We start from the raw sequence: 288,358 nt of genomic DNA, 5'->3' as shown, positions 1-288,358 counted from the left end.
GTGATGATCAAGTAGCTTCATAACTACCACTCTATGTTATGATAAACACAGGTAACCAAGTATCTTTCAATAGAAGTAAAATAACTGTTCAAGTAAGCCTATAATATTTAGTATCAATGACTGCCATAACTGATAAAAAAAAAAATCAGTCTGAGAAAAAAATAAGACAAGCTACCAAAGATCATATTCCACACTTAATTACCTCCTCTAGTTTTCATTAGTGGCACCATTCATCCTTCGTACTTTGACAACCCTTCCTCCCACTGTGTTTCTGCTAGACCTACTACCCTGTTCTGTGAGGGTAGGGACTCCCAGTTGTTACCATCACCACCATGCTGTTACGAGCATACGGAGCAGCTGAAGGTTTTGCTCCAGTGGGTCCCCTTATCTCCAGGTTCGGAGTGCCCTCTATTGGGGACAGGCATCACTGAGATAGTACTTGTCAAAAAACGTACCTGTTTCTGAAGGAACACCTTCCCATAGATAAAATAGCTTCACCCTTCCAGATATGGAAAAGCCGCAATTTTCAAAGTGTTAAGTAAAATAAGCCCCAGAAATAGCTGGTATGTTTACAGCCTTTTACAGCCTTGTACTCCTGTTGATGCTGTTCTTGTTTAACCCCAGCCAACCACTAAGTACCACGCAGCTGCTCACTCACTTCCCCCCCCACCCCAGCGGGATGGGGAAGAGAACTGGGAAAAGTTAAAACTCATGGGTTGAGATAAGAATAATAATTGAAATAAAATATAATCATAACAACTGTAATGAAAATGAGAGAGAAAGAGGAATAAAACCCAAAGGGAAAAAAACACCCCAACAATCAAAAAACAAGTGATGTACAATATAATTGCTCACTAACCAATACGCAGCCAGTCTCCAAGCAGCAGCTGGCAGACCCTGGCCAACTCCCCCTGGTCTATATACTCAGCATGACGTTCTAAGGTATGGAATACCCCTTTGGCTAGTTCAGGTCAGCTGTTCTGGCTCTGCTCCCTCCTGGCTTCTTGTGTGCTGTCAGGGCCTGAGAAACTGCAAAGTCCTTGACTTCATATAACACGAATTGCTAGGTAATGTTTATCAACTTTATTCTCATACTAAGTCCAACACACAGCATTGTACCAGGACAGATGCTCAGGCTAGGTTCCAGCTACACCCAGCTGAAGTATAGGAGGAAATAACACTATTCCAATGAGCTGGTTTTGTTTTCCCTTCTCAGATTAGCACATCTACCTAAGCTGTAAGAGCTTGCTGTTATTTAGAAGCAAAATAAAGCCAACAATAGCTTGAACCCAGACACAACACCTAATTTGGCATGGTGGTGCAATTCTGTTGCCTGTGAAAGCTCTTGTCTTGTCTAGCAAAGGCTCACCAATTCCTCCAAGTGTTGGAGAGTTTAAGCTGCTTAACCAGTCATTTCTCATTTTTGCCAAGAGCTACAAGAATCTTACCTTCTTCTGAAGGCAAGGACGAAGAGATCTGCCCTCCCAGACAGCCCAGGGATATCTAACACCTTAAAGTTACTCAGAGACAAGCCTAGGCCTAGAACCAGATAGAAGCAACTCCAGAGCCAGTGCTCCAGTCTCTGCAGATGTGTTTTATGAGCTATGTACCAAAACTTTGCATGGAGTTCAGATGCAGAATTATTCCACACTTTCACAGCTTCATGTGTCAGGTCCTTATCCTCCTACATCCTGACCCCTTCTTTTGCAGTTAAGAGAGTCTGGAGGACCCACATGCTGTCTTGTAAATACCAAAGGAAGCAAACGGATGGTAAGAACAGTTGCGTCTCTCACTCATACCCGTGAAGGACAGAAGTTCAAGTGATCTACATCCTGATGCCACTCTAACAACTTAGGACACCACCACACATGCACATCCCCTCCCCCCAGTAGAGCATTATACTATAATCAGATACTCAGACCTCTAAGATAAACAAAAGAAATTTTATTCCATTAAAAAGTTAAATTTCAAAAACTTTTTTTTTCCCTGCAGTTAACAAGCTATAGTTATAGTTATAGAAACTTTCCTCTTTTTGACTACATGACTGAATGTTCCATTTATAAATAAGAATCACCAGTTTAGCTAGCAAACGAATGTCCTGAAAAGGTAAGTTTCCATAGTTACCTTCTAGTAGGATAGTACCCAACAGGTAGGGAAGAGGGTCTATAAGAAGCTTCCATGAGATCATCTAGCAACCCTATCAAAGAGCCTTTCACCTTTTATCTAGGTAGGTCAACTGAGAGTAAAGAGGTTGGTTGGAGAGTCTACTACAGGCCAGGTTTTTCACTTAGTTATGCAGATTTAAGTACTACCAAAATGTTTCATCAATTATTGAAAATTCAACAAGGGGGGGGAAAAAGACAGCAAAGAGCTCAGAATAAAAAGCTACATTCTCCCTTCCCCACAATACATCACTGCCATGTATTCTAGTCTCAACAGTATGCATTTTGTATAAAAACACTCCCATTTTGACTCAGACTTACTGAAGGAAGCCATCAACCCTAGCAGAATAATCTCTAAACAACTGCTAAATGAGTGAAAGAGAACCAGGGACAGTCTACTGAAAACAGCCTTTGATTTCAACACAGAGCCAGGGTTCATTTGAGAATGCAAGGACTTGGAGAAGGAGAACCTCTGTCCTTTTTGGAGGACAAAAGAAACCAGCAGAGTTTTTCCTGGAGCAGTCCTACAGCAAGATCAGCAAGAGTACAGCAAACTAGCAACTCTTACTAGAGACACTGTGTATGAGGCACATTTAGTAAGTTTTTTTTACACTTACACCAAACTACCCTGCAAGTAAGATTGCTCCAACATCAATTGAACTATTTACTTATTTTCTTCCTCTGCTGTATTATGAACTAGTTGTATAGACTTATCCTTCCCCTTAGGCGCATCATCGTTCAGGACATGAAAGTCCTCACACTTCCTTGGATGACTGCTCTGCAGATCGGACACAATCTCAAATTGAGGGCACATTCTCCACAAGCTATCAGGTGGCCACAAGGAACAAACACAACAGACACATCTCTGTCCATGCACACTTTGCACATCCTTTCCTCTTGCAGGCGTCGGAGCTGTTCTTCCGTGCTCATCCGAGACTCATCTTTGCCAAAAAAGAAAAAAGCCCAAACTGTTAGTATCGTAACAGCTCCAGCATGCTGGTCCTGTCATCTTGGGAAGTCACACTAACTTGCTCATCATTTTGTTCACAGACTGACTGAGAAGATGGCAAAAGTACCTCTCAGGCAAATTTCATTTAAGCTGTAAGACTATATCTATTATAGCCTCTAGCACAAGATTTGGCATATCTACACATGCTAGACTCAGCAGGGACAGAGATCAACATCTTTTTACTGTAATATGTAAATTGTCCCAATAAACTGAATTTTTGTATAACAGTCTGCTTTACAGTGGAACTCTAAATCCTGAATAAGGGTCTCTATTCAGTTACCATTCAAGCTAGCAAACATTCCCCTTCAGGATTAAAAATAAATATGAATGAATACAGTGACTACTGATACTATTACCACAAAAATTATCCCAGTTATGTCTAGGCTCAATTTCACCACCGTCAGCCCAGTGCACCTGATTCCTTCTGTTGCACAGATTGCATTTCTTCTCTTGAACTCGATGTTTCAGCCTCTCTCTGAACAGCATCTGTATAACCAGGAAAAAAGATGGCATTAAACGCTACCCCTTTCACCCCTCTTCAGACAACGCTGTTTAAAAAGGATGAAGTATCCTGGATTTCAGTAGCCTTAGGTTAAACACCTCTTTACTCCACTGTTAGCTCCATACGCTCAACCTGATGAAGCTGATGTGCTGTGGTGCTTCAGTTCCTATATGTTAACCTCCCTACTAAGGCATACACATCACATTGTCTGTTCAAAGCTGGTTTATCTAACAGACAGCAGGAGCCATCAGCTGCTCATTCCTGCTCCTGTGCTACTGTTTATTCACGCTTTCAGTTTTGTGGAATTCTGTTTTGCCTTAAAGAAATGGCCTTAAAGCAATATGGAGACAGGAGCTTTGGAAAGCAGGCTTGCTACCAGAGGAAAGCCTGTGTGGAACTGCATCTTCAAATAAACTTCACTTGGTAAACTGACTCCACAAAACAGATAACAGAGGATAGACATAGATAAGTTAAGGAGAACATATATTATCCAAACAAACAAGTAGTATGGCTATTTCTGATCAAATTGTTGATTCAGTTTTAAATGGGCTTGAGTACTTATCCATCCCAGAAGCCTGCCTCTGGTCTGCATCAGATGTGACTTCATGCCCAAGCCTCCACATGTGCAGCTGTCTGCTACTGCAGGTCTAAGGGCAGCAGAAAACATTGAGATATCTACACCATAGCCTACTGGAGGCAGATATAGTTAAGGATACCCTAATAATCACTGTTTCTTCAGATTTCTTTAAAGCAGAACCTTATTCTTCAGCCTTGAAGGCAGGTAGATTTTAGGACATTACTACTCTTAATTCCAGCCTAGGAAGAGAGAAGGCATACCCACAAGACACAACAGTGCTCAAGATGACATGAGTAAGAGGCTAAACACCCACCAAGAACGTGGCTGAGTGAGTCAGGCATACCTCTGCACTGTTGCTCTCTTGCCGGTCTGGCTGAAGCAGATCAGAAATCAATTCAGACTCAGAAAGGTAGAAAGTCCCAGTCATGATATATTTATTTTCTACCAGGTCAGCCACCAAGGCGGCATCAAAGCCCACCTACAGGACATCCTGCACTATGGTAAACTGATCCAGAGAAGGAAAAGCATACAACTTCCAGTTCCTCAGAGGATCTGTAAAGTAGCGAGCAGATACTTTACCAAAAAAGGCAGAAAACTGTGAAAAAAGTATGCCACTCCCTAAAGCTGTTATATATAAAATGGCATTAATATATTCTGGAACATTCCTCAAGCTATCTATAAAACTAGATCAACATCCAGAATTACAGTTTTACTTCCAATCATAATTCACAAGAAAGTCATCAAAGGCAGTTTCATGAGAGCCAAAAAAAACTAATTTTGGATGATTTATTCTACTGTATCAGTGAACAAAGTCTTCCATGTTTGGCCCCAGTCCAGAATCCTTATCTTCATTTTCACATCCCAGAACAGAAGTTTCAAAACTGCTTTCATGAAGATCAAGTGGAACATCCCAATTGAAGTCTCTCCTACCTCATAATCCAGCTCAACCATTCATCAGTAAAGACTGAAGTGGGAAATTTGTCTAGCAGTCCATTCAAAGGCTTAAGTCTTTAAGCTCATCCTATCAGACAGGCTTTTCAAAAAAAATCAGTTTTCCACAGTTATGGGAGCCAAATTTCACCTACTTAAACTTCCAGGAGCAACTGATGAATAGGAATAATCCCTACGATCAGCCACTTTCATGAATGACTAGACCGTCTAGCTGTTCTTTGGTGTCCCATCAAGTATGTTTAAAATACTGCAGTGTGAATCACTCTGCAGACAGACAACATCAAAAGCATGAACAAGTCAAAGTTAGGCAAGCACCCAAAAGCCAAATGATTATTCAGACTAGCCAGATGTCTCTGTTCTTAGACTAAGAGATCTCACAAAAGCAAGCCATTTTGCTTCTTGTGCTAGAGACCAATTCCTGAAAGTAAAGTGAAACAGCTTCTAGAATATCAAAACAAATCACAAACACCATGTCTACATGTAGCTGGGGTGGGGATAGAAGTAGTAAGACTACACCACTTTCAGCAGAAGACAAAACACCATGTCATTATAGAACTGACCTTGGGAAGCAATGGAATCTTGTTCAGTCTCATCCCAGGAATCTCTCTGAAAACATCAGAAGATAATCACAAAAGAGAAGCATGTGTTCAAAACTTCTCCTATCTACCAAGCCTCCATCAACTATATACAAAATATTCATGACTCACTGGTGACAGGGTGCTAGAAGAGGACTCCTGAACACTGCTAACAAATTCTCTCCCCCTTGACCGCAGTAAAAATTCACACCTATAAGCAGAAAAATTTAAATACATTAGTACAGGATTACTCAAGTGAAAGTAGCAATAGTAGTTTGAATTTAGAAGCAAATGGTACTATTGGATTATGAGCAAACTGCTATACTCATTAAAGATGGAGTATCATGTTCTTCCCCCCGCCTTTCCGTGAGGGGCAATGATAAGAGGCTCATGACCCACCCATGCATGCACCCCCCCGCCTTCATTCAGTCTTTGTGTTTGGCCCAAGGTGAGCTCAGTTGCAGCGTCCTTTGGAACAGACCACGGAAAAGGTGGTAATAGAACATTTCGCAGAAGACCAGAAGAACTGTTAAAGAAAAACGGCATTTACATCTTTTTGTACCTCAGAGTAGTAGAAACCAAAATTGTTCTTTGACATCAAAGAAAGCAAACTTAATTGAACTTTTAGATGCTGTCAAGGTCAAATTAGAAAATCTCAGGTCTGAAATGTGCCATTCTTCCTGATCGTGAACATTTGATTTTGCTTTTGAAGTGAGATGGTCTAAATATTTAGGCTTTGTCACTTCTATTCATACAGTTCTTTAAAAAAAAAATAGTTACAGCTTAGACAACCATCATCCAGCAGGTTTCATCGTTAACACAGAACACTCCAGTGATAATCAGTCTTTGGAATAAAAGATGTGGCAGTGCCTGAGAAGATGCCTAAAGGAACTGAAGCCAACTGTCCTAGAGTCAGCAAACTACTGTAAGGCATAACATATGCACAGAGACACTAGATAGACACCATTACTTTTTGGAGAGGGTGGAAAAGGACAAACAGGAGAGGAGATGCAAGGCAGTTGAAGCTATGATAATTAGGTTTTCAGGCCAATCTTCAGTTCTTCCACATGAGAGAAGAGAGTAGGAGGCATGCACTTTTGGAAGACAGTACAGATTAAGTGCCCAACCTAGAAACAAGTTTTCTATCTTGACCCTCTACTAGGACTTGAAGATGGTCCCTTGCTATGCAACTTCGACCTTGAGGATTCAGAACCCTTCCCTTGAAATTTCAGGGATTTCCAGAGGGTTACAGACTACTGCAACAGTTTAAAATGATTGAACATACTCAATTAGTTTTTCACCTGTTCTAGCTAGGTAGAAAAATCTAGAATTAAGCTAGAACACAGACTGGAAGCAGCACTTATTACCAGCGCACCTGTGATTCACTTGTCTCTCAATCAGGAGTACTCCTATCTTACAAAAGAAGAAAGCAGTGTGGAATGCATGGCATATCTTTTGGTCGTGCTATGGGGGACATTTGTCCACCAAGACTGACTTACCCTGGATACCATTTGGCATGTTCCCTCCAAGGATCATCTCCAAACGACCAGTTCCTCACACTTCCATCACAGTAAAAACACCTCACCGTATCACCATGTCCTAAGAAAAGACATCAAGAGATTATTTGTCATGGGAGACACCACGTGCTATACTAGCCCCAGATGGGAATGTGGGGAAGAGATTCAGCACAAAACAGGCCACCAGGCAGAACAGATGAGCACATGACAATTTACCAACACTGTGCAAGTTGTATAGGGGCAGGAAATCCAATGACAGTTTGCACTCCCAGAGCTGAAGCTGGTTGAGATGGTTCCAGAATGGGTCACAAGCTAACAGGCAGCATGCACGTGAGCACCATGACTCCCATGTATGCACATACCTATCCAATCCCCTCTTGCCCGCATTTAGAACACAGCTGTAATTATACCTGTAAACACACTTTGCTTCCTAACCACAGTCTGCCATAACCAGCAGCAGGCACAGTCAGACAATGTACACAGCTTCCATCTCATCGCTATAACAATTTCCCACACCATGGTCCCAGGCTACCCATCCTACTGCTGTGCTCCTCTTCACAGAAATCACACAGGAAGAGAATGAAAGCCAAGCACAGTTAAGAACTGCCTACAAATGCCCTGGCCTAAGGGCAATGAAACAATGTCAATAAAGTCTGCCAGTGAGTGTGGGTCACAGACATGATCTTCCAACCACTCATGTTCGAGCACTGTTTGGCTCAACTCAAGTGCTTGGTTCCAGAGTTCTCCTACTAAGTGACCGCAGGGGAGAGCCACATCAGACTGCTGCTGCCTAATGAGTCCCCAGAGTAAGTCTCTGTGCTGGGCTCTCAAACAGCAGCTCTGTGAGTGATAAATCAAGTCCAACACGAAGCACACAGGTTTTTAGCTGCAGACACTGCTTTATAGTTTATTCAGCGTTCCTGGCCATGCTGGTCTTTTATGTGCCTTAAAAATTAACACAAAAGCAGCAAATAAGCTAATATGCCTGTAACACTGTTCCATTTAGGTACACATGCTGTTTAGCCCCTGCTACTGTGCTCCAAATAGACAGGTACAGATTCTCAGTATTAACTGGGTTTATAGCAAGTGTGAGGTTATGCAGTTTGCATGAAAGTCTTGCAGTATTGATACTAGGCAAACTAACTAGTCACTTCCTCTAACTAAAGCTAAAAAGAACAGGTCAGTTATTTAGACAGACTTTCCCACATCCATGTCATTCACCATGTTGCATTTCAGATTTTTCCAGCTATCACAACATTTAAGGCTGGTTTTTCCCCCCCATTCCCATCTTTACCAATAGATAGTACTTTAGTGGATAAAGGGGCAATTCAATTTTGCTTCAACAATGAGAGCGTGAAGCATTCAGGACATGCAGGTTTGTTACTGCTGAGGGATCTTTAGTTTATGGACCCCACCTGCCACTTCCACGTCAGTTTATGTGCAATACAAAACAAATAGATTCCTTCACTTAGAAGTCACACTTGTAACACAGAAATATCACTACATTAGCTTTCAAAAACAGAAGGATCCCCCCAATATTTAATTACAGTACAGTTAATGCTTGACTGTAAGTATTTCCTCTGACTGGACAATCCAGAGAGGAGAGGAGTACTTCTTCAAACCTGTTATCTAACCAGCAAAGCCTTATCAAGGGGAAACAATGATGTTATATTGCTTTTCACATGCGCACGATAACAAGAAATATTGCCTATTTTCCTCAAAAGAAAAAAAAAAGTAACAAAAAGAAAAAAAGCAATCTTATTTCTGTATTACAAGTCCAAGGTTCTTACAGCAAGAGCCAAATGGACTGGCTATCTACAGGTTTCACTCAGATTTGGTTTTTTTGAGAAGAGAAGGCTTCAGTGCCAGACAGAGCTTATACAAAACGTGACAAGTAAGTGCCATAAGTCCTTTTAGAACTGCAAGTAATAAATAGGCTCAATGGATCTTAAAGCACACACTTTTCTGCCAGTAAAACATCTGTTTAAAACATGTCACTTCTTCCACTCATGCTGGTAAGGGAATTGCTTTACTAGTAGACCCTGTGGTACCCAAACAGGAGTTAACACAGAAGTAAATTCTACACAAGTAGCAAGTGAAACAGCACAGGCTGAAGGAAGAATATGTTTTCTAACTACACTACAAATACTTGCAAGTATTTGTACAAGCAATAAAATATAGTGACACCTTCAAAAGTTAGTTTGAATAGGGGTTAAAAACATTTTCCCAGACTACCCACCTGTGTAAAAGAATCCTGCTCTAGCCAGTTGCTCTGGACGCATGTCAGTATATTGTGGCCAGTTCCGAAATGTAGATAGCCTCATCTCCTCTGTTACCATCTCTGGGTATTCTGGATCATCAGGCAGGGCTGTCTCCTCACTGTCTATCCCCTGCAAAAGACTGAGGAACTGCCCATCCACAGTGTCAAAGACTTCCTGAAGAGGAAGCATCTCTTGGTTCCCAACATCCTCACCACAAATGAATTTACAGGAAGGGAAGTACTTCAGGTGCTCTGTTACTGGGCAATCACCAGGTCTCCAGTCCCTCAGGACACCACCACAGCAGAAACACTGTACTTCATCTCTTGGACCCACAAAGAAAAAGCCAGCCTTGACCAAATCTCGGGCAGATACAGGTGAAGTGCCTGGCCACTGCCAAAAAGTCCTCAGTCTTCTTGCTTCACTCCTCATGTTGTATTCAAACAGCTGGTAGCAAGCAGCCCTGAGCTCAACCTCCTCTGCTGGTGTCATGTCCCCCATGTTCTTGTTCTGCAAGAGAGGATGAGATAACCCAGAGCAGTCAGCTGGATTCCTGGTGTCAGGCAGCACTCACCCTGTATTATTTGTTCTTCATCCCCACGCATATTCCAGAAAGCTCCTGGTCTTGACAAAGCTGAGCTTGTTTAGCAGCCCAAACAGAGATCTGGTGCTTCTGTACTTTGCTGTTGAACTTTTGCTGAGCCCTCACTCGTGTCTGAAGGGAAGAGACTAGCACTTTCCGAGCCCCTCTGCCAATTCACAGGAGAGATGCTTGCAGGAACAGACAGTGGAGGGGGAGGGCAAAACCTGTGCTGCCTCCCTAGCTGAACCAATCCAGCTTTTGGCATCTGATCTGTGACAAATCCCCAGCCGTTTTGCTCAGCCTTTAAATTAGCATCAAAAAGACTCTGCTCTTTCTCTTCCTAAAAAGAGATTTAAGAAGGCATGCCATAACAAAGCAAAGAACAGCCACACCCGAAGTGTCTCAATGCTTAGTTTACAGCCAAACACTACACAGTATCAGTATTTTTTTTATAACCTTATTACGCTAATTAAACAGCAAATATATAGAAATCTCTCTATAAAAGAGAATTCCCCAGGACGCAGTCTGAAATAATTACCAGAAGTAAGTCTGGTTTCTAAAAGGAGGTTTTCTTAAAACAAAAGACATTTTCTGCCTATGCTAGTTCTGTGCAAGAGGACAACTGAAATTCAAGTACCACCTGATTACCCAAGCCCTCACCCTACTTACAGTAATAGCCCCTCCCTGCACAAGTAAGCTGAACTGCAACTCAGCTCCTGCTTCTCGTACTTTCTACGTGGCTGGCAAATACACTTTCAAAAGGTCATACAATTACACAACTTAGAATCAGGATCAACTTAATGAATCAGTTAACTTTAGAGTCAAGTCACTACCAATGTGACTAAGTGGCAGGTGCAATCAAATCCATTTTTCTGATTAAGTGCCCTGAAAATCCCTTCACCACCTAACTCAATAGGTCAACTAATCCCAAAGAATTGCTAACTATCTACTGGTGAACAGAGCTAAGCATTGTAAATACACATACCCAAAACATCACACAGACAATTACATTAGGAAAAAAATAAGTGTGGACACACACCTAAAAGATAAGGTGTTTCAAAGCTGGTACACCACACTACTAAGACAACTACTGCAGTGCACTCTTTTGAGCAGACACGCTGTAAAATTCAATCAGGCAGTGACCACCCATATAGCAGCTACTATGCAGTAAACACAGAGGCTGTTAAGAGGCACTTGGGCCAGTAGCATCTCTGAAGTACCGTTCCTCCTAGTTAAGTGCTGCAGAACACTTGGGGGGAAAAACTTACAAGGCATTTTAGTTGTGAGGCCTGTAGCCAGAGTTAACAAATCCATCCTTCATGGGTGGTATACATTTAGTGAGTTTAAAAAGCAAACACAAGCTCACTCAGCCACATGCCTCTCAGTAAAAGGTAGCAAGGAAGAGAAAGTTCATTAGCAACCGGAATTTTCTTCTGTAATTGTAATCACAGAAACAGAATCGTAAGAAAACACAGCTTTAAAAGTTTGTTTTAGAAACTATGCTCTATTTAACACAATGAGGTAGGTACTCAAGAACTATGTCACTAGTACAAAGAAAAACCTATCCAGAAAGCAAAAATCCCATTATTGATGCACAGCAGGATTCACAAGCTAAGCAAACTTACGAGCATGCAGTATTTTAGCCTGCACAGCAGATTTTACTATCAGTACACAGAGAAGCAACACAGACTTGTTCATCAGGCATAGCTCCACAATATCAGCATAGCTCTCACCCCAGCCCTACCAAAACAAAAGCTATTATTCGTAACACTGCTTTCTACCTAGAGGGTGAGTTATCTTAGCCTACTTCCACTTCGGAAGTGTGCACCAGAGCACACTTCACAGCAAGACATAAAGAAAGAAAATTAGTTTTTCCACCCAGAAGTTCAACAGCTGGATTAAGCTTTTTTAAAATAAGAAATACAACATAGTAAACCTAATATATCTTTGGTTTATGAAGAAGCCCATTATGGTTTACCTACATTAGAGATATTTACGTGCTCTGTAGGAGACCTATTAGCTTGGCTAACAAGGTTCTCCAAACCAAGTTAATATTTTAAATAGTTACAACTCCACTAAAACCCAATATTCTTCCACAATCCACTACTTACACCTACAGGGTAACATGCTTCCAAAACATCATCACAGCTAATATCAACAACTCCCTATCATTAGCACAATAAAAACTAAAAGAAAAAAATAATTACCTGTAGTATACTAAAAAAAACTCAAAACACTTTTAAGAAATAAAACTCCCAACCCCAAAAGTTTCAAACTACCCTCTTCTCTTCTAAGCAATGCAGAAGTCTTTCTAAAAGAGGCAAAAACCCTTCCAAGGTGTAAGTGGTCCCACCTGACACAGGCCTTTTCCAATGCCTCATTATCCCCACCTGGTTGGTTTACGTGCTGAAACTCTCTATTGGCTAATCAATCCAAACTTCACCTTTTCAAGGGGGAGTAACCAAGGAAAGATACAAGGTTAAGCTCAAACTTTTTCCAAAAAAACTGGGATAGCAGCTCTCTATGAAAAGTATGACAGCTGTCTTAGCCCTGGCAATCATGTGCAGCTCTGTCTTTTTCAACTTGCTCTCATGCATGTGTTTTGCACACTACAATTTTTAAGAAAATGTACTTTAAAACGAACAGATAAAAGGCAACAAGAGTTTACCTACCCAAGACAGCTTGAATAGATTGCAATGCCTTTAGTTTCAGAATAAATGCTCTTTTGCTACCATTGCATCTTCACAACTTGAAATCTTTCTATTCTCTTGCCCTCCTGCGGTCATGATTCAGAAAGAAGGATTTTAAGGCTAGTTTTGAAAATCACTTGAAAATAATGTTTTCCTCTACCACTTCTCAGCCTGAGAAGATGCATGCAGTTTATTCTAAACTATGTGCTTGGCAAAACATAAGCTCTCCATGTTAACATAAAAACACAGTGTTTTATCTTCATAAAAAATGATAAATTAGGATTTTTCTTTTAAGTAAAAAGATCCCAAGTCCTTTTCTTCAAGGTCAGCCTACACAAACATTTTAATTAAAAAGAACACTGTTGAAACTTCTTTATTTTTAATTAAATGTGTTAACGAAAATTGCTGAGCAGTAGAGGGCAGTGCTTATATACAAAATTTAAGACTCTCCTAACAAGCAAATGTGGTTTTGGTCCCTGTCCCCCATGAACTTATATGTAATTGCACATTATTTTTTCCTCCACAGATCCTGTTCTTTATGAGTCCATACTGATTTTTGAAGAATGCATCCTAAAAATAAAAGATATAGAGTCAACAAAATCCCTCTTACAGAGACTGTTCGGGGACTCTGCTGATGGGTTGTAGCAAATCACCTGTTAATAAATCAGAATGATTGACAGTTCTGATCTTATGAAGCTCTCGACAGTCAATGACCTCATCTTGTACTGCTTATAACCACTTTGCTTCTCAAATCTGATCTCGGGAGGTGTCAGGCACATGGTAGGCTCCTTGATTTGCCACCCTCACAGCCATGCCTCGGCCTCCCCAGCAATCTGCAAGCAGCTCTCAAGGATGCTTTCATGCAATGCTTAAAAATCTACTGATGGCACAGGGTAGCGCTAATGCACCATAGTGCTGTGGTAAAGTTGTACCAAATTGCCAAGCCTGTACAACGCCACTTGTTCTAGGGGAGGCCCCAGGGTGATGGTTGAAGAGGGAAAAGCTTCTAAATTAATTAACAACATCTGGCTGATTCTAGCAGTGATTATTGGGAGATGGGGGTTGCTTACATAACATTATTTCATCACAAAAACTTCAAGACAGGTTTAAGGTTGGTTTTCTGTGGGGATATACTCATGATTTTGAGGTGAACATTTCACCAACAAAGGAAAGCTCAGAAGGACTAGTGAGATAACTGTAGCAGAAGAAGATAAAGTGACACCAAGTCTGGTGCTGAAAGCAAATAAAAATAAGTTACCATGAATAAATGGATGGGGTTTTGGTTCAGCACATCAAAATTTGGAAAGCAAATAACATATTCAATAATGTGTTCTATGCAACTAATATTGATTTTTTTAGCAATTCATATACATTCTTAGTTCCTTTTCAGAGTTAAGATGTTCTACTGAACTTTTGAGTGCTTCTTAAAACAGAGTGTAATAAGCTAATGACAAACAAATGTGGGAATTGGTAAGCATCAGCCAGGAGTCCAGGATAGATAAGTGATAGTGACCAACAGCACCATCACTGTACTCCTGTATAAGAAATATAGTAACTTCTATATTGCTGGGCTTATTCCAAGCATAGCTGGAAACCAATCCTAGACAGTGATTTGAAACACTAAGAAGAAAGGAAAGTAAGCATAATTAATAAAAAATACGTTTGCTAATATCAGCCTGATTTGAAAAGAAAGCAGCCAACAAATATAAGGGCGAAAGTACAGCTGGAAGCGTGATAAAGAGCTTGAAAGGGCTGAAGTGGCTGGAGCCCCTGGAAAAACCTTAGCATCTCTGACCTCGAGGTTCTACACAGCTATAAGGGAAGGAAGCTGTTCTGTGTGCTTTAGCTCAAGGAAGACTGTTCTGCTTTCATCAATACATTAAGAGTTAATAACAAATTCCTGAGGAAGTAGGGTTTTGTAACGCTGGGGGCGGGGGGAAGTATCCGTTGGCATTACTGAAGAAGCAGAGGCTGGAACACCAACAGAGATGCCATAGCTTGCCACTGCAACTCATGGGTAACGGGCTGGGTATCAAGGAAAATTATGGCATAATTCTGATTCCCACTTGCTCAGAACCACCATTAACCATTATGAAGACAAGGATTCATTATGCAGAACAAAACATTGAGCCCTTGTGATATAACTGCTTTCCAGCCTGAAGCAGAGTAAATAAAAGCAATAAATTTGTAGCCATAGATGTAGGTGACTGCTTCTGTTTCTCCATTTAGGGCCTTGACTTTCCTCTTCTGGCTGCCTCTTCCTTGCCTGTTGTCCTTCATCTTCCTTCACGCTGAATGGCCAGCTGGTCTCATCCTGCAGCAAAACACCTGCACTCTGCTCTCTCCCAAGAGCTGCTGGCACTGTTTCCTGCAACAGTAAAACCTGTGAGGGCGCCTGTCTGTTCAGCTGCCTTCCAGCGCAGCACTGAGGGACCACAGCACATCACTTGCTGTCTGCTGACACAAAACTTCACAGCATCCATAAAACAAATCCATCGTGGACAGGCAGTGTGATCCAACCCAGTGAATAATGGCAGGGCACACTGAAAAGTGACCGGTCACACCAGAAACACGAAGTCATTCCCTTAGAGCAAGCTCAGAAGCCTCACTTTGCTTTTTCATCCAGATGAAGGTTCTTTCCTTTACTATAATGAGTACTGCTATTCATCTGAAGGGGTCTTCTCTCCTGATCAATGTTTTCATGACTGCACTTTCCTCAGTGGATTTTTCAATAATAACAAAGAAAAAATTTAACACATTAAGAATGATAAATGATTCATTGCTCCAAACACTAACAATCATTAATTCAGGAAGCCTGAAAAATGTTGCTCTCAGGTAAATATACATACTATAAATATATACTGCCAAAATTAATGTGCAGGTGAGTAACAGATACATGTTTTGTGATTTCCTAAGCATTCAAACCTTTCAGTCTCCTCCCCTAATTTTTCTTCTGGCCTCCACTACCATAGCATTTGATTGTTTCAAAACTTTGTATATTGTAATAGTTAGGAATAGCTAAATGTAGCTTGCAACGTGATTCATGGAAGTGCTTAAAATCAAATACTATTAATATACCAGCCCACAGGAACAGAACACAGTACATATCAAAAGAAAAATCTGCAAAGGACAGCAGATACTCAAAAAATCACTAGAGGAACCGACCTCAAAATCCTACGGTAATTTGAAAGAAAAGCAAACTAACATGCTAGTTCCTTGGAACATAGAAAATTAGTTTTTCAGCCATGAGCCACTACTGTGTTTTATGTTGTTTCATAACTTCATGATTTCAGTGTTCAACCTATTATAAAAATATTTCTGCTACAGAAGATAGAATGAGTAGAAAACTGTTCAATGATTTTTCAAGAGGTAACTGTAGAAAACCATTTCTTTTTTAATTTTCAAAATGGCTTTCGGAGCTGAAAAAATTGAATTTTCACTTTCACTTTTTGTCACTTTTTGTTTGATTTTCTACCCCTTCTTGCCTTTGCCAGTGAACACAAAACATCATGGGGAAAAAAAGAACAAAATCAAACCCCACCCATTATTTGGGGGGTTTTGTTTCCCACAATATTCTGAATACTTAAAAAAACTCTGTAAAAATTCAATGCTGCCCCAAGTTGAACGAACTATTTTCAGCAGATCAATCTGATATGCAAAGAGCAAGCAGAGTGCTCAGAGGGCTGAGCAGCAGCACAGGGACAGAAGACAGGAGTTACAGTTTCAGGAGAGAACTGTATGGCTAAGTACAATTCCAACAGTGAGCATGGAAAACACAAATGATACTCCCTTTCTTCCTCCCTTTCTGAGTAGCACCTGGCTGGCTGCCCCAAAGATCAGTTGTGCTTTTCTTTCCTCTGCTCCTGCCTCTCCCTCCCACTGATTCCAGTCATTGCCCAACTCCTGATTGTGACATGAAGGAGCCTCGCTTGTGCTTATTCCCTCTACCTACTCAAAGCTCAGCAGGAGGTACAAGAACAGAAGACACGTAAACTGGGTGGCATTGCTACTCCAAATTGTTCACAAATAAAACTAACAACTCTTCAGAAGTGATTGCTATCAGTTTGTGACTAATGTATGTTCCACCATTCAGCCATTAATTACCTTTAAAGAAGGATTTGTCAGGCATTGTTATGATTCTAATGGAGTTCATCCTACTTTTTAATTGGTAGAAAATAAGCCATCAAGAAACATGGAACATCTGATTTTCCAATTAAATTCTGCTGTAGTTTGGAACATGTTTTTTATTGCAGAGGGATGTGCCTAGCTGCCTGAATACTGCTTGGATGACAGGCAGAAAGATCTGTTCTTGAGCTATTCACACTAGCAATCATCTGTTTTTCTCCATGCAAATTGACTTGGAATAGGTTTATTTTATCCCTGTATCAATAATCAATATCAAGACTGAAAGATGAGGAAGAAAGACAACAGACCAACCTGAAGGACACTGCAAAAAGCTGAAGTGAAAAACAGGTGTCTGTATTCTAATAAGTAAGCAAAGGCAGACTGACTTTACAATTTAATGGAACCTACGTGATAGCAGCAAGAAAAGTTGCCAATGATGAAGATCAAGAGGGAGACGTGGGAGAGTCCTTGTGATCAGTTATTGCTCAGTTGAGCTTCTTGCTAAAGCTTTTCAATGAAGTTATCTTGCAAAGAACAGCATGTGCAATGATGATGTCAGATGATACCCGTTCACAGGCCACATTCTTTGCATATGATTTCCCTTCTCATGTTTTCACAAACAATGTGTCAGTGATACGAAAAACAGGAGAGGAGAACAGATACTATTTCTCTGTGTCTGCTTTTCTTTTTCACCCTAAAATGATGGAAATTACCATTGGATCCTTGATGTGGTTACATTCCACAGGGGTGCAGGAGGGGGATGATTCCAGCACGGCAATGTCTGAGTTTACCCCCGTGCTCATAGAGAGGGCTGCATAAAATTCCTTTAAAATCTGAATTTAAAAAAGAAGAAAAAAAGTATTCTGTAATTTACACATGAACTCTTCTGAGATTTCAGAGAGCTAGCAAAGGAAGAAAAAGGTACTTGTAACTTTTTTGTATACTAGAAGAACATACCACCATTTTGTTTTCAACAAAGTCAAAATAAAACAAAAACTTGTATTACCCTCAGTGTGACACTCCAAACTGAATACTGCCTCATCTATATGTTCCAATAGAGACTTCTCATATTACTAGTTTTGTTTCTAAAAGATTGTGTACTTTTCAATGGATAGAGAAGATCATTCTCCGAGTTACCAGGAAAAAGCAATAGATCACATTTTCCTAATGCAAAAGAAAAAAAATTAATTCCCACAAACATAGACTTATGCGTACACATGTATGTATGTCTGACATGCTCTTTTTATCTAAAATAACAAGTATAGCCTAATGGCTGTAGTCCCCTGTACCTTAGAATGCTGAAGCAAATACAGTTCTAACATTCTGCCCACATACACTCATGGCTAGGATGATTCATAGTCACATAGTTTCTATATCAAGACTAGTGAACATACACAATCACATGGACTTCAGAGCAGTGCCCATCACCCAAGTATCCACCTTTCCCTTTTCCTTCCAGACAGATGTTCCACTCTCTAGCCATGCTGCTCACTTTTCTCTCAAATTTTTTTTTCGAAGCACTGCTCTTCAGATAGCCTTTCCAGCTCATTCAGTGACTCTCAAGAACACAGACTTACTAAGTTTGTCCATAGCTATATCATGTGGCAAACAGAATTAAGATAAAATAACCCAATCTCTACTTGCTACCTAAGCCAAACAAAGAACCCAAAGCATCTCCCGGTGCTGAAGATTAATGCACTACTCTTTCTTCCTTATCTGTGGATGACTGATCAGAAAAAGGACAAAAGAAAGTGGATTATTCATTTCAGTTATGTTATTAGAACAGTAAATACAAACTCAAACTAACAATTTTCAAACCTGTGAACAGAGAAGACTCTTGTTTCTAAAGGAAAGGATGATTGCATTATTTAGTTATCTTTCATGAGGACTAAAATTTGCCACTTTCACCCTCAAAATTAAGCATGGAGACATTACAAGTAACACTTTGCAACTTCTGGAACTATTGTCTCGTATGGCAGAGTCTTAACTACTTTGGTCAGAGCTCTACTTGTGAATGCAGTAATGAGACTGGATACAAGCACTACATAAATTGGTACTAGGCCCAGTTTGGGCCTCAAGTTATTACCTCAGGCAATAACACAATATATTATATATGTTAAGAGCTTGACTTGGATTCATCTTTCTCTCAAATATGTTCTTATATTGTCCATACCTAGAAACTATAAGTGGTGCATGCTTGTGTCAAGAAACCCACACAAGAGGTATGTTCCAAGTCAAAAGAGACTTATCAAACTCTATCTCTGGAGGTATTTTGATACCTTCAAGAAAAAAAACAACCAGGTTTCTGGCCAATTTAAAGACAACTATTTCCATTCTCCAAACAGATTTCAGACACCTATGTAACATGTTAAAAGATAATCTCAGCAATATATTGTTACGAAAATTATTTGTTACAAACCCTTTTACTGTACCAGTTTCCAAAGAAGTCAAAAGATAGTATATTCTACAAATCTGTTTTAGTTGCTATCATCTGGTACTGGTGTTGTTTAGAAACACTACAATGACATTTTCTTTTGTTGTGGTCTAAGAGGCTCCCAGTCCATCACACTCTCCTTCAGCATTCGGTGAACAATCATTACTATTCTTGTAAGTCTGCAGGACAGTAAAGCCTCTGGCTGTTACCATAATATGAACATTAAGAAAGCAGAACAATGTTGATTTCTGATTCATCACAAAACATTTAAGATTTGGTCACCAGAACTCATATAGATTTGAGGTAGATTGCCACACAAGTTTCTGTATTAGAATCAGTATATATATTATAAAATGGAGGACCCCGGGAAGGGCAAGAACTGCCCTTTTGTTCTGTGCAGCACCTACAAGCTTACTCAAACAATCCTAAGTAGAACGTAAAACCTATGAAGAGGCAGCAACAGTTCTGGCCATTAGATATTCCACCCATTTAGAAAGATAAAAACCCAAAACCAAACAACAAAAAAAGCCAACAACCCACTATGTACAAGAAGCATAAATACAGCCATTAATGAGGTAGAACTCAAATAAAAGGATATTGCCATCATTTAATTTGATTTCTCCTTATGCCATCCCTCCCTGAAAATTACAGGTGTAACTTTGGCACAAAGCAGCACCGAGCGGTTATAACTCAGGTGGGTTATTCAACACTGCTTCATTTCCTTACATCTCCTCAGAAGAGAGCACAGGTAAGTGACAAGTCTCCCTGAAAAACACTAGTTTACTTCTTGGCCCTGCTGAAACCAACCCAAGCTATGCTACAGAGGCCAAGATTTCACCCAGGTTCTGCAAAACAGCAGCTGGGGAAAAAAACAAAGTGAATTAACCTGACAAAAACCCGAGATAACGCCGGGACCAGCAGCAGCCGTCTGTCAGGCTGGATGCAACCCTGTCAGAGGGTCTCAGGCCGGCCCTGCGCGGCCTGCGGGCTGAAGCGAGGGGCGAGCGGGCTCCCCTCAGCGCCACGGGCCACGAGCGAGCCCACCTGGCTAGTCTGGGGGCGAGCCGGCCGGCAGCGGGCCTCGCCACCGCCGGGCGCGGCCGGGAGAGGGATCGGAGGCGGCGGGAAGGCGCCGCTCGCGCAGGCGCAGCAGGTGCCGCCGCGCTCCGCGCGCTGCCTCCCCCTCCCGCCTGCGCCCGGCCGCGCTTTCCCGGCGTGCCCCGCGCGCTCTCGATGCTGACGTCACCGCAGCCCGGCGCCCGCCGCCATTGGAGTTGGAGGCTCAGGCTGCATCCCTCGCTGCGGCCCGACGGCGGCGGGCAGGCCCGGGCGGCGCGGCCCGGGGGCATGTGAAGAGACGGGGCCGGCAGGGTGAGGCGAGGCGCGGGACCGGCAGGGTGAGGCGAGGCGCGGGACCGGGGCCGGCCTACCGTTTCCTGGGCCACCCTGAGGAGCCGCCGAGCGGCGGCGCGCGCGCCAGCGGCCGCTTTCCCTCCCCCTGGGCCCCGGCCCCTTCCCCTCCCTGGCCGCCGCCTGAGGGGAGAGGCGCCGCCGCCCCTCCGCCAGGCCTTGCCGCGCCGCGCGGCCCTGCCTTCTCCTCCGGCCCGCTCTGCTGAACCACGGCGGCCCTGTACATGAATTATGTCTGCCACAAGCGTTGACCCTCAGGTAAGTGGCGAAGCAAAGCGCGGGGCCTGCCGCCTCCCCGCGACGGGCGGGGGGGTCCCTCGCAGGCCGGTGCCTGCCTCTGGCACGGGAGAGGCTTTTCTTCTTCTTCCCGGCTTCTTTGCACCTTAATCTCTCTCGTTAAATTCCCCCACGGGCACAGCACATTCCCACAGCCTTTCGAGAGCCGTGGCCATTTCTAAGGCAGGCCGGTGCTGAATGAGCCATGAAGCGTACTCCGCAACCCCAGTCTAAACAAACCTGGATATCTTGTTAGCCATTTTTGCGAGCCTCTTACCCGTCCTCAAAAGCTTGTGTGTTTTGCAGTGACACTATAAGAGTGTTTCTAAAAATAACTTTTATTTCTCCTCTTCCCCCCCCCTTTCTTTACCCAATCATCTGCTATGGCTTCCCAGAGACCGAAAGGACAGGATAATAAAGGTGAGGATCACGCTGAGATCTGATTGTTTAAATTGTTACTGTAACAGATGAATTGCGCAGGTACCTGTAGGTGAGCAGAAGGGTATTGCTCCTAGTCCGTGGTGATAACATCTGGAAGCTGTGCTTCGTTTCAAAAATAGCATAAACTGTTACTCATACGAGCTTGCTTGCATCCCACTTTATGCTATTGAGTTTACAGTGGGAAGGGCTATGCATTAGTACTAAATATAATAAAGCTCTTGATTTCCTTAAAGCAGATCTGTTCGTAAAGTCACAAGGATATGCCAGTTCAATATGCATTTTTCCGTAATTTTGCACTGTTCCTATTGTATGAATACAGTTCTGTTACTGTTCTGCTGTTGACTGGTGTATGTACCAGATGTTATGTATAAGCCTACAAAATTTAGGGATATTTTTAAAATAGTTAGCTTTTGATGATAGCTCCTGTGCTTTGTTTGAAATTAAATTTAATAACAAGTAATCTAAGAAAATACCTTTGTTGTTACTGTGATCACTAGTGTGTTAATTGTTTAGGCTTTGAAACTTAACAATATTCAACTCTATAAATGATTTTTAATATATCTTAACCTGCCTTAAAAATCCAGCTACTTCTAGTTACAGAAAGTTTGACACTATTTCCTGTGTTTGTAAATACTCTCTTACTTGTACTCTCCCTGACAATCTTTGCAGAAATACTTTGGTAAATTCCCAAACTTGGCTGCTAAACATCCTTTTTGGTGTAGTGTTACCTTTAGTTTAGCTGTTCTATGAAATAAGTAAATAAAGCAGCTATCACATAATGTGTTTGATCTCTTTTTCTTAAATTTAAACTAAGAATAGTATTTGAAGTGACCTAATAACAGGTTTTAGTGTGCTTATCTTCCAGTAATGGGTTTTGAATGCTTTTCATGCATAAATTTATGCTTAAGTAGGCCTTTGATTATGGCAGAGATTTCTGTTTTACACATGAGAAAACCGAGACTTAAGTTTTCCTGAAAATGTCAGGTTATTAAGGCACTTAGTGGTCACTATTTCATAATTAAATGTAACCTCACCTCATCTTATTTTAGCCAACTTAACTTAAGCAGTGAATGACACATGCTGGGAGAACTGTGAGTTTCTAAGAGTTCTAATTATGGACAGAACAATAAAGGTTGTTTCCCAATATTTTTCACAAAATTCTTATCAATAATTATTTTTTTGTTCAGAGTTAATTCAGGAGTTGTCTATTTACTCTCGACTGCAGAATATTTTAAACTTTTAAATTTACTCAGATTTAGTTTTATAAGCAATAATATAAAGAGAAACCATTTGAGGGAAAAATGTCATCCCTTGGTCTTTTTAGGAATCTTCATGCTGTGAAGAAGAAATACGCCTTTTCATGAAATAACATAGGGTGGAAGTCTACATAAATGCTGCTAAGCAGTGTTATGATGTGTTGTAACATTTTTCTTCTAGTACAAAATGGTTCGTTACATCAGAAGGATACAGTTCATGACAACGATTTTGAACCTTACCTTTCTGGGCAGTCAAATCAGGTTAGTGTATTTTTAACTTCGTTTTTTTTTCCTTAGGCATGCTGTTGGCACTCAATTCATAGGATTGTGTTGAGGGAGCAAATTCCTTAAATAGAGATGGAAAAAGAAATGACTAGCATATTGTGTTACTTGGTAATACAACTAGCATTTGTGCTCACAAAGCTAATATTACTCTGCATATCCAGATGGCCACAAGTGAAAATGAACTTAATGCTCCAACTAGTGTCCGCTGATTGCTCCTCAAATTGCAGGTTATTGATACGGTTGTACTGTGACAGACTGTTTGATCTTACAGTTCTTTGACAGATGAGTTGTGTGTGGGAGTCTGAAGGTTCTGCTTTTGGGCTCTCTAGATTCGTATAATTTGTATAATCCTAGAAATTAGTGTAGTTTAAATTTGCTTTTGATGCTTTCTAGGCAGCTTGTAGAGTTGTCCCACTTGCTTTTTACACTCCAGCAAATACTGTTGCTCTTTTGTGTCCTCTGAAATATTTTACAAATTAAAGTTGTGTTATTTTTAGAGTAAGATTCTGTAATGTAAACTCAGTATAACCTGGGTCATTATAACATACATTAAATCAACACACATGACTTAAATACCGTTATAAGGGAAAATTATATCAGGGAAGTAATTTTTGACTTAACATTCAAATCTTAGAAGTGAACAAAATCTATAGAAACTGGAGATGCAAAAAGTTTTCTTTCACAAATATGAAATACTGTTTCAGAGAGACACCTACCAGAGGTACAGTATTATTTGTTGGCAGAAAGGCAAAGTGTTATGTTTCAAAAGGGAAATTTATAACTCATCTGGAAGCTGATAGATGCCAATGTTAATGCTGGTGACATCATCAAATTTGATTTCAAAAGAAAATCATTCTACATGCTAAAAAAAAAAAAAGCATATAACAAGCTGTTCTGTTTCACTTGTGGAGACTGTTTTCATCTTGAACATAAACACTAGAGCAAACAGCGTTAATTCATGTACTGTGTATCGTTACCTTCAAATGTATTAGCCCTATTTGTTAGGGCAGTCAGATAGATGGAACTGTGTTACAGATTTGTTTTGGATCATAGCAGCATTGAGGAAGGGTGCAAAATTTAGGACAGTATAGATAGACTTGAGCTTGTTTCCATCCTGGAAGCAATCTAGAAAGACCACTGTGGATGTTGGGGCAAGTGTGTGTATAGGACAACACGGATTGTCTTCTGAGCTCTGTACTGTGTGGGTTCCAGCTCCCAAGCTAAGCTTCGTTGTTCTCTGCAGCATGGACATGTTCTCTAAGCTTATATGAAGCTAAAATGATTTAATGGGGAGCATTCCCTCTTCTCTGGAATTAATGTACTGTAGCAGGTATAAAAGCAGGGAATTTGTGGAGAAAAAAAGGAAGTGGAATTTTAATTTTTAATGCAAAATTAGTTTTGAAAGAAATTGAGGTTTTGAAATTCCATTTCATCATATTTGTATATAATTTTTAATGACTTCATATAGAAAAAATGTAGAATCTATTATATTTTAATTCTTCAACAAGCCCTATTATTAGGTTTAGATGGGAAAATTGCTATGATGATTAGAATTTCCATAATTCTAATAAAGTTTTCTGACATGAAAGTGTAGCTCCATTGACAGATTTATTTATGTTGCAGTAAGAAATTGGTATGCTACAAGAAACAATTGTGTAGGTCGTCTCACATTAAGTGGAAAGTGACGGTAACGTTAATTAGGATGGTGAGATTTTTGTACTGAAGACAACCATGTTTCTGAACAAAGCCTTATTATCTAGTTATTCAGTCAGATTTATTCAGCCCTTTAAAATTGCTGTAAAATGTAAGTGACTTACAAAAAAAATTGAAACCAACTGAATATTAAAAAAACCCCAAAACTTAAGAAATTAAAACCCCAGCGGACACAACAGTATATTTGACATAAAAAATCAAATGTAGGTTGGCAATATTGTGTTAATTTCATCTTTTAAAAATACAGATTAGTATTGAACATGTTATAATGAGCTAAAATATAATTGTCTTCTCTTTTCCTGTTGTTAACTGCTTCTAAGTAGTGGTACTGCCTTTTCTTTCCGTAAATGTTCTAGTATCCGCATAGCAGTAGGTCATACAGATTGAATTTGAGATGTGATAGCTTTTTGTTATAAAGCACACTAAAAGTACTTTCAAGTGCAAAGGGAAATGAGTGAAGTAGAGTATTTATATGCAAAGTCATACTCAAAGCAAGAAAGGCATCTCCCATGTAATGTCATCCAGAACCAAAAGATTATTCATAAGGAACAGGGAATTACTATCAAGTAGTGTACTCTGGGAGAAAGGAGGATTCCCTTCCGAATTAACACAATGGTTTGGTTTGTTTGTTTGTTTCTTTTTAATTAAAAAAATATGTAGAAGAGTGCAGAAAGGTCAGGGATAAGTTTGTTGAAATAGATGTTCTGCTGTTGCAGTGAAGGACTTCTGTCAGAGTCTCTTTTACACACTGGCATAAAGCCAGTCAAAATAGATTGAATGTTTTGCAAGGATGTCTGCTAAAACTTTCCTTTAATCTTGTTAGAATCCTTGTGGAAGCTTTACAGGCTATGTGACAGGAGGTGACAGTCTCAGGAATTGTCTAGAATCCTTCAGCAGAAATATTTTAGGACAAAAAAACCTGCTTATTCTTTTTGGTCTTCATATATTCTACAGATGTAGAATTTATTAACGAAAGTATCTCCAAAGAACTATCGATGTTTCCTCCCTTCCGCCTGCATTTGGTTTTACATTTTTCTTGTATTAACGCTAAGATATAACACATAGCAATCTCAAAGTAAAGTCTTCTAGAAAAACGTTTTCATATGCTAAATATTGATTATTTAAGCTTGGGAGCCTTAGAAAATCAAATGTATTTAGATCTTCTCATAGGAAGGTGGATTGTGTACCTCTTGTTAATGACAGAATTTGCATGTAAATAAAGGCGGCATGAACAGTGGCAGAGATTATTTCTTTTGAATCAGTAACATTGGATTCAGGCTGTTTAAGTCTCAGAAGTGTTTGCAGTACTGTATGTGAGTCTTGGATGCTTTTTGTGGTATCATTCTGCATATGGAAAGTAAGGGTATTGAATTGCTGTGACTTTGGGGTATCCTGGAAGGAGGCATTGAAAAATGAGCAGTAAAAGTCTGTTATCGGTTGGGTATTATGCTTATTTTCAGCAAGGAGGTTTTTTTACTTCATTTTTTGAACGAGCTGAGAAAGAACCTGATATTTTTGAAAAATGACTGAAGTTCTGTTGCAGTTTTGCCGATTTTGCATACATTTTGTCAACTTAGAAATGTTGCTGTTTGAAAGAAATCTTAATTCCTCTTCTTAAAATGATCTTTCTCCATGAGTAAGGAAAGCTAGCTACTGCTTGACTTCTTAACAGGAAAGGTTGACCTTCCCGCTCCCTCACTGGTAATTACAGTTAAGAGTGTCAGTTTGGAAGGTCTCCAGTATACATGCTTCAAGATTATTTAAAGAGGAGTAAAATCTATCTTAGAATATTCTGTGTTTGTTCTTTAGCATTGTTGAATATGAGAAACACAGAATGCTTCAAAAGCAAGTACAGCAGAAGATTTGCAGTGGAAGGAGAGGCTTCTCAGCTTGCTCTAAGAAGCAGTTGAAAGGGAGGAAAAGCTAGAATTTCAGAGGGGGATCTGCTGGTTTGTAGCAGTCAGGCTCTTATTTCATAGAGCAGAAGAGATGGCCTGTTTGGAAGGACAGTCTTGCACATTTGTAACTTACCTACTGGGGGAGGAAGAGACTTTTGGGAAAGGCTGAATAGGGTCTTTCTCAAAGAGTTTGGATGGCATGTTATCACGTGTCATATTTGCATATATTTGTCTCTAGTATACCAATCACTTTAATTTCAGTTTGTAATTGTTAGGCTTAGCTACAGCAAACTTGGCATGCTTCTTAGCGTGTGATCTCACTGTGATCCTGTTTATGTCAGGAGTAGCCATTGCATGTTTTATCACTTCAGGTATGTTTTATTTGTTTGAGGGGACTGTTGACCCCTCAAAACAATCCCATAATGAGGACTGTAATCATATTTTCTGTTACTTGTATTGTCATGTTAAAGTAATACAATCTAAACTTCTCCCATGTAGTGATGTAGAAATGCAAAATGTCTTTAGTTCTGAGAGACACAAAATACGTTGTTATACAAAGTTCCTTGAAATATTTTGGGGTATTATAGATGAAATACTTCTAGAAGAAGCCACTAAGTACCCTTAGTAATGTGACTAAGCTTACATGGTTTCAAAATCTCAAGTACTAACCTCATTCTGAGCCACTAGTCCTGGTGCTTATAAATGCCCAGAATACTGCATTTTAGCCCTTATTCTTTCCTGGAGTGTATACTAAGATCTGTAATTAGGAATTAAATTACCTTGTCTCTATTGTTCTTTTCTATTTGGTGATGAACAGTGTTGTGGCTATTTATAAATAAAGGGGGTTTCTATATCTGGTTACCTTTTTTTTTTCTTTAACAGAACAGTAGCTATCCATCAATGACTGATCCTTATCTGTCCAGTTATTATCCACCATCGATTGGGTTCCCCTATTCTCTCAGTGAAGCACCATGGTCTACAGGAGGAGATCCTCCTATCCCATATCTCACTACCTATGGACAGCTCAGTAATGGAGATCACCACTTTATGCACGATGCTGTTTTTGGACAGCCTGGGGGTCTGGGAAATAATATCTATCAACACCGGTTTAACTTTTTCCCTGAAAATCCTGCCTTCTCAGCTTGGGGAACAAGTGGATCCCAAGGACAGCAGACTCAAAGTTCAGCATATGGGAGCAGTTACAGCTACCCACCTAGTTCACTGGGTGGGACCATTGTGGATGGACAAACAGGATTTCATAATGATACATTAAATAAAGCTCCTGGAATGAACAGTATTGAACAGGGAATGGTTGGACTTAAGATTGGTGGAGACGTTACAACTTCTGCGGTGAAAACAGTAGGTTCTGTTGTCAACAGTGCTGGGATGACAGGTGCCCTCTCTGGTAACGGTGGATCTAATGTAAATTTGCCAGTATCTAAACCAACCTCTTGGGCTGCTATTGCTAGCAAGCCTGCAAAACCACAGCCTAAAATGAAAACAAAAACTGGACCTGTAATTGGAGGAGCGTTGCCGCCTCCACCTATAAAGCATAATATGGACATAGGTACTTGGGACAATAAGGGTCCTGTGGCAAAAGTTCCTGCCCCCCAACAGATACCTTCTCCTCAGTCTGTTCCACAGCCGCAGCAACCAATTGTTCAGCCTGTTCCAACTCAGCCTCCTCCATTGACTCAGCCACAGTATCAGACCCCTCAACAGCCACCCCAAAATCGCTGGGTAGCTCCTCGCAACAGAAATGCAGCTTTTGGCCAAAGCGGAGGAACTGGTAACGACAACAGCTCAGCTGGCAGTACCCAGCCTAACCCTGTTCCAAGTGGCGAGTCCCATCCTGTTCTTGAAAAACTGAAAGCTGCTCACAGTTATAACCCTAAAGATTTTGAATGGAACCTTAAAAATGGACGTGTGTTCATAATAAAGAGCTATTCTGAGGATGACATTCATCGTTCCATTAAGTATTCTATTTGGTGTAGTACGGAACATGGCAACAAACGCTTGGACAGTGCTTTTCGGTCCATGAATAGCAAGGGTCCAGTCTACTTGCTGTTCAGTGTCAATGGCAGTGGACACTTCTGTGGAGTAGCAGAGATGAAATCACCTGTGGACTATGGCACCAGTGCAGGTGTCTGGTCTCAGGACAAGTGGAAGGGGAAATTTGATGTCAAGTGGATCTTTGTGAAGGATGTGCCCAACAACCAGCTCCGACACATCAGGCTGGAGAACAATGACAACAAACCAGTTACAAACTCCCGTGATACACAGGAGGTGCCCTTAGAAAAAGCAAAACAAGTGCTTAAAATTATTGCTACTTACAAGCACACGACCTCCATCTTTGATGACTTTTCTCATTATGAAAAGCGCCAAGAAGAGGAGGAGGTGGTGCGGAAGGTAAACTTATTAAAAAATTTATTTTATACACAGATATGGGGAAAATGAAATGTGAAGGCTGCTATGGTGGAAAAAATGTAAGTAGGAATTCGAAATGTTTTTAATACATCTCAACTTGATGGTTTTATGTGTGTTTAACAACACAAAAAACAAACTGATGCTTATTTGTCTGTGACAATTTCATAGCTAATGGGTTTCAAAACAGAAGGCTAAGCAGTAATGCAGGTAAAGGACATTATGTCCAGTTCTTTGGAGTTTGATTTATTTTTTTATCTTAAAATGGTTAATAAACTACAAAATAGGTGCAGATTTTTTTTCTGCCAGTGATTAAGTTTTTTGCCTTAAATATGAGGTGTTTTAACACTGTTTGACTGGAACTAAGACTACTAAAGTTCATACCTGTATTGGTATTTGAAATTTGTACATCACCTTTAAGAGCAAGAGGCCTGACCTTGTTTGTTCAGTTGATGTCTGTGGAAAAGAGAGTTGCATAAAATTGCTGGAATAGTGCTAGAAAGATTGCGTTTCTGCTGCTGAAGTCACATGTATTATTATTTGGGTAAATAAAGGTTTTCAGTTCCCAGGTCTAATCTGTCTACTAATTCTTGAAAAGAAGTTTGGAGTGACAATGTAGTAAGAGAAATATGGGCAGTAACTGGGAAAACTTTCATGGCTCTAAGTCTACCGCAAGAGACCTCTGTCCTTATCCATCCCATGACCTCAGTTTCAAGAATGTCTTTTTCTAATTAGTCAGTCTACAAGTAATGGGCTGACAAAATATTAGGTGTTGGGATGTGTAGTTACTAGCTAGTTAACACTTAAAGTTGCTTGATGTTGATAGTATTTCATAGACCCTTTTTGTATAGCGTTTAAGAAGCATTTTTTTGACAGGCTAGTTTAGCACAGCTCACGCTTGCTTCAAAATGTTTTTGAAGCACAGACTTAATGCATGTTCCTGGAGCTTAAATTGAAGTTGCCATTTTAAAGGTTTTATTGCTGTTTAAAAGCACAGATAAAATTGCTTTAAACTGTCTTTGTAGAATGTACCCTTAAATTTTGAGAGAAAAGGAGTTCAGTGTCTTAACTTTTTAGCTCAGCTTTTCCTAGCCATAAGATACGAAGTGCATGGCATACCTCAATACAGCAGGGAAGGAGAGCTTAAGAATTGTTTTTTTCCTGTGTACTCCCTGTGGGATTCCACAAGCTAAAACCTAAAAGCCTTTACTTACACACCTCGTTCCTTCAGGACAAGAGGAAACAGCCTCAAGTTGTGCCAGGTGAGGTTTAGGTTAGATATTAGGAAAAACTTCTTCACCAAAAGGGTGGTCAAGGACTGGAACAAGCTGCCCAGGGAGGTGGTGGAGTCACCATCCCTGGAAGTGTTCAAAAAACTTGTAGATGTGGTACTTAAAGGCATGGTTTAGTGGTGGACTTTCCTGTGTTAACAGTTGGACTTGATAACCTTAAATGTCTTTTCCAACCTAAATGATTCTATGATTCTATTCTGTGATTCAGGAGATAATTAGCCATTCAGTTTTTAATGCAACCTCTATCTTGGAGAGGTGTTTCCTTATGTAGGAGAGAATCTTGAATAAGTCAAAAGGTCTGGGTTCCTTTGACCAGTGTTTACAGTGTAGGGGGGGTAATTGTTTGCGTTTTTTTAACACAGTCTCCCTGTGATTTGCTTCCAAGTCTGGAGGGGAGGATGATGTGCATGTTTAAGGAGTGAGAGTACTGGGAAAGCCATAGGAGATCTGGTGTTGGAACGGTTGTTTACTGGCCTGGGGAGGGTCCCAATGGCTGTTAACACCAAATTTCCTTTGCTTTGCAGTAGCTCAGGGGCGTGATGTTCAGCTACTGGGCTGATCCTGCTTTGGGTTGTTTTAATATACACAACTATTTCCCACTTTCAGTTGAAGTGCTGATACGGTAGTTTTACCCAGGCCACTGCTTTATAGCAGGATCAGTTTTTCAATATAATGCATTTTTTTCTACCTCATTTAAAACTGAGGCTCTAGCTTATATGACACATTCAGAAAATGAGCTATGGAGTCTGATTTAACATTTCTTAGATTCCTTCAAATAGCTTAGAGAATAGGACAATATACAATTGAAGTATGCTGAGGAAGTTAATAGTGCTAGAGAGGTAAAGCAGGTGAACGGTGAGGGAAAGAAAAGACAGAGCTTGTCGGGTTGCATTCTATAAAGCTATTGTCTGGAAAGCTAGTATTTTCCCCTTCATTGACTAAATGAATTTTAGAAGTCAATTGATTACTAAAAGAGCGTTTTTTACAGGATATGCACCCACATAAACTTCTAATTGTTGAGAAGTTTGTGCTATTGAAGTTGAAACCTTCCTGTTATGCAAAGTTAACCTTCTTATGACAACAGTTTTTGAAGAACCTTACTGCTCTTACGACCTAATTGACATTTTCAGATGGTTGTTTGTGTATGTGCCATCTTAATTGGCTTTCCAGTTGCTATGTTTTTTATTCATTATACTGTGTTTAGCTGTAAAATCACTTGTGGAAATTTTGTGCTTCCGTTTCACCACTGTTGTGATTACAAACGGCCAGAACTCCTAAAAATCTAGAGAACGTGGAGGGCTTGAACACTTTAATTCCATTTATACACAAATATTTAGTAGGGAAGAATAACTTCATGTAATCTGTACAATGCAAGCCACTTGCATTTCACTTCTTTAGATGATTACAGTTTGTTGCTAACCAGTGTTTTCCTTCACTAGCGCATGTGGAGTAAGCTCCAGTGTGTGCTCTCTGAGTTCAACTGATCTAGGAACCACTGTGTTAAAGCCAAATCATCAAAAGAGGATTTGGCAGGTATAATGCTGCATGAAATTCGTTGGAAGTGCCAGAGGTTCATCAGTGTTACTAGCATTGCTTAAGGACTGCATCATCATCTAGAATTGAGGGAAGATTTGTTCATGTTGGGATGCAAGTCCAGCTTTTGATTTGCCATAGTAATAAACTATTTAAGCCCACTCTGACCCAGAACCTGGGAGAGGAGTAATAGAAGTATATTTGTATCTGAAATGAAATAGCAAAAAAAAAAAGGGAGTGGCTTGAAATCTCTTCCACCTAGCATTTTTCAGTTAGTTTCCAGGGCTGCTACAGCTGTTGACAAAGAGAGTAATGTCTGTGATCAAAGCTCATGCTCTTAAAATACAAAAAAAGTCGCAACATGTGTGAGAGAGCTTCTTTAAAAAGAAAATACATTATAATGTGGCATTATTAACATTCCCTAGAAACATGCTTACATAGTCTTAAAAAAATTGTCCTCTGCAGTTAAAAAGCTTGTAAAGAAAATAAACTTGTTGAAGTTTTTGGTATTTTTATTTGCATCTCATGTAGTAGGACAGGTGGGTTGATCTACTGTCAGCAGCTCGTCTGGGTAGATCTGTATTTAACTAGATGGTCAGTTACTGGGCTGGATTGCTGTACCATCACCTCTGAACTGTGTCAAGGCACTTGGCCTTGGTGTTGTGTTGAAAGAGCTGCATGGTCTTAGAAAGCTCTTGAGTCACTGAGCTTACTGTTTCTCCTTTTGGGTGATAAATTATTGTAAAGTGGTAGTTAGCTTAATGCATGTTGGCCCTTAGAAGTACTCATTTTCGTCTAGCATTGTGCATTTCCTTTCAGTATGCTTTCTGTGAACACACTCATTGCTGCACAGCTTTTGAGGATGGAATATTGTCTTTCCTCCAAAACTGTAGTTAAAAAAAATAGTATTTTAAGATTAATACTGATTTGTTTTCTGATACAAAAAAAAATTTATATTTTTGTGTCAGAAGATGAATGCTTTCATCCTGCAGACCTTAACAAATCTAGTGTAGACAGAAAGTTGACAGCTGCTTTAGACTGAGGTGAAAGGAACAAAAGTTAAGACAGCGGTGAGTGTCTCGAAATTGGAAGCTTTGCAAAAACCCATTTTTCCTGTGTCTGAAGACTATGCATATTAATGTTGTGAAGGAGAAGTATGCAACAGGAACTCCCCTGTGAGATACCAGAGAATTCCCCTGGAGAAGAGAAACAGTGAAGACTCCTGGTTGGATCTTCAAAACCCAAAATGACCAGAGCTTTGTTAGTTGCTTACAAAAGTGCTTCTTGCTTGCAGTGGTGCTAAATAGTATCAAGGAGAAGATTTTGAAAGAGCTTCTATAAAACAGCCCTGCTCAAGAGCATGAAGAATTGTTGCATCAGTTTCTTCCTTGTCAGTTTATATGGTTTCAGATACTTTTTAGAAGGAAAACTCAGATTAGTGCCTGAGAGAGAAAGCAGTGTAGGAGGAATTGCTTAATAACTTGCTCAATAAATAGCACTTTTTACTGAATTCTAAAGCCTGAGCTGAGTCTCTGAATGCCGTGAGCATACTTTCTGTGTATCAGGTAAAAATCTCAGGTGCTAGCCAGTCTTCTGTTTATGAGCAACTAGTCCATGAGAATGGAAAATTTTGATGTTTAAAAGAAGGTGGAATTATGAGGGTCTGTGGAATACTACACAGAAAACTTAAGTTATATAAGATGGCAATGGGAAAGAATGGGCTGGTGAACATGGTGGAGCAGCGGAGCAAGGTAAAGGGGATTTACCATCATAGAAATGGAAGTAGGATGGAACGATTACTTTTTTGGAAGCCTTAAAATGGGCTTAATACAATTCAGTTTGATACTCTTCCTAACCACCTTTTGTTGGAAATGCCAGGCAGCCATAAGGTCTTTTCATTAAGAACATACAACACCTGATGTGTTCTGATACTCTGCCACTAAGAAATGACTATTATTGACAGTTCATCACAAGTCAGCAGTTAAAAGATAGAAGGCGTTTAGATTTCTAAAACAAATTGTACCACTTCACGTGGTCTGTTCTCTTTGTTTGGTAAAAAAATTTTGCTGTCTTTTACTTGTGTCTTAAATCATAGAGTAAGAATTTATACTAGATTTTGTTGGCTTATTTTTTATGAAAATTGAAGTACTACTATTATTCTGCCTGGAAGCTAAAATCAATAAATTCCATTTTTTAAAAACTCCTGATTTTATGCTGTGACCAGTTGAAGTACCAAATACAGTCTGTTACATTTATAGTGTTTGGTATATTTGCAAATAAGCTTTACATCGCAGCAGAAACAATTCCAAGATGAATTTTATACAGAAAGATTCCACAAAACAAGTAAACTGTGAAGGCATTAGTTTAGGAGTTGACTGTTGTTCATGCTTAGGCTGTTGCACAATTTTCTTGCTTGAAATGGGGTTTGGTTTTGTGCTCTACAGTCTGTTTTAAACACCATTGGGGTGAAAGGGAAAGCAGTCAGCTGAGCCCTTTCTTTTCAGTCTGCACAGTGTCTTAGCTGGAAAAACACACTGGCCTAAAGATACAGCAGCATATTTTTTTGAACTTGGCTTGCTCTCTTCTGCATGTTCTGCAGCTTAAGAGGCTCCTGAAACAGTTATTGAAGTCCCCCCTTTTTTGTTGCTGCATTGCTCAACTCGTCTGTGTAAGTCCTGAGCGGAGGCTGTGCTCCAAATCGGAGCAGAGGCGTGACTATTTGCTGCTTGGAGAGCACAAGCTGGTTAGATGAAGACTTAGAGCAGTTGAGGGATGCCTGCCTGCAGGTATCCCTTAGCTTACCTTTACCTGTCTTCAGTATTTGTGGTTAGCAGAAACTTTTGAGGGAGACTTCAAAGAGCCTGCTGGCTTCTGTTCTAGAATGCTTTTAGAAATTCTTGGATTGTTCAGTCTAGCTGTGCTGGTTTTTATCAGATTGCACAAAAGTACATAAATTTTCTTCCACCTGATTATTTTTTTATTATTATTATCCACCCACCCCCCACCTCACCCCTGACTTGTCAGGTATTTCACAGTGCCTCCCAGAGTAGATGAACAGATAGGAAGAATTAGGAACAGAATTTCTAGAGAGCTCAAATCCTTGCTTTTACTGAATGTGACTGAACTACAAAGTCATTTGAGTGCCTCAAAATTTTACTAGTTCTGTGAAGTTCAGTGATCTACCTTCTCCTTTCTGCTCCTCTTGTATTGGTTGTGCTACTGCTGCAGTAGCTAAAATAACCCAGAAAGGAGAATATTGCAGGTCCTTGTTTCTGCTTAGGGATGTTGATACTCCAATCCTTTCTTACTTCCCTGCTGTGACCTTTATCTGCTGTCAGTTTGAAGTGGCTGTGCAGGTATTCAGCTTTTCTGCACTTAATATTAAGTTGTCAGATCCCTGGGCTTGTCAGCTATATATGGTGTAGTTATGAAATGTAGCAGCAATGTTCTAACAAAGTGTGTTGTTTGGGATCACATGAGTGCTGTTCATTTGCTTGTTCATTTGGCTAAAATCTTTCTTAACTTTTAACTTTTTTCTCTTTGCAGGAACGTCAGAATCGAAACAAACAATAAGAATAAACATATACAGTTTGATATATATATACTAGAACTGATATTAAATTCGACTATGAGAAACAAAATTTAAGTATACTGGTGCTGTATCCTGGCATCAGGACAAACTAAAGCTTTCAGCTCCAATATATCTTCTCGTGCAGGGGAAATTAAGTTGTCGCATCTTTAAGTACATTGTAGTTTATTTTTGCCCAAGCAGATCTGCATTAATTTGTACCTTTTTTCTATGTAAAATTCTGTAGAAATCATTAATAAAGGTGTGTCTTTTTATTTTTTTTAAGTTGGTAAACAGTTATATTAACCTAATGTGGACCTATACACGAGCATACTAAAGTGTCAGTGCTTCCCAAAGACTTCATTTTGGCATAAATTATGTTCCTAGCCAGATACAGATATTATGGAGAATACATGACAAATCTTCCTTTATCCTCCTCCCAAACCCTCTTCCTTCATGGCGAAAGTAAGAAACCATGCATTGATTTTTGTCATTTAAAAAATTTTCAATATACTGCACTTCAGAATTTTGAAATGAAAAAAACCCTAAATTTCTGATCACTTTGTGCAGCTGCTATGCCTCTTTATTTATCTGTACAATTACACTTTTAAAATTGCTAATGCACCATGTTGGTTTTTTCTGTCTAGTAGAAAAATCAAATTGTCAGTGAAATTGTTTCTCTGGAAAATATTTCCCTTTCACATTCTGTTAACCAGTGCTTCAGTGTGCATTTGTTATAACATATCCTGCCGAGAGTGAGTGAGACACTTTCTCTCAGCCATAATTCTGCTTTACGGTTTTTGTAGCTTAATTAAATAATAATGTGATGCTATCAACATTGCAGGGGTTTTGGACAATGTGTTTAAACCTGTTTCAGCTTTCAGGTGTTATTAGTTAATTGCAGATCATTTTTAATCCTTCCCTTCATTACTCCTTCCCACCCCCCAAATCCTAATGCCATTTAAAGTTTTTATACCAATAATGCTGAGCTTTAACGTAGGAACTAATAGTACGGATAATATGATGGATTATGCCTCAGATGTTTAAAATTGACAGTGTGTATGTCTAATTTTTTTCTGTTGGATGAGTAAAAAAACCTGTTTTAAGAAACTGAATTTGCTGTCATGTTTTTGTGGAGTGAGGGGACCGTCGGAGAACCTGTCACCAACTGGAGTTCCAATTAAGCATGGAAATGGTGCTCATGTCCGCTGCTCTAGCACACTGAATCTGCACGTGTTTATTGTAGAGGATCTTTTACTATATTAGAAAGCAAGTATCTTCTGAATACTATTTACTCCAAAAGGACCTCCAATTTAAATAAAGTTTAATCTGTATCATTTAGACTTGTATTTAGAACGTATAACTCTGTCTCTGGACTGTTACTGCCTGTAAGGGGTAATGGACAGATTAACTTTTTCCTCTAGGAGAATACAAGCCTTAATAAACAATACATATTTAGCAAGTTTGATGTCATTTTCATTTTTTCCCTACTTTCAGTTGTCTTCCTGTGTTATAATCGCCCTTTATGTGGACTCGTGCATTAAGGCTAATTCACAGAGTGTTTTGATTGACTAACCTAGATGTTGGCTTGATGACTGCGGAAGGGTTTTGCAGGGCTCTGCAGAGGACATTTAAGCAGCTTTGAATGTTACCGTTCCTCAAAGGAAATACCTGCGCATGCAGTGGCTGTCACTTGTACTTTCCCTTCTCCTTGTGTGGTAGAGAAGCTGAAGAAATAATTGGAAGTTGTCCTGTAGCCTTCAGGAGGCAGCAGCACAGATGTGGCTCACTGGGATGGGAAAAGAAACTTTCTAAATAGAAGTGAAGCTGTGAATGGTTTCTTTTACAGCAGTTGGCTGTATTTCCCAACTCTTAACTTCAGTAATTTGAGTTGCTGTCTTTTTTTAACTGACTTTTTGAAGCAATAACTGCGTTTTATAAACATGTTACCATCTAATAAAAGCACCTGCTGTTAGTTTCAGTTGTTATGTCAGGACACTGAGAGCTGTTGATTTCAGAGCCAAAAAGAATTCAACTCCATCTGGACCCTGAAGAGAAAAGTTAGTTACACAAATTTTATTTCCTTTCTTTAGCTCTGGGAAAAAAAAGTATCTTTGTAGTGCTTTCAGGTGAATATTTTCTTAAAAAAAAAAAAAAAAAAAGAGAAAAAAGGCAAAAAACCCCAACCAACCAAAAAGAACCCAAAAAATAACAAATTGAGAGCCTTTAGCTGAAACCAGTTTGGCTGTGTTGTTAGGGGAAGTTATAATGTATTTCAGCCTGCGATCTGGCATCGTGGGTCACAGAAAATATTCATAATGGCTTCAGCATGCAGTGATTTCTTACGGATATCGCAGCGCTGTGGCTGAATTGTACGACACTATCTGAGTTATGTGGGGAGAAAATTTTAGCAGTGGGTGAAACAACCACCTTCCTTAGGATTGTTCAGTGTCAAGATCACACTCAGCTGCTGGTTGTTCTAATTTTCCATCAACTGTCTCTTCAATATAAAGAGGTGCCTCACACCTTTTGTTTCACATTGTTCAAATTACACTGTGAGGGGGAAGAAATGTTCTTCCAGTGTCTGTTGTAGAATAACTTTGTGTCATAGGTCTTTCTTACTGTCTTAATTAATTCAAGGAATAGTTCCAAAAGAACTTGCCTGTGTGCTTTCAGAATTTGTGCTTAAATGCGCTCCTTAAATGCGTTGGTTTTGTTTGAGGTTTTTACATGTTTGATGTATCCTTGCTGCCTTCTGCTTTTAAGCCAAATACAGCTGGTAGCACCAAATACTGATTCCAGAGTTAATTGAAATTATTTCTCTGGTTCAATTACTGATCGGTGATGGCAGTGCGTTGTACTGTGCTGAAGCTGTGAACGTTACATCTTTAGGGGGGAAAAAAAAAAACGTATTAATTTGCAAGTAGTCACACCAAAAGTAATAGTACCCAATACCATGGAGATTATGTTGGCACTGTGAAGGATGGTTTTAAGTGGCTTGAGCTTGTAGAGAAAATGATCAAGTTAAATCTCCACTGAGGGCAGATACAGGCACATAAAAATAAACCCACTTTCAAGATCGCTGCCCTGCCATAACGCAGTGTGCTCAGCACCAAAGGTCAGACTTTGGTTTTTACCTTACACAGGCCCGGGAGATGGAAATAGGAGATGTAAAGCTTAAAGTCCAAATTTTTCTTTTCTCTCACCCTTTAAAGGACTGTTGATATTAAAAGGTATAAGTGTTTCTTCACAGAATATTTTTGTTTGGAGGACTTACTCAAAGATATTAATGGATTTACTCATAGATATTAGTGAAATCTTGGTGAAAAAAAAAGAGTAGTATTTATTTCTTGGCATTAGACTGACCACAGTGCACTAGAGAGCATGGACAAGTTGTGGCAGAATGTGGGTCTGCTTCTCCTCTTTAATAACAAGTGATTTTATTTGGCTAGGGAAGATGGAAATTCCAGTAAGTGTGGGCATTAAAAAACTTGCAGGCAAAGATACTACAAAACCATCAAAAGAAAAAAACCTGTTGTGATGTTACTGTCCTGTTTTTGTACACCTGTTGGGAAAAGTCAAGAAGAGCAAGGGAAGCTTAGTTAAAACGCAAAGAAGAAGCACAAATAATATGTGCCGGGGGGGGGGGGGGGCAGGGAGGGAAGTGTGTTTTGCTCTGATGCTGCTTTTCCTGGTCTCTCAGTTACTTTGAATTCTTTATGTTGAACAATCTGTTTCACTTGAAAAAATGCTCTGGCTTTTTTTGACAACAGCGCTCAGCATCTGCTCATTTTGGGAGAAAGCTGTTCGCTGGTTTGGGGAAAGTGCAGGTTTTTAATTGGAATTGGTGCCCAAGAATAGCGTGAGTGTAGCTGTGGCTTTTTCTGTGATGACCTCCTCGGCTGTAGCCTGCCTTGTCCACAGTTCCTTTGAGAAAGAACAGCTCTTGTTCAGCCTATTTTTAGAATTAAGACAGTTGAGTCAAAATGTTGAAGTGACTTAATTGGGGTGTGACTCGGCAGAGGGAGATTTTGGATTTGAGTAATGTGGTTCAGTCCAATGGACTGTTTGATAGCTAACGTCATTCTCAGTCCTCCTTCACTTCACATGTATGGGCACTTTGACCTCACGTTGGGGTGAATGGGATTGTTCTTGTGTGTGAACGTTGCTGATTTCACAGCTTTCCTGTCCTCAGAAAACTTGCGCTGAAAAAAAATTCCTCTAAAATCGATTTGCATACTGCATATGCAGTGATGCATTGAATATGTGAAGTGATGACAGTCTGTAATATTTTTCATTTCCTAGTAAAGACTATAAGCAGGGCAGCGTTTTAGGAATGACAAGAACAGCTTTTGTTCCCTGGTATGATACTGGATTAATTTTCTTATGTAGGATTATAATTTCAGGGCACCTTTGTAATCCCTTGAGAAATCCTACATAAAAGAGTGCTGACTTGACTTCTGTGTCATCTTTTCGCCTCCTGTAACATCCCTGATCTCCCTTTTGTTCACGTACCTGAGGTGAGTTACTGACAGCACAAGGAAGACCTTGGAGACATGCTTTCTTCAACATGCAGGACTTTACAGAACTGGCGTCTACACTGTCTTTTACTGAATCTCCTTTAATTTTGAGAGTGTAGGAGGTTTTATGCCATCTGTCTGTTTATAAGTTATTCAGAAATTATTTTTACCTGGGATGTTACCATGACAACAGACAGTTGGTAAAGTCTTCACCAAATGTATTTCTAATGTTGTCCAACTGCTGCTCAATCAGTAGGATCTGATGTTTTGCTGTGGTTTCAATAATGAAGATAGCGGGAAAGAGGTGTAAATACTTGTTTTGCCAAATCTACGTTCTCCAGGTATTTTTAGATTCTTCCTGCAATGCCTTGGGCAGTAATGCATATCGCAAGCCACCGTCTTGATTCCCTCGCCTCCCTCCCCATTCTGTGGGATGAGAATGGGAAGAAAGTGAGTTTTACCAGTGAATGAGATATTCATCTATACATATATTATCAGGGAGCTTTTTTTCATTATTTGTAACTTCTGTGTAGTCCCCCCATTGCTACGCTGCTGTGTTCCCATTTGCAGCGTTGCTGCAGGCTGCAGCACAGTTTGATTTCTGCACTCTGCTCTTGCGGATCTGCAAATTGTCATCAAAGCAAGCTGGTTATTGGTAACATCTGCCTTTCCGGGAGAGCTCTGCTCTGCACCTCCCTGAAAGTTAGCGGTCTGCAAACCCTTTTACAAAGTTAGAAACTACTGATGTACAAACTGTTCTTGCTGCTGTTGGCGCTCCTGTAGCAACACATCTTGGTTAGCTGAGAACACTGGTGGCGGAGAGATGGAACACACTGATCCTGCAGCTGAACATGCTTTGCTGAAGCGGTATTTAGCCTGCTTCTGATGAAGCGTTGTGGGTGGTGGTAGGCAGTGTAGATCAGTGTCTACACCTGACTGGAGGTTCACTTTCTAATGAAATACTGCGCACATGCAAGTCTGAAGTTAGACTTCCCAGCAGGGTGGCTGCGTCTTTGCCCCTTTGGGGTGAAACTTCTGGATAGTGAGCACATGCAGGAAATAGAGTGAATTTTGGAAGGTCTGGGGAGTCACGGAGACTATGTGGCTTTCTTCCCCTGTTGGTGTGTATGGAAATCCTTTTCTAATATAAATCTGTTTCATATAAATGTGTAAAAAATTGACAGAATACAGTTACGTGAGTGCAGATTGTCTGATTTTTAGGGGGAAGAACTCCGCAGAGGTCTGTAACAAACCAGTACTTTTGCAACTTCAAAAACTGTCAGCAAAGACTTTTGGCCACTTTTAAATAAGCTGATTATCAGGAGCCCTTGAAAACACTTCCCTGGAAGGCTAAGTATTTTGATGTTTTGGCCTGTAATAAGCTTATTTCATAAATACGTCAGGGGCATTTATTGTTCTCTGGCATGAGAAAGTACAAATGTGTTAAGTGCAACTACCTGGTAAACTTTCTAGACGTCTGTTCTGATGTTTTACCCATGTGAAGCCTTTCTAGTGTTCTGGAACGCACAAAAGCTGTGATCCTTCTTGTTTCTGCTGCTCAGGTTTGAGATGAGACAAAGCCTGGAAGGCAGGTGCAGGTTAGGACAGATAACCAACCCGTGCCACCGTGTAGCTCTTTTGAACTGTTCTGCTTAAAGATTGCACAACGTAGTCCTGAAAGGAGGTATTTTGTACTTTCCCATAGGTGCTCCACGATAGAGCAGTGACTAGGGGTAACAGCCAAGGAGGCGATCGGCAGCGGCTGAGGGTGGGGGCTGCTCGCTGTCGGGGAGATGAAGCATGATGAAGCAAAGATGTCCATTTCTGGGACAGTATTAGATTCTGAGAGACCAGCACAGGTTTTCTGGCATAAGCCACTGGCATGTTGTGGGGATTTTTTTCATGTTTTACCTTTTTCAATCCCCACACAAGTAGCTGCATAACTTTGTTGAGACCTCCCTTTAAATCAATACTAAATTGAAGTCTGCTGGAACTGATCTGTGTGCAGCACTCGGATGGTCATGCACTTGATTACACCAAATTCAGTGCTTTTTCGTTACGCCTTGTTTTATGTGTCGTACCTACTTAACTAAGCTAGCTTGTTGCACAATGTTCAGCCTTCGGAGTGAGGGTGTTGTAGTGATTTATGCTTTTTTCATTAATGCTAGCTCAGCCAGCAGAAATTGGGAACAAAAGACAGAATTAAGGAGGTGTATCAGCATTTGCATCACTCTAGTAGGTGTGCAGCATTTTAAAAGCGAAGGCAAGGGAGACTGCTTTGCGTCCTCTAGTTTTATATATCTGACCTCTGTAACACAGAAATTATAACTAAAATATTAAAACTGTAATAATTCCTTGTTTGCTCTGACAGGGAACGAGAGTTATAACTTGTTAGTCTGGTAAGGGTGTCTTGTTGTTCCTTGGCTGTACGCTTGGTTCCCATAACTTGACGGTTCATTCCTTGTCGTGGAGGTTAGAAGCACGGTGGGTTTTTTGGTCCAAATGCTCAGTCTTTATAAAAATGCCACTGCAGAACTGGGGGGTGGTGGGCAGTAAGTCAGGAGAAGAACAAACAGCAGTCAGCTGGGAGTAAAGACAACTCCGAAAGATTTCCTGATGCTGAGCAAAGAGCAGCACTAATGAGCCCCTGTGGGAAATGTAATTTGCCCATAGTGAGTAAAATACTGGATGGGGAAGAAGAGTGATTTTTATGAGCCAGGTATCATTTCAGATTTTTCCTTAACTTACTGACCTTGCTGAGGATGGGGAAATCCTGCATGTTGCTAGTTCAGTTATTTCAAAGCTTGTGATAATGGAAGATAAATTATAGAAGGAGAGTATTCACAGAAGATTGGCAGACAGGCTGGTCTTTAGACAGGTTTTTTAATTATTATTAATCCATTAGGGTTTCTTTTAAGTAATAAGTACAACCAAGGATGTGAACCTGCAGATTACAAATCGCACAGAGGTTCCTCCTGTTAAATTTCAAAAGCCTCCTGGTGAAATGAGACTGGGTTGTGAGGCATAACCATCCTCAGAAAGGTACACAAATTATCATCTGCCCTGGTGAATACTACCTGTGTTATGATTTGAGAGAGCACGCAGCCTGTTTCCTTCTCACACCTCTTCCTGATGGACCGATGCTCTAAAAAGTAAGTGGCCCATAGAGGTAATGAAGAGGGTAAGTAGAAAGATACAAGGTGTTTCTGAAGCAGTGCTTCTGTGCTTTTCAGTCACTGAACATATGTGGGGGTTTGTTCAGACATACTCCAGGCATTCGGGTCATTAGTAGTTAAAAGCCTGTAGAAAAGCTCAGTCTGCAAGGGGAGCACCCGAGACCCTCCCCACCAGTTCTGCAGCGTGAACAGAAAGGCGCACTGGGGGCCAGGGAACCTGAACCGGGGCAAAGTTAGGGGGGAAAGGTGGCAAATGTGAAAGTAACTCAGTGATTTTCATTCTTGTTTTTTGAAGTGTGAGGGTATGGCTACGGTAGAAATAGAAAGATAGGAGGAGAGGAGGGAGAACAGGGGATGCTCAGTATGTGTGGTCGTTAGGTTCACCCACACACCTGCAGTGAGAAGCCCACATGGGCTTCCCCAAGAGGCTTGTGGCTATTAAAGCATGCCTCAGTTGTTGCTCGTATAGCAATAAAGAAGCGGTTTGAATTATTCCCAGGAACCCAGCTGTGCCATTAGTCAGTCTGGTAAAGTTTGTCCAGAGGCAGAAAGCATCTCTAACCTGGCGACCGTAGCAAATGTTCCGTCTGTTTGAAAGATTACTTACAAGAGCCGTCGCATCGCCGAGAAAGGGGGATTCATAGGCAGTGCCTCTCTGACACCTCTGCCCACAGGAAATGTTGTACAACCAGGAGCCCCACAGTCCTGGGTAGTTAAAATGGATTTTCTTTGTGATCTAATGTCATCATTTCCAACACCGTTAGTTTTGCAGCTTCCTCAGACCTCATTCTACAAAGCACTTTTCGTCCTCAGTAGAGTAAGAACATTCTGCACGTAATAAGCCATCAGTTTGTCAAAGAAATCACATTCTAGAATAAACACGGGGATTTCTCTACTAGACAGTAGCTTTTGTATATATGAGTTTATATATTACTTACATATGCACGGATATGTGCTCGTATGCTTCAGAGAGAAGTACAATAAGAAACAGTGCTGGCTTTTTCTTCAAACAAATGAAAAAGTGGTAACTATTGCTGTGTGTCTGAGCTGAAAGCCACTGCTGATTTCCGCAAGCTGGCAACCTTGCCCTGTCTCTGATAAGACATGCATTAAAAGTATTAATGATGATAACAAAGAGAAAAGTGGGATGATTAAAAATGGAATAAAATAGCAGGGGAGGGAGGAGGTCTGGAAAGTGCATCAGAGACTGTTTTCAGAGATACAAAATGGGCAAACCAACCCCTTTTTCACATTTTTAGAAAAACTTCTGTCAGACGAGCCGCCCGATGTGATGCCTGCCCAGTTGCCCACACTGTAAAAGCACATCCCATGGTGGGTGATCACAGCCCACCCAGCAGAAGGGGGTTCTGCAAGGATGGGTTTGCCTTCCTGCGTGAACCTGCAGATAAATAAAAAAGCAATGGGTCTGCGAAGCTCTGCAATGCTTTTGCAATGCGAAAGCACTGGTAAGATGAGGATTTTATTCAGTGTTATCTTTTCTCTGGTAGTAGTAAAGCTGGTTTAAGACACTTCAGCTGTCTGTCACTGAGGGCTGCCCTTCCCATTACAGTGCTTTTTTTTTTCTTTTCTTTTTTTTATTGAACCCTAACTGTAAAAACCAAAATACTTTATTTCAGTGATTGATTTTACACCCTAAGCTGCGCAGTTAGCACAGCTGGTGGAGGGTAAAGGATCAGAATTAGCAAAGCTGGAGAAAATGTAATAGCAAATTGCATGCCAAGAATCCTACTGCCGAGATCCTGATCGTCCCAGTGGTGCTAATCGGGAGGCTGCTGGTGTCGTTAACAGCGCTGCCGTTTCAGGGGCGATCAGGAGCTCCGTTAGATGAGCCCAAGGAAACTAGCCAGTGCTATGCCTCTTCCCCAAGGTCCAACTGCACCTTTGGGATGCCTTTGTAGAGATGTTTGTGACAGGGCAAGGCCTTTGCAATCATTTAAACTTACAGATATATATGGGTCGCTCTGAGGTGATGTGATGTAACCGGTGAATTGTTCCAAGAGTTCTTAACACCTGTTGAGAAGTAAATTCATGTGAAAATAAGCTGGTCTGTAGTAAATTGTATGAGTGTGCCACAGAGTCCTTTTGGTGACCTCCCGCGGTGCTTTGCATCCTTCTCTGGCAAATAGATTCATTAACTTGTATGGCCTCTGCTGCTTGAGGGTCAGGATGGGTGTCTTTTCACCTCATGCTGAATGCTTCAGGAGTCAAGCATAGTTTACTTGTTGTTGTTGTTGTTGTTGACCCTATACCGTGTTTGGTAATAGTACCTCACAGATTTATGTTTGACTTTAATGGACTTGGACTCAACAGTCCTTACGGGTCCCTTCCAGCTTGGGATATTCCATGATTGTATGATTGATTCTGTGTACTTGAATCTTGGCCAGCACAGTTAAGATATGACTTCCAGAAGGTGAGGGAACCGCTCTGACTGGGGTCTTTGAATTGATGTACCTAGATCTGAGAATCCGTCTGTCTTTTAACAACCAAGTAGTGAATTCAAGGACTATGGCTAAAAAACCTCATCTTTACTCCAACATAGTGACTAAAGCTGGAATTTCCTCTTATGACCCTACACTCATATTACACTCGCATACAAAGCCCTGGGAAATTGAATGGTATTTTAGGTGCCATTTGCCTGGAATTTGTTCCCATATGCATCAGTTGCAAAACTCTTGTGGAAGATAATAGGTACAAAATGAGGTCTTTCTGTTCCTCACCTGCCATTCCCATTCGTCTGTGGATTTTCAGGATGTGTGGAGGGAAGGATGCAGGGAGCGTAACTCCCAGTTAGCACCATCTGGCACAGCTCATGCTTGGGCTTCCCTGTATGTGATCACAGCCATGCAACTGTTCCGTCCCCACATAGATGGGGGCCTGTGCGTGCTGCTGGCACTGCGTGTTCTGAAAGGAGTTTCTGCTTTTGTTTAAAAGAAACAAAACACAAACAAAACCATCACCATTAGAACAGGGAAATGAGGGAGAGAACACAAAAAGCAGAATTCCAGCAGCTCTTTGAAAAAAAGAATTGTTTGTTTAGGGCATGAGGGGTTGTGGAACATGATGTTAAGAACTGAAATACAGCTCCCTGCCCTAGGGAGCTCTCTGTCTTACCTTACTGCCTTTTGTTCTGCTCCAGACAAGCTGGCTGTATTGCACCATCCTGGGAATCATTTCCTTCTGACATGGAAAGTTTCCATTAATACCTTCCTGCTTGCATCTTTGTTTCTGGGCAATTTCCAGAGCATTAAGCCACAGCACATCCACTTATTCTAGGACTCCCCATCTCAGTCATTAGCTTCTTTTGCAAAGCCTTGTCCACTGCATGCTGCAAACCTAATTGTGCTCTGCCTGTTTCCTCCACTTTGAGTGCTGTAGCAGTTACAGCCTCAAAGAGCTCCATCAGATTAACCACAACTGTTCCTAGCTGAAACCACCTTGGTCCCTATTACTCAAGCTGTGCTTTTGCATTTGATCTTTTAAATGCTTTGTAATGCTTACCCCACCTTTGACGTGAAGCTAATTGGAATGTAACTTCCTACAGCACTTCTAGATCTTTTCCTGAAATGACGCCAAAAGCCTTTTTTTTTTTTTTATCTCTGGGGTCTGCACCTGAGTTTAGCTGCAAAATAACAGGCTTCCAGGAGGCAAAGTTTTGCATCAGGATTTTGGTGGTGTAAATGTCTGACTTTGCCTAGCCATCAATTGCTGGCTGCACTGGGAAAAGGGGGAGCCTCCGCTGTGAAGGGCTCGTGCTGCCAGCAGGCAGTCTCTAGCAAAAGTCTGCCAGGCAGCATGGTAAAAGAGCCCCCTGTGTCCTTCTGCTTCCACTGGCCAGTTTCCAGTGCTTCCTTGCTACATCCCATTTCCACACACATAGACACAGGCATTATTAATGATTTCTGGACACTTAGGTGTCAACTTCTCATGCCTTGCACTGTGAGCCTGCGACATGGTTGCACCTGGGTTCGGCAGCCTTTTGCCTTGGCATCAGCACTGCACAGCCTCCTGCAGCAGGACCCCATGGGATGTCTTTTATGAGGGTATCAAGCAACAAAGAACCCCTCTAAAAGGGATGTTGCCCATTTACAAGCGTGTGATACAAGTCCTCTTTCCTGTGAGCTGAGGTACAGGCTTTTGACAAATTCTCTCATGTGCACATAACCCCTCCTTTCCCTTGGTTCTGGTTTTTTCCCCATCTGAATGCAAGAGATTTGACACATCATGTTGGGTGATTTCTGTAGATATCATTTAAATATCGCTTCTCATTTGGAGATGCTGTTGGGAAGAAGGTGAGCTAGGTGCCAGCTTCTTGTGTTGTGCAATAGCTAAAATCAAGCTTAGTAGCTGCAAGCAAGCCTTTGATCCCTTCCTTGCAGAAAAGGTGAACATGTCTAAATCAGCTGGCATTTCCATATGGGAAGGGATACCAGCTTTCCTGGAATGAGGTGGTAGGGGCAGATTGGAGGTCACCACTGTGCTGCAGTCTCCCTGGAGGCTGAGTATTGCAGTTAACTTGGGAAGGGCAAGGTTGGGGAGGGGGGACCTTGCACTGTCTCTGGGGTCTGGGAATGGAGAAGGACCACACTGATGTGGTGCTCGGTTGGAAAATTCTGTGGAAATGACTGGAAGGAGGGAGAACTAGTTGCTCAGCTAAGGGTGAGCTAGGCGAGGAGACGGTAACCTTCAGCTGGTCTGTTCATCGCAGCGCTAACTGGCAGGCCCGCGGGAAGGGCCGTGTTCCCCTCACGCTTCCAGCCTCGGCACTGTAGACACGGGCACTGGGCCGTCATCCCGCGCCTCCGCGGAACCCGCAGCCCCGGCATCCCCTCTCCTGCCTGCAAGATACAGGACCCGAGCATGAGCACGGCTGGTGTTCTGGGTGTTCGGAGGGGGCAGGGCACGCAGGGAAGGAACCGGGGCGCGTATCCTCCGCACAGAGGAGCAGTTCACGCCTGCCCTGCTCGTGCCTCGCAGCTCGTTTCCCCGCAGGGTCCCGCAGGGTCCCGCAGCCCCTGGCTAAGGTGGAGAGCGAGCGCCACCTCGTGCTCAGCGCCAGCCGTGCCGGCCAGGGAGAGCCCAGCGCGGCTGGCACCTTCCGGGGGGACACTGGGCACCAGGAGGCAAAAGGGCTGGCTGTGGGGGCTGCGGGGCTGGCTTCAGGGAGGGCTGTCGGGCTGGCTGCAGGGCTGGCTATGGGGCTGGCTACTTGGATGGCTATTGGGTTGGCTGCAGGGCTGGCTATCAGGCTGGCTATCGGGCTGGCTACTTGGATGGCTAATGGGCTGGCTATCGGGCTGGCTACTTGGATGGCTATTGGGTTGGCTGCAGGGCTGGCTATCAGGCTGGCTATCGGGCTGGCTACTTGGATGGCTAATGGGCTGGCTAATGGGCTGGCTATCGCGCTGGCTACTTGGCTGGCTAATGGGCTGGCTATCGGGCTGGCTACTTGGATGGCTAATGGGCTGGCTAATGGGCTGGCTATCGCGCTGGCTACTTGGCTGGCTAATGGGCTGGCTGCAGGGCTGGCTACTTGGCTGGCTAATGGGCTGGCTATCGGGGTGGCCTGGCTCTTTTCCTCGGTAAGACCGGGAGGGTTTCAGAACTGAGGCAGAGTAGCAGAGCTGATAGGGGATGGGGAGGATGGACTAGAAAGGCGAGGGTGAAAGAATCTGGTAGAGCATCGCCTGTGGCTGTCGCTGTGAATGCCAGAGCAGAGCGGTGGCTCTCGCCGCTGAGAAAGCAGGACTGGGCTGGCAGGAGGAGGCAGAATTGCCGCCTCGATTCAGAATGAAATTTAATTCAAGCCACAGTCGGTGGCTGCGTACATCCAGGATACGGGATCATTCCTGGGCGGTGGAGCGGCAGAAGCACCGCCCGGGTGGCCACCGCGCTGGTAGCGCATCCCCAGGGGCTGGGGGCGCCCCGGGGGCAGCTCCTGGCACAGGGGCGATGTCCCCCGGGAGGGTGGCACTGGTGCCATCCTGCGGTCACCCGGCCCTTTGCAAGAGAGAGGGTGGCTTTGTCCCGCTGTTGTTTTCTCTGCTTCTGCAGGAACTGGTTTTATCTTGGTTTTCTTTTTGTAATAAAGGCGATAGAAGTTGAAGCAGGTATTGCCCACTGCAGCGGGGCGGCAGCTGGCGGGGGGGTAGGGGGTTATGGGTGCCCTGAGGAAACGAAGCGGCTGCTCTCGCAGCCCTACAGCCGCTCTGCAAACTGCAGGGGAAGGCTGCTCTAAAGCACAGGCAAGCCCTGCAGTGGGGGAGGCTGTCACCTTCAGGGTCCCTTGGCCTCCTGGTGTCGAAACCCTGGCAGCCCAGGTTGGGGAAGCTGCGCTGCGGGAGAGGTGAATCGTTCTGATCGCCTAAAAAAATCTCCTCTCACCTGCCTGGAGGGTAGGGCAGAGTCTGAGGTCCTTGAGTGAGGGCTTTGAGTCCTTCCCTGTCCAGCTTTGCAAGTGCCCTGGGCACGTCCTTTTCAGGGGACAAGAAAGCTGCAGATACAGCTGTATTACATATATATATATATATAAAGATATATATATATATATATAATCCTACACACATCAGATGATTGCTGTTTTCCCTCTGTTTCTGCAGACATACCCAGGAAGGTGTGCAGTACATGGAAAGGAAGCTATTAGGAGGTGAAAGAAAATAGTAGTCCCTCTGGGATGTCACCTGGGGGTATTATACCTTGGTAATGCTCTCAATTGGTGTTGAGCTGGCTTGGGACAAACTGTGTGATGAAGTAATCCTAAACAGGATTACTTCCATAGGATTGATGAAGGTACATCCCATTTCTGTCTTTCCAGAAGAAAGTGACACCTTGAATTTAATCACTTCTATTGGGATGCCTCAACCTTGCTCTTATATGAGGATGGCAAGCCTGAGCTTTCACAGACAATGCATTTGGTCATCGCCACTCGAGTGGTGGTACCTTTCCAGTTCTCTGTGGTGACACAGACAAACCCTTTGGGCTTAGGAAAAGATGTGAAGGTGGCTGGGGGCTTATTCATCCTTCCAGGGGAAATAGATGTGTGATGCCACCTTCTGCACAAGGCTGGAGGGACCAGTGCTGCCTTGGGACTCCTGCTAGGTGCTTCTCCACTATCTTCTGTAGGCAGGAATTTCTCCTCCTTCAGGTTGTTCCCGTGCTTCCCTGTCCTTTCCACCAGAAAACTCTTTTCCTAGTACCTGCATCATCCCTGCTGCAGGTCAGGCCTGGTACTACCTACACACCTACGGAAATAGGGTGGTTCCCTACCCTTACAGCAGCCTTCCATGTGCTTGATTTACCCTCTTTCCCCTAACCTCTTTCTTTCTTAGGTTTACCCACCCATGTCATAAAACCTTCATTTAAGATCGGGCCTCTGCCCAGATTTGTTTCTCCTTATCCTATTTGCAAGCAGTCCCTGTATTTCTCGATGCAGGTCAAACCTGAGGCCTCCCTGGCACACACAGTGGGACGACAAGATGGCTCCATCTGCCGTGGGGTGATCTGAGAGCAAAGATCCAAAGGTATTTTTTTTTAACCTGTCCTTAATGACTGATGTCAGGACTTGTATAGGGTGAGGCCATCATATGCAAAGCCATTCCCTGTGCGATTGTCTTAGGAATGAGGAGTGGAGACTGGTGCTTTGTGTACATCTACAGGGAAGGGGTGCTTAGGGGCCTGGGGTAAATCTTCCTTCTTGCCCCATCTTGGACCCAGCTGTGCTTTTCCCCAGGGAGCGGAAGCTGTGTAGCTCTCCTGAGTGTGGAGGAACAGTACAGGGGAAATAAGGTGGTGATTTCTCCTCTGTGGTGACTCCATCATGGACTGGCCTGATCCAGCCCCACCGTTGCAAAGACAAGCTCATATTCCCCAAGGCTTTTCCATCAGGAAACTGGACTTGGCTAAAGCTGAGGCTGGCACAGGGGTACGTCAGATCTTGGATAAACCCTCCTTCTGAAGGAGGGGCTGCCTGGAACCGGGGGTGACTTGGTGTCAGCGCTGTCTTTGCTGTGTGACTAGTGGTGTTGCTCTGGGGGCTTTTGTCATCTAACCAGCCTGCAGGATGTGTGACCTCCTGGAGGAGGTGCCCCCAGCTGAACCCTGAGCCAAGCCAGCCAGGAATCGCTGTAGGATCAGGCTAAGGAGATCTCTGGGATCTCTGACAGCAAAGTGGGACCATATCCCTGAGACCGTGGGATCACACCGCTGAGCAGAGCACACGATGGGGGAGGTGGGGGGCAGCTTTATGGACATCCACAGCCCCCTCTGCAGGAACCCTCTGCTCCCAGGCGACTGAGCCTTGACTTACCCAAACAAAGGGGGGTCAGTACACCGGCAGAATACGTGCAAAGTGAAGCCGTGGCTGGCTCCATCACCAGCCTTTCTTGCTTTCCCATCTGCCAGCCGTAGCTGCTCTGACTCTTGCTGGCTCGTGCTCTTGTCTCCCTTGATTTCAGACTGCCGTGAAAGGCTTGTTGCAGTGCAGCAGCCCCGCAGCGCATGACCGTGCTTGGTGGGGTGGGTGTGAGCCAGCCCCCCTTCGCCATGCTGCAGCCATCGGCTTGTGCACGCGCAGCGGGGAGCACGTTTGGGGCAGTTGTGCTGACCCCCAGCTGCAGCCTGGGGATGGGGAGTGCTATTGCCACACTGGAGCAATACACATGATGGCCTCGGAGGGGGCTTTGTGTGGGGGAAGAGGGTTATGTCTAAGCGGTCTAACCTCCTAAATCCCATCTTGGCTAAGAAGAAGGGGACACATGGGAAGCCCAAGGGAGGAGAGGACATGTGAGCATCGAGGCAGTCCTGCTTGCTGAGGAGTCTGTGCGACTCCCTCCCCTGCAGACCTGGAGAGGGGTCTGGTCCAGGATGAGCATCTGCCTTGTGCCATCTTGGCACAATCGATCTTGATTCTCAATCCCCGTCGTGCCCCAATCTGGGGACCTGGCCCAGTCCAGTCCATGGGGCCCCACGCAGCCCCCAGTTACCTGCGTTCCTTCAGAGCTGTCCTTGGCCTCTTGGTCCCTGGAGGAAGCCAGCAGCTTTCCTGCTGCGCTGTAGATTACCTTGGAGTGACTTGCTCCCTTCTGTCTCTCAGTGCCAGTTTTAGGTTTACTGGGGTCTGACTCCCTGCACTTGGCTTCTCATCCCTCACTACCTGCTTTGCAAAGAACCTTGGACTCGTTCAAGAGCAAAACTGCCCCGTGGCTGGATATCTGCCCCTGCAGGGTTGCGTGGAAGAGATCAGGGTGGTATGGGTGTCCCTTCCCCCAGCAGTGAATCCAGTCACTGCATAGCCCCTGACTTACGGTGGGGGCAAATGAGGTCAAAATGTGTCCTGTGACCTCGCAGCGCTTGATGGACGTGGGAGCAAGTGGGTCTCCGACACCTTGGTACTTGCGCTGATCTACTGGGAAAGAGGGAGGGGAAAAAATCCAGCTTCTTTTAAGGATCTCTGTGCCTCTAGAGCCCTCCTGATGAAGCTGAGCCCTCCTGCACCTTGCAGTCTCTTGCCCTGTGAGCTTCTGCAGTTACACGGTACCTGGCCTTGCTGGAGCAACGCTCAGGATCAGGTCCACAGGAGGAATGGGTTGCTGCACCGCTTGATGTAGCCGTATGGGCATCGCGTGCTTCCTCACTCCTGCCTCTTGCCAGGGTTGGAGGCATGACCCGTTTGCAACCACTTGGTTGTGCGACGCCTCTGCTGCAAAACAGCCTCGAGAGCGGGGGCAGCTACCTTCCTCAACACCGCTGCTGTCCTCCGAGGCCCGCGTCCTCTGCTTCTTCCCTTTCCTTGTAATGCTTCCCCCAGGAGCCCTACCTAAAAGCGCCTGCTTTTCACAGGCGAGCATGAAATCAAGTAATCCCACAAAGTACAGTAAGGCTTTTCTTTTCCCCCTCTCCTAAACAAGGAAAGTGTTCTGCTACTGACATCTCCGTTGCAGACAAGGTCGTTGTCCCACGTCAAGCACTGCAGGGATGGAGGATGGAGATGTCTGTGGACTTGGTTCCTTGGACAGACGCAATGCTGATAAAAGTGGAGCAGAGATGAAGAGGGGAGGGGGTGCAGAGAGTTGTGTGTATGCGGCTGAATCCAGCTATAGGGCTTTTTGCAGCCAAATAATTAAATCTTCCCTTGCCCAAGCACAGCTCTCAGAAGGCTCAGACTTGGGGCTCGGCATGTCTTTAGGAAGCTGAAAACACGAGTCTTACAACAGAGATTTATTGAGGTCTAAAACCTAACCTAAGAACCGACGTGGGCGACTGCAGTCTTGCTGGAGACTGCAAAAGGGGGGGCGTCCCACCTTGCGGGCTGCAGTGCTGGGGCCAGGAGTGGCACTGGGGTGGCTGCGGTACCGCACCCCCTCGCCCTGCTGGACCCATCCGGCTTTTGGAAAAAAGGAGGCTCGTAATTTAGTTCGGAGAAGAGTTGAGTCGCCGAGGGGCTCTGAGGGGGGGCGGGCGGGCAGGACAGGACCGTGGACCCGTGTTGCGGCTCCGCAGCGCAGCAGGGGCTGCATGGCCGAGGCCCCGCGCAGGGCAGGAGCGGTGCAGGGATATGGGAGCGGGGCTGCAGGGGGGCAACGGCCAAAATAATGAAAGAAAAAACTAAAAAAAAAAAAAAAAAAAAAAAGCAAGTGAAAAAAATAAAGCTAAAAGCACCCCCCCTCCCATAAAACTTCCGAAGGGGTGGGTTTTTTTGGGGAGCTCCTGTCGAAGCGCTGGGACGGAGGGGTGTCCCTTGCGCTGGAGGGGGGTCCCCCGCTCTGCAGCGAGGGGCCGCTTGCCCCCCGCCCCCGCCCCGCCGCCGGAGCGCGCGCTGCCCGCGCCCCCCAGCCCTGCCCGCATTGTCCTGCCGCTCCCCCGGCCCTTTGTGGGGCGGGAGCCCCCGCAGCCCTGGCGGGGCCGGAGCAGGGCCGCCCTCCCGCCTCCCCCCCTGCCCCCGGTAATGCGAGGAGACAGCTGCCCGGCCGGGCTGCCGGCATTGTTACTCCTATTTGTCAAAAGGCCGAGGATGCTCCATAGATCGCTCCGTGGCTGTTGTTAAGTGTAATTAGAGGGTTTATGTCCCCAATTTCCATGAAAATGAAGCTGTGAGGCTCCTCTCTTGGCATTCACCGCGTGCCTTAATTGTATGGACATTAAATCAAGGTCCGCTGTGAACACGCAGAGAGGGGCTCGGGCTGTCCCCGCTCGGAACGGGGCAGGCGGCGAGCGGGGCTTGCGGGAGAGAGGGGGGGAGAGAGAAAGAGAGAGAGAGGCTGTCAGTGCAGGGTCCACCCCGCCGGGATCGCCGTGGCCCCCCTTCCCCGACCCCCCCCCCCCCCTTCGCCCCGCCGCCCGGGGCCCCCCTCCGCCGGGGCGGCCGCGGAGGCGCGGCGGGGCCGGAGGCGGCGGAGGGGGGGGGTGGGGGGGGTGGGGTGTGCGGGGGGAGGTGGGGGGGTGGGGGGGTTGCTTGCGGCTGGGTGCCGCTGCCGTCGCCCCCCTCCTCGCCCTGCCAGGGTCAGCAACACCCCCCAGGCTCCGCCAGCCGCCCCGCTGCATCGCACCCGGGCAGATGCTGAGCGCTGGGCGCGGAACGGCCCCGGGGGCAGAGCGACCCCCCGAGCCGGCCCTACCAGCGATAAAAATGCGGCTGAGAATAATAATATTAATAGTAAATAAATAACTAATAACGATAATCAAGATAATAATCGTAAAGGTAGTAATAAAAGCCGATAGCGCCGAGGACAGCTCGCAACAAACCTCCGCTGCCGCTGCCGGTCCCGGCGCGGAGGCAGGAGCCGCCGCAAAGCGCCCGCAGATGCTTCGCAGCCCCCCGGCTCCGGGCTGCGGGAGCGGGTCCCCCCGCCGGGCCGCCGCCGTCCGAGCCCCGGGCAGCCGGCGGGGGGCTGCGGGGGGCGCAGGGACCCCGCTCCCTCCCCGGAGCAAAAGGAAAATCCCGCTCGGGTGTTTCTCCTTGCTCGCAAGGCAAAGGAGCCGGTTTCTCTCCTCCTGAAGGGAAACCGGCGGAGGTTAAACACGCGTTTCTCAGCTTTCCGCTCCGCCGCGGTTCGGCACAATAATCGCTCCACTTAAAAAAAAAAAAAAATAATAAAATATATATATATGCAAAAATAAAATATTGGGAGGGATTGAAATGGGGTAAAGCAATTCAACCGGTTTCGCTGATCGCCGTCGGACTTAGAGGCGCCTTATGAATTTAGGACGATTTCTCTCTCTAGATACCGCGTCTGAAAAATCCTCACCCCCTCCCCTTCCTCCCCTTCCTTTTTGTCCAAAAAAGAAAAAAGAAAAAAGAAAAAAAAAAAAAGCATCACAAGCCCATTAAGGTCGCTTGCACAAGGGGAGAAAAAAATCCTGATGCTCTTCCAAGTTAGCAATAGAGCTGGGTCGCTCTCCCACCATTGTCGCCCAAACCCCGTAATTACAGCTCGGCAAGCCTAGCTCTTAGCAGATTTACCCACTCCAGTGGAAGCAGCGCTCGGCTCCGGCGGCACAAACTCTGCTGCCTCGCTCAGATCCAGTGCAAACGCCCTCCCGTGGCTCAGGACGCTTGTTTTTGTGTAGGCAAGCTGGAGATGAATAAGAAAGGCGCCTAGTCTCTCATTATCTTTGAATTTCAGACTTTTTTTTCCTCTCTTTTTTTTTTTTCCTTTTCTTTTTTTTTTTTTTTTTTTTCCTTCTCTCTCCTCCTGCCCTGGAACAATGCAGAAGGACCTCATCAGAGTGAAAACCAGGCTCCCGCTAGGCTTTAAAAGCAAGATGAACTTGGTGCACCACCCATCTTTCTCTTCTCTTCTCCAAAGCTCTTTAAAGGGGTTATGAGGCGTCTCTCTCAATTTATCCCTTTTCTCTTGATCTTCCTAGCAGAGGGGTTTGGGGTCTAGTCCTGGCTGTTTCAGCTGATCTCATCCAGTCTAAGGGATTAGAGCTTCTTCTCCGCATCCCGGCTCTCAGCACATCTGCTGATTGGGTTCAGCACAAGAGGATTACATTGGGACCCAATGACGTCACCGCTAGGACATAAGTTCTCCTCCATTAACCAAATCCTCATCAGCAAGATGTCCTTGAAACTGGAGGAGTAACATTCAGGACTCCATCGCCAGCCCGTCCCCACCTTCCTCCCGGGCGGGCTGCTGGGGCTTTCGGAAAAAATATTGTTTAAGCTTTGAGCACTTGCAGCTGCATCAATAATGTACCACTGCAGGCTGGAGGATCGAGGCGTTATAGGAGAGCGCGTACCCTATAAATAGGGTTCTGCACCTAAACTGTTAATCAGAGGAGCTTTATATATTCTGTTGCTTTTTCTTTTTTTTTTTTTCTCTCTTTTTTTTTTTTTTTTTTGGTTGGGAAGGGAGGGGGTGGAGGGGCAGAGGGGGAGGGGAAAAGCTGCATCCTACAGTTATATTTCCAAGCTCAAAAAGACATCAGCGATAATTTTCTTTAAAGCTGACATGGATGTAATTTTAAAATATGTTTTCTTTTTTTTTTAAGGAATGTGTAGGATTTCACCCCCGTTCTCTCCAAGAAGAGACAATGTGTCCTGAGTTATATAAAGTAAGAGGTTCCCTTTAAATATACAATATGAATTTTATATTTTGGGGTTTAATGCTAGATTTTTCTTAATATTACATGAGCACAGACTCACAGGAGCAAGGACCTGAAAGGAGATGGCTTTGACTTCAAAGTGACAAATCAAAAGAGTATTTTTTTTTTCTCTACGTTAAGACTTCCACCTGGAAAATGCTGAAAGCACCTATAGATCTGCTACCCTCAACCTGCTCTAACCTATGCCGTGGCATCCAGGCAGCTCTCCTCACCGTGCCATCCCTCTCGGGCATCCTGCGCTTGCAGTTTAGCTGATGTCTCACTACATCCTTCCACCACATCCATTTTGCGAGCTGGAGAGCAGTCAGACATGGGTTTGCTGTGGCTCTTGTCCATTAAACTTACAGATCTCATCACAGGGTGGCTGTTACAATGGAAATGGGCACTGCGATTTGTTTATTTATCTAGGGTCGCCGAATTTCATCTCTGGGGAGAGAAAATGTGTTTAGCAACAAGCAGGCTATGTCCAGCTAGGAGAGGTCTTGCTTAGAAGCCTTACGTGCATTTAATTTTTCGGTAAGCAAGCCGCTTCTTCACTGCTAATTATCCAACCCTCTCCCTCCAAATGCTCCCCCCCCAAAAAAAAAAAAAAAAGAAAAAAAAAAGGAGCATGTGCTCACACACTCACATTGGTTTTTGTGATGGGAGGTGTAGGTCAGTGGGTTTCTACACATCCTTATTCCCCATCTAGAGTAACTTTTATGGCCAGCAGTGCTATGCGTATTTGTTAGAACAGCTTTCAGGCAAGGATTTATTTGCCTGTGTGTATTTCCAAGCACTGTGGTATTTTCCTTCTTCTTAGGAATGGGGTAAGGCGGGGGGAGGCAGGATACAATTGTTTTGATGGAAGGCATCTTGCTACAGCTCTGGAAGTCTCTCCCTGCCCCAGCAGCATGAGCATTTCCAGGACAGCTGGGTAATTGCTGGAAGAGAGATCTAGTCCCTTCCACACTATATCAAAACAATTGTTTTGGGGACAGCGTCTCCCCTTCTGAGAGCCGTGCCACGCCAGACCAGGCTCCGAGGGGGAAGCTGCCTCCAAATAGCATCTCGTAAAAAGCTGGTGGGCCATGTTTGGCTACCGATGAATGAGCAAAATTACTCTGCAGAGAGGTGAAATATCACCTTCCGCGCTCAAAAGCCATATTTAAGAGGCAGCCACAGTGCTGCAAGCCTCTGTCCCTATTTGTGTGCATTTTTATCTTCCTCTTTTATAACGCTGCAGTTCATGACATAAGCACCAAACCAGGGACAGTCAAGTATTTGACATTACGCAGTGAAGGGAATTTTCCCTTCACTTTTCGTCTTCTGAAACTTAAAAAAAAAAAAATATCTGCTTATTTAGAGCCTGTTCCATATTGACCTATTTACTCCAACAGACCAAGGCTCTCAATCTTTTATCGATTTAAAAGAAAACAACCTAAACAAATTAACAGGGAGGAAACCGCTCTTCTTATCCCCAGGGCTGACCGCCTGCACGCCCCCCCCCCCCCGCCCCGCCCCGGGTCAGGCTCAGCCTGGCCTCCGCACCCAGCCCCGGGGCTGCGGCCTGCCAGGCCTGCGCTGGGCCGGGGGAAGCTCCGGGGGCCCCGGGCTGTGCATGGCAGCCTCCCCCCGACCCCGACACGGCCTCAGCCCCGGACTGGACCGGTCTTACCCCCGGCCTTAACCCTGGCCCGGGCCGGCCTTACCCCCGGCCTTGGCCCCGGCCTCTCCCCGGCCCGGCCCGGCCCCAGCCCGGCCTTACCCCCGACCTTAGCCCCGGGCCTGGCCTTACCCCCGGCCTCTCCCCGGCCTTACCCCCGGCCTTGCCCCCGGCCCAGCCCGGCCTTACCCCTGGCCTCTCCCCGGCCTCCCCCCGGCCCGGCCCGGCCCCGGCTTCGCTGTCCATGGTATTGAAGGAGCGGGACGGCGGCAGCGCGGCGCGGGGGCGCCCGGCTTGGGGCGGGGGCGCGGCGGCCGTGCCTCCCCATGGAGCCGGGCAGGCGGGGGGGGGGGCCCTTCGTGCCCCCCTCCAGACGGGCCTGCGCTCAGCTGAGGGGCCCTGCGGGGCAGGCCGGTCTGTCTGTGCGGGCACAGCGCGCTCCCTCACCCGCCTCCCCCCCAGCGCTCCGCGAGGACCCATGGGGTTCAGTTTATGCCCCCCCGCAGCGAAGCGGGGACGGGGTATTTTAACCCCCTGTCGGAGCCAAGCCCCGTGCCCGTGCTGAGCCGTGTCACCCGGCGGTGGGGCAGCGCTGCTCGGCGGGCTGGCGGCGGGGGCTTTATTTCTCCTTTAAAACAAACCCCACCAACAGCTCAGCCCCTCGAAAGTTTGCCATTAAATACCTTCCCCCCCCCCCCCCCCCCCCCCAGCTTCCCCCTCAGTTCCAGGCTTTAAAGGCAGGCTGGGCTTTGGCTGCTATTTTATTAACATTTCCAGTGAGACATTTTGTCTTAAGCATGGCCCTTCCTTAATCTCTAATGCAGCATTTCTACATCCCAGAAGAAAATAGTCAGATGATTTGCAAAGGGCCATTTTTTTCCCCTCTCTTTTTCATTTCTTTCTTCTTCTCCCCCTCTTTCGCTCTCTGCCTTTTTAAACCTACCACCTACTGTTCCCCGAACAAAGAAATCCCAGAGACAAGCAACATGCCTCCACTTTCCTTCCATTTCCAAACCCCGACTCCGCCATGCGTAGATGACCACATTAGAAAAATACACAAGATTGAACCTGAAATCAACTGCGGCAAAACAAACCCTAGAAAAACGTACGCTTAGCCCCGTCCCGGCCAACGTGACACACACGTACACACACACACGCATACACACACACACACTGCAGAGCGCTCACAAAACACCCGAAAAATTTCATCACCCTCCTCATTTCTGCTGAATAAGTCAATAACAAAACAGCCTTTGTCTGTTTGTTTGCCACCAGGATGCGGCCCAGGTACCGGAGCGGCTCTCAGCAGCCGCTGCCCCCGTCGCCATCCCGAGCATCGCCTCGGAGCTGACCCGCAGGCTGGAGGAGAAAGCAAAATCTCTGTAAAATGAAGCTCCGATCTCTTTCCAACCTCAGATAAAGGTTCTGCAGATTCTAGGCCTCTGGTTTCTGCCCCAGAAATCTTGCTGCGTAGGAAAGAGATTAACAGAATTTGGTCCCTGCTATAATTTCAGGCATTCTTCTACATTTTTTTTTCTTTTTCTTAGAAAGCAATTCATTTTCTTAGAAAGTAATTACACTTACAAGAGGTTTGGGAATCAGATTTTTCTATCAAGTCTCCTCTCCCTCTTTTTCTCTCTCTGTCTCCTTTTGGTCTTCATGGCTGCTGCAGGGCTCTTCCCCCTCCCCCCCCCCCCCCGATCTGTAATAAAAAAAAAATAAATACCCCCCGTCCCTCCCCTCTTCCCCTAGAAATATACAATTTGCTGATTTGCAAAGCCTCTTCCTATGTGGAGGGAAGCTGCTTGCTCTCCCCACGACTCGCTTTCCTGGCCTCCCAGCTCCTTGAGAAAGGAGGAGGGCCTTGTGCATTACAATTCCATTCAATCTCATTCATTCTTGCCTCTTTCTAACGGTCTTTGGACAGCAAATCCACACCAACGGGGGGTCCGAGCCCCCTCCTCATGGCCCCCCCTAGCCTTAAACACACACAATAGCCGTCAGCTAACAGCACAGCAGCAACTTTGAAACATTCAAGCTTCTGAAGTGAAGAATGCCCGCAGCTCCCCAACCCCCACCCCCTCCACTTGTTCCTGGGCTTGACATTTAAAAAACATATAATGATCTTAATTTTAAAAAGGGGAAGTAAAAAAAAAACCCCACCAATTCCTCACTTGGGTCACACATGGTTTCACAGGGCAGAATTCTGGTGTCAAGAATTTCCTCTGCAGGAGAGGATTGCTCCATCACATAGCTAATTACCTGCTTCCCCTCTCAGTGCTCCACGCTGGAGAAAGGTTTTTTTTTTTTCTTCCCCCCTTTCCCTAGAGATGTTTATTTGGTTGTATCAATCACCAGGATGGTTTCCAACCTAATTTTTCCCAGTCACCTCGTGAAGGCACGGCCTAAGACCGGGAGCTGCTGAGCTTGGGGAGGGCTCCTGGTTATTGTGTGCCTGTGGTGCAGTATGGACACTGCGTTTGTGCTAGCGGGGCTGGGAGTGGGGACCGGCATCTCCAACATGGGCAGAGCGGGGGCTGCCCTGGGGGTCACCCCATCTGGGCACAAGGGGGGGACACAGCCCCTCCCTGGCTGAGGTGGGACAACTGGGATGAGGGGTGCATCCCAGCAGGGATGGGGAACCCTCTCCCCATCTCTGCATGGAGCGAGGTGTCTCCTACCTTTTGGGTGGGATGTGAGCAACGTGCCACTGTGTCCCCCCAGAAGTGCTGCCCCTGGCCACAGCTCACTGCCTGCTCCCTGCCAGCTTGGGCTGGGGAACTCAGCCCCACTGCCTCAGCCCCATCTCCAGCCTCCACTGGCTGCTGCTGCCTTGGGCAGGCTTTTCACCATTTCCCCACACTATCACCACCTTTTGCTTTGAAGCTTATGTATTTTCTCCTCTTTCCATTTCCTAAGTGAAGAAGGTTGCTTGGAGCACCTCTAACCCACTGCTCACCCCCTCCTTCCCCAGGGAGCACCCCTGATTCCAGAAGTGCTCCCCCAAGCCCCAGGACATTGTCCCAGGGTGGGTTTTGTCTGAGAATGGGGAGGAAAGAGGTCCCTGTGTGTAAGCCCCCACTGCCGCTCTCTCTGAAATCGGGATGTCTTTGGTTAAGGTCTTGGCTCAGGGCTTCAGCGGTGGTGGCGGGGGTCCCTGCCCTCAGCACCCCTGGCTCCCCTGGCTCTCCAGGCACTGCTGACTCCCCTGACCAAGGCTGGAGCCACTGTCCCCTGCCTGTGGAGGGGGAGAGGCCCAGGGATGCTCCTGTCCCTCAGGGGTCAGCCCGGCTCTGCTGGCACCCCCCGGAGATTGAGGCTCCCCAGCCAGGAGGAGCAGGGATCGGGGCAGTGCAGGCACCTCCTGGTTTGGTTTGGCTTCCTGGAAGGGGAAGAGGAAAGGGCTGAGGAAGGGAAAAGGGAAGAGGAAGGGGAAGGAGTGCACAGCGGGGTCAGGGCTCTGCTGTCTCCACTCGCTCCTGCACTGGGATTTTGTGGTGGCTGCAAGCGTGAGCATGAGGGGGAGGCCAAGTCTTTGCTGTACATATTTGAGGGAAAAGTCCAGTCCTAGAGGCAGCTTGTGGCTACTGCAATTCTTTTAATACAATTAAAAATCAATGACACTCTGTGCACGCACACAAATAAACATCACCCCTCTGCATCCCTGCTTCCCTGCCCACCCCCTCTTGAGGCCAGTGGGGAAAGCATCTTCTCCAGAGCCTGTTCATTACTGCTCTACTTAGGTGGGGAATTGCTTAACCGGTCTTTCTCCAGTAAATCATATTAACTCCAAGCACAGCTATTTATAAAATGTTCCACAGCCCAAGAGTACGGCATCCAGATCACTCGAAGAAAATTAGGCGATTAGGCGTGCATAATCCAAGCCCAGTGCGTCTATGTACAAAGCCTCGCCAGCCAGCCTGCCTTCAGCTATTCACTGACATTAAAGAAATCACCGTTTTTATTGGAAGCCCAGCCCGGGCCTGAGTCCCAGCCAGGGACAGGGAAATAACCTTTTGCAGGGCAGAGCATTCCTGGGTGGCTTCTGATGGCTGGGAAATGAAGCCCAACTTGGGAAAGTCTCCCCCCCCAGGCCTTCTCCTTTCCTTCCTGCAGAAGAGCCCCTCCAGACATAAAATGCAGCTCTCCAGGCTGGGTTTCTCCCCCCCTCCTCCTTTTGCGACCCATTAAACGTCTTCTATACATTTCCTCTTCATCTTGTCAAGGCCAGTTGCTCTATGACTGCTGGTTTCCCAGGCAAATCACACCAATTTCTGAGTTGATGTTGAAGGTCCACATTGGCTCAGCGGGGGTCCCAGTGAAGCACTCATCCATGGAGCCGGAGGTCAGGCTCTGCCCTGCTTTGCCAGCTGAATTATTATTATTTTTTTTTAAAGTCGTGTTGCTCTTTGAACATTTACAGATCTGTTAGTGATGGGGAAAACAACAATAACCAAAGGAAGGGCGTCCTTGCTGCAGACGTGCTTCTGAGCTGTTCTGATAGCGAGGATGCTGAGCAGGATGCGGCTCCTCCATCTTTATTTCAGCCTAAACCCTTAAAGCAAGAGGTTCTTAGGAGGAGACCGACGGCGTGCACATGTGCACCGCCCCCACATCTACCCCAGCTGAGAGCCTTGCCCGGAGCACTGGGCAGCTGCAGGCGCCCGCTGCACGGCCGTGCCCCTCAGGGTCTGTCCACGCGCATCCAAGGTTGCATTCCCATTTTAACAACATAATTTGCTGAAGGGTATTTGGATGCCTCATCTGTGCCTTGGCCCAGGAGCGCAGGCACACGTACGGCCGTGGGCAGCGTGTGCTGCCGTGCAGGCGGGCGCGGATGCCATGTGTGCGCAGGCAGGAGCGCGGGTACTGCCCCACATGCCCCAGCCCTGCATGGTCAGCGTTGTGCTGCTGCAGAGGTGAAAAATAAACTAAACCCGGCTGCTACTTTTGCACTCTTATGCTCTTTTTCCTTTTCTCCCTTCCCCTTTGCCAGCTTTAACATTTTTAATTAAATTACAAGCCTCAATAATGTTTTCCTAACTACAGTTCCGCGCTTCCTTGTGGAGTAGCGTGCGGAAAGGTATAATTTTGCAAACAGTTTCTTTAAGAGCTGGGCCTGAAGTACCATCAGCAATGTGTGTGAATAGAAAAAGAAACACCTCCACAAAAGAAGGGATTGTTAATGGAGGACAATCCAAAGGGGGCCCACTAAGGCCTGTCCTTTACAATAACGATGGAGGGCGATGATTTGAATGCAGGGGGCCCTACTTTCAAATCTGGACAAAAACAAAATGGTAATAAGGGTTGAATCCCTCACTGGTCAAAGCAGTGGGCAGCAACTGGTCTCTTTAACTCCCCCCACCCCCTCCTTCCCCCAAATCAGACCCCAAACAAGAGGAGCTCTCCTCCTCTTTAACTTTATTTCCTTGATTAGCTCTAAAAAAATAATCGCCTGGGTGGACTTAGGGGAAATTTTTTAGGGCTGTTTGAAAGGAGAGGGCTCCTCTTCTGCAGGTGGTGAGGGGACGTGCCTCGCGGCGGGCAGGTAAGCACCAAGGGGCTTCTCTTTCTTACCACACTTGGAGGCTTCCGAAGGCTGCCCGGGATTTACGAGGCAGAAGCCGGGATGCGGCTCGGTAGGGCCCTTCCCATCAGCGCAGGCTGCACATACGGATGCTCCGCAGAGATGCTCTTGCCTCCCTGGCTGCCCTGCCTCCAGATGTTGCATCATTTTGCGGGGTCAGTTCATTTTATAACACTGCTTGTAGCTTCCTCGTCTTGGAGCCAATTAAACCCTCGCATTCAAGGGGGGGCGGGGGGGATGTGGGGGGAATTAATAATTACAGCGCTATGTTTAAATACCGCTCGCCACTTATTTAATGGGGTTTCTGCAAAATATTGGTAAATGGCTCTGGAAAACCGGGTGCAGGCTCTGCCTGCATCGAGGGCTGCGGGAGGGGGCTCTGGCTGTGAATGGGCCCTGGATGCCGGGCAGAGGGTGTGAGGGCTGTCCCCCTCTCTGGGGACATCTCTGGCTGGTGTTGACTCCCCCCCCCATCCAAGGACACCCCATAATTACCCACCCACCCCACCCCCCATCCCTCTGGTTTTGCTTTCCCTTGATACCCCCCCCCCCCCCCCCAAGTCCAGCCATGGATGTTTATTCCAGCTGGGGGGTACAGAATGGGGGTGCTCAGACCTCCCCCCGTACCTTGGCACAGCCCCTGATCCGCCTGGCCCCGTACCCCTGCCCCACTCCCCACCACCTGCTTGGGCAGCCCCATGGCTGCACGTGGATCTGCCTCGGGGAAGGCAAAACGGGAGCAAATGCCCCCACGGCACGGGTGGGCTCAGCTGCAGCCCATCTCCCACGCGTACTATGCTGCCCACTTGTCAGGGAAAGCTTTATAGCTCCGTTTGCGTGGCTATACTGAATGCACAGGGGTTTATTTATGTATCTCTCTCTCTCTAATGCATATATAATTGGGGCGGCACATATATTTATACGGCCAGGCTGCATGTGTGTTTACGCACCATGTGTGCTTGTAACGCCCTGCATGCTCCAAATCTTTCCAGCTGTGTTTGTACAACTTGCATGGCTTATTTACTGCGTGCAATATATATCTAGTTTATGGAGATATTTTGCAGAATATATCTTTAAATTCCTGTAGCTCCCGTGGGTACCGAGCCGGTATGTCTGTGCTGCTGTCCATCTGTCCGTACAGGCGGGGACACCTCTCGTGTTGGAGGTCTCTGCAGCCGCGTCTTCCCGATTCATGTGTAATTTTGGTGTTGTAGCCCTCAGTTTCCCCTCGGAAGTTGAGCAGTGGCATTAGCATGGTCATTCCTCCACCTTGGAGCAGTGACTGAGCAGGGGACAGCCGGGGCTGAGCCCAAGCCAGGCTGCTGCTCTGCAGTGGGGGCATCCTTGCACCCCCTCCCCTCCAACCCTGCACCCCTTCCAGGAGGTGACTTCAGTACTCAGCTCTGTGTTCGGGAGAGCAACATGGCATTAGGTAGTGCCACCACATAGGCTGTGGGAAGTCCTTTTTCCTAGAAAAAAACATACAGAAAAAAAAAATTCCCCCTGTTAGGGAATAGATTTACCTCAAGCCATCCCTAGGAATATGCTTCTGGCTGTGGGGGCTTTGGAGAGATTGTTTTACTCTAAGGAATGGGGCGGGGGTGGGAAGTATTGCCATCGTGGGTTTCCCACCTTCCCTCACCAAATCAGCCCATCTCTCTAATGAGGGTCCCAGTAATGGGGAAAGGCACCTTCCTGCTCCTGATGCTCCACTCGCCAAGCAACTGCTGAGGGGACAAACACACATTTGTGTTTTGCTGGGCATCACTGCCGTCCCCTTTTCCTCTTCCTTTATTTACCAGGAGTGCTTTAAGAAGGAAAAAAGATCTCCCACCCACCTCAAGTTTCACCTCTCCTTAAATATTTGCCCTAAAAATATTAGTCTTTAATGGAGGCAGGAGCCTGTTTGATTAAAGAGAGCTTTCCAAACAAATTCAGCAGCCTGTCAACAGCCCGGCAGCATTTGCCCCGAGGTACCCGGCGCCACTGCAAGCCGCTGCTGCAGTCCCTGAGCTGCAGCATCCTGCGCCGGGGCTTGCACGGGGAGAAATCAAGTGCAAATAGCTGCAAATACCACTCTGCCAGACAGCTCTGCCTTTGATTCCTCTGTGACAAGCATGACAATCCACTGAAATGAAGGCACCTCAGAGTTCATTATGAGAGAGTAAAACTACTGTATCTTTGCTGCTGCAGCATCAGATCTGTATTTTCTCCAGCAGAGTTGTTTTTTTTTTTTTTGGGGGGGGGGGGGGGGGCAGGGTGTGGGTGGGTGGTACATGGGTTTAGTGTGCATTGACCTGACGCTTTGGTGCTACCTCCAACCATCAGTTCCATCTATTTGGGATTCTGGGTAGAGGTTTCAGTCTCGGGGGTTGGTTGTGCTCTTTGATGCAGTAGTTTCTAGAGGGAAGAGTGTGTTTGTAAACACCACCTCTGCTGCTGAAGGGCTGGCTGGGGTAACGCCGGGTGAGGCACGGTTACGGCGCTGTGTCAGTCCTGCGCTCCCCACCAAAGGCGCTGATAATCTCAGTTTAATGCCGAGTTTTCAGGTGGAGGAATAACGCCAAATAATTCTTTGTGCGGGGAGAATTCGTATAATGAATAAATGCAAGCTCAAATATTCCTCGTTCAGACAAAACAAGAACATATTTAACAATGCCTAGTTAAAAATAAAGGAGAAATCTATTAATGTAATAACTAAATTGCTATTATAGGCATCAAAGCACCCTGATGCTTTGAGGTAACTTTACTTCCATCAGTCTTTTTAAAGAGCACAACATTAAAAAAAAAACAAACAGCAAACCCTTACCATCGTGCCTCACTGAAACCCTGCCATTTTACTCATTAATTTTGTAATTAATCAGTTAAGAAGTTCTGACTTATTGGATTAAAGGGACAGGGAAATGCAATTCCGCCCAGCCTAATTTCAATACACGATTGTGAAATTGCTCTTTTGAGCCTCCTGCCTCGGCTCCCTGCCTGCCCCGAGGTGTGGGGCCAGGGGGACCCTCCGGCTACAGCCCCCCCAGCCCCGGGGACCTCCCGCAGAGGGCAGGCGCTTCCTCGGCCCTTTGCAGCAGCAGGGGCGGGGGGGGGGGGGGGGAGGCACAGGGGGTCTCCTTCCCCCGGGGGTCCCCTCGTCCCCTCCCCAGGCTGCGAGCAGCCCTCCCGGGAGAGAGCCACTGCCTGCCACCGCTGGCCCAGGACATGGCCTGGCTCCCAAAATCCTGGCAGAGAGGCACTCCCCCCTTCCCTGGCTACCTGGAAGCCATCCCTGCCTGTCCCTGCCTATTCCTGCCTGCCCTGCATGCTCCTGCCCTGCCTGTCCCTGCCTATTCCTGCCCTGCCTGTCCCTGCCTATTCCTGCTCTGCCTGTCCCTGCCAATTCCTGCTCTGCCTGTCCCTGCCCTGCCTGTCCCTGCCTATTCCTGCTCTGGCTGTCCCTGCCCTGCCTGCCCCTACCCTGCCTACTCCTGCCTGCCCTGCGTGCTCCTGCCCTGCCTGTCCTTCCCTGCCTTTGCTCTACATACGCCTGCCCTGCCTATTCCTGCCCTGCCTGCCCCTGCTCTGCTCTGCTCATCCCTGCCCTGCCCTTGCTCGGCCTGTCCCTGTCCTGCCTGTTAGTGTCCTTGTCCTGCCTGTCCCTGCCCTGGTTGTCCCTACGCCTGCCCTGCCTGCCCTGCCCACCCTGCCCGCCCTGCCCGCCCCTGTCCCCTTGCCAGCCTGCACATCCCCCCTCCTGCTGGTGGCCTCTGCCCTGTCCCGGGCGGTGGGGACAGCTCCAGGGGGATTTGGAGGGAGGGTGGCTGCAGTTTGGGGTGGACAAACTGCAGAGCCCACCCGGCCGTCGGGCGTTTGGGGAGGGGGCAGACGTGCAAGGGAATCCGGCCTCTCCCCATCGCCTGTAAAAACACACTCGGGCATTTGCATCCCAGAGGTTTTTTCCTCTGAGCGAGCATCGAGTGGCAACGAGCTGGCGTGTCCCCAGAGTGCCACCCCGGGTGTCACGGCCAGCGGCCCGGTGACCTGCTCCGAGCTCTCTCCTCCAAAGGCTCCGCGTTTGCCCTCGCTGGGCGACGCGCTGGCGCAGCGGGCAGCACCGCGCAGGCAGCGCTGCAGCATCACCGTGGCCATTCCCCGCCACCGCTTGCGCAGCAGACCCAGCGCTCTGCAGAAGGCAGGGAGCAAGTGAAACAGCCAGAGATTCATTTTTTATTTTACCATATACACTTTGCAATTAGACACGTCCGGTGGCTTATTTCTCTACCTCTGCCTTTGATCTTTTGAAAACTAGGCAGCTTTATAAATACCATTCCTCTGTTTTCAGCCATTTTGCATCCCTTGCACAATTAATGTACAGCAGCGATCTGTTTCTTTTCTTCTTCTTTTGCCAGTTCTTTTCAGAACAAACAGGCCCTCGTGTCCACACTGTCCCCGTGAGATTTATTTCCTCTTTCTCTTTGTGTCATCACCGACACACTAGAATTAAAAAGTATGTATTTTGCTGGACAATTTTGATGAAATTATGGTTGAGGTGTAAACCCAATGCCCCGAACCTACAACATGAGATCTGTTAATATTATTAATTTGTAAGCCTGGCAAGAATTACATACACAAATGGATGCTTTATGATAATTATTTAGTACAGATTTATTTATTTTTTTTTCAGCAGCAGCAAATCTCTGGAGTTTCTGCATTTGTTTTGCACTTAAAAGAACTTGGTGCAAATGTAATCAGCACATTAAAGTGCATCTTTCATTAGAGGACAGGATGCAGGGAGGAAATTGTCCCACCCGCCTCCATGCCAGGTGACCTTGGAAGAGTTCATTCATGTGGAGTTCTGTGTTTGGGTTCTATTAATATTATTGTTGTTGTTGTTGTTATTATTTTTAGTAGCAGTACCCTCTTTTTCCCCCTCCCTATAGATTTCCCACCCTCTCCCAAGGCATTCAGGGAAATTCTGCAGGGTTAAAGCACTTTCCCTGGCTTTGCTGCTAGAGATGTGGCTTGTTGCCTCCAGAGGTGGAGGTGGTGTGGGGTGGTGGGGAGGTGGATGGGGCTCCACACCAGACTCTCCAGCACCGTGGGGACCTCCACTTCTCTATCTGTGGAGATGGTAATATGCAAAGGCAAAAGAGTTTTTCTTGGAGTGGAGATGGGTTGAGGGGGACTTAAGAGATCTTGAGTGGTTTTTTATCCAGGTCACTCTTTTGTTACATAAAAATAAAACACAAAAAATGTTGTCCCTCCTCTTGCTCTGCACACAGATGTGAGAGAAAGGGGCAGCTGGGGAGGTGACCAGGGCAGGGAGCCTGTGTAGGACCTGCCCGCAGAGATGTCAGGTCTAGACTCAGCAGAGTGGCAGCAGGGAAAAATTATCTGAATGTCACCCTATTTGGCACTGAAACCTTCCTTTATCAGTTTCAGCTCTGTCTCTTACCCTGCTGGGCTTCTCCCATCCTGTCCCTCTATACCTTGCAGGTCCTCCTAAAGCATCTCTTCATTCTCCCTCAAAAAACAGACGAGCAGAGACCTTGTCCTGCTTCTTTCTCTTTTTGGCCTCTTTCTTTCCCTTGTGTTGGTTTCTGCTCCTCTTTTACTTCTTTCTGGCAGTCCTTGCCCCCTCTCTCTCTGCAATCCCTTTCTGTGAGAAAGCTGTTCTTGATGGGCATGGAGGTGAAAATCCAGCTGGAGACAATAAAATCCACTGGCTTGGCTATTTTTACACCTGAAGATCATCCCTCAGAGAGACAGGAGAGAGAGCCAGACATCGTAAAGGCATTTTCTCACTCAGCCTAAGCCATGAATTTTAAGTCCTCGGGACTGAGACCATTCATAAGGTGTGTGTTTGTGCAGATTCAGCACAAGACAGGGACCATACTGTTATTTCCCCAATATTTCCACTTCCCTTACTCCTACTGTGCCACTGTTTCATCTTTACTAGAGACACATGCATTTTTACATCACTCTTTTTCTTGCCATGCATCTGTCTGACTTTGTTCTTCGAGGTTTATAGTTTTAGACATTGTTTATTATTCATAGTATTAATAACAGGTATCATCCTGCTATAGCGATTAAATAATTACACAACTCATTCCGGTTTGGTCAGTCAGAATGCCCTGTAGGGTAGAAATATTCCTTATAACGTGAAGAACTAAGCATGTCCATAGCTGGCACCAAGTGTTCAGTTTTGCTTTCCATAAACTTAAATATGTGCATTTCTTATCCAGTCGGATCCTCCGTAGACTCATAAAACAAGTGATACAGTGATCTGCTCTTAAGATGCTCTAAGAGCTTGGAGAAATTTGTTGAGTGCTACTTCTGTAGGCTCTTGTTACCATGAATTGGTGATGAGATTCACTGTTTGCCTTTACATCCACTTCTCTGGGCTTTCCCAAGCCCCAGGTATCCTCTTGTTGGAACCAGGGCACCATTTGTGACACTGGTTTTTGTGAGATGCTGCTGAAAAAGGATCATTGCCCTCATTCTCTAACAGCTGATCCACTGCCCAATGGTCCTCATGCTACCCTGATCCACCCCTCACCTGCCCAAGAACCACACTATCTGGGGCAGACGACTGGACCGATGCACACCCCAATTGGCGCAGCACATAGATGTGAAACTCATGAAGCAGTAGAGCCCAGCCTGCCTGAGAAAGCATCTCCCCACTCATCCATCCTTCACTGACTCTCCACTTGGCAACAGACGTGGTTTCATTATGGCACAAGGAGTTCCCAAGGCTTGGAGAGGCTGCTGGTGGTAGAGACCCTTCACTGCACTGAATCACAGCCATTTGCAAATGCCAAGTGGATTTTTCTCTTCCTCAAATAAAGAAGAGAGGCTGAAGATTGTGAGAAGAGAATCAGAGATGTCAGAGGTCTGAAGGGTGTTTTCCGTGCCTGAAGGTCTGTATTAGGTCTAGCTGGGACAGCCTGAGCTCTGTATCCCTGCATGTCCCTGCCACCCTTCTGAGGATGGGAGAGGAGGTGAATTTTCAGCCTCTTCACTTTGCTCCTTTCCCATGACATGACAGTTCTAGTCCAGCAGAAAGCTCATTATTTTATGCCCTGATTTCATTCTTGGACCTTTTCTTCCCATCAGATTCTGGTATTCTCTGTGTGTGTGGTAATTCACTTGTGTATTAGCAGAGCCAGACCCTGAGTGATGCAGTGTTGCCCATGCCCATTGCTCACGAACTCTCAGAACAATGGACTCAATGCAGTCAGCACTGAAAACAGTATTATTCACTTTTCACCTTGCTGTCACTTAGCTGGGATCATAGTTATAGCAAACTTGAGGACAAGATAAAAAAACTCACCTAAGTAGGTGTAGATACTCAGTGAGGTCTGCGGAGCTAAACCAGCTTCCATGGGTCCAGGACTGGGTGGGAGACACGGACCACACCAGTATCTCTGGGGTGTGCAAACCAAAGGCTGAAAGCTTCTAAAGAGGATGCAAATGGAAAAGTGATAATTATCCATGCTTTTAATACTTCTTTCTATCTTGATGATATAAACCTCTAAAAGGTTAAGAAATAAGGGCTTGATTGGAGTCAGAGTAAATAGTAAAGGAAAAGAGAAGTTCACTCGCAAAAAGTGAATTATTTGTTTTCCCCCCTTTACACTCTTTCTCCCCTCTGTATCTGAAGGACAAACTTTGTCCACACACCAGAGTTTAGTAAAACTGGACTAAAACCCCATAGAAGTGAACCATGACATTCTAAACATACAAATAGAGCCAGCAACTTTTTGCCAGCTACTCCTTTGTTTAAAGAAAGGGGAAAACATCTTTTTTATTGTGCACTATTTCAATAAATCTGATTTCTACACTCGAATATGCAAACCTGAATTTCAATGAGGTGTCTGTGTCCAGAAAAGATCAAGCCTTGAAGGTTTTTCAGAATTCCTCGGTAAGAATTTGTATGACCTGATCAAATAGTTTTAAAAGCCAGCATTAGGAAAAAGAAAACAAACTGTTGATGACCTAGAACATATATATAGAACGAATCAGATGATATAGCTACAAGGTCATAAATGTTTGGAATATTAAAATAAATAGCAGAGCTCTTGAGTTAATGAAAAGCCAGTTAGGCCAATAAACATCTAAAAGAACACATATGAACAAACATCCATCTTCTTAGTTCATCGAATGTGTGCTCTTTACAGCTTTCCCAGATTTTAGGGCCCGTTCCCATTGGAGTGGGCAGTAAACAAGTGAATCAGATGGTTGTGGTGCTGGCCGAATATCTCAGCCATATATAACGGAGTCCAACAACAGGCATCCCTGCCTAACTGCTGAGCATCCACGGAAATGCAGGGATGCTGCACGCCTGTGTGGGTGCAATGTGTGTGGGGCTGCGTTCATACACCTGACACCCTGTGCGCAGCCTAATGGGTTGCATACAAAGGAGATATGAATATATGACAAAAGGGAATCCAGCACCAACCCTGAAGGCAGAGCTTGAAATCTCTTCTGCGTAGTTAATATCCAGCGCTGGCCTAGGGGCTGGAGCCTTTCTGCACGGCATAAGGCTGAGCCCATGTATTCAAATGATAGCAGGTCAATCAGGAATATTTCTTGTCCCTTCTTTTATTTTGCTGCAACCTCCCTCTGTGTTTTTTATCCAACAAAGAGCTGGTACCCAGACTGGGTATTCGCCTCGGTGGTACGATGTCCTCCTTGGCCACTTTGCACTCCAGCTAGGAGTGATCCGAGAGTTACCCAGTGCGTTCAATTTCACCCCCAGTATATGTGGGGAAGGGAGGAAGGGTGCAGTTTGCATTTTAAATCCTGAAAACATATTTTAAGGGCTCTGCTTCTGTCTGTTCTCCAGTTCCTGAGAAAAACTCAGCTAAGGAAAGATTTTGGTAGAAACCCAAAACTGACATTCGCCTGCCTTTTCCAGGTAATGCATATGCATGCATGCAAAACTCAGGCATTGGTTGTTTCTGCCTCAGGATTAAAAGCTATGGCATGAACAGAAATAGAAGCCCATCTTTACAAAATTGCTTTTAAAAATTCCATATGCCAGTTGCATACCCTGCAAAAATGTAGAGCTTGAGTAGTGGTAAGGAGATGGGGCTGCCAGCCAGGAACATGAGCAATAAGCTCAGCTTCCTGGCAGGTCTGTTCGTCGTCTTTGGGTCATTTCTCCCTCCCCAGATGGTTTTTCCACCTCTAGAAGGTAGGAGGTTAATGCTAAGTATTTACTTGTGTCTCAGAACAGTCCTCAACAGGAACACTTTGTCTGTGACCAGGTGATTGACCCAAAATTGCCCAGATCTTCTGAATTCCTGTGAATGGACATTCATGTTTGGCATGTGCAAGAAACACACGGATGCTGCTACTTAAAACCTGCTGCTACTTAAAACCCAGGTGGGGTAATAATAATAAGTAAATGGCCCATCAGAGTACCAGGAGTTATGTCAGAAGAAGATGTGTAGGACAGCTTCCTGAAACACAGAAAAAAAGTGAGATTATTTTGGAAGAGAAGTGAAAGTGCCCTAAACCCCTCTGCAACTTAGCAAAAAAGCAGCTCTGACTTTAGTTGTTGTTAGGAAAACAGCAAACCAAGTCCTGCTTGTTCTCCATCCTACTTTGAATGACTTCTGGGTAGAATAAATCTTTTTGGCTTTCAAAATAAATGAGAGAGCTTCACAATGCCAGGGCCATTTAAATTTACAGTGACATAACGCCAGGAAACGATTTGGGCTCCAATTTGTATTCCCAGTGTTTTCCCCCAGCTGAGGAACACAAAGTTACACTTTCGCCTGTGGCTTGGTGCTGAGCGTCCGGCCCCGCCGCCCTGCAAAGCTGATCAGAATGCAAAAGCGGAGAGTGAAGGAGCCGTCCGGAGCAGAGGGTGCAACTTGGCTTTCCCGAGAATCTGCAAACGGAGCATCCTCCTCAAGGTCACACCCTGCAAGGGACTTTTCCCTTCCCCTGGATGCAGAAGGGGATGGGAGAGCAGGGCTGGGCGGCTGCTTCCATCTGCCTCCCCCAACTCTTTGTTTATCACAAAAGATGAACCTTCCCGGGAATGCTGCGAGCAGCGCTACAGCGCAGGAAATGTTCAGCAGCTAAAAGGTTTATGATTTTTGTCAGATGCAATCGAACCCCCCCCCCAACAAACCACAACCAAACCAAATGAACTAAACAAGGCATTGGAACCTTGTAGATAAAATACTGCAGTCATTTGGGGGGGGGCGGGATAGGCTGGATTTACAGTCAGGAGACTGGAAATAGTGGGATGGTTTTCTCTTGCCCTTTGCTGAGTGGTGGTGCAATATTTTGGAGTGTGCATTTTTCCTCTTTCTAGGCACCTATCACAGAAAAGATTTCTTTGGGTTGTTTGGGGAGGTCTGGGAACTGCCATTTTCTTTCCCTGCAAAACTCCTATTGGAAATGTCAGGAGCCTTCCTGATGATTTTCCTGGCCCTTCATTAATCCATTTGATTTAATTTTCTTTGAAGGAAAAATGAGGTGTTTCCTGCTTATTTCTAGCAAAATTCTCCAGTCTGCTTTTGTAGCTGCTACAGCTTTATTTTTGAAAACTCGGCTTTTAATCTGAGAAAACATTTTGAAGTGGCGTGCTTTTAGCGTGGAGATTTGCATTAGCTCTAAATGTGTGTGCGTGATTCTTAATAGCGGAAGTTTTATATTTCCTAGAACTTTCATGATGTTTTAAGTCAATCAAAGGGAAAGGTTTTAGGGAGGGGTAACTGAAAATACCCTCTGCAGGAACAATTTGAAATAGGTTTCGTCTTTTTCAAAAGATTTCAGCTTTCTGAGATCCGGGTTGGAGCCTCCTTCTCCTGTGACTAACGGCGGCATCGCTGTTGTCTCCATGCAAGTATGAACTAGTGCCTTTTTGTTAGTCTTTTGAAGTCAGTTTGGAGGATGAATACTCAGACCCAAATTGCTAATGTGAAGCTGTGCAGTCCTGGGGAGAAAAAAAAAAAAAAAAAAGGCAATGATGTTAGCAGGCAGCTCAGTGAATACCTGTTCATGGTGCTCTTTGAACAAAGGTAGGTGAGCGGTACGAAAATGTGATGGCACATAAATTGGGGATGAGGGTACGATATTTTTTCTATATTTACATTTTCAGACTTGGAGCTCAAAACTGGTTTGAAGTTTTTGTGTCAGTTGTGAGCAAGCTCAGCAAATTCCCGGATTCCAGCAGGATGTGGTCTCATCCTTTGGGTAGATAAAGCGGCAAATAGAAAAGAGTGGCTAAGGAAGTTTTGCATCATTAAGGCATGAAAAGAAGATGCACATAAAACAGGTTTTTCACTCTTCCCTCTCTCCTTCCTTGCATTGGGATGATTTCTATTTTGTTTATGGATGTTGAAGAAAAGAGTTTCCTTTTTTCCCCTCTAACAAAAAAACCCCACAAGAAACAAAGAAATTAGAGCTGATTTGAGCTAAGAGATCAACATTTGAAAACTCAGCTAAACTTGCCCGTTCCCCCTCCCATCATTATTCTGCATAAGCTGGATCAATTTTTCCCCACTGCAATCAGCTGTGAAGGAGAACTTCCATTGATTTCAGTAGGAACAAGCTGGAACATGTTAGATGTAAATATTTGAATCCTCAGCTGTGCTACCCAGGCACATCAATCTGTCTTAATACTTTATTTCAGGTTATTATATTTACAAAATTCAGTGATATGCTATAACAAAATTGCATTACATGCTATCTCTGTGTTTTCAGCTATCATACTCTGTAGGCACTGGCAATCCTGCTCTGTGTGCAAGCGATCGTATGTGAGCTCTTTCTCTAAATCCACTTTGAATATGCTATATTTTTAATTCTTCAAGAAAAAAAAATAATCTTTTGGAACAACAACCAAACACACACACACCCCTTCTTAGATTGCGAAGAGGGATTCTCTCAGATTTATATCTCAAATAATACAGAGAGAAAGAGCAAACGCTCTGGGGTTGGATATAGGTTGTCAGGTGTTACAGCAAACTGTGCTGAGGGATACTTCAGCCAAGAGAATCCAAATTAGTGACCTATATTAGGAATAAACTGGTAATGCACTGCAAACATGATTCTGTAATTAAAACCCTCCCTGGTACAGGCACAATTGATGCACAGGGTGTGCGTCGAGGCATACAAAGCAAAGGAACTTCGCTGGGAGAGTGAACTTTTTAAATCTGGTGTCTGATGAGATGTTGAAAATACAAGTTGGAACGTACAGGGGAGCATCAGTTCTTCCTAGCCCTGAGGTACACAACTCGGACGCACGCATGGCTGCAGGGAAGGAAAAGCAAGCAAGGGAACAAATACAAACCAGATCCAAATGTGGAGCTTAATCCCTCTATTATTTAGAGACAGAGAGTCCGTTGCTGCATACCAGCCTCTCCCGGTTTCACTTAGAAACCCTCTCTTTCTAAACTGGGGCTAATTCTGCAAAGCATGTTTTTGGCTTTCGGTGCAGACTGTCCCGGGCTTTGCTCGCCTCTGCTCGGGGTGAATTCCAGCACTGCTGGGGCTGCTCTGACATCAGGCGCCTTTGCTGAGTCAGGTTCTGCTGCACATCCAGCCACGCAGCACACTGCATCTGCTGGGAGAGAACACCCCTCCAAAAAAACCACAAAAAAAAACCCCAACCAAAAAAAAAAGTTAATTTTTAACTATTTAATGCATGAGGTCATACTGCAGCGATCGGCTGTGCTGCAAGGGAGCCAACGTTGCCTGCACCAGGGCTGCTGGCTGGGGATGGTCACCCCAGGAGCTGCCTCTGTGGAGTCTTTCTTCTCCAACAGACGATTTAACCCGTTCAGCTTTCTGACAGCTGAATAAATAGGCAAATGAAGCAGGGCTTAATCTAGTGTCCACCCCCTCCAAAGGCCCTGTATTAAAGAACTTAAGGAACTAATTGCTTCTGTAGTGCTATTGCTGCCCTGCGACTGCTGAAAGACTCCTGGAGGTTTGCCTTCGGTCTGTGCTTTAAGCGCCAGCCTTATTTTGTTAGAATTTACTATATTTCCATATTAAAACAGCCAGGCTGGAGGGGGAAAAAATGGAAGAAGAAAAGGAAAAGAAAAAGAGAGACTCATTAAAACTGCATCATGTCACCCAGCTGAACTTCCCATCCCTCCGCTTCCCCCTTCAATCAGCAGCAAGGATAACAATTAGATGTGATCACTATTCCTAATAGGCGGCAGTTAGCGCTCGCTGCTCCAGCTCGGGCTAAAGCAGAAGAGCCCTAGCTCATCCCCTACGAGTTTATAACTGATGAGGCACAGATTGCCAAGTAAACCTCTCCCAAGCAGGATAGGAACCGCAGGGCTTTACCCCCTCCATCTTTCTGGCATGGCAGCGTCAGTGAGTGGCACAGCCCGTCCCGGGGCTGCGGCTTCCATCCTGCCCCCGGAGCTGGGGACCCCCGGCCAGGGCGGCAGCACCACTCGGCATCCCTCAGCCAGAAAATTTGGTATTAGGAGTGGGAGAAAAGGTCACCTTGGAGGATCAGAGATAGAGAGTTAAAAGAAAGGGGCTGGGAGTGGGGGAGAGGGAGGAGGTAGTGGGGGAAGGTTGAGGAGGGAAGGGGGGAAGGGGACGCAGGACTTCTAAGCAGGCCTGACCCGGGAGGATAAAATATCCTGTTTTCATTGGTTCAAATGAACCATTAGGGAGAGAGTAATTTGTTGACCTTTTTGCTGCCTTATCATGAGATGAACAGCCTTAACATGGGCTTCACGTTTGCCTTAACCCCACCGTAAATCATAGAAGAATCGATTTTGATTTTTTTTTTTTTTTTTTGGCAAAATATATAAATAAATAACAACAACCAGGAAACCAGCTTGTATTTCAAGATGATTTAGCAAAGCAAGGCCGGGTAGACATGTGCATTGGTTAGATTCTGCGGATGACATCACCCACCTTCTTATTCGTTTTTGTTCTCTTTTGGCTAAGTGAGTGGGAACCTGGGCTGTGCAAAGGCACTGCCTCCTTTGGGAATTAAAACTGGAAGACCGTGATTTTCCTCTTATTTCCATCAGCCTAGCTTGGCAGTAGTTCCAGTGAAGTCAGTTTACACTCTCTAAAGCCAGTCTCTTTCCCCAGCTCCTGCAGATAGTCTGGCATGATTTTGGCCTAAGAAAGGCAGGACCGACATGAGCGTTTGGTTGAAATGACAGTTTTAGAGTTCACTGTGGACCTTCCATGCAAGGTTGCCATCTGTGCAAGGAAATCGAGCTCACGGAGTCTGGAATATGTCAGCTTGCTGGGGGTGTACCCAGGGGCTGCTCATCGCTGAGCCCAAACCACTCTGGTCGCGCCAAGGGCTGCCCGCTCTTGGTTTCCACTCCAAACCTTGACTTTCAACCTTCAGAGGCTTCACAGAAGTCTGGGCACTGAACATCAACGACAAATTCACCCCATATATTGCAGCAGACCCAAGCATTTTCAAAAAACATTGGAAGTATCTGTTTTGGCGTCGGCAGAGACCACCAAAAGGCTTTCCCTTCGTGCAGCACGGGTTTGGCTTACCAGCCCTAGGGTCACTTGCGTTTGCTGTTGAGTAGCTGTTAGGGATGAGATGGGATCCTGCCAGACAGTTCCGGCACTTTGAGGAAAATCAGACTCAGCTGCAAGTCCATAGCCACGACTCCCACCCAGCTGAGCTGGTTCAATGGTTCAATCTGTCTATAGTGTTTTGCTCAACTTCACTTGCAATATTTTGTTGTCTCTCTCCGGCACACTAGGGGAACCGTACCACTTCCACACTGAAAAAATTGACCAACTCCGAATAGAAAATTACTTGAAATTGTAGGTTAGCTATGATTTTTTACTTTGTGACACAGGTATGTTTTGTGCTTCCATTGAGTCTCTTATTATAGGAAATTTAGATATGGAGCAGAAGCATCTGGCCTTCAAAGAACTCTGAAATTGCCATGGGATGTTATGATAATGCTGCTTTTATGTGACTGATCTTTTCCATTTGTCCTTTGCTCTCTAGGTAACAGCTTGGAAAATGTCACCTTTTTGTAGGTAAAGAGAATGCTGTTCTGTGTAGGGTTTGTGATACGAACTTCTATTATAATCATTCTACATGAGATGCGGATCTTTAAGCAGCCAGCAAATTCTTGTCAAATGAACCCAAATCAGGAAGGTCAAATGTTCTCATGGAGAATGTGAGATAAGGACGACTTCTGTGCCTGTTCTTGAATATAGCATCTTCTTTGATTGTTCAGAAAGATATTTAAAATTACTTCTAGCAGCAGGCTGGGTAACAATATACCCGTGTGTGCCAGGCTAAAAATAACTGTTGGAACTGCATTTGTACTACGCTGTGAAGTATGTGATCACTGGGAGAGATTTCAAAACTTACTTTCTTTTTCGCTTTCTGTCTTACATTAATTACACTTTTCCTACACATCTTTAACGTATCGCATGTTAGGTTTTCTTTCTCAGTTGCACATTCACCTTGGGTTTTGGAAGGCGTTGCTAGATTTTTAGTGGTTGTGTGGCTATTATGAAGGTGGATTTTATTACATTAAGAGTTTAAAGAAGTTACTGTCATAATAAATTACAACCCAAAGAACAAACACATAGAAATAGGGTTTTATAAAGCCCTATAGCAATGGCATAGATCCTGTAGTTTAAACAAAAAAATGAAAAATCAATTATAGAGCTTTATTTTAAGACTGTTCCTATGCAGTGCTTGCAAACTAAACATTACAACATTATAGGAAAGCAAAAAATGTATTAGTTAATCCATCTTCTAAACCAAAGTGGAAAGTGAATGAAACATGTCTAAAGTGAAAAAGAGGAAAAAAAAAAAAAAGACAACACAGAGGAAATGAAGGGAGGAAAAATCCCTTCTAATCATCTTTATTTTCTGTTGTTTTGTGTTTTTTTAACTGGTAACATCCTTGTACTGAGCTTCAAAGTAAGAGTGAATGAGTGACTGAATATGTGTGTGTGTGTCTGTAGGACTCCCTGACACCTCTGAACATGTCTATGATGATGGTTGATCTTCATCCCCATTCACACCCAGGTGCTGGCTCAGAGCATCCTTGGGGATGGAAATCTGCACCTTTCTGGTACCTTCCTGGGGCCTTTCATCCTCCATGAGGTCCTGGTACACCAGGGCTCCTGCCAAGGGACAGGGACACCCACAGCTCAAGATACTGCCGTGGTCAAGCCCCCAGTGGTTCCAAGAACATGCAGGTTGTATGATCAAAGCTCTGGCCAATTTTCTGCTAGCAGTGCAGATGTAATCAGAGGGACTCTGGAGCTGTGCAAATTTATGGTAGGATGAGAATCTGGTTCTCCTAAGCCCCGAGGTATTTTGTACCCATGGCATGATGCCATCCCATTTGGCTGCTCCCTCTGAAGCCCAGCTACCCTAAAGGAAAGCAGGCTGGAAGTTTTTATTAAGGCCTTGAAATTTCTGTAGTAAATACAGACCGTTAACAGCAGCAAGAGAGCCAGAGACATTGTTCGTTGTTCGTGTGGCCAGGAGAGCCCTGGGAGCGCCCAAGGGAGGAGAGGCGGCCTGGCTGTCCCTGTTTGCTGTTGAGGAAACTGAGGCATAAACTGTGGTGGCACAGGCTGAAATCCTAAATTAAGATGAGGAGGGGACTGGGCCCCTGTGGAGGAGCCTGAGGAGGTGTGAGGGGCCTCAGGCTCCGCGACAGCTCCCGGCACTGCAGATGGTCCTCGCTGGGCTGCAGCCGAGGCATCTCCAGCGCCCAGCACCCACAGATGCATCCACACAGCATCCGCAGTCCTTCCCTGCGGGGCTGCCGGCATCACCTTTGTTTCCAGAACTTTAACAAATACCTGAAGCACAGCAGGTGGCTGCTCACACCTTTCCTCCTAAAATGTAGCTAAAAAATGAATTCCAGATTTCATGAAAACCAAAGAGGACAGGAAAGAGGCTGAATCTGTCCACCCCCTTCCCGGTGCCTACAGAAAATGCTCGGAAGTAGCTGTCAGAAGCTATATTTTGATAATAAGAATGAAATGAACATGTGTACACAGTTGTTTTCCCTGACTGGGGTCTGTGTAGTTCTTCCGGAAGGTTAATAAATGGTATGCAAATCCTCTTAAATGGCCGTGTTTACACCAGAGCTTAGTGGCTCCAGCCATGTCCTCTACTTTTAACTCCGTTAAGTTTTAGTGCAAAAAGAATTTGCTTCCCCACGCTTTTTAGAGCTCTCCCAGGTTTTGTTCCTGCTTTTGTTCAGCTATCCATTCTTGGGATTGTAAAGGACATCACCAGAGGAAAAAAAAAAAAAAGAAGCTAAATTTGCTTCATTGGGAAAAAAAACGGAAAAAATAATGTTTTGCTTAAAGACAGGAGGCTACTGTAGTGTAAAATGAATGATTAATAAGGATAAGAAAAACCTAGTTCAACAGGGCAAATGCTCAATAACAGCTCGTTTAATCATTGGCAGATTAGCTGCAAATGCAAAGTGTCTGCAGCAGCACTGTGTTAACTCCTGCTGTAAAGTGTTGGCTATTCCTTTAATGACAGCATAACCTTTCATTGTGCATTTGTTTTAAAATCCAGTCCTTAAATGCTGGTATGTTTGAGGGTTTTTTTTCTAACACACCCCCACCCCCACCACCCCCCCTTCTCCTGCTCTCAATGAATTTTAGACAGGGATACACACTGAGTTGTGTCACCTTTGCAAATATTGCTGGGCTGGAATTGTGTCTTTGGGGGAGAGTCAGATTTCAAAAGGTACAAGCTCAGCTTTGGCAACCACTGACTTCTCTCTCTTGATATCATTTTCTGGCAGCACTGATGCTGTCCTTGCGTAACTGTCCTTATGAGAACCAAGTACACCATAACAAGTGCATTTATTTGTTACCATGAGGAAAGTTGTCCAGCTTTGAGAAAGACATTGATGTAAGATCTCTTGAGCAATGTAATCATTGCAAACAGAGTTCATGAAGGTGCTTTTAAAAATATATACTTATTTCTCTTGGTAATTGCCCGAAGGATCATTTGTTGTATATGGATTGTATTTATTACTTGCATTTGTGATGAACATAGGAGTCTCTTACTAATGGGCAGTGGGCACTTGGAGGAAAGGTCTAAGTAGCTTTCCAAGGTGGTGATGTGCAGCTTTCCAGACTGAGGGAGACAGCTAACAGCATCATCTATGGCCTCAAGTTTGCAAGGCCAGACACGGCAGGCTCTCTCCCTCTCTTTTTTAAGAGAAGGGGCTGTTTCCCCACATTGCTAAGTAGCCCTTCTCTGCACCTACCTCAGCTTCACTTTACTTTGCTTAAGCATGGACTACCACATCTGAGTTAGTGTGGGACACAAATAAAGGTATTGTTGTAAAAAAAGAAGGTCTTGGGCAAATAAAAGGACAGAACTGGTGACTGAATCAGCACAAAGATTGACACAGAGAGCTGGGCTGGGCAAGGATCTGTGTTACTCACGGTGGCCTCTGTGAGCAAGCCCTGGTGCATGGAAACACCATGGCTGCTACTCGTCACATCTTTTGTGGCACCGGCCACTTCAGCCTCATGGCATCACTCCCCACGTGCAGGTTAAGTGCTGTGATGATAGCATAAGCAAGAGGCAATTTCCCTGAAGACACATAAACATTTCTGCTCAAATTCATAGCGTAAAGGAAAAACAGTTTGAAAAAGGGTGGGTGAGCAGCGGGGCAAGCATTGTAAATACTAGTTCACAGTAATGTCAAGAATGATTCTGTTTCACATTAGGTTTTTTGTTATTCATCATCATCCTCCAGAGTTTTCAGATAGCAGGGATTGTTTATCAGTAGTGTACTCCTTAACCAAGCTCAGGGTTCTGTCACTCCTCAAACGTGTTTGACCAGCTCTCCTGGCAATCATGATTTCTGTCGCATTGTAATTCTGCAGGTCGCCTGTCACGTTGCCGAAGAGATAGAACCAAAGTAGTGTGTATAGGAATTTGATCATTTGAGCTGGTTTTAAGCTCATTTCAATTAACTTGGTACACTATTGGAGATAAGCTGCCTCCGCCTGGAGTCACCTTCACTGATAGTCAGTGTAAAGGATGTGAGGTGTATGAAGTTCACCATAGATTCAAATTTATCACCAATAACTATACAGCGATGAGAGGCTGATAATGCACACTCTGTCATTATCTTTAGCACGTTATATATATATTTGGCTTCCATAGCAGAAATGTTCTCATGGCTGTTGTAAGTGAGGCATCACCTGTGTAACAGATTTTCTGACGCTTCCACTTGCTTCTCAAATTCCGAACTAGAGGTGTGAGCGCGATGGGCTCCAAAGGTGGTGGGAAGAATGAGGAAGACACAGGAGAATCACAGTAGCTATCAGAAGGTCTTATGCAGACTGGAAGCGTTTGCATTCCCTCTTTGCAGGTGGGACTGCATCACAAAATCTGCTTGTAGGCGCATGACAGCATTATTCCGCAGCAGGACAGGGCTTTCCAAAGCATCTAACTGCCTTACGAGCACAAGTCCATGGCCTCTGGTATCTGCAGAAACCTTTTCCTGGCAGCCACCTGGGTCTGAAGAGACAGTAGCGTGAGCAACTCCATAGAAATCAAGACCAACATGAACAAGCGTGTCAGGAGCTTCATAGATGTGCTGTTTCCTAAAACTTCATTGTTAAGTCCCATATAAAAGGCTGAGGTCCCCTACAGCCCACCACAGCCAAAGACCTGCTTTTTTAAACCATTCTGCAGGGAAGCTGTGCTGCAACAGGCGTTAGCTGGCCAGAGACCCCCAGGCACTGGCATTTTCAGAGGGGATCTCTATTTTAGAGATCGAAGCTCGTGATGGGGTGTAGTTACATTCAGGAGGCAGGTGATCAGGGATTAAAACTTTGCTTTGGAAAGATGGGCTTGGCATAGGAAACGTGGAGTAATGCTGAGATTTCTTCTTTGACTGCTGGCCACAAGTGGAGGATAACACTGCAGTTAGTAACTGAGTACCTGGAGAGGGAAAGTTCACTGCAGGTGGCTCAGCTGTACTGTGCACACTGAGGTCTTGTTGTATTTCCCATCCCATAGAGGACTTTTAAAAAAACAAAATACATAACCAAACTGCCAGAATTTGGTTAATAAGCAATTCTTTTATCTGGCACACATCCCCCCCCCCCCTTTTTTTTTTAATTATTTGAAAGGAAGCGTAAAAATCTAGATACATGCCCTTTGTTGCCCTTGGACTGATGTTTGTTTCAGTATAAAGCAGCACAGACATTCGGCTTCTGCTGGCTTTCAAAGCAGCGATAGCAGAGCTGTTATAATCAGGGAGCAAGGAGTGCTGCTGGGCACGGGGAAAAGCAGCTTTGCTCCCCGCCCCCCCCGGCATACCCTCTCTCTATGGGGGACGCAACCCAGCTGTACAGAAACTATTAAAAAAGCCTGTGGATGATGCCACTGAGTTTTTGGCGTACGTGTTCTGATCTTTTCCACAAAGCACTTAGGCTGTGTCCTTCTGTATGCCTGTGTTTTTTGTGTTTCTCTGACACCAGGCCCATGCTATTAACTGTTGGGTTCTCTCTGGTGGGGAATGGAGAGGGTGATCGATAACCAATATGTATTTCATAAACACTTAGCCAAGGTCAGTAAAACAAACACAGGAGCAGATACACAGTACCCTCTCGCTAGGTCCATAGGTCTCTCAGGAATATTCATTGCTATTGGGGTGCAGGTGTTATTTCTGCTTCTCTGTTTTAATTCAGTTGGTCCCTGAAGAATCCTTATGGGCTTTGGAGACCTTCTGGCCACACCTTTTATCAGCTAACGCTATCCATCTGTGGCGCTGAGCTGGCCTTCCGTGTGACCTATCTTCTGTGTGACCTTGATTTTGCCCCACCACTAATCTGTAGAGTCAGTTCTGGCCCCTCAACTATTTAACCCTTCAGTATTGTACATCTGCTTTTTCTTGCACCACAATGGGAACAGAAAGCCAGCTGTACGAGCAGCTTCTGCGGCTGCAGGCAGGGCCGTAAGCAAGGGAGGCAGGTCGGTAAGCAATGGAAGCAGGTCCGTAACCAAGGGGGGCAGGTGATCACATTTAACTAACAGGTTTTGCTGGGGCATTTGGGCCAGTCGTTGCAGACAGCCACTGGGGGTTATTGGAAACACCTGGGGGTGATGCTGAGTGCCTTACCCAGGTGGGACCACTCAAGTCCAGTGGTGCAGTTAGGTTTATAAAGCCAGTAAGAGGAGATGTTATGTTTCCTCTCTGACCCTTGAGCCACCAGATCTGCCTGCTTCTGAAGTCACAAGGTGATAGCTCCATCTTTCATTCTTTTTGCCTTTAACAGTTCTTTAAAGAAATTTTGTTGGACTTCTTCCCCAGGCCTTGGAGTAACCAAAATATGGCTTGACTATTTGGATTAGTTTAGTTGTTTGAAAAAACTGCCATCCTAAATAAGAGACAGTGTATCTGCATGTTAGTGATTAAGCCCTGGTATGGCTCTGCTCAGATTAAAAGCCCTGTTTCTCTCCCTGTCAAACAGTGTAAGGAAGGAACTTCATCTCGGTAAACCAGCCAGTTTAAGTATTTGAACACTAAGTGGAAGTTTCTGGTGATCAAAGTAATTTCCTTGAATAATGTATTCATACATAAACCTGAAAGAAATGTCATAATTGCAATAAGGTGTCTCTGGAGAGTTTGGTTATCATGATATAATCACATCCCTGGAGAGCAAGAGGCATGAGGCATAGCCTTGTGCTTAATAACACCCCAAGGGTGTGATTATCTCATAGCAATTGCACCCTCGTTGTGCCATGTGGCCTGAAGAGCTGCAACAGGGGTGGAAATCCACAAAATTTAAGTAGAGGCGACAAAAACATGGAAACCTTGGGTGTTTGGACACCAGTTTCTGCATTTGTTTAGGTAAAAAGAAAAAAGCGAGGAGCAGCATGAAAAACAGCAGAGAGTGAAGCTGTTCTCTTGCAGAGCAAGAAAGAATGGGACGCAGTATCTGTCCTCAGCCATCTGCTATGCCTTGTCCTGCCTTCCCTCTTTTATTTTTTTTTTTTAATCCACCAAGTTGAATTAATGTGGTAGGGCTCGTTCTGATGCGGCACAGATCTGACAGTGCGTTGGCAAAGTGGCATGCTGCCTGTGGTACCTGGGCACAGGAGGCAGATTGCTTCCTTCTATGGAGAAAAGCTTGCAGGGATGGGCGAGGGGTGGAGGATGGGGAGTGGAGGGCTCTGCGCAAACCCTCCCTCTCCCCATCCTCCTCTCCTCTCCCAGAGTCCTTCTGCTCCAGGGCAGCGGAGAGGGAAGGTACAGGCTTGTGCCTCATGGGGAAGGCAGGTGGGATGCCACGTTGGATGGTAGCCGTGCTGCTTGTGTGGGAGGCTCGGGAACCCGGGGACCCCGCTCCTCGGGGCCGATCTGCTGGCGCGTCTGGAAGCTGGATCTAGAGGAGAGGCTTCCTTGCAACAGCCAATACAGCTTAAAGTTGCATTATCTTCTGTGCAGCCTCTCTGTTGGTTTCCACCCCCCTGGATGTGAAGGAAGGGTGTTAACAGGGTATTTGCTCCTTGCCCTGCTGCCACTGTTGCTCCCCGTCTGCAGATGCAGAGCATGTTACAAGACCTTTGGATGCTATTGCCAAGGCTGTGGTGAACAGTTTTGGCAATAGCACGTGGATGGGACAATGAGGTGTGATATGAAAAGAAAATCACTGAGGTTTGGTTGTGTTTAACCATAAAGGCAAGAGGAAGAAGTAATGAATGCCCAGCACTATTGCTTTGGAGGCAGTCTGCTCTTGTTGCTTATGGAGGTGATTTCTGAGATCCACTCACACATCTTGCCCTGAAGGTGTCCTGCTACGCTTATCAGGAAAAAGGACAGTCATAAATGCAAAAAACCTTGAGTTTTATGATAGTATTTTCCCTAATTCTCAGGCACAGCCCATCTAATATATAACTGTATGGGCCTAGTGCTGTAGGATTTGATTGGACGCATATATTGTTCATCAGGGAGAGTCAACATCTTGCCTCTCTAAGTCTTTCTTTGTCTCTGTGATTGAAAAGAGCCATAATTTGACTCCCTTTTGATAATGTACAAATAAAGCAGTTCCCCAGAAAACAGGGGTTTGTAGCTTTCCTCCTGCCTTTCCCTGCCCCAGCTCCACACGTACAATCTTTGTGTGCAAACCAGAGGCACCCGCTATACTCACAGGATGCTGCAGAAAATACATCATGTTTATAGCTGTTAAAAAAAAAAAAAACAAACCACAAAAACCCTGTTGTTTAAATCTATTGTATGCTCTCGAAGGTTTGCAAAATCGGAACTGTTTGGGAAAGAACCATTTTTTAATTATTTTTTTTAGAGAGCTGCAAGGTGGCTATGTAGGTATGAGGGGAAAAAAGATATTTCATTGCGTGCTTTGTGCTTTGCAGTGACTTGCAGATGTGGGTTGGAAGGATGAGAAGAGCCAAAATTCTAGCAGTGCCACAGTGCAGCATTTCTGGGCTGTTTCCGATGGTGGCCTGAAGGGTTTTGTAACAAAATCATTGTTGTTTTCTGTAGCACAACCTCTCCCTGACTTAGTGTGCCCTGTCACTGCTTTACTCTGCTTTTAACGGCTGCAGAAGATGAAGGAGGGTTTTGGGGAGCTAATGAATTGCACCCAGAGTCATCCGGGGTGGCAAGTTTTCAAAGCAAAGGGGTGTGCTGGGTGTCAGGCAGTACTTGTTTTGGGTGCTCAATTCAAGTCGGCCACCACTGAGCAGGCTGGCCACGCTCCCCTCCATGTCCTGGCTCTAAGCTTCGCTGTCCTCTGTGACTGTGAGCTTGGAGTTTTTTATTGATTGGATGCTTCTCCTTAGTTTGTTGGATTGTTCGCATATTTCACAGGGCTGATAAAAGTTGGGTAACAGGCGTGGTAGGAGCTTGCTGTCTCAGCCGGGTGTCAGACCAGATCTGGCGATGGGAAGAGAAGGTGTTTCTCTTCTGAATAGTTACTTTGCGGTTTGGGCACTGGGAAGCCTTTTCTAGAGACTTTTTTTTTTTTTAATTTGGCTTTGGGAAAAACACTCTGTGGACAAATCTAGTGCGAAACCCTGCGGGGGGAGAGAAGAATAAAAGAAATTTGAGAGGTTGGGTGCTTATTGCCTAGTCAGCTTATTAGATTTCTTCTACAATGTTTTTTTTTTTAAATCTGAAAGCCCCCAAGGTGTAACTAGCATGCTTTATGTTTTTATAGAGTCTAGGCAATTTCCACAAATTGAAAAATCATTTTAAGCTTTCAGAACATGTCAGGATGATGAAATGAGTAAATTCTGTCTATTTTTTTATGACATTTTCTCATTCTTGCGCATGGTAGGCTTATTTTTGTTTACTGTTAGGTGATGTCAATGAGTTCTGAGATGCGTTGTTCATTGTTAAAATAACAAAATGTACATTTGATCTGAGGGGAAGAATGCATGTGAATGCAGATCCAGCACACACAGGGGAGCGAGGGAACGGCTGGTCAGGCTGACCGCTCTTGACAATGTCTCTTTAAGAAAGCTCTGTACTCTCTTGCAATGTTAAAGTTGCTAAGGTAACTGTGCATTTTTTTAGAGCACAGCAAAGTAAATAGGTACATGACCTGTATAAATTCTCAGTGCATAAATTACTAAAGCCCTCAAGCTAGTCTAACTTATACACTTCCTTATTTCCAAATGACTTTTTAGCTTCTCTGCATGTCTAATGCATAACAATTTGATATGCACAGTTCAGGCTGCAAAACATCCCCAAGAAAACCTGGGGCACTGCTTTCTCCTGTGGGTTTGGTGCAAAGGGGAACCAGTGGGGCTTAATGGCTTGTAATGGGCCCTCAGGGGAAGGAGGGGCGGCTGGGTGGTCTGTGCCCCTCCAGACCTGCACTCCAGCAAGTCTCGCCAAGTCATTTCTGCATGGAAAAGGGTTGGCATGAGCCTTGTGTTTAGCAGGCAAAGAAGCTTGGGCTCTCACTGGAGATCTGTGTCTTCTGCTGCAGCTTTGCCTGATCACGCATCTGGGTGCGATTCCAGGAGTGGTTTGGAATAGGCTGGTGGGTCCAGAACTGGTAAGTCTGAGGTGCTGTAGCAAGTCCTACAGCGTGTGCACGGGTCCAGTCTGCATCACTCACAGCAGGGCTCTTCAGTGGCAGCTCTGCACGGTACCTTTTCTGTGCTCCTTGGGTTGCGAGAGGCCAGACTCTGTTAGAAAAACTGAAGTTGAACAGCTTCTGCTTTGATGCCAAATTCTACAACCCGCATCCGTGTCCTTTGTCCTCTTTTGCTATTGTATTTTTGCAGCTTCCCTGAATGCAGAGTTGCTGGAGGGGATAATGCAGCTCAGTTAATTTTATGCCTGTGCACACTGTTGCTGTGTCTGCACACAAATTGTATGCGTGGCTTCAGAGCAGTGTCGGATGTTTGGGACCTGCTGTCTTATGATAAAAGGTGTCATGCTCCTGATGGAGGTTCCTTGTACAGAAATATGTGCGTATACACCGGGTAACACATGTACAGTGATTTTTCAAGCTGTGTTAGGCCTGCTGCACATATGCTGCAAAAATAGCTTGACCACTTGCAGCAAACCCAAATGCGCCAAGATGATCTGTGTGTGCACGGGGCCACTCGTCTGGAATTTCTGGGTGCCTGTGTGGCCAAAATTTTCATACTCTATCCAGACAAAATGTCCTGGAAAAGGGCATGGATAGGCATGTCCAGAGGTAAGACAGCCCTAGCTTGGTGGGGCTTACTAATGGTTACCAATTAGGTGAAGGTGATACAATTTTATTTCTAGAATTATCTGCTTGCTAACATCAGACTACCCACATGTGCCTAGCAACATCCAGAACACAGCTCTGCGGTGAGGTCATGGACCACCGCGGGGAACGCAGGACTGGCAGTGCCAGTTCCACAGGCTCATTGTCAACAATACCATCTGCTGGATGGATCACTGCTTGGAAAGGGATCGGAGGACATGGCATCTGACCATGGCGTGCAAGACTTATTTCATACTTACCTGTGGATACAGAAGGGCCTCTGTATAAAGAAATGCTTTGGCAAGGTGGCAGATTACCCCCCACTCCCTGTTCGTTTCCATGATAGCAGTTACCAGGGGTCTGGCTGAGACTACCTGGATCTCCAAAGCAGAATCAGCTTGTGCTGGAACAGATGTCGGGTTGGAGAAATAATTTATCATGGAAACTTTTAGATTGGAGAAGACATTCAGGGTCATACAGTCCAACTGTTATTTAACTTGCTCCTTTCCTTTGGTTCCTGAGTCCTTTCTTCTTTATCAGCCAGAGAAATGTCTCCAGAGACTTCTTGTATGGCATGAGAAGGTGTGAGCAGCCCGATGCCGACAGACCCGAATGGTGCCTGAAGTCAGGGGATCTGCTGGGAGCCATTTTGGGAGGGCTGCTCCTCCCCAGGCACCAGGGCTTGATGTACAGGCAGGTTCACTCCTACTGATGACACACAAGGTCCTAAATCAGCAATTTCATCCTCAGGCTGCTGGTTCTTCCCTTGTGTTGTGGTTTTACAGTGATAGTGTGGGAGGAGTGACCTGAGAGCACATCGCAGCAAGCTGGGAGCCCAGTTTAGGCTAGACATTTGAGTAGAAACCATTTTGGGAACAGAAGGTTAGAAGGAGCTGCTGTGGGGAGAAGTCTGATGCCACAACTGGACTGATCAGTGTTTGCTCACATTGTTGTATATTGTCTTATTTTTAAGACAGAAATAAGCTGATCTGAAAGTCCCATCTGCTCTCTCAGGGATGGAGCTGGTAAGTTCTGGTACAATTATACTGAGACTCAGTGGAAAATACCGGAGAAATTATGCAGAGATTTTTTTCAAGCAAACCAACAGGAGGTGGGAACACTCCTTCCCTCAGCTTTCAAGGAGAGTTGCTGTCTTATGACTCCTCACTGCAATGAAAAGTTATTTCCTTTCTCCAGGGCAGGAGTTTTGCAACCAGATTAGCTTAAATCAAATAGGAAAATTTAGCAGCTGATGCGTTGCTTTCTCCCCAAATCCTGCGGGCTGGTTCCTGGTCTGTGGGTCTCCCATCCGCAGTGGGGGACAAAGCTGTCCCCCGAGTCTGTGCAAGCAGGGGGGTGTGCAGGTTTTTTTTTTTAATTTTTTAACTGGTGCACTATTTTCAGGAGGAGATGGACTGAGCTGGCGCAGGGCCAGAGGCAGCCCTCTCCTTGCCAGGAAGCCAGATGCATGGTCACATTGCCTGGCTCTCCCTGGCAAGGCTGGGAAAGCTTCAGCAGGTGTGATCAAACAGCATGCGGGAGCTGCAGGTTCAGAGCAGCCTGCCTCCGAGGTACCACTAGATTTGTCGTCATGCCGCGGAAGCCCCTGGACAGCAAATGTCACTGCATTAAAACAAAAAAGTCCTTGGTGAGTGTCCCTCCTCCCCGACCGGGCTGGTGCATCCTCCATCAGGCTCGCATGCTATGGCTTTAAGGGATGGCTTTGGAGCAAGGAGCAGCAGCAGGATGAAAAGGCTCTTTCCCCTGCCCTCCTCCCCCGCAAAGCCTTCCACCTCCTCAGCAATGTTGCGGAGAGAGCAGAGACTCACAGTCAGCAGACTGCAGTGACAGATGGCAGGTCATAAGCCCTCTCGCTAATCTAACACTGCAAAAGAAAATAGGGCTGGGGGTGATTCAGCTGCTAGGCCTCAAAGCGAGAGGATGACGGGATAGCATGCTCCTCTGACATGTCCTTGAAGGATGCTGCATCCCAGAGGACCGCGGGAACAAAAGTAAAGTGACGATGAAGCAAAAATCTGTTTGCAGAATAAGGCAAATTTTGCTAAAAATGGATAATGTGCTCAGAGTCATTCTGAGTAATTGGATTTCTATTAGCAAGATGCAAATATTACTAATAGAATTCTCTAGCAGGAATAATTTGTGCTCCGGATCTGAAGCTACCCGGGCATTGTCATCTTCCCATCCTTAATTGTTCAGTGACCAGAGCTGTCTGCACCCCTAAAAGTATTTATCTATCAAACTGTCTCTTTATATGCGCAGGTCTGAAAGCAAGCTGAATCCATTTAATTCAGCACAGCATTCTGGAAACATTCATGTGGCAAGAGGAATTTCTTGGCATTTATAAGCTGCGACTTGCATTTAAAACTAATATTAATTTTTTTTCCCAAGAAGGCATACAGGCTGCATCCTGAGCCGCCTGCTCCTGCTGGCAAGCACCCATCTTGCTGAAGTGGCAAAGCTTGTGACACTATTGGAGGCAAACGTCAGAGCCTGTCGGTTGCCTCCATCCTACCATGAAATCGGTTTAAGGTCGGGAGATGAGCGTTACTGATTCGCAGGAAAAACCTTGCAGGGGGCATGGAGGATGCTAAGGCTACGGATGCTTCTGAACTGGGTGGCCCTGGTGAAACCAGTGGGTTTTTTGCTATGGGAGGCTACTTGTTAAGGAGGGGACAAATAAGATTTTTTTAAGTGTCTGGGAGTAGGGATGATGGGCCAGGTTTGCAGCTATAAAGCACCATGGCTCTGCTGAAATGGCTAGAGCTGTGGACATGGTGGTCCTGGTTGCTGAGGCTGCGATGGGAGCCCCGTGCCCCGGTTCGTGTCTAGCTGGCAGGGCAGGTACCGCTAGCCCTGCTCAGTCACTGCTGAGGCCACCCTGGGGGAAAAACAACCAACCCCCTTTTTTTTTAAACTGATTTCTGAAAAGAGTATTTTCAGGATTCTTAAAATGAAAATGTCTTTCAGTGGAATGAGTACCTGTATGTGATGTTCTTCATATTTTCTGGGGAGGATCCCCCCCACTTATTTTAAAACAGCTTTTGCAATAAGTGTTATGGGGCTTTTGAAATTACAATTCAATTATTTTTAACTGAAATGTTTCAGTTGTTGCCCCCCCAAAACTTCTTTAAAAATTTTTGGTCTTGAAAACATTTTAAAGTGATAGGAAATCAGGAAGTTCTAAAAAATATTTTGCTGGAGGAGAAACACTTGTGGGCTGGTAGAGATTGTGACATCGATTCTGATTTTTAACTTGGTGACAAGCTTGAACTAGCTGAATGCAGAGCAATTTGTTCTGGTCGTTGCTGGTTCCGGTTGGCTTTCTGCTGGGAGGAGGAAGGAAAAAGAGAGAAGACATCTCCTGCTTGTACACTTCTGTATCCTGGTGGCGTTATAATGTGGGAAAAGGTATACAGAGAAGGAAAAAAATCTTGTCACAGCATATAGCAACACCAAAACATAATATTGAAATTCTGTTGGCTTTTGAGACCTTTAGGAATATTGTCAGTGCTGAAGTAGCCCAAGTTCATGCCATTTTGAAGGTCTGTCCTGAAGTTTATCTTAATGTGGTGGCAAATTGACTTTACACAAAGAAATTATTTTTAAAAAGTGTCAGGAAATTGAATGCTTCTTTTTCGGTAATGTTGAAACAAATGTCAATGTTCACATGAAGGTTTGGGATGAAACTGAAGCCACATGGTGTGCAAAGGCAATCCAGCAGGAGGTCAAATGAGAAGAGCTGGCTCCTTGGCTTGTTTGGTCCTTGAAGTTAAACTCTTTTGAAACTTCATGTAGCCAAAGCCAGAGGAAGGAGGTCATGTGCCAAGGCCCAGCTTTTCCATCATTTGGGTGCAAAATGAGTGGTGTGACTGCACTGACAAATAACCGTGTGTGAGTGGAGGGAGAGGTCTGAGAGGACACGCTGGCTTCTCCCAGCTCCAGGAAGGCTTTCGAGTTGTGCAACCCTATTTCATATCTGAGATCAATCCCTTCCAAGGATCCCGCACTCCATTGCTAATGACCTGCTCATTGATCTGATGGGAAAGGTCCATTTAAATGTATGAACCCCCCAACAGATAACTAAATGTAATGATTCTTATGACTGCTTCTTGGAGAAGATTTAGCTATTCTGAAATCCAATATAGATCAACCTTTGCACCTGAGAGCTACAGAAATACAGCCCTTTACTAAATGCTCTGGCTTTTGCGTTGTAGTTTGATCCTTGGAGCAGATACCTTAGAAAAGGGTTTCACCAACTCTTTGTCTAGGCAGATGGCAGCAAAGCTGCTTGAGATGGGCAAGGAGGGTTGGGGTTTTTTTCTCAGTTAAGATAAACTTTGCAAGAAGGTACAATTTCTACAAATAAATACCATCCCATTGAGTAACGTATATTCTTAATGTTACCGATGTGGGGCCTTTGGTTTATCTGGGCAGGGTCTTCCTGAGAACCTGTTGTGCTGTTTGGGAATCATAGGAGGGTAAGCACAAACTATGTCAATCTGCCCCAAAATCCAGAGGGCTGGTTTCAGTGATGGCTCAGCTGGTTCTTGGAAAATCAGGTACTTCCCACCATTATCACCACTGAAAATCTGACCTGGGAAAAGAAGTGCAGATGCAGAAGAGAAATTGATGTACTTTGGCATGCCCTCTCTGCTGCTGGGATACTGAAATAAATAGGGTATTTATGGTTTTACCGGCAAATAAAGCAAATGTAGAAGGGAGATGAACAAAAAAGGTGTTAAATGCAGGGTCCTGGTTGTAGAGTCCTAGTGTAAGCATAGCCAAGGCGCTGGGGGTGAAAGAGCTGCTGGCTTCAGTTATGTGACAATAATAATAAGTAGCAGAAGTAGTGGCAAAGCTGAGGGAAGGAGCTTGGGCAAGGGAACTCTGTGTAAGTCGGTTTGTGTAATTCCCCCAGCTCTCCTTATCTCCCTGTGCCTTTGGTTGGCATATCAGCCAGACAAAGAGCTTAACACAACTTGGCATAGTGACTGGGGAAATTGTTTAAAATTTCCAGCAACTGGAACAATTAAGTAAGCTTTCGAACCTGGGAGAATAGTTGTCCCCTTAGGATTCCTATCACTGAAGGATAACATTTCCAGGCTTTGTCCAGCAAGAGATGTCACTTCATTTACAGAGATTCTCACGATGTTGAGGTATATTGGATATTGGTTATTATATGCAAAAGACTATCAGGAATCATCTCAGCTGGGCTAATTGTTCCTGAGTTCAGGGCTGATGGAATTTTAATTTCAGTGGTGGTGGTAAAGTTTCCCAGAATTATAAAAGATGATGAAAAAGCCATGGTTTTTAAAAAGTAATAATAATGTCCCGGATTCATAGAATTTATTAAGACTTCAGTCAAATGCATCCCCGAACAAGAGAGCTTCCTGAACTGGGGCTTACTGCTGTCAGCCACCCCTTTTGGGATGGAGACGGGATGGGGAATTAGTGTCTTCTACGAGAGATGACTGTTGCAAGGGCTTGATTCCCTAATAGTCATGTTGACATCACGTTCTTCAATGTTTGTTTTTATAGCTTGCAAAAAAGTGCTTGCCCTATTTTGTCACTGCTGATCTTTACGCTCTTTCTAGGGTGCTTCTCTTCCCTTTGCTGCTTTTCTTTATTGAAACCACACTGAGGATGTGTCATGCCTTCAAACCCGCTCCCTTTGGGTGGGGGGAAAAATGGAAAGGGGTTGGGGGAAGAAGCAAGGAAATTACTCTGTGGTGCTGTATAAATAGTTGCTTTATTATCACAGAAAAAAATTGCACTCTAAAGATTTTTAGGATCAAAACATACCAAAGAAAATGTAAAACAAAATTAAAATGAAGTCAGTATTCACATTGTCAGCAGTTATTTTGTCACTGCAAAGCATCTCCTCAAAGGAATATTGTGCAGCACAGCAGCAACTGAATGAAGCAAGCAGCTCCGGCGTTTACTTAAAAGGGAAGTGCAGGGACATCTTCAAACCGCGGTAATGGATCCCTGGGGTTTCTCTAAAGTCTGATAGTGGCACTGACATTTCCTGTGAAGTTGGAGGCTGGCAGGTTGTTAAAACTTCCCGGTTTTTAACTGCATCAAGTGTTGCTGTAGTTTGTTGAACGTATAAAATCACTTCTCCACCTCCTCCTTTTTTTAAAAAATTCCAGATATCAATAAAGAACTTGAGAGAGGAAAACACTATAATTATAGCCAAAAAGCTGGCACAATGCCTGCTGTATAAACCCGTTATTTTGGTAGCATAGAATTCGGTACTGGAATAATTCTCTGGGTGGAAACTTGGCAAACATGATCTCAGCCTGTGAGCTAATCTTTTCTTTTTCCTCCTGTAATAACGTTTTTTCTTCTCTACAGATTTAGCCATTTTAAAATTGTGCATCCTATTACTGAGATTGTGTATGCACAAATGACCTATGTTATGGGTCTCTGGGGTGATGTGAATGTAGACAAGAGATCTGCATGTTAGATTAAAACCCCTTCGCTGGAAAATTGGTACCCTGTAGATTCAAATACAATTAGCCTTGATCTGAACTGCTGCCACGATGGGAACTGGCTATAGCGAAGGGTGGTATGGGAGGGCCTGGGAGACCCCGGGCAGTGTTTGGGGATCAGGCTTTTGATTTGCTGTGTGGTGGGGAACATTTCTGGTTTAGCTCCTCGATGGTTCAGTCTCAATAGCCTCACAGCTATTCACGTACTAGAGCTCTCTAGTCTGGAGAATACGTGTCTAAATACTTGCATAGATTTGAGGATCCGGGTCCTTTGTGAACATGGAGGTGGTTCTAGCTCTGTAGCATTGTAAGAGGCTCCATGAGCCATGAACAAATACCAGGTTTTATTGTTAGCCCTTATTTTTAAGAGAGCTGAGATGCCAGAGCACCTCTGTGAGGTGGTGAGGAGCTCAGATAACGCAGGGCTCTAGTAACATTTTTTTCATTTTGACCTAAATCTTCAATTTTTAAGGAACAGTTTGCCTCCGCTTGCAGGTTCTGGGAGCTGCAGATGCTATGGGAAGACAGTGAGGCTTGGATTGAAATTCATGTCAGCCTGCCATAAACATCTTTCTAAATGAATATAATAAGATCAAATCTATCACTGCTGTTGTCGCTCCATCCAGAGTGCCTGGCTGCTCGGGTAGCAGAGACTGTCCAATGTGTTGTGATGGCCTTGGTGGGAGCCCAGGGGGCAAAACTGCCCCAGTGGCACTTCAAAACTGCAGTGTAATTAGTTCCACTTCCCTGCAGCAGAAAGGGGGGACTGCAGCCACCTTTGAAATTTTCTTACCAGAAAATGGCATGTGCAGTTTGCTGCTAATTTTCAGAGAAATCAGTCCCTTGATTGGGGATTTTGTTTGGGGTCTTGGGAAAAAAAAAAGTGCTGTTGGAGTTGAAGTGAGCTGAGACCAGAGATGCTTTGTGGCTGCTTGTGCTTGCTTTGGGTGGGCAGCAGACCTGCCTGTAGCTTTTAACCTTTCCACCTGGAGACGCATAATGTTTTTTTTTTTCCCCCCAGCCGATGCATGGGATTGACTTTGGGGTTTTTTTGCTCCTGCTCCTGAGTTGGTGCTGAATACAACTTGCAGCAGCCTGCAAGAAGCTGGGTGCCCTGGTGGGTAGGTGTGAGCAGCATTGGTGCTGGTAATAACCCCCTGTTTATTACCTTGCTCCGTATTCAATCAAAATGTGATTCAAGATGAGGAACCTAACATTGAAGGCATGTGTCTACTCACAGGATGTGTCTAAAAAGGTGATGACTTTTAGCGAGTATTAATTGCTGTGGCACTACCAGAGTAAATAAATCTCTGGTGCTTTGTACCAGCCAGAGGTTTTCCCTCTGTGGAGCTCGCTCTTGAATCTTGCTGTCAGTTAAAGGCAGTGCTCCATGGGCTTGGGCTGAAGTTGGTGGAAAAGCCATAGTAGGTTTCGAGGCAGGAACAGCACTTTAATTTACCTGTTTGAGTTGTTCTGGCTGACAAGGAAGCAAAGGCTTTGCAAATGAAAGGACAATACTAAAGATTGCCGTGACACAGGAGCTACAAGGCAGATCCAAAGCACAACCACGGAGAAGCTACTGTTCTTTTGGGGGGACTTTGGATCAGGCTGACTCCTGTCTCCAAGCTGTGGCTGCAATTGCATACTGCTCTTAACTTTGAAGATGCTGAAGCATCGTTGGCCAGCACACAAGCAGATGCTCACGTGAGCAAGTATGTAAGTATATGTTTCAGTATTTATTTTTTGCAAGTGCTCTGAGCTGCCTGGACAAAGCCGGCTCTGGACCCTCAGCTGCACAGCTGCATTTGTACAGCTCAGTGCAGAAGCTGATGTGCTTCGCTGATACATCCTCTGCTGCAGCTCTCAGCAGGGTTCTTTGGTTCCAGCCCAGCACCCTGCTACAGTGGCCAGAAAGCTGCTGGAGGAGAGTGGGCCTCCACCCAGCCAGCCTGGCATGGGGCAGAGCACAGGTCCTGAGTGGTTCTGCCCTTTGTCTTGGGTGGCTTGTGTTGTGGATGGGTGTCTGAGGGTGCAGGGCTTCACCCTGTAAAGCTTCTCTGTCTGGACGAAGAGATTGGGCAAGTTTGGAAGAGGAGGTCTCATGGGGAGCAGAGCAGCTAAACCGATGGTGCAACCGTTCAGCAAGTGTGTCGCTGTTCTGCCCCAGCACTAGAAACCCAGCGGTTCCCCTTTCGGTACAAATGTGCAGGGTTTGTACCAGTTCTTGGTGCAGGGCTTGGGAATGACAGCTTGGGGGGGGTGGGGGGACGGGACACGGGGTTGGTTCTTGAGAGCAGATTCTGGAGAAATAAGCCAGACCCTCTCCATAGCACTCCGGCTGTGACCACTGACTGAGCCCTGAGCTCAGCCTGGCCCAAGGGAGCCGCCAGTGAAAGGCATTTAAAAACATGAGGCTGCTCAGCTTCCCTGGTGGCACCTGGGTGGAGTGCCCTCTGCAAGCATTCATGAATCATGCGAATTGTAAATTATGCCCCAAACACCTCATGCTCAAAAAAAAAAAAAAATCATGAGGGCTCAAGGGGGAGGGAACCCAGCGTGCTGCTTTCTTTTGCCTTTTCCAGAGTTTGTTTTTAACCTTTGGAGAATTCCTGTTTGTGCTGCAAAATTTCTTGGGAACAGAGAAAAGAGCATCATGGAAACAAAGCCAGATTATTAGCTTCCCTCTGCAAACCCAAGTCTGTTGTCCGGGAGGGGAAGGTGTTTTGGTGGGGTCTTGGTCCCTGGGAAATGGTTTTACATCTTTCATCTCTGCTACCCCCCTGGAGAAGGAGGAAAAAAAAAAAAAAGCAACTCTCAAATATTTTATCTTGTTCTGCAGGACCCTAGCAGATCTCTCCCCAGGGACCATAAATTCTTTCCTGACTGTCGCTGCTGCTCCTGAACTCTGGTGCGGCACATTGGGAGAGTGAGCTTTGTTCCTCCACAGCACAGAGGACATGCCACAAATAATTTAAGGCACCATTTTTCTTCTTATATGACGTTAAATATTCTTTACTTAAAAAGAAAAAAAAAAAAATCCACACCACTTGGCATAAAGTAATATATCCAGAAGAAGGGCAGATGCTGTTTAATAAAAGACACAGTGCTTGCTTCTGCTCTGTGTCTAACCTCCTGAATCTTCTCCCCGCCAGTGGCAGGGTGCCAGTCCGCTCCCACCTCTGTGCAAGGTGATGAGGCAGACCAAGAACAAGCTCTGTGCTGGGCCAAAACTCTTTAAGGACATTGTTGGTACCTGCAATTGAACTGCAGGAAAAAAGGAGGTTGTGATTTGGTTGAAGCTGGCTGGAACGATGATCCCACCCCAATGTATTCAGGCATCTTCCCTATCTCCGCGAGGAATCCTGTGTTTGGAGCCCAGGCTGAAGGGGTGCTGCAGGAGGCTGAGCTGCATCCCTTGGGATGCCTCCTCTGGGGCTTGCTCCTGTTTCTATTTTGGGGGGGGGGGGGGTGGGTGTGTGTACAATTATGTCTGGAGAGGGGTTTTTAATAGTAGTGCAGAGCTGGTAGCTGGGGGAGAAGTCATCTTGCTTTTAATGTCAATGCGTTTGACCAAGAAAGCAGTAAAAGAGCAAATGTATAGAACTCCTCTGCTCCTATATTGTCTTGGGTCTCTTTTTCAATGGAGAAGCATGCAATAAACTGTCCACAAATGGCAATTACAGCAGTGAAAAGCAGAGGTGTAAAGGGAAAAAGCTGATTTCTGACTCACTTTCTCACCTCTGCTTTGGGGGTGGTGGTGTTTGTCCCCCTGCTCTACTTCTTCCCTTTGCTTTCCTTGTTACAGAAACAAATTTGGAAAAAAACCCCAAAAAACCAAAACATATAGGGAAATGGAAACCAGCAAAATGTTACGGGAAGGAGTGAATCAGAAATGGAGTAACACACACCCAACTGGTTTTCAAAGGCCCTAAAAATATTGTTGTGACTTGAGCAACTGAAACTTAAGGACACCTTGGACTTGGAGAAAAGTAGCTTGTTTTCCAGTCCCTCACGCTGTCATATCCCAAATAAACCCTTCTGAAAATGTGTTCCTCTAACCTTTCTGTTTCTTTAATGGGCTCTAAGTTTGCCACCTGCTTATCTCATTCCTCCTTTGAGCCTCTGAGAGGCACCTTCAGCTGTTTCTGAACCCCTCCTCCAGCAAGAAGCTATATATACATTTTGCCATGTGAGGAGAGATTTTGGAAACAGGGCTTAACTGGACAAATCTTGTGATTTTGAGGTAAAATAAGAAATAATTTCTTATGAATTTTACTGTTTCAAAGCTTTTGATGCCTGGGTGGTTTTTTTTTCCGCCTTTGTTAGGTTCTGCTTTTCTTACGCTGTTTGCCTGATTTTGCCTAACACCTTTATTGATAATTTCCAGGCAATTCCATCTGAGAACCTGAACTGGTGTATTGGTGGTGCAGGACTGGATGATGACTTGCAGATTCCAGATTGTTTGGCAACTTCTTATGCCTTGTAACAATTTAATTTCAGACAGCCAGGGAGCCAATTTTAGAGCAGAACAGGAAGAATTTCATGGGTGGCGTGAATGCCATCAGTGCAAAACCATCTATGCCCCTGCGATGTGAATGCTGAAGCATGCCCATAAACTTGGCTATGACTATTCTGAAGAGGTGCTGGTGGCGTTAGCAGGGCTAGGGCCTCAAAATTGTCAAACTGCTCCTTTTTTTCTTTTTTTTTTCTTTCCCACTTTCATTTTCATGAATGACATAGTATGTGTTTGTGTGTTTTTATACTTATGTCATAGTGTGCTAGATCTGGGTATATTAGGCATCTGCTTTGCGTAGTTCCCATCTATACCATGTTAATTATATTGCTCTGGTGACATAATAAACACTGAGCGAGTTGTGAGTAGATTATTTACGATGCCACCTGAACTCTAAGTAATTATAGCTGTGTAATTTAGCTTCCCCCTATTTCATTTTATATATAATGCAATATTTCAAGATATTCCGGTGCACATCTATCTTTAGCTCTGTGTTTGAATGAATAAATTGTGATTCTCTTTCAAAGGTAATATATCAGCAATGCCCTTAAGGGAGGGCGCTGTAGCTCTGTCAAGAACAATCCATAAACTAATTCACACATAAACAGAGACAATGGATACTTAGAACAAACGCACACCTTCATTCACAGAAAATAATACTGTACTTACCTGTCTCGGTGTATTTAAGCCTAATGTTCTACTGTCAAAGCACTAAAGGCAGGCATACAATACGCCTCAGCCTAATAGTTGTTAATACAGGACTTTTCCTGTAATTTCAGCTGTTGGGACAAAACTGGTATCGGGCAACAAATATTTTGCAGTAAATGGAATGAAAGTATTAGTGTTTGCAGCTGGAGAAGTAAAATTACTTTTATCGGAATGTTGTTTGAGGCTGATTGTTGGTATTTGTATATGGGCTGCATTCAGCTTCAATCCCTAATGCAGCAGCCTGGTACTTGGGAAACTAGACCTTTGCATTATTTATTAGTTGTTTGAGGATGCAGAGTTGGTGCTGCTGGAGTGTGAGAGGCCCTGACAGACCCAGTGTAAGCAGGGATGCTGGGTGGTTCTGGGCACATCCTGGGGGGATTAGCCGTGCCTGGGCGTTGCTAGCAGTGCTGTGAGGGTGCTGCTCCCTCTTCCATTGCTCCTGGCTCTGCCCAGTTAGCACATGCATGTGCTGGAGTCTCTCTGCTCTGTCCCTTGCTCTGGAACTCAACAGGCATTGACTCCTGGGCCGATGGCCCTGACTTCCCTTTGCCTCAGTTTCCTCAGCTGCAGATCCTGTAAAATAACACTCTTTTTTTAAATGGGTGAGGCTACATTATTCAGTGTTTGAACCAGGGCAGGTCTCTAGAAAGTGCTGAACAAGAAGTTATAGACTTAAATGATGCTTTCATACTGAATTAGGAGTCAGGCAATCGGCCTCAAATGTTTGCTTTTTTTTTTTTGCTTGGAGATCCTCATATTGAAGGCATTGTAAATGCAGTTTATTATCTTGTTATATCCTTGAAAACCCATCCACTATGGTTTTGCCCTCTCTTTATTTCTTTAGAGCCTTGTGGGCTCATTCTTCCACGTCCTTAACGCAAAGCCATGGTTAATGACAGTGGCCTTGGGTGGGTGAGCAATGCCGCTGGCCTCCATTCTACCAGAGCCATCACACCCAGGGCTCCTGCAGTACCAAAGATGTGCACACATTTATGTCAATTAAAAGGTACTTAAGAGAGTCAGAATCTTTTTTTTTTTTAATTAAAAATGTCAGGATTCAAACTTTACATGGGATTTGTGATGGCTCCAATTCCCGGTTGGCATGTGTGAGGCGGCACCCAGGAGATTCGAGGTTTCCATGACATCATACGGTAACTGTGAGCCTATCAGTTAATTAAATACTATATCCATGTATTCTAGTTAATTGATGCTTCCTTTACATGGTTTATTGTGCTGCAAACTGGTATTGCTTCTGTCTCACTGAGCAAACACAGAGAGGGAGAGAGAGAAAGAGACGGTGGGATGCTCCAGCTCACGGCTGGGGGAGAGGGAGCTGTTGGCACGCCTGTGCCGTGCCCAGGGGCATCCTCCAGGAGAGCCCAGCATCACCTACACACCAGGGGTTTGAGGTGGCTCTGCGGGTCAGATGGAGATCTTTTATGAATGAGCTGAGCAGAGCCTTGGGAATGAATTGCAGGCATAAGCAAGCTGTGCCTTTTTCCAAGTGCAGCTTTGTCTCGGGCTTCTGTGGTCCTGTTTACGCAGGTGAGGACATGCAGAGGAAGGTGCTCCATTGGATTTATGCAATGCACAAATGTGGCATCACTTCTGTGATAACTGTCCCGCAGGAATGTGACCCTGCCCAGGCCAGGCTCTGGGATGTAGCTGGACCTCCTGCATACTGACCTTAAGGGAGCGGAGAAACATCATCTTTGTATTTTTTTTAGCAAATAAAAGTGTTTTATGTCAGGAAATCCAGCTCGATTGGGAGTTGGTAACATAATGTGATCTGGCAGCAAGGTCTGACCACTGACCTCCAGCAGCACACCTCAGCCTCCTGCAGCTTTCCTAAAGGGTATTAAATCCCCCAAGGAAAAGCCAGCCCAGGCTGGCTGCTGTGGTTGGGCCATCTGCAGAAAAGGGCAGGGCATGTCACCAGGCTTGCCAAGAGAGGCGAGCGCAGTGGTAAGTGACGTGCCCAGAGCGAGCATGACCTTGTCCACTGGCAACACAATGTGGTGGAGTGGAAAGATGATAAAAATTCATCATCTCCACAGAAATGAGCCCTGATACCTGCTCTTTTCCCCTGCCCCAGTCAGCTCCTGGTGGCAAAATCTGGGGTGCTGTAGCCTGCTTGTGGGCCTCGGGGTGCACCCGCCTGTTCTTCTCTAGCTTGAGCCTTGACCACCCCTGCAAGGACCAGAGAAAATGTTCTAGTGCAAAGAATTTTTATCCAGAATGTAACTTCAGCAGCTTTTAACCAGGAGTTTGTTTGGCTTGTAGCCTAGGGCTGAGAGGTTTTCTGGTCTCGTGTTCTGATCTTCTGCGGTGTTGAGGTTGTTGGTGTGCCTGGGTGGGAGGGAAAAGGGGGGTTATTCCATGCCAAAGCAGGACTGAGGGCACTTAATTCACAAAGATGAAACAAAACCCAGTTTTAGCTCAGACTCCAGTAGTGAAACTCTGACACATCTGTACGCTGCTGCGCATTGCTGTGTCCATGCTGGTGCTGGAGAACCTAAAACACAGACGCTGTCAAGTTGGCAGCAGGAGTGTTTCTCTGCTTAAATTCCCAAGGAAAAGCTATTCCAGAGGTTTCAAATGAGAACATTTAAAGAAAAGTGTCATACCCCATAGGCAACCCAAACACTGGCTACCTTTTGTCCCTCCTTCTTTGTCCTCTTCCATTCTCTCACCTCTTCTTCTTCACCAAATGTATAATTTCTCCTCTTCTAAAAGAAGCTGAAATACCGTAAGTGTGATGAGAAACTTTTCCAAGTATGATCTTGTAAGGTTTCCATGTTTAGTCGCTCTCAGCAACTTCCAGGCTGTGTTTTTGCAAGCTTACAGCTTTTTTGTCCACTGGCAGCTGCATATTTCTGGTGAGGGGAAGAAGGACCAGAAGAGCTGCCTTCCCCAAGACGTTTGCTTGTTGGTGCTGGCCTGGCCTTCTGGCTATCTTCCAAAAGGCAAAGTGGCCCCAGCCCTGTCAACAGACACTAGAGATGAAGCCAGTTCAGATGGGCAGGGGGAATTGCAACAAATTTACATACTATTTCAGTAATACCCCTCCAAATTATCACCTCTCTGATCCTACCGCCATGCTAAGTGCTGCAGTGGTGGTGCACTTTGGAAAATGGTGCTGTCTTCTATTAAAGGCAGGTATATTTTTTCTGTAATTCTCTTTAGTGTTGCCTTTAGAGGCCCCTCTATGTGGCTCCTTTCACTTCTAATTACTGCACTAGGAGATTACAGTGTGGTGCTGGCGACAGAGAGAGGAAGGGGGAGGAATGGGATGGTGGAGAGGGAAAGATTTCTGCGGTAATTTGCATTTAAAGCTGGCACTCAGCATTATATCTCCCTGTTCACCCATTGTCTATAAACATTTTAGCTCTTCCTTCTGCCTCATCAGAATGAATTAAGCATTTTCATTGCACCACCAGCCTAATTAGAGTCATTTACTATGTTGACACAAAGGGTTTTTTTATGAGCATCTCAGCTGTAATACACTACAGCAACATTGGAAACCTCCGATCAAAAGGTAAATGTTTGGGGGTCAGAGATATTTTTCAACATTCTCCCAAGAATACAAACAAGTTCCTGGAGAAGTGACGTGTGCGCTTGCAGCTCTGCTGGGGCCGCGGCGGGTTCGAACTGGTGTGCTCGCACGCTGCCTCTGCCTCCCAGTCACACTTGTTGAAAGGGGGTGGCTTCGTGTTCTGCAAGCCCCGAGCAGCACCGAGGGTTTGTTGGGTGAGTGGGTGAAGTCAAAGGGCAGGCAGTGTGGGTGAAGGGGGCGCAGAGGTGGGCTGCCCTGGTTCTCAGAAGTCTGTGCGGGTTGGGCACAGTTGCCCTACGGTGCATCTCGGGGCTCCCCCGGAGCTGTGGTCTCCACGTGGGCACCTTGGGTGCAGCAGCGTGGGAGTTTCAGATGGGTCTTGGTGGCTGGTAGGCTGCGATATCAACTGCGACAAGGCATAACCTCTTGCATTTACCCTCAGGACGAGACAGCAGGACGTGAAGTCTTCTGGGTTTGGGTCCCCATGTGCACACGAGGAACTAAGAAGGTTGTGTTCTTACTCAAAGCTGGAGGCACTGCTTTTGACTCCCCCTAGCCTGAGTTTCAAATGTATTTATATTATGTTATGTTGCTCACAACCAAACCCAAGAGTAGGAATTGGTCTCAAGCTGAATTCAGGGAGTTCCTCTCTCTGTCCTTTCCCAGTATGCATTTTCCCAAAGTCACTCCTCTCACACAGGAAAGATTTTTGGGTTTGCCTGATTTAAGGGATTTGGAAACCTCTACCCAAGATCTCCTGGAGTGGGGATTTTTCAGTCAGATCTGAGGAACATACCCTTATCACTGTCTCTGGGCAGGCTGCTCTTAGTACCTGCCTGTGTGCATGCAGAAGTACGGATTTGTAAGGCAGAACTGGCTGAGCTGTACAGTATATCATAATTTTGGAGCGTAGTCATCAATCACGAGAACAGAGATGTGCAAGGGCATGACAGAAAATCCTTCCATACTTGCATTTTCACTAGCCTCCAGCTTGTCAGCAATGTGTTTGATGGCTGTCCAGCAGACATCTGCAGTCAAAGCTGACCTCAGGTCTGCTTTCTTATGAAGTTTCCGTTCCCTTTGCATTAGAGAAATACCATCCACCACACAATCATAGATCCAGGTGACTACAATATTTATTGCTGAGAGTCCCATAGAATGCAGATACCAGTAAAATGCTGGGGGACAGTGGCTATTTGTTTCAAGTTAGAAGTGAAGACCTTGGCTGTCAGGTGTGACATGAACTTTGTGCTCCTGTGTTGGTGCAAAAGGTCTGAAACATCCAAATGAGATATGCAAAGTATCAGGATTACCAAAGAAGTATGGTGAGGGTTTGTCTGGTCCAGCACCCTCTGTCCAACAGTGGAGTGGCCTCCTGACAAATACAGCTATTCTTTTTTTGTTTCTCTGCTTACCGACATTGTTTTATTATTCTGTCATTGGGTATAGTGAGATCATTTAGAAATAAGTAATAAGGGTTGGTTCTCAAATAACTTTTTATTGGCTGCAGACTTTGTCGTGTTGCTGTTTGCGACCTTTTTCAGGTCACTTGAGCAAGACAAACCCCAAAGATGCTTGGGATAATCTACTGGCAACTTCACCCACTGCAAAAAACCTTTTTCTCCCTGCCTTTGGCTTCCCCTGTTGCAATCAGTTATGAATCTAGAAGGGGATGTTCCCTGTCATGCCAGGAAAGTTCAATTTCTTCAAAAGCTTTTGGAGAGGGAAGTGGCCAGAAGCTTTTCAGGGATGCAAGTGCTGTGTCACAACAGGGTCACCTTTATATTGGGTGAATGAGTCACACCTCAGAAATCTACCACAGATCCTAGGAATTTGTGTATGTATATATAATGGCAAATATTTTTTGCTAGCTATGCAAGTCATATTTACGAGTCTGTAGTCCTTGGGTTCACCCTTGGAGCCCTTTTAAGAATTGCTGTGACATTTCACACCTTTATCATGGCTGATTTCTTCTATAAAGTTGTGCTGGCCCAAGGCAAGGAAGCCATCCTGTTGGTAAAAAAGCCCAGATGTGCACAGGAATCTTCGCTGAGGGCTTGATCCTCAAAGTTTTGAACAGGAAAGGTCCCCAGCTGATCTGGTGGTTCAGGTTTCTTGCAGCCATCAGTGCCGCTATTGCAAGGAAATCTGAACGGCCGTCTTACCAGAAATTTTGCAAATTGAGAAAGCTGTTTCTTGTTTTTGTAATAAAGAATTGGTTTATAAAGCCATATTTGAAAAGTATGGATAAGATTTTTTTTTGAAATTTCATAAAGAAAATTACTTACTGTTTTTTTTTTTAAAAAAGCAAATTTCATAGAATCACAGAATGGCTGAGGTTGTAAGTGACCTCTGAAGACCATCTTGTCCAACCCCCCTGCTCAGGGCCACGCAGAGCTGGTTACCAGGGACCATGTCCAGAGGTTGGGTTTGTTTAGTATCTCTAAGGACGAAGGCTCCCCCACTTCCCTGGGCAACCTGTGCCAGGGATCAGTCACCCTCACAGGTGTTTCCTGATATTCAGACAGACCTCCCTGTGTCTCAGCTGTGCCCGCTGCTTCTGATCCTGTCACTGGGCACCACTGAAAAGAGCTTGCCTCCATCCTCTTTGCACCCTGCTTTCAAGTATTTATATACATTAACAAGACCCCCGCTGAGCCTTCTCTTCTCCAGGCTGAACCGTCTCAGCTCTGTGCCTTTCCTCATCTGAGGGATGCTCTGGGCCCTTGGCTGAACTCTCTGCTGCACATTCGCATCTCTCTTGTACTGGGCAGCCTGGTCTGTGGGCACTGAAGTGATGTTCCAAGCAGGGGAACAGCTCAAATAGCGGAGGTTCCTCTAGTAATCATTGCTACAACCATGGTCCGCACCAGGAGATTCCTGGATAAGGTCTCTTGGAGCCACTCCTTGTTCTGTGGCACATAGGTCTGCCTCTGAAAGCTGCGCCCCTCCCCACTTCTTGCAGGGTGGCATGGGCATCATGCTGCAGCAGCCTGTGGTAGCAGCTCCCTCTAAATATAATGTGCAGCAGATGTAAGTTTCGAGTGAGGATGAGAACTTAACTCTGCTTTCTTTTAAGGATCTTCAGGGGTTTTCCCCTATTTTAAACTATTCTTAAATGCAGTGTTTGCTTGGCCTGCAGGAATGGCATCAGTTTTTTATTGGTTTTAATGCTTTCTGTATGTGACAGCATTCGTTTTCCTAGCAGTAGGTGCTTTTATCTTTTGGAAAGGGAGGCAGAATGTCCTAATCTTCCAGGATCCTTATGCCTTTGGGTTCTAGATCAGTCCTTGCTCTGCATCTCCCTGTCCCATGCAGGGGCTCAACGCTGCTGCCATGCCCACCACTCTGTGGGGTCAGTGCTATCATTCCCATCAGCTGTGCAGCATGGCATGAAGCCAGGGGCACCTACAAGGTAGACCTGCAAGCTTAGAAAGTGTGAATTTATATATTTCTCCCCTCTTCATGAGAACTATTGTTATCTTATGCGCTGCATAAAACTCATTTCTCCCCCTCCTTGAGTGCTGTGGTGGAGCTTTCGGCATGTTCCCATGAGCATTTATGTGTCCATGTGTAGACTCACATAAGCTGGCCACAAGCTTGTTCTGTTCTGGGAAATTAAATACTTATTTCCATAATCCTGCCAGGCCTAGATAAAGCCTGATGCTTCCCCTGAACTCCTTAGACCAGTTGCTCCGCTTAGACACGTTTGTGTCCTGCACTTCCCAAGTTAGGGCCAAATTTCAGCTGGAGCAAAGCGTTCCTACAACACAGCAGAGCAGCAGGATGGTCTGGAGGAAAAGCCAGATCTTATAAATATATCCCTGGGATCACCAAAGCCTCAGGCATCTCTAGCTACATCTGCATCTAGTAATTATTCTACAGACTGCAAGGAACAGTGAAGTGTTGCTTCAATTTACGCGTTTTCTGGCCTCTCTGCATTTGTTTCTTAGTCAGAGACTAATGGGTAGAGCACTGGACTGGAACCCAGGAGACCTAATTTATTTCAGGCTCTACTACCAGCCTGCTGGGGAGCTCTGGCCGAGCCTTTTCCTTCCCTCTCTTTCTTCCCCTCCGTAAAGCGGAGAATAGCGATAGTGAACTTGTTTGTAAAGTTTCTGATAAAATAGCACCAAGTAAGAGTGAGTGTTAATAATGTCGTTCATCGCTATAAAAAATGGATTTTAGGCACTGAATTATTAGAGGAGGGAGGTAGTTACCGTGTTATTTAAGTGCTAGTAGTGGGGGGAGAAACTGCTTTTTCCTATACTTGTTTTTTTAACCGGTCTGCTAACTGCTTCCCATGTCCACAGACCCAAAACACGGCGCCGGGGCTATAACAGAGCCCGGAGGAGGGGGGAGATAGAGGGAGCAAGGACGGGGGCTGAAGAGGAGGGGAAGGTGTTAGAGGGGGAATATTGGATGGGAAAATAGAGCAGAGTGGGCAGATTGGAGAGCGACAGATTGTGAAAGCGGGGGAGAGAGAGAGGGGAGAAGAGATCCTATTAGAAATACCATGTGTGTGCATGCATAGAGGGGTACGCATGCAGGGAGGAAGGGACGTGGCTTCTACTGTAATATTATTCAAGCAATCACATGTATCGTGTATTAGATAACTCTTCTGGTTGGTTAGCATCGCGAGGTCTGTAAACGTGTTTTACTTTAATCCCAGACACATCACGTTTTTAATCTCAAACGCATCAGGCTTTTCCTGCAGGGTTTGGGGAGTTTGTTTTTCAAGAGCAGACGGATGCAAAAGTTCAGGATCTCCACAGCTTTGGGGTGCTCCTGCTCTTGACGATGGGGAGGGGGTCGATTAGCCATCAGGTTGCCAGAACCGAACGGTGAGGAATTTATTCTGCCTGGGAAAATGGCTCCTGCCTTGACACAACATGCACGGGATGACTTGAGGCGGCAGTGCAGTGGGAAATAGCCTCCTCGAAAACATGGCATTTCAAAAGCGGATCAGAAAGCCCCAAGCTGTCCTCCTAAATTGTTGAAAAATCAAACTTAAAGGGTCTGAATTAAACAGGCGAAACATAAGAAATACCGAAATAGGGCTCAAAACTCCGTATTGACACCATCAGCCTTAATTTACCCCAGAGTGCAGAAATAAAAATTCATAGAGTCATGATGAAAGGCTGAGAGTATCAGGCAGGAATTCAGAGACTTAACCCTGAATTTACTGCTCCCGCAATGGCTTTGCGGTCAGAATATTTTCCATTGTGCAGACGTAGATACCTGGTTTGTATTTTTGTGGGTGTTTTTTTTAATAGTTTGAAGAATTTGCCATATATCTTAGAAGCAGGATAGATGCTGTTTGCTGTCATTTATCTGTACGTGTGTATGCATGCGCACACATGCACATGGCTCTGAGCATTTTTTTGATCTTAGTATCATTCACAATACAAGCACAATAATCCTGTAGTTCTTACTCTTGTGTAGGTTTTGAGCTAAAATGCTTTTCACAGCTCAGGCATGCAAATTTTACCCAGAATAACAGTATTTTTTTAAAAAAAACCAACCTCCTCCAAGTAGAAAAAGAGAATTTGATTCACATAGAAGGGAGATGAAGAGAATTGGCAAATTGTGGGCAGGTGCTGGGCAAGCTTCCTCCATATGAATTTGTTAATGCATCTTAATCCTGACCTGTAACACCCTGCCTGGCTAATGCTGTGGCCTCTCGTGACCAGGAATTGCAGACTGCTGAGTTGCATGGCACTGGAGTGGGTTTTTGTGGGATTTTTTCTTTTTTCTTTTTTTTCCCCCTGTACTGTAGGTTGCTAGCTACATTTCAATTGTGACCCAGTTAGAATCTGAATCCGATTCTCTAAATATTTTGTAAGAATGGAATTATTCTCGTTTTCTTTGTGTGTACATCTGTGTTTGCATCTTGCCCCCTGTGAAGAGATTTCCAGTGCACATAGATGAAAATGTATTATTTTGAAAAAGAGCCCCCAAATTCCTTTAATTGAATGTGGCAGCTTAACACGTTCCCCTTCCTTTCCTTTTGTTGTTCTTTTAATTTGTAAATAGGTAATTATTTGTTGTGGTTTTCCTTCACATTTGGGTAAATGAAATGTGTTACCCTGCGGAGCTCAGTGTTGCTATGCAGATTTCTGATTTTGATGGCAGAAATGTAAAGCTCTGAAAAGAAGGGCAGCATCTCGGCAATCCGGGAGCGCGCACACCAAATCGTGCCTGCGATTTCAGCCTCCCAGCAGCATTAGCCACTGCGAGGTGAAGCCCAAATGACTCCCAGAGTCCAAACAGGTGCTGAATGTTTGGTTGCAAATGAAAAGATTAAAAGTTGGGATAACGGCATTAATAGAAGGATGATGTACACACAGCGAGTTTGCAGAGAAATTGCTTGCAGTGCTTCCAGAATACAACTTGCGTAGGAAAGCGTTGTAATTCCCTGTTTTCCACAATTTAGTGGCATGCTAGAAAAGCACATATCTGTTTTTATATCTATAAATATATAAATACACGTCAATATGTGCATCATCCAACAAAATAATAGAGAAATCTGAATGTCCGTGGAGTTTATATAATGGAAATAGATTATTTTTTTTAGTTTGCAATTAAAAATAATGTGAACTTTCCCCACTCGTTTATGCTCTGTCTCACTTCATTCCTCTTCAACTACTTTTTCCTCTTTTTTCTTTTTTTTGTTTGGAATTAGTTGAATTGCACGTATAATACCTGAAGTTAGTGTTGCCCCTACCACACTGTAGACTCTGCCTTTTTCTGCATCTTTTTCCTTCAGTTGCTGACAAAGATATGACCTCAAATGCTTGGTTATTATGTTCAGGTTTTCCATTCTACTCATCAGATATATTACTTACAACTATTAATAACTCCCCTCCAGGAGAGTCACAACTATCATGTAAATGCATCTTTCTCTGACATGGTTCTGTATACATAATACAAGAACCTGAGAGACTTTTCGAAACAAGCCCAAGAACATGATGAAAATGAATGTATTTTCCCGGGTTAGGTTGTAAGGGCTAAATTCACAAATGTGGGATTTTAAATTTTTTTTTGGCCAACAATTTTTCATTTATTTTTAATTTAATCACATGTTTTAGTTTGCAGGGACATTCTGAAAAATGATCTTTATAAAATATGCAGTCCTCTTCGCAATCTTATTACATCACTACTGCACTGGGAGAAAGACATCTCCCTAAATTGAAAACCATTTTTAATGAATTGTTGTTTTATTTTAGGATCCCTTTAGGTTTCCTAGAACATTCGGTCTGAGTCCCCTATCTGAAGGAATCCTGATCTAACAAATCAGTATAAAAAAAATATTCCACAGCCCTTGACCTGGCTCACAGGAACTCCCTGTGTTATAAAACAAAGGGCTGCAGGGATGGGGGAGAATCCCACTGTGAAGTAGAAAATCAGCATTATTGCTTAGCCGTGGATTCAGAATTAAATCGCACACGAGATTTAAAAACTTGATGGAAATCTCTGACCTTCTGGCTTACCTACAACTGTAGTGGAAGACAGTGACCCTAGAAGAGCATGATTTACTGGTGAAATAAAGTGAGCCGTAAAATCTGAGTAGGATGGGCTATTGTCAGCAAAAAGCATAAAGACAGAAAAAAAAAAATACCTAAACCCTAATTGCCAGGGTAAGGAAATGTAGAGGAGGAAAGAGAGAGATGAAGGGGAGAACAAGAGCATCCCCAGTGGCAAAATGGTTAAAAGAGATGACTAAAATCCAGCAAAAAATCAAGCAGTCAAGTAGTTAATTGACTTTGCTTTAATCAGCCCAATGAATATTCATTAGTGTGCTGGTCCTAATCATGGGGGCCATGTTGTCCGCATTTAGCAAGCGCACGCTCAGCATCATGCATGCCTCAACAGCTTCCCTTCCTCTCCGCACTGACATTAAATTTAGAGGCTTTGCGCCTTCCCAGCTCGAAGGGAGCGGGGATTGGCCCAGCTGCTCGGCTCCAAGATGCCATAGCAACCCCTGGCTAGTTGCCTTGGCAACATTTTTTTTAATTTTTTTTTTTTGTAAGGGCCTGAGCCAGTAATCCATAGGCTTAACGTAGAAAATATGCCTTTGTGGGGCATGTGTATATAGATATATAGATGTAAAGGAGAGATTGAATGGGCGGAAGGTGTGCGTGTCTTCTATTGTGCGACTTTAATGAAGGGAATGGGTTGCAGGATCTCATCATCATCATCTCGAGCTGTGTTTTGGGTTATGGTCTTTACATCTTTTTTTTTTTTCCTTTTTTTTTTTTTTTTAATGTAAAATGCACCAGCTCTCTGGCTGCACAGTTCATTTCCAGACCCATCCAAAGGGAGGAGAAATAATTCTTTGCCATAATTCCCCCCCGCCTCCCCCCCCGCCCCCCCCCCCGAACACTGGAAAGCAGCAGCGACTGCTTTAAGAGATATAGGACCCTATTATTCACATCGAGTTGAAGTTCCTCCTCCTGAAGGAGGTGGGTCTGGAAATGAGCTGCCCCATAAATCAATGGAGAAGTGCAGGCATGAAACTGGAGTCACGCAGCGGTGAGTCTGCTGCTCCTCACGTTCACGGCTGCTTTTTCCTTCTTGCGAGTGGGGGGAGGCTCCTGCCGGAGATTGGTTCAGCCAATGCAACTCCAATCCTGCTCCAGTCTGTTAATATTCCAGATGTTGCTGGGGAAAGATGATGTCCTGATCCTGGTGTTTTAGGAGTAGCTTGTGTTTCTACCTTCCTGAAAGGAGAATGTGAAAAAACAATCAAGTCCCCAGCTGTGTCCAACCCAGCATTCCTAGCTTTAGAAATAGAATTTAAAAGAAAAAAAAACCCAACACCCTAATATATTCAGAATGCCTGCAAGGAATTTTGGAGCTGGGAAATTGAAATGGTTAATGTTGTCTTGTAAATAAAGCTCATCCTTTAAACAAAAAAAAAAAACCCAAAACAAAGTCCTGACCCAGTGAAGCATCACCTCTGATGGCACAAAATAGCTGCAGGGGAAAATGCGCAAAACCAACCCGTCTTCTTTGGAATCGGGCTGTTAGTGTGCGAGGTGTCTTGTAAAACACTCGGTGTAAGGATGAAAGCTGCACAGGAATCCAGAAATAGTACTGCAGAAGATTAAGGAATAGGTGCTTTTGAAAAAGCATTAGTAATTTCCTAATATTCCCTTCTATCGTGCTTTTCTTTTTCTTTTTTTTTTTTTTTTTTTTTTTTACAGCTCTTAATATAGAGCAGAAGTGGCTACAAGCGAAAAACTAATTCAGAACCTGCAAGAGGAATTGGGTTTGGTCTCTACGAGAGGTTTTTTTAATGTTTCTATTATCGTTATCTTAAATTATTCAAAAGTGTCATTTTGAGCTCATGGTGCAGGCACACGGTTTAATAAAGGCACATGAAGAAGGATCCTCCTTATTTCAAAAGAGGGAAGTGTTGTCCCCACTCCTGCCATCGGTAATGGGAAAGGTCCCCCTGATTCAGCATCATGCCCTCAGGGGGGAGCATGGCAGAGGAGAGGGGCTGATATTTCTGGCCCATCGGGAGAATGTTTTGCAATGATGATAAATTTAGGGATATGCAGGACTGGTTTCCAGGGCAGTTGTAGGGCAAGATAGGAAGGAGCAAACTTTGTTTTCCTCTGATTTCCATGTACTGAATGGCACCGAACCCCCTTTCGAGGTCTGTGCACCATATGGAGGGTGCAGGGCTTGGGATGGCACGTTGTGCGTTGGCTAATGGTCCAAAGACAGGTCCTGGCCAACGTGGGTTGGAAACTGTTTCTCAACATCTGCATCTGTGCATAAGAAGATAAGGTTAATCAGCCTCTGATTCCCCCTCAAACAGAAGTACTGTGGTTTTTCAACATTTTTAAGTGTGAAAAGAAGAAATCTGCCACCCACGACCAAATGTCAAAATTGAAGGCGTGTGGCTTGATCTCCAAGGTCTTGAGCAGCTCCCATCTGGCTTGGGCAGTCCCACTGCCACCCGCAGCACAGACCACTGGGGTCACTCCTGGCAGGAAGAGATGGAGAGTGTGGGGGGAGAAGGTTTTAGGGTGCCTTTTAGTTTTTGGGGTTTTTTTTTGTTTGTGGTTTGGTTTTGGTGTTTTGTTTGGTTTTTTTGGTGCGGTGGTGGTGTTTTTTTTTTTTTTAATAAAATTAAATTCACCAGTAATTATAGCTGCAAGAGCGAAGAGGAGAGAGAGGAATTGTGAAATGCATGAATCGAGAAAGAGCTGATTTCAAGTGGCCTATCAGAGAGCTGCTGGTGAAGATCATTTCATCCCAAGAAGCATCGAGGCAGAAGGACTCATAGAATCCAAGAGTGGCAGAGCACTGATGTGAGACAAAAAGCTCCTGGGGAGGGGAGTGAGGAAGAAAGTAGGTTAAAAAAATTATTTACAGTGAATCTCCAGGGGAGATTTTTAATCTTGATAAATCCATCTTTCCATAAATGTTTTGGGAAAGCTCTCAGATATGTTTAAGAAGTCGAGACCAAAGTACTCTAGAGAAAATCGTTTATGTAGCCCTACTGGGTAGTATTCATTTAAAAAAAATCATAATGGGAATACTTTTATTTTTGTAATCATATTTTGTTGATTCAAATCTCTGAATGGAGTCTCTCTGCTTCCATCTGGTTAAACTTTGAGAGCTGTATGTGGTCCATTGAAAAGACATCATCAATTAATTTTATATGGGCAATGTACAAACAAATGCTGAGCACAGTGAGGCTGTCCCTTAGGCTGGTACTGCCACGGGCTCGGTGTCTCAGCTTTCCTTTGGTTGGGACAGGGTTTGTCCTGGTACAAATGACTGTAGGATGTGGGGAGGTGAAGGACAGGGGCTGTTCAGCTTGGAAATCAGCACAGAGGAGAAATAAAAGGCGGTGAGCACCCACTCACAGGGGCAAGCGGCACGTGCTGCTCAGAGAACCCACCTCTGCGCCTTCACTCGACTGCCGTGGGGCTGGGGGAGATTGCACCGGGCTGTGTGCGTGATTGCCCTGGAAGTTGTGCCAGTGGTACCTGGAAACTCATCTTTTGTTAACTTGGTGATGGTTTAATTGTCCAGTTGGGGAGTAGAAAAATATACTGAGTTTGGTGATAAACTACCCAGGCGAATATGAAATGTCCCAGAGCAGTCCTGGGACCAGCCTCAGCTTTAGATGTGGCGAGTGGTGAGGAAGGAAGGGGCTGGAAGGAGAGGAACGCTTCACGTGAATAGAGATGAGAGTACTGATGTTGTCCAGCAAAAATGAGGATATGTTACAATGAATATTTATTTTTTTAATCTGATCAGTTGTGATACTGTGCGAAAATCAAAATAAACTGTAAAACATATAGAGCTTTTTAGAAGGTATGCTGACATAATTTCTTCTTTTGGTTTGTTCCTACAATTTCTATTTTTTTTTTCTCCAGCCACAAAAAGCCCAGTGAAGCAGTCCCTGTTGCAGAAAAAGAAGCCCCCCCCCAGCCCAACCAGCCAAAATCCAAGGTAAGCATCAATTAATTTATTTTTTTTCCTTTATCTTTAAGTTGTCCGTAACTCAGGTTTCTTTAAATGGATTCTAACCTTGGAGTATGACAGTGTTGTATCTGCTGAGCCACAGAGCTGGTGTCTGCACAGAAACATGCGTTTTTTTCATTAGTGATGCAAAAGCAGGGAGATATCCCTGCCCAGGTGTCCCTCTTCAAGGTAAGCACATCACACGGGGTGCAGATCTGATACGACTACTCCTTCCGCACAAAGGCTGCTTAGAAAAGTGTGAAGCATCATCGCTGGTACCATTTCACGCCCGGTGCCTTCAATAAAGCTGAAGGCAGAGCAGGCAGGGAGCTGGAGGTCAAGGGGCAGGCTCGGCTCGATGCATCACACAGCCTCCCTTCAAATCTTACCTGCCTAACCTGCGCCGCTTTTGCAGTGAGGCGGTGTGTAAACCAATCCCCCTCTGCGATTAAAGATGGAAAAATCCCTTCTTTTATGCAATTGTGTCTTTCCTCATCTCTATTTTTGTCATTGGCTGACAGGGTGGGAAGAGAGAAGGAAAGGATGGGGAGGGAAGCACCAGGGAGAGGAAAATTACCGCCAGATCAGGCAATTTAAAGTGAGAAAGGAAGAAAGGGAGGGAGAAGGAGAAAACAGATGCTAATTCCTGCAGCTGCCCCCTGCAAACAGAGTTCAGGCTCCTTTACAGATGCTTGAGCTTGGCGAGTCTGTGTTGGGATCATAAAGCCGAAACCTGGACAGGTTTCTCTTCGACGAGGGCTCATCCCCTGACTTACTTGCAAGGCTGAGCAATGTGCTTGTGAGGGCACAGCGTGCTCATGGTGGCCCGTGCAAGGCTGCTGCACCACTGCGTGTTTGCTCCGAAACTCCTGGGGCAGCAGCCAGATGGGCAGCTGCTACCCCAGACAGTGCTGACACCAACTGCAAACAGAGCTCGGAGGGGAGGAAGGATGGAGTTGTCTGTGCCCAGCCGCCTTCCCCAGCCATGCCGTGCTCCAAGCAGGGAGGCAAAACCAAGGGTGTTAATCTTCTGCTTGCAAACCACGGCGGTGCTGCAGAGATCTTGTGTTTGGTGGTTTCACGCTGAAACTGGAAGGAGGCCCAGTGCTTGTCTTAGATTTATTGATTTAGGAAGTTCTCTAGAGGTTGAGATTTCAGCAAACTTTGGGGTTTGGGCTTGGAAGGGTTGGCTTTTTCAATGAGAACCCAGCTACTGTGCAGCTAGCTGCGAAGTCTTGAATCAGGAAGAATATGTTTTGTTAAATTGTTCTGCAGAACAATGATTTTGGAAAACAAAACAGCAGCAGCAACCAGAAAGAAAACCCCAACAAACAAAGTAATATTTATTTCTGCCATGGCAGCTCTGTGAACTGAAAATGGGATCTTTTGTTTTGCTGGGCTTGTATGCAAAAAGTGATTGTATCCAGTTGCAGACAAAAAATGTGTCTGGGTCTTGGAAGGGGGAAGAGGAGGGTGGGAAGATCTATGTCTGCAGAATCACTGATGCAGGAAGATGCAAGTGCTGTGTTGTGTCTAGTTGCATCATGTGTGAATCCATCAGCGACTTAAAGAAACAGCAAACTCGGTGCATCCTCTTTCTGTGGTTTTTCCATCTGCTCCCTGATCTGCTGGTGATGAATGTTCAGCTTTGCTACCTCCTACCCTCGAGAAGTCCTTTGTGGGAGCTCCTGGTGATTCTTCTTAGCTGAAAAAATATCCAGGAATGTCTGCAAACTTTTGTGAAAAAAAAACCTGTCGAATTGTTACAGCGGCACACTGCACAGTCATTATAAAAGTGAAAAGTAACATTTGTTGATGACTGCCTTAGGGTGTCTTTTAAAAGTTTTGTTGTATCCTGGTTTTACATACCAATAAGATAATTTTGGGTAGAAAAGTAACTGCTCCAGCTTCTCGTTTGGACCTTTGGGTTCATGTGTGGGACTTCAGTCTGTAACATGCTGATTGCGAGGTCGAAGCTACTCTGGAACTGCTGATTGAGGCCAGTCTTAGGAAGAATCGTCCTCCTAAACCCTCATGCACAGCTTAGCATTTTACTCTAAACCAAACTCTTCTCTCTCACGTTGCTCATTGAATCTCGGGAGAGCTGTCTGGCTCCACAAGGAATCTGCCAGCCTGCTACCAGCAAGCTGATATCCACGTCTTGACCTGCTCAGGGACTGACCATTTTCATTTTTAGCCTAGTTTTTCTTGGGAAAGCAGTTCTGTGCCATCCAAAGCAGTGTGTAGGTGTCTCTGTCTAACAGTTTCCATAATATTTTTTAAGCCTGTCAGCTAATTTCTGCCAGTTTTGACAGAGGTAGAAGTCTCAATGATATTTAATCCCTACAAGTTTTCATGCATGGGCAGTGGGGGAGAGGGGAGAGCCCCCATCACTGCTCCCCTCGAAGGGATGGGAACTGCACGGTTTATCCCTCTGCTAGACATCAGAAACCCCACCTCAGTTCTCTACCTCAGCAGTAGGTGTTTTGAAAAATCAAGCAGAAACACAACTAGTTGATTTATTTGCTTGCTTACCCACCGAAGGATCTGTCATCTAAACAAGCAATGCCCACCAGCACGACGTTTCTGGGGAGCTTTGGCTCGGTTGTGTGCGGGGCTGGCATCAGTGTAGGGGGGCTGGCCAGTGCATGGTAGGAGCTGGGTCAGAAAGCAGGATGCTTCACGTTCTGCTTGTCCTAGGACCTCCTTTCCCAGGCAATACAACGTCTTCATTTGTATTGGTTACAAACCCCTTTTTTTAATTGACATCTGAAATACAGCCTTAATTATTGTGGGTGGTTTCAGTGTTAGTTGCATTGGTACCACATTGAATTTGGTTGTTGTACAGGAACACCTCTGATTTCACTGACCCGTAGTGAGAGCAGGGATAATGCTTGGCACAGCAGAACCCCCCCGGGACATTTGCTCTGTAGCAATTGCAGGAATAGCACGTTAAAGTGAAACAACGCCATTGCACCAATGTTAGGCCAGCTTGTACCACTGGACTTTATGCTAATGCCTGCACAGAGAATTACTTGGATAAGACAAGAAAGAAGCTGAAAAACTGTTCACCGCTACCACAGAGATCCTATAGGGGTTACACATCGACTCCATTGTGCTATCATTTGTGCACACGAGTATATTACTATAGAAGGACTGTTGTATTAGCAAAGGCTATCCTCAATGGTGGTAATTTGGTTTTGTCATGGTAATACAATGCCAATACACTGCAGACACAAAAGTGAGTTCTGCATGGCTTGGCAAAGAGATTTTCACATGGCTGCTGGTTTCATGAGTCCATTGGTTTCTCAATGTTCCTAAACAGGAATGGGTCAATGGTAATTTTTAGGAAGGCAGATGCCCCTTGCTGAGCTTGTCTGACTATAAAGTGCTACACTAGACATGCAACGTACATAGCATCCTCAGCCCCTCCGTCTAACTTGCAGACTGTTAAAACTGCACAGCAGGAATGAGGACTCTTTTAATCCACTGAATTTGCTGTTTAGCATGACCTGAATAATCTGGTAGGGCTAACGTGATCTTCAGCACTAGCACTCAACTGCCTGTTCCTCTCTTTGAAGCTGCAGGATATCAAAAATATCTGACTGGCTTGGACTGAAGAAAGTCACTTGGATAGTGTCTGTGTGTAATTTGTTTTTCAATGACGTTGTTCCAGGCCCTGCTCTTCTCGATGCCAGTCAGTCTGTTTCTGTGTGAACTTTCTAGATAGGATCTCTTCGATCATGCTACTTCTTCTGTTGACCACAGCTGCCTGTTCATCGTTACTCCCTTTATGTTTTCTCTTTGGTAAGAAATGAAAAGCAGAGGAGGACAGAGCTGGTGCAGGAAAGTTAAAAATGTGTCAGTAATTGCCTAGCAGGAGGGCAGACTCTTTCCTCCAGATGGCCGGATACATGAAGGTAGAGCCTAGATTGGTGTAAATTGCCATAGATGAGAAACTATTCTTATTTATTCAAATTTATAGCAGCTATATGGGTGTTTAAATCCTTGCCCTTGTTCAGCAGCACCATGACCACCAGCAGTACAGAACCAGTGGGATGATGGATATGAAGAACTGGACCAAAATGTCTTTTCCCATGGCTGCTGGTCTTGGTGGCCAATGTTTGGTGACATCTTTCCACATGCAGTAACTGGCTGAGTGTGTGCATTCCTGCTCTCCAATCCGCCTTTAAAGAAATAATCATGTGGGAAAGGAGGTATAATTTTGGGAAGGGTCTCCTGTTACTTCCAGAGCTTTATCGCTTTGTCTGACTTATTATCTACCCTCTCCTTTCTATCACTAATGTTAAGAGCTTCTCTGGGGTTATGAGAAAAGGATGTTGATAAGGCAAACTTTCAAACCTAGCATCCTTAAGAGGGCATCCAAATGCTGCACTGTACAAAGGAATTGAAATTAGCTCTAAATGCAGTCAGCTTTACCTGCTTTATGGAAAAGAGAAATATATTTTTAAAGGATATGTTTCATGTAATCATGCTGGGTTTATCAAGTGCAGAAAAATGTCTCCTAACAATACCCAGGAAGATTACAATTGTCAATCAGAGCAGAGGTCCTGTTCTTGTCTCTTTGCCTCACTCCCCTGCCATTCTGCTTTTCCTGGGCACAGCAGCACTGAACAAGGCAAAGAATGTAAAGAACTATTTAACCACCAAAAGACGGTGCCAGCCAAGCATGGCACTGAATTTCAGCTCCTAAACATGCCAATAATGAAGGGAGAAACTCGCACAAAAGCAAAAGTAGAAGCCATCCTGTGTGGTCCTGTGAATGGTACACACTCTCCTTGGGCTTCTCGACAGCGCGAGGGCTGCTGCAAAGTGGGCAAAGCCCTTCTTGAAGCTCGAAGGGCTCCTGGAGCTTTTCGGCTCATTGCAGGATCCTCAGAAACCCTCAGCATCATCCTCCCCTTGGCACGGCAGGGTCGATAAAATCAGATCAAGGCTTAGCATTTCTAAACAAAAGGGAGTGGTTAAATGGGCTTTTAAACACTGGAACCTGTCCAGCTTGTTGGGAGGCAAAGCCTGGAGAGGCGGGGGTGAGGAGAAAGCACAAGGTGCCAAGCAGGGAGTAGAGTGGCACTTGTGAGCAAAGTTGTTGGAAAGTCATTTTGTTGCTTGTGTTGTGCAGCGTGTGTGTGCGTGTGTGCGCAGAACAGATTGGCAGACGCCTGTGCCCACGAAGGCGGGCTGGGGGCTGGGGGGAGCTGCTTTGGAAAGGTGCCAGTTGTTCTATGGGCTTTCTGCCATCAGGATTTTTTTTATTTCCCCCCCCCCCCCCCCCTTCCCTTTCTCCCCATCCCAGCCCCCAAACACATGAACAGGCTGGCAGGAAGAGCATGTTGAAAAGGATCTGACAGTTTGAACAACACTCGATGACTTAGTTTGTTTTCCCTGACTTTGCGCCAGCAAGCAGGTCTATGGATGAAAGACTTTATTAGGCTTTTAAAGCCACTGACACAGGTCTTTCTTTGACCTGAGGTACTTGAGAAGAAATGAAAACAACGTGTAACTTTCATGGAGTTGAAAGACTGCCCAAATCGAAGAATACGGTTTACAAGGGATCCAAAGTATCACAAAACGTTTCCCAGGGTGAAGCGTGGCGGAGCGGGGTGGGGGGGGGGGGAGCCCGTCCTGGGCAGAGGGAGAAGACATTCAGTCGCTGCTCATGATGAGGAGGAAAGCTGATCCAGCTAATTAGGATATTACAAGATGATCGCATCCAGCAGAAGGTGCCATAACTAGTCATCAGCTTTCTGGGTGTCCAAGGTAGGGAAGTGATGGAAATCAACACTTATTACTAGGAGCCCATAGGCATGCAGGTGGTCCCAGCGCTGCCCGGGCACCAGCACGGGGCTGTGTGCTCAACGCTGCAGCTTCTGCACCACCTGGCTCTGCTCAGACCTGGCGGGAGAGCTGTGGAAGAAAAGCCATGCACTGTTAGCAGTGGTAGCATCCACAAGGAAAATGTAGGACAGTCGGAGCCTCCTCCTCCTGCAGTAATGCTGGAGAGTCTTAAAAGGGTCAGAGCTGGTTCCAGTTATTACCTAAATTATCCCCTCTTTAATCCTCAGGGGTAGAGGGAGAATTTCTCATTAACTTTCTGTATGCCTGCTTTGCTCCTCAAGGAGCTCGGCTGAGGGATTTTAACAAGAAAACCAAGAATTAGGCTTTGCTTATAAAAAATCAAAATAAACAAGCCCCTTGGTGAGGAAAGAGAAAGCATCAAAGAAAGTGCAGGTGCCAAAGAAGTAATGGTGCAATGGATGCTACAAGTAAGTGTGTGAAGGAGCCCCCACTTGGAAGAGTAATAGAAAAAGGGTGATTCATCCTTTTTTCTTTCTAAAGCCTCATAGAAGGAAAAAGACAGCAGGCCAGGTTTGTAGAACTGAAATAGTTTCTCAAAACTGGAGACTAGAAGACTGAGAAACAAGTAATATGGATGCTGGTGTATCAGTCTTGGAAAAGAATCATTGAAACTGCATCTATTTAAGCCTCAGTGGGTTGGGGAAGGAGTTTTCATGGTTATAAGCCATGACTGAGAGTTTTTCTGGAGCTGGCTACAGGCCTGATCCTTCCTCAGACTGAAAATAAAATGCTGCAGCCAGTGGAGCCCATGACTCTGTCCAGCGGCTCAGTGAGGGGCCAGAGTTGTCACACGAGGATATCTTCTAGGAAGACTCCAGTGAAGAGCTGCTTTTTTCATGCAGGGCTCAGAATACCTTCTACTCTCTTAAAACCTTGTTCTGTTGGTAGCACAGGGGAACAAGGACGTTGGCGAGGCTCTGTTCAGCTGTCATTGAGGTGAACATGACAACAGCCACCTTTGCACAGAGCCACCGCTACCTTCGGTCCCTTTAGCACAGCTTTGCTCTCTCTAGCAGAGTTGCTCTCCAGTTTGCTCATAGGCAGGACTTCCAGGAGGTTGGCATGGAGCTGCAGCTCGGTGGAAGTGCCGGGTGGTGCCTACTGGCCTGCAACGCGCAGCCAGGGTGCTTGGCTCTGCATGGCATCTCCACTGTGCTCGCAAACGGGGCGTCTGCGTAGACGCACCTCACCGGAGGGTCTGGTGGCCCGCTGAAGTCTGTGCCCCTGTGGAAGCAACATGTGAACCATCTCTCCAAAAGTTTGATGTTCACAGTGAACTTGTGAACAGGAAGCCTGGAGGAGGCTGACTCGAACAGAGAATTTGCTCCCGTCCCTTTTGTTTCAGGTCCCAGCACCGCCTTTGTGTGCACGTGTGCAGGAGTGCAAGGACGTGTCTGTGTTTCTTGTTTCCTTTCTATAGGACTGAATGTTCTCAGCGATCATGTTATTGTATGTGTCTGATGAGCCATATGGAAGCTGCGAGGCTTAAGGGGTGTTTTGGGAATATAATGCCAGGAACTGATAATCTCAGCAGCTCTTCCTTCTTATTATCACATTGCTTTTGCTGCCATACACACTTAAAGCTATTTACGCCCCTTCCCCAAGAAGCTGGTATTTTCCCACCACAGTCCTCATTCTCTGTGGGGTAGAAAGGCTTTGGGAAGTGCCGTCTGAGGCTCATTGTGACTCGGTAACACTTTGCAGAGCCTGTGCTGTTGTCAGGCTGCCTGCAAAGGGTTTGTAGCACGAAATAACTCAACCCCTCTCATCGGAAAGATTCCGTTTCTGCAGTACTATTAGGCAGACAAAAGGTGAATTAGCCCCACTCTGTGAAACAGCCCTGACACGGGGTGGTGCTGCTCTGTCACCAGCATTATTTTGCAAACTGGTTTTCTACGGTCTTTGATTCCAACAAGGCAACTTGCAAAATGCACAAAGGATCAGGTTGTATCTCCTAGTGCTGGCCGGCGTTTCCCTCCTGTGGGACATCGGCAGCTGCTGCTTTCTCTCTTTCCACACCTTTGCTTCTCCTGACCTCCTTCCAGAAAACCCACTGGCAGTTGTTTAACAGTTTCAGTAGCTAGTCGGGCAGTGGGCACTATTCCATACTGTGTGTTTTTCTCCTCCTGTGTTCGAAGAGCCTGTTCTTCCCCTGCACCTGTGGAGCTTGTTAATCTCTGCAGAAGATTCAGTTCTTTGACTGCAATCCAAGCCTGCACCATCTGAAGCAAGCTGCATCCTCCTGCCCTCTGAATGATCCTGATCTTATCTTTTGCTCTGGCTCAGCCCTGCACAAGCAAGGATGGCTGGCAAAACTGGGCTTGGATCACGTAAGAGGGGTGGACAGTTTGAAAAATTATAATCTTCCTTGCAGTGCATCTGGTGCCCAAGACAAGACGCTTGACCTGGGGGTGAAGCTGGGGCTCCACGTACCTCCTCTCCTCCCCGCCATGGACATGACCCGTTAGCGTGGCTGTACTGGAGAGCCTCAAAGTACCGAGGATTGTGATCCCTCGTGTGACTGATGAAGTCGTCAGTTACCACAGGGATAACAGCTCTGTCTCCTCCATGGGTCCTTATCGACGCGGAGGCGTACAGCCCCAATGTTTGACCGGGACATCTCAATGGGGCAGCTCTTTCCAAGGGATGGGTTGTTCAACGCCCACCACAGCCTCAGTTCAGGAGGTTCAGGATCATTTCTGTTTATCAGTTGACTTTTTCATGCAAAGGGCAGGAAGTGCAAGACCTACGCTAAAGTTTTGCTTCCCCTTGAGTGGGTGAATGCAATTTAACTAACTGGAAAGACTTTAGTTGCCACCCGGTTCTTGCAGCACTGGGGGGAGTGTCTAACCTGGGTTAAGTGCTCTTTGAATACTTTCAGCCCCTTGAGTTTTCTTAACCCCTGTGATATATTTTGTGTTCCTCACAGCCTCTGTGTGCTGTGTTGGGGATAAATGCCAGGCAGTTTTAGCATTATGCATGTTACGCACCCAGCTCAGCCCTCTATGGGCTGTTCATTTCCATATGAAACATTTCTTTAAATAGCAGCAATCTCAGGGGCTGATTTTGTTGTCCTTGCTGTGGCTGATCTCAGTCAGAGCACCCTTCTGAACATCCTGACTTACTGTTTATTTCTGGTGATCTTTGTGGCTCCATCTTTGCTTCTTACCCATCCATTTTTCATACCAGGAGCCCTACTCTACAGTCTGGTCCCAGACCTCTGCCATGTTCCTGCCGGCGACACGTGTCTCTGAGCAAGGATCTTGCTCTAGCAATAAAACCCTAGTCTTTGCAATCTGTCCCCAGATCTGTTCCCCAAATCTCCAAAGGAGTGAAGGGGCACCTGCATCACTTTTTTTGGCTGCCCTGGAGGGAAGGGGAAGTAAAGCCCCATTCCAGTGCCCAAGGTGGTGGGGAGCCCCACGGGATGCCCAGGCACACCCGTGCCTTCCCCGAGCCAGCCTGCATGGGAGGACAACCTTGGCCAGGCAGCCTCTGTATGCTGGAAACCAAACCCTGCTGATGGAGAGGACCAAGCGTAGCAACAGGCAGGGAAATAGAACGATTTCAAAAGCAACACGTAGCCCCTCCAAAGCAAGAAAGACAAGCCAGTGAAGTGGATATTTTATTTGAGCACTTCTTGGTGTTTCTAAGAGGATTGGCTTTAAATAAAAAGGTTTGTAAACAAGTTTTCTTTTTCAGTACATCCTTTTGAACGTATATCTTTTTTGATAATGAAACTGCTTTGTGCATGTCCCCCTGTTTCGATTTCCTTTTAAATTTAAATTTGCTTTATAGGAAATAAATGCACCTGATTATTTCCAAATAGCTTTTCTGTTAGTCCTTGCAAAGTTGTCCACAGACATACATATATTTTTCCCCCCTGGTTTTTCTTCTTTTACCCAAATATGTGCACTGATCTTCTGTGTTCTTTTAATGTCTTCCAGGAGAATTCCATTCCCCACATCAAGTCTTCCTAAATTGTCTCTTTAATCCCCAGGTTTTTAGTGCTTGGCAATGCTACTTATTCTGAAGTGCCGTGATGGGAAGGTGCAGGGGTTTTTTTCCCCCTCATTAGCTGCTTTTAACATTCACCTCCTTTGTTTGTGTATCTTCTTTAGATTCCCTTCCCTTTGTGGGCAGGGCTTTGCTCTTCTGAGGTGTTAATAAGCCTCTGGCAGAGACGACATCTGTGGCAGAGGACATTAAGTTCTGAAAAACATACTTCTTGTGTTATGGGGCCCTTACCTCATCTGAGCAGCAACTACAGCTTTTAAAGAGCAAGGACAAAGGAAACACTGGCTTAGGGCTGCTTCATGGTGGGTGTTTTTTTTTATGCATCAAGACTCTAGCTCAAAGTGTTTGTATGGGAGAAGGGGGGGAAGAGACTGCCGAGGGGAGGAACATTAGAGGAAAACTTGTGAAGGGGAAAGGAAAAAGAGAAGAGGCTATTTAAAAATACTGTGCATTGCTTAAACCAACACCTAGTGAAGGATAAAGGCTTTACAGTGTATATACGTGATCCATCCATCTGTTCATGCCTTTTATCCAATCCTATAGTCATGGGTATCATAAGAAGGAATAAGAGCAGTTAAAGCCTCCCCATCACAGGCATGTCAGATGTTCCACACTGAACAAGATCAAACCAGGGATTTGCAGCCTGTGGGATGCAAAGAGATGTCATGGAGGGATAAGTGCTCTTCCCTTCCTATATCGACAAATGGGAGGGGATCGTTTTTAGCAGGACAGAGAGGAGAACGCTGGCATCACCCACACGAGGGGATGTTAATAGCTGGAATACCACCTTGCTGCTACCAGGTGTAACTCTCTAGAAAGTTGCAAAGTGAGTACGTCAAAACCTTGTGCCTCCTCCTTTAACCTTATATCCTGATCTGACCTATCTGCTAAACATTTTGGGGCAAAAAGAGGGCTGGTGTTAATTCAGACTTTAGGTGTTTGCACTCCAAAATAATTTTGAATTGGAATCAAAGAAAACTGTTTTCTCTCCTCCTCCCATTCCATCCTCCTTTAAATTTTCTGTGATTTACCTGGGAACATTATTTTTGCAATATTTTCATTAATTTCACGTTGTTCCACAGGATGTTGTAGTGGAAACACAACAGTACGCTTTCTGGTCTGTGAAACTCAGTCTGACAGGACACACTAGCTGACATATTCCAGTCTATTTTAAATGAAGGTATCAATTAGTTCGCTGCTAGCTGAGCTCCTTCTTGGCTATCGGATGGTTCTGTTGCAGTGTTTTCATAGTTGTTGGTATCTTGAAAGCTGAATAAAGCAAAAAGGTTCCTTGCACAAGCTGCAGATCTTGATCTTTCCACCTCCAGTGGTAAGTGCATGGAAGAGAAGTCCTTGCCACAAGCTGGGGGCCTGACTGATGGCAGCTACGTCATTGTGCCTGAGCCATGTCGTGCCTGTGCCGTTACACAGCTCTCGGCAGCAGTGGGGGGCTTGGACCATGCTGCCTCGATGCTGCTTCTTCACTTCATCAAAATCCCTCTCCTGCCCCGACCCACCGCGTGGGACCAACCTGGCAGACCCGAGTGTGTGTCCTTAAGCAGCAAATGCCCTTTGCCTGGGGGCTGCTGTTGTCTCCCCAAGGACACCTTTCCTGAAGTATCTGCTCTCGACTGCTGAAAGGCATCCAAACCCCTGTGTGAAAACTGAAATGAAAAACTGGCTGGCACATGTTTTCACGGTGGAACTAGGTGACTTCTGTGCCTGCAGATTGACGGTATCGCTGCTGCTGGCATGACAAGTCTCTGCGTGTTGTAACCCTGGCACCAATCAGTGCCACGGATGTGAGCTAGCCTCCTCTTTCATTACTCTCAGTAGCTCCTTCCCTTCCCTGCTTAGGAAAAAGAGCTATTTATGGACCTGGACAAGGTGACCTCCATATGGCAGATTCTGCCACTCACCGTGGGGACTCGAGCTAGGCACATGCTCCTCGGGCAAGGCAGAGAGACACGCTCAAGCGGTGGCCACATACAAATGTATGTTGCTTTCAAAGCAGCAGAAAAGGTGGGTTTTTTTTAAAGAAAGAGATAGTAAGAAAATAAAAATAAAGACTCAGAAAGCAAAGGCTTCTGACTTCCCCATGCATCTAAGGAAAACAATGCATTTCTGCAGATTGCATGTTTGTAATATTCTGAACTTTCATCTGGAATATTATGAAAAGAAATATTACAAATACCCATCTATGTATTCCCCAGAAGTAGAGAATTTAATTCCTGTGCAAGGATAGCTGTCTTTCTCCCTGTAGCATCATTCCCTGCTTTGTTCGTGCTCTGGGGAACGGCACAAATTCATTGGGCAAAGCCGTGCCTATGTAAGCAAGCTGACCCAAATTTATAAAGAAAAGGAGAGGATGAGAAGGGTGAGGAAGGAAGAGCATGAAAGATGCAGAATGCCTGGGATGCGGAGAGGTGCTGTGCTGGGGAGCGGCTGTGCTGCTCAGCCAGGCTCACACAGGTCGCACGAGGCTGCGCTTCTGCATTCGATCCATTTAATTTGATCAGGCATCAGTGGAGTTACACAGTGACCAAAGTTAGAGGAGAGGAGCTCTGTTCCCTGCGGTTTCAGACCAGTAAAAGTGTGGATTACCACCGTCCTTTGCATGCTATGAGCTAGAAAGCATAGTCGAGCCCAAGTGCCACCGTCTCCATACCAAATTCTGCTGTTAGACCTGCGTGGTGCAGCCCTATTGGTATAAATAGATTTATACAGGTTTAGCCACTAGCTAGTTTTTGTTGGGGTTTGTGTGTGTTTGTTTTTTTTTTTCCCAAGCGCATCTAAATAACTGTCAGTATTGCAGTAACAAAATTGCAATTTTAGTGAAGAATCGCTCTTAATTATATGAGAGCACAGATTCCCTTGCAGCTCTGCAGCCCTAATTTCTAGTGGCAGGACCCAGACATCCCCTGGGCTGCGGTATTTTCTGTGAAACCCTCTGGGTGTAGTAGTAGGCTTTCAACAGAGGCATTACGTGCTGAAAGATTCTAGTTGCACAAAATGGCTTTAAAACAGAGATATGTGATCTGTAAGGCGAAGAAGAGCATATCCTGCCCCGTGTACCGTTGCCTCCCATCGGATTTCCTCAAGGCAATGCAATTCTTCATACACAGCTTCCCAAGTGAAAAGTGCTGTTTGGGTTGTTGCAGGACATATGCAACATACAGAAATGCAGCATCTGATCTTGCTATTTGTGGCAATTTATATTTGGAACTGCTTGAATAATTCATGGCAGATCTTAACTATTTCTTTTTATGTGATACTTATTCAAAGGTAATTTTTCTCATTATCTGACTCTGTTTGCTGGTACGTTTTTGATACACAGTAATAGGTGTAAACTAGTAAGAATTACTTCCTTTTAATGCTGAACAAGGAACTTTATTGCAATGAGCAAAACAGTTGCAGCTCAACAGTGTCTGTTTTATTGGACATCTGAAGAGATTGCGTTCTAACATCTTCTCTCTCCCTTTCTGCTCAGCTCCTCACTAGTATGCTCGTCAAAAGTAGGTATCGTGCTCATAAATCCCTTCTTAGGCAGTGATGAAAGCAAACACAATGGATATGTGTTTCGCAGCCGGCAGCAATCCGTGGGTATAGGCAGGCACAGAGTTTCACAAGAGGCATACATTATGAGTATTTAAGAGTTTGTTTTAAAGAATATGTTAAAATCTTTCTGTTGACGCTTAAGTTAATATTCTGGCTGTGTTTACAGATCTGAATATCTTATTGCAAATGTGATGGGGTGTCTTAGGATGGTAGTTCAGCTCTCTTTGTGCAGATGCATGCGAAAATCCACGTTTCACTAATCGCAACCATCATTCTGCTCTCTGCCCGATTACATTTCTGCTAGTCAGGTCTCGCTTCCAGGAGTGCCCACCCCGTGCTAGCTTCGGTAAAACAGCAAACAAGGCAGAGTCCCTACCTGGGGGGGCTGCAATCACTGTGCTTTTTCGGCCTCCGAATGCAGATTCTAGATGCTTCATTAGAGCCACATTTGGAAACTGTTCTCTAGGGACACAATCCAATGTCTATTGAAAGGAGGAAAACAAAAACCTCCCATTGACATCAATTTTAGTAGGCTTTGGATCAGCCCTTAAATGTTTTCCTATTCAGCATGTTTTTGTTTTCCTTTTTTTGCATTACCTTTTTTTCTCCCTCTCTGTCTTTCCCTCATCCCTCCTCTTTCAAAATCAAAGTCACCAGGTCGGAATGTGATTCTGCTCTCCAGGCTGGGCAGATTCGCACTGTAGTGGGAATTTCTCATAGAGTACAAATATATCTGGAGGACGTTAGCTGTCCTGTGTGACCTGCTGGCTGTTACTTGCTTACATAATTTATTTTAGGGTTGTTTGGTTGGATTTTTTTTCATCGGGATTTATATCTAAAAGCACCTCTCCTAAGCTCTAGATGCTTGCTAACCCTGCCCGGCAGCCTGCCAGTTCCAACCAGCCAAAAATATATCACCTTACTTGGCTTGTGGACATTTTTGTATCTTTAAAAGTTAATCCAGCTCTAAGATGGATTAATAATGGAACATCCCTTTAACCAAAGGCACGTAAGGTCATGGCAGAGCTACATGAGTATTCCAGAGTGGTAACCACAGAAATAATTTTTTTTTGTCCTATATAGGACCTGATATGATGTATTTTAGCAGTATTTTTCTTGCTGGACTAAAGGAGGAGCAAAGGAGTGTGAACAGGGCTAGCCTGAAGGAAGAACAGGCACTCTGAGGGTCAGTGGTGTTGTGGGATGTTGGCTGAGCAAGTACCTAAAGGGAAGACGAGAGACGAGAAAAACATTCTCAGCCTTTTGGTGGGGGAGAGTCGGAGGGCGAGATGAACTCATCGCACAGGTTACAGAGAGGCAGGCTGGCACAAGGACGCCTTTTGCAATGCTGGACTGACAGCAAGCACTCTCAAGCTACACTGGTGTGGTTTGTGTCATCACCAGGGTACTTTGACGAGCTGGGTCCCCCTGTCGCCCTGCTGCCTGTCATTTGCTGGGCAGCGCTATATAATGCACTGCTGAGTTCACTGGCTGCACACCCTTGGAGCAGCAAGGTGCTTCTCCCTGTTACCCCTTAAATAAAGAAGACACACAGAGGTCTTCCGATACTCTCCTCCTACCACTTTCAGTCCAGAACCTTTAAAAAATTAAAGAAAAAGTAAATGGAAAGCCTGGGTTTTGCTTCCACGTGGGGCTGGTTCTATCACTGGGTGCTTGGCTGAAGCCAGTTGAATTCCCCAGGGCTTGGAAGCGATGTGAGAGCAGCATTGGGCCTTTTGACCCCTGAAAATTGGTGGCAGAAAGGTGGTGTTTTGGTACTGGAGCAGTGTCCTGGTGAAGCATGTGTTGGGGTTGGATCCAGCAGTACAGGCGTTAAACCACAGCGAGCCCAGGCTGCTGCTCCTGAAGGCAAAAAGAAATTTAGGCAGCTTGAAGTCTGTGGTTTGGGGGCTGTTATTTTTCTCTTGAAAGATCATTCTCTTCCCTTTCGTCTCTTGAAGCCCAGAAATCAATGCTTTTAAAAGATCCCCGATGGATAGGTTTCTGAAGTGTTCTCTTTATTGTCTGTTTTAGTGCTTTTTCCCCCCATTTCTCCTGCTCTCCGACAAGAGCTGCTGGGGTGGGGGTGGGGGGGGGGGGGTCGGGGGGGCGTGACACACTGCATCTCATCAGTAAGGGACATGGGGCAAAGCATCATGGCTCCAGTCTGAGCATGTTCACTGGGTGGGAGATATATTACATATGTGTGTGTGTGTGTGTGTGTGTGTAATGGTCCGAGGTTAAGGGCTGCATCCAGCCCCGAGGCAGCGGGTGCTTTAGGGATCCAGGTGGATGGGGGATTTCACCTGAACAGGCAGATGTAAATCAGAACTTGGTTAGCCTTACTCTTCAGAGAACAAGACTGACTGAGCCTTGCTTTCTTCACGCAAAGCCATTTCATTCATTCCTTCTGAGTCTTCCTGGCAGAGCCTTCAGCTGTTTGGTGCTTTAATAAGGCTATAAAGAGGAAATAATATAACAGAAACAGGCTGTAAATTTCTTATAGAGGGGGATTTGACCTTTTCTTTGCAATGCTTCCAGGAGCCAAGAGAGCGGCAGCTAGCTGAGGGGTCCAGCTGGGCACCCCGACTCCATCAACCCTCAGACCCTGCACTTCCACAGGTCAGACACTTCAAATCATCAGAGTACAAGCTTGGATTTGAGCATAAAATACCTTATAGCTTGGACTGTTCTGAGGGAATCGGGCTTGAAATGCATGTAGGAGACATATTCATCTATTTAAATGTACATACACATAGTTATTGCTGCTGAAGCATGTTTATTGAACATCTCGGCATGTTTATCAATGATGGATGAATCATTGATATTTTTAATACCAGTTCCCCAAAATACTAAACCAAATGTGTTAGGCAGCAAGATCACGAACGTAGCCACGCAGAGATCTCCGAACCAGGCCAAATGCTTATTTCTTTACCTATAAAAACCCATGTTATAAGATACATTAGCTGTAAATTTTTAACAGATGGGGCTATAACAAGCTGTTAGAGAGCATCTCCTCTGCTGTGGGGATGCACTGCTGAAATAATGCCACGTGGCTGTCTGAGCCCTAACAAAACTGAGACGAGCTGGAGGAGGAGGCTGTCATCTGTCTAGGTGTTGATGTCCTGCTCGTCAGAGAGAGATCTAGTCAAGCAGTTGACCCCTTGTTAAACTCACTCAGCTTTTTTGCATATTTACGGAGGCATGAGTGCCTTGACGAGAGTTTCCTCTTGTTAAACAGGCGCCTTTGCTGTCCTGAACATTTCACAAGTGATTTGGAGATGGTCTAGAGAGCGCGGCAGCGCAGGAGAGATGTTCAGTCAGGCCACATGCATCTGTGAGGCATTACAGGGTCTGTTCTGTGCAGGGTTTTCTCTCTCCACCTTTTCTGATGATGGAGACCTGTGGAAAGCAGGTGAGACTGTATACGAGCCGTGACTGTGGCTGTTTGAGTTTTGCTTTGCATGCACATGCAGACCTGGCAGCGTGTGTGCAGTTGCGGGAATGTATATAAGCAGCAAAATGTACACAAACATATACAGCTACAATTTTATATTTGTATAATGAGCAAACCTATTTAAAGAGAAGGAGAATTGAGGAGTAGCTCATTTTCCCAGAGAAGGAGGTTGATCTACAACTTTTCAACACGACAAAGTAATTAATAAACATTAGAACTGCTTTTATACAGAGGTGGCATATTTCATTAACCCTGTGTAACCCCTCGAAACATTTCTACTACTCCTTGTGATTTAGGAATGCATTCCCATCTACGTTGCATTTGAGAAGATGATAAATGTTTTTTCTTGGTTTTAGAACATACATTGGCTTTAATCTTGTGTCATTGTCCCCCATCCCAAACAAACTGGAGGTCTTCTGAAGCCTTGTAAACCATTGCTCTGTAATCCCATAATGAAAAGCAGGATTATCTCCAGTGTAACACATGCAGGACACATCTTTGCATGATGCTCATGCTGGGCTTCTTACCTGGATGGCGGTCTCAGCTGCCCCATAGGACGGATACCGAGTCTTTCCTGGGTCCCTGCAGCATCCTCACCTCATGTGAGCTCCCTGTCCTCTGCCGTGGTGGACTCCAGGGTTTCAGTCTACCATTTTATCAGGCAGTTTGCCCTCAGACTGAGTAAGGATCAGGAGAAAATTAAAATGCTCACTAAAATCAATTAACAAAATCAAAAAAGAAAAATTTTTGTTAAAAAAAAATTAACGAAGAGTTTTTTTCACCAAATGCATGAGACTACCATCCACAAGTCATTGCATCCATGTGTATCATGCGTATCACCCATGCATCATTCTTTAAAGGTGAGGATTTAATATTTAAAGCTCAGCCCCAACTGCTGGGTTTGGGCTCGGTTGCAGCAGTGGGTTGAACTTCCTCGCCGGCGCAGAAGCGGCAGGCCTGGAAACGGGCCCCCTGGGCGACTTGTGAATTATTCAGGTGTCTCAAAATCACACGAGGGAATTTTTTTTTTTTTTTAAATAACACCTAATCAGCCCTTGGCACACAATGCCAGAAGAGTTTAATGAGATTCTAAAAAGAGCCATCTCTAAACAGCTGTGGGTTGAGCTTATGTGTGTAAAATACATAATTTTGTGTATGGGTGTGTTAATGTGTATATACAAACACACAAACGGACTAAAATAGTTGGGGAAAGTATTCTCATGAATGCTTTAAGGAAAAGGGGATTCAAATGAATTCGGTATGGCCTAGCTGATATGCTTTTTTTAAAGTGATCTTCTGAATCTTCAAGATGTCCTTGTTTATTTTCTTTGATTGTGCTTTGATTTAAAATTCTAGGCCCATTAAATGCCATAAAAAGAAACATTTACATAATTTACAAGCTCTTTATATCAACATTTTAATAAAAGAACACACCTTTAAATCAAATCACAGAGGCATATGACATCTTTGAAGGAGAAACTTAGATTCCCAAACACAATAAACATTCTTCTATTACTATGTTAATTTGGAAAACAGGTCATGGGAAATTAAATTGCTTAAAATAGGTCACCAATTATAACTCTGCATTCTATTAAAGCAAATGCATCTCTGAAATCTTTATTAGTTTATTTTAATTAAAGGCAGAAAAATATTCAGTGTTAAATTATTGCCATTTGTATGTTTTACAATGATACGGACACACATTTATTATGCAGTGTAAAATGCTGCACAACTTTTTCATTATGATGCCTGTATTGTTCTTAGATACTTTACCCGTAAAGTAAGTCTATAGTAATGTTGTGTTTTAAACATAAAAGGATGGGAGCCCAAACAAAGCAACGGTGCAAATTTAGTTTGACAATTTGTAAAAAGAAACGGAAAGGTGAATGTTGTCTGTGTTTGAAAATAGTTATTGACCTCCTCAAAATTGTTGTAGCGTAGGAAAGGCCCCAATTCCATTTGTGTCAGCTGTTTGCACGTAGTATTGCAGTTTGTATTATGTTTCAAAATTCAGTACCTTGGGGTATGTTCCCCATTGATGTTCTCTCATAAATTCATTAATACTAATGGTAATTATAGTACAAACCTATGGTAAGGGCTGGAATCTACCCCACACATCTATGTTTGCAAACACCGTTCCCAAATTACATTTGCAGCTTTCGACAGAGATTGAAAGGAATGTGACCGGAGTGTCTGAGCCTCGGGGCCACCGTGAGCCCCCTGGGTTAGCCCATGTGTGCACGCTCGTCCCTGCACACATCCAGCTTGCGCCTTACAGCAGGCTTGGATATCATCTGCTCCTGGAGGCTGAAAGAGGGTCCTGAAGTGGCTTCAGCTTCAATAAACACCAGACCCACGTAAAGGAGTGTCACGACGCAAGGCTGTGCGGAGCGGTGGTGGGGTATCACCCCTGCGCCCGCCTGGGCTCTGCCCCACCTCTTGCCCCATGGAAAATAAGGGATGTTACCTGTTAGTGCATGCAAGAAATGGAAATGTTGAACGTGTGCAAACAGATAGGATGACAGTAATGGTTTTTATGGAATACCGGGAGCACCTGTGTGGGGTTTGTAGGACCGTGTTAAGGAACATTTGTGAGCATACCCTTGCTGGAATTCATTTCGTGTTCTCATGTCAAACGTAGTTGCCCGGCCTGGCTGGAGGAGGCCACTGCAGCTTCACAGAGCTCTTCAGAAATGGTTGGCCCTGATGCCACGGAGGAATTTGATGCTGTAATCCTTCCAAATCAGGATGGCAAGGGTCTGGGACATTCTTAAGAATTAGCAAAGAAATATAAATACCCTTTTACCTTTAAGCTGTAAGTTCAAATTCTACTTCCTTTCATGTTCCTTGGTCTCTGGACCCCAAGAGTCCTCCCCCCACATGTGGGGCTGATTGTAAGCCCTTCCGCGAGCTCCAGCTAGCTGCTGGGGGGCAGCAGCTGGATGGGCTCCTCTTCAAGGTGAGGTCAGACCTGCACCTTCATCCTTCACTCAAATTCTTGTCTTCTGCATGAGGAGAAGCAAACAGTTTTGTTGCTCAGTCCTCTTCTGTGAAGACCTGCCAGGGCAAAGCAGAACAGGACAGCAGTTTTGGTTTCTTGCCAGTGGAGCCACCTATAGATTACTTGTGTACATTTTTTTTTTCTTTTAGCTGCCTAAAGCACGTCCTTAAAAGAGCCTGAAGAGATCTTTAAGACTAAGCAATAAAAGACCTATTACTTACTTAGGAGACCAAGAACAGCTCTCAAGGGTAAACCCACATTAATTATGTATTTGAGTATTTGTATGTTATGCATTTAGACAGCATACGTGTTATTTACTGAATAGCTGGTAATGGCTGTGAAGCGGTTGTGATGATCTAGGGTAAATACAAAAGTCTGAGGGTTTGAGGTGATGCGGGCGGACACAGAAGCTGGTGATGGAGCACCAGGCATCTTGCCTCCCTCGCCTGGCTGAATTGTGCCTGCTGCTGGTGTGTTGTCAGCCTCAGGATGAAGTAAACATGAATGGTGGTAACAGAAAGCCACGTACTCTCGCTGTTCAGGTCCTCAGATTGTTCCGTCGCCAGTTCAAACCCAGTAAGCTGTACTTACTTTGATGGTTGCAAAAGAAAGGAATGCTTGTTTGTGTGTGAGTCCCTAGAACATGGGAGCTCTTGAAAATCCAGACTTTCTTCCCTGTAACCACAAATGTAAATTGCCTTTCAAAAAAACCCCCAACAAACAAAAACATATATGGTGCTCCTGACTGAATACAGTGCTTCCCCTCTGCAGCAACTTCAGGGTTTCACTAGGGATTGCTATCAGGTACTGCTATCTCCTTCAACAGAGGAAGGCAAAGCAGCCAGCCTGCACCAGCCTGCACGTCAGATTGGTGGCAGGATCAGAAATCGAACCTAAACCCCAGCCTGGTGCCATCGGTTGTGTTGGTGCTGGCACAAAGCTGGATCCAGCAGCGACTCTTGTAGAGAAGCCATCCCTCTGCAAACCTGCCCCTCGGGACCCGCTGGTGGGGAGAGGGGGGGTGTTGGCCAGTCCTGCTTCCCATCGTTGTGCACTAAAAGGTGTTTCCAGCAGCGATGCTTGCTTCCTGCATGACTCTGTTTTTTCTACTATTTATTCAAATGCAGCGTTGTAAATATGAACTAGATGGTTTTATGAGGATAACTTTTATTAGTGACTGTGTAGCTATTATATCAGGTGGCAGTAAAATAGAACAAGCAAATCTAAAAAAATTAAGATACATCAAGCACTTTTGTTGATTCTCTTCTGGAATCAAATTTGCCGAAGGTATTAAAAGTGCATTATTACTTCTCTCGAATAGCGTATATGTATTTCTTCCCCACCCTTCTTACAGCTGAAAGCAGTTCCTTGTTTTCACTAAAGATGTAACTTAACAAGTTACAGTCATTATTGATCACATTTATCATCTGTATTCCTCTCTGTGAACCTAATATTCTTCCCGCTAGAGCCAGTGAGCATGTACACTTTTGCTGGCAGTTTTGACTCTGATACCTGAGGAATTTGCACAGACATGAGGGGTCTCACATCACACCGGGTGCTTGTATGAGTTAAGAGTAATGTGTTGCATGATTGGGTCCAAAGATGAGATGTGTTCTCTAAAGCCCTGAATCAAGAAAATATTTCCTTCAGAGAGGCACTGAAACATATGTCAACATGTCACTGCAATCAGTGGGATTTAAATGTGCTTAAAATTAAGAATCAACTCGAGTATGGATGGGTTTCAGTCTGTTCTGAAATACTTCCTTGAACTGCTGTTTGGATCTGCTAAGTTTTACGTTGAACTCATAAAAAGTAATTTTGCTCTATTTATCACAAAACACAGTCAGCTGAACGTGTTCACCCTGTCTGCAGCTTCAGTCCTGTATTTCTGTAGGAAAATTGACTGGGGGTTTTGTTTGTTTTAACTTGCAGAGTATCGGGTTTGGTTTTGTTTTTAAATCTTAGTCTAGGCGCTTCAAAATGAAAAAGTTCAAATTATACAACTGTGCAAACAGCATTACTATAATCTGCATAAAGATGGGTGGTGGTATTAGCAATTCATTAATATGCAATGAAAAGCTTGTTTGCACTTTGTCTAAAAGTAATAGTAACTTCAGTTTTTCTCTCGTTCGCATAAACGATACAGCACAGGACTAAACCACTTAAATAATAGTCCTTAATAGGATAATCATGTAAGGATTTTATGTATAGGCTACTGAATTGTCCACTTAGGCACATTTAAGTTAACATACAGTATACAGCTAGGAGGATCATGTTAAGGAATGTGCTAATTTGCTGCATCCAGTTTCCCAGGCAGCCTTTACAGGGGTCGTTTTTCATGAACTACTGTAGTCACTTAAATCATAATATTTCATAATAAACATCAAAGGCTACTGTACGGTGGGGATCATAAAAAGGCAACAAAGCTGCCCCGTGCTTGTATTTGCCTTCAGCTTGGACCACTGCCTGGCTGGGGGAGCATCATCCCTGATTTTCAATCATGAGAATTTTAAACATATTTACAGCTTCACACCAGCAAAGCTCAACATATAATGGTGCCTGCTAAACCTGCATTAATGACCAAAATCATCTCCCCTAGAGGTGCACTTGCCCTCTAGAAAATAAATCCTCACCTCTAACAGATAAATGGCTACGTCTTTGCTCACAACAACCCTGCTGCTGGGAGTTGTGGCACGGTTCTGGGAGAAGCAGCCTCCAAAAGCTGCTCCCCCTGTGCTTCTCCAAAGAGATTTTTGGGGTTTTAACTTGTGCTGGTAATCCTTGCGTGCTTTTTTGGGTTTGGCCCCACTGGGCTGCCAGTGCTGCCAGAATTGATCCCCTTCACCAAAACATTTAATTGTTAAGCGTTCAAGAAAAACATGCTCAATTTAACTTCTAAAGCTGTCCTTAAACCCAGCTGGCTTCGCTGGGGCTGCTCGTTGTGCAAGAGCAGAACCCGTCCCTGCTCCGTGCTGGATGGGGAGAAGATGCTCAGGGTTGAAACAGGCTTTATGCAGGCAGCAGCTGGAGGGGGATGGATCGAGGACCTTCCCTTTTTCCTTTATTTTTTAGCAGAAATACCATCATTTTTCAAGGCATACACCAACTGCTCCCCAATGGGATTAGGCAGCTTAACCTGTGAATTGCCTGCTGGAAAGATCTTTCTGTTTTCGTCTGGTGCTGGCCCCTGTGGTGGGTGCACCGCGGGATCACGGCCCCTCTGCACTTGCTCTGTTAGCGTGAAAACAAGGATCCTTTCAGATGAGACATCAGTACCAAAAGGAATCACACCAAACTTTCCCAGTGCCTTTTCCCACGTGCATTTAAATGGTGACACTTGGAGGAACTAAGCAGACGGTGTTGCCTGTTGCAGATGCGCAGACAGCTGGGAAAAGCATGTTCCAAAAGGTGTAGGTGTAGAAGCTCCATCTCCCCTCCTCCCTTCTCCATCCCTTGGCCCAGCAATATTGCAGCTTTGGAGCTTGATCCTGAGCAGTGCTGGCCACCCACTAATGCCAGAGGCTGCAGAGCTGCTGATGGGTATGGTTATGTCCTTTAAAGCGAGGTTTTCCTGTCAGAGAGGATTTTAACTGATACAAATCCATTGATTTTTGTGTGTTTGGCCGCTGAGTTGCAGGCAAGCGCCTAATCAAGCCTAAATGTCTCTAACTTTTATAACACCAGCAACCTCTCCGCAGATGAACTCTGATGTGAAATATTCATTTTGGTGGCACATCTTAATTGCATTGCAATTATTTCTGAAGTTACTCTGAGTGCTTTTCCTTGGCTGCCTCTACATTTTCCGTAGACTCTTACAGCATTCTTTAAATCAAATGGTGCTCAGATACCATGGTGATGGTTGACATTATTATGGGTGACCTCTTTCTTTTGGCCTCAGACAGCAATGGCTGACAATAGAGAAGAGCATCTGCTGCTTCTGTGTCAGGATATGTGGGTGTTTTACAGTCTGCATGTGAGATGGTGGGTGCAGATTAAACTGTGGATTTTAAATCATAAAGCAGGAAGAATAAAAAAGTCAAATGTGCAAATGCCATTATCCGAGGCTCAGCTGATTTCTTGACACTGCCATCAGCATCCCTGACATCACGAATTCCAGTTACAGGGAAAACAGATTACACCATTTTTGTAGGGGTGGAATATGTATCTGCCGAGAAAGTGATGTGATTTTCTGCCTTCGCTTTGTGTGTGTGCAAGTCCGTTCTGGGTGGGGAAGGGTTAGGTATTCAAATCTTTTGCCTCTGTAACAATAAATGTCTTGATTTAGCTTTGTAGAAAAAAATAGGGTAGGAAATTCAGCCTGCAAACATGATCTCATAGGGGTGTCTGTCAATTCATTTTTCAAAATAATGTATGTATGTGTACACACATGCAAACACGGAGAGATGTTTCCCTTTGGACTACAACATTTTCATTACTTTATGCACAACAGCCCTGGTCAAGCCTAGGAGAATAAATTGTAAAATGCTACAGTGCGGATGGATCTATAAACTGAAAAATCCATATTAAAAGCAAAGGGGGGGGTGGGGGGGTGGGAAATATCTGTGTCAAATTTCTGACGATTTTATTTGACCATGAGTAGAGTTTGGAATTTGCAGCCTGAACCTTAGAGACTCGGAGCTGGAGAGCAACTGCTAAGCTGGCTACCCAGCAGCTACACTCCTGCTTTGAATGTTTAAACATCCTCAAAACAGAATGAATTTTTCATCTATCACTTCAGCAAACAATCTGGCTCCTGTGTGCTGAGGGGATGAATAGCCACGCGTGTGGGATCTTAATGGAAAAAGACAAGAAAGCATGAAGTGATGCTTTTTAAAGAGGATGAGAGGAGCCCACCTCAGTTGCATTTCAGGAGTTAGGTATCAAGAATTGTGTTTTGCAAAAGCATGACTTAATAAATTTTCCCTTTGCTTTCTTCGGTGATGTTGTCTCCTGTGCACACAAAGGGCTTTTTGCGTGGCATAGTTTTAGGTTGCAGGATTTTTCTTTGGGTTTCGGAAGCTCACACCTGATTTAAAGAGGCTGTGACAATGTCTGCTGAGCTTCTGCATCCCTGGCTCATCTTTCATGCCGTGCGGGAGGCTTTGATAGAGCACGTCAGCACTTACCTTCCTGTCTGCAAGGCTGTGATGGAGGTGTCCAAAAGATGGACCATCTCCCAACCGCCTTCTGTTGCAGAAACACAGGCAAGAGAGAATATTTATAGAAATGAAAACAGCTCTTTACAGTCCCCACCCCATTTCTTGATTCTTTTTAATCTTCATTCTCCATACTGGTGACTAAGTATCAGCTCGGCTTACTATTTGCAGCACTCCAATTGCTTGTAAAAATAGCAGATTTCCTATTTTAATTCTTTTATTTTTCTATTTCTGTTCTATTTCTATGCTGTCAAGGTTTTAAAATTTCTTTCCGCTTCCTAGCATACTAAATATTTAAAGAAAAATTGCTAAATCAGTGTGACTTCACATCTGATCCATTTGTTGTCCTGGTTCAAAAACCTTACGCACACACCCAGGTCCTTATTCCCTTATTTCAGGAGACTTGTTACGAGATCAGTTGTAAAGACTAAAAGTGATGAAGCTCCCTGTTGCTGATAATGCATTTAGAGGTAGGACAAATGTGCCGTTCAAATGATGATGACAATAATGATAACAACAACAGTAATAATAACAATAATAATGAGAAGAAGAAGACAATGTTGATGACATTAGCCAGGGAAAAACATGTGGTCTAAAATCAACAGAAAATTGTACATTAAAGTTTAGGAAAAAAAGTTTAAATAATTTATGAAAAATGTTTCAGCTTTGCTTTCTCCCCCCTCCCCTTTGTTCTTCAGGTATAAAGAGGTTCAGAGGAAAATGAGACTTAGGGATGAAAAGTTTACAAACGCTAATATTGTGAAAATTTTTCATTCAAAACTGACTTTTGGAAAAGACTATTTCCTTTAGAAAAGGCCATACAGGAGACATTTTAACACATTTAATTTATGAGGCATCTCCTATGGAAGCAGATGCAGGGCTGATTCAGCTCTGGTCAGCAAAGGTGACATTGAAATGCTGATTCTCCCACTGATGCTGTTGAGGACAACAGGAGTTTTCAGGGGTTTATTCTGTACAACAGTTCAAAATACAACTTTTTAAGTATTTCTTACTGAGTACAAGGCTGTGGAAGCAGAGACAGCCACCTGTGAGCCTTACGGGTATTTCACACAGAGCTCTATCTCATGGGTGTCCATGCAGGAACATCAGTCCCACCACCACACCATGCCCAGCCACCTGTGCCTGGTACAGCACAAAGTCTGGGGTAAAGAGAGAGAAACTGATGGGAGGCCCAGGGGTGATGGTTATTTTGGTTGATTATATCGCGTTGGTCTAACTCCAGCAGTGCCTGCAGTCCCATGGTCTTGGCTGCTTTCGCGTGCTGGCAGTGCACGTAGGCGCCCACGGCCTTGGCCCCCCGCACCGCCGGGGAACCCTGGCTGTGTGTCCTTGTAGAGATGCTTTTGCAAGCAGGAGACAAGAGCTCGCCTGCAGGGCCTGGGTTCCCAGAGGGTTGCACTTGGAAGTTGTGATGGCAGCATTGCCTGCACCCCCCATGTTCAAAACCTTGAGTGAAGCTGCAGCTGATGTCACTGGCTCAAAAAAAATCTTAGCCTCCGACATGAAAAAATCCTAATGTGTTGCATTTCTTTTGTTTGATTTGAGCCATAGGGGCAGTTTTCAGAATAGTTTGTAATGTCTAAAGAGCAGCTTAGCCATTTTTAATAAAGCTGGAAAGCTGAGATTCTCCCACACCACCTTACCAGGAGCTGAATCTGAAGAGCATTGCGTGATGATAATTTGCAAGAAAATCTTGCTCGTCATCAGCAACAAATTGTCTCTAACTGTACTTCTGGTGTCGCATATACACACACGCAGGAGGGTGGTCACTCAGTCATATTCTAGTTGATTGCAAACTTGACCACAGAGAGGGAAAATGCAGGTGTTTGCAGGTGGAGTTCATGTTGCTCTGTTCTCCTCCTTGTCCATAGTGCAGGTCCACCCAGTGGAGACACCTTGTGCTAAACTGTCCACTGTGAATAAAGCTATCAAGGGAGAGGTTTACTCCTTCAGCAAGATTGGACTTTCTGGGAAACAGGGGTAAGAGAGGAACTAGCAAGCCTTCAGCTCTATCTGCTTCCCCAAAGACTCTCAGGTATTTAACAGTATCTCAGTACCGGACAACCTTAAACAACCATGAAGCTTCCAAAGGTACCAAGAGAAGGACAGTTCAGAAGCAACTTCTGTCTGCCTGCTGCTATTTCCCTGTGAGTTTTGCTTTGGCATGACAAGCTCATGTAGCTTGAAGATGATGGAGCTGTAGTGTCTGGCTTCGGCAGTTTGGAGAAGGTACTTGGATGCAGTGCATGGGGGTTAAACCCCAGCTGACGGAGGCAATGGTTTGGTCCAGTGAGGCCCCAGGACTGGCAAAGCGCCATGAAGAATTTGTCCATTACAGAAATACTGTAGGACCATGGTTTCATGCCAATCTGCAGGGTGAGAACAAGTGAGAGAGAGATGGAGCTGGAAGAAACGCATTGGTAAAGAGGGGAGGTACACCCCAGAGCATGCTGTGACTGGTGTGTTGGTGGATATCAGAGCAGTGATAGTAATTCATTTAATTAACAGCAGCTTCTCTGGCTATTTGGGGCAGTAAAAGTTAATGGTACACATGGCTGTGCAGGCTGGGGCTTCTGGAGCAGCTTTTCTTGGGAAAGCTCGCTTTTATGCGTGTGTTTCTGCCCTCACCATTTAATCTAAATGCTTGGGAAACAATTGGTATATTAAAAGCTCCTGCTGCAAAAATACTCCTGGAAAAAAAAAAACAAACAAAAAAACCCAACCAACAAAACAACAAGTGTGAGGCGTTAGTATCCCCTTGTAATTTCGTTTTTATGGTTTCACAAATACACGCTGCCAGTCTTTAATTGCAGACAACGCACTGCAGAGCAAGGAGGGATCTCCTTGGTATGTAATAGCTGGCCAGAATTAGGCAATAGCTCTGCCCCACCCGCAGCACCCTTGGTGATTTCCTACAGTACTCAGTACAGTCGACGGTATGTGTGGTGCATTAGTTAAGTTAATTACAACAGCACAGAGATTCATTGCAAATTGTTCCTAGTTAAAACTGAAAATTCACTGGAACAAGGAGTGCTAATTATATTCCACTTGTTACTGCTGTGTCTAGTTAATATTCCAACAGCTGCTTTGGCAAGATAATGATGGCTCCAGCAGAAATTACTGAACAAATAGATTTTTAAATCAGTAACAACATATTTACCAGGATTTTTTTTCCCCCTCTTCATACACAAAGTTAAGCCCTGCCAGAGTTGAACATTCATATTCACTGAAAAGTAGAGATAAAAAAAATCAACATTGCCATTATTGTGTTAATTTGGCACAATTCAAAAAAAAAACCCCAAAACCTAAGCAAGAAAATATTATTGATAAATAAATGTTTCTATCCTCTTATAGGGATATAGTGCTCTTCTGAGGTTCACAAAGCCGGGCGTATCTTTCTGGTTGACCACGCTCCGTTAATTGCCCAGCGTTGCAACAGACAGTGTGGAGAGTGGGCAAGTGCTGGAGCCACACGCTGGCCCGGCGTGGCGTGGCATGGCATGGCGCTGGCTGCCGCTCGCCCAGGCTGCTTCCCAGGTCGTCACCACTGAAATCTGCAAACGGATTTTTACATCGCAATAGTGGCAGTGTGGCACGCTCTTACTGCCCTTACTAATGGAGCTGAGGCATTCAGCAGGGACTCAGGGGAGACAGTTTCCACCGCCTGCTTCTAGCGCAGGGTGGCTTGAGGAACCTAGAGCAAAAGTTTTCTTTTATCATCGACTTTTACAAAGCACACAGACTCGCTGCACGAATGCTCGTGCAGATCTTGCTCTTCCTCCACAGCCTGAGTAACAAAGTTAAATGCTTGTGAGACGGTGTGAGGCAGAGAAATCCTTCCACTGAAGCTGCAAAACCGTGCCATGGAAAGGGCAGGAGCTGCTGGAGAGGAGCAGTAGAGGCTGCTCGGGCTGTGCTTTGTACCCACAGCCGCACGGCATGGGGAGACTTAGGCAAAAGTTTCAGCTTGCATGCAACGCACCAGCACTTGTGACCTGAAACAAATATTTTCTACATCTGAGAGAGCAAGTGGAGTTCCAGGGCTTTTGAGTGTCGACATCTCTGCCTGTGCAGGAGCTCGGAGCCTCCCGCAACTGGACTTGGAGCCTGTCCATGTGCTGCAGCTCGGCCTGACGCTGCATCCAAGTGGTGATGCACAGCTGCGTTTCAGCAGGACATGTGTGCATCATCAGCCAACTTCTGTGCCTGGTTATACCCCAGATAATTCATCTCTAAAGTTCCCAGATTTTTCTCAGTAGAAAAGCATCTGCCTTACAGAAGTGGGTAAGGCACCACCACCTCCATCCTGCCCTCTGAGCAGCTGAGGCTCAGCAAGGCAGAGAGAACCACCTAACCTCACACCAAGGCAGTCACCTAACTGAGGGGAGAGCTCGGGTTTTGTCACTCCCCCCATCTTGTGCACTTATCTCTGGGTACACACAGTAGCCTGTGTGTATGAAAAGATGCAGGATATTTTTAATGAGTTGTGAACAAGAAGTTCAGCTGGTGCTGAATGTTTAAAATCAGAAGCAAAACAAACATGCTAGAGTGTCTGGGGTTCTTTTTAATGGATAGCACAGCTTCTGGTTTATTATTACTGCTATTACAGTTTGCAGCTGCAAAATGATCTGAAATTTCAATAGCAGCATGCCTCTTCATGCTGCTACAGGAACGTATATGCTCAGTCGTATAAATCGACATGCACCTCTCATCCAACCAGGCTGGAGCTGTGGATCACACCATTGTATAATTCATCTCCCAAAAAGGGGAAGAGATATGCTTTAACACCTCAGCTAACAAGGGGGAATGTTTAGCGGTGCTTCCACTGAGCGAGCCTCTACTTTTCGAGGGAGAGCATGCAGCAAGGCTGTCTTGCTGGAATTACTTACATTTTCAATTAGTTTTCTTCGGCGAGAGGTTTTCTTCCCACTTAGTCCTAACACCAGGATGTGTTAAATAAATTCACTCGGGGTTGTTCCCTGTCTGGCAAAATAATTTGTGAATCAAGGTGGGGGGGGGAAAATATCTAGTTAGCAGCAATTGAATATACAAAGTGGGGTGACCAGTAACACTCTGCTACTGAGCCAACGTTGATATATGTCCTATGGTGTCTTATGGGAGGTTTCTAATTGCAATATGAGTTTTGTGTAGTAACCCACTGGGAGAAAGGGAGAACGCAATTGCTTATCAGTTTATCATTACAACCTTTTATTAAGGTTTTTTTTAATTAAAATGGAGCGACAAATGTACACTCTTATCCCTATAAGCAATCTTATCTAGTGTGACTGCTGCTATATTAGTGAACTAAATCCTCTTGATTACATTGGATGTGATCTTATGAAGTATGACAGCTTTACATATTAATAATAGGAACTGTCTGAATAGGCTGTCGCATGACCCTCTTCTCTGTGACCCTCCACCAGCACAGTTTTAATCTATTTATCGCAGTTGCTTTCCAAGATATGCTGTTGTACTCTCGGGAATGTGCAGTTGTCCCCATTTCACAGATGGGGCGTGGAAGCACAGAGTCCAGGAAAGACCCAGGACCAAATCTCCACCTCCAGCGCTTTGGCCACAGTCTGTCCCAGGAGCTCCAGCTTGATCCCTCCCTTCTTTAGAGGTGCAGAGCAGGACGGACCTATTTTGTGCTCCGGATCTCAAACTGAATCTCTTGCTGTTCCCAGCACCAAATTTCTACTTGTCTGAGATGAGTGACCACTTTTCTTTGGCCACTTCTGCAGGAGCAAGGGAGCTGTTCTGGGTGGCTTGGTGTGCAAAGGTGCACCCAAAATGGTGTGCAGGTGACTTTGTGGGTCCACGTAGCTACACGCATGCAACTGAGATGACAAAATGAGAAAGGGGGTCTAAATGATAGGATTGAAGGCGTACACTCTATATCCAAATTTACCATCACTAACACGGGTTTTGTATTACATAGCTACAGGCTCTTTATTGAACTATTTTTAACTGGCTTTGCTCTTACTGAGAAGAAAACAAAACTCTATGGCATGAGAAGCATGGAGAAGGCTCTTGTTTGCTAGCTTGTTTGCTTGCCTGCTTTCCCTCACACCGAATTAGGATCCCCTTTAGGCCAAGGGAAACCAGAGTTGCTCCATAGCCACTTAGCTGCTATAAATCCAGAGATGCAGGGGTGTAAGAGCTGTTCGCTTCCACCTTAGCCTTACAGCAAAAAACCCCACATACTGTCCTGCCATTTCCAGTCGGTGGCCCAGATTCTGCTCCCTGCAGCGTCAGTGCAGCGTGCTGAAGTTAGTGGAGTTGTTCCAGATTTGCAGCGGTGTGGAATGGAGCTGTGTGCTCCCGCGAAGCCGGCTCTGCCGCTCATGGGAAGCTCTTAACATCTGTGCCTTTTATGACAAGCCAGCAGAATCCCTCCAGAGCCAGTGGGTTTTTACAGCAGACAAAAAATCAAAGCGCTCTCTGTGGGTTAAAATTCAGAAAATCCGGAGATACAAATGAATGAAAATGAGGCATGGGATGTACGATGCGGTTTAACTGTCATCGTGCCCTCAAATCGTAACTGCGGCTAGAAGCGATCTCTGAAATCCTCTAGACCAACATCAAGCCAAAGAGAGTCCCAGGCACTTACAGCTTCTGTGATTGTGTCTAAATTGGAGTCTGAATGTCTCTTCCCACTCACAACTCCACATGGCAGCCCAGTTCCATTCATGTTCTATTTCTGTTTCGTAGGAAGTTTGGGGAGGTTGTGTTCCCTTTCACCCTTGCAGGTAGCGGTACCTTGCTTTATAACATCCATTCACTTCTCTTTGTTGTGTTTTAGAAGGGCAGTTCGTTACTATTCCTACATTAATTGCACTTTGTTATTTCAAACTTCACCTCCTTACAGGAGGGACCTGCTTTAATAAAGATATTTCATTAACTACAAGGAACTAAAAAGAAATAGCCTTGGTTCCTCTGACATTCCCAAGCCATTACAACAGCATCCCACGCGTGTTTGTATGACTTTTATGAGTCCTTTCAACTGGGCTGGTTCAGAGGACCTGTGGAGCACTGGGAGGACCACCACTGGTCCTCGTAGGCTAAAACAGATGAGCAGTGAGGTTTTCTTTCTGTACAAGGAAAAAAGATGCGTGAGGAAATGTGCCAGACAGTCCAGAGGAGAAAAAAATCAATCCGTTCTCCAGGGAAACAGGAAACTGTGATGCCCAGTGGCTCATCCATGTCTTGGCGGGGGGTTTGGATGGTGCAGCTTGACCATGGTGTTCGTCACCTACTCACACCAAAGATGTATCTTACAAGTTGCTGAATATTTGGACACCTGGGAAGTATAGATGCTTGGATAGTGGTCTAATATGTGGTTTTAGAAAGAATCCAATTGTGGAAAAGTGGGTGTTTAATAAATCTAGTAATAAATCTTCTGTACTCAGATTTGAAGATATATCTCTACCTGGGGATAAAAAGCACCAAAATATAAAGGTCATTATAAATAATCAAGTTCAAATAAATGCTTTTAATACTCAGCATAAAGTTGATTCAGAATTGAGGCTGAATCCTTCCATGATGCCTTTTCCACTTTAACAAATAACCGCTGAACGATTAATCTCAAGGGCCTCTGATGCCCCAGCCAAAGAGTTGACGTGAGTAATGGTTATGGCCCCGCGTAATACACAAGGATCATAAACAGTTAATCTTCACCAAAAGGGAGAGTGAAATATTGTTTGATATCATTTTTAATAAAGAGAATAAATTAGGCTTTAAATATCATAGCACATCTTTAAATGTTGGTTACAGCTCCTGCACGCAGAGCGAATTAGCAACTGAATAAGTGTGTCAGGGGTTATCGGCTGAATTATTACCTCCTGGTCCACTTTGCATTATACTGGCCGTTGTGTCCATGGTAGCTAGCAAGCTGGCCACCTGCTTACGATGGCTGTACAGATAACCAGCTTTGTCTGGTGAATTAAAATGGTGGCTTTAATCTTGTAGTTAATTCCTAATTCCACTAGTAACATCAGTCACGTGAGGGAAGAGTGCGTTGGTCTCTGTTTACTTACTGATATTTTAGGTTCTGATGATGTCCAACCTCCCTGCAATGGTAAATTTAACTCTTCAGGTCTGGCCTGGAAATGCAATAGCCAGGGTTGTTTATTAGTCATCGTAAATCCAACGTCAGCAAACAAAAAAGGAAGGGGTTAAAATGAAATTCAGTGCACGCATCCCTTCCCTCTGGCTGTGCATCAGATTGAATTCTAAGAAAGATTGATGGTGGGCTTTAAAATTAATTGCAAGTACAATTGTTATTATTAATACACACGCATATAGATCTAATAACAGTATGCAATTCTTAGGAATAACCATGCTATGAGAAGGTAAATTAGATGTAAATGCATAGTTTGGTTCTATTTATCAAATAATGCCCACCGTTGTTATAATGCTGCCTTCAAGAGCAAGAAATAGTTATTAGAGCAGTTGATGCAATGAGGTTGATTATGTTGGGGTTTTAGGCAATCCATGAGGAACAGCTCTTAGTAGTCCCCACAGCAGCAGCGGTGGGAAGTGATGTTGTTGCTCCTTGCACGGGATCGTGATTTGTCGTACTCTGATGTACCCTACTGCTTTAGGATCTCTGCAGACCCAGCCAGCAAACACTGCCAGCACTGTTAGAGGCTTGCAGTGCCTTGCTTTCCTGCTTGATACAACAGAGAGTACTTCATGATCTCACCTTGAAGATTAGTGGCCAACCAGCTGTATCCTAACTAATAAATAACTCTAATGTTAAAACTAGCAAGGTATTTTTCCCCTTCTTTTCTAAACAGAGGGACAAACGCTGCTTGCAGGTATGCTGGTATAAATCCAGGATGTCCCCGTGGAAGCTGTTGGTAGCGTGATTCATTGCTGTGACCAAGTATAAAACCCAGTGTGGCGCAAAGCTGCTTCTCTGAGCTGTCTGAGCTACTTCTTCTGGATGCAGGGGCATTGCCCTCATGCCCCAGCAGCATCGCAGCTCGAGCATCTTGCAGGGTGAACACAACCGTGCTGCTGCTGGCACTCCAGCTCATGCTCCTGCACGGCATCTCTCTGTGCTGTTCAGGTGCAGTCACTTGGCATTAGGACAGGGATCCTCACGCCATGTCCATGACTTGCTCCAAACCCAGCATCCTCCCCACCTTGTCCCCTGGGAAAAAGCCCATGAGTGAGGAGTGCCTCCACCATCATCCAAGTTGTACTGGCACTGAAGCCAAATCGGTTCCTATAGTTCTAATTCCTGCTGTTCACATACCTTATTAATTATACCACCTAAAGCATATTTCCAGAAATATACATATTTCTCTTTTAAAAAGAAACCCACATTTTTCTCTGCCTAGTAAAAAAAGGGGCAGAACTTGAGAAGATCAGGAAAAAATAGAACTGAAACAGTTTTCTTTGTCAAGAATTATTTGATTTTTTTTTATTTTTGAGGGGGAGGGGGAAGTCGTAAACTTTGCATTTCAATGGATTTTTTTATTATTATAAATCCATCTGTGCACACACACACACACACACAAAAGTCTTTTCTGTACAAGGCACAATTTAAGGCATCTTTCAGAAATAAAAGGCAGAACAAATGTTATTGTTATTCCCAATATACAGATGTTTATTCTTATCTGCCCCCCCCCCCCCTTTATTTCTACTACTGTCTTTTCAGTGACATCATAAGTAGGACTTGTCTCTTTATCATCTTGCAAAGACTTTTGTCTTCTGGGACAGGAGCCTATTATGTCGTCACACACTGGAACAGTAATAATCTCCCCCCTCGCTTGGAAGTCTTAATAGAAGACAATGAAAGAAACCATATTGTTTTCTGCTGGCACTAAATAGACGAGGCAAGGGAATCTGAAGGGAGGGGGGGAATTGCATGAGACGCAGTCACACTGGCATTTTGCTTTCTAAATTAATGTTTGGGGTAAAGAGGGAGAGGGTTTCCACACTTAACAGACAAGGCAGGACATCTTAATTACTAGGTCAGACACCAGCCTGAATGGCACGTCAGGTGAGAGGACCTGATCCTGGAAGGAGCTTGGCAGATTTGGGGGAACAATCTCTGCTCCTTACCCCTGCGGTACCCAGTGGCTGGAGTTTGCCCTCAGCACAAGGTGACAGTTTGTAGATGGAGTTAGTGCTGCCCCAGCTATCCAGATGCTGGAGCACTTGAACTGCTCCAGTGCTGGCCTGTCCTCTCCAGCTGTGCCATTCATCCTTGCAGCTGGATGAGTGGGCTTTCAGAGACGTGCAAGCTTTTCTTATTGCTTTCCAAGTCCTTCCCTGAAGCCAGAGAGCTGGCACAACCTTGCCCTTGCTTTTCTCTCAATAGCCAGTGTCAGAGGGAACATCTGAAACAGAAGAAGTCTGCCTGCACCTTTCTCATGGTCACAGACACATACCTTCATCAGGATTGAACTTTATTGCTGCTGCAGGACCTAAACCTTCTCTCCAGTTTCTGGGATGCTCTCCTCTTTGACTTCCCTTGAAGCAAAAAGGGAGGGCTCAAACCCCCATGGTAGGAACCAGCCCTGGAAGAGGTACCAGCTCCAAAGAGCAATGTCCATCTGAAGGCTGATTACCCTACAAAGGAGTCGCACGTGTGAGTTATGATGACGAGTGTCTGAGCCATCTTCTAGTTTGCTTTACCTTCTCTTTTCTCCCTCTGATTAGAAACAGATAATTTCTTGAGAAAGGAGGATGATGCTGCAGACTAGAACTACTGAAACAAAAGCAATGCCCTTTTTTTTCCCTTTTTTTTTTTTCCCCCTCACCTATATATTGGGAGACAAGCAGATAATCCCCTTACTTACTGTAACATTGTGCAGCAAAGAAGGCAATATAATAATAGCATATGGGAATTCAATGTTCTTCACACTGTGGCTGCCTCTCTGGGAGTTACTCTGTCTAATGTGTTATCCCTTTTTATCTCTGATTTTCAGATATATTGAAGAGCTTGAAAGGAAAGATAATGTATACAAAATAAATGTACATTAAACTAATACTGTGGCATGAGAGTGAGCCTTGAATCCCATTTATTAAATAAAAGCCATAGGAAGAAAGTTTGCATCTATGGGGCCAAATGTTCTAGGATAGGCTTTGCTCCAGCTGGAGAGACCCTGCTGGGAGCAGAGCACCAGCTGGGAAGGAGAGAGATCTGTTCTCTATTTCTGTTCCTGCCATCGACCTGCGCTATGACCTTACCTCGCTGCTTTGTTTTCTCTCTCTGGCTAAAAATACCAGCTCACCTAAAAAGCAGCTTTTGCTTCTTGCTCTTTCGGAGCGTGGCTGGGCCATTGGCCCTCAGCTCTCTACTCCCGTATAAATCCCTGAGCAATAATGAAATTCCTTGGTTTCACCAAGTCTGAGGCTTTTGCATGGGACAAACTAGACAGTGCTCGTGCTCTCCTCAGGCATGGACTGCAGGGGTTAGAAAACAGCAGCACAGAGGGCTGTCACTCCCTTCTCTGCCAGCCCTGGTTCAAAAAGGAAACCTGTACATGAACTGCAGCTCCCAAAGCATATATTTTTTTAATCTAATGAATCACTTCTATCTATAGGTTGCATTGAAAATATACTCCTAGGCAGCCCCATCAACACTGAGACTCATCCCTTATGTGAGAAGTGATCTCAGAGGAATTCTTAGGGTGCGATCTAAAGTAACGTAGCACTCTGATACCTGAGCAGAGTAACATTTTCCATTGAGGCTAATATTTTCCAGCAGGTTTTCTGGGTACACTCCTGCATTAAATAACATTTTCATACATAGCTCTTAGAGAAAGCAAGGTCTTTCATCTCAGAGAGGCGATCTCTTCTAAATTGGCCTTAGCTCTGCTAAGACTGTGAATGATAACAGATGCAAACCTTATGACTCGGAGCATGTTGTGAGGGTTGGATAGAGTCACAGTGCACATTTCTGGCTGGGAGAAGGTGGTCACAGATGCTTTTCCAGAGGCAAAGCTGCATGGAATGAGGTCTCTCTTTCTTTATTCACAAATCGCATTCTTCCTCTCTCTCCCCTCCTCCCAACAAGCGACATTTTTCATCCTCTTTGTGCCTCTAGCCTGAACGCTGAACACTTCTCAAGGGGTTGGCTTCCACTTGCAGTTCTGGGCAGCTTTCTCACTCCTGTGATGCCATTGCTTCAGCCTGGTTCCTACCCCAGTGCTCAGAAATTCTGCTTCTACTGGGAACGTTATGGGAGAGGTACTACTCCTTTGAGTCCAGAAAAGGTAGAAATCCTGTGACATTTCAGTAAAGCCCACCCTGAGAAGAGATGCTAAAGCAAGACTGTCCAGCTCTGCCATCTCAGAAGCTGAAAAGCTGTCAAACAAGTGGCAAGTCCCACACAGGGAGAAAAAGGCATTCTGAGATCAAATATTCTGGTCACAAAGTCCAGTGATATGAAAGCATGGATGCATTTAGTAATCTGTGCGCAGGGCGTTCATCAGACCTCTCCAGAAGCTCACATGTCACGGGCTCATCTCTTCAGTAGGTAAAGCCCGCTTATTACTTCGTATGTGCACACACATTGCAAGCAGTGACAGCAGAAGTGACCTGAATCACTCTTAAAACAAGTCCTTTATAGTTGGTGGCACAAATACAAAAGTCATCCATTGACTTTTGGGCGTGTTTTCTCATAAAAGAGGTCTGCATAAGCTATCTGCACATTGGCTCGTCTTATTAAGTCCCTGCAATATCCATACTGGTTTGCAGTGTCAAGCACTTGTGATCTAGGTCAGACCTGCAGAAAAGTCCAGCTCCAGATCTGATGCATTCATAATAATCTGACTTTGTCAGAGGAGTTCCTGGCATCAAACACAACCCCAGTGAAGTGCCCGCTGTGTAACCGGCACCCAGCCTGCTGAGTGCTGCTGAAAAGCTGGATCTGCTGATATGCACCACATTTATTTGAACACCTGGTGGTCTATGACTTCATTTTTATAAAGACTCTCTGGCACTCCATCCGTGTCCTCATTTGTTTTGTCTTTTCAGTTTACTAACCATGCATCTGTGTCTCCATCCTCTTTCCATCTGTAAAACCTGCCCCTCAGAGAAAGGTTCTGATAGACAAGAAGGTCCTGGGTCAAAACGCCCTGAAATGATATGTGTTGGCCAGACAGAAAGTTGAAAGTCCTTTTGGATTCAGAATAGATAGGAGGTGTTGTACTGGACCTTTGCAGAAAGTATCTTATTTAGCCTGGCTGAGGTTTGAGATATATTTGCCTTTTTTGAAGTGGTTCAGTCGCTCATTTCTGTCAACTACCAACTGTGTCCTTAATTCCACCGAAGTAGAAAAGATGTTGCTAAGATCAGCTTTTGGTCTGTATCATTAAAGCTTTTTTAAAAGCAATTAAATTGCATACTATTGTGAGAAAAGGTGTAGAGCAGAAATCACCCTGTAGTGTTGTCGTGGCAGAATGATTAATGAGTACCGTTTTCTTTTCTCTGCCTCTTTAAAGTGGTGCTGACTTTTGAAAGGGTGGGTTTTAGGCTGAGAAAAAATATTGTTGAAGGTCTCAGTGCTGGCAGTGGCATTAGCATCTCGTTAAATTGCCAACAACATTTCAGCCAGGCTCTTCTTTTGATTTGCTGCTGGTCAGTGGAGGGATGAATGCCAGGGGCAAGGTGTAGGCCATGCTGCCTGTGGGGCGGTGGGAGTCTGGGGAGATGGGGGGCAGTGCACCTGCAGATCCCCCCTCCCTGCGGCCCAGTGCTAGCTGTCACCTCGCACCCCTGCGGTCACGTATTACCCCCATCACACCGACGTCACCAGAAAGTTGCAGTGAGGGTAAGGCTAGAACCGCTGCTTGGTAGATCTTGTGCCTCTTTTCTCCTCAGATAGGCAACTTCTTATTTAAACGCAGCTAACATGAGCAAGCGACGTGTGCTAGAGTCTTGGTGAAGACAAACTGAATCAGAGATCAGGGAGACCATGGTCTCCCAACCTCACCTAATATTTGCTGCCTTGGATTCTCCAGTTTTACCTCAGAAACCACAAACTCAATTTTCGTGCACGCTCCGTAGGCCAGCCTCATGTTCAGATCAGTGGCTAAACCCAGACCTGAGCTCAAACTAATCATCTCTGTTCTTGTAGATTTGATCCAGTGGAGACTGTGACATTTAACTTTTCCTTATGGTAACTAAGGAGACTCCCACAAGCTGATGTCCTACCAACTGCCTTTTGTGCTCACGCAGCAACAGCCTTGGCGCCGCGATAAGAACATTCCACCCTCGTCTCCAACTCCAGAGCCAGCTTGGGTGGCTTTCAGGGCAACGCGTCGTTTCCAGATGCGTCTGTTCTACTCTGAACAGCTAGTAGGGACTGACATTTGATTTTTAATTGAGTGTTGATGGCAATGAAAGCAGAAAAATTGCTGTCCGGATCTAGCTCCGGAGTAGAGTTGCAACCTTCTTATACCTCGGGTTGATCTGCTTGGAAACGGTGGTGTTTTTCTACTCCTGCTTCTTGCCAGGAAGACAATTTGTGGATAAATTATGCGCTGGGATCAGGACATAACCCTTGGCTACTGTTTCAGACATTTATCCTCTCCCAGATCAAGTGACGCTACTTGAAGACATTAACTTTCCCCAGCTGTCTATTACCAGCCCTGCAGGTAGGAGTGATGCTACGTGTGCTCCCGAATCCACTTCGGGCAAAACCAGCCAGGTTAGTGGGAGCTGCCAGTGACTGTGGGTAGGAGATGGATGACCACGTGGAACTGATTAGGGAGCACTCACACGCTCCCCTCTGTTGGCAGGAAGGAAAGAAAAGCTGGAGGCTGGTAACATCTTCCATCAGTCCTGCAGTTTGCAAAGACATATCTCTTCTAACTTGTGCTCTCAGGTACTTTGGAAACCTCCTCCTGTGAGGACGAGGTGGTGTGTGGAGCCCAACGGTGATGGCAGGAGCCAGCATCCGTAAATAGGTGATGGGGCTTTCCAGGAAAGCTCCCTGCAGTGAGCACTTCTCAGAATCGTTTTACCTACTCTCTCTTTTGGTTTTGTTCTTGAAATAAGAGAGGATATCTCAAGGACAGTCTCTGCAATGAGAATGAGGAGGAATTTTTTTGTACAGGGAGTACGGAAGGAACTGTCAGGAGAATGATGTCGGGGTTTAAAGTGGGGTTAATGACAGGTGTTTTACTGTGGTTGGTGGCAGCCAGGAAAAGCTATTCATGGGAGAGCAAGGACACACAAAATATCTAACTGTTAGGGAAAGATCAAAGGAAAACAAAAAGCTTGGGGAGGAAAATCTTTGTCTGGAGATGATATATGGGCCCGTGGATGAAGGCTGGCCTCCAGCGGTAAATGTGCAGGGGGCTGATGGGGATTATCAAAACCTGCAGGAAGATATCAGAAAAGATGGAGAAAAGCATTGCCAGTTAATGGTAGAGATTTATGGGTCTGTTATGAATCACATTGACCTTATGAACCATGTTTCTCTCTCCCCAGCACCTCCTTTGCCCTTCCCCTCAATGTCCTTTCATTATTAAAAATGCATGTTTCTGTTCTTAATTTCATACATGGGAACACAGTGACAATCAGTCCCATTAGTCTTGGGACTGCCAAAGACATTGGTTTGAACAATGAGCAGAGGATGCCAGAGTCCCTTCTTTGTCCAGATTACAGCCACCACTGCAGTACTAGAAACATGGTCCTTGAGCAGCAGCTTTCCTAGGGCTCTTGCTTAGTTCCTGACCCTAAAGATGGTAAAGACCCAGCCTGAAATACAGCCTGGTGTGGGAGAGCAGGCTTTTATGTGACTGTGGAGGGATGCCAGCCTGGGAGCTGTTATCCCATCCCCTGCCCATCCCTCCAGATGTTGGGTGGTTGATGGTCCTGAAGAACAAAGGCCAGAGGAGGCATTTCTTGCCAGAAAAAGGGAGAAGAGAAAATACGAGAACAAGCTCATAATGGTAAGAAGTAGGAGGGAGGCAGCAGTAAGGAAAAGCCTAGGGTCTCCCAGAGACACAGGGAAGTACAGCAGAAAACTCTCCTCCAGCTGCTTTCCTCCAGGCAGGTAAAATATGGGGAATCTCCTATTACAACACATGTTTTTGAATTGCCTGTTAAGTAAATTGCAGTTTTCCATCCCCATTACTCTACTGGTAGCTATCACTCATAACACAAATATACAAAATAAATTAATTAAAAAAAAACCAAAACACAACAAACTTGTAATGATTTTTTCAGGCTTAAGTTTTCAATTACATCAGCTATCTCATACTCATTAGAAAGACATGAGCCCATATTCATTAAATGTAAAACTAACTTTCCAACAGCAAAAAGGCTTGGGTGAAGAGGGTAATGATTTAATTTTCTTCATTTCAGAGAATTACATCTCTTATCCTGGGGCAATACGTCTGTAAATGCAGACAAAGTGCTGTTTCAGACTTGGTTTAAATTCCTAATTTGGTGGAGCTACTTGGTAGGAAAGCCTGAGTAAGGTCCAGGCACCCATTTTGTCTTCTGCACTCCACCAAAGCAAATTAAATGTTAAAATTATTGAGGATTCCAGACAATATTTTCAAACCCAACCACCTTCAGAAGAGTATTTGTATACATTCTTCTATATTCGCCACTACAAATATCAGCCCATAATTGTAAAGACTCTTCTCTGCCAGAAAATTCATATAGATTTCTAATGCAATGTTCAAAACTTGTGGCATTTAGCTGCTGTCAAAGACGACATTCAAGAGCTTTCAAAAATCATGTTATGCCCATATGCACCTTCAGGTGCCCAGATATTTAAAATTGCAGCAAAAATCCACCTGAATGTGTAGATGTGGTTAGTCCCTCTCTTTTGGAAAGGACTTCAGCTCCAAGGAAAACTTTTAAAATTGTAATAAGGATTTCTTGAACTTGCCTAAGTATGTCAAGTATTTAATTCTCTTTGTTTTTTAGTGTAAACTACATCTAGATCTGTGAGGCTTTAAAAAAAATAAAACAGAAAACCCCAAGAAAACCCAATACTAGGGGACAAGTATTTTATCTTCTAAATATCTGCAGAATCACATACTAGCTTCTGAATGTAAATAACTGAAATGGAAAGTTTGCAACTGGCAAAATTTTGCACATGAGGAAAAAAAAAAAGCACAAATCAGCCCATGTGGCTGTGCAGCCCCTGAAGGTGACCGGTCCTGGCCGTTTCATGAACACAGACTGCGTGATAAGACACATTCAGCATTTTTCGTGCAAATTTACCTGTGAAACTGGGTTTCGTTGAACGACAAATATCAAAATATAACAAAAATTTACAGATAGGTATCTACCTTTATGGAAAGATACTAATTTAGAACAAAAGCATTGTTACCTGTGTATTTGGGTTTTTATCTAGTGTATGTGAACGAATGTGCGCTGCTTCTTCCTTGCATCTCACGGTGAAGCATCTTAACTGGAACCAACAGGGAGGGTGTTTTTCACTTCTAGTGCCTTCGCTTTGCATTGACCGTTGGTATTGTGCATTAAGAGGTGCAAGTGGTCATACAGTGCACCACAGAGAAATGTCAAAAAAAATCTACTCATTTTGCCTTTGATAAATCTTGCCCCAAGTCTTGAGCATGGATCTCTGTCTTCTGGATGTCAGTAGAGCCAAATCATGATCTGACATGGGAAATTATTTGGGAAAAAAAACCCAACACCCAAAACAAAGCAAATATCCCAGAAATGTACATCTCTAATACATCTAATGTCTTAGAAAACTAATTTGTTGTTTGACTGAAAAAAGAAAAAAAAAAGCTAATTGCTAACAAGTGCACTGAATTGTGTACATCGCTTTTTTTATCATCATGGATACTGAAGGTATAGAAAAATACTACTGGGACCACTGCCCTCCCTGCTCACTTAATACATTATGGTCACATAGGAGGACTGAACAATTGCATTCCTAGAAAATAATTTTTTTAACCACTGATAAAACAGATGCAGGGAACACTGATTAACTGCAGGCCATGCCCCAGAGCCCCAGAACTTACAACCTACACAAAGTATATGCCTGGAAGTATTTAGACCTGGAATTATTTTTGATAACTCCAGACCAGAGGTGACAGATTTGTTGTTCACTAGGTAACCCTGTTGTCTAACACCACTTACGCCGGTACACATCTTTGGCACAGTTGTTGTTGCTCCATTGTGTAGAAACTGTTGAAAAAGTTCACCAGTTTATAAAGGGCTGGTACTGGGCAAGGCAGCGTGCTTGGCTCAGCCATGCTGCAGCGTGCGGTCCTTCAGAACTGCTCTGAGATAACATCTTCCCTGTGTGTGGCTCCTCAGAGATGCACCTGTGACATTCTATTTGCCTATTACTTACTATAGCTGGTCAAGTTCCTGGGAAAACCCAGAATTTCCAAAGTTCTTACTGGTTTTAGATATTTTTTCATTTATTTCTTCAAAGGCGTGCATTACTTTTATGAGATATAGCACAACGTTCGCTGAGTTTTTATAGGCTGAATCGAATCACGAGTCAAAATGGAAAGTTTTAATGGAAATTTCAAGATTGTTTCGGCAAGAAAAATGTGGCTGATGCCAAAAATCCACGCTGAAAAAGCCATTTGTGTTCAAACAAAAAATCTTTCCCGTGGAGCAGCTCCTCAGATCAGATTCTTCCCACCCAAATTCCCCTGTAGCTCTCCGATTTTTTTCTCTTCTCCGTCCAAACTAATGAAACAGCTGCATTTTTATCAAGTGTGCTCTCCCTATCCCAGAGACAGCTGCATTTCACTGGTGGGAGAAGCAATTTTTATGCACAGTGCCACTTAGGGAGCCTTGCCATAGCGTGTGATGTGGGGGCACCACCCGAACGCAAGCTCAGGACAGCCACACAGGCTGTATTTCAACGTACCTCTATATTGCAGGAACATTCCAAACAACGCCTAAGTGCAGATATTGCTTTCAAGCTAAGTTTTTCCCTCTTGAAGTTTCCCACTCTGTTTAATAAAGGAGCAACGTCGGGTTTCTCATTTCTCTGTTGCTGGCAGTGGCTGCAGGGCTCTGCAGGCAGAGCGATCGAGAGAGCAAAATGTTCTGAGCGGCAGCTCCAAAGAGATGTGAGTTTTCTTCTAAAATCTGGGTCCATGTTAATGCATAAAGATCAGCTCTAGTTCCAAAATAGCTGCACGGGGTTTTGTGAGAGTTGGCAAGCTCCGGCTGTGAAGTCAGCCGCCCAGCATGGACCAAGTTAGAGGGGGCTACATGGAGCATTTGATCATTTGGCCTTTTTCTTATGTAGCCATAAAGATAAAATACCTTCACACCGCTCTAAGCTTATCACAGGGAAACTAAGCCAGGCAGCCAGGGTAGGATTTGCTTTGGTTTGCAGAAACCTTTGCAAACAACAGAATTAAAGCCTTGTCTGCATGCCAAGTGTGTGGCCCAGGCTTCATCCGTTCAATGCCCCTAAGCCCGCAGCCTGCGCTTCAAACGAGGTGGTTTCTGTGCAGAGGTGACTTCTTCAGAGCAGGCCAGGATACCCCTCAAAGAGCAACTCTTTGGTACAATTTCCTAAATTAATTTTTTGAGGTTGCTTTTAGGCGGGTTCGTGTTCAGATTTAGAGGTCAAGGTTCTGAGTTTCAGCAAACTGCCCAGGTTTGGTTCTCTGGAGGGGGGATTTGCTCAGTGGAGGATGTTGTCCCACGTGGGGATGAGGATGAAGGATGCCCTGAGGGGCAGAGAAACAGCTTGAGAGACCTCAGGCCTCACATCCCTGCTCTGTCATAGCCTCCCTAATGGCCTCAGCTCCTCTGTGGAGATCCAAATTGCAGCTCTCCCTTAGTGTATTGGGAAACACCTTCCTGCAAGTCTTTGTTAGAAGAACCACAACTACAGTTTTTGGCTGCTGCTTTTCCCAGCAAAATGAAAAGAGTGAGGGTTGCAGGGTCCATCTAAGTCTGCCAAAGAGTCACCTTCAAAACTGGAGGGAGTTCAGGGAAGTGGGTTTGGTGGAAGTTGTGCAACGAATGAGTGACCCCCATCCTCCCTGGGGACGGACTAGTGTGGATCTAGATGAAGGCAGCAACTGCAGCCCAGCCACCTGCCCCCAGCTCACGGTGATGGACATGGGACCGGTTCATGCCCTCCTTTCTAACTAGGATGACAACTGCTGCCTTTCTTTCCCAAACATAAGCCATTCTCCCAGACCAGTCTACAATCCTCCTCCTTTCACTTGCGCGGCTTTACATGGCACTGAGTGTGGAAGGTTCGCATCTCCCAATTTCTGTGGGAGAGGACAAGGGTGCAGCAGGGTGGGATAGGAGGAGAGATGGAGGGATGGAGGGAGGACTGCCAGCTGCCATGGGAATCTCATTTCCAGCCTCTTGCTGGCAGTATCCTGTGACTTCCACATCACAGCACTCTTGACATAACCTTGGAGGAGATTCAATCGAGAAATCCCAAGGTAGCCTGCAAACACCGGGGGTGAAGGAAGGGGTGGAGGGGAGGACAGGGGACGGGGGCTCACAGCTCCATGCTCTGCCTCTCCATGTTGGAGATGTTCATCCTGGGTTTGAGAAGTTCTGGGAAGGCAGGGAAGAAGCAGTTGTAACTTCTTTAAAAGTTATTTCATATGATTCAGGGTAGTCGGTTGTCATTTATTGTAGCCTAAAGCATGAAATTAATTTTGGCATATAGGCCTGTGACTAGAGGATGGGCTGTTTTTCCTTGTTAGAAACGTATCCTTATGTCTGCAGTAACATTTTTTTCTCTGAATGACTGTGTGCTGGTTGTAAATCTCAGCAGAAGTAGTGCAAGTTGGGCAACAGCTGTAGCAAGTCCATTTTTTGCTGAATTTTGAAATTAAGATCAAATTTCAGTTGTGCTTATTTTGGATTATTACTGCACAATAGAGCAGAGGGGAAGCAGGATTTCCAGGGAAATCCTGCTGGACCAGAGCAAAGCAGCATCCAAATGGCTGCCAAAATCGGAACTGTGCTGTTTAGTTCCAGATAACTTCTTTTCCTTTAGCAGACCAGCTCCTGAGCTAACTTCTAAATAACACCTGAGATATTTATGAATATAAATTGTAAGTCCTGGATCTTGCAACTGAGAGCTGCCATCCAGGAAAGCTGCCATCCGACTCTGGAAACCAAAAGTGTATTCCCAGATGTCAGCTGGACCCTACAGTGCTGCATTTGCCAGCAGCCACAGGGTATCCTAAATTAATACCGAGGCACAAGCACAGGAGCTGCCATGAACATGTTGCATTGTCACATTGGGCTAGTTTTGCAGAAACATCTTTCTTTTGGACTCATCTGAAGTCTCAGCACTCTATGTGATTTTAAGTTCAATGATATTTCTGTCAAAAATAAACTTTGCTCTTGAAATAATTAGCACATCATCAGTTGGAAATAAGCCCCATCTTGAGTGAAAGAATGGAGTTATGTGGGTTATTTTTAAATAGCACAACAATATATGCTAGAGAAAAAAAAATCACTTAAATTATTTACATTATTTACACTATTCTCCTGAACAGCATCTTCAAAAACATGTTTTTTAAAAATGGCATTATTAATTGAGGGGGGTTTTGAAGCATATTTTTTGAAGTTTTTTGGAGAGATGGTTAAATACTGAAAATGACCTCAAAACATATCACAGAATTATTTGTCATTTAACTGGGTTTTAGATCATCTGTAGAGTTTGGACCAGCGTAAGTGCCTTCCCGGGGTGGGCGAGCATCTCCTTACAAGAGCGGATCCAGGGCAGTCAGACTTCAATAATGTGGGGAATCAGCCATCTGGCCCCACACAAATCAACTTACAGCCTGATCCCCCAGCCCTCCGTGGGTGTCATTTTACTCCCGCGAGTAACCCAAACGCATCTACTTGCACACGTAGGAAGATGCTCTGTGTGGAAGGAGGTCACTCTGGAACACATTGCGCTTGGAGATGGGAACGGGGCGAGGGACAGTGCTGAAGCAGGCAGCCTCTCGTGCCGTGCCGTGCCATCAACAGGGTCTGGAGGCTTCAGCGTGAGGTTTGCTGGTGGAAACAATCCTTTCGAAACTCAGAGCTTGTCCCCTCGGTTTATAAACTGAAATTCCCCCGTGTATCCCTGGGACGGACGTGGGGCTCTGGCGGGCACCTCCATCTGCGTCCCTCCGCTGTGCGGCAAAGGACGAGCAAGACGGGGTAAGATCAGGCCTGAGCTCCGCGCCGAAGCCTGACCCTTTGTTTCGGCGGTGTCTCTGTTGGTGACAGATGGTGATGCTGTCCTGGTGAATTTGTTACCTTCTCGATGACATGCAATATGTCTGCATCCTGACAGTGAGAGGAGAGACTCCAGCTGTCCCTCCAGTAATTGACAGCAAGGAGCTGTTTTCACTTTTGACAGAGCTAAGAAGCATTAGCATCATATTGGCTACTAGGAGGGGTTTTATTATTATGTTTATCATCTGAGAAAAGTCATTGTGATGTGGGAATGGGTGGGTTTTCTTTTTTCCTACTTTGCTCCTGCAGCCACTCAGTCCTTGCATTGCAAACTGTCACATGCTCCAGCAGAAAAGAAAGGGAAGGAAATGGGGGCTCTCGCTGCCTCGTCCCCCACGCGAGCCCTGCTCCTCTCACGCAGATGGAAATGACAAAATCCCACCTCCTTTCTTCAGAGGCAGGAGGGGAAGGATTAATTTAGGATATGAAAGTGCAGAAACTAGGGTCCTGTCCTGTTCCTGGCACGCCTGGTGCTTGCTGAAGTCGCTACTCACAGTTTGGGTCAGGTCCTCTGCTCTCTGGAAAAGAAAAAGAAAATAGTCTTGCTTTTCTGTGGGTTTTAGGCTCTGCTGGCTGCCATTCTGGATGATTTATGTCTGGTTTGCTTCCCTTTCACTCTTCCTAGCTCGCACATGCACCCCTCGCTAGCAATAAAGGGCACCTCTCCTGTACCCTCATGGACTCTGCAGCAGTCTCTACTCTATAATAAGTCCTTAATAAGATTGGGGGAGTAAAATCAACTCCGAGCACATAAGTCACAAAGACATCCATACAATAAAGATTCCTCCCTAAATTAGATTCGAGCTGACCTAAAACAAAGGTTGGGTCTCATTGCAGATCTAGCAGTAGCAAAGCTACCCAGACAAGCAGTCGCTTCACAAAGAGCTGAATATTTCCCCGCAGTCCCACCAGTTGTAGTTCCCTGTGTGAAAACCATGCACCGTTACACTGCTGAAATGATAACAGAGGAAATAAGCCCTCACCATGAAATTTATTCAGGGTATTCACACAATCATATCTATTGTCCCCTCGGTGTCTTCCAGACAGAGAGGTAAGGGTCACCCGTGCTTTTGGGCCCCTCTTGTGTCTTCTGGGTTTGCCAGGCACCTATAGCCTTAGGTCCCATAAGGGTGCTGATATCAGAGGCTGGTGTTTCATGCTCGGTTAATGAAAGTCTAAGCACGAGAAAGCAAATGCAGCCCAGCAAAACCATCTCAAAGGGAAGGAAGGTTTCTCCTGGCATGGTAAGCAGCCCAGTGGTGCTGCTGTGTTTGCGGGTCGGTGGAGCGGGGTGCTAGCACGGGTGCTGTGCCCCAGGAGGGCAGCAGCTGTGACTGAGGAACCCAAACTTCAGCTGTTTCTGGCCACAGAGCATTTATTCAGTTCTCATTTTGAACTATTTCGAGACTGGGTATGATATTTTAATATTATAATCCCATTATTTTCACTGTATATGTGACTTTGGAAATTCCCAGGGAATTTTTTAAATCTCCAAAGTGACTTCTGTGGATTTCTGGAGAAGTAATAGTATAAACAAATAAAATACATGGGTTCTGCTAGATTTACAGAAAGTCCTTCAAAGTTTATTGAATTTTAATTCTGAATCTTTCTGTAAAGAACCATGTCTTCAAATCTCATGTCCGCAACGAGGTCCTTTGTGAAAACCAATCCACAATGTAAAAAATGCAAAAAGTATTTGTCAACTCTGATTTATTATTAATCTAGGCATTTTAACAATGGTCGCTACAATACTTCTCCAGTTTCTTCAAACAAGGATTGATTTTTAAGTCTCATTGAATACCTTTGTTGAAAGGTCCTCTTCCAAGATAGCTTTAAATATGCAAGGATAGCACTCCGCTGCGAGGCTGTTTGTGCTGACTAAATTCTGAACTTATCGATCTGAAAGCATGGCACTGACCTCAGAAATTAGCTGGCTTGGGAGCAGCATCAAACTCCTAAACCCATATCAGAGTTGACATGAGTGCGTGACAAAAACCCAAGCCAAGTTAGTGTTACGCAGAGAGCCTGGTTGCTGGTCCTGATTTGGGGCCAACAGCTTGACTCATACCTTGGACCAGAGTTTGGAGGAGGGTGGGTTTTACTTCCAAGCCTTTTCATTCAGTAATTCCTGAGATCTGAAGCTTGATGCAAAGGAAATGCACATATCCGTCTCTGGATGAATGACCATGGATGAATGAGTGCAGCTGTGCATTTGGGTTTAGGGGCCAGGACTGGGATCCAGGATCCACCCAGGGATGCGCAGCCCCTGGAAAGCCCACTGCCTTGTTTAAGAGTGAAGTAGATGGATGCTGTGGAAAGCCCATGCTATCTGTTAGGTGCCTTTATGAGCTGGTATTAAATTATTCCTATTCCTTTCAATACCACGATATGTACTGCACCTTCCTGGTTCCAGCTGTGAAAGATAGTGAGGGAGAGGGCATGGGACCGAGAGCAAGGGGGGAATCCACTGCGTAACCAGTATTTGTCAGAAACGGGAGTAATTGCTGCTCTTTGGCGTGATTTATTGAGGTAACAAAGGTTAATAACAATGCCACTCAGTCAGTTTATTCTATTCATTTTCATGTCATTACAACATATCAGGCACGGTGCGTTTTGCAGCTGGGGTAAGGACTGCATCTCTCCTGGAGAGACGTGCCGTTCTTCCTCCTGGCCACCAAAGCCCCTTGCTGAGGTGGGTGGGGGGCTTGGGGCTGAGCTGGAGCCTGGCTGGCAGGGTGGTCATCGCAGGTGGCAAAGGACTGTCTCACTCTTAGCATCTCAGAGGCCTGAAATTTTAGACAAATTGCGGAAGGAGCTAGCATGAGTAGAAGTTACCATGGGGCCAACACACAGAGCAATGCTTTGCTGGAAGCATGTAGGAGTGAGGGCAAGGGTGGGCAGCGAGGGGGTGGAAAGCAGCCTGTGACAGCAGATATCCCCACAGGATGCCTCAGGGATGGATGGGGCTTCTGTGGGAAGAGGTGGATAATGCAAAGGAGCCGTCTGTCATGCAAATGTGGTGGCAAGAGGAGTATTCCTGGGTGAGCTCCCCAGTTGGCTCTGGGGGAGTAGGAAAGGCTTTATAGTGGGATGATGCTGCTCCAGCCCCTGGGGCTCTGCGGGGGAAGCCTCTTGCAAGGGGAGCAGAAGGAGGGGCAGGAAGCAGGTTGGGATTACTTTGTTGTTTTGTTTAGGATTTGGCAAAAGCCAAAACCCACAACCGAGGAGTCTGAAAGTGGACTGGCACTTCAAACTAGAGAGATTCTTTGTCCATTGATGAGGATGCCCCCACCTACAAGAACGTGTACTTATGGTGTAGAGATTTAAAACACACTCCAGGCTGAACCTTCATTTATCGGCAGCTTTTGCTGAAACCTTCTTGTTCCTACCACAATTTTTTATTGCAAAAAACTTTTTTAGGTGATCGCAGTATCTTCTCTGAGCTTGCAGAAAGAAGTCATCAAGGCTTGGAAACTTAATGGCAGTGTGATTCTCTGCTGTTAGGAGTCGAGGGTTGCTGCTGAGCTGGGTGCAGAGTGCTGTGGGAGATGCAAAGGGCCTGAGTTTCCAGAGTTGCTCAACAACGACAGCTCCCAGCAAACTCAAGCATTTCCATAAGTCAAGCCAGTGCTGTAAGAAATCCATCAGACCTTTTCTCCCCCAGCGCTGAGTACCAGCATCCACATGTGGTTTGGCCGCACACACAACCGTACAGGTCCCCTCCCATGGGCTTAGCCCAGATCCCCCCTTCACTTAACCTGCACCCAAACATCTGCAGCCTTTAAATCTCTGTGGCTCAAAGCTCCCAGACGAACGGGTGCACGGGCTGCTTTTTGTGTGAGAGAGGGTTAAAGAAAACCCAACATCTTGCTACAGATCATCCCTCCCTTCCACCCACTTCGACGCTGGCAGTCTCACTCTGTTCTTTCATCCAAGTGGGCATCAGCACCAGCCCCATATTCGTAAGTGTCAAGAGGTGTTGATGCACACTGCATACGGCTGTCGGCTGCTTTTGCCCACCCTGGAGACTAAATGCCTCGCACCTCCACTCGGCTGCTGGGACTTGGCTGGCTTTCAGATTTTAATTTTTAGAAGGACTTTGAAATTTTTCCAGCTCTCTCTCTCTGCTGTTTTTCACTGCTTGCTCAGTGAGGTACCTGGGCTGCTTTGTTCTCAGAAATGCATTGGTAAATAAGCAGTCGCAAGCCATGGCAAGCGCTGCTTTTCTACATTGTTTTGACCAGTCTCAGCTCCTGTTATAAGGCATGAGATGGACAGCAAAGGACAGCAATGCCTCAAAACGGTACAGAAGTGTCCATCTAATTGCTTCTGCTACAGTTTAGGGGAGAGGATGTGGATAGAATCAGCCAGAAAATAGCAAAGAGAAAGACAAGCTTTCACCACCCATGGTCAGAGTCCTAATGGCAGTGGTAGAGCATCCAGCTGATGTGTCAGCTCAGACCCTGGCTGTTCAAGAGAGGTTGTCTCGCTCAGAAATCTGCCTGCTGCACGTTTCCAAAAGGGTCCTATGACAGGTTTTGGTACTGAAAGAACTGTTGGTGTGGATGAAATTTTTGAAAGTCATTTTTGAAAGTCCTTGAGTATTTTCTTGATGCTTTCTAACCCTTTGGGGACAGGCCATCAGGATGCATGTTTGTTGGTATCTCACAGACATGACAGTAATCCATGGAGGAATATTGGAACTAGTTAGCGCTGCCTGGTTTGGGACTGAGAGCAGAGCTGTAAGAGCTGTATGCAGACCCAAAACTCAGCCAGGAGTAGTTTGGCATACAGCCCAGTAGAGAGATCTGTGTGTTTTTACAGGTATCTAAGCTAGCTCATATAAATCTTGATCTGTAAATTTTTGCTTCTTTCGGCTACTGGCAGCACTTCATGACTAGATCCAAAGTTGTTAGCTTTTCCAATTAAAAAAGAAGTCTCTCAGTAGTTTCCAAATATACTGGATTGTGAGAGGCTGGGACACGGTCCAGGGTTTGCAGCACTAACCTGTGAGGCTCTAGCACCTGAGATCTCCAGGGAGGAAGGCAGAAGTCTGCTCACAGACCTCTTGCTCACCCATCAGCCCAAAGTGGAACCATGAACTCATGCTGCTGCAGGGTCCCAAACTGCGCTGGTACCTATAGCACCTTGCTGTAATGCCACTAAGCCAGCCTGTGACACACTGGGTGGGACGCTGTGGCCTGAATATGGGTGCCTCTTGCTGCTGGAGGTGCTCTGGCATGTCACCAACTGCGTACCAATGGGTAGAGGTTACTCATGGCTCCTGTGTCATAGCTGCCAGTCCCTCAGAGATTACTTGGTTAAGCTACAGAGTCTAAAATAACCCTAAACCTCTATGCTGAGAAGGCTGAATGTGACTGAAGGAGCACAGGGAGGGGCATGGAGCAGCAGGGATGGGGAGTGAGGAGGGGAAGGTCCTTGGGGCTAGAGCATGCTGCTTGCTTTGCTTTGGTGTGGCTGTGTTGGTCTCCTTCATCATCATCCTCATGTTTGAGGCATCCGCCTTTCAACCCTGAGCCTCTCCCACTGTCACGCTGGCCATTTGGGCCCCACTGCTGCACCTCCTGTTAATCCCTCTGTGTCTGAAACCCTCTCATCCTTCTCTCCATTTCCAAACCCAGTAGCTGTGGTGCTGTTGCAGCCTCTTCACACCACTCCTGCTCTGCCCTGCTTTCCTCATCAGCCCTGGGATATTACCCCATTTTCAGGGCAGGACCCGATGCCAGACCTGGGAGCAGCATCTGTCTGGGGAGCTGGGGCTCTGCTGGGTTGCTGGAGGAGGCTGTTCACTGCACAAATCCATCCCTCACTTCAGATGCTCCAGTCACTGCTTTCAGTTGAGAAGCCCAAGGGCTGAATGGACATAAAGAAGCATAAGCTGCAGGTGGGTTTGGTCCTTTCCAACCCTGCTTCTGAACCTTTGCGTATCCATTTCCCTTCTGCAGCAGCGTGCAACACTTTCGTTTGGATACCTCTCCTTTCTCCAGAGAAAGGAGAAATCCTTTTTCTTTAACCTCATGGGGACTCTCAGCCTCTAAAACACATCCATGGGCATATGTTTGCCTTTTCTTTAGTAGGGAAGTAAATAATTTCTCTCTCCCGCTCCAGGTCCCATAGCCCTTGTGTGTTTGAACAAGACCTTGGGCTGGAGCAGGATGAGTCCCACTGACCCAAGCTCAGCTCACGAATCGCTGGGTTACTCCCAGCCCTCCCCCATCCTGTAACATCAAGGTCTTTCTTCTCTGTAGCAAGGTTAGGCTCTATATGTCTTAACCATATGCCCCAAGTGAGGAATTCATTAGCATTCATTATGCATTCATAAGAAACAAATGGGCAGAGGAGTGGGAGGTATTGCACTTCGTCTCAGCTGCTCCTTCACACCCGGCCTGGCGGGAGGGGTACCCGCCGAGCACGGGTGCTGGGCCCCCGCCAGCCCCACCTGCCCCCACCACACGCGTGCGTGCACGGCCGACCACCCTTGCACGCCCGCCCTTGCACGCGCTTCCCACACCGGCGGGTGATTTACAAGTGCTCAGCTGACAAGCCCCGTCCGCCTGCGTGAGTTCCCCATCGGTTCATTTAACTCTACAACATAAGCTGATTATGGAGGGAAATGGCTGAAGCATAAATCTGGCTTCTTTCTTTTTTTCTCTCTGTTCCCCCCCCCCAACCCCCCCTTGGTGGTAACACCTCGCTTCCCTCCCCTGCTTTGCCTCCCCTTGGTTCCCCACACAGGGACCCCAAGGCAGACCTGTGGGCTTCACTGTCCCCCTGTTCCCAAGATGTCCCCACACAGGGAGAAGAAAAGAAAATCTTGAGGGTTTTAAACAATAGCAAGCGGTTTTCCTTGTTCAGAAACACAGGGAACGAGTCAGCGCAATCCTTAACTGTCATTAGTATCTACGTAAGAGTTTGGGTCAAAATCAAGTCAACTAAAGACATTGTGAAAGGGTAATGCCCTAGGGCATGGGGCATGGTGCAGGAGAGCCTGTCACCCAGCTCTCGGCTCTCACTGGTGCACAGACACCCTTGCTTCAGGGGTACCAGTACTGCAGCAATAGCAGTTGTGGGTTATTTTTTATTTCATCCCTTCTTTTCAATTGAGAGTGACGAAAAGGTTTCAGGCTGCCTGTGAAAGCATGTCTTGAAGATGCAGGTAACAGGCAGGAGGATGGTGAAATGAGCTCTGGTTTGTGGCTAAGGAGCTCCAGGACTGGGTCCAGCACCTCACTGGCAGGTTTCCCTTAAATGTGATGGGGAACACTCACCCATCCTGGGAGGAACAGTTGAAGGGAGAGGTGGCTTCCAAAAAGCTCCTAAAGAGAAGCACAACGTTCTCTGTCTCTGTCCAGGATTTGGGCTCCCAGCTCACTTGGTAGGAGGTTTTTGAACCTGCCTGCATTTTGGCTTGTCATTTCAGAGTAACGTGGACCCATTCCGATCTCCTTTGACAAAGCTCAGCTCCAGGAGCAGGAAAACACTGCTAACGCTGCCACCTGCTACTCTGACAATTTGTTCAGCACATCTACTGAGCAAATGTAGAAATCCAACCCAGGGAAAAATTTGTAAGTCTCATCTGATGCATTCAGAGATAGATTCCTGGTGTCTTTGGCATCTGAGCATCACCTGGGACCCCTGGTGAAAGACAGCTCTTGGCTAGAGCCGTTTCCGCTCTTTGCTGTGCCACTGTGAATCCCGACTTGCCTCCTGGTGGAAGGTCTCATTACAGCAAGGATGGTTTCCAGCTCCAGGAGCTATTAGAAAAAGCAGGACATGAGCTGCAAAGACCTTCAGATGAGCCTGACAGGGAAGCGAGTGACTGGCACGGCGCTAAACCAAAGCCATGAAGTCACCATGTGGCCCAGCGCCCTGCGCACCACCACGGTGCACCACACCACAGCGTGCTGTGGGGATGAGGCATCCATGCCACATCCACCAGCACCGGCATCTCCTAACCCAGCAGAACCTAAAAGCAAAGCAAAGAAAATGAAAGAACCCATGGCCCTGGGAAGCAGTGTGTGTCTGCTGTGCTAGCGATGCTGAGTTCTCCCCACAAGCACTCCTTTGGACAGTAGAATATTATAGAATATCTGTCACAACAGGGGAAAAAAAAAAAAAAAAGTACTTAATGTGTTTTTATCCTGCTGAGTGAGGGCAGCACCAAGGGCACAGGTTCTGAGGAAGGCTACGTTAGTGCAGCTCAGTGCCCAGCTGAACTTTGAGATGCCTCATACAAAGGTTCACATGATGTTCAACCAGGTGTGAGGACTTGGAAGTCTATTTTATTATGTAATCAGAGCAGTGGATTTCCTTCCTCAATTGCAGTGACACCGGCACAGCCACACACCCATCCTCGTGTCCTCCTTGGTGGTGACTCCCCTCCATTTGCCAAATCACCCTGCCCCCCCTCCTCCAGCACCTTTCAAATGCCCTGGACATCACTGCCGCACACACCACCGCCCTTCAGGTAGCTGTAAGCCAGAAACGTGTCTCTGATGAGGGCTTGTGCTCCCCTCATGCACGGGTGGATTTAAAGCAAGGAGCTGCCAATGAGCAGAGATCCTCGGAGGGTTTCAGAAGTGCAGGTAATGAGTGGAAATTTCAAGCTATTGAAAATCCCAGCAGGTCTCCGTGCATGTCCCAGCTCCTGCCTGCAGACACCCGCCCATCCGCTGTTCGGATGAGCCTGCGCAGGCATCCAGAGCTGCGTTTGGCTGCTCCCGGCACAGATCGCTTACGCCATGTGTACAACCTCCAGCACAACGTCTCTGCCATAGCTGGAACCTCATCTTTCTATTCAGAACAGTATTTTTTCAGATCAAACCCTAGGAAGAGCCATCCCCCAGCCGCTCTCTTCTTGCAGTCAGTCTTCTCTCGTTTGCTTTTTTTTAAAAAAAAAAAAAATTCATGAAACAAACTTCATTTTTGACCTGGAAGGGATTTTAAAGAGTTAGCAATTGCTCATATCTATAAAACTCTAACCAGTACAGAGTTCTGGCTGCCTACCTGACTCTCCATCTCTGAAGGGGCAGCAAGGCAGGGAAAAGCATTTGCCTCGCAACAAGCAGCGCCACTCTCCAAACAAGCACCGAATCAGAGCCGTGTGGCCCCCTCATTAGCCGTCTAACATCAAGGACTTTCATGCAGCAAAATTAACTATTTTTTGTAGGATGTTTAACAAAAGAAGAGATACTAATGAGGTTAGTTAAAGGGTGGCCCTCTTTCATTAGCTCTGCTGGGCTAAGTCTGCCAGTGAGGAACTATCAAGAAGATTGCTTTTTTTAATTACTCTGTTAATTGATATAAAACAAAAAGGACGCAGATTAGTTGCATGCAATTAGCAAATTAATTCTTAGCAATTACAGACTTAATAATGGAGTACTTTTGCTGCTGTGTGTTGGATTCTGTGGCCTATATTCATCGCCTGTATGAGCTGAATAATTTATTTTTTATTTATTTTTAAAAAGGAACAAGAGTTAAATATAGACACGCACATGTTTCTTTGGAATTCTCTCAACAGCCTGATGAGGAAGATAAAGTGTATTTTTCACCTTTGACATGGCGGCACCTCGTAGCATCTGTATTGCCTTGTTAACACCGGAGCCTAAGGTGATGCGTAACGCAGCGCTGCCGTCTCACCTAATTCTGACTCCTGTGTGTATGACTTCAGTGAGACAAGAAGTCAGGCACAAGTTTCAGTTTCTTTCTGAATGGGGCCGATGGGCAGAAATATTGCAAATCAGGTCCTTAGGGTCTAACCTCAATCTAGGACTCTTCCCAAGCTGCAGCACTCTGGCAGATCAAATAGGCTGAAAAATACCCCAATTCTCCTTGAAAAGTCACAGTTTTGGGGTGGTTGCTATGGCATGATTAGAGCAGAATAATGATGATGGCAAATTCCCCTTGCGATACACGGCTGTCGCCTGGCAGTTGGATGCTCTCCCCTCTCCTGGGCACTGCGGGAGGAGGAGGAGGGCTGGCAGGCAGCGAGACGTCTGGCTGCTCCTCTCTGTTGGCCTGGGGTGGGCAGGATGCTGGGATGGAAAGGCGATGGTGTATCCCCACACGAGGAGTGAATCAGCGCAGAGACTGGAACACCTCCCAGTGCGTGACTCCAGACCGGGTGAATCTGATGTTATTTAGCGTTCGGAGCGCAGGTCACTAGGATGAGCGCCCTGCAAAACCGCTGCGGGGACACAGGATCTTGGAAGAGGTGGGGAAAGCAAAGCCAGTGGGAATACCTCCTCTGACATCTGCTCCGTTGCAGGGGAGCTGGGCATTTCCATGAACCACAGTGGCAGCAGGCCTGTTACCCATGCCCATGAGACTCTCCTTGGGCCCCAGATTTCCTCCCTCTCTGTTTTTTTTCTGCCTGCAGCTTTTCTTTGCAAGCAAACCTGCAGAGAAGTCAATGGTCGTGTCCATTGCTTTGCTTGTATTGCTTTCCATTTTTCTTATTTGACTCAAGACTGAGCCCATGTGTCTTTGCAGGCTGATACGAGGCAACAGCGATCAGGGGAAGAAACAGTCTTGATGGTGAGACACACACGCACGGGAATAGGGGTAGACACATACATGGAAGTGCTTAATCCACAGAAGTTTAGAGTCTGGAGAAGGATTTTCTCTCTGACTTTAGTTTGTTGGGGATTGTCATTCTGGTCTGTATTTGGAGAGCACCTAGCATAGCAAAGGGTCACGGTGTGGGCTTCTGCTTCTTTTTTCAGTCAAATTAGGATTAGCATGAATAATGCCTTGTTTGGACTGTAGGATGTCAGCGAGGCTGGCTGTGCAGCACAGGTTGCAGAGAGGTAGCGAACAAAGGAGTTCACATCCAGTGTGATTAATTTACTAACTGAAATAGTGGCTGTATGTGCCGTGTTTCCCACTGACTCTGATCTTCACTGGGGGTATAGCATGATGCAATTCCTCTGGTCGGCTGTGAAGTACTAAAAAATATCCTCTCTGGCAGCTGAGAGACCGTATTCTGCTGGGTAACAGCTTTGATTCCATATATTAAAACAGTGAAATTAGTCACTGAAGGTGTTTTTAGTGCCTCTTCCTGTACAAGCTCTTGCCAATGAGGCAAGGAATGAAACCTCTGTGGAGAAAGGACACGCGGGTACCTGTGCAACGAGAAGCCATGGGGAATCTCTCATGGGAACAAACAGCCTTGCAAGGTTTCACTGCAAGAGCACGAGGCTTTCTGCAGCCATGTGTCTCCCTTCAGCTAGTTTCGAGCTTCCTGGGTTGAAATCTGGCTTTAAATCCTTATTTGAGCATACCTATTTAATTTCATTGTTACTTTTAAACTCATACTAACAATGGGTTTTTTTCTTTAACCCATTCCTTCTGCTGTTAGCAGCTTTCCACCAAGGATATGTCATTTTCATGCATATAAAACAGCTTGTTTCCATCTCATTTCTTCTAAAAGCCTTCGACTACTTTTAAACTTTAAAATATTGGACACGCTGTTAAGCGACTCTCAGGCAAGTGAGAAGATCATCCAATGCATCCAGTGTTTTGCCTCGCATGAACTCTCAGTATTGACAGGGAGGAAGAAACCTGCAAAGGGAATAGATCAGACTCACTCTTAAAGGTCTCTTAAACAAGAAAATAACCCAGCAGCCAATAATTAGATAGCTTTCTCACAACTTTCTAAGCCCAGAGTTTGTTTCCAAAGCCTCACTTCCAAGTACCAGTTCCTCAGAGTCATTAGCGATGAATTGCTGATTAGTTCAAACTTAAAGCACCGGCACCGTGAGCATTAACACGCAAGATGGACAGGGCTGGTGTAACCGTGCCAGCGAGCACCGTGATATCTCAGGAAGCGCTGGGCTTCTCTGTGTTTCTAAACAGAAATAAAAATCAGAATGTAAAAGCCTGAGGAGCCAGCTGTCAAATGAAGTCAGGGACTCCATACCCAAGTGCTAAATGTTTGCATGACTGCAGAGCTCGTTTTTTCTCCCTATTAATGGTAGCAGCGAGGAAGGTGGGCAGTGGGAACGGGCTGAAGCACCTGCAGAGATCCAGTGGCTGGGATGTGTCAGCTCAAGTACGTGATTACAGCCTGAGGGGCAGATCCCAGCAGGTCTCTCTGTCCCGGAGCAGGTTGTGACCCTCATTGTTTTGTCCTCCCCCGAGGCAGGGTGCCAGAGCAGAGGGTTTTGATGTGCCCATAAAAACCCTCCACTGAAAATTCAGCCCCTGACGGGGGTGCAGGGAGAGCGCAGGCAGGACCGAGCTCTGGCCCCAGATGTTCCCATGGAAGTTGCCCTGGAGCGGGCAGGGGGCTTTGCACCGAAGCCATGGGGCTCCCCGTGCCCAGGCACCAGTGCCACCCAGCATGTTTGTCCTCCCCCTCCGCTCCTAACTGGGGCAGGGAGAACCAATTGAAATGTTTTTTTCCCCTCCAGAAGGAAACTTTTGAACTGTGGAGGCTGCTTGGGGGAGGCTGTGGAGGAAGCAGCCGTGCAGGAGGGCAGCTTGCTGCCTTGTGCTTGCGTTGGGTGGTGGTTTCTCTTCCCTCCTCTCACTTGTCTTCAGTGCCCAGCAAAGCTCAGCTATTATTTAGGATATATTCCTTCCCATTTATCTAAGCTTTTCAAGGGGAATTACTCCATGTAACTGTCCTCTTTTCACTCACTATTCCTTTTCTACAAAAACATGTGCCTTGCTTTAAATTCTCTTCTTTTTTTTCTTTTTTTTTTTTTTTAATGAGACATCTTGTTTATTTTTTTCCCCTGTCTTTTCTCCCCCCTTAGTGCGGCTGCTTCTCCTGCTGGTGCTGCATTGCCGGTTGCCAGAGAAATGTTTTTCTTTCACTTTTATTGTAATTTATTGATTTTTTCCCCCTTATGGGCTCAGAACCTTTTTCTTCTATCAAATAAGGCACTAGGCATTAACAACATACGATATGCAACTTATAGTTAAATTAAAATAATGAGGGCATGCTCGTGTCAAACACAGTCAGTTAGAACATGAGAAGACCCGAGCCACAAAACAGAAGCCAGCAGCATTATCTGCCTGACCTCTCCCACTCTTCCCACACATGGAGGACATTTTTTCTCACACTTCTGAGAGATTTCTGCCTTCCCCTGCTCCCTGGCTCCACAGACAGCCACCCCGCCTGCTCCCCACTCCATGTGTAAATGGGTTGTGGTTTGTTGGATTCAATCCTGCTTCCTCTCCAAAGGCTCGGAGAAGGGGAGCCATGAGCATGGACTTTGCACCAGCTCCTCTATTTCTGATGTAGTTCCCTCCTGGCCCACACTCACAGTCCTTCAGGAGAACTTTAACTGGTATTTTCAGAGAACCTCTACAAAACTGGGGTGATTTCTTTCCCCTCCAGCCCTTGCTCAGCGTACCATGGGGCCATATCCCCACCAGCCCTGACCGCTCTGGTTCCCCCTCCCTTTTGTGAAGGGCGATCCCCACACATGCAAAGATCTCCCTACGATCTTCCCCATTGCAATTATTTTTGTCTTGATTATTTGAGATCATGGTCTCCCACAGATCCCATTGGCTTCAGAGTTACATGGGCTGAGAGCTTACAGAACCCTGATTTGGGGGGACTAACCCACTAATCTGTCCCCTGGTACCTCTTCTGAGCTGGCTCTGAGGTTTCGGAGATCTCGGTTTGCAGGAAACATGTCATGTAGACAGGAAGCTAACTTACTGCAATGTACTATATGTTTGGCATTAATTTAAATGAGAAACGCAAAGTTTAGTCACAGGTTTCTATGGATGGTGTCACGTTCCTTCCCAGCTGCCAACCTGCAGATCCCTTCTCCACTCTCCCCTTGCACCGCTGGTCTCTTGACACAACATCATCTACATGTGCAGCAGGGTAGGAACTGCATCTGTCACTGCCCAATAATGCTGAAAGCAAAACTCTTCCACCGGTGGTTTTGGGTTTTTTTAAGCTAGGAAAAACACTTGTGGAACAGAGTGCTGCTCTGGGGCTGGGTCTCCTCAGCACTGTCACAGTAACACTTATATGTCGGTTTTTTCCAGATTTTTTTTTTCGCTGACTGCAACAGGACTAAAAGATAAAGACAAAAAACCCAAGCCAACATTCCAAGTATTAACATCTTGTTTTGCAGATATTTTTTTCACATACACAAACCTTCAGAGACAGAAAGATGCATTTGCCAGTTCATAAAGATATACATTAGTCTTCATAAGTATAGGTTCAAGAAGTTGTGTCAGATCCTCCAAGTTTTTCTTACACCTACGACCATATTTCATCAATAAATTTGCTATCTAGACAGTACACAAAACTAAAATTGGACCAGCAGCTGACAGCCTGGGGACTGAGCTAGGGACTGTCAGAGCTGGCAGTGTTTGCTAATTGAGTTAAAGGCAAGACGTCCTTTTTCTTGACTGGGAGAGTCTGACACATTTTCTGGGGTCAGGCAAAATGGGATCCCCCCCCAGCTGCTTAGCAAAGAGCCTCTTTTTAAGCAGCAAGACAGGCTTGGATGCAGGTATCCAGAAGCTTGCATGGTTCAGACTGTGTTATTTGCTTTTTCACAGTCAATAGGCAATCATACATGACAACAAAATATTGGATCTCGCCCGCAGCGCCGTATAGCCTTTTTCTTTAATGTGCCAGCGCTGAGAAAGAAACTTCCACAAGTTGTGCAAATCACTGCTGGTCAAACGAAAACTTCGCTGTAGCATGAAATGTGAAGTGGCACCTTAGATACAACTAATGGAGCTATCATCGTCCTAAAAGTAACTCTCAGGGCAGCTTAAAGGGATTCATTTCCTCGCATTCAGCCTCCCTGTCTTGCGGGGACATTTTTCATGGCTTGTCTCTTAGTCCCCATTTGGAGTCGTTGTTAATCATCAGGCACTGGGACTTCCAGGCATGTAAGAGCATGCTTGGAGGAAAGCTTGGACAATGCATCATTTCAGGTGAGGATAATTCTGAGCTTATTACGACCTTGAATATACTGCAGATAAAAATACCATGCAGGAGGGTTTGGGAATCTGTTCTTGGAAGAAGAGTTCAGATCGGGCAAGATACCAGGAGTGCTGAAGTAGGCGCTGCAGGCTTGCAGGGTGCTGGGGAGGGCAGCAGAGGTGGAAATCCAGCACAGGTCAGCCTCTGCCTCTGAACCCAGTTCAGGGCTCACCCCAAACTTGCCCCAGCTCCGCCAGACCGACGCAGGGGATGGAGTCCAGCCACAGTCCCCCATCAGGGTCCAAACTCTGGTCCAGCAACAGTGGATGTGGCTTGACTAGCTCCTAGCCCATCTTTAGTATGCCAGAAGCCCCTTCATAAAGACAGGAACCTGACTGTGGAAATGGAAGCGGAAACATCATTACATTTTCAGAGTAATGAGCTAGGCTCCCACCCTGTAGCTAATTAAAACTGTGGAAGTCTTATTTCAGCAGTAATCAACCTAAATCTTAGCTACAAGCATAGCAAATATTTTTTTCAGTGTGCGTGGCTTTGCTTTTATGTTAGTAAGTGAGCAGGGGAGGAGACAGTGTGTTTTCCTCCATGGCAGAAGCTGTTTTGAGGTTATTCCTCGACTGTGCAGGTGATGCAGTTCCTACAGGGGCAAACCCAGTCCTTCTGCTCTTATTTAGGTTTGGAGATATTTCAGTGCTTCGAGGTTTCAACCTAATCTAGGATGGGTCGATGCTTTAAAAATAATGATCAGAAAGGTAGAAAAATAGGTAACTCATCTCTCTTGAGCTTCAAAAATGGGTTGGTTCAAATTTTAGGTACGTTGTTTCTTACTTCATCTGTGTTGCCTGCTCTCCCCAGCTGAGCCACATTAATGCAGAGACTGAGATTCCCTTCGCAGTATTTCTAAATGGATGGAGGAATCCTCCTGAGGCACACGTGAGGTGAAGGATATTTAAGAAAACCCTCAATTTAGCGTTCTAATAAGAATTAGGCATCCAGATTTCTTAGACAGCTTTGCAATCTCAGTCGTGAAGCACAAAGGGATCTTCTCCCCAGCTCAGGGGCACGACACACTTTGGACCAGGCACAGAAGAACTGCTCTGGTCTTCTCCACTCTCAGCAAATTATGGTTTTCTTCCTCAAAGGCTCTTAGTTTTATTTATATCATGAAATATGGAGTTGGGGAAAAAATCCTGATCCTTTAGAAAGCTGCAATACTGGCAGGCAGGCAGATGCTGTGTGTGTTCGTAGGGAAAAGAGAGAGAGACCTCTTTGCTAGATTTTGGGGAAAAAAAAGGCGTGTTCAAAACACTGAGCACACAAACGTGTGCACACACAAACCCTCCAGCCTCTGTGCATCTATTCACCAGGGGTTCAAATTAAACTCCAAATCGTGCAACTGTGATCTGTACAGATTAGAAATGGGCTTAGATTGCAATTAAGTCAAGGGAAGTCAAGAGCTTAGATAACGATTATCATTTTTTCCTATTTGGAAGAACCAAGGGGGCGAGGGAGGGGGAAAGAAAGAAAAAGAAGATGAAAACACACTATATCTGTGTGCATGCACTAATAAATTGCCATTAAACAGTTCCATCCTTATTGTACAAATGGAGATACTATGAAATATTTATAATTAGCAACACAATTTATTAAAACTACCCTATCTTGGCTTGGTGCTCTTTCACAATCAAATGCAGTTTGGGATTTTGCAGCCAACCATTTTTTAATCACCAGAGCACTTCATTTTTAGTAAATCCAACCCTAATTTTTGTTATCCCCTGCTGGGCTTTACTTGAAAAAAAGTTCAATTTGGTTGAGATCTCCTCAAAATCATCTCTGCTTAATGCCTTCCAGCCTTCTGCAGTCTGTCTGCCCATTTTGTACAAAACATACAAGCAAGCAGTAATCAGCAACTATACCCGAGTCTTGCATTAAATGTCAGGTTTGTGCTTTGAGATTTTCAATGTGCTTTTGAAAAGTGTGTAGCAGAATGCAGCCCCCAGAAAAAAGAGATATACAGCAGAAAAATAGTGTTCATTATCGGAGAGAAGTAAGTAAATGATAAGAGATGATTTAGAGATCCTGAATGTAAAATGCATGATCCAAACGTTCAGAAATTGACTGCTCCTAGACTATTAGGAGTTGAAGGTCACGCCACATGTCATTGGAAAGGTAATTTTCTCTAGATTTTGAAATAGGATCTCAGATTTGACCTATGCCCTCCGTGTCAAGAACATCTGGGCATCCTTAATACATCTATTCCTTTTACTTTTTTCGTTTTTCCTTTGTTCCCAATGCTAGAGGACAGGCTCTGGTTTTGAAGAAAAAGGAACTCCTGAATTTCAGTTTTAGTATTGCCATGGACTTGTCTGTGACCCTGGACAAGTCATTTCATGCCTTTTAGTCCCCCCTTGTCAGTAAGATGGATTTGGTATAGAAATGCCCAGATAGCTCATGCTTAGGTCTCAGTACTTGATTAATTAATGCTCGTAAGTTATTTTGTGATCTTCACATGAAATGTTACTCACAGTGCATGCAGATGTGTTTCCATTGGTTTAACAGGTTTGAAAATGAGATTTGTTTCGCATAAATAAAACAACTTTTTTAGTGTCAGTAGAAATTGAAATGCGATCCCACAGGGTGCAAAATAATATAAATAATTTGAAATACTTTTACCAGACACTTTCCACTACCTTTGGAAGCAGAATTAAAATCCCCTTGTCTTAAAACTTCTGCTTTTATTGGGCTTGGCTAGAAATACAGATGTTTAGTGTATCTGGAAGCCAGGACATCATTTTCTGAAGTCAAGCATTTAAAAATACAGTGCTCTTTGAAAAACACAGGTGCCTATATGCTTCATTTTCCCTCCTCTTCAGACTGGGAAAACTGAGATTTATCTATACAGACTAAAGGGAGAAAGGAGGAAGAGAAAGCAGAAAAGCTTCCAGGCAGTTCCTGCAGACACCTTTCCTTAATATTCTGAGACACCCTCTCCATGCAAGTCACAATTTCTGCTTCTGTGTGAAAATCCAGCTCTGCAGCATACTTGGATTCCTGATTTCCAATGAAATTTTGGAAAACTAGAGGTCAAAGCTGCTCCAAGGCTTGAATTAAAATCCTTTACCTTCAAAAAAAGCTCTGTTCACACCATTAGCAATGCTGTGGCATAAAGAGGGCAAAACACCCATAAAATAGATGTCTCCCCACGAGCAACAGCAGCATATCGAGAGGGGGAAACTCGCTCTGCTGGTGTTGGGCATTTGCTGAATGAAATCAGGGGAGGTCTGCACTGCTCATCAAACCTAAAATCATCAGTGCTTCACTCCTGCTTTAGCACCAGCCTTGTCAGGGTCCCGTCTGAAGCAGCACAAGCCTGGAGAAGTGCCGGAGCAGAGCCCCTGCTCCTCTAGGGATGCTCTTCCCGACAGCCTGGCATCCCCGTGCAGCCACCGGGCTCCTCTCCTCGGCTGCTGCCCCTTCAGTTCTCATTTCTGTTTATCTTCTTCTGATGAATGGAGCCCAGCTAATCGGCTAGATGGCCAGGATGCATGTCAGAACACACGTAAAAGGATTTAAATCCCTTTGCCTCCTTCAAGAATGCTTTTCCCGGCAGTGGGAAAGGGGTCTGTGCTTCTGGCTGCCCCTGTGATGCAAGAGAGCAGGGGGGTGGGTTGTGATCCTCGGGGGCAGAGCAGCTATTTGCAGACATGGACTCGGGGTTCATGTTAAATTCCTGGCTAAACATCCTGTCTAAGGTGAACTTAAAACCAAAGTCATCCTGCAAATACATCCCCCAGCAGGTTGAGACATGCTGTTGAGGATAATGTTAACTCCCTGCAGTCTCAGAGAGACAGGGAGAAAGCAGCTTATTTCCATATCTTAATTAAAATTTCCATTAATCCCATCTGAGGCCTCGTAACTTCAAAAACTTGGACAAAAAAACCCAACACTTATTTCTGATAAATATTTTGGACTAATTGTTCTGAGGTAGCAGACATCTCTTGCTGGTGAATATCAACTAGCCGTGGGTCTTGCATACTATTTAAATGCGAACCGCCAGGGTTTTGTTTGTTTGTCCTCTGAAAATTACTGAACATCTTAAATGCCAAAGATAGGAGGCACAGAGAGCAGACGCAGCGGGCTGAGCCGCACAGCCGCAGCCTGGGCAGGATTGCTGTGACTGCACACAAACACCGTTCTGCCGTTTGGAGGCTGCTTCTATGTCGTGCAGACACCATCCTGCAGGCTCAGAGTCCTGCTGCTTCCCGGGCATGGGCACATGCCAGGCAAAGGGTCTCAGAGCTCAGGACAACATCTCGTAAGGATGCTCTGTGCAATGTCCTTATTCTCGAAGGCAGGAGGGTGTTTATGTGAGAAGTGGATGAGTATCAGGGGTTTGAAAGCAAAACACATGGTTTCCTCAGCCAAACCAAGAGCCTAGAGGAACTGCTTTGGGAAGGGAAACGTGGGATCTGTGATGTGCATCAAGACAGAGGTGCTCATGTCAGTGGAGGAGGTCCCATTTGGGATGGGACCTGGCATTGCCTTCCTCTTCTGCCGCACCCCAGGGGCCAAGGGCTCCTGGGTTCCCCTACATGCAAAGCCTCCGTGTGGGCTGGAAAAGCCACCGCTCCCTCGGGCATGTATCAGGGACCCGGGTGAGGTCAAGACTTTTCCCTCCATGGAGGGAGATGGGGTGTCTCCTCCTTTAAACCAAGATCACAAGCAATACTTAAACACCCTCAGCCTTAATTCCACTGATTTTTTCCATCTTCCCATAGCTCCCGTGGCTTTTCCAGCAGTGACCCCAAACCTTCCTAGAGAAACAGAAGAGCGAGCACAATTAATGGCAGCTTCAATTGCCTGCCTGGCTACAGGAGACAGCTGAGAAATAGCAGCAAGTTTTAGAATGGGTAAAAGAAACAACACGGTGAAGGGTTTTCCTTGCTATTTCAAATCACGCTTCTGCCCTTTCCCAGGCTGACTGTCTCTGAAGTCTGGGGTGGAGAGGCTGGAGTAGCATTGTTGGTGCTTTTCATCAAAACAAAATCTAACATTTTGAATATTATTTAATCATTATTCAGTGCACCCAAGCAAAGAATTGAAAACATTGGTTGGGGATTGCCTGACAGCAGGACTTTGCAGCCGCTGCCCTTCAGCCAGGTCTATAATTAGAGCCTAATGGGGCACAGGACCCCTTCGCCCACCCCCAGGAGCGCACGGTCTGTATCTGCTCCAGGGCTGCTTCTCCTGGGACCCCAGCCTGCAGCTGGACTGTCACCTTCAAGCACGGCTCCAGGATTTTCAAGGATGGGTGGTTTTCTGTTCATATCTTTGCCAGGGGGTGAGAACAGAAACAATACATCGTGCCCCGCAGCAAATTGGAGTTGTGCATCTTAATTATCTAAAACCTCTGCTTTAATAAAGAGGAGCCAAGAATAATGGGTTTTTTACATATTAGCAGTATTTTCCATCCAGCTCATGACTAACTACCCCAGGTCCAGCAGCCCTGGAGTTGTGGCAGGGACACAAAGGAGGGTCTTTTTGCAGGGATTTGTTGTTTACCTCCTCAAACTCCTCCATGGGCAACCGGAAAGCTGCAAGTGAGGAGGAGACCCAGGGTCACCGTTCCCACACCTCTGCCACTGCAGGCACCGCAGCAAATTGTCGCTTCTGTGACAATCAGAGGAGCCTTCCTAATGCATTCACAGAAACCACAGCAGTAATGCAAAGAGATTTTTAGTGTTAAAGTGCTGGCTTTGATGAGGCGGAGAGAAGCAGGTGAGGGGAGCAGAGAGCCTGGGGGCAGAGCCAGCGGCAGCTGGGGGACAATCGCCCAGAGTCTCGACTGTCCATTTTGCACAGTGCTACGATCACAGGAGCCCAAAGCCCAGCTCTTACATCCCCTCTTCCCCCTCTGCTCACTTTCCTCGCTGCCCAAAAGCGAGACACTGGTTTGGGATAAGAAAATATTGATTTAGGCTTTGTGGAGTGCAGATGGGTCTGAGGATTGCACAAAAGTGGGAATCGGTTGTATTGGGTTTGGGCTCTTTCCCACATACAACTCACCCTTGTAGACAGCTTAACAAATGAATTTAATGATCTTCCACTTAATTTTAAACACTATTAATTTAGTCTGTGGAAAGAGGCATTTATTACTGTTTGAATGCGTGCAGTGGTAAGCAAAATGCATCCAGGTTTCTGCTGGGCATTTGGAGAAGCACAGAGAGGGCTTTCCAGCCATGGTGCTGTGTCGCACAGGATTAAACATGTGCAAGGGCTTCTCAGATGCATAGGTGAGAAGTGAGCCAGGTAACCAAGCCGAAGCTGAAAGCTGCAGTGGGAGGATGGGGTGGAAATCAGCACAGGTCATCCAGACCTTCTGCTGGGGCAAGGCTGGGGATTTGTGTGTAACCTCCTGTATGGCACGGCTGTCGGCGTATGGAAATGTGAAAGGGAAGAGCTCCTCTCCGGCTTTGCACTTACCGTGTAAGTGGCAGCCAAGGAGAAGAACAGCCATAATTAAACCGTGATGTTGAGCCCTGGTGTCCCTTAGGTAACATCTTCAAAATGAACTGAACATTGAGAATGGCAAACTGCAAGGGATGTAGTGACAGATTCTCTGTGGTCATAGATCACCTCTGAGTGACAGAAAATTGGACACAGATCACGAGGAAGGCAGGAGAGAGCACTGGGGAGGGGGGAGGACAGGGAGAAAGCAACCATTCCTAAAACGAGCCTAAAATCTGCCTGGTTGCTAGGGAAGTGGGACTCCTGGTAAGTAATTTCAATTTGTACCTATATTTATAACAGTATGAAGATACGTTTTATAATCTGTGTAATAAAGAACCTCATCAGCAACTTCTCAGAGAAACTTGTTATTACGGAGAATGACACTCTAATTGCCTCCAGACATTTAGCTTGTCTAGTGAGTGAAGTAACCTGATAAGCTATTGAGCTATTAAGTGATGTAGAATCAATTAATGTAGTTAGATAAGAAAGTAATACCCTACCTAGGTAAACTAAGTAGTATGTGTCAAACTAGTCACTGTTAATTCAGGTCCAGAAAAGCACAGTAGACCCATCTAATTCCCAGTAACCTTCATAAAATTGAAGAGGTTATGTTCTGACCAAAGAAAACTAGTTTTCCAAAGATCATTTGTGAAAATAAAAAGACAAATTCATAATACATTACCAGGGTCATTTTTTGAAGAATATTTTCCATACTTTTGAGATATAAACAACTGAATAACAGCACTGCAGAGATGGTTAAATTATAGGCACTGACTTTTTGAGTTTTGGGAAAAGAGAGAGACGTGGGGAAAACACTCCGTGAATTCCCATGCCTGCATGGGAATGCACAGGGGACTCAGATAACCAGGCGTGCGATTGCCTGTGTCACCTCACACATGTGCAGGCGTGCACACACGGCCACGGAGGACAGCGTACACATAACCGGGAATGTCTCAATATCCTTTTCGCTTAACAGCAGAGCGGGCTTGCATGGCGTGGGGAAGTTGGGCTGTTAGCTCCTACGGTTGACGTACAGACAAGGTGACAGATAGGGAAGGGTCACGGTGCCTTGTGTAGATACAAGCAAGAAATGTGTGAGGACCGAGTTCTAGTTCCAGTTAATTTTGTCCCTGTCTGATCTAGCTTCGGGTGTGATTATCTGGAGTGTGTTAGAGCAGAGGAAAGGAGAACGGGTGAGAAATTATCATCCTGTCTGTCTCGCTGCTGCTGCAGGTTTCCTATCCTGATATATTGTCTCTCCGGTTGGGGAGTGCGGAGGGAGGTTAATGAATCTTAAAACATTTGTAAGTGGCACAGTGTAGCTCCAAGCAAGCCGGGGTATGCGTGAAAGCGAGTGCGAGTCCCCAGGTCTGCATCGCTGTGCTAATGTGGTGCTCAACAAGAGCTAATTAGCCCTACCTGGGAGTGCACAGCACCGTGGGGACACGGCAGCACTGCCGGCACCGGGGCTGGCTCTGCCGCCTCCAGCCCTGCTGTCTCCGCCTGCCTGGTTTGGGGGACTTTCCTTCCATCTCCTCAAGTTTTTGTAAAAAGATGCTTTCAGCTATAAAATTACAATCTGATCTAGGTCTTGCTGTAATGGGTTGTTCTCATCCGTGTCTCTAGCCTGTCTAGTTATGTGCAGTATAACATATATTTATATATGCACACACACACACCTTGCTGCAATATTTGGAGACCCCTGGAGTGCATGGGCCAGGGTTTAAGACAGAGTCCAGGAACATTTGAAGACCTTCTCCCCAAGATCGGGTCCATCATGGAAGGGGTGTTATCATGCACCTCTCCCATTTGTACAGACTCTTTGCTCTGCTGAAGGGCTCAAGGCAGCGTGTCAGAGGTGGGGGAACACCCCCAAGCCCTGATGGCACAGTTGGCATTAGTATAACCTGCCATCGTTAGGTACCAAACATGTAAAGTTCCTCAAAATCCTTGGAATGGCTATTTGCAACTTTGGAAACTCACAATCCTTTGGAAACCTGAGCCTAAAACTGTGGGGGAAATGGCAAACTCTTGCTGGAAGCTTTATTACATTGTGGATGATCTTATGGCAGAAAAATATTGGGGAAAAAAATAACATTAACATCCCTAAAATGCCTGCCTTCCAGCCCGTGACATGAGGTGTAGCTGCATAGTAAGCGTGATATTTCTTCTGTAAAAGACCACAGCAGTTCTCTATGGACCACAGGGCAGAAGTAGAAGACCAAATCGGCTGTGTTAAATGCAGAAAAATAAAAATATCATTAGCTAATATTCTAGTGCTTCAGCTCTAGCATTTAGATGTGGTTCAGGATTTGAAATTTGAAATTTTGTTTCTGGTCTTCTATAAACAAGAACAACGCAGAGCCATCTGAACTGATTTGCTTAATGTGCTGTTCAGCATTCACAGCGTAAATTGAATTGTTAGCCTCTCTGTCTTTGCATTTGAATGTTTTGATTCTAATATTACCAGCAGAGCAACCTTCCCTAACTGAATTGTTCTCGCAAGTAATGCTGATGCTTTGCACTCCCACTCAATTGATTTCATTGTGGCTACTGACAAGAAGGTGCCTGTTAGAGTGACCGAGTTAGGACCAGATGAGAGAGTGACAAATCAGAAATATCTCATTGTTCATCAGTGTTCTTTATTTCAGAAATTATTTTTTTTCACCAGTTACTCACTTCCTGCACTTCTGACAGGGCTTGCAGTTGCTTTACACAACTTCTGTGTTACCCCCTCATTGAAGCTGTACAGGAACTAATCCTGTTACATGACTGGGCTTTGTGCTACCACAGCAAAGGGTGCTGAGGACCTAGCCTGGATGTGGCTGCCCCTTTGCATACAGCACAGAAATGTCCATCATGAAGCCTTCTTGCAGCTGAGCATCAGCCCCATGACGCTCATGTGTCTGCACAGTCCTTGGTGCAGTACTGGGAGAGAACCCAGCTCATCCCATGCCTGCTGGAGCAGATTGTCCACACTGCTGGAAACCAGCATCTTCTGGGGTGGTTGAGCTTCTCCCAAGTCAGCTCTGGGCCCATATGGAGCCACTGTAGCTCCAAGAAAGATATGGATGGACAGACAGATGGATGGATGGATGGATGGATGGATGGATGGATGGATGGATGGATGGATATAAACATAGATATATAAAAATTACTTGTTTTCAGTACATTGGATCCAGAATAACAGAGGGTCATGCAGCAGCATGACAGCTGTGGACTTCTGGAGAGTAGTTAATGGCAGGAATTGTTCAGAGGGTCTGACACCGCAAGACCTTGTTAGGCTGATGTTTTAGCACTTCTGTGGGGAGAGGGATTTCAGTGTGTCTCTGATGCAGACATTAGCTGGTGCCTGGGTCTCTGTAGGTTGGATCTTGGTAGCAAACGAGTGTGGGTGCAGCAGAGACCACCAGGGACCAGAGCCTTGGGGTGGAGAAGGTGGTAGTGGAAGTGGCAGTACAACCATACTCATCAAGAGCTGAGAAGCAAAAGGAGGGGATTTACAAAAGCTGTAGAAAACAGCGTGGAAGACTGAGTATAGTGTTTTGGATATAACAGCAGTGAATTTGTCACTACTAGATCTCAGCAAAGTTTCTCTGGTAATAGAGAAAGGGAAAGGCAAGACTTGGTGCAGGCATCCTTTGTACACTAGTAACTGTTGTTAGCTACGTGGGTTTTAGTCCTTTCCAGAGTTTGATGTTGCATATGTAGACAGTTGCCAGGCAAAATGTTTGCTTACACTGAAATTTTCCATTTGCTGCTAGACTTCAGGCAGGTGAGTGCAAACTGTTCTTCCTGCATCTCAGGATTTTGCATCAGTGTGATCACTGTGAACCTTCTAATTTCTTTTCCTGTAAAAAACAGTTTGGCAAATCAAAGTGTCTGTTCAGTTAGTCAGTAAAAACACCTAGGCACCACGCAAAAAAATACACAGGCATAGAGATGGACTCTGAGCTGGCTGTGCCTCAGATTAGATACTCAGTGATGAGGGGTACTGACCATTGTTTATTTTGTCTTGTCTGCATTGAAACAGAACTGTCATAGATGACTATAGAGGGAAGAATAACACACACACATTTTCTAAGTACCTTTATTTGCACAAATTCCTTTGCCATATTTTCCAACATGGTAAGACGGTGGCCATCAAGAGAAATTCAGAAATCCAGCCACTACTAAGAGGATGTCAAATGGCGGGGGTGGGGGGGTGAAGGGAATCAGAAAGAGAGTGTTTGTACTTTGTAGGGTAGAAGTTAAGGAGACATGATTGTGTTTCTTGCCTTTCAAATAATTTCCATTTTAAGCCAACAATCCTTATGGTGGGACAGCAAGTAGGAGGTAAGGATTTTCCCAGAGAAAGATTTTTAATTAGTTTGAAAAACTGGTAAATTTTGAGACATTCACCCAGATTGGTTTATCCACAATAAATAATAGCAATAAACTCTCCCCCTCTACTTACATCTTGCATATATACAAGCACACGCAAGCCCAGGTTAGCAAAACCACACGTTCTTTTGTTCTCTTTGTTCCCTTTGTTCACTGTGCAGTAATGAAAAATGACAGCCATATTTATTGTAACATTCCTCCAGGAATGCAGAGATAATTACCTGCCCTTAGCATGGGAGAGGAGAACGAGCGTGAGCTCCATCTCCTTCCAGCTCCCTGGAATCCGACCAATGCATTGATGTGAAACATGAAGTGGAGGACATCGGGAGCAGAGATCTGCTGCCTTGTGAGGTTGTTTTTAGGGTTCAGGTTTTTGTGTTTTGCAAAATAACACCTGAGAAGAGCTCAGGCAGCTCTGTTAAAAGGGGATTGCTCTGAATTCCACCGAAATCCTCGCCAATTTCTAAAGAAAAGGCTTCTGCATGTTCACTGGAAGTAGGCTTGACTTTGTTGATAATATCACCATTTTCATGTGGACCCTTGTAGGGTCTGCCCAGACCAACCTGGCTCCAGCCCTGGCTGGTTTAGCACTCAGTGAGTAACTCTGCTCTCCATTATGATGACCCAAATGTCATCCTATCTGCTGTAAAGTGGGGTTGTGGTGTTTCTGAAAAGTACTAGATTAATAGGCATTGGAACTGAAAACCTCTAACGTAAACCAAAAAAAATGTGCGTTTTGGAGCTGTAAGAGCACGTGTGACCTGGCTCCTGTTCACCCTCCCGGGGTGTATGGTGGTGGTGAGCTCAGCCATAGTGCTACAGGCTGTGCACAGGGAGGGAGGGGGAATGGAGCCTGCCTCCCCCCCCACACGGTGTGAGCCCCAGCACCCTGGGAGCCCCTGCTCCCCGCTCTGCCCCTGCTTCTTCGGGGAAACACCCGTGGGTGAGCACTTCCCCATATCTAAGATCCAGAGCAGAAAACTGGGGGGAACCCTATTGCTTTTAGTCCTTTGTTCAGCAAGGACAACCCATCCCAATGAGGTCTCCAGGCAGGTAACTTGGTGCCTTCCCATGGTTTTTTATGATTATTTTCCAATATGCGTTCCTGTTTAATAGGAATTTAAAAGCAAGACCTATTTAGCCTTTAATAAGAACAATCTTTTCATATCTTAGTATTTTTGTCCTCTGCATTTATTTCCTCACTAGCTGGGATTTTTCAGGCTGATTATTTTTTAAGGTATTAAAAATATAATCCACATGATATATTAAAATATAATTAAGACTGTTATCATATTTTCAGCAGCGTGTTATGCCTAGGGAGATTTTACAAGTTCAGATACATTTTTGCATCACCCACACTAGTGAGGGAGACCAACTGGCCATTTCTAACACTTTTTACTGATAGGAAAATGGAAACAAAAAAAGAGGGGAAGGGTTTTTAATGCTTCCAGGTGTTTCACCTTCACATCATTTTCTTTCTGATCCAGACCGTCTCCCAGTGGTGCAACAAAAGGAGATAAAAATGAAGTTCATAGCCTGGATTACCATGTTTTTCAGGTTGTGATAAAGAAGCCCTTGGCACGGCAGCGGAATGGGGATGTGGGTGGCCCAGGGGTGCAGGGCGGTAGGGTTTGCATGGCCTAATCCTCTGCCCGGGGGGAACAGCACAGCCTGTCCATGGCAGAGCAGCTACTTCTGGGGTGGGCTGGGGGGCTTGTGGAGCTGGGATGTGGTTGCGATGCAGCCTTGCAAGTGGGAATGCACAGATTAGTGTGGCTGTGCATTCAAGTGAGTCCTTCTGGAGACCTTTCTGTGCTTGGAAGGAGCTCTTCAGCTCTTCACCTTTGCTTCATGACTCAACACATCACCTTCCCAACCTGGGGTGGGCAGTTACTGCAGAAGCCCTGGTCGTGGGTGTATGTTGTGATTGTGCCCTGATGGCCAGCTGTAGGCTGGATCACTTTGCAGGACATGGTGGGCTGAACCCCTCAGACCCCCTGCCCACCCCTCCTCTCCATCTCTTGACCCCCCAGTGCCATTCTTCAACCCCTGGGTGAGACAGGGAGCTTGGCAGAGGCTGGTATTCATGACGGCGTGGCAACGAGCCAGCATGTGGGTGACGCCTGGCTTGCAGTGGGAGGTGGTCATGACGCACGGCTTGCAGAGGGAGGTGGTCATTCACTGCCCAGAGGGGCCAGCAGGAAAATTCCTTCATGGGGAGGAAACGGGAGGAATCACCATTCACACGTGGATCTTGAGCTGGAGGTGTCTTGGTGCAAACAAGATTGAGTGGCTAACAGGGCTTTTTCGGTGGAGGGCTCTCAACCTCTCATCTTCTCTAGCCCATACCCAGAAAGATTTGCACTGGGAGAGCTGGAAACCCATTTTTTCCTCAACTGCCCACAGAGAGGTGAAGGGTTCAGAAATGGAGGGTTTGGTGGCTGAGGGGTGAATCAGGGGGCTGTCATCACAAATGGTACTAGTGCGGGCAAGGAGTTAAACCATTGTGGCAAAGTCTACTCACAGGAGAGTTAGCAACAGGAAAGTAATTGAAAATAAATATAATCAAAGTGCCCAAGTGTTTTAGGAACTTCATTCTCTTTATTCCTCCTCTCCCCTTTTCCCCCGTGCCCCCAGGAACTACTGATGTTCCCACAGCTCATATTTTCAGTAGTCTTTAAGCAAGTGTTTAATGGGATTTATAAAAACACCTGAGCAGGTTAGATCGGTTATAATTCCCACTGATTCCACTGACCTCTCTGTAGACGGGACACAGCCCCCTGTATTGCACAGGCTTACTTGAGACTACTATTCAAAGTATGCTGGAAAATATTAGCCGTATCAGATTTGTCGTTTAAGTTCTGGGAGGTGCCGTCAGAGTTGGACTGATGCATAGAAATATAAATAAACATAAGGGTGTCTCGGTACCTGCCTCTGCGTGTGTGTGTGTGTGTGTGTGTGTGTGTGTGTGTGTACAGTCTTTATTGGCGACTGAAAACCCACTGCCTGCTCTTTGGTTTTCCATTTTAGCTGGCCTATTATCAGAGATTTCTGGAGTGTGAGTTTCATAAGTAGAGGTTATCATACATTGCAGGCCATCTCTCCTGCTGGGGAGCAAAATGAAGGTTTGATAATGAGATCGCCCAAAGGCAGATAAGAGCTCTAGCTTGCTGAACAGTCCCTCAAGGTTTCCTGTGATGGCAAAAAAGAGGCAATGCAATTTATTATCCTTCTCCCCTTGTACCTTCCCATTGTTTGAGAAGTCAAAGCAGCAAAACTATGTGCGTTCAAAATAAATAAATTAATAACCAGAGCAGGAGACCCGGTGTGTTGTTATTTTGCTCTGAAGAAGGTCTGTGATTTGCTCTAACACCACGAAGGAAGTCTCTGAACTCCAAATCCTGAAATTCCATTTAAAGGACAGGCTCTCTCCCCCGCTCCTCCCGCCTTCTCCCTGCTAGGATGGATATTCTAAAATTGAGTCAAGTGCTTTATCTTGATAGAGGATGGAGGATGGCTCTGTCACCGCTGCCGATAACCTTCCCATCTCCAATGCTGTTTGCTCTTCTTTCATGCTAAACGCTACAAAGTGCATTACAGTAAAGCGAAAGGTCAGATCTAATCCGTAAAACACGGAAGATTCAGAGCTGAAGTTGCCACATCATTAAGTCACAGCATCTTCATGCTTATGTTTTCTAGCACATATGGTATATAAAATCACCTAGTGTTTCACAACCCTCTTAAATAATTAGGCACAACAGGGTTTGCTGGGTGACCACCTGGATAAAGTCAAAACAGTGGCATCTGCATCAACCAGATGGGAGTCTGCTCTTCGCTGCCATCAGGAAATGGACAGCCAGCTTCCACTCGAGTGAACCAAAAGCTGCCTGCTTCCAGATAAGAAAGGGAAAGGACAGTTTAGGGGAGAGCGATAAATTGTCTTCCTTCAATTTTCAGGTCACTGAGGCTTTACTGAAACCAAAAGGAAGAAATCCTGTTCCCCAGCCTGGGAAGCAGCAGGGAGGAGGTAAGGTAAATTTGTATGTAATCAGCAAGCCGTGTACCTGGCAATGGTGTTTTGAAGGCAGGTTGAACAAAGGCTTATATTTTTATTTGTTTCTGTCATTTAAGAGGAAAAAAAAAACCTGGGGGAGGGAGAATATTAGCAATTTAGCGTGAGGCTCCATTAGATCAAATCAGTGCCAATGATAGTCACTTATTTCCTCCATTTCATAATGATTTACTCTATAAATTAATGTCCGCCTATTTAAACATACTCAGTGATTCAGCTCTGGGTACCATGGCAATATGTGACAGGGAATAGGGCTGAACCCACCAGTCATATGGCTCTCCGTGCTGTCATTATGCTATATGTGTGCCGGTAATGGGGGGCTATGTGAGAACGTAGACAGATATTATGCAAACATATACTGACTTAAGTATCAATCTGTCACTGGTGTAACTCATTGTAATGGCTCCACCAAAGTCATTACAGAGTAATATGCATTACAGCATGTTAAACATCTATCACGGGTGGAGGTTCAGAGAAGCCATGAGGAAGCTATAAGAAGCTACCAAACCCAGATCTGGAAGATACTCAGATGTAAGGTTTTCAGTTCAGCTAATCCCTGGCAGAGCATTCCTTTTCCCCACGCCCCTTCCACTCCAAAGATGAATCTGAAAGAAATATCTTACAGCTTTAAGAAGAAAAAAAATAAATAAAGAAAATCCTCCCGAGCTTGTATGTATGAAGCACACGCAAGGTAACTGCAGCAGTTGAATTCCCATCTTTCTTGCGTAGACATACACACAGACGCAAATGGGGTTTGATGGTGGGAAAGCTTTAGCCTGGCTGTGCTACACAGCGGTTTTGGTATGTGATCCCCTCTCTTGTTACCTTTAGAAGTCACTCAGCCTGATTTTGTGGTACAGAAGTGGAAGGAGGATGTGACCTCTGCGTCCCTCTTCAGCTAATCCATGTCCTCTCCCCTGACACGCCTGGGTAGCATATTAGCACATCCATAACCCAGCTCAGTCCTTTCCCTGGTACCAAATTAGCTTGGTTAATAACTACCAGGAGTCTTCAGCCTGAGGTTTTGCAGTGGGTCATTCCTCTTTCTGATGAGCAAGATGCTGTTCAAGACCAGACACGGTAAGATTCCTCTTGGACAATGCCAGTGGCTTGGGTTAAGCTCTTCCCCTACCCTGCATTTTTTGATTGCTTTTCAAAGAGCGGTGCTGCGGCGCTGGCTCAGCAGCCTGAGGTGGAGAGAGTGTCTGGCGTGGGCAGGTGGGGATATTTCATTGTTCAGTGCAGGCTTGGCTATTTTGATAGCATGATATACGTTCTTCAGCCAATCCAACGGATTAGCAAAATACTCCGTTTAAAGGTTAAATAGCTGATGCTCCATCAACATGTATGGGAGGTGACACACAGATCCAGAGTGATCCAAAGCGATTGGATCAGTCTCCAGCCAGCTGGGTGGTGTAGCCAAGGATAAATGCAAGTGCACAGATATCTAAAATGAGTTTACCCACTGTGTACTGCTCAGCCTGGGCACTCAGCGGTGCATTTACTCACTTTTTTGTGTACTAAAGCAGTACTGATACAGCTCACAGCATCCTCAAGCAGTTGTATAGAGGGTCAGGAGAGAGGCTTAATAGACTGAAGGTGCCTGAATGCAGTGTTACAGTAAGTAACCCACTCTCTTAAAAAGAGAGACTGGTAAAAGAAAAAGCCCAGGGAACACTGGATCTGTTGTGCTGTTACCATTTAACCTGCATTCACTGCCAATTGAAATGCACTTTACATTACTTCAGTCAGATACTTCAAAGGAAATCCTGGAGATGGGAGCACTTAAGCAAGAGCACTTCTGGTGGTAATGTGTGTATTTGAAAGCCTGGCAATTGGGAAGGTTGTGAATGCAGCAGCGTATCCAAATATAGCTGTAGCTTGTTATATGTAAATGGCAAGACTCATTCTGATATTCCTGCTCCTATTCTGCCCTTCCTCCCCGCAAAACAGTGTGATTCCTCCATCTGTCAGCATCTCCAGTATTTGTGTTTGCGTGTAACAATGTTCGCCTGTGCGCATTATCCCACATGGCAGCTCGGGTGCGAATAGCTGATCTAGTACCCGGTTATAAAAAGCCCAAAGGAGATATGCAGGAAAGGCTCTTGGAGGGAACTGTTGCTACTTCTTCAGCGCTGCCCGAGCCTCCCGGGCCCGTGGGGGAAGGCAGCAGCGCCAGGCGAAGCCATGCACACAGCCGAGGGCAGGCAGAGGATATGCAGGGTTGGTGCCGAGTTGGGGCTTGTTGGATCAAGCATAACCAAGAAGATCATGGGGTAAAGGTGTAGAGCTAGAGCGGGTGAAATCCTTGTGTGGAGGCTCTCACCTCACTCTAGATAAAACCTCCTGAACGGGAGTACCGCAGAGCTCTGCTGTGGGTCCATTAGTGTGTGCCGGGCACTGGGTCCCTGCAGCTCAGCCACGTCCTGAACTGGGACATGTGGGGTCTTCCATCCTCAGACCCTTGTGTCCCTATGTGTGCACCAGGACTGAAGAGCAGGCTGTGTCTGCATCTGAGATGAACAGACTCTTGCAGTTTGCTGGGACGTCACCTCCCCCCTTGCCCACCGCGTGCCGGTGCGTGCTGAGGCTGGAGCACAGGGCCAGGCGTGCACGTCAGCATGCAAGAGGATACTTTTGACTCTCAAAGGACTCCCTGTTATTTAAACCTTATTGTAGGGTAGATCTGCTGCAGCCCACCATGAGCCATAAAAGACACAGGATCAGGTGGGACGTACAAAGTGCATCCATCATACAGCGAGGGCAGTCTGTGAAATGTTGGACAGCATGTGGGTAAATCCCCATCACCCAGGAACAAACGGGTCAGGCAAACTTTTCTGGTTACCTTTCCTGGAGAAATTCTGTTGCTTCGTTGCCTTCTGCATTTGGGCGCAGTGTAGTCTCTGTCTTCATTGTCACGGTGGATGAGAGTTTAAAAGATAAATTCCTTTTAGGTTCTCAGCAAGAAATGTCTCTTTATGAAGTGAGCTCATAAAAAGTAGTTGAGAATTCCTGCCTATAGAATAAGGGGGGGGTGATATCTTGGAGCTGAGGAGAAAAAACACAGCTGCTCTCTCTTTCCCCAACACAAAAGGCAAGAGTGACCTTTATACAGCAAAATTAAATGCCATACAAATAAATACTAATTCTGTTTAGCAGCGTTGCTGCTTTTATCTCCCTGTGGCCATAACCAGGTAAAATTCCCCTTTGCTGACCCGACCATCTGTTGACACATTTAGGGCTGTGGCACGCAAAGGAGAGGTCCTATTTGCTTAATCCCTGAGCAAGGATGTCTTCTTCTCACTCCAGACTCTTACATTTGATTTGGAAAGGCAGCTGAAGGGCAGGCACTCCTGCCTTTCCAAAAGGCAAGGAGTGCGGAGGGTGGGAGGCAAAGTTGTGCCGCCACAATATCTGGGATGGTTCCTGCTTTGCAGGTGGAAAAGCAGAGCAGTGACTGCCTGGACAGCACGTATGGCAAACCTCATCCAAGCACGGGGCATGTTCAGAGAGAAGCATCTCTGAAATTTTATTGCAAGCAGTCTGGTTGCTCCACCTCCTCTTAGTTTTGCTCAACTTGCGAAGACAGTTGTAAAGACTCTGGTTCCGTATCTACTGATAATATCTGTGGGTTTTGAAAGTTAATGACATCTATTTTGTGCCATTTGCATGTTCATCCATAGGGTTGAAATCTTCCTTTTCTTGAAAAAGCCCACGCAATCCCGCATTTCACACTACCATCCTGGAATGGCGTACGATCCGCCTGTGGTTAAGGCACAGCTCCAAGCCACTCAGGTGATTCACTAGAGATTTTAGCTGCTAAAAATCAAAAAAAGTCTCTACTGAGCATGTGCAAATACTAATTTCACAAATGCATTTAGCACGGCCAAATCTGAACAGATTTTCAAGGGAACTTCAAAGGACAAAAGGCATATTCCCTGCATAAAATTTTTCTACATCCCCCCTGTAATAGTCAAAAATTTAACAGAGCAGATTGCCATTAATTTTTTAACATGGGAAAAAATGCTTGGGTTTGGTGGTGTGGTTTGGTTTTTTTTCCTTCTCAGAAATCTCTAACCTGTATTATTTTATTTTTTTCCTAAATTCACCATCATGAAACTTCAGGCCATATCATAAATTCCCAATAAAACCAAACTAGAAAAGCTAGCCCTGGATTTAAGACAGTCGTCTCTAAAGACCCAGATAATACACCCGCTTCTACCTCCCTCACAGAGTTCCTACACAACATGCTAACTTTTCTGGAGTTGTTAGTAGTTGCAAGCTGCTCATTTTGGGGTTGATAGCCTGGAATCTGGTCTTACAGGGGTTCTGAGCTCCCCCAGCCACATCCAGGCAGTGTAACAGAGAAAGCACCCAGGGCGTGAGATACCCGGCTCTGCATCACCGCCGGCTGGGTGCTGCAGATCAGCGCTGTTTGGTGAACCTTCTGTTGGTGACTCGGCACTTTCCTCCGCCGCAATAATGTCGCCCTTCTTGTTAGAACACTAAATATATATGAAGATTCAGTAAAACGTGAAGACACTCTGCAACATTCTCCTCAATTAAAGTTAAACTGATGAATGTCACAGACAAGCCTGAGAGGAAATTAGTCACTGCCTCTGGAGCAGAGTCTGAGTAGTTTTCTGGAAATAAAATATCAAACAGGTGCTCTTTAAAGGAGCTCTGTACTTTGCGTACATGGACACTTTGGAAAAAAAACAGCATGTGAACATATAGCTTAAAGATCATATAAACATGTATATCCCCAAAAGGAATCAAACTGAAATTGTTCAGGTATATTTAAATTGACATTTCCAGGCTATATTACATAAAGACTGCACATATAATATGCTTATGCTACATAGTCTCCCTGAATCCCAGATTTCAGTGTCATAACATCAGAAAGGACAGTATCCTGGTGGTATTATACTGCTTCAGGGCCAACTACCCATCTTTGTGGTCCTCCCTCCTCCTCCTCAATCGGAGCTTCCAGCTGGCGCACGCCCTTGGGAGAGTTTTGTATTAAAACTAATCAAAGGAACACCCCCGACTCCAGCCATTTCCGATGCTATGATCAGCACTAGGCTCTTCCACGAGGTTTGGAAATTTTTCCCTCCTTCCAAAATCTCAGCTTCAAAGCTTCAGTTCATTCTTATCTCAGACCAAAGGGCTGCTTTAAGGCTGCCTTGCTCCCTGCACCTAGGGCCAGCCCAGCCACGAGTCTTTATTTCCAGCTGACCCAGAAGGCTGTGGTTCGAGCATGGCCAGCACAGAAAAACTCGGGCGGATTTGCTGCCCTTCCCACCACCATCTTCCTCAGCATTTCTGCACTGCACCGTGGCTGTATGTGCTCTGTTTGTCACGTGGAGGCTGGGCAGGGACTTTATGGCAGTCATTAAGTGCTCAACAACTTCCCACAGCCTGCCATGAACAGTTGTTATCAGCGCTAATTAATCTACAGACGTATTAATTGCAAGAAGAAATGCTTACTGGAAAAGTACGCCTGGCTCCTACCCTTTTCAGGAGCAGCTTCTTGAGATCCTTCTGCAGGACCTGTGAGTAGCCACCAGCAACAGGCAGATGGAGAAATGAGTTTAGTAGCTCCTCTGCAAAACCGATAAACAGCCCTGAATTAATATATATATATATATGTGTATACATACATATTTAAGAGCCTGATAATGAGTTGTGCGACTTTTGTTGCGTCTTTTCATGTCTCCAATGAGTCCAGGTTCCCTGTCTTTAAGGTCTATATTGCTGAGACCTTCCTGACATCACCCACACTCGTGTTTATCCTCTCTGAAATGGAAACCTGACCATTTCTTGCTGTCTGGGCGGGGGGGGCATCCCACAGTCAATCTGATTTTCTCCCTCTCCCACATGCTTGTTGAGCACTCCCTGTCCCATATACACTCTACTGATCCGGCATAGCCAGCTGGATCCTGACCTGCAGTCCTACCCCTGCCCGAAGGGTGAGAACAATCACGCAAAACCTCTTTAGGGTGATCAGGACTATGATTCAGGTGCATGTTTTAGAGCTGAACCTACAGAGTAAAAATGCTGTCCATCAATCAAGGAGAACTCAGGAAACTAGATATTTTTGGTAATTACAATATACTGGAAAAGGATATGCAAATTCCCTTGCAGAGATTTGTTCCTACCGCACAGACAAAGCAGCTTTGTTGACACGTTATTTATTATTTCAACAGATATAACCTATTAATTATTTGTAGCATGTTCAAGAGTAAACACACGCTCCAGGGAGGAAGTGAAAGCTTTTTAAAGTTCAGCTGTTTCTGGCTCCCTTCGCCTGTACACAGATGTCCTGGGAGCACCGCAGGGAGGGTGGGAACAGGAGTTTGTATTCATTTACATCTTTATCACTAGTTCATAGGTGAAGGTGTTTTTTCAGTCTGTAGTCCGATATTCCATGCTCAAGGTGAGAAAAACACGAACATGTTTCTACCTTGGCAGCATCGTCTCCACGTGGGTCTCTTGACTTTGCTAGCAATCAGAAGGGAAAAACCTATGGGCAGAATTCCTCCTTGTTCTCATCTCCAAACTCACAAAACTCTTGAATTAATTTTATTTTTCATTTAATAAAATAAAATTGGTGCTTCAAGTAGGAAACATTTGAGGACAAGTTTCAGCTCAGAGTACTTTATTATGGCTGAGTTTTAATCCTCGGTGCATAAGAAGGATTATGCTGAGAACACTGACACCACCTTAAATATAGCAGCACGAACATGCCAATGTAATAAATCTTTTCAGCTTTTAATTTCAATTCAAGAAAAATGTTGGTAGAAAATACCTTCTTTCCCAGTAACCTTCCCCTGTCTCAAATGTGCCTGCTCTCCCAGGCACCATCTGACTCAGCCTTGTCAGTCAGGAGGGTGAAGAGGTGCTACCTCCATCCGACACAGCACACCTCCAAAAAATCTTTTGCAGACCCAGATGCAGCAGCACAGCGCTAGTTTTACCTGTCGCTATTGCCGTCGGGGCAGAGAGGGGGACAAAGTGCCTTGTTAAGCCATAACAAAGCAAGTTTGACCAGTAAAAGCCTGAGCTCGTGCTGGAGAAATTCCCCGTTACAACTTTTTTGGGTGGTATCGCAAAGGTGGAGGTGGCCTCGGTGTGTAGCTCCCCGGCGGCTTGGCAGGGGTTGCTCCTGGAGGGAGCTCAGGAGGGGGATGGGACCCAGTGAAGTATCCAGGAAGGGGAAATTTGATTTATAAGTAAGTGAAGCATCAGCAGATGTCTTAAAAGGTCTCCTGAGAGTTTGTAATACTCTGGAAGAGCCAAGAGTAATAAAATGGAATAAAATCGATTATAGAGCTAAGCGCCTATCCTGACTGCCGCACCTAGAGGAAAACGAGCACTGCTTCTTGCGGGCAGAAGTGGCTGCGCAGCCCGGCTGGGGATGGTCCAGCTCAAGCTGAGCTCTGAGGGCATGTGCTTTGCCAGGTATAAGAAACATCCTCCCGGCCGCTCCACTATTGCTCGGCACTTTTGTGATTTCCCAGGGCGTTTAATTTTCTCTTTTGTCTTTAAAATATCGTGGGACTGCAGATATGTTGGGAGGTTTGCGTGGTGACTAGAGCAAAGATAATATCATGGTTTCTTGCAGAAATGTCAGATGTTGAGGAATTGGTCTATAAATAACACAATTTTGTGCTCACAGAATATTTGCCGGTTGGTTTTTTATGAATCGGTATTATAGTTATCATAAAAGGAGTGCTATAGAGCCAGTTACTATGGTACATAGATATCACCAGTTTTGGCCTGCAAGTGATGTGCTAGTAGGATCCTTCCTGGCAAGATACATGAAATGTTACAGTGCTCATTTTGCTAGAAAAAAAAAAAATAAAAATCCCAGCTACGATATCATCCATCTTTTCCTGCATATGGAGTATTATCTGCAAGTGTCGCTGGGAGCACCCGAAGCTTTAAGACTGGCCTGATAACACACCTACCATCCAAGATATGTGCAAGACAAACATGTGGAGCAGCATCGCCGATCGCCGCTTTGGCAGCCAGCGTTAATGGTATGGTTTCGTGGAAAAGCGCAATTCACAACGTTTGTGGGTGAACATATGCAAATCAGCATATAAATCAGGCTGATGAAGCTGCAGCAGCCACCACAAACCAAAAATAAGTGTGTCTTTTCCCTTTAGGCGAGGACTAGCACTAGCTGAAGTAACAGCTGCACGAGCCTGATGAGGCCCAAGAAGGCCATTAGAGTCTCTATCGGTGGTTTCGAGCATAGTGGACTGAATGCAAAACCCTCTTTGCAAATTTGTGGTCCTGCTAATTTTTGAAATTTTTTTGTTAGTTTGAGCAGCATTATGCTGTTGCATATGTTTTCCCAAAAGGGTCTGCACAGGGCTGTTACCTACATGGTGGGGGAAAAACAGACTTTGCATTATAATTCCTAGTTTAAAATTAACATTGCAGTTATTTAAAACAGGCTTAGTTTAGAGTTGGTAAAATCTGTGGTTCAGCCTGATCTGTCTTCTTTAAGGCTGTCAAACTGAAAGGCATTAAAATGCAGAGAAAATTATTTAGAAAAGAAAATGCAACTTTGCAATTTAACTTTGCTACAGGGATAAAGTTTTAAGAAATTATTAGCAGTCTGGGTGCCTTTTGTCTTGGCAGCCTGAGGTTAGATTCATTAAAAAGAAACAATATTCAGAAAATCTTGAACACCCACCTTTGGAAAACCTGTTCTCTGCAAGTAGCTAAAGATGGCCCCTAAACTCATGGTCTGTTTGAAAGGCTCAGCCTAACCTTAAATAAAATTTAAAAAAATTTTAAAAAAAGAAAAGAAAAGAAAACATTAAACCACGTACAACGGAGTAGCTGCAGTACTTGACATGCAGGAAGGCAAAGAGATGCTTTGAGAAAAAGAAGCACCAGTGTAAAGGCAGCAGTGATGCTCATGTTAGAAGGAGATGAGGTGGAAATAAACATTATTCTGGGCTAGGAACAGTAGATACAGAGCAGTGGTAGGACAAGAAGGGAAGGTGGCCGATCTTCATCAGTTGTGCAGACAGAGACCGTCAGGACCCCAGTATCTTGGGACCTGTTGCTGCTAGTTCTAAAGTAACATAAACCCAAGGACCTGTTTGTATGTTTAATGGGCTCTCTGTGGTTGATCTCCTTTCAGGATGATCATTTTGATGCTGCTGGGATTCTGCTGCTTTAAGAAAGATGAATAGGGAATTTAAAGCCTTAGATGTGCATCTCATCTTTTAATTTAAATTTAAATTTAAATTTAAATTTTAAAAAAATGTCAGGAATAAAAACAGAGTGATTTGGTGTCACTTCCAGAGCTGAATAAAATGCTGAACTTAACTAAAACCTACCACCAATGGTGAAAAATAAGCCAGGAATTTAAAATTAATCCCATTATTGTGCTCTAAAACATTATTAATAGATGCAGAGGTTTTGGCAAATCCCGTTATTTGAATACTATTATTTCTGCTAAATATTTCATAGCCAGTTTTTATTTCTTTTATCAAACAGTCACTTTAGAAGAAAGATAAACTCTCTATTAGTGAAGTTCAGCAGCATGTGACCTGCAGGGCCTAGCGAGGAAGATTTTTGAAGGGATCTGTAGGAATGAGCATCCATGGCAAAGGAGGGAAGAGGAACCGCTGCGTGGGAGCAGTCCTTCAGGCTGGGCACCGCTGCATCATCCCAGGTCTGCGCGGCCTCAGCACACAGCTACGCATTGCTGCCCTACGATAATATTGCATTTGCAAGATGATAATATCATGCTGATCAATTCAGGACCACAGAAAACCATATTCTGTAATCCCTATGCGCTCAGAATAATAACTGTGCTTCGCAAGTAGTGCCATTCATTCCAGTGGGGCTCTCTTGTAATCAATATATTTGTTTCCAAATTATAGTGTTATTGGTCCAACTTGATCTTTATTCCCGTTAACCAATTGCATGTGCGGAAGGCCTGGAAACGATGCCACAGCGAGGGCTGCTCTCGTCCCACTCCCATTGTTCAAGGACTCCAGTCCTCAGAGTTATTGTTCAAGCTGCCAGTTATCTCCGAGTGCTCCCAGCAGATGTTGGGGGGAGGGGGCACTTTATTTTTTTAAATTTTTTTTTTCAAGAAGTTTGCCTCTTTAAGGACCAAGCCGGATGAGAAATTACTTCTGTTTGCTCTCCCCTGCACTGTGTTTTGTCTCTTAAAATCAGAAAATATTTAGAGAGGAAAATGTGTTTTCTTGCTGTTCAAAATGATAATAATTTGCCAGTGGAAATTTATTACTGACTTCAAAGGGAGCCCTAAATTTACTGATAGTAAATAAGGGGCAATCCTGCTTTCACTACAGTCATTGTAGCTGTTCTCGCGGGGTTTTGCGGGCACTGATTTGAATGCAGAGCTGTCCACAATGTGATATTTCCATTCTGTGAGCATCCTCCAAAGTTCAGCATTTATTTTGGTCTGTGGTGGAACAAAAAAAAAAAAAAAAAAAAAGAAGAATTTAAGGCCAGTTTTCAAAGATAGGATTGTATCAAAATACTAGGTTTTAAATCAAAACCTAGCTATCATAAGAAGTTTTCTTAGATTTGGGACTGTTGGATTATCTTAATAAACAGAAGAGTCTTCTGGGCCATAATATGATCTCTGGGGTGCTGATCTTAGACATTAAAGATGCAAGGTTGAAGCTCCTTCTCAAGAAGAGCTTTTCACTCTCCATCTTCTGCTTCATGATCCACTCAACCCCAAACCCAGTGATGGAGTATGACAGCTCTTTCTTTTCTACTGTCTCTCATGTGCACGTAAGAAATAAACAGGGAAGCTGGCTGATACGGATTTGTCTCCATGGAACATTTTTGGTGTAATGATCCATTCTGTTGTGGTGCCATTTCCTGAAGAAGACAAAGTCCCAGCCAGTTCTGCTTGAATGAAGGTGAAAGTGTAGAGCACCTCAATGAATGAAGCCTACAGGATCCACATGGAGAGCTCACGTCCTACACTTGGAAGTTCACATCCCATCCAAAGGGTCCTTCTTGGCTTAGCTCCCTGACTAGCCCTAACCTTACTGCTGAATATTTAGCCAGAACAAAATGAATAAAAAAATTAATCCACGCCATGCCTGATTAGGGATTAGAAATGTTAACCGGCCAGTGCCTTTTTCTGCAGGGGCATGCAGCCCCTATACCTTTAATTAGAGTAGCCTGTGGTACTTGCCATAAAGCTGATAAGTAATAAATAGCTGCCTTTGTCACATGCAAGTTCAGCATTGTGAAACGGCACACGGACGGCTTTAAAAAGCCTTTGATTAAACCCAGCACTACAGTAAATCTACAAACACAGAGGAAAGAAAAGAAGCTATTTAGTCTGTGCCAGTTCCCGGCATTAAGTATGCAAATTTCTCGGTGTCTTCAGCTCCCAAGAACAGCAGGCGCTGAATGCAGCAGCAGCAGCAAGCGGCACGACATCATTCATTTCAATCATTAAAACAAAAGCGGGATAAATCGCTACCTAATTTGTAAAATATGCTTATCATATAGGCTCTTTGGTCTTTAAGAAAAGCACCAGCTGAATGAGAATCACTGAATTATTTTGGAAAAAAAAAAAAAAAAGCTTGAATCAATTCTGGTTTTCCCCTTTCTCCCAATGATTGTTCTTTTCTTTCTTTTTCCTTTCTTTTTCCTTTCTTTTCCTTTCTTTTTCCTTTCTTTTCCTTTCTGTTTCTTTCCTTTATTTTCCCTTCCCTTCTCCTTCCCCTTTTTCCCTTTCCCCTTCCCCTTTTTCCCTTCCCTTCCCCTTTTTTCCCTTTCCCCTTCCCCTTTTTTCCTTTTCCCAATTTCAGCTGAAACCTATCTGTAGCCTTCCCTCAAGCTCCCACCCCAAGCCACAGGAAAACTTCAGTCTTTTTTCCTGACCGTGCACAACTCGACATTCCCAGGTCCATTTTCCCTTTCCCTCTTTCAAAAACCAGAAGGGTGACACCAGCCGCAGCCCAGCCCCAGCTCCCTGCCCAGCATCCCCCATCGCCCCGCTGCTGCCCCGCTGTCCTGCAGCCCCCCTCCCATCCTTGTGCAGTCGGGCAGCATTCCCCCTTCCTCCCTGCACGGCAAAATACGCATCCAAGCAGCCTCATCCTGCAACCTGCTGGGAGCTACCTGTGGAAGGAGCCCAGCTGGGTGGTGGTCAGCACCCTGGCCTCTCTCCCCCGCCCTGGGTGCTCAGCTCAGACAGCATCCCCCTTTTTACATGTAGCAGTGAGGATTATCGAGACACAGGGAGCGCCATCACTGGATCCCCGGGAAGGTAAATGCAGGGTGGCCTGCAGGTAGTTTATTTTGCCAGTCACACTGTTCCTGCTACACGAACCAGTTCACCAGCTTCTCTTCAGCTCACGGCTGCTTGGGGTGCTGAGGGCACAAACGCTCTTGCTGAGGCTGCCCCCATAATGTGTTGCTGCCCGCGTGGCTCCTCTGCCCCCACTCCATGACGTGTGTGCGATGAGAAGCATGGCCAACAACCCTGCTCTTCTACGAGAAGTGCCCCGCGATGATTTCCCAGCTGTTCAGCCGTTCAGCTGTTCAAGGATAGCGCCTCTGGCAGTACAGCTCCCCACTGTTGTTATGCTGGGGCGTCAGCAGATGGAGCATATCATGGTTATTGAAGTTGGATACAGTGACTGTCAGGAGCCTTGCATGGCCTGGCATATGCAAATAGACCCCGGGCATCTGGTTTTATCTTGGGCCGGCCACATGAAAAATTACGAAAAGAAACTTATTGGTTAAGGAGACCCAGTGGCCGTGGCTTGGATGGTACCGTGCCACAGTCCCCGTGCAAGTCGTGATGTGCTAGATGAGCCAGGGAAGGAGGAGTTTTCAAAAGGAGTAGGTTGTGCGACCAGCCGTGCAAAATGCACACCTGACAGCAGACCTGGGTGCTGCCGGGACAGGGTGGGTGCGATGGCACAGCCACGGCTGGGTGCAGCACCCACACGCTGCCGCAGCGCCAGGGGGTGTTATCAGAACAGGGGTTCAAACAAAATACTTAGTGCACCTCGGATGCTTCTGTGATCTTTTACTTCGCTTTGGTATGATTTGGTTCGTCGTTGGCAGAATACTCAAGAAAGGGGAGTTAAATGTCAGCTTATCCCCAATGTTTTTCGGGGTGACCATGTGTCACCCAGCCAGTCAGGGGATGAACAAGCCAGGTCCGTGAAAAATCCAGCCCAAATTGGTGTTGCTTGCTTCTAAGAGCAAACTCCATGCCTCTCCACATGGAGCTCATAGTCCTGCCACAATTTCTACTAATTTCATGTGATCTCCTACAGCCAGGCCTTATAACTCTCCAGTTGAGTCTGCAAACGGATTTTCAGCCTCAGTGCCTGTAGGATGGCGACTCTCAACATTGATACATGGAACAGTGTTGGAGATGGTTTTGCCTTGAACAGCATCATTGCAAATCATCTAAAAAACACAGCTTGGTGCTAGAGCGTAGCATGCAGATATATGATGAGGGACCACTGAGGTGCAGTGTTGTGATGTACAGGTATCGCAGGTGTCAGTGCCATGACGTGGCAAATGCAGCAGGGTACAGCCCTGATCTTCTTCCTTGGGGCAAGTTGGGAAAATGTTTTCTTTGCTTCCCCAGCAACGCCTGGCAATACAGAAGAGCTACCCAGAGAGTTTTCTTTGCTTCTCCTCTGGAGATGAACCATGTTCTCCTCTCCTCCCTTCTGCTCTGCTTTGTCCCGGCTCTGCGGAGGGTGGGAGTGGAACCGCAGCATGCCAGCGTGCTGTGCAGCAGAGGGCCGGCGCGGGCTCCGGTGCAGCACATCAAACCTCCCCGCCTCAGCCCGGCAGTCTCCTGGCACTCTACCATGCAAATGCCTTTCCTAGTCGCTGCCTGCTCCCTATGCCTCATCCTTGGCTCTTTTTGCAACATCAGAGGAGCACAAAATGGGGGAAGGGAGAGAAATAACATCCTGAATATTGTGCCTTCTAATTAGGCTGGCAGTGATCAAACAGCTTTTCAGGAGCACACTGCGTTGGGCTTGCTGGCACGGGGCTTTCCAGCCACACGGGTTATTTCTAGGGGAAAAGTAGCTCCATCCTCGTGGAAGCGCCCATGATCTCCTGGGACCACAGGGCAGCTTGAACTGATCCAGAAAGACCTGGAGGAAGAAGTTGCAATCCAGATTCCTTCTCTGTCTTTGGTTACGGTGTCCTTGCCGTAAAGGGACTTGCAGAAACTTCAGCAGCACAAGCTGTTCCTGCGATGTTGTTGTATAAATATGTTTTATGTATAAATATGCATTTGAATCCGTGTTTGGACTCAAACCTGTCTGTTCATCCAGCTGTCGAGTAACCTCTGCAAACAGCAGGGTCCTTCGTGACAGATTGAAACCAAGAAAACCGCTGCCTGTTCTGCAAAACATATTTAATTTGTTAAAGAGATGGGAACTTTGTTGAATTAATAAGATGTGCTAGAGAAGGGAGCCGCTCCCCGAAGAGCTGAATCCTGGTTACAAGTGCAGTTTGCAGCTTGCTGGTAATCCTGCAATTAAAGCTACAGTACCAGCGTATCACAAAAATGGGATTTGCATAATTTGAAATTTGAGGAAAATCTCTAAATACTTTAATTTTGATAGAAACTGTTTCCACTGCTGACATGTGTCTACACCTATAATTTCAGTTGATAAATTGCTGTAATTTCTCCTCCATTTCATGTTCTTTCTAACATTAATTGTCAGTTGTAGAGTAAAACAGTAGAAAGAGAGAGAGATAGGGAGAGAATAATGTCATTGTGCTTTTGTGGTGTGAATAGCCTTCTGAGGAATGATTATCTTCCACACAGATGCAAATAAAAAAAAAACAAGAGAGAGAGTGAGACCTCTGGGCTTGCACAAAACTACTGCAATGGGCATCGACGTCCCGCTGTGAGGTAGGGAAGCAAGGGGTTAAAGCCACGTAAAGGTACCCAGGAGTGGATGTGGCCATTTCCCAGGCTGCTGGAAGGAAAGATGGACTTTCCACTGGGCTGTGGAGCTGTGGAGGGGCATGGTGAGGCACAGCTGGGCAGGAGGAAGCCTGAGCTGCAGGGTTCCAGGGGTTGAACCCTTTGGTCCAGCTGTCTTCTGCCCTGAGTGGGACCCTGGCAGAGCCAGCAGCAGCGATGGACTCACCTGGTTGGGTTTCCCCAGCCAGGGCATGAGGAGATTGCCCGGATCGAGGGAATAAAGGCAAGCGGCGAGTCCCTGCACGGTACAGCCGGCCGTGCCTCCTTCACCATGGGTCTGCTCCCCATCCCACCTCTCCAAACGCCACTTTTCAAGCTACTTTTAAATAAAATACCCTTTCAAACAGAGGGCTAGTGGTACTAAATTATTCTATTAATTTATTATTCATGATGAAAAATTATTCTAATAAACGGTGAAAAATTATTCTAATAACATTCTATCCTATTAATATTCTGGAGCCGAGCAGTTAAACTCACTTCCTGTGGCTGCCCCCCTCCTTAGCGCTGATCTATTTCTTACAGAGTTTATTGAAATTAAAATCTGCTTCTTTGGAAATGTGCTGCATTTAACAAAACCAGTGGGGGGAGATGAGCTGTGAGCAAGGAGAGAACCAGGCACCGATTTTTCCCTGCTGCTGACAGAGCAAGGGGTTGCACGGCATGGTGCGAGCAGAGGGAATCCATACAGCAGCAGGCAGGAGGTAGTCCAGCCTGGGTCATTTGGGTGCTGTCACCCTGTAGACCGTTAACTTTTACACCTCGTATCGCTCACTGGTGTTTCCCTACATTTCTCAATGCAGGGAGATGGCTCCTTGCCTGTCCCTTGCCCTTGGCTGGTGTCCTGCAAGCTCCGCTCCTGCACCTACCTCGAAACCCTGAGCTTGCTTCTCTTCTTACGCCCATTCCTCGCTGCAGAAACCTTCCTAAAGCCCAAGGAGCTGCACTGCCATAGCCTGGACATCAGCCTCCATGGGAACGAATGGAGCTTGTAGCCAAATCAAGGGCAAGGCTGGGGACCCTGCTGTCACCTGGACCTTGGGGCCGGTCCTGGCAGCATCCCGCTGCCCCTCCTCCCTGCAGCCTCCCTGTGCGCTGGCACCACGTGCTTGCCAGGCTTCGTGCCAGAGATATTTTCCTAATGGTTCCTCTGCCTGCTTTGCTTGCTGCTCTCCTCGCCTGCCAGCTGGCTGGTGTGGTCCTCCACTGTTGCAAGCAGCTGGGGAGGGGTTTCATGGGTATGCAGGGCTTGGGAGCCCTGCATACAGGTGGCAGAGCATCCCTGGCGCCTACTGCAATGTCCTTGGGGAGCCCATGGTTCCCCAGCAGGACCCAGGGCATGTTCTGAGTCCTCAGAGCAAAGGGATGTGGGAGGCTGTGACGGGGGAATTCCTGGTCCCCAGAGCCTGCAAGTCTGCAGAGCCCTCAGAGGTGCGTTGGGGAAGCAGCCTACAGAGACGTCTCCAGGGCTGTAGATAACTCAGGGTTTCTCTTGTGGCTGGATGCACTGTTTGAATGATTTTGGAGAGTGAATGGCAGATGAGCAGGTGCCACTGGGCACTTCTGAACCAGCCTGACCAGCCACTAAGGTGCCGTGTCATCTGGCTTTGCTCTCCCAGTAATATGGCATAAAGAAAAAAAAAATCTCTAACTTGGCAAAGGAGCAGCACATCCATGTCTGTGGGTCTGTTGGTCATAGGTGTTGCTTTCCCCAAAGCTTCTCGGATCATCCTTGCTTCTGGCTGCACAATATCTACTCCATGCCAGAGCCAGATCATCTGCAGACCTTTTCTTTTTGCCATCTTTTTTTCCAGTTGTCTCTACAAACTTAATAATTCCTTGCACAAATATATCAGCTTCTACCTGCACCTCCCCAGCTGGGACAGGTAGTTACGCCGATTGCACAGAAAATTAGATGCACAAGTGTATGTTAAATGTTCCTGTGACTCAAAGTCCTAATAAAAAAGCTAACCTCCAGGTGACATTATTACAGCTTTAACAAGTAGAGTGCCTTAGTAAAAGGACTTCATCTCAAAGGACTTTCACTGAAGCCATCTTCTTCGCTGTGTGTTCCTCCCTCGCAGCATGGGTAATTAAAGGACCAGCCACCGCTCAGAAGATTCCTTAGCTTTTGCGTTTGAGGATATCTTTCACTCTATTTTTTCCCTCTCCTCTGATGGCATATTAGATCAAGCCATTAAGCAACATCCTCTGTTTCTCCTGAGAATATTCATCAATAATAATGAATAGTACTTGCTCCAGGGCTGCCCCCTCCTTGCCCAGGAATGTCGCTGGTACATGATACAGCCCTGTTGGAGTAACTCTGGCATTTGTTTTTATTTCTGAGATTCATTTAACGTGTAATTTTTTTTCCTCTCTGGGGCATTGGAGGCCCCACTTTGTTCTGGGTTTGGAAGCAGACACTTGGCTGAAGCTGCGGTTTTATCCGATCCAGTGGGGAAAAGGGTATACATCAAAGTAATGCACAAGTGGAAACTCCTTAATACCGACTGAGCTCATCGCTGTGCAACTGACTTACCTTAATTACACACGGACTCCACTGTATTGATGCATTTCTTTTTGCCCCAGTACAATATACTTATTTAACAGGCCTGGATGACAGCAGAAGAAAACCAAGATGTTTTCAACAAAATTTCTTGGTATTGGATTATTTGTCCTAAACCCAGAGGGCAATCTCAGAGCCAGGCACTGCAGAGCCTGGAAAGGGACTTCTCTGAGTGATTGTCCTGCTCCTGTGCAACAGATGATGAATGAAACCTTGAAAGAATAATTCAGTTGAGTAAAAAAAAAGGATTGGATTCAGGAGATGTGGACAGCACTCCAGAATTAGGAATAGAGGCACACATCCAGAGCCTCTCTGAGCACCAGAGCATCTGGTGCTGGTGTCTCTGTGCACACCAATCTTCATTGCCCTGGTAATTTTCTAGATTCAATCAGACTAGGAGCAATGTAAATCTTCCTTTGCACCCTTCCAGCATGCCTGTTGCGTAAGGGATTTTCGTGAAAGTAACTACATCAATTACACAAAGGGAAATTATTGTAGTCAGTACTTTAAACTCCCTTTGCCTCATACAGCTTATTTCTTCCTTCTCAGAGAAGTTAATCAAGAGGTTTGATTCATTCATATTGGTAAAATTTTTCAGCCATCCTCAAACATGTGCAGCCACCTGGTCCTGCCCCACTCCACCACCAGGAGAGTGCACGTTACTCACGGACTTGAAGGCACAAGGGGTGCAATCACTGCGTCACACCCAGCCGAAACCTACTTGTGCATGTAACTACAAAGCTCTTGTTGCTGAGCTCCTATGTTCATCCCTGTCCCTGTTTGCCCACAGTATTGCACGAGCTGCTGCTTTGCAACTGTCCGTGCTTGTTGCAAACAAGCGACTCCACTGCTGTCGGTCGATAACTGGGATCAGGCACTTTGGGCTCTCTGCGTTTTTGTTAGGTTGCTCTTTTGGCATTATGTTTTTTGCAAGCATGGTTTTAACTTTCACAAGGTGAGCACTTGTCCCCAAGACGATTATCACTGCAGTGAAGGGCAGAACCCCCCTTTGGTGCCGGAGACTCCCTCGCTGCTCTCGAGAGCCTTTGCGCATCCCTCCTTGCTGTACCACTTTCATGCAGCACGGTGCCTCTTGATGTGGGGATGTTTATCTTCTCTCAGTTCTTACCCATTGGTGCGTCTCTGAGCTAAAGTGCTTTTACTCAGATTGTGAAACCCACTGTAGTCCTGCCTTTGTTAAGAAGATAAGCTACAGCGGGAAAGCAGCAGGAAAAAAAAAATATCCTCTAGTGCGTTATATCTTTTTCTCCCAAGGAATATCACACAACTTGGACAGCTACTGTAATGCTAATATACAAATCAAAACTCTAAGGAGCAAAATAGAAACATCTAACCATATTAAATAAGTTTGTGTGTGTGTGTGTTTCAAAGCTTACAAAAAATGTAGATATTAAATTGATGTCCTGGCACTTGTGCAGTGTAACGGGCAGATTCAATTAAAAGAAAAAAATATGTCCGGTGTGTAGTGTGGGCTAAGCAGCAATAAAAAAGCAAATCAATTTTTCAGGAGTTTCAAAGCCTAGTGCAGATTTCCAGAAGGCAGAAGCCAAAAATATATTTATTAAAAAAGACCCTAGGGGCTCAACAGTGTCATTTTAACCAAACTACTGCACCTTCAATATGATGAACTGTCACGATATTTTGAGAAATACTTTGTAAATAATCCATTTATATGTATAGATATAACATGTTATATATGTGTAAATGAATGCATATGCTTACGTCGCATATATTCAATGTCATCGATTGTTTGATAGAGGTGCAATGGTTTATTTGATAGAGGTGCAATGGTATACTGCAAAAAACCCACAGATCAAACCAAGCTGTGGTTATTTGTGTTCTCAGATACCCAGTGCAGTGTTTTCTATAGTTTTCATGTATTGCATTTTCATGTGTGTGTGTGGATTTCTGCATAGCATTAAATTAGGGAACTGTCTACATATATGTATATTTACATACATATGTGTGTGTGTGTGTAAATAATGTGTGTATATATATGTGTCTGTATGAATATGCATGTTTGCACGCTCATACATTTAGATACACGTGTTGATGGGTTATTTGCAGAATATTCCAGGGGTCACTGTACCAAAACTCCTGGTTTGGGGTTCTTAGGTGTGTTGTTTTCAGTAAGTGAAAGCCACACGGGGTGCTGCTCAATGTGCGCGACTGAGACCAGAGTTGATCCAGCCAGTGCAGGGCATCACACAGAATGGCAGCTCAGACATCCCTGCTCCCCTCCAGGTACATGGCAACCTCCAGGAATCGAAGGGGGGGGGGGGGCGGGGAACCTCCCTTTTACTTTATAATTCTATTCCGGCAATATGTCCACAGCCACAGCACAGTTGTGACCCCACTGAAATCAACTGTAAAACTCTTGGAAGAATGGAAGAAGGGTTGCCACCAAAAAAATTACATTAAGGAATCCATTTGAACTTATGGCTACTAGTTAGCTGGATCAAATCCAGAGATAAAGAGCAGTAAATCCCACAGCCAGCCATAGACTCAACTTCTGGTTAATCCCGAGCCAGTTCTGCACGCTCATCTCTCTGTTGCAACACTAGGGAGGCTCCGCCATCCAACCAGCTTCTAACACTTGACACTTGCATGAAGTATTTTTACTGTCTCTTTTCTTTACCCCTTGGCTTTTGTCACCCTTGTCGCTAGAAACCGGTGATTATAAAATGTTTCACCACGTTCAGGCAGCAACCTGAGAAAAAATAATTTTCTTTTGTTACACTGAGCCACAGATTTATTTCCCTGAAGAAACCCAAGTGTGACTGCAAAGATAAAAAAAGAAAAAAAGAGGGGTAAGCACCCTGGTGGTGATGATTAAGGTGCCCTTCCAAGAAATAAATAAAGAACCCCAACCTCCTGGTGCCTTCGTGTAGGTCTGCATTGCATCCTGTGTCATTACACCAGTTCTCTGTGTAATCAAGACAGCAAAGGGCTCAGCAGAGCGAAGACCTCCCATTTCTCCCATTTCAGACCCTCAGTGCTAGAGACGCTATATACCCAGCTGGCAGGATGGATGTGTTTTTTATTTAAAACACAGACAAACATGCACACAGAGGGAAAGAAACCCTGCAAAGCCAAATTTCCTTCTAAATCTATTTACGTTTTGCAAGACTCGAGATCACCTTGAACCATCTTTGCTGTTTCCTTTGAAGTTGCAAGTTCTACATAAGCCCTTAAAAAAAAAAAAAAAAAAAAAAAAACTAAGAAGGAAAGGGAAAAAAGGAAGTGTATAAAGAGCTATTTGTGATATGTATTTTTTAATACTGACATTTTAAAAGGTTGAAATGTTATGGCGTCTTTTGCAAAGTTATGCCATTTAAACAAGATAACATGGCATTTTACCATTAAAGAAAAGACCCATACTTTCCACTCATACCTTTGAACAGTTTATCATTTTGCAATAATATCCTTCAGCTATGTAGCTCTCTGTTCTTTTTCAAATGGAGGACAACATCTCTTCTAATTGTGCTTATGATACCAATTAGCATTGGAGTTTTCTGCTTTTATTAATAAACAGCCTTTTTAAGAGTACCATGGCTGTCCTAAATATTTTTTCTCCTGTATAGGATTCAGGAAGAAATCATAATTAATTCCTCTTTCAGTGAAAAAGCAAAGCTATTTTTAAATTGCATGCCTGATTGAATTAACAAAGTGTTAGACAATTAACAGTCTTTTTATTTTTATGTTCTTTAAAATGCAGATTCAGTTTAATACTGTTTTCCCCTTCATCCTTTTCATGTGTCCTAATTGCTAGCTAAGTAGTGTCAGGACTGCGTGTTATCGGCCAAGGCAGGTGTCAGGTTTAATATTATTAAAAATGCAATTACTCCTTTCTCAAGCACAGCTTGTCAGTTTAGCTCATCAATGTATATATCAATACATTTTTAAATGAAGAAAAAAAAATACATCTCTTTTTCCCATCCATAATTATCTCTGTGGTATCTCGCCCCTTGTTTTGGAAATGTCTCTCTAACCTTAGTGCGCCGGAGCCCTGGGGAATATAATGAGGTCTGACAGTCTGGGGGAGCTGCACAGCTGACTTCTTCCTAGGATCACAGAATCCTGTAGGTTGAGAAAGACCCCTGAGATGCTCCCAAACCCCAGCCTGCGAGCTGCCAAGGATGCTCTCCTCTGCATCACCTCCCGGGGCCACCACCGTGCCCAAGGGCACCTGCGAAAGCTTGGGCGGGGAAAACCGACACTGAGGAGTTGGCTGATCTCTTGGCATTGCACCTGCGTCACATAAAGGTGCTAGGAAAGTTGTACTGGAAAAGGTTGGGTTATGGTGTCAACACCCATGACGGAGATGGGAATGAAGGGCCGGGAGTTTGCGTGCTGCCGAGCAGAGCTCCAGCTATCTGCTCTGGAAGCATCACAGGGGAAACCCTCCAGGTTCCGTGGAGCCAGGAGCTGAATTTCTCCTCCTCTGTCCTTGGAAAGCCAGCAGGTTCGAAATGCCACCACCCCTGATGGCGGCTTTTGGGTTTTTCTCCAGTCACCATCGCAACTGACTGTCCCAGAGAATGTGCTGGATGGATGGTTTAGTCACTAAAAATTGGGTTCAACATTAATCAAAACTGTTCACTAAATAGGGCTTGAATCCATAAATCTCTTTAACTAGCAAAGGTGAAAACACTGAAATAGGATACATTTTTTTAGAAATTTCCTGAATTATATAGCCCCAAAATTTCAGACTCGCGTTGTCCTTTCAGCTCTGGCTACATTTTATTTTAAAGGAAGATTAGGAATCGGATGGTTCGTTTTGGATTGAACATGCTCCGTTTGACCCAAAATGAAGTACAGATGCACACATCCCAGCAATTTGGCCACCATTCAAGAAATCAATTATTCTCAAAGCTTACACTGTGCCCCTTGAGGGAAATTGTTCTCTGACCATTCCTGGTCAGATGAACCATGTCCTGAAGAGTATATAAGCCATGAACAGATAACAGTTTAACAGATCAAGTGATGGTTTATTCACACACCTTCTTCCAGCGTAAGCACGCCAAAGGTATTTTCAGTCTGACGCTTTCCTCTCCCATTAGTGTACAACAAGCTCTTTTTCAAGACAAGTGCCCAGCAAATCCACAGCCCATATTTATTACCACTTGCATCTTGTAGACGGGTCATTTCAGCAGGAGGGTGATGCTCATTGCCAACCACCTTCCATTTACCATGGAACGCTGCAGATATTCTTTGCTGCGGGATCTAATCTGCAGCCAAAGAGCTTCTGAGCAAACCCAGCTGAGAGTTCTCCAGTTGAGAAAAACATATAAAATGCAATGGGCTATTTTATTGAAATCTAAATTTTTATGGGAAATATATGCTCCTTTGCTGTTTCCTCTCAGAATGTTGTGATCAAAAGCATCCCCAGCAAAGGAAACTTCAAAAATAATTGGCCAAATGTGTAAAAAAATAGCTAACGCCCCTCTCCTCCCCCAGTTCTTTCTGTTTTCCACTGATGAAAACTAAAGCACAACAGGCTCCACTGACACGCTGCCGCTCCAGCACGTGCTGCTCCCTCCACCCTGGCGATGCCGCCATGGGTTTTGGTGCCACTGCTGGAAATGAGCGTGGCCGCTCAGCCACGTCGCATGGCAGCAGCTGCTTTGGGCTGGAAGTGGGGTGGGAAGAGAGTGGCTCATTTTGGGGATCGTTACTGGGTGATTTCCAGGGATCCTTGATGAATGAGTGGTTCCCTGCTCCGGTGGGTCACGCATGTCCTTGCGTGGGCTCTCCATGCTCCCATCAGCTTGCCGGTGGCTGCGCGGGCTGCGCGGGATCCTCCGGCTGCCGGCTGGGTTGTGCATGGCTGGAGACTGACAACTAATGGTTAGTTTGCAAATAGCTGCATAAAAGATCAGAGGATAATGTGCGAGGGGCGGGGAAAAGAGAAAGAAAGAAGGGGGATGACTGACAGTACTTAAAGAAAATTGATTCCCATTTAATTTTTATTTAATTCTATATTAATTCTCAACAATAGCGTTCTTACTGCAGAATTTCGCCCAGCTTTCACGCAGTATTGGGATCTGGCAGGGTGGTAGAATCTGTGACTGTAATTAAGAGGGCCGCATATTCATCTCAAACTTAACTTCTCCAGGATTAATTCTTGTCTCAACCCTGGACAAATCAGAAATAATTTTGTTTCCATTAATACATTTCCTAGCTGTGTGAATCTGATGGAACAGCACAGCCCTTCAAGGCCTCCATTCGTTGTTAAAGAAAAGACATTTACATGTGCCATGGCATTACTGAGAATAGGAAATATGAGATCATGAGATCAAAGTGATGGAGCTTTGTGGTTTAAGTTTTTGAGAGAGAGAATAAGGAAAAAAGAAAGAGAGTGACCCTTTTAATGAGAGCCTCTTAAAGACAGGGCAACTTAGGAAAATTTACCTTTGTGTAAGTAGAAATTCTGGTCAGTTCCCATATTGTTATAGACTAGAGGGGAAGAAAAGGGAAGAGTGGGACATCTCCAAGTGGAGGCCTCCATGGCTTCTCGCCCACTGCCCAGGATGTGAGAGCATCTGTGTGCCCTCACGGTTTGGCCAGACCCTTCAAGCCTGTCATCTCCCACCCCTTCCCCAGAGATGCTGCAGGAAAATGTTCTGCAGGTACCGTGGCCCCACCACCTCCCAGGAGGTCACATCTGTCCCCCGTGGTAGTGGGGAGAGAGTGGGGAGTCTCCACTGGAAAAGCCTGTAAAATGTGTCTTCTGGGAGAGCATAGGGCGTTTTGGGCAGACAGGGTAGGAGGAACAAGAGGTCCTGGGTCCATGGACTGGTAACAGAGACTCTGTGTCAGGGAGGGTAATGGAGAGGTTGGAAAAGGGACGCCCTGGTGCCTGGAGACCCTCTGAGCTTCTGCACCAGAGGCTGAGAACAACAGCCCTGTGAGCGCTGCGAGGAGGAACATGGAGGAGGAGGCTCTGAGACTCTGAAAGCATCCAGTTCCATGGGAGCTACCTGGCTACGTCCTCTCCTCACCTTTAAAACTCACCACCCACCCGTGAATTTTAGTGCTGAAATTTGCTGTCACGAGGCAGTCGTGCTACTGCTCTGCTATAAGACCCTTTGCGCTATATTGGCAATAGCATTTGATTGTTGCACTTTGATATAACTGAATAGGTAATCAGACCACTCTTTATTTTAGCCTGAGGATATGCCTTTGATTTGTAGAGGCTGGCCATTTCTTATCTGAGTTTGAAAATGGGATTATTTAAATGTGTATTGATGTTTTTCATGTGGTCTAACTGTGCAGTTCAACATGGTAATTCAACTCATAGCTATAGCAGATTGTTATCTAATCTGATAAGATATGAACAGCACAAAGCCGAGATGATGAAACAATCAGGATTGTTGACTCACTGGGGTCCTGCTAAATCCAGTCTGCTTTCATACTTAATTATCCTGTCAAGTTTCTCGAATCTTAGCTCCTCCAGCACTGCGATGGCGAGAACGGTGGTAGTGACACCACTTGGTGAATACATAAGTTGATCAAAATAATTTCAGCAGATACAATGGCTATTTATGCCTCAACTGCAATATGAAAAGCTACTGATTCAAATACCCTAGACTGAAAAATTGGCCTTTTTAGCATTTCTAGGATCACTGAAGGCTGTTATTAAAGGCCTCTGGAAGTTAATGTTTTGCTAACATGAGCTGTCACCTGACTGTCTCATACCAGAGGGCGAAAAAAGAGTGAGTGAAAATTCAGCCTTCCTCGTTTCCTTCCTAAGCTGGTCTTTTCTCCCTGCCTGACCTGGAAAACTTTGCTGGAAATCTACAGCCCATCCCTCCTGACGCTGCTTACATCATATTATTATTCTTACTATGACTGTCATTTTTATTAAAGGATAATTAAGCTGTATTAATTAGATCTAAAAAGATAAATTTTAAAGGCTCCCCCCTTGCAAAGAGCTTGTATTTTCAGTCTGTTTTCTTGATCATCTATGGGTGTAACCATGAGAACAAGTGTTGCATCACAATAGTTGATGGCAGAGGTAATGGTGCCTATAGCAGGTGAAAACAGGTATTTCAGGTATTTAATGAAACAAGCATTAAGGAACAAGCAGAAGCAGTAGAAATATTTTAATGGTCTGAATTGAAATCATACTCCTGTAAGTTTTACAGGGGTCTTTGCTGTTAATTTGAGGTCAGCATCTTGCTGCCAGGCAGTATTTAGTTGTAGAGTAATCTGGGTAAGAAGGAGACCCACTGATGGTGGGTTTAAATGGTCAGAGAAGGAAAAAAGGCCCCATAAGTGTTCATGGAAATTCCAAGGATCAAAATATCACTGTGTCAAGCATCTTCTGCTGATTAACTCACTGGCAGATTCACCTGTGGACGTATCTGGAACAATCATTAAGAGCTTTGTTACGGTGTAGAGCAGCCAGTCAAGCATCCTTGTATTTGAAATCGACGCTAAAAAATATCCAGATATTGAAGGATGCTGCTTTATCTACTAGATGTGTTTTAAAGGGAAAACCACAGTGTTATCAGCTGTGAGATGGAGTGATTTAGATCAAAGATGTTCATGTTCCCTTTGAGAGGCAGCACCTTGTAAAAATTCCTGGGTTTCAGAGAGCTGAGCACCTCACCGCGAAGATCGGTACTACCACACTTCTCAGCATCTAGACCATGGAATCTTCTGGCCACAAATGGTATGGGAGCCTTAATCCACTAGCCTTTCATGTTGGTCCTCTTGAAAATTGTAGCTATTATGTTTAAATTAATTACGCTGTTTTTCTGTTGAAATTGCAGAGTGCTGCGTGAGAGAGCCTTGCCCAGCCCCGGTACACACGGGGTGACGGGAGGCCCTGCCCTGGTCTTTCAGAAAGGCTGTAATTAGCATGGAAAGGAAAGACCAACTGTTGTTTGAAAATGTTAATGCTAAAGGTCTCGTTTAAGCCGGTGTTTCTCGTAGAAGCCCGTATCTCTCATATAAGCTGATGAAAAAAAAATTACTTTTCTGCTCTGGCATTTTCCTTACCCCCGGTGGGGAACTGTGCCTCTCAGGGGCTCCCAGAGGTGGGTTCGAGCATGCCCTCCCGCTCAGCCCCCTCCCTGACCCCTTCCGTACCATTTCCCCAGCTTTCCCAGCCCATTTCGATGCAGCCGCCGTGCCAGGAGCCTTTCCCAGCCCCTGCTGCTGACCACCTCTCTGCCGTGCCCCCCTCGGTCCCGCTTTGTCCTTCCACCGAGGCACCCCACCGGTGCAGGTTGCAGCGTAAAGCCAAGCCAGTCTCCTGGGAAAAATCTGTGGAGATCGATCAATAGCTGCTCTGTAAAAAAATAAGGTGCTGGGAAACCTCCCTGCCTGGGCACACACTGAAGCTGCGTGCCACCCCTCTGCTTGAGACTGTCACCAGTGGTGGGACCCTAGCCTCATGTTTGTCCATAAAGCTATAAACTTATAGAAATATATTTTTAAAAAAGCGGTCAGCACCACAGCCAGCCAGCCAGCATAGCAGACAGATGCTGCGGCTGCAGAAGAGAGTGTTTCCTCCACGCTGTCTCTGGGGATTACAGCCTAAGGAACCAGTTATGTCCATGCATGTGACAAGGTTTCCAAACTGGATGAGCAAAGGTGTGTGAGGGGACGGGGTTAGAGCCATGGTTTTTTTCTGCTTGTCCATATTCTTTGTGTTTGAAAGCTAGGGGCTGTTCAGTGCAGGACCCAGGTCCTTAAATATTTTTTGGCATAGCAGAACCGTGCAAGCTGACATCCCCAGCATCCGTTGCTTACACCTTCCTGCCTGGCAGATAGGTGCAGAGCATCAGACCTCGGGGTCCACATCAGTGGTCAGGCTGACCAAACCTTGCTCATTTGGGAAAGCACTGAATAATTATTTTCCTTTTTGTAAATATAAGCCCTCTCCTCGTCAGACTCGTCTTCCACTCCAGACTCGTCTTCCACTCCAAGAGCTTCTTTGTGTGGCTGCCACCTCCCAGGGCTGCTGTCACGTTCCCCCTGTGCACATGGACCTGGTGGTGACCCTCATTCCCAACCACACCTGGGCTTGCTGATGAGGTTCAGAATGCCTTAAAATAGGTTAATTTGTGGGAAAGTGACAGAAATAAATTGCTGGCACTTTTGTGTGCTGATAAGTTTAACCTTTTTTTTTCCCCCAAGCAGCTAAATTGCCAATCATCCGGAAACACACTGGAGTTCACCCATTACATAAAGGAAGCTGTTAGTCTCATTTAAAACAATATTGACCTTTTTCCCGTCCTTTCCATTTTGACTAAATTACAGGGTACATTTTTTGAAATGTGGCTTTTGTCTGACTGTAACCAGGTGACCCTGATTTTTCCTCTTTCTTTTTTTTTTCTCACTTACAGCTTTCAACCTTTCCTTTCTACTTCTAATGCAGTTCTTAGTTTAACCACTGAGATTTTCAAATCCAGAGATATTAAAACAAGAGTTTGCATGATATAAATATATTTTCCAGTTACAAAAATCTACACCTGGAAACTAAAGAAAGCTTAGCTGGTGCACACTGAAATACGGAGGGGGGGGGGTGAGGGGGCGGGTGTATCAGGGGGCATTTAGAGAACGATGGAGAAGTGTTTCTGTTCTTCCACATTCAGATCAGTGAGGGTGTATGAGCTTTCAGTTTCACTCAAAATTAATTTCAGATGCAACGTTACTAATAAATTATCTTCTGGGAGCAAAAATAATTCTGCTAGCAAAGAATTGGGGTTTTTTCCTTATTTTTATCTTCAAATCAGGCTGTGAGTAGGTATGGCTCCATGTAAACCCAACATAACTCATTCTGAGAGACTTTTTGCTGCACAGGAGCATTTTTTAGTTCATCTGGGGCCTTGGGCTGAGCCTCTGATGGCCATTTCTGAGGACATTACAATCTAAGAGTGAAGCTCGTGTTGTTTTTCTTCTACCCAAGCCCTCTGACAGCAGCGTGGCCTTACAAATACATTCTACTTATGTTTCCTTTGTTATTTCATGAAGAAATATGAAGGGACAAAGTCTCCCTGCTCCAGCTTCCTTCCTTCCCGGTTAGTGCCTAGTCCCCCTTGGCATCAACAGCATTTCTGTGGACCGAGCAGAAGGCTCAGCCAGGGTAAATCCCTGTATCTCCATTGCAACAAATGATGGAGGCTTAGTTCCATCAGCCGAGGATCTGAGCTGTCCTCCGGTACATCCATGAATGTGCTTACGGCATTTGTTTCTTGTATTAACTTTTCCTGGATAAAAGCTAAATATATTCCCATGTACGTTCTGCTAGCTCTTGGCTCATATAGAAATGTGTCTTCTAATGCCAAACTTAATTTAATACAAGCATTTTTTTTAATTCAGACATATGTTGGTTCTTTATATTATTTCTTTCTAAATCACTGAAGTGTGGGTTTTTTCCCCTGTCAGTCCTATTTTGGTAGTTCCAGTGCTTTTTGCAGGAATCCTGAGATGTAGGAAGCTCTCGGAATCTTCAGGATTCCCTGGCAATGGAAGCATTCGTACTTCCATTGAATTTGGAAAATACAGGTCTCATCTGTGGGAGCATTTATCCCACAGGTCTGATGCCACAATACTGGGAGCTCCAAGGGAACGTGATATCTTCCCGCTTCAACTCCATGTCTTCAATATTTGACTGATCTGAATCAGTGACATTGAAAATGGCCTGAAATGTTTAATCGTCTTCTCTAGGGAAGAGACACTCAGAAGCCAGTGTGCCCTTCGGATCAAACTGCCAACAGAGAAAATAATTTCTTCACATCGTTTACTGGTACTGTGTTCAATCCGTATGAGAAAATATTTGGGTTGCATTACTAGGATTTGATTGACTCTCCTGCCAACACCAAAATTTTACTAAGCTATGAAGGGACAAATTATTCCGACCACTGTATCTGCATTTTGTGACCAGGCTTTGGGAGGAGAGGGGAACCCTTGCACTTGATTGCAGGTGCAACCGCCTGGCTGCGCCAGCTACGTGGGCTGCAGGCAAACAAGACCCCAGGGTTAAGCAGTGTGTGTTCCGGCGGTGTCCATGCCTCTGCTTCTCCTCCTCTCCTTCCCCGGAGAGGAGCAGCCCCAGCCCTCCTCCTTCCTCTGCGGGGCACAAGCATTGCCTTTTCCCTTGGGGCTGGCAGAGCCACGAAGGTGCTGCTTTGCCAAAGGTTTCAGGATTTGTATTTAATTCTAGTAATACTGGTAGAGCAATTTCTTATCTTTTGGTTCTGCTTTAAAGCATAGGATCCAAACATCCTTTTCAGAAGCACATGATGCAATGATGTGCACACCGGACTTCTACAGTGATAGGAACAAAATAATCCTACCTGCTGTATGCATTACAGATTATCTGATTTTACTCAGCAGTAGTATGTGCCTGCATGTAAAATTGCCCCGCACAATTATTCAATCTCATGACAACTATTCAGTTTGCAAAGCAAAAATAATCATGTGATTACCCTGTAATTAGCTGATAGTTACTAATCAATTACATCTGCAGAGACTGCCTTCCACTGAGGAGGTGCGCTGTGGTGATTTACGGGGAAGGCACGGTGCCTGCCCCGAGCAGCTTACAGAGGTTCAACTTTGCTTTGCTCCGTGGCCGAGCAGTTGCTGGAGGAAGAAATATGCGACTGAACTCTTCATCAGAGCTGATGGCAGGAGTAAGGCATCTCATGTACCAGCTACAGGGTTGGCGGGATCTGGATGGGACATGGATAATCTTGTGATGGGGGGATTAATGCTGAACAGGTTGGCGACACAAGTGTGTTTGAATGAGGCTGAGGGAAGGAAGCACCTTCCCAAAACATTTGGATATTCCTGTTGTCACTTGTCTTCCCCACAGGCTTAGCACAACTGGGGCTGCTTCCCTCACTGGGGCGGTCTGACAGCCCTGCAGCAAAAGTCAGTGCAAAGTAATGTGCATTCTGCAGGTATTTGTTTACCTCGATATTCCCCCTGTCCTGAAGGGGTGAGCGTTACAGGCTACATGCAGGCAAAAAGCAGCTGTTAGTACGTACGCTGGCAGCGTAGGTTTGCTCTGCTGGTGTGCAGCTGGAAACAAGGCACTGGGCTTACCCATCCCTTCCCCGCTCAGTGACAGTGCCCGAGTCCGGAATATTTGCATTTGGTGAGAAATGGGGATTGGCAAATACCTTTGAATAGTAAAAAAAAATCTGATAGGGTCCCTAACCTCTGGGCACACATCCACAAAAGTCTCCCAGAACATCCTTGGCTCGAGATTGAATGTTCCTTTTGTGCACGGAGGAAGGGATGATTTTGCAATATAAGGAGCAGCGCTGGGAAAACCAAAGGGAGAAGTTAAGCTACCGGCAGGTTTGAAGAAGAGTTTGGTAAATATTTCTGCTGTGAAAGAAGGAAGTAAGACATGAGAAGAATAGAGATGTGTCCATGAGAAGTTAGGCAGGAATTTAAAGGGAAGGCTGGAAAGCTTGAACTTGATGCTGCAAAGGGGAAGCTTATTTTTGGGAGAGATGGGGGAAAAGGGGGAAAATATGATGGAAGGGGGAGAGGGCTAAACCCTGAGGTTACAAATCAAGAAGAGACACGCTCAAGGGAGCAAGAGTGGGGAGGCTTGAGGACCTTCAGGCAGAAAAATGTGTAGTCAGATGCAAGCCCCTGTCACCTGCCCAGCCAGTCATGAAGGCTGGCAGGACTGCGCCACAGTGCTGCTGCTCTGATCCCGGGGGCTGCTTCCAGCCCAGCTCTGCCCGCACCATGGACCGGGGTCCGGCCAGGAGGAGCCTCACCACTGGGCTGGATGCGTGCACCTGCACGGCGTGGGGGGAATTCATCCTCCTCAGCAGCGCCTTTCACCCTCCCTTTCTATCATCCAAACCACCTATTAAGAAAGATCCCAACAACACCATTAAAATGTCTTGCGTCGATTGAAAATTCATTGTTCGCTACAAGCTAATCAAAGCGGGGTAAACACAATGGCCCCCTTTTCCCCCAGCCTGACGTTTCATTTACACAAGGGCTCAAGCCGTTGCACCGGCGCTCTGCCATGCAGCCGTCAAGCATTGATTGTGCTATTCAGCAGGATGGCTCAATAATTACAGCCCCGGATCTCCAAACCACACCAAAGAGCAGGCTTACCACCGCTAGCCTTTGTTACTAATTGTCCTTCAGGATACTTGAGATGAATTACCGTGGCTTACATTTTCCTGTTTTTCCTTTCTCTTCTATTGGGTTAAAAAAAAAAAAAAAAAAAAAAAAGAGAGAGAGAGAAATCTTTCCACTTAGCAGAGCTGGACAGATCAGACAAGTGTAGCATTGACTGTTGACAGCACTTCATAAGAAAACCCTCTGACTGCAAACTGTCTCATTGATATGTTCAGCTTGACACATCGGATTGATTTTTGATTGTTTTACAAAGCTTGCTTGTGTATGTTTTCATTATCAAGGCTGGACAGTTTTCATACTAACACTTACGAAATGTTAGAGCTATTAATATAATTTGATATCATCTATACTGCATCTAATTGTAACAAGTAATCCAACAAATTAAGCCTCTTTCACCAAAGCTCTCCAAAATAGATTGCACTTCTGATTATTCTTTTAGTTTGTTTTGTTGGGGGGTGCTTGAAACAGTAGCAAAATTATCTTAGTTCTAACTTTTTAATCCTGCTGGTTGTGAAGACAGAATTAGAGCTGATAGTTTTAAATGCAAGACAGGCGAATGCCATCAGTGTTGAATCCATACTTATTTCCAGCAAATTCATTGGGAACTGGATTGGATCTCATGCAAACTGTGCCGGGGTGGTTTGGGAGGTGATGGAAAGGTTTGGTGAGGTGTCAGGGAGAGGACATTGGCAAACATTCCCCATGCACATGGGCCGGTAGGGTCAGTGCTTGTCCTTCATTTATTAAATGTCAGGTCTGCAACCATCCCTGCAGTCACCCCCCCACTGATCCCATTTCCCGTGCCCAGCCGCCAGGCTCTGATCCACCCTTCCCCTTCCTCTTGTTCGTCTTTCTCCAACAACACTACTTCATCCTATGCCTCTCCGATCCCTTGGAAACCTGGGAAAGGAGGTGCCGTGTTGCTTGGTCTTTCCCACACAATCACTGTGCTCCTGCTGAGGACCCCGAGGAGAGTTTTTGCAGAGCAGTGGCTTGGAGCTGATCCAAACTCCCCCAGAAATTCAGGAGGAACTTTTCTTCCTCCTAAGACAGGTTGAAGACATGGGTTAGGGCTGAGTAACGTGAGTGCTGTGAGTAGCTGGCCTGCGTAGAGATCAAGCTCCTTCTGCCAGTCCTGTTCAGCACCTACCTCTTGGAAAAAATGCTGCCTGCACTGCCTTTGCCTTTTTTTAAATGCAGTATGTAAAAAGGAGGAAGGAAACCATCTAAGCTGAATTTTAGAAGGAGGAGGCCCACAGGCCATATGTGAAGCTGGAGCTGGGTTTGCCTCTGCATTCGCTTTCTCCGCGTGCGCAGCCAGTGCACTCACCCACCCCGGGAGCCGAGCCGCGCACAGTGACCCGGCGGCCTGTATTTCACAAGATTGTCCTTTTTTGCTCCAATCACCAGAGAAAAAAAAGAAAAAAAATCATTTCCCATCACTTTTACCCCTATTTTCCTGCAATAAATGAAAATGTAATATTCCTCATGTCATTTCTCTGAACCTGAGATACAATTACCCCAGTTCCCATGAGATGGGCAGGGGCTGGGAATTTCCACTCAGGAACAAACGCCCATCTTAGTTTTCCTTTTATAAAAAAGCGTGGCCCTAAATAGTGTGTAAGCATTCTCCTGCAACTGTGCACCCTCTTCATAACCCCTCCACTCAAAGAAAGTGATTGTCTGATCCGAAATCGCTTCACTGAGATGATTAAATTAGTTCCTACATGCCACAGATGTACAGAGGTCTTGACATTTATATTTGGGTACTAGATTCTGACATTCAAATGTATTCGAGTTTGAAAACAGTGTAATTTAAAAAATAGCATAAAATCCATTAATATAATAGAGAGAGAGGGCGATGCTTTAATTTGGGGCTGCGCAAAATGATCGTTTCCAGGGGCTGCAGCAAGGGCAGACCTGCGCGGGTGGGGAGGACCTGCTCTCCCCAGCGTCCCCCCGACGCCAGCACCCCTCGTGCTGGGGTGAAATATTAAACCCACAGAAGCCAGGGAAAAATCAAGCTTAGTCTGCATGTAGCTGAGATGTCCCTAATCGCAACAGGTTTATTTTAACATGATACAACCCACTATTTCTTCCTGCAGCTTGAAGTACATCTGTGGCCGGGATGTCAAACCACCAAGGACACATGGGCTAAATCTCCAAAAAGGCAAAACAAACAATTAATGATGTTCTCAGTGATCCCAGCAACTGAAGAGCCAGAACGCATTTGCAGGCAGCTTATTCCAAATTCAGCCAGCACCCCTATAAAGAGAATCTGACCCGACATGAAGTTCTGTGTTATGTGATGAGGGTGCTGTAGGCTGTTGGTTGCCCTTATTTAAAAACCAAAATTGTATGATTTTAAAATTATTTTTGGCCCAATGACACAAATATTTAACATATATTTTAAAGACCTCTATCAGCATCCAAATCCCATTGTTTTATCATGGCTTGGAGACCCAAGCAGACACTCTCTTTTGCCTGGAAATAGGATTTTTAACTTTAGCACAGAGCAGCATTGCCACTTTTCTATGTTATTTTGAATGAGTGAATGCAAATGACATTATTCAATTTGCAGAAGCGGTTTCATTCATGATGTGACATTAGCATCTGGTACCTAAAGGAAACATTCTTAACCAACTAAAATAAAAAAAGTCTGATTGATAAATTCCTGAGAGCAAATTCCCTGCTATGTCAGCAGCAAAGCAGCCCAGTAGTTTCATTCTTTTGCATCAAAACATCACTTTCTATTGGGATATTCATTTTTTTCCCAGGATGTCCCTCAAATGTGTGGGGGGAAATGACCTGTAAAGATCTAGGCTGGAGCACACCAGTGTGCATGACCCAGCAGAAAGGAAGAAGAAGCCTGTGTTAAGCGTGCGTGCCCACATTTTGCTGGCATGTGTCTGCCCATATTTATTATTCTCATCTGCAATATTGATGACCAAGGACCGATCTCACTGCACATGCGTCTTTCTGCCCGCATCCATTTTCCTTGACTTGCGCAGCTGAAAAACGCTTAGATTTTTTTTTTGCTGTTGCTGCTTTGTTTTTCAGCAGTGAGCAAAATTCCTTGATGTTAATGCCAATTCATTTTCCCAGGTGGAAAAAAAAAAAAAAGAAAATAAGAAAATAATCACATCAAAATAGCAAAGAGAGAAATCAGGGCAGGCCATTGCAATCAATAGCGCTCAGGGCTTGGGAGCAGGTCAGTGGAGGGGAATATATTGTGAGTGCTAAGTATGAAGATTTTATTGTACAGGGGAACCCTCGTTTTAAAGGGGCAGGATAAAACCACATTCAGGATGAAGATCAGTCTTCAAAGCAGTGAAAATTACTCACATGGCTAGGAAGACTGGTACCTCTTTTTTGGGAAAACAACTCTCCGTTAATTGGGGAAAAAATTGGCACGAGAATAAGTGTGAATATACATATGTATACATGGATGTGTGTACATATACATAATATACTTATTTATTATGCACGTGCAGGAGCGTGTATATGAGTGTGTTTATGTATGATAAGAATAATGAGCTATAACAAAAATGAGGGGACAATTATTCTGATCTTTTGTAACCCATCTTGGCTGTGCAAATTATCATTTTGAGCAGTATGAAAACAGAAAACTAAGCATAATAGACTATAGGGAGGCATATTTAAAAAATAAATTAAGGAATAAAATGCACAGAGACAGAATGCCATGTTTTGTTATGTCATTCCCTGCCTGCCTTTCTTCAGGAGAGAGATTCCACATTAAATTCAAAGACTTTACTTTTAAATAAACAATGAAAATCCAAAATAGGTTTCCTTGTTAAAATATATATCTCTCTATTTCCTCGCTTTTTTTTTTTTTAAAGTAATGCAGTACTGTGCAATGGTATCAAAAAAAAAGAAAGAAAAAAAAAAAAGGCAGGGCATTCAGTATTAGGATTCCAAACGGGATAGTACATCTTTAATGATACATATGATAATTAAAGAATACAATAAACACAATTAGCATATGTTTTAAACAGTTTATTAGTGAAGCTTACCATAAAATCAGAATATATAGAGCTCCAGGGTTTGTTGGGATAACAGCTTCTAATCCTTAGAGTCATAAAATCCCTGGCTTGGAAGAAATGGGCATCTTTAAAATGATTGAATCAGCAGGCCTCGAGTGAAAACACACAAATTAGCAAACTCCAGCAGTTGGGCACTGCGCGATGCTGCAGCGCGCGGAGGTGAAGTCATCGCTGACACTGCCCCAGCAGCTCTGATGGAGCGCAGCGGGGATGTGGTGCTGCTGTGGACATCCAAGGAGATAATGACTTTAACTCCTTCCAGACCAGGCATACCCCAAAAATAAAATAATAATAAATCAATTTGCCTTTATTTTGCAAAGAGGCATTATGGGGAGAAAGGAATGTCTGGATAAGTGATGGGTGCACAGGCGAGCGCGGCTGGCCGGAGGGAAGGGGGCTTGCTGGGACCCCCCCCAGCCCACCCAGGGCGCCGCTGCCAGGCGGCACGGGGCACCCAGGGGGCCGCAGGTGGATGGCCCCCAGCCAGGTGTGTGCGGCCGATCTGGAACCCAGCGGGCTCGCTGCAGGAATTACTGGGAGTTTAAAAGTTGCATCATCCAGTTAACCGGTCCGGACGGGCTCTGCCAGCACTGCGGCACGGCGGGCAAGCAACACTCGTGGCAGCAGCACGTCGCATTTCTGCCTCTTGCCTTTTTTCTTTTCCCGATGTCCATATTCTCCCTTTATCTCTCCCTTTCTTCCTTTCCGACTTCAGGGTCATGTGAGCCATGGGGATTTTTTTTCTGCTGATGATTAACATATAAGCTCTTTACGTTCATCACCTTACCGTAGAGATAATTTCTTCCCTCTTTTGTTATTTGTTTGTTTGTTTAGAGGGGGCAAGGATGGGTTTAATCCTGCAGTTTGGATATTTCAGGTTTCTTAAGAGCGGCAGGGAAGGTTTCAGATGAGAGTCAGTGTGGGCTGAAAGGAACGCAGCTTGGCTGAGTTTTTTTGAAGGGAAGGGGCAAATTGTCAACTTTATAATGAATCCTCATCAGACGTGATGACTTCCCAGCTCTGCAGCAAGGGAGAAGAATAGCAGTCAAGTGGTGTTTGAACACATTCTTATAGGGAAATTGGAGTGTTTGGATCCTGAAATTAGATCTGAAGACAGCCAAATATCTCCATAAAAATGGGAGCTTCACTCAAATGAAGGCATTTCAAGTTTGTTCAGCTCCTGGTCTAATCTGAACAAATTCAATCACAGCTCAGCACAGAGCAAGCGTTTTGCTTTTCCTGCTGCATGGCGGGACTGGTGGGCACGGCGCTGCTTTACATGAAAGAGGCTGCCTGCTAATTTGGGTGGCTGGGAACGAATTCTTCTGAGTCATCTTCAACACGCAAGGAATACTGAGAACACACAGCATGTGTGCATGCACAGGGACAGTACGTTGCTCCACATTTATCCCATACCTTGGAATGTGGCTGATATTATCTTCCTTAACTTCTGCCTGAGACCTCGAGTCCAGGAGATGGATACGCTACGTAGTAGCAATACAAATGCACAGCATCAGCCACATTTTGCCCCATAGACATTAGTCTATTTTTGCCCTGTATTAGTCTAAATACAAAAGAAATGAGCTGGAGGAGAAATGAAGGTCCAAAAAGATGAAGTGACTTGCCCAAGGTCAAACAGCAGGACAGTGGCAAAGGCAGGAATATAAACATGAATTATATTGTCACTCTGCTAGAGGAAAAGGTTGAAATGCAGCTTTTTTTTTTTTTTTTTTTTTTTTTCTTGTAGTTTAGACCCAGATTGGTGTACTTGACCTCTATTGAGCTGGCCAAGGTCCAGGGAAAAAAATAGGAAAAATAGAATTCTCTGTCTATTCTGGAGAAAGACAGGAATGTAAGCTGACGTGTGTCATGGGTTAACTCAACAGCATCGCCTGGTTTAAGCGAGCCAAGGGGTGAGCCAGGGTCTACTCAACTGACATTTCTATTGCCTGGGTTGGCTAGAGCTGCTTTTGAGGGACAAAGAAATTTGGCCCAGCAACCTGGGAGGAGGGGAGGGAATGTAACAGCACCTATTTTTTTATTGTAAGGTTTCCCTATTGACACTCCCATGCTGATTCATAGCCGGCAGCACTTGCCAGACACGAGAGTCAGCACACTACCGGGAGTTTTGATCGCAAGACCTGAATTTTAGCTCCATCTCCAGTTTTTAGCAGAGGAATTCAGCATCGGGTGGAGCATTCACAGCAAATTGACAGGATAGCGTGGAGCAAAAGCAGCTTGGCATCCTGCTTAGGGTGGTGATTTCAGCCTGTAAAACCCTTGCCCAGGGCTTGCCCTTACCTGGAGAAGGTTCTGCCCACCTCCATCCCTGCCTTGGCTTTACACACTCATTTTGGGGAAGAGTTTATCATCTGGGAGGTGTTACGTCGTAGGCAGCCATCTGATTATTGTACATAAAGCCTACTAGCAGACAAGTGTTAAAGAATAATATATGTGCCGTGCGTAACTCAGGCGGAGCTGGCCGTGCTGGAGGTCCCGGTCCCTGCTCCCTGGTGCCGGCTGCCCACCCATGTCCCCCGTGATGGGTAAAGGCACACCAGAGGAAAACTGCAATACTCAGGAGCAGAATATCCTCCAGAAATGAATGGTTATATTAGCAAGAATGAATCTGGATCAAAACCAGACACAAAATTTAGTGTCAGCTACCCCTCCCTGCTCTTGCCATTCTAGAGAAGGCCACCACATTTTCTGAATCTCAGAATTTAGAGCAAACATTTTAAATAACAACCTGTGCACTGTCCTCTTTTCCATTCAGGTGTAAGCACAAAAGAATTTTATTATTTTTTAACCAATTAAACATGTGGCACATGCATTTTCTTATTTTGAATATAAGGTCAACTCAGCATATGCAGAACATTTTCCTGTTCACTTCCCATTAGCATCTTATATTCATTAGTGAGAAACTCAGAAATGGCGGGTACTGAATTCAGCTAAAAACTAATTCTGCACTGAATATTTGACTAAGACACCGACTTTAAACTGTGTTAGTTATTTTTATAGGTATTCCAAAAATAATACCATAGGGTTTATTACTTAACCCATATCATCACTTGACATTTGAATGCTGAGGGCTCGTACGTATGTTAAAACAGTGAGAAAATATGCACAGAAATTTTTCAATATCTTTAAAATAAAAATTTAAAAAACCAGAAATTTATTATGTGCCCCAACTGCACTGCAAATTGAAAAACTGACAGTGTTGAGCAGCCTATACACCGACATTTATCAGCTCGGTTCCTCTGCACAGACTTTTAGGATGCTCTATCATGGATTAATGTCTCTCAGCAAAGAAAGTGCTATAAAAAAATAAGGAATGCAGCTGATAAAATTAATGAAACAAATCATTGTTGAAAAGCATTTGGTGAGGTGTGAATCTGAAAGCTAGTTTCCTAATACAATATTTGTAAAATAAACAGAAATTAATATCCATTAATATTAACATAATTATCCTAACTGAGAATGTTGAACTGTTGCCTGTTTTGTCCTTTTCAACTGCAGCATCTCACTACAACTGTTTTTGTAACTGGGGAATAATCTGCCTCTGTACGCTGTAATGACGCAAGAAATAAAATGTAATAAAAGGAATAAAATCTGAATTCCCTTCTCAGCAAAGAGTAATTCCACAATCCATATATTTTTTGTTAGCTTTTCTATAAGGTGGATGCTTCTGCATGGCTTTAATTCCAAGATCCATTTTCACTGCCACCTTGAGTCGGGCTCACACGAGAAACTCATTCTGCTTAATACAAAACCCTTTCCCCAGATCTTAAAACGGCTCTGAGTGATCCCAAATTTCTTAAAGCCTCAGAGGGTGATGTGAGCAGGAACAAACACGGGCTGCCCCTGCTCCCTTCCTTCCAGCAGGGCACGGGAGCCACTAGCTCCGGCAGCAGCGGTGGCCTCCCCATGGGGAAGCCCCATCTCATGGCCTTTCCCACCAAGGAGGGTGGGGGGGTGCTGGGTGAGCATCCCAACTTTTGCATGCACATCAGAAGCAAACTTGAGACCTTCACAGCTCTTCAGCTCAGACTGGCTAAAATGTGAAAAATATGACATTTTCCATGAGAAATGGCTTATTTTTAGTTCTGCAGATACCGCAGTAGCTTGCTGGTGAAACCAGGCACTATGTGGACTAAAATAAAAATACCAATACCTCACAAAGTTAAACCATGGGCAGAAAACAGGGAATTTGCTCTTCTAATCACCCAAGCAATGTGACACACGCTCACATCCCGATAGTTTGTCAGGTTGTAATTTGCCAAATGCCAATGACGTGGTGCCAGATGTGCCGAGGGGTGAAGGGGCACGGGGTCTGGGGCAGCCCAGGAGGCAGGAGAAGCCAGATCCATCCCTTTGAGTTTCAGACATCTCGGTACTAAAATCAGAGAGCAGCCAGCTTTATCACGAGGAAGCCTCAGCAGGCAAGATGGGAGAGTTTTAGCTGTGGCTTCGAAAAGACTTCAGCTCTAATGCGCAGTTTGTTAGGTCCCGCGTTAGCATTTGCACACCTGCCCACACGAAGGGGGTGACATATGTTTTAGATAGGATCCTTTCTTGGAGCAAAATGAAATGCAGAAGGTTTTCTTAGCAGATAATCTCATTTTAAAAACCTCTCCTCATCCCTCTCATGCAGACGTGTGTGTCTGTCCACCACATTGCCACTGACGGTCGTGTAAAGTATCCGTCAGGTCCACTCCGGGGGGACTGGATTTATGGGAATAACTGAGTTTTCAACTCATTGGCTCAGCAACATCATTAATTTGGCCTTCATCAAAATATTTCATCCAACCTGAAAAAAAAAAATAAAATGTTTTACCTCAACATTTCTTAACCACTTCTATTATTACTATCAAGATTTTAAATTTTGTTTTGAGGGGAAAAAAAACTCTGAAAATTTCATTTTGGAAGTGTGGAAGTGAAACTTTTTTTAGTCTCTTTTCCAGCCTGCCACGTTGCCATATTTACCACGGCGCTAACAGTTGTCAGAGATTATCTGGCTGAGTCACAGCTTTTATGGGCTCGACTCCGGTACTAGAGACGCGAAGCAGCTCCTCTGCAACCCAAGGTTTATGTTGGCATAAGCAAGATCAGAATCTGCCCTTCTGTTTACCATTTAGCTGAATCACCCCATCACAGACCAACTGTCATCTGTCACTCCATACTTTTAATGGTACATTGCACTGATGTTGTCTATTTTTTCCCCTTCCTAGCAGCCCTGTCACTCTGGTATGTGCTAATCTCTTCTTCCAGGCTTCTGTTGGATCTCTTAATGATAACGCCACTGCAATTTAGGGGTTTTTTGTTTGTTTGTTTGTTTGTTTGTTTGTTTTTTAAGGCAAGAGAGACTTTGGGGAGCTAGAGGCAGAAACATTTGCCCTGTAACTCAGGATGCAAGGCATTGGTCTTTTGGGAGGTGCCCCCCAGGATGTGTTTTACCCGTGCAGTCCCAGGCATCGCTTTAGCTGGGGAGCGGAGGAGGTACCCCTCCCACAGTTGGAACGGGGCTGCAGCTCTTCCACTAAGTGCGTTGCAGAGAATTAATTAAATTTAAAATTACATTCTATTCTTAATGCGAGGGCCTCGCTGCAGCTCTCTATTCCTATAGCCAGTGGACCAGAAATCTTTACCCCGTGCTCGGCTTCCTTGGGGCCCCAGTGGTGACAGCCCTTCAATGCTTATTAACCCATGCGGTGACAAAGGACTCGCCTAGCCCTGGCAAGCGCCTTTGCATATCATCCAGTGCCCAGTTCACATCCCCAGATGGGGAGTTGCTTTTCTAACATCTGCAAGATGAATCATGTATTCTTTTAGTATTGTTATTAAAAAAACAAAAAAAAAAAAAAAGCAGGCAGAGCGATGCCTTGCAAAAGGCAATTCAGCTGTGGGAGGAACTGCCCACCCAGGGCAATAAAAAATATGTCAAGATATTAATATGATTTCCTACCCTCACAGGGGTATATGTGGGTGTGGGTGTGGGGGGAATTTAAGCTACAGCAATCTTCTGTGAGTTTTTCTTCCCATTTTCAATTTGTACACAGTTAGATGGTTCATCTAATAATTTTAGCTTTTTTATTATTATTATTTTTGCAAATATCTACTACAAATTCTGAAGTTTGTTCGTGGCCTTTCCAAAATTACCCATGTGTATGTGAAACAAGCGTTAACACTGAGTCGCGAATTCAGTGTGAACTATCACTTTGCTATTGCGGGTAGCGCCTGTGCATATTAACCCGTTTGGGGGTCCACACGTTTTTCTGTTGGCCAAGTTTTTTGTCCCTGCAAAATGCAAGTGAACATATGCACCGTTCTGAGGAGTCCAAGTTCAGGATAAAAATTGTTCCACTAGTTCAATCGCTATACGTATGCGGCATATAGTATACATAACTTGTAGAGGTCCATCTGGTAAAAGAAATAATACTGTGTCATTGCATAATATGTGTCTGGGTGTGCGTGTATTTCTCTGTTCTCCTTCTTTGTCATGATTCCACGGTTTAATTTAAATACGTGTTTCACTTCTCTCCATATTTCAGGTTTATTACAGAGTATGAAAATCAGGAAGCTTTTTTGTTCACTTCATACATCTCTTCCAACAAAGCCAGACATCAGAACCCAGCACAGACTCCAGAGTGATTATTGTTACACTTGATCTATGGAGCAGATAAATTACAGCTTGATTTTTATAAGGTATATTGAGCCTGCAGGCTTCAGCAGAAACAAAAACAAAACAAAACACAAAACCTTGGTTTAACTAGTAATTTGAGGAAATATGACAAACCTGACATGGAAGTCACAGAGCAAATAAATATGCACATCCATCATTTTGTAAAATAATGCCTTTGCTAGAGAGACCTCTGCTTGCTGCTGTCTGCAGCGTAGAATTTCTTTGTGGTTTACTAGTCTCAGATCCTGCTACACGAAGAATCAAGTTAGTTACTGCTGAAAGAAACAATTGTATGTGTAAGAGAAGCAGTGCCGTACAGTAAAATAGTGCAAATATCAATCTGCATGAGTCAAAACTAAGTTGGGTTTAGAACATATTGTAATATTCCTGGAATGTTTAGATGTGTTTTTTCTTCATAAGGTGATTGCTAAAATACCGATCAGAGAGTCTTTTCTTTTATTGTAAAATAATCTAGTTCCTAGAAATAAAATCACCTGGTGGTTATTGCAGATATTAAACCCTACTTCATACAAAATACAACAAAAGGCAGCTCCAGAGCCATCTTCTGAGCACAATAGTTTTGTTGGTGCACTGGAAAGAAATTATGTACACAATTCTCACCTCAGGAATTGCCTTTTGGTGCCTACTTTTTTTTTTTTTTTTTTTTTTTTTTTTGCAGCTTGCCATCCTTTGGAAGGTTTTGTGTGATGCTGAGGAGCACCGTCGGTGCCCTTTGTGTGAGATCTGCCTCTCCAACAGCCCCATCCCTGTGGAGTCAGGGAGCTGCCAGTTATTGCAGTTCACAACACAGCAAAACCTCAAAGAGGAGGCTGCAGTGTGGGCATCGAGAGGGATGTCACCTTTGACATCGGGAGGAGGGTTTTGCTCAGAGTTTAGGGGTTAAATTTAAAAATTTATGTCAAACTGCCCCCGAATAAAGTATAAAACAGAACCAAGTGCTCCACTCCTAAAGAAGCATCTTCATCAAAGCCATGACCCCTTTCATACTCTGTTCCTGATCCAATGAGTCCTTAAGTTTTTCTCCATTTCCAGGGATGCTTTCTGAACAGGCAGGATGGAGAGGAGCCAGATCGCCACCACACACACACACATCCACATCACCAACCAGTATAGAGAAGGAGCCACTACCACGTGCAGGGAGGTGGGTTGGGGTCTCCCAGGCAGTGGCAGGACCTACATCTCCAGCACCCTGGCCCTGGTCTCCCCCACGTTCAGAGAAATCCCAGAGGATGGTCCCTGGAAGAGAGTGGGAGAGCCTCTGTGTCCGGGTTCCCAATGGGGCAGAAGTAAAAACCACATAATTCAGCGGCTCGGCCATGTCAAAACTGCCGTAACTCTGAGGATATCCAGAATATTGCTGTAGGTACCAGAGAGCTCTAACATCCAGAGTTGGGGTGCCAAAAAGTAAAGGATTTCTGGTCAGGAAGTAGGGCTGCAGTCCCCTTTGAGGTGTTTGCCTCCTTTATTAGATACAATCCACACAGCCTGGCCAGAAGGACTTCAGGAAACTGTCTAAACTGGATTACGAGCCTCATGTCTTCCACTCTTCACCACAAGACCATCTATGCACACAGCAAAGGTGGTGGTCAGAAAAATGAGGCTAAGTTTGACCTCTACACCAGCTGTTTTGGTCTGATCTCATAGTTTTTGCTCCATGGGTATGATCCTACATTTTGGTTTGGTCCTGTGGTTCTTGGTCAGGCAAACCTTACTTGAGCCACCAGGAGCACGGCTTACGTGAAGAGTCCATCACCTCTTTCACTGCGCCTTCCAAGTTGCATCTTGCAATTTTGAAGCAAGATGCACGTTCACTACTCTTAGCATTGCAAAGCCAAAATAACTGTTTTGTGCTTCATCCCTCACATTGCCAGCTAAATCTTCATTCTGGAGTCATTACTCCAGGTGTTTGTCAAGGAAGATGTACAAAGCAGACAGAACATGTTTAGCATTTCATATACCAGGTTGAGCTGTGGGAGTGACAGGTTGAAAAATCTTGTTTAGACTCATAGACTGAAACCGTTTAATATAGAAGTCACTGGTGGACTATAAATATGGAAAACCAATGTGCCATGTTTTTATAGAATCCCCATTCTGCATGTCTTTTAAACATATTAGTGCTTCAGAGAAGCTGTGGAAGCTAAACTCGCCAATTTTTGCTTTGAACATCTACAATTCTTCAATGGGTGAACCTTCAGGAGCCCAAATGCCTGCAGAATATACAGCTCATTTGAATGTGCGCTTACATTAACTGACCCCACAAAAGCCAACTCTGTTCATTTAGCCTAGGAATTACCCAATTTGCTCACATAATCTCAGCAATTACATGTTCATCTTGTTTAAATATCAGACCTATGGTGTCATTTACGTAGTATCTGATCTTTTTACTTAACCTCAAAGATATTAATCTTTATTAAAGAGGGTGAGAGGCAAAAAGGGGGAAGAGATGCTGGTGACAGATATTCTGACAGCTAGGAAAAGTCATTTATAAAGTGAACATCAGTAAACATTAGGGGTGACATATTGATATCAGCTGCAAGTAAACGGATGGCCAAGCTAGGATGAGGTATTACACCTTAAATTGTGGCAACCATTTTTTTTCCCAAGGTTGATCTTTTATATTTTTTAAAGAGAAATTTACTATTATGCCTCCTGCTTCCCCTATGGTAAAATGCCAGAAATTTGACTGAGATTTACTTAAAGTGACAGCCATGCCCCATTTTGTCCATGAAAGATGATTACTAAATGTCACGTCTATCTACTCTCGTGTGGATCACTTATTTGACATGTTCGTGCCTAAGCTTCATAGCAGTTTGCAACATGTTTTCTGGTGCTCTAAGGCAATTTGAAATCTTTGTGGTGAAAATGTGAGCTGGCCAACGGCAGTTCATTAAAATAAATAAACAATAAAGCTGGGATTTGTTCCTCTCCATCCCAAGGGTGTCAGGCCAGAAGGCGGCATCAAAAGCTCTTACAAAACCGGACCAAGAGCGTATGCTTCTGGTCAGGCTGCGAGAAGGCCATTGCTGGTGAGATGCTCTTGCTATCTCAGCTGAAGGAGAAGCACACCAAAAAGAAAACACCAGTGTTTAAACATGGAAAATAACCTTGTACAATTTGCTTTTTTTAATTTTTTTTTTTTTTTTCAGAAATCTGTGAAATGGTACAAAAATCTGCAATGGAGAAGAGCGTGGGTTCTCCCACTATCCTGCAGAACTGGCTTCTTTTGCCCCCACTTCGCTCAGCTCCCGGAGGGGGAGATGCAGAACCCAGCCAGGCGCAGCGGAACTGGCAGCATCACGAGCATGAGCTCCTGTGGTGGGGCCTCCACTTAAACCTGCTCTGCTGAGCCTCAGAAGTGACCTAAGGAAAGCCAGGTAGAAGCTTTTTTGCGCAAAACGGAACAGTAGTCATGAATAATTAATGGATTTCTACCTTCTCTGCCATTTTAGCTCATCTTTCTTAGCGGTTATTGCCTTCCAGTCCAAAAGTGTGCCTGTGGATTGATAAATTAACTCATGCATGTTTTGGAGACCATAACAGAGCAGCCTGAAGAGTGAAGAAGGAAGGTGTGCACTGGAGATGCGACCTCCCACCAGACCCACCTTTCCACAGCGGTCCCCATGGTGCGGAGTGGGGGAACCTTGTCACACACATCCAGGCTCTGGGACCCTCTCAGCAAGGGCAAGCGCTCTTTTCCCTTGTCCTGCTTTAAAAAATTCTTACCAGTCCTGTTCAAATACAGTGGTTAGCCATAAAAGAGAGGGTTTAAGTTCTGAATGCAAGGACAGAAGTACATCTGATGAGAAGTACACACCTCTGTGTCTGTTCAGCCAGCCTGTGCTGATGCCTATACATTTATGAATTTTGAGGTGCAAATACAACGGTCACAGAATAAAGCAGCAATGTTGAGTGCCCTGTGCTATCTGTGTAGTCGTAACCTCCATCACATGTGCATGATCAGCCTGTCCCAGACTAATTTTAAGCTTTTTCTTGCAAATACTCCTCTAGACGCCCAGTTGCCAGCTCACACATCAACACTCACTTTAGTCACAGTTTAACTCCCAGAAAACCCGCAGAAGCAACAAAACCAGCTCTAAATGAATCCTATGTCATGTGAAAAGAAGGGGGGGTGGCGGGGGTTAGTGGATGGTGGAAGATTAAAGCCATTTGAAATGAAAGTAGAGTGTGTAACTGGATACAAGATTTCTAAATAGGTGGCACATGTCAGCAGGCATTACAACAGTGTCTTTAGGTGAGCCTTTGATATAGACTGCTGAATAGTTCAGTGAGATACATGCAACCATGAGAGAGTTTCACAGCCTTGATTTGTTTTCCAGCTAAAATAAATCTGAATAGAATAGGCTTAAATTACCTGTGATTTTTCTGTCTTTAAAAGGACACATAAAAGCTCATGAGATCACTGTGCTCCCTGGGAAAAAAAGGGAAAGGAGGAACAAACCCCAGGAAAACTATGAAAGATTCATTTTAATGGAATCCAGGTTTAGCTGTTTCATATTTAATAATGTTTAATATTTCATTTACTACTGGGGACTCACCTTTTTCAGAAGAATGTAAGATTCAAGGCACTACCATGCATTAAGATTTTATGCCTGACTGTAGCAATATTGTAAGGGTTGGCATTGGAGCCGCTTAAACCTGATGCAGAGAGCCTGGAAGCAACAAGGTTTCCTTCTTTTTTCCTACAGCCAAAAGAGAAGCCGAAGCCCCAGCAAGCAGTGGGGTATAGCTGTGAATCCTAGCAACAGGCGGAGAGAGAACTGTACGTTTCTTCACGTCCTCCAAGTGTTGGTGCCTTCTGGTACATCACTTACAGGGAGCGACAGAATCCTTGGAAAGGCCCTTCGCACCGTGGCAGCCAGAAAGGGCATGGGAGGACAGAGGTTTTCCAGTGGGGTGGGTGAGTTATTGCAGTCCAGGGGGAAAAAGCAAACAAAGCAACACTCCAGAGTTGCTACTGTTGTTGCTGTTGCACTTTCCTTCTTCACAACACACTGCCTATTGGTGTGGGATTATTTTTTTTTTCAGTCTTCTGTGCTTTTAATCTTTTTTAAGCCCTTCTCAGCAATAATGTGGGCTTTGCTTTTTAAGCGAATGCTGAAAATTTACACTCGAAAGTGTAAACTCTTGCAGAGTTCCTGCAAGAAAAACCCATAATTCTGCAGTCTGCAATGAAATCATGTGTTAAAAGCTGCCACCTGCGTTTTGCAGAAAGGAAACTGAGACCTAAGCACATAGTTCCTGGAAGGAGAGGCTCCTTTTAAATATGCAGCAGGTCTTGTCTTGCCAATATTAAACTAGCTTTTCTTCCTGGAGACTCTGTCAATATGGTTTGACCTCTCTCTATGGATATCCTTCAGAGCCTGAAGCGCTCAGATATTCTAAAAGGGTCCCCCGACACCATCCTAGGAAGGAGGTTTTCAGTCAACTGGCTACGCGAAACCTGGGACAAAGAGCAAGATGGGATCTCCAGACTCCTTGGTCCCATCACCCCATTTAGAAAAGTACCGTTTCCCAGCTGATGCCAGTTTTGTTAGGTTTTGCCACCAGTTTTCCTGCTGGGAGAAGCTCGCAGGCTCTTAGGACTTTTGCCTGGCTGAAAATTGTGGGAAGAGGGGCATTGAGAATTGCTGGGATGGAGGGCATTTCCTTGTGCGACAGAGACTGCTGCTTCTGTTAAAAGATTAATTCTGTAGTCAGTAGCACTAGTGGGTTGTTGCCTTGGACTGGACCAGCTGCTGCAAAGATGAAGCGCAGACTGAGACAGAAGGCTGCAGCAGAAGAGAAGGATTTGGCTCCCAGCTAGCACCAAAGCTGAAGAAGGGTCCTACGAGACCTTCTGCCTAGGCAAGCATGTTCAAAATGCACTCCCCTCCTGGAGCAGCTATCTTCAAGATTTTCTAAAAAAGATTTATTGCTAGGAGAGGGCAAGCTTTTTTTTTTTTTTTTTTTTTTTTTTTTTGCTAGCAATTTCAGTTTCAGATCTCATCGAGGGGCTCTGGCATTTGCATAACTTCCCACGGAAACTGAATCAATGTTTGACATCACGGAACAGAATCTCAGGCGTGATTTAGCATTAGTAAGCCACTAGTCATCAGCATACTGTCATTTCTCTATATCTGACATCTTAATATAGCCGGCCCCATGCACACACATGTTCCTTAGCAGCAAATTCTTATGCTCTTGTCATACATGAGTTGTTTAACATGGGCTTGCACATACGAACATCCAAAATACACTGGGCCAATATGACCAATTTTCAGAGCTCAAAATGCATTTTCCTTTTAGGTAAGAAGGGAATTTTAAGTCCTTTTAAATAATTGAAGATACTACTGATACAATCAAAAGTCAAGCTCCCCAAGATGAAAATGTCTAGATGATGAATAAGTTAATGGAACTAAAATCCCAGTCGTAGCTGATTAGGGGACCAAGAGAGTTTATCAGAGATGGGAATGTACAAGCCCAGTCACAGCCTGACCTTGTAACGAATGAGAGCTGAAAAGCAATTAATTGAGAAATTATCAGGGAAAAGTGAAGTTGTATGGTTGGTTAGGTAAAGCAATATGTCAATGGGCCAGGGATTGATTTGGCTGGAATACCTCAAGGTCTCTGTTCTGATGATTCAGGACTTGAAGGAACTGGCCCGAGCCAAGCAATAAAAATAAAACAGGGTCAGCAGAGGGAGTCATCAGTCAGCGCGGTGGATCAGTGTTCATGTATTATTTAGCTGATAGTTAAGGGAAGTTCTCAAAAAAGAGTAGTCTTTAAACCCAACTTTTTTCTGCCAGGAGAGGGGAAATTGAGGGATGGAAAAGAAAATGTTCCGCTGTGCAAATGCTCACTGTCTTCAGTTAAAGCCCTGAGCCAGGAGACGGGCCCTGGGAACAGAGTGGCCATGAGCGTGTGTTGGTGGCGAGGGATGGTCCGTCTTGCCTGGGGCTGCAGTGGGGCAGCGACACAGACCCCGCTGAGCCAGCCCAGCTCTCCACCCACAGCCACTGCACCCCAGCAGTCAGCACGGCCCTGGCATCTTCCCTCGGCTTTTCCTTCCTCCCTGTGCCTGCCGGCTGACTTTCTCATGTGCGTTAGAATATAAGCAAATCTAGATGTGGTTATTCAACCCCTGCTCTGCTTTGGTTTGACGGTGGGCATCATTTTCTGCTGTGATATTTTCTTCCTGCTGCCAACAAGCTGCACAGGACTTGTACTCCCATCTCCAGCAAATACCAGTACCTCTCTCAAGCCACCAAACTAACAGTGACCTCCTGCCCCCTTGTATCTTGATTAGATCAACTCATCAGCCTCCCACACCCTACACATTTGGGAAGCTATTGCTGAGACTAAGACTTTTAGAGTGTTGATTTGGAAACACAGCTCCTCTCCTTCACAAGATGCTTTAGGATCTGAATATGAAACAACCTGCATGAGAACATAGTATCCTGAAGCTCAGGAGAACCGCAAAGCAAAACAAATGGTATATAGAGTCTTCTAGAAAGATCAGTGGGCTGGGTGCGAATAGCTGTCTCTTTGCTTGTCTTGTGACAATTCACTGAAGAAACTGAACTCCGTGTCTCTCCCTCTGAAGACAGGAGAGAATCCCCACAGAACCAGGCAGAACATGGTCGGTGGCAGGACCGGGGCCTCAGACACACACACTGTTCTTTTGTGGGATCAAGATCCTGAAAATTTGGGCTGGAGGTTTGCTGGAAAACTACAGCTAACTTTGCCACCAGGCCAGTATTTTAAGTTCTAGGTTTTTGGAGAAAGGCTTTCTAAATATTTCAGATTTGATACTAGGTCTTTTTGTCATTTCCTTGACAAAACCTAAATGACAGCCGCCTCCGTGGCTGAAAATAGGAATGTCATTAACATCACAGCTATAGCGGGGCAGGAGACAATGGTTTGGCAGATAAATTTAAAATGTCCAGTGATGCAGATATAGGGTGGGCAGTTTAGTGTCAAGGCTAAGGAGTGCCGCCTGGAGATAACAAAAGAAAGATTATACCACAAAGAGGAACTCATGTATCCCCATCACAACAGAGATGAGTTGCCCTGGGCTCTGCTCAGGGTGCAGTGGGGAGGGTGGCAGAGATGCGTGTGGACCTGGTTTGGTTGTGGGTGTCTTGTGAAGGAGGACCCCAAATGGGGAGCTGAAGGAACAGAAGGAAACTAAAAGCTCCCCATGGGAAAATGGCTTCTTTGCTGAGGCTGGTCTCTGGCTGCGGGGAATGGTCAGAGTCAAGGAACACCAGGGACAGGGAGCCAAAAACCCCACTAATAAAAATTCAAACAAAGCTGTGATTTTAGCTTCTTAAATCCCAATACACAATAAATACAAGAAACTTCAATATTTCACTGCAAATAGCCATTGCTGCTGCAAACACAGGCTTTTAGAAGGAAATTCCAGCAGCAGCTTGGAGATAAAGGGATGACTTTATCCCACTGCCTATGGACATATCTCAACGTGCACTCGTTTCTGGGACTCACAGGATGTCATGCTCCATGAAATGCATTTCCCGTTTGTCCTGACCTGAGAGCTTTGCATTCAAGGAGCAGATCCTCCAAGTGAATTCATCAGGAGGAATAATAACCAGTGCACAGGCTTGGAGCTGCTGGGCCAGCAGATCCATCCTGCAGTTGTCAGTGTGCTGAATTTCAGGGTAGCATAAATGCATTCTTCCTCGCCTGAGGACCAGAAGGACACAGCAATGTTTTTCCAGCCTGTTTTATTGAAATGAGAGAGAAAGGGTAAACATCTAAGCAGCAGCAAACAAGACCTAACTATCAGTGCATCAGGGCACAGGACAGCAGAAGTGATCTGCTCAGGGGATGTGAAGACACCTGGCACAGGATCCTCAATCCGGTTGATGGGATGGGACAGGTGACCATCATGTTCTTTCATTTTTTCCTGACTTTGGGAGCTGTGTGCAGTCTTGGCTGTGTAAACCAGAAAAGTTTCCTTGGATTTGTACCATTTTGTGCCAGGATAGCATTGAATCTGAGGATCAGCCTGGGAGAAATTATGCCCTTTCTGGGCATCTGTACTCCCTCACCTCTCTGAGCATTTCCACAGCAGTGAGGCAGGCTCGGAGCCTCTGCTTGCTAGAATTGTGGATCACCCTGTGAAAGTCCCTCTTTTGTCTCCTCTTTGGGACTGCATCATTCCCCTCCTCTGAGGCTGAGCTGCTGCACAAGCACAGCATCCAAGAGTTTATGAGGTGATACTGCTGGCATGTCCCGGCACTAATCACATATTATCACCTTATGATAATTATCAAAGCTGGATCCAGCTGAATCCTCTTTGGAGAAGGTCCTTGGCCAGCCTTCTGCTGTGCAAGATGCACGAGGCACTGCTTGTGCAAACACAACAGTCACCAGCAGTAAAATCAGTGAAATCCAAAATGTGACATTACATTGCATGAAGAAGCTAGCTAGATGTTATCACTGAGACATAATAAATTCATGTTGTTATGGTAGGAATCACGAAACATTTGTAGATACATATAAAAATTCCATCTGAAAGAATTCTGTGATCCTCTGACAGTCTGCGTGTACACTTTACAGTCGGTGGCATGGTCTTGCTCATATGGCTTTGTGCAATTTGCAAGCCTGTGTAGCTGCAAAAACCCAGAGACCAATTCCTTGCATTATTTTCTTTTTAACTTAAATGTACTCATACCTGAAATTCTTTTGTACTCCAAATACCACTAGAAATAAGACAGCAAAGGCAAAGCAGAGGTACCCCAGTACAAGCAGAAGATTCATGGCTTTTGAAGCATCCTGCTCCGCAGAAGGTGCACTGGGCTGCACTCTGATTTCACAGAGCTGAGATGAAATGCATAGATTTGGCCTCCCTGTGTTTTCTTTATTGTTTTCACTGATGGTCAAAGACTTTCAGTATGAAGGCTGTGATGCACTAAGATTGTCACAATTCTTCCACAATTGTGGAAGGACAGGAGAGTTCCCAGTCTGAAGTCTGGAGTTTCCATTGCAAACTAAATGAAGAAAGCCCATCAGATGCATGGGACGCTCACAGCCATGGTAGCCTGGTGTGTCCTTCTGTATGCATGAGGCCACCAAGGGAGGGAAGGGCGGGCAGAAGGAGGGAAGGACCCGTACCTAGGACTCAAAAGAGTGAACTCTCCCACTGATTTTTCCCTTCAAGTCTTGTAAAATGTGGAATTATCTGATTTTCATGCATAGTCCCGATGGAGGGTAGAATGGCCACCCCAGGCACCACTGGCGCAGGGGTCTCTGGGACCACCATGTCTTTGCTCTCCATATTTGTAACAACAAATCTATTTATATTTGTGATTCTCTGAGGAGAAGGAAATCATTCGAGCAGGTAGGCTGTAGGTGTCAAAGGGGCCCCTCATTTCAAAATATCATGTGCTAGACTCAACCAGAGCTTGGCGTGAAAGACAGGCTTAGTTAAATCTGTAAATCTCCCGTTTGGGCTTCTTGTTGTTGTTGCAAAGGGTTAACAGACACAGCAAAACATTTCTAGGATGAAGTGCTAAGATTTAGTGTACTGAATTAATTCTCAAATTAGAACAGGGGATTTGCACATGATTTCTAAGGGAAATTATCTTCTGGGTAAAATTAATACAGGAGATGTTTCAACATCTGGGATGGCATTATTATGAGCAATGATTACTCAGACATTGCCAAAAGAAAGAGATCACAGTAGACTCTTTCTTTTCCTAACCAAAATAAGCAACTCACCCTGAAGGAAGGAGACTATTTGCAGAAGCACTGGCTTGTTTGGAAATGCACAAGAAGTAAATTCTACATAAAAAAACAACAACAAAAAAAAACAACAAAAAAAACCCTGCACACTTTGCTAATGGACGGCTGGGAAAGAGAGCTGCAGGCAGCGAGGGGACCCTTCGATACGGGGGCTCCGGGCGTCAGTCTGCCTCGCCTTTGAGCTCTTCATCAAAAAGAAGGTGCTTAATGTAGCGCTACGGCTGTCCAGGTGTTTAACGTTGGGAGGTTAAAGAGAAACACACTAGCAGATGCGACCTGGAAAATGGCAACAAGGGGTGGTTGGTCCGTCCGCTCCCCACCCCGAGACCACCAAATCCACCCAAAACGCCCCGTCTCCCTCCAGCCTTCACAGGGCTGGTTTTTCCCTGCCTAAAATTTAAGTAGGGCAGAAAGTAAAGCCAAAGCAAGACCTGCTTGAGTTGTTTTGTCAAAACAATCACACACCAGGAGGAGCTTATAAATATTTATTTTGCTTCGGAGTATTTCATTTTGTAAAGAAAAGAGAAGGGTGCTTGAGTGGGAAGAAGAAGACCAGTGGCACTGGCCCCTGCTCCTTTCATAGGAAAAAACACCGATGTTTAATTTAAAAGGGCATAAATATAAGAGAAATGCCGCTTTACTTTCATGTTAGTAGCTGGCTATTAAATTACATCACAAGTGCTACGTGTGGGACTAGGCGAGTGCATGGTTATTTCTGTCTTCTAAACCAGAGTGCAGGTCTCAATGTAATTACCTTGGATCCAAGTGTAATTACCAACTGATCTGCAGGAACATACACAGTAGTGACATCCATTCAAGGCAGCATTAAAGCCTGATGATAACACAGCATCATTAACACAGCTTAGCACTTTCATACGTGGCTACTAGCTGTGGTTTTCCTCAGAGAAGGGCTCACAGTTCAGCAACGGAGTCTGGAGTTCTCATCAGAAGATCTCCAGATCTTCTGACCTGCCCCTGATTATTGCATCTGTGTGTGCAGGTATGTGTGAACAAGTCAGTGCAGACAGTAGCAAACATGATATACTGACCATGGGAAATTAAGCCAGAACAGACTTTTTTCCAAGATACACCTCCTTGTTTTGGTATTTCTGTAACTCTTTTTTTTTTTCTTTTTTTTTTCTTTTTTCCCAAAGTTTTGAACCCCCTGAGAAGAAGGAGGGTGCTGAGTCCTGTTGCCACCCCTGCAGTCACCTCCTTTTTGTTTAGCTTTTCTCTGTTTTACTCTGCTTTACTGTGACAGCATCATGCTCAGATTTTGGAATATTTTCTCTTGAGCTTATGCCTCATCTCTCTCCTTTTGGAAGACAGCAGGTAGAGAGATTTTCTTTGCTTTATTCTTTTACCTTTTTTTTTTTTCCAGGGCTGCAAGCATCACAGTAAACAACCCATTTATTCTGATGGTCTTGAAAGCTTTCTCTATACCTCCAAGAAGGTCAGAGAAATGCTTCAGAAAGAGCAAAGGGAAAAAAAAAATCCTTTCTTTAGAAAATTGCCTGGTTTGTTACCACACCTTCCTAGCGATACAGTTCTCCAAAAACAATGCCACAGACCAGCATTAGAAATTAAGATGTATTAAAGAAAAAAGAATTTTTTTTTCCAAGTTAGTGTATTCAGGTACCTTTAGTTGCATCAGTTCTAGCTCATAAATACAAACAAATGAAAAGATGACAAAACGCAGCTTGACATAATTTCCCATAAGAAGTATGGGACATAAGATTATACAAAGCAGCAAGAAAATATCTTCCAGCTCCTGTGGGTAGCAATATACTCGCACACAGCTCAGGTTCAGTGATGTTAAAGTGAGATTGACAGGGTAACTAACCCCTGAAGGAGGTTTTCCGTTTTGGGCAGTCCTGCTAAACCATGCTTGATGCTTTGAATGAGCTCAGTTGCACAGAGATATCTTTTTTTTCCCCTAGTTTTGCTTCTACGCCGTTTTTATCAGAGCAGCTCCGCAGATGTCAGCGAGACACATTTTGTTTTCAGTTACATCAGCGTAAATCACAACTGATCTGGTGAACTCAGAGATACCCGCTTTACAGCGATATCTGTGACATTAAGAGTTTGGTGCCGTGGTATTATGACAGCTTAAAGCCCCTCCATGAGGAAACAAAGTCAGGCTCGGCACTGTCCTGGAACACATTACAAAGCATGTTTGTTATTGCAAAGAAGACAGCATTTGCCTTGGCTGTGAAAAAGAAAACCAGATCTATAACAGCTAAGATTTCATCTCTACCATTTATCCAATGAGATTTCCAATCCTCTTGCACAGATACCCTGCTGCTAACATAGCAGTCAAGATCAGAGCACTTAATCAATCATTCACTGAGGACAAATATGCGTAATCTAAATTAGAACAAACCAAGGCATATTTTATATGACAGCCGTACAGATTTTTAAGAAAAAGAATTGGCAAGAAAATTGCATGAAAACAAAATTGTCTTGTGTTTATGCTTAAAGCCGTAGATTTCCTAAAAGCTGCTGCAGAACTAGGTAGCCTTGCATATATGGGGGAAAATTCTGCTCTCACTGCTTTCGCTTCCACATTTTCATTAATAAACTAGAGCTGCATTTGGCCCCTCTGGCTCTGAAGCAGAAAGCGCTGCTGCACACCTCAATATGATGTAGAGTCCTCCTTAAAAACCTTTCATATTTTATGATCACTGTCGATTCTCTTATGATCAGTGTTGGTTCAGGCTCTCATGAATCAAAAATCAGCTCATGGCATGCATCTTAGAGCAACCTATTTGTCTGCAGGTAGCAAAGGAAAGCGGCACTTTGAAGAATAAAGACCCTCTGCCTTCAGAACGGAGCATGGGCTGCATGGGAGGCTGGGGCACGAGCCGGCAACTTAGACCTCCTATTCAGGCTCAGCTCCAGGCATGCTGGGTGACCTTGTGTTCTCCCCTTTTCCTCTGGGTGAGATATTATTTATCCATAATAATAAAATACAGGATTCTTCAACTACGACTCATGGTTTAATCTATTGTGTCAACTCGCACAAGCTCCCTTGGAGGAAAAAAAAAAAAAAAAATCAGAGACGTTAAAAGGATTAAAAAACTAAGCAGCTTTAACTGAAGCCACGCAACTCTGATCAGAGGTCAGGTCCTTGTTGGCCTGACTCTGCAGGGGGAGATCTCCATCGAGGAGCGTCCTGACGATGGGCTTTGGGAGGAGATGATAGCTACCACACAGCCATGGTGCCCATTGGGTCTGGACACCCTTCAACACTGGGTACAAACCCAACAAGCAGTAGGAAGGCTTAAGCCCAGCCAAGCCACGAACAGGGCAGCCAGCACTGCCTCCTGAAAGGAGGACTTTAGCAAAAACGCTGAAAATGTCTGTGCAAACATCCCTTGCCCACGCCCCTCTGCAGAGTGGGCTCGAAATAGTTGCTCTGTCCTAGTTCTGCCTCTGCTTCTCCGGAAGGAGCAAACGCTCCCACAAAAGTTCACACATCACCCAAACCTCCCGTGGGGAGGGATTGCAGTTTATTGCCACGTCTGGGGACTTTTCAATAAGCGTTTCAGTCCCTGCAGGAGAGCGGGTCTGACCCGGAGTGCAGCGGGCGCGTTTCCTCTCCTCTGACTCTTGGGTTTGGAGCAACTTGTGAGGTTGTTCAGGGACAACTGTTCAGATGTCAGATTCTTCTACCAACCAGCTGGCTGACGCAAGGCATTGCCACCAGGGCTTCTGACACTGGCAGGTTTGATCACAGCGGTTAGGGAGATGTTGGTAGAACCAATGACCCAACATCGCTTTGATTAAAGGCAATGGGGAATACCCCAAAAACACCTGGAAAAACAGACTCAGGGAAATACTGAGGGCTTTGGAGAACTTTATCTTGAGTGTCTAAGTGGGAATTGATATGTCTACTTGTTTATTTTTGCATTCAAAGGTCAGATATGGACTTTACTAAGATCTCTAAGCAGGAGAACTGAGTCTCAGCTTCAAAGATCAGGGCTAATGTGAAGCTTCTTTGTGCTTAAGGACAAGACAGAGCCTTCATTTTGGTCTAAGTTCTCAGTGTTGAGGGAAACCCTTGCTTCTCTGAAGCCTCCTGGAGTTAAATCCTGAAGCGAGATACCTTCCTATTAGCACAGACACGCTCCGTAAAATGCGAAAAGTCTGCCTCTCTTTTGTCTCCAGTAACTGAAAGAACCTCTGCCCCTTCCCATCTAAAACCCATCTGTTTTTTAAAGTGCTGACTTCTTCCTTGTTTGCATCAGTCTCAGTCCACCAGCTCTTGACAGCTCCAGTCAAACGTCTGCCCAAACCTAGATGGCCCGAGCAACTGGCATGGTTGAGGCAGGGGCTAGGAGCGGCTGGAGTGATGTGGTTAGCATCACGTCTTGGATTCACCAGCCTGATGTATGAGGTACCACTGACAGGCTGGGTGACTGGGGGATGCACGAGTCCAAACTGACACCATCCCTCTGGGAAAAAAAATAATCCCCCTGTCTTTGTCAGTGCTGGGCCTTTGCCTTATTGTCCTCCCTCCGTTTTGTGGAGCATTTATGCATGTTGGAGCCAACTGTCAGAAGCAGAGAGGAAGCAAAGGCTGTGCAGGTACCAGTGCTCCCGTTTTTCAGCATCCATACAAATTTCCAGAAATCACTTTGAATTACATTTTAAACTTAGATACTCAGTTAATTCCTCTGCAAATCCCTGCTAAAACACCTCAATGCGTGGTCTGGCTTTTTTTTTTTTTTTTTTTGACTTAGCTTTATTTATTTTTTTAACTTCAGAAGTTTTGACTCAGTCACTTGAGTGGGAGGCTGCTGTGTGAAGGTGCACAAGGATGGGACTGGAGCATCTAAACGGAGGCCCCCAAACAAGAGCGTTTTTCCCTTACCCTTCCTGCACCGTTGGGAATAATAATTCCTTGCAGGGCTGTTGCACAGCTTGATTCATTAAGGCTTATGAAGTGCTTTTAGCTCCGGCAGTGGAAGGCTCTGCGCAAGTTATTTTGGACTGCTCAGGTGTTAGGAGAAGAGGCACTGCAGAAGGAATACAAATAAATCAAGAAGAGAAACTGCCCCTTTCCTCCATCCAGCCCCTGCCCCCCACTGTTCTCCATCACTGTTGGTGTCAAACAGTTAATTTACAAGCCCAGCACTTTACAAAGCCCCTGGAGCACCAATTGTCCCTTTCTCATGCAACATCAGCTCCTCAAAAAAGCCAGCTGAGACTCCGGGGGTCACCCAGCTCCTGCCCTTCCCAAGGCAACTTCAGCCCCTATCCAAATCTGCCTGGATATTTGTTTTCGGACAAGTCAGATCCAGCATCTGCCGCTTGCAGCACGATGCTGAAAGCACTGAAATAACCCCGGGCTGCAGGCTGGCTGCTGTTGGAGCTCTGAAATGTGCCATGTGCCTGGCCAGGGAGGCGATCCTCACTGGGTGAAGGTGACCCAGATACCCCACCCAGCCCACCACCCATGAGGGCGGCGTCCCCATGTCCCCACACACCTCACCAGAGCTACCCAGGGACAGGGGAAGGCTCAGCCTGGAGAGCTTTGGGAGAGCACTCAGCTAAAGTACAAAATCCGGGAGAGCACTCAGCTAGAGAAACAGTCTCATGGCTTGGGAAGGGAAAGGCGGTGGATCTCTCACATGGCTTTTTTTTTTTTCCTCCCTCCCTCCATCTCCCTCCCCTCCTCCAGTCTGTTGCACCGGAGCTGTCGGCCATGCTGTTCCAGTTCAGGGGCTCCTGCAACAGAAAAGATCAGCTGTTGGAGAACCCATGGAAAGCCCTGGGGGAGAGCCATGGCCGCAAGGTAATCAGCAGGCAAAGTTATTACCATTATGCTGCTAATTAATTCCCAGCTCATTACGTTTCCTGTGGCTAATTTGTACTCGCCGCTGATTTGATTAAACTCATCTCTATGCTAATAAATGTGTTTTCCATTTGTTTTAGCGACTGTAGGAAGAGAGCCCGGTATTTACATATTTTGACGTTTATCAAATAAAACGCGGCGCCTGAATTAATTCTGCTTTGATTTATAAGTGGAGGTGGGGGGAAGGGGAGTAAGGGGATGCGGAGGGTCAGGCGCACATCGCGGGTGTGTGGCAGGGAGGGGGCTGCGTGGATGGGCGATGCTCCTGGGCATTTAATCCCCAATGGCCCCATCCTGCCCGGGGATGGCTCCTGCAAGGTGTATGCCACCTCGTCAGCCATTCCCCTGCCATTTATTTCCCCTTCCCAGCCAAGTTTTGAGACCTGGAGCTTTGATTTGTAGGTACATCATCCGGTTCACCAACACCTCGTCAGGTGGATTTTTCTTTGTCTTTCAGAAATTGCTCTAAATTAAGATTAGACTTACAACTGCAGCACCTAATTATAAGAAGTGACTTTGTTTCCCAGTTCCCTTTGGCAGGACTTACTACAGTAATATCAGATGGCTTGGTGTTCTAATCAGCTAGGGAGGCACAGACACCTTGCAATGTATAGATAAAAATATTTATATATTAGACACGTGTTTTACCCTCTCTCTCTTTAGTAAACAGCAGGGCAGAAAGCTTTGTGTGGCCCTCAAGCAGGTGCCTTTTAGACCTGAGACTAAATCTTCAGGACAGATCTTCAGCAAGTGCAACTCCATTCAAAACAGTCATCCCGTACCCTGTAATTAGCTGCTGCAGTATCAGCCTCCTCTTCATTTGGGGCAAATCCTAACAGAAAAATACTCTGAAAGTGAACGTCAGCGAGATTTGTGCTTTGACATCACTTAGGAGTTTGTGAAATCCAGCTTTTCCTTTTTCCTAGTAAAACTGGCAATGTTCACCAAGCACACCCCCTATATCTGTGTGTGCGTGTTCACGTGTATCATATACCATTGGTGCACGTACATATATCACACGGGATGGAGGCCAGACCCTGTGCACACAGCATCGGGGAGGGCTGGGATGGGGGCAAGACGGGGAAATGTTCCTATGCTAGGACTGGGGAAGGCACGACGACGGCTCTGCAGGGATGCCTGGGAGCCCGGGGTAGGTCTGACCCGTCCCAGATCCTCCTCCCTGGTTTTGTCTGGAAGTTTGGCTCAACCCAAAAGTGATTTTTTTTCTCCCTCTGCATGCTCCCTTTCAGCTGGTTTTTCAGGTTTCTCTCCCAGGTGCTCCATGGCCACACCAGTGGCCCTGGGGTAGCCCACAGTTTTCATTCACATCCCAGCGAAGGTTTCCCAGCAAAAAAGAGGCCCTGATGATGCCACTTCTCACTCTGGCAGAAAGACACCTTCCACCGCTGCTGCTTCACCCCAGGCAATCTGGAAACAGCTTGATTGCTTAAGTAACAATTAACAGCCTTGTCTTTTGGGAGTGCTTCTGGTGCACTGTGTGCATCCCCTGCTCCGGAGCCTGTGCTCTCTTGATGAGTTACCCAAACCGTGGACATCCCCCAGCTCCTTCCCACTCCCCATCCTTCTCTGTGCAAGGGTGGTGGTGGGCTGCACCGCCCCACCAAGCCCACCCCACGCTCAGCTGCAGGTGTGAGGATGCTTTCTCTCCTCTGGCGCTTGCTCTGAAGATGCCATACCTGTGCCGCTGCCCAGGATGCGCAGGATGAGGGTGTCCCGCTGGCAATGCAGCACAGGTCCCTTGTAGGGCGAGATCCAGTTGTGCTGCCAGACCATGGCAGCAGCTCCCTGGCTTGTTTTTAAACCAGATCCTCAGAGGACCTGGAAGAGCCCTGTCTGGAGTGAAGCTGTGCTCAGCCCTGGGTCTGAGCCTGAGCAATGGGGCAATGCCCAATCCTGAGCATCACCTCTGCTTCACATCCCACATCCCGAGCATTACACAGCATTGGCTCAGTATCACTAGAACAACCAGCTAAGCCATGCAGCAGTGTGATTGCTGGACTTTTCTCTTCCTATAAAAGGTTTTAAGCCTTTGCAAAACCGGGAAGTATTACTGAGGAAAAAAAACCCGCCTTGTTTCGCATTAACAGTCTTTGCTTTTCCTGGCAAAGGTGGGACAATAGCCACACGCTGCATGGTATCAGTGTCACAAAGAACAGACCCAAAAAGCTTCAGCTCAGGACAAATAAAAGTAACATTGATTCCTTTTTTTTTTTTTCTTTTTTTTTTTTTTCCAGCTGGTATCAATACATTAAACAGCCACGTTGGAAAAGTGAAATTGATTCAAGGCCTTCAGTGCTCCCTGCCAAAAAAGCCTCCTGCAAGGATCTATTCTGTATTGAATTACAGTCTGGAAAAGTTCAATAGGTTATTGTACAAACAGAGAGCAAAAGCCCGTCAACAATGGAGCCAAAGTGATTGTGCAGCTCCTTTGTGTTTGCCAGCCCCGCGCCCCTCGCAAGCTCGGATGTTAAATCAGCTTAATTAAAATGGTGGGCTTCAAATGCTTCGCATTTTTTTAGTGCATGTCCCTGTGTAAAGATATGTAGGCTGAGGTTTAAAGCTGCCTGCCTGCACTGACAGCCCCTCAATCCCTTTCTTGCTCCCTAAATTGCAGCAGATTTTTACAGCTGCTGAGCACTTTGGGCAGGCGCCGGGTCTGAGCAGCATCCTCAGCCTCAGCCACACCAGCACAGCTCAGTGCCTCCTGCACTGTCCTGCCAAGAGAGGTGGCCCCAGGGCTGGTCATGTCACCTTTAGCAGAAGGTGTTGGTGACACGTGGCACCAGTGAGCTGGGGACACATGTCGTGTGGGCACCCCCAGTGCGTTACCCTTCGGCCAGCCCCTGTCTTTGCAGGCTGGAGCTGGGCTTTGGGGCTGTATGTGTAGAGGGGACTTGGCTGTGGGACCCTCCAGCGCTGGTGTTCTCCCCAGAGGGACTGAGTGGTCCCCTGGAAGCAGCCAGGTGAGGTCCCCGATGCCACTGCAGGTTTGTCACGGGTCCCACTGGAGGGTCTCCTCCTCTGAGTGGGCAGGAGATACTCACAGCATTGTGCTACATCACGGTTTCTAAATCCCCTTCTCCATCTTCAATTAAGATTCAAATTGCGTATAGAATTCATGTGTAAGTAAGATGCTAATTATTAAAGTCATTGATCTCCCAGACAATAAAGCTGGCTGGCTTTTCTGGCCTGCCCCTGTTCTCAGGTAGCTCTGAGTCCTCACAATCGTAAACACCCGGGATATCTGGAAGCCACATTTGAGAATTCTGTAAACAATTGATTTTGCAGGGAGGTGAAGTCCCCATCTCACTTCGAACAAAACCCCTTTATGGCATCCCCAGCCCTGACCGACCCTGGTCACACATGTGGCTTTTGATAACTCAGCTCCTCGTAACAAAAAGCATTAAACTTTCTACCCCCACCTCGCTGGACGCCTACCCGGCGCCCTCGTCCATGCCGCACCATTGTCCTCATTTTTTCGTCGGAGTAAATGGGATTTACTGTGTTCAGGGGCTTCCCATCCTGATTCCTCGTGCTCCAGCTCAGGGCCACCCCAGAGGAGGGGGCCAGTGCTTCCCAGGGGGTGCAAGGTGTTTGGGGTACAAGGTCCCCAGGAGCACCTATAGACAATGCAAATGCATGGTTGTGCATGCACACAGCGAGTGCAGTGCTTTCTGGAGACACAGGACCCACCATCCCTGCGCACATGGAGCCCATGCCCAGCACCCTGGCATCTGGGGCTGTGGGCACCGACCCACCCAGCCGCTGTGCCCCGTGCCTGGGTGCCGTTGCATGGGCAGCCAGGCATGTTCCTCCTGGGCTGGCAGGCAGATGGCAGCTGGTTCAGAGCTCCTGCTCCTACTGGACATCCCACAGTCCTTCTCCTCTAGCCATAAAAATAGCCCCAGGAACAGAGAATGCGTTTGGAGGGACTGGGGCGTCCTTGCAAGGATGCTGCCTGGTTCCCTCTGAAGCTGTCCCCGCTGCCACAGCACAGGGAGGCAGCACAGCCTGGCCAGGCTGCTGGAGCAGGGCTGGGTGGGTTTCTCATGAGCCACACCACAAACCCACCGGGCAGGACGCATCCAGGTTCAAGTCCCTTGTCCCCAAACTAGACAACCTTCATGGCTGAGCAGCCTACCCAGGACTCATGGGGCTCGGGGATAAGGTGCACATAGTTTGAAAAAATATACGAAAGGATGGCTGAAAAATCGCAGGGAGAGAAAATGATATGGAAAGCAGAGCACAGGCAGTAGCGGGGCAGGCTGCAAGGTGCGGGGGGCAAAGCCGCAAGCTGGGAGGATGAAGGAGGCCGGTGCTTTAGTGGCCGCAGCAAGGCTGGACTCCAGAGAAAGAAAAGGCTTGGGCTGCGGAAAGGAGGGATGCTAGCCTGGAAACACAAAGTGCAGTACCACACTGCACCAAAACGCTGGAATTAACATCAAAGCAATCCTGGAGCAAATGAGATTACAGTATGCATGTTAATGAGGCAGCAGCGCTAATCAGCAAGGATGCCTCGCTAGGAGGGCTGCACTGCCAACTTGTGATTTTTGTTGTCAGGCTGGACGGGGCTTCCATTTGGAGTGAAGATTTTGTTTGGTTTAAAAGCCATCAGGTTTTTTTGTGGGGTTTCTGGCAATCTCAGATGTGATTTGATTTTTTCAAGTAGATGTCTGGCCCTCCAGGGTACAGAGAAGAACTTGGAAATGGGATTGAAGTGGTCCCCAGAGCCAAACAGAAAACCACTCGAAAGCCAAGGAGCGGATGAAAGTTGTCCAAAATGTCTTTTACTCTATTTTTAAACCTCATTATTTTTAAGCCAATCTCACCAGTTTGCAGAGAGCTGAATACATGGCTTTGCACACAACAGGCAGCATGTTTGTGCGTTAAGGTTTCCCAAGGAATATGAAGCCGCTCAAGATGCGAGGGGTCCAGCTCTGCTCACACCTGTAGCCATTTTTTTTCCCAGTGCCACAGCACTGATGTCAGAGTTATACTTCGCCATCGAGCTTCAAAAAGGGAGCTTTTTAAAGTCAAGAGCCCTAAAAGAATCATTTGCTTGGGAGTCATGTGGCTTCAGGCAAAAAGCTATAAAAGGGGCAGCCCCTCCCCAGGGAGGTTTAGCGGGGCTGGGGAAAAGGATGGCAGGAAGGTTAGGGTGAGGGCATGATGAAGAAGGAAAGGATTGAGATAAGGAAAGGCAGATAAGCGGCTCACAAGAATTAAAAGGGCAGGATCCACAGCATAGGATATGCATGAGCCCTATCTCTGCTACCACCGAGCTGCCTGAAATCTGGGATGCTCCCAGAGGCCAGGAGCAGATTCATCTTGGTCAGGGAACCTTTGGAGCAGGGTCAGGAAAAGGGATACCTTTCTGGAGCTTTTCATCTGTCTCTGTAGCAAACTAACCCCTTGGGAGCCAGAGGAAAGTGGAGAAGCAGCCACACCAGGGGCTGGGGAGGCTGCAGCGTGTGCCACAAAGGTGCAGGCTGCCCCGGGGAAACAGCACCAGCATCCTCAAGGTCCCTCTCCAACCCTTTTTATGGAAAACACTGCTGTGATCAACGGCCTTCGCAAAGAGACTAGGCTTGTTTTGATCTGTTTTTCAAACAGCCTTTCTTCTTGATTGGAGAAATTGGCTTAAATGAGTCTCTTTCCTTAAGCAAGGCTGTGATTCATTTCTGCTTCCTTCTCTTTTCACTGATAATCTTATTTGCTGAAATTGTGAGTAAACCAGAATTTGAGTGTTTATAGAGCAGAACGGTATGTTTGATGTTCAAGTTTGCCAGGCAAACGTGTAGCTAGTGCAGATGGCTCTAAGGTGCAGCGGTGGGTGCCAGGAGAGCTGACACTCAGTTCCCAGCTCTTGTCCAGCTCTAAGAAAACATCTTCCCTCTTTTTGCTTCAGAGAGGGCAGCGATTGTGGTTCAGCTTCACAGAAATCTTCCGTGCCTCAAGGCAGAGGTGCTGCAGGAGCGGGTTCCCAGAGCTGCATCTCACTCGCTGCACCTACCAAGTGCATAGATCTGGGCAGAGCAGTGGAGGAACGGGGGAGTAACCAGACACAGCCCCGAGAAGGTGCAGATGTACCTCCCTTCTGCTGCAGATTTACATGGCTGGGAAAAGAAGCTGTTCAGTAGTACTTTCCATGCCAGGGAAATCATTAACAAATTAATCATTTACTAATTAAACGGCATGATACCCATGTAAGGGGAGTGTGATTATCCTTTTTTCTAAGTCAGGAAACTAAACGGCATTTCTGATTTTAGGCAGAATTTGCTCTTCTTGCAGCCCTGCAGCTTCTGCTGCCGTGACCTTTGCTCCTTGGCCAAAGAGCTTCTTCAGAGCACCCATCCCTGCACACCAGTGGGAGAAACCACCCTAATTTGCACCATGTCAGGCACCGCTACTGCCTGACAGCTGTTCCCAGGCTCCTTTTGGGAAAGGTTGGAGGCTTGGTTGGGGTTTTGCATGTCTTTTCAATGTGATGTGGATTCCGGAGGGCTGGAAGAACCAGACAAGAAGATGCAGCAGCACCCTTGCTAGGCATCACGAAGGCTTGCTGGGTGCACATACACCTTTCACCAGCCCTCCAGGTGAATCATGGTAGAGGAATGAAGCTGGGTCGATTAGCATTAATATACAGCTGTGGGCTGGCTTCAGGGGTGGTGGGTTGGTTGATGTAGATAAGGTGTGGCTGGTTCTGTTAAGTGGTTGGGCAGCCAATGAAGAGAGAGGAGGGAGAAGAGAGAGCACACACCTGGGATGAGGAGAGGGCAGTAGGGGGACTGTATGAAGAGTCTGTTGGTATGTGATGGTAAAAAGACCTTGTTACAGCTTGATAGTTTGGAAAGTGCTGTGACAAATCACAGTCTGCAAAAATTATCCACGGAGTCAGGAGAAGTAAGAGCAAAATGAGACCCAAAGGCTGATCTACTTCTTTTCACTCTCCTGATTTTATTTAGATCGTGCACATGAGATTAAGCCTCTGCTTGTCCCAAGTGAGTAGCCTCTGGCAGCAGGTGGGTAGGTGAAACTTCATCTGCAGCATATAAGCATACATTTATTTAATAAGTGAGAAGGAGTGAAATTGGGAAGGCAGAGCCATAGCAATGCTGTTCAGTGAAGACCATGGTAGCATCTTCCTCATTGCATGTTTGAAGCAAGCCTTTGGGATGCAGTGAAAGAAAATCTATAGTCAAAATGCCAAGTTATCGCATTGCAGGAATGTTTGTCCATGCTAAGACCTCTCACACCACCCCTACGGCAATGCCTTCTAATGAAGTGCTCAGGTATAGCAGAAACTCCCCAGAGCTAAAGCCAAAATGCTTCCCCTTACTTCACGATCTCGAGGTGTCCAGCAAACACGGCTGACACAGCGTGGCAGCCCGAGCCCTGTGCACTGCCATGGACTTGTCGCAGCTATTTACTTTTGCTAAGTGTAGCTCGTTATTGTTGCCTTCTCTGGAGCTGTAGTGCAATGAAAATTAATTCCCCATGGCCTTACCCAATAACTTTTGGAACAACATATTTTCCAGTTTTCTTTACTTTGTGTTATGGTTTCATATACTCAATCAGTTGTGGGTGTCATACAGTGAAGTGGTCCTACCTCATGTGCTGGGCTTTGCTGTGCAGTTGTTTGCTTTGTGTTGTATGCACAGAATAAAAGTTAATTCAGGAGCAGCTAGGAAAAAAAAGCACTGAGATCAGAAGCACAGAGATGTAATGGTCTGAAAACTAAAGCCTTGCTGACTCCAGGAAAGTAAGAGACATCTAAAATGGTTTCTTTCCCCATCGTAACTCAATACAAATAAATAGAAGAAGGTAGATGGAAATTGAGTAAATTATTTCACTGCCTAGAGTGACAGATGAGCAAAACCAACTGGGCTGGCTTCTCCAGGCTTTCAACACTTTTGCATGCCTTAAAGAATATCATGTTCAGCCACCTGCTACTGAACTCCATGGTGGCCATCCATCCAAAGGTTACAAACCAGCCCAGTATGGTTTTCCAGCTCGATTTCCTCAGCAGGATTTTGTAGGAATGAGGTGACATAGGGGTGATATCCAACAGCCTCTTCTTCCTCACCCATTCACTGCTCCTGGGGACACAAGGAGGAAGGTTTTATCCCTTGGGCACAACAGCAAAGTGCAGCTCGAGTTGCCTGTGAGGAATCTGGTTGGGGGTTTTGCTCCTTTTGGAGGCTCCTGCCCAGTGCCCAGCACACCGAGGACTAGCCCCATTTTTCTAAGTCAAAGCACATCTCTAATACAAACACAAAGTGAAAGGATGCTGGAAAGCCACTGGCCTTTACGGTTTATTAGGCTCCTTGTGCAGGCATAATTTTAGACTTTTTTTTTTTTTTTTTTCCCCAGACTAGACCATTTCACCTCTGTGCTGGACTTCACAAAACCCACAAAGCCATTACCCCTCCTTCAAAATGATGGAAGAAGTATGGGGAAAATCCTGCCTTTGTTGCTGAAAGATTATATGACTATTTTTTTGAAAAATGAATAACAGTCACATTTCTAAACAGCTCCTTATTAAACCGTCCGAACATATCATCTGCACTGGAGGATGTAAGGGCTGACACCAGACAAAACCATCAGATTGTTCCGAGAAAATGCATTGGCTTGTCTTGACAATTTAGGGCTCTGTGGAATACGCTGTTCATATTTGCTGTTGATTTTAAGACTGAAATTTGCAGTATGAAAACAGACATGTCTAAGAAAGCATTGCTCAGCTTAAACTTAAAAGGACAGAGATGCAAGATTACAGCAGAGAGATGCAGCTCCTGGCTCCCAGCCCTTTCTTAGGAACCAGCTTTCACTTTGCCTTGGGCTTTTGGTCTATCAGCATCTAATGAAAGATGACAGTGCAGGCTCCCTTAGGGGCTAACGTGGGCAATTTCAGCTCTGGCATTTTAATTTATCTGTAACCAGCAGTTTTCAAAAGGGTAGAGCTAAAAAAGAACTTGGCTTGGTCACACACAGACAAAAAAGGGGGAGCTGTGACATAAAATGCATGAGGAGGTTTGCTTCGTTTTAACTCCTTGGGATCCTGAGGCTGCTCAGCGGAGCCTGGAGGTCTCTTAGCACGTTGGCTTGACGCTATTAACCCTATACACCAGGTAGCTGGTTTTTCTTTAGGTGAAGTGGATTCCTCCCTGGTTTATGGCTGTTGGTTTTAGTGCCGGGCACATCTGCTATATTCCTGACAGTTAAGGTCCTGACTTTTCCCGTTTATTAATCCCCAAAGTTGCATTCAGACACTGTAATGGCAAAAGGTTAGCTTAGGATCAGTAGCAGCCATAAATCCGGAATTAAAGGCTGCAGGTTCGTTGCCAACCCACCCTGTGGTGCCTAGGTGCTGCGGGTGGTCAGAGCCTGCTGTGAGCGGGCATGAGCCCTCACACACTCATTGCACATCTGCAGCTGCCCCTGCAGCATCTCGGGTGGCCAGGGGTGCTCAGCCCATGCCCCAGGGAGAGAGGAGCAGCTCAGCCCTCCGTCCGGGCTTCCCACGGCTTTCTCCTTGCTGGAGACACCACATGCAAAGGTTATCATGGCAAGCTGCATGCTGACACAGCCCGACGCTGCAGTGCTGCTGCTGCTAGCACCTGGCACCGGTTCATCTCTGAACCTCTCCGGTAGCTTGTGACAGTGCCGTTTATTTGTTCCCTGCCATGTTCAGTACCCCCCTCCAGGCACCTGGCTAACCTCAGGGCATCCCAAACCCTCCGTGAGTTCCTGAAGGATGGCTCCAATCCAGCCTCTGCCTGACCCGGGTTGGGTCACAAAAGCTTCATTCAGGATTGAACGGGTTAATTTTTTTTTTTTTTTATTTTGTTTTTTTGGGGTTTTTTTTAACTTCTTTCCAGGGAAGAATTTCACTTTGCCTTTTTCCTCCCTACTGCCTCTAGAGGACCAGGCGATTCACGGCACAACTCTAGCAGATGGTTTTGGTGATGTAAAGCACAAGGGGCTCGCTCCCAAGAGCTGCTGAGGCAGTTAAGTCAAAAATGCACTGATGCATGTGGCATGCCACAGCCCCTGTCCCACCGGCTTCTGGCACTTTCTTCCGCACAGGCAGCCTGCGCTGTCCCCACAGCCTCTGCAGCCGTTTGCACACCGAGCATCCTCCGCAGCTGGCCCAAAATCTGCTGGAGAGGGCAACTGGCCCTTTCCTAAGCACCCTGAGCCACTCTGAGTGGCTTTGCACTGTTCAAACACTTGTCTGGCGAGTGAGACCACACTGGGGAATCCCTTTGGTGATCCTGCTGGCCACTACATCGCCCTGCGGGACCCACCAGCAGAGCCGCCCCGGTGCCGGGCAATGCGGGCTGCGGTCTCGCTGGAAAGCCAGAGATTTTTCTTTTAATGTTGACATATTGTAATGTGAAACCTTAACCTTTTGTCCATGGCAAATATTGCCAAAGTTGTTAGAGAGTGAGAAAAGCAAATCCGTATTTTGTCAATATTAGGCCGATAAACAAAATTTGAGAACTAAATGCGTCCTGTGCTTAGCAAATGAAAATTAATTTCTGATACGTGAGAAATTACTTTCTCTTAACATTTCCCTTGCTTTAGTGAGATAATCTAGAGTTATATTAGGAAATACAAACATTTTTCAGAAGAACTATACATAATTTATAGAGAAGCAGATTTGAATTAGCTATAGCATTGTGCTGAGCTTTACTACAGTCCATACGTCTCTCGCCCCTAAAGCCTGGATCCGCTCCGTCTCTCTGACAAAACCCTCTCCCAGAAACAGTTAAACACAAGAAACCAGAAACGATCCATAAATTTGGTCCGGCTATAGGTTCAAAATCATAAGTTATGGCCTATTGACCTCCTACTCTGAGGGGAAATCAGAAGCATTTTTCTAAAGAGCCACCACTGGAGGAAGGGAGGTTTAATATATGGCACAGCAGAGCACTGATGCAAATAAATACAGCACCGCATAATTGCAGGGAAAATCAATAAATAGCAGGGTGGTTAAAATAAAGGTATGCATATCGAGGTTTCTGCTTCATATGTGTGAACGGCTGTTGCCCCAGCAGTGGCGGAAGGTTTTTTCCTGTGTAGAGCCTCTAAACATGACAAAGGCGACGGCTCCTCCACGGCCCCTTTCACAAGGAGCAAGTTTCAGCTATTGTCTTCCTCAGAACAGCTATCTCGAGTCGTGATTATTAGCATAATTAATAAGTGCAGTTTGCTCATTTGAAAAATTCCAGCAACATTTGCCGCCCAGGCATCATGTCAGCGCAAGACACAAAAAATCGCTGTGACAACTGTTTTGCGAGTTAAGGTTTTATTGACGAACGCCACAAAGAGACGAAGCCCAGAGCAAGTCCCTTTTCACTTTAATATTTAAACCTCTTTTAAGAGGATGTCAATATTAACTCTCATAATTGATGCTGACAGTTGACTGTCTGACCATAAAAAAAGACAAGTGATATAATTTTAAAAATCCCTAAAAATAGCAATTGCGATGTGCCAGCCACCGTAGCAAAGGACATTGAGATGAGGGGCTGAGGTCACCTGCATCCCTGATGGGAGCTGGGGATGCTGCCTGGGAAGGGATGGGGCCCTTCGGGCTCAGCTGATTGCATTTCCTTGGGCAAAGCCCTGGATCTGGGTGCAAACCCATCCTTGCTCCACCCTGAGACTGGCCAATGGTTTTAATAACTAAATACCATTTGTAACTAGTTAACCCCTGGATTTCCAGCATTAAAGATATTTCCCACAGGAGCCAGAGAACACTAGACGAATGGATAAATGCAAAGTTCATGGAAGTCCGCGGGAAAGGGCACGTGGCCCTTTGCAAATCCCAACGAGCAGGGAAAATACCCAGCAAGCGCACTGTGCGACAGGCTCCGGCAAGAGCTATTTATTGGACAGAGCTTTCTGATTTTCATTAATCCCATTCTGAGAAATGAGTCTATTGTCTCTGTTTAAAAGTTGGGCTAAAAGTAGTCAAAATTTGAAACAATGTGAAACCAAGTTTTAATGCAGAGTGCTAGATAACCTGAATACGGGGTTATTGTCATTGCTCAGTCTATAATATAACCAGAAGAAAATGCACAGCAGATCGCTGTCTCCTTTTTTTTAAATGGAGGTATAGAGTACTTCAGCTGGCTTTGAGTTCTACTAATATGCAGAATACGGCATAAAATCAAAACCAGAGAGATAATGTGTTACAAAAGCTGATAGAGTATTCTGAATTTTGACTTTTTTTTTTTTTTAGAACTTTTTTAAATTAAAGGTAGGGAAACAAGTAAAATATCTTGTGCCCATTAAAAAACTGAGCTGAGTTCAGTACAGGGAAAATATTTCATGAATAGAAATTTGGGATGTCTAAAAAGTGAGGTTTAATTAAAAAATTGCCAGTGACAATACTTCTCTTTTTCTCCCGATCAGACTGAATGGCTGCATAGACAGAAATCTTTCCAAACAAACCCACGGCACTTTGGTGAACCCATTTTAGATTCACTTTGGTGAATCCACTCTTACATTCAGCCTTAAACTAAAACCAGCAAAAGTCCCTCTTAGCGATCCTCTCCCAGCAAACACGCTCTGCTCCATCAGTATTTCAGCAGGATGCCCCAGCCAGCCCTTTTCTTTATGTTCTTGATGTTTTTCCTCTGTGCTTTGGGGTTCTCCAGGCAGTTTTTCCTCTTTGCAGAGGAAGATGCACAACAGAGGAATTAGGATTACAGAGACAACGCGAAGTCCTAACCACCGCCGTGCGGCAGAGCACAGGTTACGGATTTAGGGCTAACAACAGAAGACAGGAGCTTTGTAGCAATTAAAGCTGGTCAAAACCCACCAAATGCTAGAGAAAATAAGGAGGGGGGGAAATCATTGTGGTATTATGAGTCTGGGAAAAAAAATAATCAATATTCTTATTGTTTCCTGTAAGAGTCTCACAAGGAGGGAAGAGCTATGCCCAGGTCTCAGGGCTGGCTGCAAGATAAAAGATTAGTGGTTAGATCCTTATCAAAAATGGCAATGGGAAGCTTTTGTTTAAAAGGTCTACTTAAAGGAAAGCTCTCCTGACCTGTTACTGCGTTTTATTTAAAGGAAAGACCACTGACATGAACTAGGTGGCAGTAAACAAGTGTGCTTTAAATAATTGCATTAGTTTCTACAACAAATAACACCAAGTTAAAACTGTGTCTGCGTGTGTGTGCACATGTGTGTGTGTGCCCACATGGGTGTTCGCAGGTTTCATGCCAAGGAAAAAGGCGAAAATGTGGCGATAAATGCATTGGCTTCCTCTTGGAGTTCTTCATTTCCGTTCTGGCATCACAAATAAAATATCTTGTGTACTGTAAACTGCTCTTCTGTACAGGAATGCATTTGTTACCACTATAGCTCTTATTTAAGCATCTGACTACAGTAATTGTTTTATACATTAACTATGCTCCCTGATGGTTGCTCTATTATCTTTTTTCCAAAATGGTGCTTGCAGATATTAGCAGCCTGATTACTTGGTTTATTAACAATTTCAGCATGTGTCAGTGCTGATTTGGGGAGCGGGGTGGTACTGTCGGTGACGCGGATGTGACGGTGGGCTTGAGTTTCTGCCACGCGTTGCGCCTTGGCTCACTGCTCAGCACCGGCCGCCCTCACCCCAGCAAAGCCGGCTTTGAAGCCTTGAGGGGTCTCGGGTTCGGTTTGACTTGCCTGCTGACAATCCATACCATCGATCGAGACACTTCACTGCAGATAACCATTTGCATTCAGCTGGCCATCTGGGCCAACACCATGCAAAAGTGATTTGTGAAAAACAGGCGTAGAAACCGATGGATTAGAAAGGGGCAGAAAATCGCTGTGAGGCAGCGGTGCAGGCGCCCATAAGCGCTGCAGATGCAACCACATGTGCGCAGCTCTGGGAGGGAGCCCAGACAGGCAGGACCAAATCTTATGTGTCTGTGGCCATGCCTTTTACAGCCAAGCAGTTTCCAGTGGCAAGTGGAAGGGGAGGAAACTGCTGGATCAGACCCTGGAAGGGGGCAGGCGAGGTTTCTGCAGTGCAAAGCGCTCCCCTGCCTTTGCTCATGCATCACTTGTCACCGAAAGGAAAATCAGAGTCTGATGCCAGTTATTAAATATCTTCATTATAAGGGCACTCCTTCCAGCTGACTTTCAATTTTGTTGTATCTAGGGGCCCCGTGTTAATAACTGCATGCTAAGGACAAGTGTTCTTAAAAGACACTGACTATTTAAATTCTTATAAATAATATGCAGCTTCCCGCTTCTGACTGATAGATATATTGTTCAGTCAAGCCACCATAAAGGCAATAAATATATGTACTGTTATGGGTCATGAGTCTAAAAATTAAATCGAATGCAGAAATTGAGTCTTGACAGGATCTGAAGGGATAATGTCTTGGCTTCTCCAATTACGCAGTTCAACATTTGGATAAATCATAGGAAAGTAAGTATTTAGCCCCATTTTTCATAATCACTATTAATGAGAACAAAATGGGAGCTGAGGGCAGAGGGAGAGAGTTCTGACAAGATAAATAGCATATGGGGTGTGTTGTCAGCCACAGAAAATCAAGGCTGTTTAAACCCCCTAAACAGCGGGAAGGAAAAAAAAAAAAAAGGGAAGAAGAAGAAGAAAGAAACGAGAGAGAGAATAGTGGTCATGTGTTCTTATCAGCAACAGTCTCTGTGTCACAGCTTTTGAGATCTGGCTTCCCAAACACCACTCAGGGCACACAAGCATCAGCTAGAGCTCTCGGCTTGTGTGAATGAATGATACCCAGAGCACGCGGTTTAACCATTGCCTTTTTTCACTCTAAGCAGCACTTAAAAGGCTGCTAAAAAACTTCATTTAAAAAAAACATAGATTTTCCCCCTGGACTGGTCCCTGTGGGTCCAGGACAGGCAGCTCTATACACCTTCAGTGGCCATCTCTTTGTTTCAGGGCAATAAAAACATAGAAAGAATCGTTCCGTTTGCATTGCGGTTTTCTTTAGCGTTCGTGCCAGGACACATGCAGGATGTGCAGGGCTTGAAGGCAGGAGGGGAAGGTATAAATTCTGTAGTCATTTTCTATCATCTTCTCTGTCTTTCCTGCTTTTCAGGTTGAAATCACTTTAAGCATCTGCAGCAGAATTATTCTTAGAGAGTCTCTCATGAAATTAGATGTCTCTGAATGGAATTCATTTCCACTCCATTTTGTCAGATGCTAACACCGTGAGAGCCAGATCCTGCTCTAATTGGCTTTGAGACGTGGCCTCTCTTTCTGCCCGCAGAAGCTGGGCTCCACACTGGTGCTGAGTTTTTCCCCATCAAGTTCGTGCCCTGCCTTTCAGTATCTCGGGGAGCACCCCTTGCTCTTGCTTGGATGCTCAGATGCTTCAGTGGCTGAATCCTGTTAGTTATCCTAACCACTTGCTAGGAACCAAATTACATCAGAATATTCCTACAGTATAAAGCACATGGTCACCTTTTGGCAGTGAATTAAGCGTTACAACATCCCCGCTAAAGTCAACAGCAGTTGGTGCCATTGGACACGTCTGTAGCTTCTGCTGCTCTGAAAATGAGCATTAGGCTGTAAACCTCTGCATTAAACTATAAATACCCCAGCAATCCAGGGGCGAAGGGACCAACTCGATAGCTCATGCAACATTAGCAGCTCACAGATTAAGCACGTGGGGCCTGGGAGATTATCTCCTTGAATCAATATAAAGCAGGGAAGCAAACAAACAGCTGGCTGGGTTCCCCCCAAATAAAAGCATTTGATTGTAGCAAGCTTCAAAGCAACCGGTTGACATGAAATAGGTTGGGTGCCCTCCCCTGCTGTGCCCGAGGAGCAAAGGGTAGCGTGGAAATAAATAAACATATAAAAATTACTGCTTACTCCTCCCCCCAATGACAAACCACCTCCCAGAGAAAACCAGGGAAGCAACGAAAACCGCCCCAGAACATATGGCGGAATCAAGCGCTGGATCCCCCGTAGGTTCGGGTTGTACAAGTAAATATTAATCTGGGGGGGATACTGGGGGCTGAGATCAAAAGAGCTGCTCCCGTTTCTATAGGGAAAAGGAGTGCTTTGATGTCCCGGCGTCTTCCCTGCGCCACCTAATGAACTGAAATTGTGACACAGTGACATCCTGCAAGGTTTGAAAGCACTTAGCACAATGACACATCTTTGGGGTTTGCTGCTCTCTTTTTCCATCAGGCTCCTTAGCGAGGCAGCCGGCGGTGGGAAGAGCTTCACCAGCGAGGGTGGAGGAGCAGTGGAGGGGGCAGACGGGCTCTGGGGACCCGCAGGTGACCGTCTCTCCCTCGATGACACACCAGAGCAAAAGGGGACTCACTCCATCACAAGCCTGGCCGGGGAGTACCAGGCAGAGATGCAAACAGGAGGGAAGCAGCGCGGCAGGGGGTGCATGAGCGGAGGCTGAGAGACCCCAGGTGTCCCAGCCATCGCACCCACCCCAGGCTGGCAGGACCGGAGTCATCCTCCTGCTGCACTTCGCGCACCCTCGTCCTCTGGCACCCAGCCCAAGTCACGGCATCCTCGTGTGATGGTGGATGTGGAAAGGGTTTCAGGAAGGTGCAGAGTCAGGTGCAGGATGAGCTGCTCGCCTAGAACCTTCCCTCGCTCACATCAGGGCAAGAAAACACTCAGCAGGTAGAAAACCCACGGCTATAGGCAACTGCCCGGTTGTGGCCAAACAAAGGGCCTGAATATTCCACGCAGGCTTCCAAGAGAAACCTGCTGAAACCCTGTGCCCCCACTGCAGGGAGGGCAGGGGAGAGCCGGGAAGACCCCCCCTGTGACGGTCACAGACACTCAAGCCCCCATCCCGGAAAGCAGAAAGACTGAAAATAAAATAAGTCCTAATAAACTGTGCAGCAAACCTCCCAGGGCAGCCAGGGAGGGAGGAAAGGTGAAAGTGGGAAGAAGAGAGCATTTTTTTTAAGAAGGATGACTTAACGGGGGGGAAGGGGGGTGGTCTTTAGCTGTCAGATCTACCTGCTTGCAGCCCAGAAGGGCTCTGCTGATTTTGGACGGATCCCCTCCAGCTTTTCACCAGGAGGTGGTTGACCTGCTGTTGCCTCTGGAGCGTGGGATGGTTTATTGGTCTTTTCTGGGAGCATCTCTTTACCCAGCCCGTGGCTGCTGGTGAGGACACCGAGCCCAGCAGACCCCAGGCAACGCCACTGGTCAGGGCTGCGCACAGCCTCTCAGCTAGCGCAGGGTTAAATCCAGTTAATCCCAGGGATTTATTCCAGATTAATCCGGGGCACTGAGTGCAGCGTTTGGCCCTATGTAAAAGGGTCAGGTTTTCAATGGCAGAAGAAACCCCCCAGCATCACCTGCTGCTGGGGGGGAAGGAGGGGGGGGGGGGGGCTGCAGATCCAGTTGAGAGAGTTGCTGAGGCCAGAAGTTAGGAAATGTCATACAGCAAGAGAGAGCCGCTGAACCAGGCGGGGAAAAGAAACTGTATTCAATCACCTGCTTTACTTATTTCATAGCTGAGGAAATTAATCTATTCCTTGGGCTTGTTTGTGCTGTGAAAGCTCTGTGTTGTCGCAAGGAAAAGAAACTGTGAGAGAGAATAAAAAGGGTGACACCGAGCTGCAACCTGTCTTAAAATGCTGCACCCGGATGGGAAGAATAAAACCACAAATTAGGAAAAAGAGCCCCACAGCTTTTCCAAGGGCAAGGATGTAGTCTGCTCACTCTTCACCAAGTCACTGGGATTAGGAAGGCATTAACAGGAATGACAACTTGACGGCTTTTAGCAAAGTATCGTGATGCTGTGACATTGCATTTCCAAAATGACCCATATTTGGGTGTCTGCACGCAGAAATATGGGTACGCACGCACCCATCTGCACAGAAGAAAAGCCTGGAAGGACTCAGGGTGTCGTTAGAAAAGCGTGAGCACAGCACCAAGCTGTCCCAGGAAGGGCTACAGAAATGCACCTGCATAATTCCACCAACTCAAAGGTACACAGAGCATGTTGCTGGCAAGGTGTTGCTGCTGGGGGAACACAACAATAAGGCTCGGGTACCCCGAGGCCCCTCTGCCCCCTGAAATGGGGGGGAGAAATGCAGGGTGGCTCCCAGCACACCCCCACCCCTGTGGGAAATCATTTCTAGAGCAAGGGAAGCTGTCGGTCACATGGAGCTTCTTTTACATGAAAAACTTGCTGCAGCAGCGAAAGGATTTGATTGCACAGAACAGACGGGGGCTGGATGCAGCTCCCAGATGCTGCTGTGTAGAAATATTCAATAATAATAACAACAATAATAATAATAGCAACAGTAACAACAATAATAATGCGATGGGAAAAGGCCCATCTTGAGGTGATCGCTGAGGGAAATTAATGCAACAGTGCTGTAGCCTGGAGGGGGTGGCTCCAGGCAAGGTCATGTTGTGTTGTGGTGGCCAGGACAGGGGACCAGCACCCATGGGCAGCTCCCATCACCCTCCCGCACGCCGCCTGCGCTGCGCCAGGAAGCCAGAAGTAAGGCAGGTCTCACGCAGGGTTGTCTCCGTGTGAGTTAGAGGAGGGCGATGCCCCTCACACACCACCACAGCTCCTATCTAGGGCAGGTTTCCCTTCAGAGATGCCATTCACCAAATCCCACTCAACCCTGATCTCAGCTAAGCTTCGTTTCATTATTTTTTTCCTCAAATCAGCTTTATGCAGATTCCACCCTCTCCACTAATTAACCCCTGCAGCACCAGCACACCCCAAATATCTTTAAGGGTTTGAGGAGGTTTTTGGTCATGAGAATCCTAAAATTTTGCGGCATGATGCAGCACCTTAGGAAGACCACCTGGCAATTTGCTTAGAAAACTTACCACAGGGGTCTGGGTGCCTTACCAGCCTTTTTTTTTGCACCTTTCTCTTATTGCAAAACCTATATGAGTCAGATTAAAGAAACCCTGTTTGTATAGCATTAAGGGTGTTGTACTAGTCCGTGTTAAGAACATAGATGTTTACTGCAATGTTCCTTAGTTCATAGCTGTATTGGACGAGTAAAGTGTGAGTTAACCAACATCCAGTTTATCCATTAACTGCTTTACTTACAGTTAGTTCACGTTTGAGTCGGGCTGGTAGCAGATGTGACTGTGCCCGTAGCTGGGCAGAGGGACGGACTAGGGACACCCACCCACCTGTGCGCTTCCCTAGCTGTGTCGTGATGGATACCCCCATCCCTGAATTAAGACTATGATGCTTGAATTAAAAGTTCAAACTCAGTATGGAAAAGGAAGTTAAGAAATGATGAGAAGCTGCATCATCAGATCCTGCCAAGTCAATGACTCAGCCTTGTTTTAGAAATCCTGAACATGATTTAGGCTTCCTCACAGGGATATGAGGTCTGACTGGGAATCCTGTCCATAACCCCTGCTTTGCTGTATGGACAACTGTCGTGGTTTAACCCCAGCTCGTAATTAATTACCAGCCAGGGTTAAACTACAGCAGTAACACAGGAAACTGCAGCCCACCACTGGCCAGCTGCAGTGACCACAGCACGAAGAGCCACCAGGCTGCTCCAAAAGGGGGCAAAACACCATCCACCTCTAGATGACACGAGTCGGTACACACAGAAAACTAACCCTGTGTAGCTCCAGGCCCTGGCACCACCTTTCCCTGTGCAGGACACCCAGGAAGGGACGCTGATTGCTGCAGGGGGGGGTCAACTCTGGCACTGGGTGTCCTGCATGCTGCCTGCAATCAGCCGGTGCACAGCCTGTATCCTGCATGCATGCTGCCTGCAATCAGTCTGTATCCTGCCTCCTTGCTGCTTGCACCCTGCCTGCAATCAGCCTGTACCCTGCCTCCATGCTGTTGCACCCTGCCTGCAATCATCCTGTGCACAGCTTGCACCCTGCCTGCACTCAGCCTCCACGCTGCCTGCATGCTGCCTGCAATCAGCCTGTACACAGCTTGCACCCTGCCTGCACTCAGCCTCCACGCTGCCTGCATGCTGCCTGCAATCAGCCTGCACCCTGCCTGCACGCTGCCTGCACCCTGCCTGCAATCAGCCTGTACACAGCTTGCACCCTGCCTGCACTCAGCCTCCACGCTGCCTGCATGCTGCCTGCAATCAGCCTGTGCACTACCTGCACCCTGCCTGCAATCAGCCTGTGCACAGCTTTTGCCCTGCCTGCACTCAGCCTCCACGCTGCCTGCAATCAGCCTGCACCCTGCCTGCAATCAGCCTGTGCACAGCTTGCATCCTGCCTGCACTCTGCCTCCACACTGCTTGCATGCTGCCTCTGCACAGCTTGCACGCTGCCTGCACCCTGCCTGCACTCAGCCTGCACCCTGCCTGCCCCCCCGCGCCCCCCGCCCCGCCGCTCCGGGCAGGCCCGTGCCGGTGCTGCCTCCTGCCGGCGCCGCCCGCCCGCTGCAACCGGCCCGGGCCGCGGTTGCCGCGGTAACGGGAGGGGGGGCCGAGCCCGCTGCGCTGGGGCCGCGCCGCTGCCGGGCTGCTCCGGGGCGCTGCGGGGGGGGGGGGGGCGGCAGAGCGCGCAGCGGCCGCCGCGGGGCTGGGGGCACGGTTACCGGTCCGCTCTTCCTGCGGGGCAGGGGGTGGGTGCGGGGCAGGCTTGCCTTCGGTAGTTCCGTAAAAACGGGCCGGGACAGGGACACCGCCGGGACACCGCCGCGCCACGTGCTGTATCCGCTGCTGCCGAGCCCCCGCACGGTCCTGCCGAGCCCCCCCAGTGCCCAGCCCGGGCTGCCCGCCCCCCCCAGCAGCCGCAGCGTCCCGCTGGGGCACCGCTCGGGCAGCCCGACGGAGCGCGGCCCCTGCGCCCCCCCCCCCACCGCGCCGCTGCCCCGGCCCCTTAGCCCCATCGGGGCGGGCGGGGGGGGGGGGGGGGGTCCAGCCAGCAGCCCCCGGCCCCGCTGCCTGATTAGGATTCACCTCGCATCCGACCGGCGGAGGGCCGCGTATCCCGGCATGCACCCGCCGAAACGGCAGCCTGGCTGTGCGGCAGCGGCCATCAGGGCGGCGGGCAGGGCCGGCCCGCACGGCAGCGCGCCGCGTACCGGGGCACGGCACCGCCGCGGGGGGCCCGCAGCCCCCGGCCCACGGCGGGGCCGCCCGATCCCGGTCCCGATGCCCATCCCACTCCCGATCCCGCTCCTGATCCTGCCGCGGAGGGGCATCCCGGTTAGCAAGGATTTCCCCCTCATAAATTAGTATCTTCCAGCTGTTCCCTTCCACATCAAATCTCTTCTATTTCTTCTCTTATTGCTTTATATAAACAAACATGAGAGCGACTCGTTCTAAATAAAGTTATTTGTCTACATAAATTAATATATCATATTCTCTTCTGAAATACAGAGAGCTATTTGTCTCCAGAGAAATCATGTTAAGAGTGACATAGTATAACCCTGTTCATTTGCATATGCAGATATGTCTAATTATTCAACTTGCAATTAAAGGCTTGTGTGTCAGCAAATGAGACTAATTAGAATCAAAGAATCATAGAATGGTTTAGGTGAGAAAAGACCTTTAAGATCACCGAGCCCAACCGTTAACCCGGCGCTGCCAAGCCCACCACCAACCCACGTCCCTGAGCGCCACATCTACGTGTCCTTTAACCCCCCCAGGGCTGGTGACTCCACCACGTCCCTGGGCAGCCTGTCCCAGTGCTGGGCCACCCTCTGGGGAAGGAATTTTCCCTAATATCCAACCTAAACCGTTCCCGGCCCTGGACACGCTCCAGCCCCTCAGGGTCTGTCCTGCAGGAGGGGCCCGAGCTGGGCACAGGGTTCGAGTGGCCTCAGCAGGGCCGAGCCCAGGGGGACGGTCGCCGCCCTGGCCCTGCTGGCCACACCGTCTGGGACACGAGCCGGGCTGCTGCTGGCCGCCTTGGCCACCTGGGCACACTGGGGGCTCCTGCCCAGCCGGCCGGCGACCAGCCCCCCCCGGCCCTGTCCCGCCGGGCAGTTCCCCCCGCTGTGCCCCCGGCCTGGGCGCTGCGGGGCTGCGGTGCCCACGGGCAGGGCACACATCTGTGTGATAATCCACCTTATTACCAACGGAACAGATTTCCCTTTGCTTCCCAGGCACTGAGAGGTGCTGTCTGGAGGCAGCGCGGACTTCAGTCAGTCACTGCCGGGGTTTCGCTCTGCATCAGCCCAGAAAGACGCACACAGTCGTTCTTTCCTTTTTTGTGTCCAAAGCACAAACACATAATTTTTCAGCTTTTTTTCTAACTTTCTTTTGAAAATATCCCACTGGTGCAATCTTTTCTTTACTACAGAGCAGGGTATAAGTAATTACTAGAAAACAAGGTCTGGTTTCTAAGTGTTTCTAAGGCTCCTACGTTAAAATCAGTGGTGTGCATCCCCTCTGCAGGCTGAGACGACAAGTACGGGAGCAGTGAGGACGAGGACACGGCTGTCACCTTTCATTTGAGACAGGTGAAAGACACTCGAGCTCCTTCAGGTCAGACACAATGCCTGCAGCCCTCTCGCAAAGCACGGATTTATCCCTCCGCTTTCAGCCGGGGCTCAGCAAGGGTGGGCTGCCAGCACACACGCTCTGCGTGCTGGTGTGAGGCAGGGGAGTCGGGGGGCACCGAGGGGAAGGGCAGCAAGGACGTGCCGGCCTCCAGCCGAGCAACCCAGGCACTCGGGGAAGCTAGAAGGATGCTTTGGGCTGATCGTTCCCTACAAGGGGCTCAAAGCTATGAAGGCAGAACCTGGTTTCTGCTGGCAGAGTTCTGCTACTTTCAGGAAAAAATGGGGTATTTGTTTATTTTTTTCTGTGGACTGAGTCAAAGGCACAAAATAATACCCAAGCCCCCCATTTTTTAGCTAGTTGCTCAGACCAACAGAACGTGACAGACTCGGTTGCAATGCCTGCAATAGCAATATAAGGAGTTACTCCCTTCCTTCCATATAACATTTCAACTGTTTTGTTAGCCTGTCCAGCAACTACAGAGCAGTTATTTTTCACAGTTGCCTGACCTACATGTGATCTATTGAAAATAAAATAGCATATAACCTCTCCATACTGGAGTTAGAGCCAGTAATCCACAAAAGACAGGAGTGGGTTTTAAAGACAACTTTCTGCGAGCTCTTGCTCCTGGCATTGCAGCGTTTCCAGCTCACAGCCCCGGCGTGTGGGCAGTGCTGGGCATGGGCTGGCTGATGCAAAGGAGGAGGGGACGGTGCAGGTCCTGATGTCCTTGCTTTTCTGGCAAAGCATGCTTTTACACGTAAATAACATTAAAGAAAACATCTCAGATAGTACTAGAGAGGAAAATGCACCGGGTCCTGACATTATAGCAAGAGGATGGGTAACATGAGAGAGATGCTGAAATGATGCAGTGTCCCCAAACTTTTTGATAGCCTTTTCCCAATTTCCCAGTTACCTGAAGGAAGGCAGTGAGACACCTTCCAGGAGCATCAGATTCACCTTTAAACTGTAAAGAATGGTTGAGGGGGGCGGAGAAAAAAAAAAAGAAAAGAAAAAAAAAAAAGAGTTCAAAATCTGCCTTCACTACTGCTGTCCCCAAAAGCATCCTCATGCGCCACATACTCGTAGTGTGACATCTGGCTCATAACGACTTCAGTATTTATCCAAGCACCTGCCAGCCCTGGTGCCTGCAGGACCTGTGTCCTTCCCTCCTGTTACCTTCCTGGTTACCCATCCAGCTCAAAACCAGGAGAATCCTGGAAATATTTGAATTAGAAACAAAACTGTTAGGTTTTGGAAATTGCCGAAACAATACTTTTTGGATTTTTCTCCAGAAATTCTGGCTAGACTTGTTATATTATGTTGGGAAGCAATCCTCAACTTGTATGTGGTTATTCAGAATGATATGAATGAAATTTATCATGGTCATTCGGGACAATTTTTTCACAATATGCACATTGCAAATCAAAATAAATGCATTTTCAGATAACTAGCTTATTTTCAAAACTGTGTTAGTTCTGGCGCAGCCACAGACAATTTTTCACAGGTATAATGCATAGTTACATGCAGGAATTATTTTTAGGAAAAGTCAAAATTATCTCATTTTGATCATTTTCAAACCAATACATTTTCCTTCTCTAATTTCAGACCTTCAGTGGGTTGTTTCCTCTCTGTAACTTTAGCCACTGACAATGCAAACATCTCAGCCAGGTTCCACAATCCGTGAGCACAAACTGCATATCCCTCCTTCGCATTTCTGACGACTACCTTCCAAGGAGAGAAATTATTCTCTGCGTGTGCCTCAATTTAATTTGAAAATAAAATGGGATTTAAAACAAAAGAAAGGGAAATGAAACAGTATCATCAATGTAAAACAGTGGCTTCTTCCATTCTTTGTTTTTCTTTGAGAAAAAGGAAAAAGAGGAGAAAGAAAATTAATTTCTAATTAATCCAAATATGTTGGAAATTTTTTATATTTCTCCGTTGGGTGGAGAAAGAGGAGGGGATCAAGTGAGGGGGGAAAAAAGCTTCTCTCCAAAAGCATCTTCCTGAAAGTGTGTTTTACAATCACCATTCTGCATTGTCTTATCTGTTCTGACATTTCAAGGGTGAAAAAGCACCAGCACAAATTGTAGGAGCACTTTATAGGTCCACAAATCTAGGTCTGAGAATTAGGGATCTTTACCTTTTCAAGAGACCTGAAATCCCTCTTAGGACCCTAAATAAGAGCTATACTTTCACAGGAGCTTAAACTCATTTGCTCTTACCATGATGCTTATGGCACCTTTCAAAGCCCAGCCGCTCTGGGCACTTGGGGGCTAGAAATGTCCTTTTTGTTCTGTGTTTCTTTATTACCCAGTTTAGTGGGATCTCATCCATCACCCGGGCTCTTAATGCTTTTACAGTAATAGCTGGCCTCTTCCCTCTTTAGCACATCTACTGTAAATTGAAATGATCGGGCCACAAACAGGGCTGTTGGTCCTGGGCAGGCTCCTGTTGCCTTCTGCATCGTGCATCTGGCTGAAACACAGTGGGGTTAAATAATTTTTATCATCTAGGGATCACTGACAAGAGTAAATAAGTATTATATAACCTTCCCCAAAAAGCATAACAGAATAATAACAGGAAAATGAGGTTAAGTGAAACCATTTCAATACTGTTAGAGGCCTGCTTTCAATCAATGAAAGCTGGGAAATTCAGCGTCTTTAGAGGCTGTGATTTCATTTCAGCTCCCTCCGCTGCTGAACTTCTCTTCACAAAGCAATGAGTTAAAGACTTAGCAGCAGATTCATAACACATCTGAAATGTACTTTTTGTGTTTAATATTCACTGGAATGGTTGACTTTGCTGGGTTTGGTTATCGAGAGGAATAATAGTTTTCAGTTTCATTGAAGCATAAGATATAATTCCATTATCTTTTTTTTTTTGATAAAATAATCTGGAAGAAGTAGAGCAAAATGGGAGAAGAAATGATTCTATAGACCCTGTTAATTATGTATCCATCATATAAAATAGCAATAATAGCATAATAATTTTTCATTAAATAGGGCACGGGAATATTTGCAATCTCATACTGTCAAGTAAGAAATCACTTTAAAAAAACCCACTTACTCTATTTCAATAATGCTAACTAATTTTGGAGCAATTAACACTAAATTTCGGTGCCTACTAAGTAGGAAACTGACAATTTGCAGTTCTGAATCAATTTGTGCATTGTTCCATACACATTAAGCCTGACTTCAGTGCCTGTAACTTCAGGGACTTAAAAGTTAGACGCCTGCTCTGAATGAGGTGCCTACACACGCAATATATATATATATATATATATATATATATATATATGTATATATTTCAGAGTTCAGGGACAGGGACTTGTGCTCGCTCCACAGCTTTGCCACGAAGCTGCTCTGTTTTCCAGCCTGTATCTGGATGCAGAACATTTGCATCACCATATTTTAAATTAATATAATTGAAAGAGGTGCCATTCTATTCTCCCTGCAGGGAGCCGTTGTTTAAGCATTGATCTTAATTTCAGGATGCTCATGAACTAACTCCAAGAAATTGCCAGCAGTTCATCTGAAATGCAAAGCACCATTCCTGATGCCCAGTAAGCGATTTAGAGAGCAGGTTCAGAAAGCAACATGACTCTACAGTGAGATGGACTGTTTTCTTCCCTCTGCTTTCCTGTACCATGCACCAGTTTTTGAAGATGCTCTTAATTATAAAGACTAACCAGTGTACTGGGTAACTCCAAGACACCTCAGCTTTTTCCCATACAAGTATACCCCACGTGTCTGTCAAGGAATGCCATGCCTCATGTTATGGGAAAATCCCCTTGCAGCTACAGAGAGTTGTTTTCCCATTCAAATGAAACCCAATAGTGAACAGCAGACCCATGCTGCAAAACAAGAAGGTTTGATCCTTGCAGAGGCGCAGCGCTAGAAAAGAAAGCAGTTGCATGTTGAAAACACCGACAATTTGATAAAGAGCACGAGAGGAAGGAAAAAAGCTGCTGCTGCTGCTGCTGCTGCAGCTTTAAATTAAAATGCTGCATCAGCCAGTCCCTCAGGACTTGATAGAAATCTAATTAGTCAGACAATCTGGCACCAAATGTCCTAATTTCCCCAATCCATGTGGGATTTGTGTATTCTCTTATTCACTGCAGTTCTAAATTTCAACCTGAGCCTTTCTAACCCCTCTCTTTTTTCCGTGCAGACATGGGACTCAAGAGAAGGTGATCCCTATCAAAACCTAATTGTTTTTCATAAACCTTTAATTAATTAGACTCAGGCTCATGAAAGACACTTAAAATACTAACAATTTGTTTAGAGACAAGTGCTGGATGAGGACTGCTGCAGCGCTGTATTTTCACAAGAAACCCAAATGTAATTAATGTGCATGGGCGTACACTCGGTGTGGGGTCCAGGGGGGCGGCTGAACCAGAAGCCCTCCCCGAAACGCACTGGGAGCAGACTGAGGACTGTGGCTGGGCTGTGCCGTGGCCAGCACCGCAGCCAGCTCAGAAGGATGGATGCAGCGTGGTCCTCTGCAGCCAAGGGTTAAGGGCAGGATCAGCCCCGGGGTAGTGGGTTTTAAGAAAAGCTCCAAAAAGGCATTGGAGTCCCCCCAGGTTGGCTACATAGGGCATGCTGAGAGCAGCAAACTCGTAAGGCAATTAGCCCTGTCCTAGGGGACCATGAGCTCCTGGAGCAAGGTGCTGAGTGCCTCTGAATCCCCCCGGCACCCTTGGAGAGTGAGGATCCAGGCTCACACAGGATTAAGCCATTCGGGAGTAACAGATTTGATTTTTTTTTTGTTTTGTTTTCCAGAGCGGCTATGACCTGTCATGTCAAAGCTTTTTATTAAAGTCTCTTAATCCCCAGATTATCACCACAATAGTTCCACAGGCCCATTCCAGATAAGGCAGGGCCCATTGTGGAGATGCACATTGGAGGAGTTTTAGTCTGCAAATTATTGGCATGCAAGACCATGAGGGGCTGCTTTGCTGTGTTGCCCGTTGCGTCAAGGGGAATTGAATATTTATAAAGAAGACTTCAAATGGGCCATGCGCTGTATTCCTCCCACACATGTGCAATCCCCATGCGACAGAGGGGCCCTGCTGAATGAAAAAAAAGCCACCATGACACACACGTGGGCTCCCTCAGAAGCCGTGCAGCCTTCGTGGAAAGAAGGTGAGCAGGGCTAGGGGGAAAGGTTGGTCCCCTCTCCAAACACCCCATTTCAGCCACATGGGATGAATGAGCTGATTTTTAGGAGAGAAACGATAACAGCAGAAAGGCAGAGCTGGTGATGGAAACTCCATTTATCTCTTAAATACCAGGGGAGGACAGCAAACAGATAGAGCCCCTGATAGGGATCCTTTGGTGACACAAAATATGCCATGTGGAGAGAAGGCTTATGCTGTATACAAAACTAATTAGCGGTTACCTTGTAGATTAAGGAACAACTCGAGCATCTGTTTCACTGAAGTGTTTTTAAAAAAAGAATTGGCCCTCTAAAGTAGCTTGACGGATTTGAAATTGTCATCCCTTGGGTCTGGGAGCTCCCAGAGGAGATGCTGAGGAGCCCAGGAGAGCCCATCCCCTCGGCAAAGCGTTTCCAGGCTGCCGGGGAGTTGGCAAGGCAAGGCAGGACATGCCCTCTCTTCCCCCAGCGGTGTTTGTACAAGCATCTTGTTGCACCTCGCTGCAAAGGCCACCAACCAAAATTAACGCGGAAATGCCGTATAAACACTTATCGATTGGGAGCATCGCAAGTCTGAGTGGGGTGGGCTCAATAACAGGTGGAGCAGAGCCCATGGCAGTGAGCTGAACCTCTCCAGCTGCATGTGGGAGGTAGGTCATACATACTTACATGTATATACGCATATATATACGCATGCATTCTGCAAGATGACCAGCTTCTTCAGCTCTCCCTAGCCTAGATGCTGCTGCAGAAGGCCAAATCCTGGCTACCACTCACATAGATGCTGAGCCCCTCTTGTTCCTGCTGAGATCCCAGCCCCAGGTCAGGCTGTGGCATCCATCAGGGCAGATCAGTCTCAGCCCTCAGCAGCAATTTGAGACCTTCTCTGTCAGCAGATGAGGCTGAGGCTAGTCCAGGGCACGGCTTGGCTCTCAGCGTGTCATCTCCCGTTGCTCGCTAGGCGAGGATGTCGCCCAGTCACTGGGGATCTGGCTCAGGATCTGCAGACTTGGACTCAGCTCCGGCTCTGCCACAGCCTTCCTGTATGACCTTGGGCCAGCTGCTTAGGTTTCCTCCATACCTGTTTCCCATCTGTTAGAAAATGACTGGGTATATTAAAGGGTTCGTGTGAAGATAAGTAAACTGTGAGGCTATTATTAGCTATTACACTGATAGGGCCCAAATGTTCCTATTTTCTGTAACAGCTCAAGAACTTAAGCAGGCAGAAAAAGGCTTTGGGAAAATAAAGCATTGCCTTTCTAGGGTCTCCTCTCAAAGGAGGGAGGAGTGTCTTCCTTTACAGCTAGCTCTTCATGCATTTCACAAAATTGCAATGCCCACATTTTCCCTAACAGCCTTCGTTACAGCGCGTGAAATGGCCCCAAATAGCCTTTGGCTCATGGAAACCTTCCAACGTGCTTAATATTACCTGCAATGCCTATATTAATCATAACGCGCAGGTGCCAGAGCCACTGGAGGGAAGGAGAAGGGAGAGGCCATGTAATTTATCGCTATATGGCCCCAGCATGAGGGGTTGCATTAGTCCAAAAATTACTTTGCTTTCTGATTCCCAAAGTTCTTGGGAGTACAAAACAGGAGAGGGGGTTATCTGTGAATCATCTGTCATCGCTAAAGCTTTTGGCTACAACCTTTTCGTGACTCATGGAAAAAAAATTATAAATAAAGTGTGGGGGTGGGGGAAGTGACTAATTGAGTGCAGTAATTAAACACAGCTCCCAAAAAAGCTGAGCATGTTTCTTCAGCCATCAGCACCCTGAGTGAGGGGTGAGAATGCCTCCAGGATTTGCCAGGGCTCAGTTACTGCAGAACATTAGTATAAGGGGCAGCAGCATCTGGCAGAATGGGACGGAGCGTGTTTTCATATGACAGTCAATGCATGGGCAAAATGCTGGGGTTTGATGTGTACAGGCCTGGGCAGTGGAGCTGAAGCCAGCAAGTAGCTCTTGGTGTTGCCCCATTTGGGGGAGAGCCAAAATGGAGTGCTTAGCGCTGTGAAGAAACGTAGGGCGACAACCAATACCAGCAGGCAAAGTCAGAGCATTATGCAGTCACCTGGGCCACCAAATTCACAGGCAAGGCTACCAGCTTCCCCCAGACATGTGAAGGCACTAAATAAAACTGGTACCCAGCTTGGAAGACTTCTGCTCCAGCTAATACTACTTGCAGTATAAAATACTAGCATCAACATATCCCACGTGCCAAATGAAACCATTTGTATCCACTTGTTCCCTCTCTGGTTCAATTAATAAAGGCAGGCAAAGAAATAGCGAGCACATTTCCTTTCAGAAATCTCCCCAAACTTAGTGACATTTGGAATCACACAAGACAGCTGCACCGTGAGATAAGTAAAATGCTGTATTCAGAAATGGCTCGGTTCGGAAGGTTGCATCTTTCATAGGAGCCTGGCGCCGAAATCTGTGTTGTGTTCTCCAAATGTGGAATGACTCTTCTTCCCGGTTTACATATATTGATGAATACACTTGAAAGATGGCCGGATTTCTGTATAGCACAGTGCTTTCTTTTCCTGACACATGGATCCATCTGCCGACATCACAGACCTAATTAGTACTCTTTTATTTCTATTCACTGGCTAGTAAGCATGTGGCATCTTTCCACAAGCCTATAAATCCTCACTCTACGCAGACATATACCATATTGTGATGGGTGGGTTATAACCTCAGTGAAACTGGCAGTTGCAGTTGCCTTTCCACTGCGACTTAATGTCATGATAGCCAAAACAAGAGAGACCATCACTCAAAACACAGGCTGGCACAGCAAGGCTAGGGATGAGGTTCCGAGTTTCCCAGCCCTCAGCTACCACGTCCCCATCCCCTAAGAGCCACACACACAGTTCCTGGGTCAATCCAATTGTTTACAGGGCCATTGTTGAAACTGGATTTGTGTAATGGTCAAAAAAAATCCAGCAAAGAGGCTTGATCATAAAGGCAGATGTGATTCGTGTAGTTTAATATAATACAGCAAACGCAAGAGCTAGGAGAAAGAAGCGGCAGGGACACAATGAGCCCTGGAGACCCAGCTCTGAGAAAGCAGAATTAGGAAATCCTTTAAATAAAACATAAAAAGGGTAGAGGCATATCTCCCTTCAGTTCTCCTCCAAACAGAACAACGCACATCCCCTCCCAAATCTGGTCAGCCCTGCAGGTTAAAAATATTGTGTGAATATGCACTAGAGGTTATTGTTCTTCCCATGCTGGGGAGAGTTATTTGGAAGCCTCCTGCTGGTGTTAAATTAAATTACCCATATAAATAGCACCGGAGGTGACGGACAATAGATCCCACTGGTTTGCAAGCAGGCTGTGTTATAATGGGCTGAAAGGTAGAGCTATTGTAACATGCCCTAAAAAGCACCTATTTAAGTTAGATCTCATCAAAGGTCCACCTGGTATAAGTTACTTTACAGACCTCCCCCTGCAACAATATCCAGCTTCTTCTGTACAAGAGCCAAACCTACCAAATACCTAAGGAGTTAGTAACAAAGTGCCTTAATTACTCTTACAGTGTTATTTTTGGGTTTCCACTAATTTTACTAAAAATCCATTTGTGTCTATATTAAGATTTCCAACATTTTAAAATACTGCCTCTTATGAGAAAAAAAATTGCCTGCTCAACAATGACTCTCTTTTTCTTTCTTTTTCCTTAAATAGCCTTCTTACTTTGCAAGGTTACTCCCTACAACTCCTTTTTAAGATTAAAACAAGTTGTTAAAACAAGTGAGAGAATTAATTTTCCCCAGGGGAGCTAACAAAATTCATATCCCATCAAACTTACCAGCAAGCAGCATCTCAGGGACCAGTGATACCAGATAAGTACATATGATGCAAAAAGCTTGAAATATATCATGAAGAACATATATAGTGTTCACGTTGCTAGAAAAATAGCAGCAGCAAAAGGCTTGGTAGTTTTATGTTCTATAAAGGGTATGGAATTGGTACCCACCAAATAAAGGCACAGATAGGACAAGGGGAAATTTGGAGGCTTATTTCTTAAAAACAGAACCTCTCTCAGCCAAATTAACCCCTGACATAAGCCCACTAAAGCTGATGGCGCTAGTCGGCAACCAAAGTCAACCTGGCTCTTTTGCTTTATTTTCCACTTATTTTAGAGGAGACAGTCTGTTTTTATATTGCTGGCCAAGAGAGAGTGAGAGGATTAATAGTCAATTCAAGGCTGTAAAGTGCTGCATTGCTGTGAAATATTTAATTTTGATCCTTTTTGTGTTTCTGGGGACATAGCCTAAACTGTCTACAAAAAAAAAAAAAGAAAAAAAAAAAGGTAAGGTGCAGCCCAGAACTAGCAGCGATGTAAAAAATCAGAAGAAAAAAAAAAAAAGACAAGAAAATGAAACAACAACAAAAACCTATCAGAGAGTGTGAAATTCACCTGGATCCCTCCTAAGGGGTTTGCACATTTGTGTGATTAGAGTCATATTTATAGGAAAATCTTCTCACTTCTCCTCACACTCTGCGGGGCTGTAAAACACATCACTGCTGCTCTCAGTTTTTGGAAGAGCTGCTGAAAACAGGAGAATGTGTGCGGGAAGGACAAAACCTGTAGTTCAGGAGGGTGCCCCAGCCTGAAGTCCTGCCCCTGCACAGGCACGAGCTGTGGGTTTTGATCACAGTGCGCTGCCGACACCCACGGGCCAAGGGATTGTGCGACGGGCACTTTGCTGGAACAACACAAGCTGGAACACTTTTGGATGCCACTCCAGAGGCTTTGCCCACTGTCACAGCAGGGAGCTAGTAAACGAGGACACTCTCATTTTGCCTCTAGCTGTGGTTTACAGTGCCAAAGCACTGCAGAGGGACTGGGGAAGCATCCCCTTTCTCACCTAAAGGGTCCTGAATAATGTACAAGAGCAGGATTTCCCCCTGGCACCAACCTGTAAGAAAACAGCTGGCATTAAAATAAACAAGCAGGCAAACAAACAAAGGCTCCATTAACACCTGACATCCTCAATAATAGGCCCCCCGCTCAGATGTCAACTTAGAAATCTCAGTGAAGTCCAAAGGAGTTATAAAATCCAGTAACTGCAATTGCTGCAACCAGTGATTTCCCAAGCACTTTGTGTGCTGCTCAGGCGCAAGCGGCCACATGAATATATGGGAGAGAGAGGGAGAACCAGAGGGAGTGGGAGAAGAGGAAAATAGGCAAAATGAAAGAGAGGAAGAGCCCAAGTCTGTGCTGGCAATCTTCCTGCTCATCTAAATTGATATTTGATTTCCGAGCATACCACAACGTGGCATTGACAGATCTATTTCTCTTGCAGGGCTGTCCAGTTTTATACATTTCAGGTTGCCAGCGCTACGCTGTGAAACCTCACCCGACCCATTTTCCCCAGCAGGAGCTCCTCAGGCAGAAAAGGGGATATTTCTTTTTCCAGTTGTCACAGAGATGTGTTGGGCAGCTAATATATATATATAAATTTAAAAAAAAAAAATGAAAAGGCATGCAGAAAACAGCCAGAGCCCTGAACCAAAGATAAAAGCCTAAATAAGTGCACTGAAGTGTAAGGTTAAACGGAGAAGGAAAAGCCATCAGGGATAGTAGAGCTTTGGAAAAGAGTAGGAATAATTCTTAACGAGAAAGGGGTGGTGAAGTGTATCTTAAAGACAACAGAAGTCAGAAAAACCTGGAGAGCTACTGATGGAGTTCAAGACAATAAAAATTACCTTTCCTGGTCAAAACTGACTCTGGATCTCTGGTTCTGAAGCAAGATGGTATTCCTGATTGTGTACTCCCTTGCAAGGCCCGGCTGCCTGAATACAAACAGAAGCAGTGATGTCACCACAAAAATAATAAAACAGCAATCGTTTTGTTGGCTTGTCACATATTACAGCTAATTATTTAATTACTCTAATTTAAAGTTTTACTAGATTCAGCATCAAAGCATAAAAATCTAGTGATTGCAGTGTCAGAAAGGAATAATATAATTAACGTATTTAGTAGTAACATATTAAACTGTTGATTGCACTGCATTAATCAGCAGAGATGATATGATACATAGGAAGCTCTACGAAATACATGTCTGTAGGGCCTGTGTTGCCTTCCTCCCCATGCCATCACTTTCACACCCGTGGGGTGGGAGGTGCAGGTGCGGAGGAGAGTATGAGGAGAGAGGCAGACCCGTTTCTGCTGCGAGGGTCTCTGGAGGCAAGCTGTAGAGGAGCTGACAGCGTCCTCAAGAGGCACACGTCAACACAAGGCTTTGCACCATCTCCGCAACCAGGCCCAATGCACAGATGGCAGATTTGGGGCCGTGCCTGGCTGCCACGCACCATGCAGGCTCTTTGCCCCGGGGATGTGCTGGAGTGCCCCTGAAGCCGCTCGGATTTACACAGAACTGAATCCACGGACCTCGGGTTCACACTGTTTCTCCCACACAGACACATACCCCAGCTTGGAGCGCTTAAATGAATCAAGGTGTGTTTCCCTGAGTTATCCACAACACTCCAAATTCAGAAGCAGTTAGGTAGTCAAATTCTTGAAGCAATAGGCCCTTTGTTTCAATAGTGCCCTCCAAAATCGGCTTGCTGGTCATCAGGCAATTAGAATTAGAGAAGTTGTTTCTGCCTGACGTAACCTAATCACATTCCTTTTTTTTTCCTCCACTGCTCCAGAGCCAGGCAGCCAACAGAGGGAGCGCACATTCCTGCGCAGCGCTGCGTGCCTGGGCTCTCTGAACCCCTTGGCTGTGGTCGGCTGCTGATCCTGCTGGCACAGGCTCGGAGGCAGCACAAGGTGCCAGCCTGGGAGGAATGATGTGCTCCGAGCTCCCTTCCCCTGCGACAGGGCACGGAGCAGATCAGCTCTTCGGAGGACCCCACTCCAAATAAGAGCCGTGATATGAAAATACGAAAATGAAGCAAGACATCCGTAAGAAAAGGCCAGGCTGGAAAGAAAGGATGCAAAACAGTGAGAAAGAATAAACACTGATATTTTCAGGCTTAAGCTCTTCTACAAAATAACTCCCTGGTTGCAAAGGGAAAGACAGCAAGATGGAAAAGATACCAAGTGAAACGTACAGGCAAATCCAGACACATCTAATAATTACAAATTACACCAATTCATTTTTTTCAGATTAATTTCTGTCTGAAAAGAAACACTATATATTCCTTTTTCTCCCTCGATATGCACGGAGGCCTGCTTGCATTTCCTTTGAGACAGGTCACGTTCTCTAGGATCATGCAAATACATCCCACCACAGAAATGCTCCCAGGACCAGTCCAGTTTCCAGACCTACATCTACCCAAACACAGTTTACACTGCAGCCACCCCTGGGATAGTTAAGTAAGTGGTTTTTATGGCAGAGCTGTTTCTTTATCCCAGCTGAAAATGACATTATACTATAGCTTTACCTAAAAGCTACAGATTATTGTTAGCATTCACAGGCACAGCCAGGTTTGAACTTCTCAGGGTGCTGCTGCTTAGGACAATGCAGCGCCTGGGCTGCGATGCTCTGAGCTGAACAAACTTTGCAGGGTTTCACAACCAGGATGCATGCAGACAGCAGAAGGGCAGACACGTCTAGCTGATCCTAGCTGCTAAATTCAAGACTGCCCCAGCTGTGTGTGACTTCTGATCCACACACAAATGAGGCATTGTTGCAAGACCAGCACAAACTGTATTCTTCAAATTAAAAGAAATCATTTACTTAGGGGTTTTTCTACCAAAATAACAGAATTCGAATATATTATTTGAAAAAATACATTTTCGTTTTCCACCTCACTGCGTCCAATGATTGTGGTGTGATTATTAAACACTTCATAAATAATAATGTGACATTTTCAGATTGTGCGTCTGATTAAGCAGAC

The 288,358-nt window shown here is 45.4% G+C and overlaps 2 protein-coding genes and 3 long non-coding RNA genes across 11 annotated transcripts; 2 read left to right on the top strand and 3 right to left on the bottom strand.

The window, feature by feature from the left end:
* Positions 1-1,924: 1,924 nt before the first annotated feature.
* On the bottom strand, positions 1,925-20,546 carry BIRC7 (baculoviral IAP repeat containing 7). Of its 3 annotated transcripts, none has more exons than XM_055722718.1 (7): positions 20,428-20,546; positions 9,533-10,061; positions 7,276-7,375; positions 5,909-5,987; positions 5,762-5,807; positions 3,586-3,657; positions 1,925-3,103 (listed from the first exon to the last, which is right to left on the bottom strand). In XM_055722718.1, the coding sequence occupies exons 2-7, from the start codon at positions 10,050-10,052 to the stop codon at positions 2,901-2,903; spliced, it is 1,020 nt and encodes a 339-aa protein (XP_055578693.1). In that variant the 5' UTR covers positions 10,053-10,061; positions 20,428-20,546; the 3' UTR covers positions 1,925-2,900. The 3 variants fall into 3 exon arrangements, with proteins under 3 accessions (XP_055578693.1, XP_027669490.1, XP_027669489.1); XM_027813689.2 differs by having other exon boundaries at positions 20,270-20,518; XM_027813688.2 differs by lacking the exon at positions 20,428-20,546 and adding an exon at positions 17,663-17,800.
* A 67-nt stretch (positions 20,547-20,613) lies between these two features.
* On the top strand, positions 20,614-36,941 carry YTHDF1 (YTH N6-methyladenosine RNA binding protein F1). Of its 3 annotated transcripts, none has more exons than XM_014284805.3 (5): positions 20,614-21,051; positions 21,465-21,489; positions 22,948-23,027; positions 27,545-29,148; positions 35,458-36,941. In XM_014284805.3, exons 1-4 carry the CDS (start codon positions 21,025-21,027, stop codon positions 29,117-29,119), a joined length of 1,707 nt encoding a protein of 568 aa, XP_014140280.1. In that variant the 5' UTR covers positions 20,614-21,024; the 3' UTR covers positions 29,120-29,148; positions 35,458-36,941. The 3 variants fall into 3 exon arrangements, with proteins under 3 accessions (XP_014140280.1, XP_005444938.1, XP_014140281.1); XM_005444881.2 differs by having other exon boundaries at positions 20,615-21,051; positions 27,545-29,071; XM_014284806.2 differs by lacking the exon at positions 21,465-21,489 and having other exon boundaries at positions 20,615-21,051; positions 27,545-29,071.
* A 16,452-nt stretch (positions 36,942-53,393) lies between these two features.
* Positions 53,394-56,462, bottom strand: LOC114017469 (uncharacterized). The gene is made up of 2 exons (XR_003562538.2): positions 55,651-56,462; positions 53,394-54,407 (listed from the first exon to the last, which is right to left on the bottom strand). It is a non-coding gene; the product is annotated as an uncharacterized LOC114017469 (long non-coding RNA).
* Positions 56,463-64,032: 7,570 nt separating this feature from the next.
* LOC114017487 (uncharacterized) lies at positions 64,033-253,388 on the top strand. Of its 3 annotated transcripts, none has more exons than XR_003562566.2 (6): positions 64,033-64,185; positions 116,438-116,513; positions 193,616-193,685; positions 239,371-239,598; positions 240,931-241,138; positions 252,678-253,388. It is a non-coding gene; the product is annotated as an uncharacterized LOC114017487 (long non-coding RNA). The 3 variants fall into 3 exon arrangements; XR_003562564.2 differs by having other exon boundaries at positions 240,931-241,142; XR_003562567.2 differs by lacking the exon at positions 240,931-241,138 and having other exon boundaries at positions 64,034-64,185.
* Positions 113,463-130,669, bottom strand: LOC114017488 (uncharacterized). The gene is made up of 3 exons (XR_003562568.2): positions 130,578-130,669; positions 130,357-130,462; positions 113,463-113,755 (listed from the first exon to the last, which is right to left on the bottom strand). It is a non-coding gene; the product is annotated as an uncharacterized LOC114017488 (long non-coding RNA).
* Positions 253,389-288,358: the final 34,970 nt, after the last annotated feature.

The sequence above is a fragment of the Falco cherrug genome, chromosome 10 (assembly GCF_023634085.1).
Source record: "Falco cherrug isolate bFalChe1 chromosome 10, bFalChe1.pri, whole genome shotgun sequence".
Lineage (NCBI taxonomy): Eukaryota > Metazoa > Chordata > Aves > Falconiformes > Falconidae > Falco > Falco cherrug.
This window is presented reverse-complemented; position numbering and strand designations above follow the sequence as displayed.

What these genes read in the sequence shown, in the direction of transcription:
- BIRC7 (XM_027813688.2), bottom strand. Translation starts at nt 17,752, where the DNA reads ATGAGCACGGGGGTAAACTCAGACATTGCCGTGCTGGAATCATCCCCC. An exon ending in CATGCCAAATGGTATCCAGG is followed by an intron (nt 5,988 to 7,275) that starts GTAAGTCAGTCT and finishes TTCTGCTTATAG; the next exon opens with GTGTGAATTTTTACTGCGGT. An exon ending in CTTCTAGCACCCTGTCACCA is followed by an intron (nt 5,808 to 5,908) that starts GTGAGTCATGAA and finishes TGATGTTTTCAG; the next exon opens with AGAGATTCCTGGGATGAGAC.
- YTHDF1 (XM_014284805.3), top strand. Translation starts at nt 21,025, where the DNA reads ATGTCTGCCACAAGCGTTGACCCTCAG. An exon ending in CCACAAGCGTTGACCCTCAG is followed by an intron (nt 21,052 to 21,464) that starts GTAAGTGGCGAA and finishes ATGGCTTCCCAG; the next exon opens with AGACCGAAAGGACAGGATAA. An exon ending in TTTCTGGGCAGTCAAATCAG is followed by an intron (nt 23,028 to 27,544) that starts GTTAGTGTATTT and finishes TTTCTTTAACAG; the next exon opens with AACAGTAGCTATCCATCAAT.